This window comes from Notolepis coatsorum (genome assembly GCF_963971535.1).
Source record: "Notolepis coatsorum genome assembly, chromosome: 1".
Classification (NCBI taxonomy): domain Eukaryota; kingdom Metazoa; phylum Chordata; class Actinopteri; order Aulopiformes; family Paralepididae; genus Notolepis; species Notolepis coatsorum.
In genome coordinates, this window is record NC_140165.1 from 232,539,063 (window position 1) to 232,827,420 (window position 288,358).

At 43.9% G+C, this 288,358-nt stretch overlaps 8 protein-coding genes and 1 pseudogene across 13 annotated transcripts in view; 4 read left to right on the plus strand and 5 right to left on the minus strand.

Annotated features, from left to right (window-relative positions):
* Positions 1 to 51,309: 51,309 nt before the first annotated feature.
* vstm5 (V-set and transmembrane domain containing 5) lies at positions 51,310 to 67,341 on the plus strand. The gene is made up of 4 exons (XM_084318307.1): positions 51,310 to 51,567; positions 56,127 to 56,453; positions 65,102 to 65,245; positions 66,805 to 67,341. Exons 1-4 carry the CDS (start codon positions 51,492 to 51,494, stop codon positions 66,834 to 66,836), a joined length of 579 nt encoding a protein of 192 aa, XP_084174433.1. The 5' UTR covers positions 51,310 to 51,491; the 3' UTR covers positions 66,837 to 67,341.
* On the minus strand, positions 67,198 to 89,985 carry med17 (mediator complex subunit 17). Its single transcript, XM_084318297.1, has 13 exons — positions 89,849 to 89,985; positions 89,234 to 89,528; positions 87,152 to 87,315; positions 85,441 to 85,660; positions 83,420 to 83,556; positions 80,938 to 81,019; positions 77,850 to 78,002; positions 77,181 to 77,311; positions 75,953 to 76,137; positions 75,333 to 75,470; positions 74,372 to 74,489; positions 73,845 to 74,004; positions 67,198 to 67,798 (listed from the first exon to the last, which is right to left on the minus strand). The coding sequence occupies exons 2-13, from the start codon at positions 89,481 to 89,483 to the stop codon at positions 67,590 to 67,592; spliced, it is 1,947 nt and encodes a 648-aa protein (XP_084174423.1). The 5' UTR covers positions 89,484 to 89,528; positions 89,849 to 89,985; the 3' UTR covers positions 67,198 to 67,589.
* A 1,755-nt stretch (positions 89,986 to 91,740) lies between these two features.
* On the plus strand, positions 91,741 to 160,940 carry cep295 (centrosomal protein 295). 2 transcript variants are annotated; one of them, XM_084336030.1, is made up of 30 exons: positions 91,741 to 92,098; positions 98,920 to 99,120; positions 99,412 to 99,536; positions 100,634 to 100,727; positions 101,820 to 101,933; positions 102,020 to 102,160; positions 102,907 to 103,090; positions 103,429 to 103,617; positions 105,256 to 105,483; positions 105,612 to 105,706; positions 109,010 to 109,201; positions 110,465 to 110,541; positions 113,341 to 114,913; positions 123,047 to 123,206; positions 124,282 to 124,482; positions 126,768 to 127,004; positions 128,157 to 128,393; positions 132,004 to 132,104; positions 135,451 to 135,550; positions 136,039 to 136,323; positions 137,332 to 137,537; positions 138,053 to 138,503; positions 138,885 to 139,058; positions 146,089 to 146,381; positions 147,454 to 147,612; positions 154,167 to 154,224; positions 155,641 to 155,961; positions 159,138 to 159,234; positions 159,712 to 159,811; positions 160,857 to 160,940. In XM_084336030.1, exons 1-30 carry the CDS (start codon positions 92,000 to 92,002, stop codon positions 160,896 to 160,898), a joined length of 6,534 nt encoding a protein of 2,177 aa, XP_084192156.1. In that variant the 5' UTR covers positions 91,741 to 91,999; the 3' UTR covers positions 160,899 to 160,940. The 2 variants fall into 2 exon arrangements, with proteins under 2 accessions (XP_084192156.1, XP_084192157.1); XM_084336031.1 differs by lacking the exons at positions 91,741 to 92,098; positions 98,920 to 99,120; positions 99,412 to 99,536 and adding an exon at positions 100,104 to 100,193.
* Positions 160,941 to 161,188: 248 nt separating this feature from the next.
* On the minus strand, positions 161,189 to 185,376 carry ech1 (enoyl CoA hydratase 1, peroxisomal). Its single transcript, XM_084320749.1, has 10 exons — positions 185,245 to 185,376; positions 184,460 to 184,628; positions 174,698 to 174,786; positions 173,004 to 173,128; positions 172,836 to 172,884; positions 166,685 to 166,749; positions 166,425 to 166,495; positions 165,773 to 165,844; positions 162,954 to 163,104; positions 161,189 to 162,467 (listed from the first exon to the last, which is right to left on the minus strand). Exons 1-10 carry the CDS (start codon positions 185,279 to 185,281, stop codon positions 162,363 to 162,365), a joined length of 933 nt encoding a protein of 310 aa, XP_084176875.1. The 5' UTR covers positions 185,282 to 185,376; the 3' UTR covers positions 161,189 to 162,362.
* On the plus strand, positions 169,489 to 171,669 carry LOC311239535 (ATP-dependent RNA helicase DHX15-like; annotated as a pseudogene). The gene has a single exon. The product of its transcript is annotated as an ATP-dependent RNA helicase DHX15-like (transcript).
* A 541-nt stretch (positions 185,377 to 185,917) lies between the features above and the next one.
* Positions 185,918 to 196,880, plus strand: LOC311224249 (axonemal dynein light intermediate polypeptide 1-like; the record flags this gene model as incomplete). The annotated part of the gene is made up of 6 exons (XM_084309153.1): positions 185,918 to 185,980; positions 186,386 to 186,522; positions 187,015 to 187,184; positions 188,343 to 188,521; positions 189,375 to 189,536; positions 196,439 to 196,880. The coding sequence occupies 6 exons, from the start codon at positions 185,918 to 185,920 to the stop codon at positions 196,472 to 196,474; spliced, it is 747 nt and encodes a 248-aa protein (XP_084165279.1). The 3' UTR covers positions 196,475 to 196,880.
* A 2,067-nt stretch (positions 196,881 to 198,947) lies between these two features.
* On the minus strand, positions 198,948 to 226,418 carry LOC311235963 (heterogeneous nuclear ribonucleoprotein L-like). Of its 2 annotated transcripts, XM_084323508.1 has the most exons (15): positions 226,291 to 226,383; positions 224,301 to 224,416; positions 223,444 to 223,681; positions 219,131 to 219,218; positions 218,181 to 218,275; positions 217,899 to 217,971; positions 213,930 to 213,962; positions 213,314 to 213,385; positions 211,169 to 211,464; positions 210,319 to 210,440; positions 206,773 to 206,974; positions 205,619 to 205,676; positions 204,445 to 204,555; positions 203,317 to 203,370; positions 198,948 to 199,556 (listed from the first exon to the last, which is right to left on the minus strand). In XM_084323508.1, exons 1-15 carry the CDS (start codon positions 226,366 to 226,368, stop codon positions 199,498 to 199,500), a joined length of 1,695 nt encoding a protein of 564 aa, XP_084179634.1. In that variant the 5' UTR covers positions 226,369 to 226,383; the 3' UTR covers positions 198,948 to 199,497. The 2 variants fall into 2 exon arrangements, with proteins under 2 accessions (XP_084179634.1, XP_084179633.1); XM_084323507.1 differs by lacking the exon at positions 203,317 to 203,370 and having other exon boundaries at positions 226,291 to 226,418.
* A 10,481-nt stretch (positions 226,419 to 236,899) lies between these two features.
* srsf7a (serine and arginine rich splicing factor 7a) lies at positions 236,900 to 267,651 on the minus strand. 3 transcript variants are annotated; one of them, XM_084316202.1, is made up of 8 exons: positions 267,434 to 267,651; positions 266,189 to 266,417; positions 256,226 to 256,405; positions 254,014 to 254,106; positions 253,586 to 253,624; positions 243,516 to 243,560; positions 240,916 to 241,011; positions 236,900 to 238,139 (listed from the first exon to the last, which is right to left on the minus strand). In XM_084316202.1, exons 2-8 carry the CDS (start codon positions 266,410 to 266,412, stop codon positions 238,088 to 238,090), a joined length of 729 nt encoding a protein of 242 aa, XP_084172328.1. In that variant the 5' UTR covers positions 266,413 to 266,417; positions 267,434 to 267,651; the 3' UTR covers positions 236,900 to 238,087. The 3 variants fall into 3 exon arrangements, with proteins under 3 accessions (XP_084172328.1, XP_084172329.1, XP_084172327.1); XM_084316203.1 differs by lacking the exon at positions 236,900 to 238,139 and adding an exon at positions 238,149 to 239,671 and having other exon boundaries at positions 256,307 to 256,405; XM_084316201.1 differs by lacking the exon at positions 236,900 to 238,139 and adding an exon at positions 238,151 to 239,671.
* A 20,056-nt stretch (positions 267,652 to 287,707) lies between these two features.
* LOC311230120 (sodium/calcium exchanger 2-like) overlaps positions 287,708 to 288,358 on the minus strand; it is a gene marked incomplete at its 3' end in the record, with an annotated part of 94,987 nt that continues 94,336 nt past the window's right edge. Inside the window, exon 8 of the mRNA XM_084316288.1 lies at positions 287,708 to 288,084. Coding sequence (XP_084172414.1) covers positions 287,708 to 288,084 — 377 coding nt within the window. The remainder of the gene's footprint in view (positions 288,085 to 288,358) is intronic.

Consider the following 288,358-nt stretch of genomic DNA (forward strand, 5'->3'; position numbering starts at 1 on the left):
CACCCTCTCGGTACACAGACGGTGGTTGTTCCTATAACCCCTCAAGAAAAAACTCCAAAACACACCTGCGGGTATACACCAGCTATACCGCAGCACAAGTGTTTTAGTTTCCAAAAAAGGGTTATCCCAGGCCTACGGTATCAACGAAACATTACTTCGGACTGGGCCCGGCGGCCCGGGAAGCACACAGGATTACCAGAGGAGGTCCAGAAGACCACCCCAACAGCCCCCTCTTCGCTATGCGTGAGAGAGGAGCGAAAGAAGGAGAACCAGCCCCTTACAATAGTGCCAGGTACAAAAGTGTACCCAACAAAGGGTCTCCATAACGCCTAACCCTGTGACACCCGGGCCGACCCGGCATTTTTCCCCCTGAAAAAAGCCCAAGTCCCTCAGGGTACCAGAACAGCAGATCTGCATCCCCGGTGGACAACGGGTTAACTGACCTGGACCAGCGTGACCAGAACCAGTCCCGTGCCCTAACCACGCCAACATGCCTACTCCAGGAGAAGGGGCAGATATGCGTGTTGATCTAAAACATGAAAAGAGGGCGCCACCCAGACGGTCCGGTTTGAACCGCGCTCGGTGGCCCACCCCAAGGGCGTGAGACCCCTCTACCTATGTTCTGATCTATTCCGTTAACATCCCCCAGATATGAACGAGAATCCGTCGAGACCCAGTAACAGGCTCTCGGAAGAGGAAAAAATCCCCCATCCCAGTTGCTTCATAAAAACGCTGTATTAATAACAAGTAACCAAGGCGTACTAGGCACCGCATGATTCTTATCAGAAACACCCCGAGCCAGCACTATGTATGCGTCGGGACACAAAACATATCAATGGACAGTCTAACCAGACCCCACATCGATCCCTCAAGGCGCCTGGGAGAACGACAAGAAGGGTGTCGTGCTTCACATTCTCCACACTTTTTTATTAAAAAAGAAAGAAACACCGACTGACATGAATCCCACTTGACGCAGCCGAGGATAATTTTTTTTTACATTTTTATATCCCGTCATCCCTACCACAGAGGATAGACGGAACTCCCCAGAGAGACTTCCCACGTGAGCCATAGATTGAAAAGCCACGGTAACATTGAGTCATGTGACCAACCGACTCAAGTTACGAGTATATCGAGCGTAGTGGAACCTTAATTCCTACGCTCTATCCCGACACTTGACAATAACAGACCCTACATACGGGTCTAAACTCACGGAAGCCATCGTCCAATAGCAACGTGCGTAGTGACGTGTGCTATGACGGGGGGAAACCCAAGACTCAAACGCCTGTGATGGGTGCAGAGTCTGGGAAACCCTCCCCCCCCCCCCCCTCCCTGCCAAGCCGCCTAACAGCTTGGCCCTGACTGAACGAAAAAGAGAGGCTAATAAACCCCCTGACCAATCAGAAGAGGGAAGGAGGGGTTTATCCGGCACCCCCTCACAAGCCCAACCCTTGCATACAACAACAACAATAGCCATATGATACCTTTAGTAGCAATGCTAATGAATAGCGCAAGCTAATACAATGCACGCTAACCACAGACAATCTGTGAACAGGGTTTATAGCAAGACCAAGTCGTGTGTGTGTGTGTGAATCCTACACCCGCATCCATGTTGTAACACAGAAAAACATTGATAGAGAGAGAGAGAACGGCTGAGCCGTGGTACGTTTTCATACGAGCATTACTGCAAACCCAACACAATAGTGTTGTAGCTCAATATCACTGTGTAAGCAACAGAGCACACAACTAACCTCTACCTTTATGTGGAGATTCAGGTCGAGGCAGAAAAAAACCTTTTTCAACCGAGTGTAGGCTGCAGGCCTTGCTTAAGCTCTAACATGAATGTAACCCTCCTATCAACCCATACTAGCGAAAGATTCACACGTTGCAACCCCATCATATGTTTGGTGAATAAACATACAGTTTGTTAACAAAAAATACAGTCCCCCTTTAGAGGGGACTCTTTATTTTTGAACAAAATCATAGCGGGGCCGGGAAGGGAAACAGGGGGAGACCACAGAGGGAAAAAGTCACTGGGTCTTAGCAACGCCTGCCACGAACCGCTCGGGATTTGCCACCCCGGGGAGCTCCGGAGGGACGGTAAACGATCGGCGGCTGGTCTCGACGATCCCTACCGTCTCCTCCGGGCGTAGATGGGCCGGCTGCAGTAGCGGAGGCGCCCTCTCTCCTCCTGGCCTTCTTCGCTGAAGGTCCAGCAGTGGCGGTGGTGGCAGCGGCGGCCACGGCGGAGGATCCTCGACGACGCGGCAGCCGTCTGACTCCACCGGCGACATCGGGCGGGGGGAAATGAGGCTGGAGCACGGAGCGCTCCTCCTGCATCTCCCTGCAGGTTGAGGTCATCAGCTGCAGTGCCGTCCCGAATAGTCCATCATCGGAGAGGGGTGCCGTCAGAAGTGGTGTCCTCTTCTTCTCCGGCACACGCGCCTGCTCCAGCCAAAGGTGGCGCTGGATCAGAGTTGCCAGGGCGCGCACTTTCCCAGCGGCTATAGCTTGCGGCTGAGTCAGATGCAGGATGGCTCCTGCCGACTGGGCGAGCTGATCATGCTGTAAATCAGTCAGCTCCATGCCGCCCGTCAATATCCCGGACATGAATCTCGCCAGCTGCGCGATGTTAGACGCGGCAGCTAGAGATTGTGTTCCGGTGATAAATGACTGGTCGCTCCAATATGCCAACCGCCTCGCCGATTTCCCTTGGGGAACCGGCTTCCGTAACGGCTCCCACACCACCTCCGGACAAAGGAGCGCCGCCATCGGCCTATCAAGCCGTGGCACGCCCTCCTTCATGCCGTTGACCAAACCCGCCACCCGCGTGACATGCACGTATGCAGGAGTAAGGCCTATGATGTGGGAGACCACCTGGCCCTGACGGACATAGGCCGCCATTGAGGGGAAAAATGGGTAGACAACGTCCACCCCTCTCACCGGGCGACGTTGCCATAGATGACCTATGAGATCATCAGGGACAGGAACAAGCAGTGGCTGCGGCAGCGGCACGCCGTTTGCGACTGCCGCCGCCGCCATGAGCTCGGGAAACAAAGCATGCAGTTCCCCCTGCATACTTTCCTCCTCCGAGCCCGCGTCCCTCACATACAGCAGACTACTGGTCAAGGAGCCACATTCTGATGTGGCTGATAGTAGGGCATCCCGCCGCCGAGTCGGAGGTTCTAACCCAACATCTGCGGGCGGGGAACCCCAAGGAGACATCTCACCCCCCTCCAGTGTTACCTGGAAAGGCAGGGAAGATGTCTCCACCGGGCCTTCAAACAAGAACCCGTCCGCCTCTATCATGTAGTCCTCTGTCTCCATCGGGCATGTAGAGACCGACGCATCCTCATCTGGCTCCAGCAACTCACCAAAACCAGGCCGTTCGCGTCTGCAAGCCACCATCTTGCGACGGGAGCAATCTGACGCAAAAAGTTTGCGTCTCAAATCCCCCGCAACCAAGGGAACCGGCCGCCCAACAGCGGACGATTCCCCGGAAGCAGAGGAACCAGAGCCGGAACCAGGCCATCGCACAGGAAACGGCACTGGTGCACCAGCTCCTTGGAGACGCAAACTACCCATCGGACGCCTACCGGGCGTGGCTGCCGACCACGAGAGAGGCCTCAGCCCCGCAACAAGACGCACGACAGAGGCGGCAATGGAGAACCGCTGGTGAAGAGTGGCATTGCGAGAGCGACCCTCCGAAGTAGACATTATGACTTAGCTTTTTTCTTTCGAATATATGAGAGAAGAAAAAAACAAGCAACAATGTAAACACGTCTCAACTTTCTTCAGCTAACAACCTCGTCAAGTGTGGGATCTACCGAAGGCACTTCCTTGTGGTGAAAGTGAAGAAGGAGGCGAGTAGGTGACCACACACCTGCTTATGAAGGTAAGCGGATGGGGGTGTGGCCAGACGAATGTTGGGATGTAAAGGTACATGGTGGAATTTTTTATTCAGTGCACGTGCACGAAGTGAAGTACAGTGCAGATGATGCTGAGCGTAAGCCATAATGAAATAGAACTGGGAGTCCGATCTAAATCATCAATTTACAGACAAAGAATGGGAAAATGCTCTTGCCCGAATACACTCTTCTTCAATATGTGTCCGCCATTCACTGATACAGTTCAAGCTCCTCCACCGTCTATATTGGTCAAAGACTTGCGAAGATAAATCCTGGCATCGATCCCACATGCGACTGGTGCCACCAAGCCCCTGGCTCGCTTATCCATACGTTTAGGCATTGTCCAGCACTGGCCCCTTTCTGGACTCCCATTTTTAAATCTTACTCAGATATCTTTGCTGTGAATGTTGACCCATGCCCTCTCATTGCATTATTTGGTCTGACACCGGAGAACGCAGCGATTTCTATTGGGCAATCCAATGCTATGGCCTTTGCCTCACTTATTGCCAGACGCCTCATCCTATTCAACTGGAAGGCAGCCACTCTCCCTTCACATTTGCACTGGATGAGGGATGTTATGTCTCTCATACATATAGAGAGAATCAGATTCACAACACAAGGCCACACAGATACTTTCCACAAAACATGGCAGCCCTTCCTATTTCATTTCAAAACCCATATGACCTAAGTCCCTTCTCCTTCCAAACCTCGGAACCCATGACCCCCCTCCTTCCCCCACCTACCTTTCTGACACTGCAGTCCACATATGGCTGGGGAGATGGCATTGTAGTGGTCTAGCTGAGGGTGTTAAATTTACTTTCCATTTTTAAATATATATATTTTTTTATATAACTATCTGGAAATTATGCTACCAAAATGGAGAGTATTACTTATATTATTATATTGTTATTACTGTTTTTTATTTCTATGTTTTCTTATTTCTTTTAATTTTACTTAATTTCTTTTTGCGTAGTTTTTTTTTATATAACTATCTGGAAATTATGCTACCAAAATGGAGAGTATTACTTATATTATATATTATTATTACTGTTTTTTATTTAAAATGTTTCTTATTTATTTTAATTTTACTTAATTTCTTTTTTCGTAGTTCTGTCACATCTGTATTTATGTTTAATAATTTTTTATTTATGTGAATTATATGTATGTTTGTTGTCGCCCTCCTTGGGTGGGATGGGGTGGGGTTAGGGGATAGTAATGGGCAAGGAAACGGAAAAGATGTTGTTATGTAGTTCGTACGTAGTATTTTGTATGTAGGTAGAGGTGTAGTAATAAGACTCAGGAAGCAGGATTACTCTTTAGCCTTTTAGTTAAGCATAGCAAGGTACGAGCATGGTACAGCAGGGTTCTATCATCATCTAGCATCGTGTACTCTTCTTCTGCACTTCCTTCTGTCTGCATAACATGGCATTGTATCAACTACGCCCCATAGTGGAGACTCTTGGGAAGTACAGCTTCAACCTGTAATGTGAGAGGACACAACAGATTTTTTTGAAAGTATAACTGGAATGTATACATTTGCATAAATTCTTCCAATAAAAAAAAGATAAACCATAACAAGTCATCTAATCTTGTATTGTCTTGAAATAGATGGTTATGAATGTAACTCCAGTTATATGAATTAGCGGGCAGCTTCTACAGCCATTGGTACCTGGACTGTGTACTTTTCCAGCATGCCAATCATATCCAACTAAAAAGAAAAAAATTGCAGTCTGCCAAACGAGTTCAGTAGTGAAAAGTATATAACCTGCCCAAGAACAAAAGGTCTTTGTGTGACCGGATTAGGTCTGGAATATTGCCTTTACATTTGGAAACTGAATGTTATTTTGGCACTGAGGAACAGGATAGGCTTTGTAATTCATGTAGGCTAAATTAAATAGAAAATTTTATAAATGTTGTTCTATACTGTCCTCTGTATCATGTTCAGAGAAAGGGTTTGTTTGATAAGATAAGTAGTGAAGATCTTGATTATTTATCGATATAATTTATTTTTATAGAAGATAGACGACTCAGAAATACTGAAGGAAACAAGTGTGCCTTTGTGGATTATTTAGATAAAGCTTGGAGATTAAGAAAACACATGTTGAATAAGGAAGGTTCTGAATTATATTGGTTAACTCAAGTCTATATTATTATTATTATTATTATTATTATTATTATTATTATTATTATTATTATTATTATTATTATTATTATTATTATTATTATTATTATTATTATTATTATTATAACCAAGTGGATTTGAACCTGTGACCATAGGAACCACAGGCAGCCACAGTAACCAGCTGAACTAAAGTGTCAGACCTGTTATCAGTTGCTGGTTGATTGCAACCGACTCATCTATAGTTTACATTATTATTATTATTATGGTTATAGTAGTAGTAGTAGTAGTAGTAGTAGTAGTAGTAGTAGTAGTAGTAGTAGTAGTAGTAGTAGTAGTAGTAGTAGTAGTAGTAGTAGTAGTATGCTGAGTGACCAGTGACCATTAATTAAATGTTAATGTAATTGATTTAGTGTTGAGGGCAGTAGCAGTAGGCAGGCCTAAAGATGTGATTTAGTGTTGAGGGCAGTAACATTCCACAGGCAGGCCTAAAGATGTGATTTAGTGTTGAGGGCAGTGACATTCCACAGGCAGGCCTAAAGATGTGATTTAGTATTGAGGGCAGTAACATTCCACAGGCAGGCCTAAAGATGTGATTTAGTATTGAGGGCAGTAACATTCCACAGGCAGGCCTAAAGATGTGATTTAGTATTGAGGGCAGTAACATTCCATCACCACGGGACATCCACCACCTTGGTCATCACCACAAGACATCCACTCACAGAGTGACAGGGAGACAGGGAGACAGGGACAGGCGTTAGACAGTTTGCGTGTTTGTGGTGGGAGGACATAGCAATAGATACATGTAGTAAGCATATATGTGAATAGAATAGAAGTACTTAACCCAGCAATGAACTAGAACAGGCATGGTTTAAGTGGAATGGCAGTTGTTTAAGTGAAATCAGGAAACATATATATTTGCGAAATATGTAATATTAATAATAATAATAATAATAATAATAATAATAATAATAATAATAATAATAATAATAACTTAGATTGATAAAGTGCCTTTCAAGAAATCCAGCAGCAGCGACACATAAGACACAAAATTAATAATAATAACAATGAAGGACAGGGAGACGACTAGAGGCTGTAGGCCTTTGTGAACAGGTGGGTTTTCATGGCTGTCTTGAAGGAGTCCAAGGATGTGGCAGTGAGGATCTCAACTGAGAGAGAGCTCCAGAGGGTGTGGGGTGGGAGAGTTCCAGAGGGTGGGGGGAGAGCTCCAGAGGGTGTGGGGTGGGAGAGTTCCAGAGGGTGGGGGGAGAGTTCCAGAGGTGGGGGGAGAGTTCTAGAGGGTGGGGGAGAGCTCCAGAGGGTGGGGGGAGAGCTCCAGAGGGTGGGGGGAGTGTTCCAGAGGATGGGGGGAGAGTTCCGGTAGGTGGGGGAGAGTTCCAGAGGGTGGGGGGAGAGTTCCAGAGGGTGGGGGGAGAGCTCCAGAGGGTGGGGGGAGAGCTCCAGAGGGTGGGGGGTGAGTTCCAGAGGGTGGGGGGAGAGCTCCAGAGGGTGGGGGGAGAGCTCCAGAGGGTGGGGGGTGAGTTCCAGAGGGTGGGGGGAGAGTTCCAGAGGGTGGGGGATAGTTCCAGAGGGTGGGGGGAGAGTTCCAGATGGTGGGGGGAGTGTTCCAGAGGATGGGGGGAGTGTTCCAGAGGGTGGGGGGAGAGTTCCAGAGGGTGGGGGGAGAGTTACGGTGGGGGGAGAGTTCCAGAGGGCGGGGGATAGTTCCAGAGGGTGGGGGATAGTTCCAGAGGGTGGGGGGAGAGTTCCAGATGGTGGGGGGAGTGTTCCAGAGGGTGGGGGGGAGAGTTCCAGAGGGTGGGGGGATAGTTCCAGAGGGTGGGGGATAGTTCCAGAGGGTGGGGGGAGTGTTCCAGAGGATGGGGGGAGTGTTCCAGAGGATGGGGGAGAGTTCCAGAGGGCGGGGGAGAGCTCCATAGGGTGGGGGAGAGCTCCAGAGGGTGGGGGAGAATTCCAGAGGGTGGGGGAGAGCTCCAGTGGGTGGGGGGAGAGTTCCATGGGGTGGGGGAGAGTTCCAGAGGGTGGGGGGAGAGTTCCATGGGGTGGGGGAAAGCTCCAGAGGGTGGGGGAGAGCTCCAGAGGGTGGGGGAGAGTTCCAGAGGGTAGGGGGAGAGTTCCATGGGGTGGGGGAAAGCTCCAGAGGGTGGGGGAGAGCTCCAGAGGGTGGGGGGAGAGTTCCATGGGGTGGGGGAGAGTTCCAGAGGGTGGGGGAGAGCTCCAGAGGGTGGGGGGAGAGTTCCATGGGGTGGGGGAAAGCTCCAGAGGGTGGGGGAGAGCTCCAGAGGGTGGGGGGAGAGTTCCATGGGGTGGGGGAGAGTTCCAGAGGGTGGGGGAAAGCTCCAGAGGGTGGGGGAGAGTTCCAGAGGGTGGGGGGAGAGCTCCAGAGGGTGGGGGAGAGTTCCAGAGGGTGGGGGGAGAGCTCCAGAGGGTGGGGGAGAGTTCCAGAGGGTGGGGGGAGAGCTCCAGAGGGTGGGGGAGAGTTCCAGAGGGCCACCACGCTGAAGGCTCTATCCCCAAAATGTTATTTACTCCAGGTCTCTGCGCCAGGTGTTTCTCTGGCGGCCCCTTTTCCGCTTGCCCTGTGGGTTCCATGTTAGGGCTTGTCTGGTGATGGTACTTGTGGGCTTTCGCAGGGTGTGGCCTATCCAGCGCCATCTGCGTTTCTTAATTTCTTTCTTAATTTCTTGACGTTGGTGTTAAAGAATCTGACTTTGGTGTTGGAAGTCAGTTCTTTTGAGCTCCAGATGTTCCGTAATTGCACAAATGCTGTACGTGCTTTCCTTATTCATGCTCTAACGTCAGCATCTGTGCCGCCCTGCTTGTCAATAACACTGCCAAGCAGTGGTGCAGTCGTAATATGGGAACTGGTTATGCGCCACGTGCACGCGCGCTCCCGCGCACGCGCATACATGTTCCCTCAGTTGCGCACAGAACAGATGATTATTATGCATAACAATGGAGATCAAGCAGTCCCCCACCTTCTCGTAGGTTCCTATTATTATGCAAAGTCTAAGTGAGAAGTGCCGGCCGCCGGCCGGGTAGCTTTCTACAACGGCCGGGTACTTATCATTGCGCGCACTTCTGCCCTGAGTGACTACTAATAACACGCCGTGTAACCGTGTGTGTGCACGACTGCACCCCTGCTGCCAAGGTAGGTAAAGGCTTCAACTTCTTCCAAAGCCTCGCCATCCAGCATGATTGCGTTGGTGTTGTTTGCTGCATTGGTCTTGAGGATCTTAGTCTTGCCTTTGTGGATGTTGAGGCCCACTTGCGTGGAAGTGGATGCCACGTTGTTGCTCTTCTCCTGTATCTGTTGTTGGGTGTGCGACAGTAGTGCCAAATCGTCAGCATAGTCCAAGTCGTCCAGTTGCGTCCAAGGTGTCCACTGAATCCCGTACCTTCTCTGTGCTGTGGAGGTCTTCATTATCCAGTCAATGGCCAGCAGGAAGAGGAAGGGCGAGAGCAGACAACCTTGTCTGACCCCGGTCCTCATTTGGAATGCCTCTGTGAGCTGCCCTCCGTGGACCACCTTGCATGTCAGTCCCTCATAGGAGTTCCTGATGATGGAAAAATCTTGGTCGGCACCCCATAATGTCGGAGAAGCTTCCAGAGGGTCTCTCTGTCTAGGCTGTCAAAGGCTTTCTCATAGTCCACAAAGTTTATGTACAGGGGCGAGTTCCACTCTATCGACTGCTCCACGATGATGCGCAGCACTGCAATCTGGTCTGTGCAGGATCGGTCCTTGCGGAAACCAGCTTGCTCATCGCGGAGTTGTGCATCGATGAGGTCCTTCATCCTGTTCAAGATTACCCTGTTAAAAACTTTCCCTGGCACTGATAGCAGTGTGATCCCTCTGTAATTTGCGCAATTGCTAAGGTCACCTTTCTTTGGGATCTTGATGAGATAGCCCTCTTTCCAATCTCCTGGCACGTCTTCTTCCTCCCATATCTTCATGAAGAGTGGGTGAAGCATCTTCACCGTGGTTTCTATATCTGACTTCAGTGCCTCCGCAGGGATGTTGTCTGGTCCTGCAGCCTTTCCGTTCCTCAGCTGCTTGATAGCCTTCCTAATTTCTTCCCTGGTTGGTGCGTTGCAGGCTATGGGTAGGTCTGTGTCAGCCTGTGCGATGTCTGGTGGGTTCTGTGGTGCTGGCCGGTTTAGAAGTTCTTCAAAATACTCCATCCATCTGTTCTTCTGTTCCTCCTCTCCCGTTGTTATCGGTCTTCCCTCTTTGTCCTTCACAGGTCGTTCTGGTTTGCTGTACTTTCCTGCCAGCTTCTTGGTGATGTTGTACAGTTCTCTCATATTCCCCTCTCTTGCTGCTTGCTCTGCCTCTGTTGCCAGGTCATCCATATACATTCGCTTGTCTGCTCTGATGCTCTTCTTTACTAGCTTGTTTCCTTCTGCATACCTTTCTTGTGCCTTGGCCTTCTCTGCTCTTGTCCGGCTGTTGTTCACTGCCGCCTTCTTCTCCCTCCTCTCTTGGATCTTTTGCAGACTGTCCCCTGAGATCCAATCCTTGTGCTGGTGCTTCTTGGGGCCAAGAACTTCCTGGCAGGTAGACGTTACTGCCTCTTTTATCTCCTTCCAACTGTTCTCCAGGGTGCACTCATCCTCTTCCAACAGCTCCTGTAAAACTTGGAACTTGTTGCTGAGTGTTACTCTGAACTCTTCCAGCTTACTGGCGTCTCTCAAGAAAGCTGTGTTGTACCTGTGTCCAAAATGTAGTTTGTAATTAACTACCATAACTAGGCCTACATAACTCAACGTAGTTAACTATTGTAAAAGCTACTAAGATTAGAATATAGTTAAACTACCATCCAAGTGTAACATGTAATTAAACTAGTAATTGAATTAAATCTCCAATACTGTCAGCTGGTTTTGCAGGCGTTTATGATGATAACTCTGTTATTTTAGTAATTCCCTTTACAGATCTCCTCAACTAAAAAAATTGTTTTTGTATGGTTCACTCCTCTTGGAGGCATGACCATGACTGTACAGATTGTTATTTGTGCAGAGCTTGTCACCAGAGCTCCTTTATCACATTCTTCCCATGAAGAGAGAGCTTCCCTGTACTTTTCTGAAACCTGAGTTGCGTGATGTGTGATGTAATCGGTTGAACTTATCATAGTCCAATTTGTGGTAACTTGACACCTTTAGTTCCAGCAGACACAGAACACTGAATAGGCACTGACACTTGATTGATTGATTGGAAATTGTATTAACAGATTGCAGAATGGGTACAATACAGTACAGCTCAATACACACAATTGTTAAGGGGATGCAGACCAGAGAAAGACGTTTGTCTTGTTTACATCAGGGTCCCCCATTTTCAATTCATCATAACATATATGACATACATGACATACAGGTAGACAGTACTGTTGCATCTAGACATTTATGACATACCAGATCTACAAATATACAGTACTGTTTATGAGTACAAAAAGAGTCTAAAAAGAGAGTATATACATTTGAGGGGGAAGAAAGTGTACATTGGAGGAGGTTGGGGTGGGGGGGCAAACTGTACATTGGAGGTGGTTGGGTGGGTGAGGTGGGGTACAGAGTGGTTGGGTAGGCGGGGTGGGGGGGACTGTACATTGGAGGGGGTTGGGTTTGTACATTTACAGGGGCCAGTTTCGAATTGCAGTCTCCCGTAGGTGCTCTTTTAGAGAGGTTTTGAAGGTGGGTAGTGATTCACATTCCTTTACAGCTGTGGGTAGGGCGTTCCACATTGTCGTCGCATAATTGCGAAACGTGTTTAGTCCCTTGTTTGAGCCGAATCTGGGTTTAACATGATTTGTGGAGCTCCCTCTGGTGTTGTGGTTGTGGTATTCACTGACCTTTGGGAAGTATTTTGACATGTACATGGGTACCTTAGTGGTGTAGTGTATCTTGTAGACCAGGCCCATTGCAAGTTGCTGTACTCTGCCATCTACTCTAAGCCATCCTAGGTTGTCAAAGTGGGCAGGGGTGAGGTGGGTTCTACTAGTAAGGTCAAGCAGTAGTCTGACCAGTTTGTTTTGTGATGTTTGTAATTTTGTTTTTAGCGCCTTTGAGGTGCTTTGGTACCATGAGGTGCAACTAGTCATCTTGAAAGAATATAAGCTGCTGACTTGGAATTCCTGGTAAATATTGATGGATGCTTGTTTAAAATTAGCTGGGGGAACAAAAATACAATTATACAAATTGTTATTCTTATACAAATATATATTTTTTTTACTCTTTTTCCCCCTTCTTTTTCCATTTTTCTCCCATCCCATTGTTAGTCGTTATGCCAATTCCCAATCCCCTTCCTGGTCGTTGCGCACTCTACCCCTTACCGTCAGTCTGGGAGGGCGGAGACTATCACATGCTTCCTCCGACACATGTGTAGCCAGCCCACCACTTCTTTTCACCTGGCAGCGCGGACTCTCACTGGGAGAGTGTAACGTGTGGAAGGTCACACTACCTCTCCTAGATCCTTCCCTTGCTGTGCAGGCACGCCAACCGAACTGTAGGAGTCGCTGTTTACAATGACCAGGACCCACCCACGCTGGCTTCCCACCCGCTAACACCGCCAATTGTGTTAGTATGGACGGTCGGCCAAGCCGGAGGCACCACAGCCGGATTCGATCCCACTGGCTCTGTGGTGGTAGACAGACGCTTAGTCCGCTGCGCTACCCGGCCGCCCTCATTATACACATTTAAGGGATTAAAATACCTCTGGAGGATCTTTAAGGATTTTCTTTTGCAGAGCAAATATCGTTCTTTTTAGTCTGACATTTTTAAACATCTTTTGGTTATTTTGAAGAAAAGGGTATGAAACATGATCAGGTGGTCATAAAGACTATGGGACTGTAAACCTCATGCCATCCAACCGTTAGAAAAAGCAATAACAACAACAATCAACAAACCATCAAACGATAGAATGAGTCATTTAATTTAATTTTACTTTAACCCTTTCACTACCACACTACGAAGGGTTAACACTCTCACTACCACACTACAGGAGGTTACCCTTTCACTACCATACTCCTAGAACCCACCTCACCCCTGCCCACTTTGACAACCTAGGATGGCTTAGAGTAGACGACAGCAACTTGCAATGGGCCTGGTCTACAAGATACACTACACGACCAAGGTACCCATGTACATGTCAAAATACTTCCCAAAGGTCAGTGAATACCACGACCACAACACCAGAGGGAGCTCCACAAATCATGTTAAACCCAGATTCGGCTCAAACAAGGGACTAAACACGTTTAGCAATTATGCCACATCAATGTGGAACGCCTTACCCAAAGCTGTAAAGGAATGTGAATCACTACCCACTCTTTTTGTACTCATAAACAGTACTGTATATTTGTAGATCTGGTATGTCATAAATGTCTAGATGTACAGTACTGTCTATCTGTACAGTATGTCATGTATGTCACGTATGTCATATATGTTATGTTGAAAATGGGGGACCCTGATGTAAACAAGACGAAAGTCTTTCTCTGGTCTGCATCCCCATAACAATTGTGTGTATTGAGCTGTACTGTATTATACCCATTCTGCAATCTGTTAATACAATTTTCAATCAATCAATCAATGGTACACCGTGCAACCCCGTCCCATGAGCACTGCATGCCTGGTGGTAGTGAAAGGGTTAACCACTGTACTGTTACTATAGAGATAATTTCTATAAGAGAAATTATACTGGTTCTTTAATCAAGTATTTGCATTCCTTCACCTACTGCTGCCGTCATAATGACTCATGAGCTTTCCCTGAAGTAGAATGATAAACAAGGGGAACAGCATTTCTCCATCGATATGCAATTCAGTCAAGTACGGATGTTGTCGGCTCCATGAGTGCAACTTGTCATGTTTTTAACTAGGTTATATACAATTATAAAGCTCATATCCTGAGCATATGCAATGCATTTGATTCAATAGGTTATAGGCTGCCATGATGATGTTGATATTGCATAATTTGTCATACAAATCATGTTAAACCCAGATTCGGCTCAAACAAGGGACTAAACACGTTTTGCAATTATGCCACAACAATGTGGAACGCCCTACCCACAGCCGTAAAAAAATGTGAATCCCTACCCACATTCAAAACCGCTCTAAAAGAGCACCTACGGGGGGCTGCAATTCGAAACTGGCCACCGTGTCCAGTGTTTTTGTGTTTGCCTGTGTGTGAGATTTGCTCACTACTGTGCGCACCTTTCTAATTGATTAAATTGTTTCATCAAATCCTGTAAATGCGTCTGTTGTTGGGGTGCCAACCTCTCCTCTATTGCTTAGCCTGAGCCACAAAAAGACATGTCTATAGCCTACATAAATAAACCACTTCTACTTACTTAGCACTGATCGACCCAGACTGAACGTTTTGAATGCCGGAGGTACAGTATGTGGAGGTATTTTGACTGCTCAAATACAATTATTCATGATCTTTCTTGGTGATCTAGTCAGTCAAGTCAGTCAAGTCAGTCAAGTCAAGAGTTTTATTTGTCACGGCATGCGAGTATACAATGAAATGCGGGTGGTCTTGCCCGCAACGATGTGCATAATACAATAGTAATATATAATAGAATCCAATAGAACGACATTGTGCAATAAAACAAGTAAACAGAGTAGGGCATATCGGTATATGTACATTAGTTATTTACAGAGCATGGTAGGACATGCTAGGTCCTGTGATAGTGCATACACTGTTAGCTACGGATGAGGCACTGGGTCTTTATGTACATGCTATATTATACAATCTCAAGTTATACTATACTATTCTTAAAGTGACCTTTCCTTTTGTAAAGTGGCCATAAGTGTGAGCGTGTGCAGCATGAGTGTGTGCTTGCTCATGTTAAAGTGGCTGCTAGTGTGTGAGCGTGTACAGTGTGTCGTGTGTGTGCTCATGTGTGCTTGTGTGTGGAGATAGTCTATATAGACTATATAGTCTATATAAAAGCAGTATAGCCAATCCTAAATTAACCACTGTGACCTAACCTCTAGGTCCCAACTAAAATATTCAGATATTCACAACGTTTTACTTGAATACATTTTGATATAACAATGTGAGTTCTGTGCTGTGGCAAGGCTGTTTGGAGGGGGACTGTAATTCTTAGATGAAGCAAACTGCAAACAGTCTTTTGTCTCCAGGAAATACGTGTTGGGGATTTTTTTTGGTTTTATCTATTTTAAGCAGAATGTATCAATACCAAGAATGTTTAAAGCTGGTCAAATGTATTTTTATTCTTTGCATACGTCTCTATAGCAAAATAGGCTATAGAGGATTTTGAGCCAGAATCAGAAAGGTCTTTATTTGCCAAGTAGTTTTCACATACAACAAGGAATTAGCTTTGGTCGGTTTCGGTGCGACATTAGCGGACAGACATTAACAGATAGATAATACAATAAAGAGGTGGAGTAAGATCAAATTAAATATGAACTAAGTTGAGCACAATAGAATAGAATATAATTAGGACATTTTATTTAATTAAATATAGGCCAGGTTGTACAACTGTAAATAAAGAGGTTGAATAATATTAAATGGGATATAAACTAAATTAAATATAGCACAATAGAATATAGTACAATAAAGATAAAATAGGAATATGAATAGGCCAGGGCTGTGCAATTGGGCAGTTATGTGCAGTGGAGGCCAAGTATTACATTGTTATACTAAATAAACTCCTACTGGCAGAAGGTGTACTGGTTTCAAACATGAACGTTTCTGATAATAAAACATGTAACCCTGCCCTCTACTGTTTAAAAAAAAGACATGGCCTTTTCCTGCTTTAAATCAATAAAGCATGACCATACAAATAATACTAACCCTAAACTAAATAGGAGCACTCATTCAAGGATACTACGACTATGCTTGCACCTCATGGTACCAAAGCACCTCAAAGGCGCTAAAAACAAAATTACAAACATCTCAAAACAAACTGGTCAGACTACTGCTTGACCTTACTCCTAGAACCCACCTCACCCCTGCCCACTTTGACAACCTAGGATGGCTTAGAGTAGACGACAGAGTACAGCAACTTGCAATGGGCCTGGTCTACAAGATACACTACACGACCAAGGTACCCATGTACATGTCAAAATACTTCCCAAAGGTCAGTGAATACCACGACCACAACACCAGAGGGAGCTCCACAAATCATGTTAAACCCAGATTCGGCTCAAACAAGGGACTAAACACGTTTAGCAATTATGCCACATCAATGTGGAACGCCCTACCCAAAGCTGTAAAGGAATGTGAATCACACTACCCACTTTCAAAACCACTCTCAAGGAACACCTACGGGAGACTGCAATTCGAAACTGGCCCCTGTAAATGTCCTAACCCAACCCCCTCCAATGTACAGTAATTTACCTAGTATGGTTGTCAATATTCCAATGTACAGATTTGCTTGTTCGTACAGAGTCCCCCCCCCCCCCCCCAACCCCCTCCAATGTAAATAACCTAGTATGGTTGTCAATATCCCAATGTACAGTTTTGCTTGTACAGTTGTACAGTGTTCCCCCCCCAACCCCGCCCTACCCAACCCCCCAACCCCTCCCTACCCAACCCCCCCCCCCACACACAACCCCACCTTCTATGTCAAATGTATATACTCCCTTTTCTGGACTCTTTTTGTATCACAAACAGTACTGTATTTGCAAATCTGGTATGTCATAAATGTATAGATGTAGCAGTACTGTCTATCTGTATGTCATGTATGTCATATATGTCCTGATGAATTGAAAATGGGGGACCCTGATGTAAACAAGACGAAAGTCTTTCTCTGGTCTGCATCGCCTTAACAATTGTGTGTATTGAGCTGTACTGTATTGTACCCATTCTGCAATCCGTTAATAAAGTTTTCAATCAATCAATTTCAAACCCTTAAATGTATGCAATGATGGTTAACAGTGCCCTCTTCAGTGGAAACACAGAAATACACGGAAATCAGTAAGCTGATGTCAAAATTTCAGTCTTCTCTTTCAGGGAGAACCAACATGGGTCTGGCCCAGAAGAAAAGACATAATATATCATTATAGCTGTGAATAATATCCACTGATTAGAGAAATACAGAAATGAGGAATGAGGAAGGAGAAACCCCCTCAAAGGCCCAATCTGTGATCCAAACATAAACAAATGTGTAGCCCCACCACCAAAAATAAGAAATAAATGTGCTTTCATTAGTTGATTAACTGAGCCCTCAATACAAGGACTAACAATAGACAACAAGTAAACATGATTGAGCTCTTAATACAAGGACTAAACACTAGATAACAGATAAACATGATTGATCGCTTAATACAAGGACTAACACTAGAAAACAGGTAATGTGACTGAGCTCTTAAAACAAGGACTAACACTAGACAACAGGTAATGACTGAGCTCTTAAAACAACGACTAACACTAGACAACAGGTAAATATGACTGATCTCTTAAGAAAGTTCTGTCTTGTGCTGCTGGGACGAAAATGCTTGTTTGGTCGCAGCTTTCGTTACACAGTAGCAGGAGTTGGTTGGGCTTGACGTGCCGAGACAGCTTGTACACAACCCGAAACCTGTCTGGCCTCACGTGGTATGAGGCTGCAATCCATTACCTGGAAGACAATAGGCCAGGGGAGGGGACTAACAAACCAACTCCAAAACACCAGAAGCCAGAAATGGTGGAAGGTTGGGCTTGGGGCCAGCGACCCCATCCTGTAAAAACCTCATTGCTACAAAAACGTCAACAAAGAAAAACCAAGAATCTCCGGCCCTGAGAGAGGATGGACCACAGGTAGGAAGTATGACGCAGTGTAGTGAAAGCCGGAAACATCCGGAAGCTACCCTGCCGACCACCATTCTCTCAAGCAGGGCCATTACCACCATCGGAACATGGAATGTAAGGACCATGTATGAAGCCGGAAAGACTGCGCAGGTGGCTGCCGAGATGAGGAATTACAATCTTGCCATACTCGGAATCAGTGAATCAAGGTGGATCGGATCCGGCCAGAAGAGGCTCGCCACAGGCGAGATGACACGGTACTCAGGCCATGAAGAGGACGATGCACACCATACCCAGGGAGTGGCCTTGATGCTGTCCAAGGCTGCCCAGAGAGCACTTATTGGATGGGAGGCACATGCTCCTAGGATCATTGCAGCTTCCTTTAGAACTATGAAGGCAAAAATAAACATGAACATTATCCAGTGCTATGCCCCTACAAATGACAGCAATGAAGAGAGAAAAGAAGAATACTACAGCAGACTACAGGACATCATTCAGAAATACCCAGAAAGAGACATCAACATCATAATGGGAGACTTCAATGCCAAGGTAGGAAGTGACAACAGAGGCTACGAGGAGACAATGGGAAAGCAAGGTATAGGAGAGATGAACGACAACGGGGAGAGATTCGCAAACCTATGCGCCACTAACAACCTGGTCATCGGCGGAAGCATTTTCCCCCACAAAAGGATACACAAAGCTACTTGGATCTCACCGGACCTCAACACCGAAAACCAGATAGACCATGTGTGCATCACTAAGAAGTTCAGGAGGTCCCTTCAAGATGTATGTGTTAGGAGAGGAGCTGATGTTGCCTCAGACCACCACCTCCTGGTTGCCCGGCTGAAGCTGAAATTAAAGAAAAACTGGACAGGGGAGAAGAATCGGAGACAAACATTCAACACCGCACTTCTGAGAGACCCAACCAAGTTAGAAGAATACAAACTCACACTTAGGAACAAGTTTCAAGCCCTGCAAGAGTTGATGGAAGAAGAGGAGGAAAACATCGACAAGAAGTGGAAGTCTGTGAAGGAAGCAGTAAGTACAATGCCCGAAGAAACACAACCACAAGGAGTGGATATCAGCAGAGTCATTGAGGAAGATAGAGGAGAGGAAAGGGAAGAAGGCACTAATCAACAACAGTCGAACAAGAGCCGAAAAGGTCAAAGCACAAAACCAGTACACAGAAGCCACAAAAAGGGTTAAGAAAAGCATCAAGGCAGACAAGAAGGACTATATAGAGAGTCTTGCGGCAGAGGCTGAAGAAGCAGCTAGACATGGACATTTGAAAGACTTATATAACACCACCAAGAAGCTGTCAGGAAAGTTTAGTAAACCAGAAAGACCAGTTAAGGACAAAGATGGACAGCCAATCATCGGAGAGGAAAGACTAAAGGAAAGATGGGTAGAACATTTTGAGGAACTGCTAAACAGACCAGCACCACAGGACCCACCAGACATCCAGCAAGCTGACAGGGATCTGCTGATAGACTGCAGCGTGCCAACAAAATAAGAGATCCGCAAAGCCATCAAGAAGCTGAGGAACGGCAAGACTGCAGGACCCGACGGTATTCCGGCAGAAGCACTGAAGGCCGATATAGAGACGATGGAAGAGATGCTCCATCCTCTCTTCAAGAAGATATGGGAAGAAGAACACATCCCATCAGAATGGAAGGAGGGCTACCTCGTAAAAATACCGAAGAAACGAGATCTGAGCCAATGTGCAAACTACAGAGGGATCACATTACTCTCCATCCCAGGAAAAGTATTCAACAGGATTATACTGGACAGGATGAAGGACGCCGTCGACCCACAGCTATGAGACCACCAGGCGGGCTTCCGCAAAAACAGATCCTGCACAGACCAGATTGCAACACTGCGGATAATACTGGAGCAGTCATTAGAGTGGAATTCACCCCTATTCATTAATTTGATTGACTACGAAAAGGCTTTCAACAGCGTGAATAGAGAGACCCTCTGGAAGCTACTCAGACACTACGGAGTGCCAGAGAAGTACAGAAATATCATCAGGAACTCCTATGAGGGGATGACCTGCAGGGTAATTCATGGCGGTCAACCCACCGACGCCTTCCAGATAAAAACTGGAGTGAGACAGGGCTGTTTGTTGTCACCATTTCTGTTCCTGCTGGCAATAGACTGGGTCATGAAGCAATCCACGGCAGAGAAACGAAATGGCATACAATGGACATTATGGACGCAGTTAGAAGACCTCGACTTTGCAGATGACCTGGCCCTTCTCTCTCACACCCAGCAGCAGATGCAGGAAAAGACCAGTACCATCGCTGACAACTCTACTCGGCTTGGGCTTAACATCCACAGAGGGAAGAGCAAGGTCATGAGAATCAATGCTGACAACACATCACCCATCATTCTGGAAGGAGAAGCGTTGGAAGAGGTAGACAACTTCACCTACCTGGGCAGCATGGTTAACAAGCAAGGTGGAACAGATGCTGATGTGAGAGCCAGGATTGACAAGGCCAGAGGAGCCTTTCTCCAACTAAAAAACATCTGGAGCTCAAGAGACATTTCCATCACAACCAAGATCAGGATATTTAACACCAACGTGAAGTCAGTCCTACTCTATGGCGCTGATACCTGGAGGACCACTGTCACAACAACCAATAAACTACAAGTTTTCCTAAACACCTGTCTGCGCCGAATCCTCCAGATTCGCTGGCCTAACACCATCAGCAATAAAGACCTGTGGCAACGAACACAACAACAGCCAGCAGAGAAAGAGATTCTCCAACGGCGTTGGAGATGGATTGGCCATACACTCCGTAAACCATCCCTGAGCATCACAAGACAATCTCTCAGGTGGAACCCCCAAGGGAAAAGAAAGAGAGGCCGACCACGAAACACCTGGCGCCGAGACTTGGAAGATGATGCCAAGAAGATGGGACACACCTGGGGCCAGCTTGAGAGGTTGGCTCAGGATCGGGATGCTTGGAGAACCCTTGTTGACGGCCTATGCCCCAAACGGGGTAAAAGGCGTAAGTAAGTAAGTAAGTCTTAAGAAAGTTACAAATCGTGTCCTCTACAGACCAAAGTCTGTGAATCAAGAATATGTGAATATACCCCACATTGATATGGTAAAACTAAGTAATGGATTGGTGGTTTAAGGAAGAGCAGAAATGCTCAATTGTATTAGTAGTTGTAACTAATGTGCAATAATCCTTTTAAATACTAAACATTATAATATAAATGTCCACTTAGCTGGAAGGACCTGTGGAGTATGGAGGAAAATCGTTACAATTCCTAATAGGCTACAGTACTTACAGTATTATGTGCTGCTGCCATCACCACATACCCTACACCAGTGGGTAGATGGGGACCTGTCGTACATTATGTCAGGCTGTAAGACTAGTATTTCTCAACGTCTGTATACATGGCCACATAACCAGGTTTTTGTTAAAGCTTAGCGGCAGGAATTGAACGCAGAAGAGGTGAATGCAGGATGTACTGTAATCGGATGGAGGGTGCAGCCATTCAATTTGTCCGTGAGGGTCGGGAGAGAAATGTGGAGGTATGTTTTTAGGCAGGCATGAGTCAAGCCACCTAAATGGAGCTACTAATTGGGAGATGCCGGTAGATTTGGGAAGAAAACGTTGTGCTATCTAATTGGCCGTGCCCTCGGGAGGAATCAGTGGAGGAGGAAAGGAAAGGAAAAAGCTAAACAGTGAGGATGGGAAGCTGAGGTTTGTCCCCCCTAGGCATGATCTAATTCGTATAACGCACGACTTCAAGTGATGTAATGTCTTTTATACAATGGCCGAATTCATCCAACCTTATTGCTATACAATAAACACACAGTAATTGAAGCATAATGGAGATTTATTCACAAAACCATCCGCAGAAAAAGTAGGTAAAAAAAATCAAATTTGCCTCCGTGTCTAGAAGCAGGTGCGGTGCTTCAAAGCATGCCATCTAACAACAAACTTCATATAAATCCCGCAATGTATTATTGTTTTGACAATGGGTCATGACAAACCAATTACATAATCCAACATTGTGTAAACAACTAACATATTCCAGTTAACGGTATCTTTTTTAAATGATTTGTTTACGAATATATCCATACTTCCATTGTGTCCTGGACATCCAGTGAAATCGCTTTGTGCGACAGTGTCCTTTTGCAGAGGCAGGTTGCTACAAAGCATGCCATCTAACAGTGAAGTTACCAGTTGTTATTTGATTGATTGATTGATTTATTGAAAATTGTATTAACAGATTGCAGAATGGGTACAATACAGAACGGCTCAATACACACAATTGTTAAGGGGATGCAGACCAGAGAAAGACTTTCGTCTTGTTTACATCAGGGTCCCCCATTTTCAATTCATCATGACATTTATGACACACACGACATAGAGATATCATGACATTTATGACACAAATCGATCTCTAAACAATGTTTGTATGTCTCCACAAGTTTCTATATCTATCGTGTCTGTATAAAATCTTGTACACGTTCTTTCTGAACGGACATGAGATGCATATAACATTGTTTAGAAACCTTTTTGCGAACTTTAGAAGGTGTTTTCTGTCCATTTTAGTCCGTAACGTTAGAGTGTGGATGTAATTTCTTTGTTGACACCGAACGCCTGTATCCTTGCAACAAAGAGAGCTGCTATTGGTCGAGCGCAAGATGACCGAACTCGCACCAATTGCGTCAAATAAAACTCTGCAGTGACCAAATATCCGTTCGCGAGGAAAGATCTAGTCCCGACTTTAAAATTATGATTGCGCAAAATGGGCTATTTTGTCAATGGAGAACTTTTTGTTCCTAAATCTACACCAATATATCTTTCACCCAGAGTGAAAATTGTGTAATTCAGGGAGGTGGGAACGGGATGAAATGATACAGCCTTCACCTTACGGCCTAACAATCCACTTTATCATAATTGGGAGAGTAAGGAATTCGTGGGCGGTGTTTGCGAAAAGCATTAGGCCTACATGGAGATGTCAGAAGAAGCATTGGAAGGGAGTCAGTGGAGGATAAATGATGTAAACAAAGGGTAAGAGTATTCCTTTTCTTCTCTCTTGTTGCTGTTTCATGTGTGATATTGTTCTGGGATAACATAACAGAGTTCGGCGTGTGACTATCATGGAAAATGAGAGCTGGCATGGGGGGGGGGGGGGGGGGGGGGACTGGAACTAACTGTTGAGCCTTCCTGAGGTGGGGTTGGCCATTGGCCAATGGAGGCCATGTGGTAGGGTATGTAGCATCGGCATGTGTCAATACCTGTAGCTCACATTTGAACCATTTCCTCTTGCACCCACACCCCTTACCCTAAACCGGGTTTATATCCTGTCCACTTACCATAACCCCATTAACCTAAACTGGGTTCGTATCCTAACCCCTATTTGCCCCCCATGATTAGCATAGGGCGTTTGGCAATGGGGTTGGGTTTCTTCTTTGAGCGTGTACCCATATCATCAGGGCACAAGTATTCAATATTATGATGCTAAGATCTTCTTTGGATTCATAAAGGCCTACGACTCTTAACTCATTGACTGCCAAGCTGTTTTCCCATCTTTACTCCCTGGCGCCAGCGTTTCAGACCATTTTGATGATGTTTGTAGACCCATGGTACTAGTATGGTATAGACATATAGACATACTATGGGTCATTTGAATGGCTTATCTTTATATCCCAACAGAGAACAAACTGTTTATTTCTACATACCTCCGTTCCTGGGCAATCCCAGGCTAAAGAGTGGCCAGTTTCCAAAAAATTCCTGCTCATTTTCTAAAAAGAAAGTGCGCAGTTCGTGCCTGTTGCTGACACTTATATATTTCCAGGTCAAAGGGCTCATAATTGATACATATTATTGTTCCCATTCACAAAAGCACCATGGGGGGGCGCTACATAACAATAACACATTTATACTGCTGTAGAATGAAAGACAGATGATATTCAATTCAAATGAACATTTATTACAAGACAACATAAAATACTAAATAAATCACACCACATAAGGACAGTATACATCACATAGAAGGCATCAATAAAACAAATAAACTAAATCAAAAATATAATATAATAAAAAGAATGGATAATAAATAAATAATTTGGCTTCCAAGATATCCAGGGAACGTGGCCAAGATCCAGGCCCTCATAGGCAGCTACCCTAGGGTATAGTGCAATTTGTCGTTCAACAAGATGTTACTGTGAAACCATTCACAGTTGTAACATGTAATGTGCAATTATAACCTTGATCATGCAATATGTCCAATGTTTACAATACAGTGTACATTATAGTATGTATGTCACCACTGTTATAGTGTTGACATATACATACTGTATGATGTCTACACTGCTATCGACTATGTACTATGCTACTATAAAACTACTATACTATAAATACTACCATGAGGCACTCAAACTCAGCACTGCTAGACCAGCGGTTCTCAAACTACGGGTCACGACCCAAAGTGGGGTCGTGGGCAGTGATGCCACAGATTACTTGTAAAAATAATCTGATTACTGATGACTGATTACTCCTTTAAAAAGTAATCTAGTTACATTACTGATTACTTGATTATCAAAGTAACTTAGTTACTTTAAAAGTAACTAGGTTACGAAGTCGTCATCGTCCCCCCTGCTGCTGCCACAACATAAGAATGACAACATTTTTTTTTTAGTTTTTTTATAATGCTTTATTGAAAGTGCATAATGTCATAAATCATGATTGGCTGCTCATTGGCTATGTGTGTGGCTGTGTGCGTGTGTGCGCAAGCACGTCCCATCTCCGGTCTAGCTGACTGTACCCCTGGCTCTCTTATCATCAGCATTATGAGATAGTAACTAAATAGTAACGCACAGCCACTTGGAAAAGTAACTGTAATCAGATTACTGGCTTGTAAAAAGTAACAAGTTAGAGATTAGAGTAGTTACTGGCATCACTGGTCGTGGGTAAGTGACAGTGGGGTCGCGGCTTGGCAATTTAAAAAAAATTATAATAATAAATACATCTTAAAAGATTATGTTCTGGCAACATATTTTGGCTAAATATGCCTAGTTTTATAAATGTGTATTGATGACTTCCGGTTCCGTTCCACAGCACATGGCTGGCTGATTTTTCGGAGCTCGGCAATCAGGTCACATTATCCCTGAATACGTTTTATTTTTTATACCATTTGATTTTCCAGAAGTTGGAATTATGCATAAACATATGCAGAGCAAGTTGGGAACCCTGAACAATGTGGATAGGGATCTCTTGACTTACTTGACTTAAGCCTTTGCACTCCCTGCGGAGCATAGGCCACTGACGATTTCTTTCCATGTTGCGCGGTTTTTGGCCTCCCGAACGATGTTGTGCCATCCCAGTCCAGCCTCTTTCATTTCCCCTTCCCAAGAACGGCGCCAGGTGTTTCGAGGCCTGCCGCGTTTCCTCTTTCCAGGTGGGTTCCATCGTAGGGCTTGCCAGGTGATGTTTGTGTCTTCCTTTCTCAGGGTATGGCCTATCCACATCCACTTTCTCTTCTTTATTTCTTCTGGCGGGGGTAGTTGTTTTGTGCGCTCCCACAGGTCCAGATTTGTAATGACATTTGGCCATCTCACTCTTAGAATGCGGCGGAGGCAGGAATTTATGAAGGACTGTACTTTCTGCTTCAGCCCTACGGTTGTCTTCCAGGTCTCCGAGCCATACAGGAGGACTGATTTAACATTGGAGTTAAAGATCCTCAGCTTTGTGTTGGTTTTTATTTCGCGAGACCTCCATACTCGACCAAGTAGGTTGTATGCCGTTCTTGCTTTTCCGATTCGCACTCTGATGTCTTCTTCTGTGCCACCCGCTGTATCTACTACACTCCCAAGGTAGGTAAAGGAGTTAGTTTCTTCGATGGCCTCTCCCTCTAGTTCAATGTTTTGCTGGCACTTTGTGTTGATCTTCATAATCTTGGTTTTTACCCTATTGATCTTCATTCCTAGAGTTGAGGCTGTTTCCTTTAGTTTGTTGGTCTTTTGTTGCTTTTGCTGGTGACTGTGTGATAAGAGAGCTAGGTCATCTGCAAAATCGAGGTCTTCAAGCTGGTGCATCAGTGTCCACTGGATGCCGTTTCTGGCTCCTTCTGTTGTCTTCTTCATGGTCCAATAAATGGCCAGCAGGAACAAGAAGGGGGACAGCAGGCAGCCTTGTCTCACTCCGGTCTTTATCTCGAACGGGTTTGAGGGCTCCCCTCTGTGCAGTACCCTACTTGTCATCCCGTCATATGATCCTCTGATGATGTTGATGTACTTCGGTGGGATTCCATAGTGCTCCATCAGGTGCCACAGACTGTTCCTATCTAGACTGTCAAAGGCCTGTTAGAAAAAAATGAAGTTGATGTATAAAGAGCTGTTCCATTCCAGGGACTGTTCGATGATGATCCTCAGTGTGGCGATCTGGTCTATGCATGACCTTTCTTTCCGGAATCCTGCTTGATGGTCTCTGAGGAGCATGCCAACGGCAGTCTTCATCCTATCTAGAATTATCCGGTTGAAGACTTTGCTGGCGGTTGAAAGTAGCGTGATCCCCCGGTAGTTCTTGCATAGTGCAAGGTCCCCTTTCTTTGGTATCTTCACTATGTAGCCTTCTTTCCAATCTTTGGGTATCCTTTCTTCTTGCCAAATTTTCCTCATGAGGGGATGGAGTGCTTTGATGCTTGTAGTGATGTCGGTCTTGAATGCTTCACTCGGAATGGTGTCTGGTCCTGCTGCTTTCCCATCTCTCAATTGTGATATTGCTTTCCTAGTTTCTTCTTTTGTTGGGGGGGTCATTTTCAGTGGGAGTGTGTCTGTTGCTGCTTGTATATCTGCTGGGATGCTCGCTGGTGCTCTGTTGAGCAGCTCTGTGAAATGTTCTACCCATCTCCTTGTTTGTTCTTCCTTTGTGGATAGTGTGTTTCCTGCCTTGTCTTTTATGGGCTTCTCTGATCTCATCCTTCTCCCCGAGAGCTTCCTGGTGATGTTGTATACCTCTCTCATGTTTCTCTGTCCCGCTGCTTCTTCTGCTTGTGTAGCAAGCTCTTCATAGTAGCATCTCTTGTCCGCCCTGACCTTTTTCTTTATTTCTTTATGTATCCTGTTGTATTCCTTTGTGTGCTTCTCCTTGGCTGCTCTCGTCCTGGCATTGTTGAGGTGGTCCTTTGCCTTTTTCCTCTCCTCCATGCTGTCCAATGTTCTTTGGGTGATCCACATTTTGTTTTCTTTCTTTCTTCTTCCCAGACTTTCCTTGCAGGTTGTTTGCCACACGTTTTTGATCTTCTCCCAGCTTTCGTCGATTTCTTCTTCCCCACTGCCCATTTCAGCCAGGGCCTGGAACTTGTTCCTCAGTGTGATCTGGAAGTGCTTCTGGTGTAGTTTTTCTTCCAGTTTCTTGGTGTCATACTTTGTTATTCTGTTTCCTGGGGTGCCCCTTTTCAGCTTCAGTTGTACCTTTGCTATGACTAAGTGGTGGTCTGATCCCACATCTGCACCTCTCTTTGTTCGCACATCGAGCATAGATCGTCTGAACTGCTTCCTGATGCATATGTGATCGATTTGGTTGCATGTTTTCTGATCAGGGGACACCCATGTGGTCTTGTGAGTTTCTTTATGTGGGAAAAAGGTTCCGCCAATTACCAGGCTGTTGTCTGCACAGAAGTCCAAAAACATCTGCCCATTTTCGTTTCTGCAGCCCACTCCTTGCTGTCCCATGACTGGTACGTATCCGTTGTTTTCTTTTCCCACTTTGGCGTTCATGTCGCCCATCAGTATAACCACCTCCCTTTCCGTTGCTTTGAGTAGTGTGTTCTGTAGTTTTCCATAGAACTCCTCCTTTGACTCTTCTGTGGCATCGTTGGTTGGTGCGTATGCCACAATGATCCTGAGTGTGATTCTTGGATGAGACGTTCTGAACTTTGCTGTGATGAGTCTAGAGGAGACTGGTTCCCATCCAATGAGAGCCTTCTCCGCCTGTGTTGAGAGCATGATGCCTACCCCCTGCGTGTGTGGGGCGCCTTCTTCTTCATGTCCAGAGTACAGTATCTGTTTTCCGGATGCTAATCTGCTCTCTCCTGAACCTATCCATCTTGTTTCATTTAAACCTAGTATGTGTAAGCCGTAACTTTGCATCTCCTTTGCGATGTTGTCAGCTTTCCCTGCTTCGTACATGGTGCGCACGTTCCATGTTCCTATCTTTGTAGGTTTCCTGGTTGGGAGGACATTCGATCTCCTAGCTTCCCAGAGGCTTTGGCTAGCAGACGTCATATTTTCCATTTCGGATCCACCACCGGGAGACCTTGCGCTCAAGTTATCTGTCAGTGTTTTCGTAATCAAAGTTAACCTCTGAGCGGGGGATTGGCCTACCCAGAGGTGCTTTTTTGTCAGGGTAGTGCTCCCTTAGCCCTTTGCCCTCTCAGGCCCACCGGGCAGTGGTTGAACCATTCTTCGTCTGTTCCCTCACCTGAGACCAGTTTGCCATGGGTGACCCTACCAGGAGCACTAGGCTCCAGACAACATAGCTCTCCGGATCCTAAGGACACGCAAACCTCTCCACCGCGATAAGGTGATGGTTCCAGGAGATCTCATCAGGTCGATATTCCGAGAGGAAACGGACGCTATCTTGGCTAAGCTAGCGGGCAGGGTGGATGCATTGCAGGAGGAGGTGGCTACAATAGGCACTCGATTAACCGTGGCGGAGGAAGATATGTCCGCGGTCGTGCAGGTTGCTGAGACCAACGTCGCAGGAATATTAGACTTGGAGGACAGGCTACGTGATTGTGAGTTGAAGGCGGCAGACCTGGAGGACCGTGGTAGGAGATGCAATGTGAGAATTTATGGACTGCCTGATGAAACGGAGGACGACGACCCGATAAGGTACCTTGAGGAATTGGTCCCAAAATGGTTCCCAAAGCTAGCCCGACCTGAGGTCGAGAGAGCACATAGGATTTTTAGACCCGCCACCCAGTTGAAGGGAGGAAGTGCAAACCCTCGCACATTCATTTTCTGCTGCCTGAGATTCCAGACGAGACAGCAAATACTGAGAGAGGCCAGACAGAAGCCCCCGGTTGTGAATGGCTGTACATTGAGATTCGCCGCTGACTTTAGCGATTACACAGCTAAACGGCGAAGAGCATTCGCAGGTGCTATGGATCTGGCACGAGAGCGAGCTGTGGAGGTGTTTCTGCTATTCCCAGCAACACTAAAGGTAAAGACGGGTCGGGGAGAGGTGTCGTGCAACCGGCTGTTCAAGTCACCATCTGAGGCAGAGGACTACATCCGAAGAAGCAGCACGGTCGCTCCGACGGGGGGGAGCGGACAGGCCACGGTGGAGCAAGCGCCGAGCGACGGGCAGTGAGGTGCTGGAGCGGGTACCTGAGGCGGGCTTCACGCGTGGCCTGCTAACATGCTAGCTATCCAAGCTAGCATCCCTATAGAAGCAGAGCTGATTCCACGTGTGGGCGGCTAGCATACAAGCTAACCAAGCTACCGTCCTCACTGCACGTGTGCTTTTAGCACACCGGCTAGCTAGCCAGCCCAGCATTGTGGTAGTCACTTTCGTCCGCTGCTTACTCAACCTTCAAGACGGTAATACCTGACTTCTCTATACGGTACTGTTGCAATCACGAACATGATTATGGCCTAATTGAATGTAATTCAGACGCCCTATACTCTTATCAGTTTTTTCATTATTATTTATCTCTGGCCCTTTTTATCATCCAACACTTGAGCTGTCCAGTAAACGGCGCGAGGACTGTTACGTTTGTTTATTATCTTTATTCGACTATAACCGGGCGGGATGAAGATCACAGTCTTCACTCAAACAGACTGAATATGCTTATGATCCGTCCATTCGAGGGGATTGTTCCCCTTTGCAACGAACTGTATGCGAGTGGCAGGTCGAGGCGATCCTGCCGCTGAGGACAATGTTATGCATTTAACTCTCCTTCTTGTCATAACAGAATACAAGTATGTCGCCGGCGCTGCGCAGCCTCAACGTGGACAGCACGGTAATGATCGGGGTTTGTTTCCACAATGGTGTTATTTCGACATGTGTTAAGAGTACGTCACTTTAATCAAGTTCAGTTCGGACGAACTATGTTTCATGTGCCTTTTTCGTATGAATAATATTCTATGCACTGAATTCTATATAGACGACGTAGATTGATACTCTCTGTTGAGAGACATCCTAATTTGTTACAATATACAATTCTGGTTAGAATGGTAAAGTTACATAATGTGGTCCTGGTTGCTGTGACCCGGTCACAGTGCCAGGTGGTGTTTGATCGACATCGGACAAGATATTTGAGGGGGGGGGGGGGGGGAGGGGGGATGTCTGCTCTCGTATGTCTGCTCTCGCCCAACAGGTCCTCAACGGGGGTTGTGTATATATTGTATTGCTCTACTTCAGGGGAATAACGTTCAATCATACTGCAACCTGGTTGGACTATGGCTAACTTAAACATCTTGATCTGGAATTCAGGGGGGCTGAATATTCAACATAAGCGCACGGGTGTACTTACATGGATGAAAAGACAGGAGGTCGATGTGGCTTTGCTGAGTGAAACGCATCTTTTAAAGGCTGACAGTGCTAAACTTGCAAACAAATTTTATCATAATATATAATAGGCTCCTCCTCTTTTAGCACTAGATCCCGGGGGGGTAGCCATAGTGGCTAAGCGGAAACTGAATATTAAACTATTGGACGTGTGGTCGGATGCTGAAGGACGAATCACTATAGCGAAAATCGAATACACTAACAGGAAAATTGCTCTTATAGCTGCATACGCCCCTAATGTGTATGACGCACAATTTTATACTGCACTCACTACAGAGATGCTGAAACTACCTGAGTACTCATTCATAGTGGGTGCTGATTTCAATGCCATGTGGGATCCATTGATTGATAAATCCGGAGATGCTGTAATCCACGATCAAAAGCAGGCGTCCGTGGCCCTACGTGGCTGGTCTAAAGACACAGGGTTATGGATATGTGGCGGGCACTCAACCCAACCTCGCGAGACTACTCTTTCTTCTCCGGGAGACATAAAACTTTCTCCAGAATTGATTATGTCATCTCCTCCCCTAGGCTGTTCGATAATTTTGACGTTGACTTGAAGCCCATTGCACAAATACATCCTCCTTAAGGGTTCACTTAGCAAAATGACGTCTCGTGCCCCTAGATGGCGCTTTAACTCAACACTACTGAAGAACGAGGAATTTAATCTACAATTTAAAGAGAAGCTCATTGAATTTGTGCAGTTTAATGCTGATTCGGTACAGGACCCCAGAACTTTGTGGAATGCGGTCAAGGGGTTTATTAGGCGTAATACCATGCTATTTGCTTCCAATCTCCGCAAGGGGCGTCTCTCCAAGTTGGTGGAATTGGAGGAGCTGCATAAAACAATGATGTCCTCTATGCAGCGCAAATATTCTGACCGACTGGAGCTCCAAATTAAAGTAGTGAAAAAGGAGATTAACTCCATTCTAAGACAACAGTCTGAATTTCAAATGCACAGAACAAGACAACACTATTACTTTCATGGCTCTAGACCAAGTCACCTACTGGCTATGAGGATACGGGCCAGCGATCAATTTGCGGATATCCCTGCCATTAAGAATCAACAGGGGGAGATAACCACCAACCCCAAAAAAATCAATGATACATTTCGCTCATTTTACTCCAACCTGTACGAGTCGGAAGTGGTCTTTGATCACGCCAAGCTGGAGGACTATCTTAGTCAAATTAACCTACCACAAATCTCAGAGGAGGACGCAAAGCGGTTAGCTGAACCTATCACACTAGATGAACTCAGGGAAGCAATTGCGGACATGCAGCGGGGCAAGGCTCCTGGTTGGGACAGCATTCCACCGGAACTCTATACCGCGTTTTGGGATATACTTGGTCCCTTATTACTTTCAATGATTTTACACTCAGTCGAGGAGGGCAATTTTTCCAGGGATGTCAATATGGCGCTTATATCTGTTCTACTCAAGAAAGATAAGGACCCCACTGAATGTGGCAGCTATAGACCCTTAAGTCTCCTCAGAGCCGATCTCAAGCTATATGCTAAGGTGCTAGCCATCCAACTTCAAAAGCATATGACGTTTCTGGTTAACCCCGATCAGACTGGCTTTATAAGAGGCCGACTGGTCACGGATAATATCAAACGGTTACTACACGTGATTGACGCCAGTAAAGATGTTGCAACCCCTACGGCCGTCATGTCCTTAGACGCGATGAAGGCCTTTGACAGACTGGAGTGGTCGTATTTATGGGCAGTACTAGGAAGGATGGGATTGGGCGAGGGTTTCATTCACATGATCAAAGTTCTCTACACAGGCCCGTCTGCCATGATCTTGACAGGGAAGCTTTGCTCACCACTATTCGCTGTTTCGCGTTCTTCTAGACAGGGTTGTCCTCTTAGCCCAGGACTCTTTGCTCTTTCACTCGAACCCCTAGCACAGTACATAAGGCAATCACGAGTTATATCCCCTGTGTCAATTAAGGGCACACATCCCCATATCAGCTTATACGCGGATGATGTACTCCTATTTATGCAGAACCCGGCCGTCTCTCTGCCCTACCTTCTCCAAGTAATAGATGACTTTGGCAGCCTATCTGGATTTAAGATCAACTGGCCAAAATCAGCCTTCCTTCCACTCAACGAGGCTGCGAAGGCAACCCTCCTTCCAGCAAATATTCTCATGGTAGATCACTTTAAATATTCCCGACTGTCAACCAGACTGTAAAGTATAACTACTCCAGCTTGGGTGACAGGATTGCGAAGGATTTTGACAGGTGGTCCAAATTAAAGAACTCATTACAGGCCCGCGCCTCAATAATTAAGATGAATGTCTTACCTAGAATTAATTTGATCAGCTCCATGCTTCCGTTGTCTCCTCCTGTTGGTTACTGGCAAAAACTGCACTCTGCTGCATATAAATTCGTCTGGAATAACAAATGCCCACGCTTAAAGAGAACCACTGCACAGAGGAGTAAATTGGACGGGGTTTGGCATTTCCGGACTTCAAATATTATTTCCAAGCATACTCTCTAAGACCTCTTATCACGTGGTTTAACGCACATGCGGCTGTTTCCTGGCCTCCATTGGAGGAGGAGATGGTGTCCCCACACAGACTTCAAGTGTATACCAACATCTCAATCAAACAATGCAAATTACGATTTGGCCCTCTGATCACACATGTGATCCAGATTTGGCGTGATACCCAGAAAACTCGCACTAACCGCCATAAATGGCACACGCACTCCCCACTGTTCAATAACAATTTGCTCCTTATTTGGACAACAACAACCCATTAGATTCCCCAGATGGGAGGGGAAAGGTATCCATATATTGAGGGATATTTTCAACGACTCTGGTATCCGGTCATTTCAGGACCTATCCAACTAATTTGATCTCCCCGGTAGCTCCTTTTTCTTTTATTTACAAATGAGGGCAGCTCTAAAGGCTCACAGAGTCCCATGGGACGCTCCACTAGAACAACACCGGTTTCACAAATTCTTTATGGCAGAGAGACATTGAGAGGCTTCGTCTCTGACTTTTATCGGCACTTACTTACGGCCTCATATAAAGACCTACCCTTAGACACGATTTGGAGAAAGGATATCCCTGAGTTGGATATAGACTTTGACTGGGATGCGGTATGGGAAAATATTAGGCTATCATCACGCAACCCAGATCACCAACAGATCCATCAAAATTTTGTTCATAGGACTTATTTGACCCCCAGGTAAGCACTTTGTATAGTATATATTTTATTTTAGTTGGTGTACTTTTACTTGATGATAACCTTTTTGTCTAATCAGTGATGTGTTAGTTTATGTTTTCGGATGTCTTATGTATTGTTGTTATTATTGTGTTGTGAGTTGTGTTTCATGTTTGGAAAAAATTTGAAAATAAAAAGATTTGGTCAAAAAAAAAGAAAATGTGTATTGATAACATAGTGCTGTAATTACATTTTCTAATAAATATGCATAATCAAGTTCAACAACGTGTGCTTTTATTTTGATATTCCTTAATTCCATGTTGAAATTACGCGATACATTAACAGTTTCAGTGCCGGCCAGTTAACATTGAAAACCCCATTGAGTGCCAGCATCCACTTCAATGATAGCGTTAAAAAACGCATATTCTATGTTTTAAATTATGGCTATGTGTCTAATCTGCCTGTCGTTTATCAATGACTTGTTTGCAGTCAACATTGTCGAAACGGATTGTTTTTTTATCGGTTCATTTTCGTTTTATAGCATTTTGAAAAGCCCTAGTTTTCAAGGAAAATATAAAGATTCCTGTAACGTTCGGGAGCCTATCCTCCTTAGGATAGTATCCTACTGTCTACCTGGGTCACTTCCTGTTGTTTTGGGTTCACCTTGTATGTCACCACTGAATTGCTGTAATCACTAATTGTCTGTCACACCTGGGTGCTGTCATTGGTTGTCAGACTGCTGTCACTCATTGACAGCGTGGAATGTTTGGTATGTGCCTATTTAACGTTTGCTCTATCCTTTGTCATTTGCTAGAGCTTCACCTAAACAACGGACAAGATACAGATGGAACAAGCACTGACCTAAAGTCTTTATCACTGTACTTGCATATACTCCTATCTCTGTCTCGTTCTTCTTCGACAACTTGGAAGTCACTTACCCCGTTCGTAACAGAAGCTCTAGCCAATCATGACTTCCAACGAGGAGATACGGGACGAAATGGTGAGCCTACGGGACCAGCTTAGAATCATGATGGAGCGGCAGATGGCAGTCGGGGTCGAGCTGGGTCGACTGGGAGATGTTTCCCTGTCTTCTCAGGAGACGGCGGAGACAGCGTTGGCGGCGGTGAACCAGGCTCGCTCTGCAGCCGCTGGGACGACACCAGCGATGAGATCAGCAGCCGGAGCATCATCGATCGGCGGGGACGGCGAGCGGGGGTATCCGGTAGATCGGGAGGAGTACCGAGAGCCACGCCTGCCGGCGCCGGATCGCTATGGAGGGGCTTCGACCGGCTGTCGTGAGTTCATCGCCCAGTGCTCTCTCATTTTTCAATTGCAACCGCGTACTTTCCCCAGTGATGTGTCTCGGGTAGCGTACATTATAACTCTCCTCACAGGTCGTGCTCTCTTTTGGGCCACAGCGGAGTGGGAGAGTGGGTCTGTGGTCTGCCGCGACGCGGATGCCTTCACCCTGGAGTTACGTCGTGTATTTGATACCTCCAGGGTGATTTCCATTTACGAGGCCGGCGGTCGACTTATGTCCTGCCGGCAGGGCATTCGCGCCGTAGCAGACTACGCCATTGATTTCCGCATTGTGGCTCGAGAGGCGGACTGGCCTGAGATTCCCTGCTGTGTCCACTTCTTGCATGGTCTCTCCACTCGCATGCAGGACGAGATGGCTACACGGGAGCTACCCGAGCGCCTGGATCTGCTGATCAACCTGGCCATACGATTGGATAATCGTCACCGGGAGAGGGAGCGCGAGAGGGAGGCTTCGTCACAGGTACTCTTCCGCCCCTCTCTTAGTGTCGAACGGCCAGCATACCAGCCCATGAGAGAGCACCGGGGCGATGACGAGCCCATGCAGCTGGGAGCGCTGAATCTCTCTGAAGCGGAGAAGCAGAGGCGGGTCAACGAGAGGCGCTGTTTTCGTTGTGGCCTGTCGTGGCTCGGGAAACGGAGGAGCCCGCTAGGCCTGGGGAAGGTGCTAGCAGGTGGGCATGTCTCTCCGGTCATAGACATTCACGACTCACGTACTTTTTTTGATGTCACTGTTGGGTGGGGGGATTCTTCTAAAACGGCCAAGGCTTTAGTGGATCCGGGGGCTGCGGGCAACTTGATCCATGTGGGGGTGGCTCTAGAATGGGGGGTTCCCTTGGAAACACTAGAGGTGCCCATCCCTGTCCGTTCGCTAGACGGCCGACCGCTCGGCTGTGGACTTATTACCCAGCGCACCGGGAAACTGTGGGTTCGGGTGGCGGGTAGCGATGGGGAATATTTGAATTTTTTTGTTGTTATGTCTCCCCATTCTGACATTGTTTTAGGTCACCCTTGGCTTATGATGCATAATCCTCTTATTAATTGGGCTACGGGTGAACTCTCCATGGGAAGCGGCGTCAGCGCTGACGCTGGCAAGAGTTCATCCGTCCCTCCCCCCCCCCCCCTCTTTTGTCTCTCTCCAGGTTGACGGTGGACGTTGCAGATTCTTTATTATCCCCTAACCCCGATTTGGCAGGTGTTCCTGCGGTCTATTGTGAGCTGGCGGACGTTTTTAGTAAAACGCGTGCTAAAGCACTACCGCCTCATAGACCTTACGACTGCCCCATTGATCTTCTACCCGGCGCTTCTCCACCCCGGGGGCGGATGTTCTCTCTCTCTCGCCCTGAGACAGTGTCCATGAACACTTACATTCGAGAGGCACTGTCCGCGGGGCATATCCGACCGTCCACATCCCCTGCAGGCGCCGTGTATAGATTATAGGGGGTTGAATGACGTTTCCATCAAGAACCGTTATCCTTTACCACTCATGGACACCGCCTTTGAGTGCTTACAGGGGGCACAGGTCTTTTCTAAACTTGACTTATGTAATGCATACAACTTGGTCAGGATTAGAGAAGGAGACGAGTGGAAAACTGCATTTAATACTCCTAATGGGCATTATGAGTATTTAGTCATGCCTTTTGGTTTAGCTAATGCTCCGGCAGTTTTCCAAGCCCTGGTCAACGACGTGCTGCGGGATCTAATTGGGGTGTCAGTGTTTGTGTATTTGGATGACATCCTTATTTTTTCTCGCGATATGGTGCAACACCAACTGCACGTTCGTGAGGTGCTTCAACGTCTCCTTAAGCATCAACTGTTTGTTAAGGCAGAGAAGTGTGTGTTTCACACTGACACCGTTTCCTTCCTGGGCTTTGTGTTGACGAAGGGCGATCTTCGCATGGATCCAGCCAAGGTGAGTGCAGTCTTAGATTGGCCACGGCCTTCATCGCTCAAGGAGTTACAACGGTTTTTGGCCTTTGCAAATTTTTACAGGCGCTTTATTCGCAATTTTAGCGCCTTAGTCAATCCATTAACAGCTCTCACTAAGTCCTCTCTCCCTGGCTTTGAATGGTCGCCTAGGGCAGAGTCGGCCTTCTGCGACCTCAAACGTCGATTTACCTCCGCCCCTGTACTGATCCGTCACGACACAGAGGCTCCGTTCATTGTGGAGGTGGATGCCTCTGACACCGCGGTGGGAGGGGTAATCTCGCAGAGATGTTTAAAGGACGGTAAGGTGCATCCTTGTGCCTTCTTTTTGCGCCAGCTGTCTCCGGCCGAGCGTAACTACGACGTGGGTAATCGGGAGTTGTTGGCAATCAAATTGGCATTAGAGGAATGGAGACATTGGTTGGAGGGGGCGGCACATCCTTTCATTGTTTGGACTGACCATAAGAACTTGGCTTACATCCAAGGGGCTAAACGCCTTAACGCTCGCCAGGCCAGGTGGGCGTTATTCTTCACTCGATTTCGATTTTCCATCTCCTATCGACCCGGTTCCAAGAACGTCAAGCCTGACGCCCTGTCACGTCAGTTTGATCTTCCGGGTCGAGAGGAGAAGCCCCACCCTATTATTCCACAGGCCTTGATTTTGGCACCCGTGTCATGGGGCATAGATAGGGTGGTGAGGTCGGCTCAGGCACGGGAGCCCGATCCCGGTGGGGGTCCTCCGGGTCGGATGTATGTGCCCAAGGCGGCACGCTCGCGCCTGCTGCAGTGGGCACATACATCCTCTCTCACCGGCCACCCTGGGGCCACCAGAACCCTGGAGTTTATCCGTAGGAGGTTTTGGTGGCCGACAGAGGGGGGGGATACACGCTCCTTTGTGGCGGCCTGTCCGGTGTGCGCGCGCAGTAAGACCTCTCGCCGTGCGCCGGCGGGTCTCCTCCGACCGCTTCCTATTCCCAAGCGTCCCTGGTCGCACATATCCCTGGATTTTATTTCCGGCCTTCCCCTATCGGATGAGTTCACTGCCATCCTGGTGGTGGTGGACCGGTTCTCCAAGGCGGCCCACTTCATTCCCCTCCCCAAGCTCCCCTCGGCTCGGGAGACGGCTGACCTAGTGGTGCAGCACGTCTTTCGGGTCCATGGGCTTCCAGTGGATATTGTGTCCGACCGGGGTCCTCAGTTCGCCTCCAGGTTCTGGAAGGCGCTCGCCGCCGGTCTAGGCGCATCCGTCAGCCTGTCGTCTGGGTTCCATCCGCAGACAAACGGGCAGACGGAGCGTGTCAACCAGGATCTGGAGGGCGTTCTGAGGTGCTACGTTGCTGGGTGTCCGGCGACGTGGAGTAGGAGGTTGGCCTGGGCTGAGTATGCGCATAATACCCTTCTCTCCTCCTCTACTGGTATGTCTCCCTTTCAGTGTCAATATGGTTTTCAACCTCCTCTGTTTCCCGAACAGGAGCAGGAGGTGGAGGTGCCGTCGGCCCAGGCACATGTGGCTCGTTGTCGCAGGACGTGGAACAGAGTGCGGACGGCGCTGCAGAAGGCCTCGGTTAAGGCTCAGCAGCAAGCTAACCGCAAGCGTCGTCCGGCTCCGGTTTTCCGTCCGGGACAGCGGGTTTGGCTTTCCACTCGTGATCTCCCTCTCCGGGTGGAGTCCAGGAAGCTGGCTCCTCGCTTTATAGGTCCCTTTAAAGTGGTGCGTCAGGTGAATCCTATGGCTTACAGGCTACGCCTTCCGGCCTCTATGAGGGTCCATCCGACGTTTCATGTGTCCCTGTTGAAGCCATTCCTCTCATCGCCCTTGTCCCCGCCACTCCCTGCGGTTCCTCCGCCCCGCATTATTGACGGTCAGCCTGTCTATACGGTGCGGAGAATCCTGAGTTGTAGGCGGAGGGGTAGGGGGTTTCAGTTCTTGGTGGATTGGGAGGGGTACGGGGTAGAAGAGCATTCTTGGGTGCCTCAATGGGACATATTAGACCCCAGCCTGATCGATGATTTCCGGCGGCTGCATCCCGAGGCCCCTAGGTGAACGTCAGGTGCCGTTCGTCCGGGGGGGATACTGTAACGTTCGGGAGCCTATCCTCCTTAGGATAGTATCCTACTGTCTACCTCGGTCACTTCCTGTTGTTTTGGGTTCACCTTGTATGTCACCACTGAATTGCTGTCATCACTAATTGTCTGTCACACCTGGGTGCTGTCATTGGTTGTCAGACTGCTGTCACTCATTGACAGCGTGGAATGTTTGGTATGTGCCTATTTAACATTTGCTCTATCCTTTGTCATTTTCTAGAGCTTCACCTAAACTACGGACAAGATACAGATGGAACAAGCACTGACCTAAAGTCTTTATCACTGTACTTGCATATACTCTTATCCCTGGTAATAAACAGTACACCTGTTTTGGAAGAGTAAACCTATCTCTGTCTCGTTCTTCTTCGACAACTTGGAAGTCACTTACCCCGTTCGTAACAGATTCCGTGATAAAAGGCATTTACTGGAATATTCTAGAATACACAAAAACATTGTAATTTTTCAGCCTATTTATGAATAGTTTTCAAATAAACGCTAGATTATCGATAGTATATGTGTACTTATGCACGCTATAGAGGCGGGCTGAAATATCAATTCTCTTATTTCCTCATCAGCGATCACAGCCACACAGCCACAAAAAAACAGGTCTGATTATCCTAAGACTGGTAAAATAGATTCCTTACCTGAGATCAGATGTTATCCAAAAAGATTATTCCAATTCCTGATCGTCATTCCAAATATCGATCACGCTTATTGATTACAGTGTTGGTACTGTAAATACATAATCGTCGCTTAAATGAGCAAACTAACCACTCCCCCTGCATCAATCTGAGCTGATGGGGTGCAGTTACACAGGGAGAGACGATAGGGGGCGGTGTTGAAGTCAGAGGTTCTAGGTAGGATTGTTAGTAACTGTCTAACTGCATATATAACTGTTTCCACTAGTAACTGTCTAACTGCTAGGGATGCTCGATATTGGCTTTTTTACAGATACCGATATTCCGATATTGTCCAACTCTTAATTTCCGATACCGATATCGACCGATATCAACCGATACTGATATATGCAGGGTTTCCCCCCCAAAAAAACCTAATAATTTCAGGTAACTAATCATTTCACTGGATATATATATAACAAATATTGTTATTGTTTTTTTCTTTTTTTAAACCGATACCGATATTTTCCGATATCACATTTTACTGCCGATATCGGCCGATAATATCGGTCGGTCGATAATATCGGACATCCCTACTAACTGCATATATAACTGTTTCCACTAGAGGGCGCTCTAGGCGGAGCCACTCAGGAACACCACCAGGTGGTGAGGATAAATAGAGATGTCTCCTCCCATTCTTTCTCTTCCCCCACCTACCTCTCACGGGGAGGACTCATGTGTTACTGCTCTGCCATGTGAATAAATAAACCACGCCAGTTAAGGCTCAAGATAGAAACCATGCCTCTTGACCACATTATTGTCGCCCTATAGCCGGATTCTGTCAACAGGTTATGGGCCCAGATCACGCCGGGGGCGAAATAATAAGGGTAGCAAGTTTAGCTAATGTATAGGCTAGGTTAGCACCGGGAGTACCGCGTGGCTAGACGCTAGGCCAACAGGAGCTAAAACTACGACCACCATCAAAGAGCAACATGAAAGCCAAGAAGTCTCACAGGAGGGTCAAGAAGGTAGCAGCCGGGAGTCACAGGAAGGTAGCAGCCAAGAGTCCCGAGGAGGCGGCACCGGGGGAGACGGAGCATGCTGAGCACAACGGAGGCGAGGGGGAGAACCCCGTCTTAGAACGCGTGGCGCCTGCTGAGCACAACGGAGGCGAGGGGGAGAACCCCGTCTTAGAACGCGTGACGACCAGAGGGAGGAACAAATGGCCCTCATTCAATGGAAAAGCAGAGGACTACGAGCTCTGAGAAGAGCGCATGCTATGCTGCATGCACGGTGCGGGACTGAAGGAGACGATCCTGGCAGCCCCCACGGGAGACCTGATGGCGGAGGAGCAAGCCCTGGACGACCAGCGTAACGCAGATGCGTACTGTGAGTTAGCGCCGCTGCTCGACGACACCAGCTTGGGGCTGATATTCCGCGACACTAAAGACAAAGGCCTGGAGGTATTGAGAGAGCATTACATCGGGCGAGGAAGACCCCGAGTCATGGCCCTCTACATAGCACTGACGGCCCTGAGGAAGGGGCACACCGAGATTGTGACCGAATACGTCAACAGAGCGGAGCAAATCACGACGCCATTGAAGAGTGCCGGAGAAGCACCGAGCGATGGGCTAATGATGGCGATGATGATGAGAGGACTACCGGAGCTGTACAAACCGTTCACACTCCTGGTAACACACAGTTCAGCGGACATGACGCTGAGACAGTTCAAGGCCAAGCTAAGAAACTTCGAGGCCTCAGAAGATACCCACCCAGCCGCCGCGGAGACGGGAGAGAGTGTGTTGAAGGGCGACGCCGAGCGACGCCGATGGAAAAGACCAGGCCCACGACGGAGCTGGCGTGTTGGCGATGCGGAGAGAAAGGCCATCAGAGAGGTAACTGCACGAGGACTGTCTGGTGTGGCTTCTGCAGATCCACGTGGCACGCAAGCAGAGCATGCATGAAGAAACGCGACCAGGGCGCGCGACACGCGCATGGACAAGATGGCGGCGATGGTCGGCGTGGGACGGACCAAGGCGACGCCTGGAGAGTAGCGGAACGAGAGGGCTTCATCCCCATGGCGCAGATGGCGTACGTCACCAGGCTAACGCAGCTGCAACAGGCCCAAAGGAAGGGACTGATCGTGGACACAGGTGCGTCGTCCCACGTCATCAACGACAGGAGTCGGTTCAAGAACTTTGACAGAACTTTCCGCCCGGAGAGACACAGCATGGAGCTGGCAGACGGAAAGCGCACCTACGGGCTGGCGAAAGAGAGAGGAGATGCACAGGTATGCCTCACGGACAGCGGGGGGCGCCGGCGTACAGTGACGTTAAAGAACGCTCTCTATGTACCATAGTTCCCACAAGGACTATTCTCTGTAATAGCTGCTAATGTGAACGGTGCCAGAGTGTTCTTCATTGAAGGTAAAAATTTTCTTGTAGAGCCCAACGGTACGCGATTTGACATAGAGGTGTATCAGAGAATGTATTACCTGAAAACGGAGTGTAATGACAGTGATATGTGTAAAGTAACCGTCAGCCACGATATTCAGACATGGCATGAGATTATGGGTCATTGTAATTACGAGGATTTACTGAAACTGCAAGCAGTGTCAGAGGGCATGCACATTGAAGGTGAAAAGCGTAGACCTGATAAAGAATGTGTCGTGTGCATAAAGGGGAAGTTTGCTCAATCGAGAAACAGAAATCCCACAGAAAAAGTAAAAGTACCACTTGCGTTGGTTAACACAGATCTTGCCGGTCCAGTAAGAAACGAGTCCATAGGAGGCTTTAGATATGTACAGTCTTTTACAGACGTGTGCACAAGGGCAGTGTTTGTTTACTTTCTTAAAGCAAAGAGTGACACACTCCAGGCCACGGAAGAATTCCTGGCGGACATAGCCCCTTATGGTAACGTAAGATGTTTGAGGTCCGACAACGGGACCGAATTCACAAACAGAGAGTTCCAATCACTGTTGAGGAGGAACAGGATAAGACATGAGACGTCATGTCCATATTCCCCACACCAGAACGGAGTGGCAGAGAGAGAATGGCGCACTCTTTTCGAGATGGCTAGGTGTAAGCTATTAGATAGTAACTTACCTAAGAGCCTATGGCACTATGCGGTGCAAGAATCCGCTTACACCAGAAACAGGTGCTTTAATAAGCACACGGGCACCACCCCGTATACAGCACTGACAGGAAAGAAGTGTAATCTAGCCAGAATGCACCGATTTGGATCAGTGTGTTATGCGTCCCTGCAGGACAGAGGAAAGCTCGAGTCCAGATGTGAAAAAGGACTCTTTGTAGGGCATGACAAGGGAAGTCCCGCTTTCCTGGTTTATTATCCCGGTAAAGGGGTAGTGCAGAAACACAGGCTAGTCAAGTTTGTCACAAAGACAACATGTGAGGGCGAGACACAGACAGAGGAGCCAGAGCTGGACTCCAGAGTAAGGTGTGTAGAAACAGAGACACATCAGCCCAGTGTACTTAGCACGGTCGTGCAGGCAGACAGTCAGCCACCCCCAGAGGGTGATGACAAGGAGCACCCGAGGGTGACATCAAGTGCCCCAAGCAGTGGGAGGTATCCCTCGAGGGAACACAGACCCCCAAAGTATCTGACAGACTATGTTCGGAAAGGGAGTGACGAGGACAGTACACCCACCACCGTTGATTACTGCTACAGGGTAGTTAGTGGGGTACCTCAGACCATTAAAGAGGCCATAGTGTCCCCTGAATCAAGTAAATGGGAGAGAGCAATGGTTGAGGAGATGAGGTCCCTAGAGGACAACCACACCTTCACTCTAACCAAGTTACCAGAGGGCAGACACAGTGGGAGTTAAATGGGTGTATTCAATCAAGGAGGGTATTGAAGGCCACGATAAGTACAAAGCGAGGTTTGTAGCTAAGGGTTACAGTCAGAGGGAGGGGATAGACTACGGTGAAACATTCTCCCCCACAGCCAATCTGACCAGTATAAGGGTAGTGGTGCAGAAAGCAGCTGAGGACAATTTAATTTTACATCAGATGGATGTGAAAACAGCCTATCTGCACGCACCCATAGATAGGGAGATATACATGGAACAACCTGAGGGTTACAAAAGGAAAGGAGAGAAGCTAGTGTGTAAGCTGGAAAAATCCATTTACGGCCTGAAACAGTCTGGGCGAAATTGGAACGAGATGCTTCATACATGCCTTATCGAAGATCACTTCCTACAGAACCCAGTAGACCCCTGTGTTTACTCGAGGGAGTCAAAGGAGTCAGGAAAAGTGATCATCGTCATTTGGGTGGATGATTTGATCATAGCAGCAGACAACACCAAAAGCCTAGCACAGGTGAAAGAGATGCTCTCCACCAGATTCAAAATGAAAGACCTTGGGAGGTTAAAGTATTTTCTAGGTATGGACTTTGAACAGTCTGCCAATTGTGTAAAAATATCCCAGAAGAGATATGTGGAAAAGATCCTGAAACGTTTCGACATGCAAGAATGTAGATCAAGGGAAACACCATGTGATCAAAAACTAGACTATCAGGAGGATGCTCAGAAACTGACAGATGTAAAAATGTACAGAGAAGCTGTGGGTAGCCTCATTTATTTAACAACATGTACCCGCCCTGACCTATGTTTTGTAGTGAGTAAACTGTCACAGCATTTCGCTGACCCCACAGAGGAGCATTGGATCACAGCAAAACTTTCGTTATCTTAAAGGTACAGCAGACAGACAACTGTGTTTCAGAAAGAGCAGCGAGGGTCTAGGACTTAAAGCCTACAGTGATGCAGACTGGGCAGCTGACACCACAGATAGAAGGAGTACCACAGGATATTGTGTGAGTTTGAACGCAGACAGCTCACTGGTTTCGTGGAAAACAAAGAAGCAGCCCACCGTGGCTCTATCAACTTGTGAAGCCGAATATATGGCTCTAGCTATGACCATACAGGAGTGTATTTATCTGGAACAACTGCTCGAAGGGATGGATACCTATGTATATAAGAAGACTGTTGTTTACGAGGACAACCAGGGAACCATTGTGATTGCTAGAAACCCTGTGTGCCGACAGAGATGTAAACATGTCGATATAAAATACCATTTCATCAGATCTGTCATCAGAGAAGAAAGGATGACACTGATCTATTGTCCAACGGACGACATGGTAGCAGACGCTATGACGAAACCTGCTTCCAAATTGAAATTGAAGAGATTTGCAGAGGCCATGTTTGGTGTGTAGATATTGACTGCCATATTCTTTTGATGTTTTTGGAGTATATAATTTCCTTTGTAATATGTCTTTCAAAGAAGTTACCCAGTATGCTAATACAAACCTAAGTGGGAGTGTTGAAGTCAGAGGTTCTAGGTAGGATTGTTAGTAACTGTCTAACTGCATATATAACTGTTTCCACTAGTAACTGTCTAACTGCATATATAACTGTTTCAACTAGAGGGCGCTCTAGGCGGAGCCACTCAGGAACACCACCAGGTGGCGAGTATAAATAGAGATGTCTCCTCCCATTATTTCTCTTCCCCCACCTACCTCTCACAGGGAGGACTCATGTGTTACTGCTCTGCCATGTGAATAAATAAACCACGCCAGTTAAGGCTCAAGATAGAAACCATGCCTCTTGACCACATTATTGTCGCCTATAGCCGGATTCTGTCAACAGGCGGTATCTTCCCAATTGAGCTCAGAGAGACTCTGCAGCACTAACCCGAGGCTCGATTGATGAAATATGAATTCAAATCGCCAATAAAAAAAAATACGGCAAACAAACGACATTTGTTGTCGTCGGCACTCAATGGGGGGTCTGATAAGATGACAATTGTCGTGGCTGGCATCCAAAGTGTTAAGTGTGGGGTCACCAAAGAAAATCCTAAATAAAATGGGGTTGTGGTATAAAAAAGTTTGAGAACTCCTGTGCTAGACGAAAAGGTCTAATGGAGACCAGCATAATCTCTCTTTGTGTGGTAGAGAGTGAAACACTCTCCAACATGCAAAGGGACAAGCCATGATGTGCAGTAATACCTCATTTCACTTCTGTACCCAACCTTCTTGCACACCCTGCATAGTCCAGTAGGATTATTTTTCTTATGGGTGGCCTTGTACTTTGCCATCCTATGTGCTCCAATGCTGCCACTCAACCTACTCTGAGGGTCTCTGCTTGGGGCCCTAGGCTCCTTGTGCTGCCTGCCAACGTCCTCCACTTCCTCCGTTCCCATGGCCTCACCCCCTGCCTCCTCAGCCCCAGTGGTGTGTCGCACCACACTTGTGAGAAAGGCGAGGAACTTCCTGTGCTCTCCCCTGGGGTTCCTGGCTTTGTACAGAATGAAGGCATTGGACAGGCATATCTGGAACAGATACGTGACAAATGTATTTGTCCATTTTGCAGACTTCCTAACACATGGGTAGTAAGCAATATTCTGATCGAGCTTGTCAAGACCATTCATTGAGTTGTTGTACGGCGGCACCACACATGTCGGTTTCTGCACAGGTACCCTCTCTCTTTGGCCTCTCTGCCACACGTCTGCTGTTTTAGTAGATTTGTCATTTCCTGAACCTAGAAATGTTCTTTCCTATGAAGTTTCTTTGTTGATTTGTATTGATATGGCATATGGGTACCTAGAACAATTTTAACCTTGACCTGACCTTTAGCATGTGAGATTGACCTGCAATTAAAAAAATAACATCAGAAATGGATTCTACACACATGAAAACCCTAAAAAAGAGGTATTACACAGCAACCAAGCTAAATTGTTCTAGGTCCCCATATTAATACAAATCAACAAAAAAGCTTCATAGGAAAGAAGATTTCTAGGTTTAGTATTGAACAGATAGAAACATCAAATCGACTGTTGTTGTGTAGTGCAATGGTTTTCCCTGTCTCTTCCAGGCTCTGTTCACAGCAGAGAGTTCCAGGCTCTGTACACAGCAGAGAGTTCCAGGTTCTGTACACAGCAGAGAGTTCCAGGTTCTGTACACAGCAGAGAGTTCCAGGCTCTGTACACAGCAGAGAGTTCCAGGCTCTGTTCACAGCAGAGAGTTCCAGGCTCTGTTCACAGCAGAGAGTTCCAGGTTCTGTACACAGCAGAGAGTTCCAGGTTCTGTACACAGAGAGTTCCAGGCTCTGTACACAGCAGAGAGTTCCAGGCTCTGTACACAGCAGAGAGTTCCAGGCTCTGTACACAGCAGAGAGTTCCAGGCTCTGTACACAGCAGAGAGTTCCAGGCTCTGTTCACAGCAGAGAGTTCCAGGCTATGTACACAGAGAGTTCCAGGCTTTGTACACAGAGAGTTCCAGGCTCTGTACACAGAGAGTTCCAGGCTCTGTACACAGCAGAGAGTTCCAGGCTCTGTACACAGAGAGTTCCTAGCTCTGTACACAGAGAGTTTCAGGCTCTGTACACAGCAGAGAGTTCCAGGCTCTGTTCACAGCAGAGAGTTCCAGGCTCTGTACACAGAGAGTTCCAGGTTCTGTACACAGAGAGTTCCAGGCTCTGTTCACAGCAGAGAGTTCCAGGCTCTGTTCACAGCAGAGAGTTCCAGGATCTGTACACAGAGAGTTCCAGGTTCTGTACACAGAGAGTTCCAGGCTCTGTTCACAGCAGAGAGTTCCAGGCTCTGTACACAGCAGAGAGTTCCAGGCTCTGTACACGGCAGAGAGTTCCAGGCTCTGTACACAGAGAGTTCCAGGCTCTGTACACAGAGAGTTCCAGGCTCTGTACACGGCAGAGAGTTCCAGGCTCTGTACACGGCAGGAAAGGAAAAAAAGACAAAAACAAACGTTGAGCTCCTGCACATTCACTGGTTTCCAAGCATGCACTCTGTTCCTCGGCATGTTGGCATTCTCTGCTGTAATGGTTTGCACAGCATACAGGTTTGTTTGACAAGCTGTCTGCAGTAACTCATCTGTCAAAAAGTCGACAGGCTGGTCGGACAACAGTGTGGCAGCACCTTGGCGTAGTCCTGGGCTGGCAGTGAAGGGAATGTCTTTGGGCACCCAGTCCTTGTCATGCCCAGGTATCCTGCCTGCCACCATGCCCTGACCTGCTTCTAGCATGCCTCCTGGCACCAGCACCTCTTCCCCTTCCCCTTTGCATTTGTCGACCTGTAAATTATACAAATATACAATTATTACCATAACTAGTCCATACCTGTACACCCTACTGTAGACACACATTCCTAGAATACATAGTTAGAAAATACAACTTTGTGTGTGTGTGTGTGTGTGTGTGTGTGTGTGTGTGCGTGTGTGTGTGTGTGTGTGTGTGTGTGTGTGTGTGTGTGTGTGTGTGTGTGTGTGTGTGACGTGTGTGTGTGTGTGTGTGTGTGTGTGTGTGTGTGTGTGTGTGTGTGTGTGTGTGTGTGTGTGTGTGTGTGTGTGTGTGTGTGACGTGTGTGTGTGTGTGTGTGTGTGTGTGTGTGTGTGTGTGTGTGTGTGTGTGTGTGTGTGTGTGTGTGTGTGTGTGTGTGTGTGTGTGTGTGTGTGTGTGTGTGTGTGTGTGTGTGTGTGTGTGTGTGAGAGTGAGAGTGAGGCTGGGCCTGGTCAACTCACCCCTCTGTCTCTAGACTGTTTGGAATGCAGCTCCACTGTCCTCCCTGGTTCTGCCATTTCCTCTGTCACCTCTGGTTTTGGAATCACAGGAACGTAACAAATGGATACATTAGATTAGATGTATTGTCCTTTGCAGGACATTTTATTTACATGATGTCTGTACATGTGCAACACAACCCCATCCCCACATCTCTAAATGTTTACACACCAGATCTACACATAGCCTACCCATACAGTAAACACATACACATGAATACAGTATTTACATGCACATACATTTATGTGTAGAATTGGTAATGGATATATGGCATTATGTGGCCTGAGTTACCTAAGTTAGAAGGGGTGACAGGCCTACTACAGGTTCCCTCGCCTTCTTACAGTTACGTTTCCAGGTCAGCAGAGTCTGAACAGGAACAATTGAAATAAATAACGTTAGTTGGCGTGGTGTGTGCTAATTTATTATAGCCCATTTCTGTTGTAAATGTCGGTGGATAATATTACCTGCTTCTTGACTTGGCATCCATTTCCGGCTCATCTGGGTCTGGCTAGGTTATGTCGCTGTCTGTGTCGCTATCGAACATTTCTGTGAAATATTCGGGCTCTGGACGTACTTGCTTTGCGACAGCTACGGCGCGGTGAGAGGCTCCTAGCAGACCGGCGATCAGTCACCCCACTTGGCCCTGCCTGGCTTGGCCCGGCGGTTGGAGTTGGAATTTTTATTTTATTTACCAGAAATGCGGACTCCAGCGTGGTCTGGCGAAACTGCACCTTCTGGGTAGTCTTGTGTTTCCTCTTCATGATCTCCAATCCAGATGAATTGAAAATGGGGGACCCTGATGTAAACAAGACGAAAGTCTTTCTCTGGTCTGCATCCCCTTAACAATTGTGTGTATTGAGCTGTACTGTATTGTACCCATTCTGCAATCTGTTAATAAAGTTTTCAATCAATCAATCAATCAATCGTTCGCTACCGTTCTCAATCGTTCCTGAATTTCCCCAAGGGGATCAATAAAGGAATATAATATTTTACACACCGATCAATAATGCCACCTCTCTCACAAACCGTTTGCTCTGTCTGTGCTCTGTGAAGTTCATGGGGACAACGCTTCTTTTCATTTGAATTGACCAATCCTAGCCCAGATGTACTCTAAAGCTTGCCCAGCAGAGCTCATGGTGACCAGACCCCCCATGTACTCAAAAGGTAGGCGAGACTGCCACCTATCGGGATTTTATCATCATTTATTTCAATTGTATTTATCTCAGGGTTACCAGGTTCACACACAAGGGGCTAAATCCACAAAGAATGGATTGCACAGAGCAAGTTGCACCCTTACTTAAAATTCATTATGAATTGAAAATGGGGGACCCTGATGTAAACAAGACGGAAGTCTTTCTCTAGTCTGCATCCCCTTAACAATTGTGTGTATTGAGTCGTACTGTATTGTACCCATTCTGCAATCTGTTAATAAAATTTTCATTCAATCAATCACCGTGCAGATTGTCGAGTATGAAAAAAAAGAAAAAAAACATAAAACGAATATACTCGGTTTTGGTGTTCAACGCATGGACGCCAAAAACAAATATACTCGTTATTGGCAGTCAATGAGTTAATTTGGAATTGGTTGGTCTTATTTTGCATCCTCTGTATGCCTTTTTTTGTTTGTTTATACTTTATTATACTTATTTATATACTTTTAATTAAACAGACAATAACACGCAATTGACATTGTAAAGAAAATACCTTGAGATTGGGCTTCATGTAAATGAAATCGCACTGTACTAGAATAGGTACACATACTGTACAGTACCAGTCAAAAGTTTTGACACACTTTCTCATTGAACTACTGGGCAGTCATGTGTTCCATCATGTAGACATGTTTAACTTTGATCGTTTCAGTATGTGTCAATGAATACCTGTCTGGATACAGCCAGCTACGTCAAAGACTTGAATACCAGGTTGAAACTTTCCTCATCAAGGTGTGTGTGTGTGTGTGTGTGTGTGTGTGTGTGTGTGTGTGTGTGTGTGTGTGTGTGTGTTTGTGTGTGTAGGTGTGTGTGTAGGTGTGTGTGTGTGTGTGTGTGTGTGTGTGTGTGTGTGTGCGTGCGTGCGTGTGTGTGTGTGTGTGTGTGTGTGTGTGTGTGTGTGTGTGTGTGTGTGTGTGTGTGTGTGTGTGTGTGTGTGTGTGTTGGAGGGAGAAGGTGTGGTGATGAGAGGGGAGGGGTCAAGAGGGTGTGTGTTTGCTTTATAGCCTGCTTCCCATATATTGTACAATCACACGTGTGTGTGTGTGTGCATGTTTGCTCAGTACAGCTCCTGTTGAGCCTGTCTGTTAGGTATGTGTATGTGTGTGTGTGTGTGTGCGCGTGTGTGTGTGTGCGTGCGCGCGTGTGCGTGTGTGTGTGTGGCATATGACATGCGCTGGTATGTGTGGCGGAACAGAGCAGCCTCAATGCCTTCTACAACGCTGTTCCAGTTCCGCATTGCCGTTTTGCGCTCTGATTAGCCGAGCGAGCGTAAGGGCATGAGCCGCGACGCGGCCCCGGCCGCGCCGCGGGCGGCCGGGAGAGCCAGGCAGCAATACTATGCTCCAGTTAACCTAATTTATACAAATGGAGTATTGATTTTGCCGTAACGAATCATTAAAAAAATATACCGTTAACTGGAATATGTTGTTCCTTTACATGTTGGATTAAGTAATTGGTTTGTCATGACAAACCAATAAAAAATCACACGACTCGGGCTGGTCCACGACCCTCCGTGCTCCGAGCAATTTTTTATTGGTTTGTCATGACAATTGATTGATTGATTGAAAACTTTATTAACAGATTGCAGAATGGGTACAATACAGTACAGCTCAATACACACAATTGTTAAGGGGATGCAGACCAGAGAAAGACTTTCGTCTTGTTTACATCAGGGTCCCCCATTTTCAATTCATCAGGACATATATGACATACAATGACATACAGATAGACAGTAGCCTACTGCTACATCTATACATTTATGACATATCAATTACATAATCCAACATATGTGTAAAGGAACAACATATTCCAGTTAACGGTATATTTTTTTAATGATTCGTTACGGCGAAATCAATACTTCATTTGTATATTAACTGGAGCGTAGTATTGCTGCCTGGCCGCGTCGCGGCTCATGCGCATGCGCGGGCTCGGCCAATCAGAGCGCAAAACGGCAACGCGAAACTGGAACATCGTTGTAGAAGGCATTCACGCGCCCGGCCTGTCAGAATCCAACCAGCTCAGACCTGAGAGAGAGGAGGGAAGATCCAGAGCTCTAGTAAACAGTACACCCAAACAAACACAGACGTCGAGGAAACCAGACACCAGTGAAGAAGACCAAGACAGGAGGAGGGACCTGGGGACATGTTTATTCTGGAGTAAAACGAGAAGAGAGGGAGAGGGAGAGAGATGTGGCAGCATGGCTATGTAGACACTCTCTAATGGTGCTTTGACCAATGGGTCTAGGATTCTAATGTGGCTTTTCAGGCTCTGGGATACACAGGAAGTCATTCTGTTTCTCAACGTCGCTTTACTTGTGTGCCATCTAGGTATGTATCCAACGCGAAATTAATGAACAGAGGTCAGTTTCTCTATGACAGGGTTGTTATTGAGGTTTTAGGGGCATGTCTGTTTGCTCAGCTATGTACTGTACTGGTGCCAAGCCCTTTTGATAGAAACTCTTTTGTCAGGAGTGGATACCTGAGACTGGTACTCGTATAACCTCGCCACTTTCTCAGCGGTTTAAATTTCACAGCACAACACAGCACTATGGTAAAAAGAGGATGTTTGCCTAAAGAGACAGGCTCCTTCAGACGTGTAACATCCATAACGCAAAAATGTAACATCCATAACAGCACTTTTTTGTGATTCATTCCTTGAGAGGAAATGCCAGGTTTTATTGAATGTGCTTTTTGGGTACCTCAAACCCTTCCCTACAAAGTGATAGTAAACATGTTATTCTTTGAAAAAGGTATTCACAGAGTGTTCATCATGTGTTCAGTGAGTCCGAAAAGCTTTTCAATTTCCGTAACATCCATAACGCTGTGTATTTTGTCACCTATCTCAAAATCCAAAAGGTCAACACATTTCTTATTGCAGGCGTGTAATGTGTGAATTATACTTCAAACGGCCAGTCTGGTCGAAGATGCCTCTGACACAGAGAGAATCGTGGCTATATATAGAGACCCAAATGTTCTAGAACAGTGGTTCTCAAACTTTTTACACCAAGTACCACCTGAGAACGTAGCTGGCTTTCCAAGTACCACCATATAACCGGCGTTAAAATACAGTCTATTCAGCTATGCACAGTTCACGCAGGAGGCAAATGTATTCCTAATAGTATTATTTATTGTTAACTTTTGTCAGACACAGCCACAATGTACAAAGAGTTAGCACTAGAACTAGCAAACTCTTCCACACAACTCATACAATGCAAGGGGCATTGAGAACATAATAACTAACATTCTCACATAGCAAGTGAGAAAATTAAGATCTCTCTCTCTCTATCTCTCTCTCTCTCTCTCTCTTTCTCTCTCTCTCTCAAATTATTGTAAAAAAGAAAAGAAAACACATATTCAATACATTTTTGAATGTTTACCCTTTAAATGCCAGTTTGTGTGATGGCATCACAAATTAGTTAAAAAAAACACAAAGTAAAATATATTCAATATATCAAATGCAAAGTACGTACATTTTTCTGGGGGAGATTATTACAGGCTAGGCATGTGTTAGCCCCTTTCGTGACTTTCGGTTTGCAAGCCTGGGGCTTTTGTGACCGGAGTCACTTGCTCACACGCCCCGATTACCCAGTAGAGAAACGACCAAGCGTCATCAAGGGGCTCGCGGTGTGTCAAGGATACATCAGATCTGAATTTCAAAGATACCCAGCGTACAATATGGGTCTAACACAGCTTCACGATGGGGTCTGGAAGCTCGGAGTTGCCAATAAACAGTTTAAAACATTGTTGGGAAACACAAGTGCTACTCACAGCGAACTCTGGCAGGAAGATGGCGTCTTCTCCTTCTGCAACTTTCCTTGTCGCATGCCTGGTGCGTTTAGCAATCACTGCGCTCCCTATCGGTCCCTGTTGGTCATTACCTATAGGCCATTACAGGGTAGAATCTGCTGAGCGCGTCTCCTGTGTATTGTTGTAATGACCAACAGGGACCGATAGGGAGTGCAGTGATCGCTGGACGCACCAGCCATTTTGCCAAGGTTCGCTCTGTGAGTACACTCGTTTTATGAAAATGATTTAAAATGTTTATCAGCAACTCCGAGCTTCCAGACCCCATCGTGAAGCTGTGTTAGACCCATATTGTACGCTGGGTATCTTTGAAATTCAGATCTGATGTATTCTTGACACACCGCGATCCCCTTGATGACGCTTGGTCGTTTCTCTACTGGGTAATCGGGGCGTGTGAGCAAGTGACTCCGGTCACAAAAGCCCCAGGCTTGCAAACCGAAAGTCACGAAAGGGGCTAGGCATGTGTCAATGATTAGCAGCAACACAGATTTTGATGGATTTTTTGTAATGTCAGATTTAACACCAACTCTTTTCAGAAAAGTGGGAGTATTCATTTTTTATCTGACATTACAAAAAAAAAATTATGATCAGGGCTGAAGTTGAATTAAAGATTTATGACTGTTTAGACTGCATTACGCTCTGTCACAGTGATCTCCTGGTTGTTCCCCACTTAGGTTATCTAACTATCGCGCCGCCGCAACCAGAAACACTGGCCTGGCCGCCTGTAGCTGTTCCGCAACCGTTGCTATTTCCGGGGTAGGCCTGATTGGCCCCGACAGGCACGTGACCCGCCGCGGCCACGCCCCGCGGCAGCCTCAGGACGCGGCAACGAGGCTGCTGTGGTTCACATGCGCTTTCCGCCTTCAACGCCGCCCGCAGCATTAGGAAGGAGTTTGCGGCGCCTTTCACATCGCAGTCATCAGTCATAATAATCGCGCCGCAGTCGGCAGTCATGCAATCATTTATCATTTAACATTTGAAAGGCATACATTGTTGTATGAAATAAAATAGTATAGAGACATATGTACAGCGTCGCGCCGCAGTCGGCAGTCATGCAATCATTTAACATTTGAAAGGCATACATTGTTGTATGAAATAAAATAGCGGGGAGAATATGCTCACGCGAGCGGCATCGCTGAGCTCTGGTGATGGTCTTTATTGGGGCTTATGCCGAGAACAGCAGTAACACAACAGTTGTGTTGTGTTACTGCTTTCTGACCGAATTAGTCATTCATTTGTAGCTATAAAGACATATTCATAATCCAACATATGTGTAAAGAAACAACATATTCCGATTGGAAGGACTCCCAGCTCCTTCCTGCTCGCGTCTCACAGGGCTGAGCTGTGCACGGCTTTAGTCTCACTCGAGTGAGGAGGAGCGGAACTTCGGAAGACCGCTGGTTCTCCAACATACAGCGGTGTGCTCTTCAGAATGTACCGGGAGAAACGTTTACTGTACCCCGCAGACATAATAAGCATATAAGCAGTGCTTACTAACGTTATTAGTTACGTTATTTCTGACCGAATTAGTCATTCATTTGTCTAGCACAGTCTCTAACAGTGTAACAGTAAGAAGCATTTTGGATAAAAGTATTCTGTACTTCTGTATGACAACAATGTATGCCTTTCAAATGTTAAATGATTAAATGATACACAGCGAAATCTACGCTCTCGCCTCTCATCCTGCTTTCGCCAACGGCAGCGATGTGAAAGGCGAAGCGAACTCCAGCAGTAGCGCGCTTGCCGCTGGGGCTGCCGCGGGGCGTGGCCGCGGCGGGTCACGTGCCTGTCGGGGCCAATCAGGCCTACCCCGGAAATAGCAACGGTTACGGAACAGCTACAGGCGGCCTGCCTTGCTTCTAAGTTCAGTGGCCTGACTGCAAAAAAAAAAGAAAAAAAAGTGCTTTTTTGTAAATGTTTTCAAGTACCACCAGCAGTACCACCAAGTACCACTAGTGGTACACGTACCACAGTTTGAGAACCACTGTTCTAGAAGATTCGGTTATGACATCATACAGTGACATCACGAATGTTCCAGAACGTTCTATCATGATGTCATACTGTGGTTCTAGAATGTTCTATGTTCTAGAAAGTCTATTATGACGTCACCACAACGCTCTAGAAGGTTCTAGGTTCCAGAATGCCCTATTATGACAAATACGACTGACTTTATCTAAATCCGATCAATATTAAACATTCATGTAATACAATAACCGAAATATATATAGCTTTGGCACAGATAAATCATAACATTCCCATAAATCATATCCTTCTATTTGAAATAATAATAATAATAATAATAATAATAATAATAATAATAATAATAATAATAATAATAATAATAATAATAATAATAATAATAATAACCAAAACACTCATATGGCCTTTACAAAAGGGGTCATAATCGGACTTAACAACACACATTCGCAATGTAACATCCGTCACTTGCAATGTAACATCCATAACGGTAACATCCATAACACTTGTAAAGAATACAAAAAATAAGACCAGAATGACTAATTGTTGCTAATATGTCATCTTTATAAAAGAAGGAGAAGGTCCAGCTCTATCACATTGTACTGTACAGTAATGCCCAGCTGAAGGCAGCAATGGGTCTTCATGGAGTATTGTACCTGTAGGCCATGCAGAGCCCCCATAGAATCAGTACATGAGAATAACTTCAATATGAGAGATTATTTATTCTACAAACTAGTGTTATAACATGTTTTTTTAGGTGAAATAGAATGGTGATAAATGCCTTAAATAATTATGGAGATGATAAATGGAGCAAATATGAGCATAACACTGTAGTATCAAAGTAGGGCAAAGATATAATGACAGAAATACTTCACTGTACAGACTCCATCGGCCATCAGAGATGTACTGGAAAATGATAAATTGAGTTTAGCCATCTTTGGTTGATATAAATGGTTGAAATCCATAGTATGGACATGATCTTTTGGAAGAAGGAAAAGAAAATACTGCTATTCTCAGTATATAAACATGTACAGTATATACACCTTTTTGTTTTACCACTGCCATCAACCGTAACACCTCTCCTTCCGTCCTCTCCGCTCGGACAGCCGGGGCCATCTCCATCCACTCTGCCCAGAGGAGTCTCACCAGGTCCGTGCAAGAGGATGTCTTCTTCTCCGTGAACGTCTCCTGCCACGGCATCCCCGCCATACAGTGGACCTTCATGTCCGGAGTGGTGAGCAGGACCATCGGGACCTGGCAACCGGAGGGTCCCACCAACATCACCTTGGATTACAGGGACAGAGTGCGGCACTATGTGAACGGTTCTATGGGTCTGTCGAACCTGCGACTGCCGGACGCTGGATACTACGTGATCACCGTCACGGAGAAGTCGGGGAGCAGCCGAGATGCTGGCTTTGTTTTGAAAGTCAACGGTGAGTTGGATGATCTCGGTGCCTCTGTGTGTCAACTCCTAATTCCTGAACAGATTAGCTGTCTGGGAAGCGGCAGCCTAACCCAGGAATGTAAAGAAGCTAAGCACTGCACATACATGCATTTCATATATTTGTATTTCCATTTTAGGAAATCACATTGGATGCTGTTTTATTGCTCTCAAACGTGAGGCACATAAAGAATCAAAAGCACACAGGGAGCAACGAGCGATACCACTGATTACCATTGCTACCTCAGCTAACGTTACATAAGTTATAGGGTATATATTACTACTCACAGCCCTCCAGGCGTTGCTGTTCATATCTCGGTCACGGTAAGACCTGGTCGTACAAACAAGGTTTGTCGGAAACTGCCAAAATTAGCTTCTCCTCCATTATGGATTGGTTTGTTTTGCTGTCAATTTCTCTTCAGATACCTCCGATTTATAATCTCTCCCCTCGGTTGATTTGATTTGTCCCTTCGACAAGAAGGTGACATTGTCGTCGGTGCGCTCCGCGGCTAAATTAGAAACTTTTTTAACACTTTAACTGCCAGAAGACGAGTTTAGGCGTCCTTCCCCGCCATGCTCAAGTTGCCGAAGACGCCGTAACTCGTCTTTGATATCAATATTTCAAAAATCTGTGATCGGATTCATATTTCCCATCCGCTGGCCTGAGACCCACCAAAAAGCCCCACTGAACCCTCTAGCGGTTCAAGAGCGCCATCTGGTGGCCGATCGGCGCAATCGCCAAACAGGAAGTTACTTGGACGATGTGCTGTTCACCCATATTACTTCCGGGCACTCGGTATAGGTTCCGGCACTCTAGCTCGTCACAATACATAGCGATCCGTTGCCAATAACTCGATAAACAACATGATTTGGACGTATATACTATTATACAAGCTGGAAATGGACCGGATATTTTTACATCCCATAATGGAAAACTGTCTACCCCAGGCTGATCGCCCAACGGCCCGCGGAGACTGGGGTGAGTTTTAGCGTGTAATATTTCCGTGTTCGACACTAACTGCTATGATGAACATTTGACCCACATTAGATGAATGGTATAACGCTGCCCACGGAATTATAAACGCCCCCTCGCCCATCCGGTCAACATCAGATGACGTGTAGTAACTTCCAGAAGTCCGTCCAGTTGGATTTTTTTATATCGCGCCGATTGCTATCAAACTGTATTTGATCATCAATATAATGCATTTGGGGCTATAAATCACGTTCTGGAGAAAGCTACAGAAAGAGATGAAAACATACTTATACTTTAGATCATATTTTAGTATGAATATGTGAATGAAAAAGTTTAACGTTCATACACCCTGAACAATACATATAGGACATTGAATGGGCCCTAATAATGGCAATTTAGCAATAGAATTTAAAAAGTTATAGCCCTGCAAAGAAGGGGAACTTCTCCATAGACAAATAGAGCTGGCAACCTATGGTATATCATGAATTTAGCCTTAGGCAATCAAAGTGTTAACTGATGGCACCCGAAAAAACTTTGATTATCAACAGGCATCACAAAGTTACATCAGGCCCGTTTTTTGCCATATGCGGACTATGTGGCTGCATAGGGCCCCCGAAAATGTAGTTGCATTTTCAAACTTTATTTAACTTTAACTTTATCTTAAATAGTTCCATTTAAATTTCCTTAAAGTCAGAAATTTAAGGAAAAGCAGTATCTGTCTCATTTATGTGCATTTTTGAGATGTTATAATGCAGATTCGGTAAATCCTGTACGTTTTCAGGAGTTTCTTGATGTAGGGGAGCCCCAGTGTTTCCTATTTATTATAATTTTCTGTCATTGCTGGGGTCAACTTGAGATGTTTGATTTAAATTTGTGAGAAAAAAATATATATGTTTTTTTCACGGATCTAGCCTCTTTTCTTCTTAACCCATTCTCTGCCAGAGCTTATATCCATCCTTGTAGCCTCTCTGCCAGCACTATTTGTCTATGGAGATGTTCACCTTCTTTGCAGGGCTATAACTTTTTAAATTGTATTGCTAAATTGACATTACTATGGCCCATTCAACATCAATTATCTATCGTTCAGGATGTAGGAACGTTTTACTTTTTCATTCACACATTCATACTAAAATAACGTCCAGAGTATAAATATGTTTTTATCGTTTTCTGCTGCATTTCATAGAATGTGAGATATAGCCATAAATGCATATATTAGATGATCAAATGCAGTTTGATACCGATCAACGTTATATTAAAAACTTCAACTGTACATGATCCTAAACGTCATGACTGGTCATCTGCTGGTGACCGGAGGGGGGGGGGGGGGTCGTTTATAATTCAATGACCGACGTTAAATGATTCATGTAGTATGGGTGATATATAGATCAGAGCAGTTTGTATGGATAATAATAATCAAAAACGCTGAAACTCACGGCAGCTTCCTCTTACCGTTGGGCGATCACACTGGCGCAAACAGATCCCAGTTATGTGATGTTGATCTAGGTGATCCAGTTCCGGTTTGTATAATACTAATATACGTCCAATCATGTTGTTTATTGAGTTATGGCAACGGATCGATATCCACGGTGTCTGGATAGAGTCCCGCGAGCGATAGCAAGTGGCCGGACGGAATAGGGGACGGACTAAGCACTTCCGGCCACTTCCGGTTTTGGCAACTCGCCGATCGGCCACCAGGTGCAGAGTTGAGCGGAGTCCTACAGCACCAGCCAAGACTCCGTGGGTGAAATGTGAATACCATGACGAAAATATGAAATATTGATCTCAAAGACGCCTTGGCAGATTACGCATGGCGGAGAATGACGTGTAAACACGTCAACGGCGGAGAATGGGTTCAAGTGCACCAGATTGATTAAAAAAAAATATTATTATCTTTTTCCGTTTTTCTCCCATCCCAATGTTAGTCGTTATGCCAATTCCCAATCCCCTTCCTGGTCGTCGCGCACTCTACCCCCTACCGTCGGTCTGGGAGGGCGGAGACTATCACATGCTTCCTCCGACACATGTGTAGCCAGCCCACCGCTTCTTTTCACCTGGCAGCGCGGACTCACTGGCACACTGGGGGAGTGTAACGTGTGGAAGGGTCACACTACCTCCCCCAGATCCTTCCCTCGCTGTGCAGGCGCCCCGGCCGAACTGTAGGAGTCGCTGTTTACAACGACCAGGACCAACCCCACGGCTTTCCCACCCGCTGACACTGCCAATTGTGTCAGTATGGACGGCCGACCAAGCCGGAGGTACCGCAGCTGGATTCGATCCCACTGTCTCTGCGGTGGTAGACAGACGCTTAGTCCGCTGTGCTACCCAGCCGCCCTAGATTGATGCATTTTAATGTTGAATGCATGCCCACCGTAACTTAAGCCCTAGCCATATTTTCAGAAAGTTCGCCTAAAAATACATACCCAAGTAAATGGAAGATTGCTCCACTTCTAAGGTCCATTTGCATGTTCTTGGTATCTAGGGACATCTATGGATCCCAGGGAATGTATTGCCAGTATCAGAAATATTGTCTGTTACTAGGCTTGAGTAAATTGTAATGAACCAAACGAGAATATACATTTTCTTTTTTCATCTTTGACGGTGAATAACACCATGCTAAAATTTACCAGACATGAAACTTAGCTCATTCAGCACCTTCTTGAGATCACATGTACAAAAAATCTAAGCAAATGAATAAAGGGCAGATGATTAACAGGAGGTCTTGTAGAATTCTGCCATCCGGACACATGCTATTTGAAATATGATATTCATATTATAGAATATCAGGCCTATAAATTACCTTATTATGGCCAAGTCACACATCTCTGGATCGGGCCAAATCTCCCATTTCCAATGGCAGAGTTAAATCTGGATTTAGTATCACCAGGTGCCCCTGACAGGGCAGCAAAAACCGTGAATGAAATCTACTGTAAGTACAGTTACTTTTTTATAATGTGCCATTTTTCATCAGATTGCAATGCCGTTTTTTGCTAGACGTTCACAGAAAGGTAGAGAAACGAACTGTTCTATTTTATGGCAATAACGTTCAGGTTTGTTCCACCTGTGAGAAAAAAAGAGAAAGAAAAAAGCTTTTTTATTATTGACAGGGGCTGGTGTGAGCTGGGAAGTGTAGTTTTTCTTTTATTCGAAAGCCCTGGGTCTTTTCTTTCAAAAGACTACACTCAAGTTAGGTTGCACCAAATCCTTGCGTCAATAAACGCCTTTTTCCGACTCGATGCACTGATATTTCTATAAACTAATATTTCACTAATAACACTTAGTAAACAAACGTAGTGCTGAAAATATACACTTTGACTGCTGTTTTGACAGGGTTAGGGTCTTTACTCTTGGCTACATTTGAAGATTTTCTTTTTTTAACATATGAACATTAATTCATATATTCTGTAGAGGTGGATTTATGGCGTGATATCAATCTCGTACCGGTACCGGACCGCTCAGGCTTAAGAGGTTAAAGAGTTTGGAATCCCCCCACCATAGTTTCACAAAATAGGGGCCCCCAAACAACATTTCGCATAGGGCCCCCAAAAATCTAGAAACGGCCCTGAGTAACATAGTCTTTTGGCCAGGGTTTGAAGTCTTCGCCTTAACAAGCCGTTCAGAATGATTGCCCTTAGGGACACAAGCAGTCAATTGGCTTTAATAAATCAATTGGCTGTGCTTTCTGGAGCCAGGAACACTGCTTACCTAATGTGGGATAGCCAGGCAGGGACGTAAATCATTTGTTTAACATTCGGTGTGTGCTATAACCAGAATAAATGTTCAATTTCATACAATCTTTATTTATACTTGATAAATACACTGAGTAATTAAATTAATCATGTGCAGTGTTGTTGAGTTATTACATTCACAAATGTCATACTGTGCTAATAGAAACATCAGACAATCAGACAAATTAAGAGCACATTTCAAAAGCAAAAAACAGAGGTACCAATTTAAAGACAATTGCATATTATTGTGGTGACCTGATTGGTCATTATGTTCTAAACTGACCCATAGACACTAGAATGTCCAGTTTCAGAGTTTCCTGCAGTGTATTCCATGAGGTAGGGGCAGTTCAGTACAAACTCTAGGCAGTCTTAAGTGAAAGACAATCACTGGATCAAGTTCAGTACAAACTCTAGCCACTCTAAATGTAAAACAATCACTGGATCAGGTTCAGTACAAACTCTAGGCACTTTAAGTGAAAGCCAATCACTGGATCATGTACAATAGGGTCCAGTGGTCCATTCCAATAATATAATTTGGACAGTCTCTAATTATGGCTTTATAAAGAAACAGATTCCAATGCAATTCACATCTCTCTGCCAGAGAGGCCTACCCAACCTTATAGGAGGATACAATGGTGAGTACCATAACTATCACCAGAGATAAATCGAATGGCTGAATGAGTCTAAGGGCTTAAGAGTGGAAGCCGCTGCATGTCTATAAATCACATCTCCGTAATCCAAAACGGACAGGAACACTGCTTCAACAACTCTCTTTCTGCTAATCATAGGGAAGCTGGCTCTGTTTCTATACAAAAAGCCAATCTTTTGCCGCAATTTACTGCAATTTTTCACTCACATGATATTTAAATGTAAATCCCTCATCGATTCAAATACCAAGGTATTTGTATTCTGAGAGTCTCGATATCCAAACCATTCACAGTAGATATATGCAAGCCATTGTAAACGATATTTGGGTTCTAGAGAACAACATACACATTCGTTTTACTGGCATTAAGCACCAATTTAAGACTAATAAGTGCATCTTGCAGGCCATCAAAGGAGTGTTGTAAATTTTTTGTGGCCAGTTGCACAGATTCGGCAGTACAATAGAGAACCATGTCATCCTTATGCAGATGGCTTTGACAGCTGTTCAGAGATGAGATCATATTATTACCGTAATGTAAATGGTCAATAAGACAGTGCCCATGATTCATCCCTGTGGAACAAATTTTTTAATGGGTAGAAGCTCTGATTGGGCATTTCCCATTTTCACACACACTGAAATCTCTCAGATAAATAGCTTTGAAACCAACTGCAAGCACCTGTATTAAAGTCATATTAAAGTCAACACTGTGTAATCTAAATATGACCCACAGTCAACTGATACATAACATGACTGATAAGGTGTAGATAGTCAACAATGGACTCGTCAAAATTAGGGATGCACCGATCCGATATTGGTATCGGTATCGGCCGCCGATATCAGTAAAATAGCTATATCGGATTTTTTCTTTTTTTATAAATAAAATGAGAAATAGCCATTCAGTACATTTATATCTATGTGTTAATTTGTTACATTTAGTTTCACTAAGTTAGGAAAGTAATGTTTTAAGTCAAGCCTGATGTTGCCTTGCACAAAAGAATGATCCCAGTGTCTTCCACACAGTGACAGTGAGGCATACAGTTTATTAATTGAATGAATGAAGTTTATTTTCTGTCTTTGTTTACAACAAATCAAAAACACACTTGTGATCCTTTACAATTCTTTAAAAAAATATATAAAAAAATTGGATACTTTTTTCTTTTCTTTTTTTAAACTTTTTTGGAAAATAATTTGGACAATGGGTATCGGATCGGTATCGGTATTGGCCGATACCCAAACCCAGGTATCGGTATCGGGACTGAAAAAGTCAAGCTTCATTGTGGTGTATAGTGGTTATATAAAACTGTTTACTGTCGTCAGTAAATGTTAGTTGAACATTAACCATAAAGGAATGTCCAGCTCTCTCACATTGTAGGCTGTACAGTGATACCCAACTGAAGGCAGTAATGGGTCTTCATTTGTAGAAATAGTAACATACTGTAGTAGGCCCTAATGTAAAAATTAAATGAAAATTGTATTTGACTTTAAAAAGCCTTCATTGCTCTGTCTTTCACAGTGTATTTGTATTTGTATTTATTGGTTTAAAATACAGAGACAGTGCATACAGTATTAAGGAACATTTTACTGTAAATATGCCAGTTTAGCCAGGTTGGCTAATTTCCAACTGTAGTCTCTGGGGCAGGTGACATGAGCACTACAATAATTAAGACTGTAGAATAATTAAAACACAGTAGGAATCAGTAGGTTACAATACACTAAAATACTTAAAAATAAATACATTATTTAAAATACATTACAATACATCACAACCCCTCAGTTAAAATGGTCGCACACTTGACCATCTCTCAACCATGATTTTAAGTTAGATTTAAATATAGTCAAGTTAGACCGCGCTCACAAGTTCTCACACTGGGTGCTGCAATCCCATAAAGTTCAGTATATCAAAAAGCAGGGTAGCCGGACCAGCACTCTCAGTTTCAATGTTTTTAATGGCAGCCTGAATGGATAGCAGACATGTTTCGGAGTGCTGGTCCGGCTACCCTGCTTTTTGATATACTGAAGTTAGATTTAAATTAAATGTAACTTTGATACTCCCTGAGCCGTATTGGCAGACTGTTCCAGGTGTGGGCTGCATGCTCTCACGGAAAAGGCTGCCTGACTAAAAGCAGACCTCCTGTTTGGTACTACACAGTCCCATCTCTAACTACAGACCTGGTATATCTGTCAGCAGATGCTTTCTGTTTTATGAAAGTAGAGAGGGGGGGAGGAGCCAAGCCATGTAGGATTTTATAGGTAAGGCAGGCATCTTTGAATTTAACGAGATTGTCCCAGCTCAGTAGGTTCTGGTTTGTTATGCTATGACAATGGTGGTGGCTGTTTGTTTTCCTGTCTAATACTTTCACAGCCTGATGGTAAACTACCTGTACAGATCGTAGTGTTGTACAGGAAGCTTGTGTCCAGCTAGTCAGACAGTATGTTAAATGTGACATAATAATGGCCTTAAAATACAGTGCTGCTGCTTTTGTTGACAAAGAGTTTCTGATGTGACGGAAATTTGATAAGTGAAACTTTGCGTTGTTTACTACCGATTTGATTTGTTTTTTAAATGTAAGATTAGAGTCCATTTTTATCTCAGGTGAGACAGTATTCATCAGTGTGTGTGACTGTGTTAAGTTTAAAGAGGATTATAAAATGTACAAACTTTATTTACTTCGTCCGTTTGTCAAAGGTTAGAACAAATATCACGTGTTTTAAGCAGAAGAAAGAAAGAAAAAAAAACTGTCCCCTACTTCACTTCATTGGTTTGTCCGTCAATCTGTAACATGATCTTTTCTCTGTCGCTGCCCTAGATTCACAGGGAGGAACCTGTTCTTCGGTTCATATGTAAATACTGTACAAGACCCTTCAGATGGTTTAATTTTCCCGCTCCCCTTATTAAAGGTCCGTTGCTAGGGGAACAGCTTGGGTCCCAAGTTCATTTCCTCAGGAAATAAACATGGGCCCAATTGAAAAGTTGACTTAAAGGTGCTGTAAGTGGTATTTATTTTGTTGAAATAAGTGGTCTACATGTTAAAATAACAGCTCTACATTATGACAGCCGTCACTGATGATGAGATGTTTAGTCAGTAACATGGGTCTCCCAGTCCAGACAGAAATAAAAACTAGTTTTAAGCAAATGTGTCTTGGCAAGATTTCTATCTATCTAGGGTTCTCTCTCCTGATTGGATACAGTTTTACAGCACCTTTAACAATGTATTTGTTTAAGACTCAAAATGAAATCAAAACTGGCTTGATTTCTAACGTTGTCCTGGCATTTATGTCATCTCCATGTCTTCCAGAGGTGCTGTATGAGGACCTGCAGTACCTATCCGTCTCTGCCATCGTGCTGAGCTGCCTGGCAGGCCTCCTCATGCTCTCCATGTGGCTCCTGGACAAGGCCTATAAGAAGATCCGAGCATGGAGACAAAGGCGACAGATCGCAGGTAACTCATCCCATCAGGACCTCATACCGATGACTATTCTGATTATTCAAATAAGTCTTATAACCCAGCACACTGTGTTGTTCTCATCAGAAAACATAAAAAATACTACTCGACCACAGGAAAAAAGGTACATAATGTACATTGTTATAGTGTGTTTAATTGAAAATGGGGGACCCCGATGTAAACGAGACGAAAGTCTTTTTCTGGTCTGCATCCTCTTAGCAGTTTTGTATTGAGCCATACTGTATTGTACCCCTTCTGCAATCTGTTAAAGTTTTCAATCAATCAATCAATCAATAGCCACAAGTAATATATTTACGTATTGTATTGACAAAAGTCCAAAACAAACACTGCAAGCAGGAGTTGAACCAACAATCAGTTAATGAGTGCTCTCACCACTATCTAACTTTGATTATAGTTAGTTTTAATATTCACTTAGCTGTTATTGTTAAGACATAAAGTTCGGGTTCGATCCCTAGCAGAACTTAAAAGTAAATTCTTTGAATATGTAATATGTACTTATTTGTACATATACAAATAGAAATAAGTATGTATATATTACATTTTCAATACAATATGTAAATATATTACTTATGGGTATAACATAGCATATGTTATATACCTCTTTTCCTGTGTTCGATTAGTACTTTATTTACACATTTTAAGTGAGATCGGGCTGCTCTGCGACACACCAGATCAAACACATAGGCTACAGGGGAGGCAAGCTTAAATATGGTTCATGACGTTCGGATTACTGGCTAAAGCAGACAATACACCTAAGGAGAATGACATCACACACTCCTGCTCCATGTGCGATCAATTGTAATCGACAGTTTCTGCAAAAAGCCGTCTCGGTCTGAATTAAAAGTGATTTAACATAAATTAGGGGTGACATTTCTTTCTCCTGATACTAGATCAATATAGTGAGTCATGAGCCTGTGTGTGACTCCTTCAGTCATATAGTGAGTCATGAGCCTGTGTGATTCCTTCAGTCATATAGTAAGTCATGAGCCTGTGTGTGATTCCTTCAGGTAGCTGCAGTGTCATATAGTGAGTCATGAGCCTGTGTGTGATTCCTTCAGTCATATAATGAGTCATGAGCCTGTGTGTGATTCCTTCAGTCATATAGTGAGTCATGAGCCTGTGTGTGATTCCTTCAGTCATATAGTGAGTCATGAGCCTGTGTGTGATTCCTTCAGTCATATAGTGAGTCATGAGCCTGTGTGTGATTCCTTCAGTCATATAGTGAGTCATGAGCCTGTGTGTGATTCCTTCAGTCATATAGTAAATCATGAGCCTGTGTGTGATTCCTTCAGTCATATAGTGAGTCATGAGCCTGTGTGTGATTCCTTCAGTCATATAGTAAGTCATGAGCCTGTGTGTGATTCCTTCAGGTAGCTGCAGTGTCATATAGTGAGTCATGAGCCTGTGTGTGATTCCTTCAGGTAGCTGCAATGTCTCTCAGTAAACAGGCCGTGGTTTGGTGTGAAGTGAAAAGCACTTTAGTGTCTGTGGGACCTGGTAAATAACTTGACAATGTGTTGATCCTCTTTCTGCAGAACATGATCAAACGGAGCTGCAGCCTCTTTGATCCGTGACATGCCTGATATGTAAACAAGACTGCTGAAGCAAGGCATTATAATAGGACGTGTAAGCAAGACTGCTGAAGCAAGGCATTATAAAAGGACGTGTAAGCAAGACTGTCGACGCCCATCAAGAGTTGCAAGAAAGGACTATTTTCTTAATCCACTTTTAGTTTTTTTTAATGGAAACCCTTTTTTTGTATCTCATTGCTCATCACATTACCAGCAGCCAGGAACGACTGCAGGTTTGAAAACAATGAGCAGGTCTATGTGCCAAGAAGAGCTACACTACCCGTTTACATCTTACACTGGATTCACTGCCGATATCACTGGATCGAATGTATATAAATGACTCAAGACGGGGGGGGGGGGGGGGAATTACATATTTATTTTCAGAGCAAAACTAGGTCTGTTGAGGTTTCTCTCTGACTGTAGTCCTCAAGAGTCGACATGAAAAAAAAACAGGCCTACATCAAGAAGTTTGTAAAATTATATCTATTTACTCTTCATCTGCATTGGCTCTTTATAACCGATACTTAAAGTCCTTTTCACTAAGGCCTTCAAAAGGATAACACTTGCATTTGTCATGAAAGTAAAGCATTGTGTAACATGAGTACAAGGTACATGGGGGGAAAGGTGGGACAGACACACCCATTTACACAGCATAACCTGTTGGAAAGGTATTCATATTCCACTGTTCACTTGTCAAAAAGTATGAGAGCGAGAGTCACTTTCTTTGACAAGCTGAAGGCAGCCCATATCTACGGACAGGGAGTGAGAGCAGCCATGAGGAGCTCCATCTTGTAGACAAAGTTGCGTCCCTCCATTTTGCTCCAGTGGACCTCCTTGTAGGGGCCTCTCAGCTGGGTCCATTTGGCGTCCTGGATGACGTCACTCTTGGGCAGCTCTTTGGTCTGGCTTCTGGGGAACTGGACCAGCACCTTACAGCCGCTCTCTGGACCGTTACGCACTGTGACGAGACATACACACACACACACACACACACACACACACACACACACGTCTATAAAATCGGCACATTGGAGGTTATGATGACTCGCAAGACTAACTCCTGCCGTTAAAGGGGAATGCCACCCATTTTAAGAATGAATTCATCCTGTTCAGGACAGAACACTTTAGTCAGTATTTGTGAACATGCACCACTCTACCTCAAGCTAGAAATCAGAGAGAGAACCCTCCAATCTGTGAATCAGATCGGTGAAAGATCGGGGGCTGCTCCATAGAATGAATTACTTTACACAGTCACTAGTCTTTGCACCCAATTTATATTCTTAACATTGCCAGAAGGTCTGAAGCAGAATCTAAACCTCATTTGGGTGCAAGAGCTCACACAAACATTTGATGGCCTCATAAAATCAGAGGGACATTCGGAGCAGCCCCAGATTCTACATCCAAGTGACATCACCAATTAGAGGGTTCTCTTTGATCTCTTTGTGGTGCGTGTTCACAAACACTGCCTGTCCTGGGGAACAGTAAGAACATGTGAATTCTTCAAATGAGTGGCATTCCCCTTCAGGTATTGAGTGTACAGAAATATTAGTAAAATATGCCTAATCAGCCCTTTAGAAGCAGTAGACATTAGGGGTGGGAATCGCCAGAGACCTCACGATATGATACTATCGTATCGCGATACTAAATATATCGCGATACGCTGAGTATTGCGGGGGGGAAAGTTTTAATTTTAATTTTATTTTTGTATCAAATTTTATTTATTACCTTTTTTCAACTGCAAAGTAAAACTTTGTCAACATGTTTTATCTAATAAAATAAATTTGTTCATCTCACTTCAATAATTTTTATTGCAGAACATGGTAATCTGTAATCTGTGTTGCATGTACCTGACAAACTGAACTGTTTGTATTACAGTCATATTCCAATTTAACTGAATGCACATGTGTGTGGATTACTGTACTATTACAGGTATTGAAATGAACAATGCAACTTCCTTATACAATATTTTTTTAACACGTTGAGTGCCAACAACGCTATATGTAGTTAGTTCATGCCGACCGTTGAGTGCCAGCGACGACAAATAGAGTTTTTTTTTATTAGCGATTTGAATTCATATTTCATCAATCTAGTCTCACGTTAGTGCTGCAAACTCTCTCTGAGCTCCATTGGGAAAATACCGCCCCCTATCGTCTCTCCCTGTTGTACTGCACCCCATTGGATTAGACTGAATGAAACATGGGGGGGGGGGGGGGGGGGATCCAGTTTCCTCATTTTACTTCTCCGGCAAGCCATCCGAGACGATCCAAGTCATTGCAGAGCCGCAAAACAGAGTGGAATACATATTTCCAGTACCCAGCGTTGGATCAATAAACGCGATCGATATTTGGAATGGCGATCAGGAATTGGAATAATCTTCTTGGAGAACATCTGATCTGAGGTAAGGAATCTATTTGACCAGTCTTAGGATAATCAGAGCTGTTTTCACAGAGATATCAGCTTGTGCCATATGTGTATGTGTGTGTTGATCAGGAAATGAGAGAATCGATTTTTCAGCTCACTTCTCTAGCGTGCATAAGTACACATATACTATCGATAATCTAGCGTTTATTTGAAAATGTTTCATAAATAGGCCGAAAAATTACATTTTTTTGTGTATTTCAGAATATTCCAGTAAAGGGCGTTTATCACAGAATCTTTATATTTTCCTGAAACTTTCAAGAAAACAAGGGTTTTTCAAAATGGTATAAAACGGAAATGAACCGATTAAAAAACAATCCGTTTCGACAATGTTGACTGCAAACAAGTCATTGATAAGCGATGGCCAGATTAGACACATAGCCATAATTGAAGACATAGTTTATGCGTTCACAACGCTATCATTGAAGTGGGTGGTGGCAGTCAACGGGGGTAAGGCGCACCGCATGGCTGGTAATCAAAGTGTTAATGAATAATTAAATATCGATACTTGGCATCCTTGTATCGATACAGTATCGCCACGCAAAGTATCGCGATACTACTACGTATCGATTTTCTCCCCCACCCCTAGTAGACATGGCCGTCCATTCGCTTCTCTGGCGCCGGAGGAGTCTTGCCCATAGATTTTCAGTATACAGTGGTTTGATGAATGTGGTTCTAAATGGTTTTACACATTCAATCAGAGCTAGATTGATGGTTATTGGTCGAGAGCGAGCTATAATGGTGGGTATTGGTCGAGAGCAAGCTAGAATGATGGGTATTGGTCGAGAGCAAGCTAGAATGATGGGTATTGGTCGAGAGCAAGCCAAAATGGTGGGTATTGGTCGAGAGTAGGGATGTCCAATATTATCACTGTCCACCTCGAGGCCTATAAGGACCATGTGCAGACCTACAAGCTAGCTCTCTCCAAGGCCAAAACAAAATACTATTCCACCCTCATCGGTAACCAGCAAAACCACCCCAGGACACTCTTCTCCACCATCAACCGGCTACTCCGCCCCCTCGACCCCCCCCCGCCCATCTGGTGCCCACAACCTCTGCTCCAGGTTCCTTGTCTTCTTCCAGGACAAGGTTAATACCATCTACCAGCAGTTAGTAGTGCCCCCCTCCTCCCCCTCACCTGCTCTTCCCCCCCGGGTCCCCCCCCCAATGCAGCCTCTCCTCCTTCTCCCCGGTGGATGGTCCCCAAATTGCCAAACTTATAACTTCAGTCAAAGCCTCCACCTGTTCACTTGAGTCTCGACCCCATGCCTACTACCCTGGTCAAGATCTGCCTCCCTGCTCTCTGCCCCACCATGGTCAACATCATCAACTCCTCACTAGAATCTGGTCTCGTCCCCTCCTGCTTCAAAACAGCCTCCGTCACTCCCATCATCAAGAAGCCCGGCCTCGACCCAGATGAGCTAAATAACTACCGTCCGATCTCCAACCTTCCTTTCCTTAGTAAAATCTTGGAAAGAGCAGTGGCCGCCCAACTCCAACAATACATGTCCAACCATGAGCTCTATGAGCCTTTTCAATCCGGCTTCAGAACTCAACACAGCACAGAGACCGCCCTCATCAAAATCACCAACGACCTCCTCCTTGCAGCTGACTCTGGACACATTAGCATTAGGGGTGGGACGATACATCGATCCAGATCGATACATCGATGTAATTATCAACGATCGAATCGGATCGATGCAATGTAATAAGATCGATTCATATCGATACTCTTATTTTGAAAATCCTGTGGCGAGTCTCATATCCGCCCAAGAACAACAGCAGTAGCTCCGTGTGTGTAGACGTTACAGCATAGCATTCTCCCTTTCTGTGTGTGTGTGTGCGCGTGTCTTTGGAAAGACCAGATGAGGTCAGAGGAGTTTGATGTTTAAATGTTATTTAAACATAAACAATATAATACATAATAAATGTAGGCCTATACATGATCATGCAACATCAACAAATTGTTGTAGGAACGGTTTGGGAGAGGGAGGTAGGGAGGGGTTTTAGGTTGAGTTTTGAGTTCCAAAAAATGGAGCTTAAAGTTTAAAGCTCAATATATCAAAACAGGAGGTCTATTTGTATTAAAAACAATAGATTGATTTTCCTTTAAATGTCTGGAAGAGCTCAAAAATACAAATGTCAAATGATATTTTCGTTACCTTTTTTTAGTTGATCTAAATGTTACTGATTGTGTTAAATGGGCATATGATATCATCTCATATCGATTGCAGGCACCTGAATCTAATCTAATCGTATTGTATCGTGAGAGACTTTGTGATATCGGCAAATATCGTATCGTTGTCCAAAGAATCGATATCGTATCGTATCATGATGAAACTGGTGATTCCCACCCCTAATTAGCATCCTCATCCTCCTGGACCTTTCTGCAGCCTTTGACACAGTCTCCCATTCCATCCTCCTCAACCGCCTATCCAACAACCTTGGAATCACTGGCTCAGCACTCTCCTGGTTCCAATCCTACCTCACCACCCGGACACAGTTTATCACCATCGGCGATACCACTTCCACCCCGGCCCCAGTCAACCAAGGCGTCCCCCAAGGCTCCGTACTTGGCCCAATTCTGTTCACCATTTACATGCTCCCCCTCGGTCAGATCATCCGCCGCCATGGCCTCAGCTTCCACTCCTATGCTGACACACAACTCTACCTCTCCACCAAACCATCCACCCATCTCCCCCCACACTCCCTTATCAACTGCCTTCATGAAATAAAAACCTGGATGTCATCTAATCTTCTCAAACTCAACAACAATAAAACTGAGCTTATGGTTGTGGCACCCAAGGCCCTTCTCCGGAAGGTTGGGGATCTCACCCTCAACATAGACGGCTGCTCCATCTGCCCATCCCCAAAGGTCCGCAACCTGGGCGTTATCCTGGACTCCACCCTTTCCTACCAAGCCCATGTCAGTTCCGTCACCAAATCCGCCTTCTTCCACCTCAGAAACATATCCAGACTCCGACCATCACTTTCCGACTCCAGAGCTGAGACCCTCATCCATGCCTTTGTAACCTCCCGCCTGGACTACTGCAACGGGGTCCTGTCCGGGGTCCCAAGCAAAACCCTGGACAGGCTCCAGTATGTTCAAAATTCAGCTGCCAGGGTTCTAACCCGCACCAAACCCTGGCAGCACATCACCCCCACCCTCATCCACCTCCACTGGCTCCCCATCAAATCCTGCATCACCTACAAAACCCTCCTGCTCACCTACAAATCCCTTCACGCTCTGGCACCTCAGTACCTCACTGACCTCCTCCACCCCTACACTCAGTCACGGTCCCTACGATCCACAGACACTGGTCAGCTCTCCATCCCCCGAACCAGACTGCGGACCTTCGGGGACAGAGCTTTCAGTGTGGCAGCTCCCACCCTCTGGAACTCCCTCCCAGCAGAACTCCGCACCGCCCTAACTCTGGACTCATTAAAAAAACTGCTCAAAACCCACCTCTTCAACTCGGCCTTTAACCCCTAATCTCTCACTTTATATGTATTAGTGATGCACGATATATCGGCCGCCGATATAATATCGGCCGATATGGCCGTTTTTTTACACATCGGTATCGGACCGATATCAAGATAGGGCCGATATTAAAAAAAGAAAAAAAAAAATATATGTTAAATATCGGTATCGGCCAGAACAGCAATATTAATATCGATTATCGGTATCGGCCACAATTTTCACATCGGTGCATCACTAATATGTATATGTTGTGTCTGTCCACTGTCTGTTACTTTGTTATCCCCCCCCCCCCCTATGTAAAGCGACCTTGGGTCTCTTGAAAGGCGCTATATAAAATTAAGTTATTATTATTATTATTATTACCGATATTGGCATAAAAATTTGATATCGGAAAATATCAAAAAGAAATTTACATTTATTTAACCTTTATTTATGCAGGCAAGCAAGTAAGAACAAATTATTATTTTATTTATGGTCAAAGTATGCATAATGTTGTATTAATTACACGACAAGAGATATGTAATGTTAATTACATATACAATAACCTGAAATTATTCAGTTTTTGGGGGGGGGGGGAACCCTGCATATATCGGTATCGGTTGATATCGGTATCGGAAATTAAGAGTTGGACAATATCGGTATATCGGTATCGGTAAAAAAGCCAATATCGAGCATCCCTAGTCGAGAGTGAGCTAGAATGATGGGTATTGGTCGAGAGCGAGCTAAAATGGTGGGTATTGGTCGAGAGCAAGCTAAAATGATGGGTATTGATCGGGAGCGAGCAAGAATGATGGGTATTGGTTGGGGACAACCTAGAATTATGGGTATTGTAGTATGTGTCATTGACAGGTCACATGATGTATAAAAAACCTGTCTCAACGCAAAATGTTTTTCTATCCAGGGGTAACCATAAGGGACATTGTTTGGAAGGTTTTGTTAACTATTGCAAATTGTATCAGGGTTAGACGGGTTCAGAGAATGGGGGGGGACTTTTGTGGCATCAGAATACCACATAAATAAAGTACTGTTCACACACCCTCTACTACACCTACACACAGACACAAGACCCCGTGTTCTCCCTTCTCCAGCCCCTGTGCCTTCATACCTGAGATGGCGTACTCGCCGTTGGAGGACGCTACGGTGATGGCGGAGGCGTTTCCAATGCTCTCCACTGGGCCCAGTCCTACGTGGTTGCTGAAGCTCAGGACATGCCATCCCATCACCTTAGCCAGCTGCTGTACTGCATGCACCTGGTGCTGAGACATCTGCAGTAACACCACACGGACACAGGGGGGCACCGTTTACACATGATGTATGACTGCACCATAGATGGATAAACAAAGGTGTAACCACAAATATAGGATGATGAATGTTCTAGAACTATGGTTACAGAATTGTGAATATTCTATATCTAAGGTTACACCATTGTTTACCCATCTATGACAAGCCAAAATGGCTGCTGTGGAAAGGGCCCATTTGAAACTGTGAGACATATTTTAAGTGAGATATTTACACCTAGAAAAGCACGGAGAAAGAACAGCCCTTCTGTGACATAGTTATGAACTCGAAATGGCAGAAATATTTGTCTTTTTCTTCCTCACGTAATCTTGTGAGATAATCTTCTCGTGTTACCTGTGAGAGGAGGAAGTCCTGTAGTTCCTGTTCCTGGTGAGACAGAGTGACGACACGTCCGTCTCTGTGCACCACTCTGATCTGCTCAACGCCCATGTTCAGCTGCAGCTGGATGGACCTGAACAGACACAACCAACAGTCACTTTCATTCATACAGTAACCCCTCTCTCCATTAAACAGCTTGTGGTGCTGTTCCACTCCAGCGGTTATGATATACAAAACCTGCTAAATACACGGTCTCCTCTAAATGCTCTTTCATCTAAAGGGCAGTCCACTCTGGCTAGGATTAGTTTCTCTATTGCCAGTAGGAAGGCTGAGAGGGTGACTGAGTAGAGAAGGTTCTTTATTGAGACAGTAGGAAGGCTGAGAGCGAGACAGAGTGGGGGAGAAACAGGAGAGAAGGTTCTTTATTGAGACAGTAGGAAGGCTAAAAGGGAGACAGAGTAGGGAGACACAGGAGAGAGGGTTCTTTATTGAGACAGTAGGAAGGGTGAGAGGGAGACAGAGTGGGGACACATTAGAGAAGGTTCTTTATTGAGACAGTAGGAAGGCAGAGAGGGAGACAGAAGAGAGACACAGGAAAGAGGGTTCTTTATTGAGACAGTAGGAAGGGTGAGAGGGAGACAGAGTAGAGAGACACAGGAGAGAGGGTTCTTTATTGAGACAGTAGGAAGGGTGAGAGGGAGACAGAGTAGAGAGACACGGGAGAGAGGGTTCTTTATTGAGACAGTAGGAAGGCTAAAAGGGAGACAGAGTAGGGGAAACACAGGAGAGAAGGTTCTTATTGAGACAGTAGGAAGGCTAAAAGGGAGACGGAGTAGAGACACAGGAGAGAGGGTTCTTTATTGAGACCGGCCCCTCCATGCTGTACTCACTTGTTGGGTCTACAGCCCCCCGACCCCTCCATGCTGTACTCACTTGTTGGGTCTACAGCCCCCCGACCCCTCCTTACTGTACTCACTTGCAAATCTGCTCGTATCCCTGCGACGTGATGAGGACCTTGACGCTGGACTCGTATACGTCGTTAATGTTGGACCAGTGGGCTTGGATCTGGGGGTCCTCGATGCGGCTGGCCAGGCTGTCGATGGTCCGTGCCGTCCTGGTGCGCACACACAGTACATCAACATTACCGTTGCTGAGCAGTCAAGCAAACATTTATTTGACATTTAATAATAAATGGTGAAAGGACTAGAGAGTACTGCTATGATTTCATTAAATCACAGTGTATAAAAAGTCTTAAAGAGTACATTTAACACCAGCCAAAGTTTCAAATGTACTACGTCATTAACAGGACATTTTCACTGTCTATTTTGCTATATGCACCTTCTCCCTAGGAAGGTTAAAGGTCAACAGCTGAGATATGCACCTGCTCCGTAGGAAGGTTAAAGGTCAACAGCTGAGATATACACCTGCTCCCTAGGAAGGTTAAAGGTCAACAGCTGAGATATGCACCTGCTCCGTAGGAAGGTTAAAGGTCAACAGCTGAGATATACACCTGCTCCCTAGGAAGGTTAAAGGTCAACAGCTGAGATATGCACCTGCTCCGTAGGAAGGTTAAAGGTCAACAGCTGAGATATGCACCTGCTCCGTAGGAAGATGTGTTTGGCCTGTTTGATGATCTTCTCCAGGAGGCCCTCGCTCTGCTGGAGGCTGGAGATCTCGGCCTTGTCGTAGGCCATGGGTCCCGCCATGCGCTGCCGCTTGTGGCCAAAGGGGGCGGTAGCGGGATGGGGCATCACTATCGAGCTCAACTGCTGCTTGTGGAACTGGAGGAAGGGAGGAGACGGATTACTTTCCATTGCTTGGGCATTTATATTTTAAGATAAGATAACATTATACTGTTTATGAAAAACATAAACAGTGTAAACAAAAGGTGCAGATGAGGGACTGTATGCCGGTTATATTATACGTTACCATACATTTTAATCTGAATATATACTATGAGTATGAGTAAAAGTAAAAGCAAACAGTATACACAAGGTACCCCAACTGGCATGATATATGTCACACGTTGCAGTCCGTGCAGGTTTTGGTGGTTAAGACCCTTTAGCGCCCCTTTCAGGGTTACGTTTTTTTTGTAATGTTATCTCAGAATTTTAGAACTCCACAGCTGTCGATGACCAGCGGCTCCTCATTACATTATGATTAGAATATTTACTTCTCAATTTAATCTCACACCTGCAAAGGGTTACAATTTCAGCATCTTTCTGGCAAATGGTAACAATAAAACAAAGTGTTTCGAGCCACATTGTGGTCAAATATTGAAATACTTCCCAAAGGTCAGTGAATTCCACGACCACAACACCAGAGGGAGTTCCACAAATCATGTTCAACCCAAATTCGGCTCAAACAAGGGACTAAACACGTTTCGCAATTATGCCACAACAATGTGGAATGCCTTACCCACAGCCGTAAAATAATGTGAATCCCTACCCTCCTTCAAAACCGCTCTCAAAGAGCAATTCTAAACTGGCCCCGGTAAATGTCCAAACCCACCCACCCACCCAACGCCCTCAAATGTACAGTTTATTCCCCTTCTAATGTATATATTTTTTTATGATCTCTTTCTCTTAAACAGTACTGTATATTTGTATGTCTTGTATGTCATAAATGTCTTGATGAAACAGTACTGTATATTTGTATGTCATGTATGTCATAAATGTCATGATGAATTGAAAATGGGGGACCCTGATGTAAACAAGACGAAAGTCTTTTTATGGTCTGCATCCCCTTAACAGTTGTTTGTATTTAGCCGTACTGTATTGTACCCATTCAAGGTTGGTCTGATAGATGAAGGCAGGTGAATCACCTCTCTCATGAGCTGGTGCAGGTTGTGCTCCAGGACGTAGAGGTGGTCGTCCGGTTTGGGTCTTTCTGGAGACGGCTTCTGGCTCTTCTTCTCTCCCGTGGAATGGCACAAGGAGATGGACAGCTGCAGACCTACAGGAGGAGCGAACATCAGTTTAATATTTCTGTTTTATAATCCGATAACTGTTAATAAATCAACACACTGACTTAGTCCTGTGGGAATAGTACAGGGATGAACAGGAATGTTTATCTACTCTCATAAAGTGTGCAGAAGTCATTTCAAACTTTTGTTTATACTCGAAAGGCAGCGACGTCGAGTTTTACATAAGCAATCATAAATACAGCATAGAAATCACAGCATAATAAAATCACAATAAGACAAGACAACGAGGGTAGACTAAAGTAAGGATATCAAATCAATTAAAACACGTACAACTTGATCGACGATGATTAGTGATCAAGGTCCTAAATTATGCAATGGAGGGGATAATCTAAATTCTTTGGGATTGTTGGAGTTCATTCCATGAGGCTAGGGGCATCATAATAAAATTATCAGCAAACTCGACGGACCTCAAGAAGTAATACAGGAATAAACAGTAATGTTTGTTTACTTTCCTATAATTGACAATGAACACGTGTGATTTTCTACCACTGGGTTAGAGTGACTGACCTGGGAAGGGCTGTGAGATGATCTGGTTCTTGACCACAATGTGAGGTATCTGAGACTTGATCTGAACCGCCTCTCTGGACAGCTGGGCGAAGATCTCCTTACAGAGCAGGACGTTCTGAGCGGCCTCCAGCTTCACATGCCACGGCTGGGCGCCTGCCGGGGGGGGGGGGGGGGGCGGGGGGGAGAGAGGGAGAGGGAGGGGGGGGAGAATAAGGGATAAAATGAAGGAAGGAGAAAGAGCAGGAAACAGATATGGAGAACAAATAGGGAGGGATAGAGAAAAGAAGGAAAAGAGACAGGGATGGATGGATGGATGGATAGAGAGAGAGAGAGAGAGAGAGAGAGAGAGAAAGAGAGGGCAAAAAGAAGGAGAAATACAGGGAGAATATAACGGTGTTGAAGATATTGTCTGAAATCACCTAATATTCTATAGTATCCTAGAGCAGTGGTTGAGGGGGCTCCGGGGGGGAAATGGGGAATACTTTAATTTCACTAATATTCTCTTCACTAGAAGTTGGTACAGTGATGGTGATCATACGTTTCACTCTCTTGTTATCTCCCTACAGTATAGAGTATAGACAGACAGGATTCTGGACTAAATCATAACAATGGTTATGTTCTTACTGAAATAGGGGTCCAGGGCCTATTACATATCAATTTGGGGGTCCTTGATATGGAAAAGTTTGAGAACCTCTGTCCTAGAGAGCCGTACCTGCTTTGGGCCGTCTTCAGTACAGGTTCACCTAATATTCTATAGTATCCTGGAGAACCATACCTGCTTTGGGCCGTCTTCAGTACAGGTTCACCTAATATTCTATAGTATCCTGGAGAGCCGTACCTGCTTTCGACTTGTCTTCAGTACAGGTTCACCTAATATTCTATAGTATCCTGGGCCCTCATTCATCAATAGTGTGCGTAGAACATTTCTATTTCCACACGTAAGCACGGAATGTAGAACTAGTGTACGCACAGGGAAGTCGGGATTCATCACACGGTGCGTACGCAGGCTCTATGCCCCTCCGTGTTGATGAATACCACTTTGTTCTACCGTCAATGCTCGTGCATGATTATCCATATATGGTCATGAAAATGAGGAAACACCCCCCATGGGATGTGAAATAATGGACTGACCCGAGCGGAACCCTGAGAAACTCCACGAAGATTGTTCACTGCTGTCGAACCAAGAAGACACTATCGCGTATTATGGGATAAATAATAAAAGGCGGACTTGTAAACGGTGATGTCAGATATCAACGGCTCCCTAAGACCATTGCTGCAATTCTGCCTGGACAGCTCAGAATACTAATAAAGACCGTTCGTTGACCACTGTTTGGCGTTGGTTGTGTGTCATTATAACCGTGCTGTAATATGAATGCCTTTATTAGTTGTGTTCGATTGGCTATATGATTTTTAGAGGCATCTATTTTGTTGTCGGCTAATAAAGACCGCGCTGGAATATGACTGCCTTTTCCCGTGTTGTTTGATTGATACCCAGGGATTAAAGTTCTCCTCAATTCTATTCCAAATCGCGATGGATCTCCCGTCAATTTTCTACCTGCTGCATATGATTTCTAGAGGCATACTACAATCTATTTTGATGTCAGTATTGGGTAGCCTATATAAACAATAATAGAGAGCATATACAAGAACAATGAATCTCACTGCATGTATGATGTAGGCATGCCTTTCAATACATGAACTTGAATTCCATCATGTTTGTGTGCGGGACTCACAAGGCTGTTGTCACAATGGGTGGTACCGGTACAGTAATAATTACAGTCCACACAATATCACGATCCATGCCATAGCCTATGTTCTATTAGGACATGATCTGTGACGACAAATGTTCTAGAATGTTTGATTAAGATATCATACTCTGACAGCATGCCTATGAGCAACAAAAACGCGAACTTGAATCCCATCATATACATAGTCTGTCCACTATCTGCATGGTGTCATTGCAATGCGTTTTCTATTCTTTCTTATACAGTAAAAAGGGGGAAGAACACTATATTCATATGACTTATTCTGCTTACAGCTTCGAAATTCCACTTGTTTCGTTTAACGTAAAGCCTTTTAAATATAATCAAAACGTTCCCGTGTTTCGGCGGTCTGTGCGCAAAATAATAACGAGTTGAGCTTTATGATTTATGATGAATTGAAAATGGGGGACCCTGATGTAAACAAGACGAAAGTTGGTCTGCATCCCCAATTAACAATTGTATGTACTGAGCTGTACTGTACTGTACCCATTCTGCAATCTGTTAATAAACTTTTCAATCAATCAATCAATCAAGCTACGCGGAGCGCAGTCAGTCAGTAGCCTACACCCCGTATATTCCGATAACGCTATATAAACCATGCTGCATTCATTCTGAGAGAAAGATCTATTATTCCAAATGCTATTTATAGGGTTTTGACCATAATTACACTACTGTTGCTATTTTACAATGAACTATAATGAACTACGGTTCGTACAGAACATGCCAGTGTTATTATGCACAGAAGCTCATTTCCTTGTTGTAATAATATATTCTACCACTGGGCGTCAGGTAAGTGTGGTCTGACCTGTGCGTAGATGTAAGCACGGAGTCAAGTTCAAATCGAAATTGATGAATCCCACTCTTTGCTTAGAAATGATCGTACGCACAGGGTAAGCACAGATCTGTGCGTAGAACACGTTGATGAATGAGGGCCCTGGAGAACCATACCTGCTTTCGACTCGTCTTCAGTACAGGTTCACCTAATATTCTATAGTATCCTGGAGAACCATACCTGCTTTCGACTCGTCTTCAGTACAGGTTCACCTAATATTCTATAGTATCCTGGAGAACCATACCTGCTTTCGACTCGTCTTCAGTACAGGTTCACCTAATATTCACGCATCCTGGAGAGCCGTACCTGCTTTCGACTCGTCTTCAGTACAGGTTCACCTAATATTCTAGTATCCTGGAGAGCCATACCTGCTTTCGACTCGTCTTCAGTACAGGTTCACCTAATATTCTATAGTATCCTGGAGAACCATACCTGCTTTGGGCTGTCTTCAGTACAGGTTCACCTAATATTCACGCATCCTGGAGAGCCGTACCTGGTTTGGCTTTGGGCTGTCTTCTGAACAGGTTCACTGTGCCCAAATCGCCAATGTCAGGTGCTTGTTTCTGGATAGACACCTGAGGGCACACCATAATATTTAAGAAACATTAAATAAGCATTATAATCACAAGCTCAAGCTACCATCTTCAAGCAGAAGGTATCACCTTCAATTATGCTCATGTGTTGTCCAAATGTGTTGTTCTCATTTCATTCATTCATTTAAATCTGTAAAATGTCATTATTGTCCTTCTGCTAGTGCTTAAACACACATTTGTGTATGTTATTGTGGTGTCAGAGGTGTGCTTATAATTTTCCAAGGAATCTATTTTCCAGGAAATTCTTTCAGCATAAAATAAAAACATTGAAAAGCCAACTGATCATCGAAAAAAAACTCTTAAGTAGAGTATAACTTTAAAGGATTGGCCAACCAACAGAGGGAACAGCCCTACTTTAATGTCTGCCAATCCTGTCTATAGACGGTTTCAACATTTGATTTGCTCTCAGTTGCTGATATTTGCAACCCCTGCAACAGGAACTCAACTGCAGTGCAAGCTGTTCCCTAGCAACGCAATGACACTGAAACACACCTTAAAATGGCAATCCGTAAGATCCTCATTTCTGTTTATTTTGGTGACATCTATTGGTGATAAGTGGTTATTACAGTTGCATTTCTGCACTGTATGGACTTACTTTCCATCTTGAACATTCATGCTAAATACTGAGTTAGTCTTCTGTTCATTCATGCTAAATACTGAGTTAGTCTTCTATTCATTCATACTAAATACTGAGTTAGTCTTCTATTCATGCATGCTAAATACTGAGTTAGTCTTCTATTCATTCATACTAAATACTGAGTTAGTCTTCTATTCATTCATAATAAATACTGAGTTAGTCTTCTATTCATTCATAATAAATACTGAGTTAGTCTTCTATTCATTCATACTAAATACTGAGTTAGTCTTCTATTCATTCATACTAAATACTGAGTTAGTCTTCTATTCATTCATACTAAATACTGAGTTAGTCTTCTATTCATTCATAATAAATACTGAGTTAGTCTTCTATTCATTCATACTAAATACTGAGTAAAGGTGCTCCCATAGTCGAGCGGACTGTACACGGACTGGACTCTGCGGAGGTCCACTGGACTCTTTGAGCTTTCATAGTCGAGCGGATCTCCACGGACCAATTTCCTACATGTCTCGCACCAGTTTACACCTCGCGCCAGTTTGTGTGACACCAAGTGGGCGCCGCGGACGTCCGCGTGTCAGAAAATAGGAGCTTCGCACTTGGACTCTGCTTTGGGTCCGCTTTGAGTACCCTTTGGTTCAGCTTTGAGCCCGCGGGAGTCTGCTCCGTGTACGGTCCGCTCGACTATGGGAAGGGCTTTAGTCTTCTATTCATTCATACTAAATACTGAGTTAGTCTTCTATTCATTCATAATAAATACTGAGTTAGTCTTCTATTCATTCATACTAAATACTGAGTTAGTCTTCTATTCATTCATAATAAATACTGAGTTAGTCTTCTATTCATTCATAATAAATACTGGGTTAGTCTTCTATTCATTCATACTAAATACTGAGTTAGTCTTCTATTCATTCATACTAAATACTGAGTTAGTCTTCTATTCATTCATAATAAATACTGAGTTAGTCTTCTATTCATTCATAATAAATACTGAGTTACTCTTCTATTCATGCATGCTAAATACTGAGTTAGTCTTCTATTCATTCATAATAAATACTGAGTTAGTCTTCTATTCATTCATAATAAATACTGAGTTAGTCTTCTATTCATTCATAATAAATACTGAGTTAGTCTTCTATTCATTCATAATAAATACTGAGTTAGTCTTCTATTCATTCATAATAAATACTGAGTTAGTCTTCTATTCATTCATATCTATTCATTCATAATAAATACTGAGTTAGTCTTCTATTCATTCATAATAAATACTGAGTTAGTCTTCTATTCATTCATATCTATTCATTCAAATAAATACTGAGTTAGTCTTCTATTCATTCAAAATAAATACTGAGTTAGTCTTCTATTCATTCATAATAAATACTGAGTTAGTCTTCTATTCATTCATAATAAATACTGAGTTAGTCTTCTATTCATTCATATCTATTCATTCATAATAAATACTGAGTTAGTCTTCTATTCATTCATAATAAATACTGAGTTAGTCTTCTATTCATTCATAATAAACACTGAGTTAGTCTTCTATTCATTCATAATGAATACTGAGTTAGCGTTCTATTCATTCCAAACAAACTGCTGTTGATGTAAAACACTTTCATCCCTGGATGATTTCCCCCGGGAATGTCCTGCCAGACACCAGTGTTTAGAACAACCAAATGTAAAGGCCTTTATGAACAGATTATAGGTAGAATCAATATTGCGTTCCATCAGTTGGTGATAGAGAGTGGCAAAATAGACATTACTTATATGAAAATGTTAGATATTATTACTTTAATATAAGCAGATCCCTCCAGGTCACTGGGGATCTGGACGTTGAGAGGGCAGTAATCCTCTGGGAGCTTCTTGTCCAGGTCGATGTCTGTGTTCTTGATCACCTCAAACGTACCTTGGTGAGGAAATAGGGAACCTGCGTAGACAACGGAGGTTGAATCACATGTAGGAGGTCACTCACTAAGTCCGTCTCACAGTATGTTCAGATACAACGCAGAGAGAAACGTTGTCTCGCTTTACTCTGATAACTAGCTAAACTGGCGTGAAGACATGCTAATATTTTTGGTCTCAACAGTCGCATTGTTGATACAAAAACCTGACAATTTCTAAATGTAACATATGCAATATCTATAGGCTACAGAGCATTCATAGCAGTATATTTCATATTCACTGTTAAGATATACCTGTATTTGGTCCACCACGCCTGGTGAATTTCTAACAGTGTTCACATCGCCTAGAGCGAAGCTGCGTCTGTTTGCCTCCTTCTGTGTCTTTCCATTTGGGCTGGGTTGAAAAAATTGATTTCCCGATTCTGAATCGATCTTCATTTGAATTAGCGATTATCGATTCATAAAATCCCAAGATCAATAATTTTTTTTTTGTACCCCCCAATTTAGTCGTTCATCCCCCAATTCCCTTCCTGGTTGTTGCGCGCATTGCCCCACTGTCGGTCTGGGGAGGGTGTAGACCAGGGGTCGGCAATTAAGTTTGGCCTCGGGATAGGCATTTTCCATTGGTTCTCCCAGCCCACGTGACCATTTCTAGCATTTCCATTGGCTATAGTGACAGACATAGATAATGATTGTGGAAATACAACAAATCTACGAGACCACTTACTGAGACTTCACCCAGACGTGACATATGCAAAAGCCACTGTTGCAATAAAAAGTACATTCATGTAACTGCTCGAGAGTAAATTCTTAATGTAAACATTGAAATGTTTAACAATGCAACATGCATTGCTTCCTTGAACCATTTACATTTTATAGAATTGAATCGAATTTAAAATCGGAAATCGAATCAATTCGGGACCTTGTGAATCGGAATCGAATCGGTTTGGGAAATCAGTGGCGATGCCCAGCCCTACTTTCTATTGACTTTGTATGCATTTGCACCCCGTCTAATATGTTGTCTTACGTTGTATTTGAACGTACTGTTAGATGGCACGGCACATAGTCAATATGGCACACGTCACATAGAATATGTTTGATTTTATTGCTTTTTTATGTTTCACGTTATTTTATTTAAGAGATTTATGTTTTGTTACGTGTTTTATGCATAGACTAAGATTAACAAACCATTCTAGTGACCAAAACCTAAGAGATTCTTCTCAAAACGATGTTACCCAATTTCAGCAGAATAGAAAGACATGATCATTTCAATGTCATCAATTGCATTTGATTCAATTACATTGAAATGCTCAAGGCTGAGCGGCTACGTGGTGCAGTGGGCAAGGCGCTCACCACGAATACTGGAGACGCTGGGTTCGCCTGTTCGAGCCCAGCGCTCCACATTGCTTTCAGTTTAGCTGGTCGTCCGCACTAATACACATTGGCAGTATTAGGGGGTGGGAAACTGATGGGTGGGGATCGGGCGTTGTGGACAGCGACTCCTACAGGTCGGTTGGTGCGCCTGCGCAGTAGAATCAGGAAGCGACGGGGGCGGGGCCCCTCCAAAGCGCAGACCCCTGACGCTGAAAGATCGCGCCGCGCAGGTGAAAAGATGCGACTGCTGTTACCTCGGGTATCGGAGGGGACTCGTGCTATGTATGACTTAGTCCACATTGCAGCCGGCTTGTGGGAGACAAGAAACAGCGTTCGAGACAGGGGAGGGTTGAATTGGATGATACGAAATTGGGATGGGAGAAAAATAGAAAATGGGAGAAAAAGTGGATAAAAAAAAATGCTCAAGGCTTTTTATTCGGCTGATTACATGTATTATATTCACACACACACACACACACACACACACACACACACACACACACACACGCACGCACGCACGCACCACGCCTTCTCACCGGCGCTCCTGTAGCTGAGGTCTCCTAGGATCTTGTCTCCTACTTTGCGCAGCTTCCACTGCGAGCGGAGCCGCAGCAGCTCAGAGTTGAAGTCCCTCTGCCTCTTGTTTTCCTGGTTCTCTGCCACAGACTTGCTCAGCTTCTCCGCCCCCTTCAGCAGCATCTGGGCGGCCGACCCCAAAGACTTCTTCTTACTGATCAGTTGGAACACCAGGGGAGTCTGGAGGAGGGAGGAAGGCGGGAGGGAGGTCAGGAGAGAGTGATAGAGAGAGTGTGCACGGTGCAAAAGCTAACAAACACAAACTTGGCCCTCGAATACTATATTGTAAATAAGATAAGATAAGATATTCCTTTATTGATCCCCTTGGGGGAAATGCAGGCATCATAGCAGCATGGGGGAGGGGGGAGGTATGGGTATGGTAATAGTAGAAAGACATAAATATAGGCAATACAATTATAGTAAAGATAAGCAGTGTAAACAATATAATTAACTCTGAATACCGTATAAGCATTTGAGCAAGTAAGCAGTGTGATCAACAGGTGCAGATGAGGGTCAGTTATATTATACAATGAATATGGTCAATAACACTTAGAATCTGAATATATACCATGAGTAAGTAAGGTATACAGTATACGCAGGGTGCAGTACACATAAGGTACCCTAACTAGCTGATTCTATGATGTTTTATTGTATGGAAAAACAGGTCATGAGAATGCTATGAACAACCAACTATAGAGTACTGACATTCACCAATTGATATGTGTCTGCAATTTGCACCCAGCTTTCACCTGTGTTTTCAAGTGTTTAACATGCCATGTAGTATCTCAGGCAGCCTCCTCTTGGTTGAATAATAATAGTCAGTTTGGTCTTAATTGGCCAATACTCTACTACTGTAAATTGATTAGTCGATTTTGGAGACCAGTTTACAATAAAAAAAAAGTGAAATATTTCACATACCTTTCTTTTAACCTTTTTTATATTAAGGAATTTAAAGCACCCAATTGGAATAGTAAACACATTGTATTCATTTATTTCTTTGCAAATTTCTCTGAGATACATAGGGCTGCTCCCTCTTAGCCGATTAGTTGATTAATCTGCTGATTTGCTCTTAGTCAACCACAACTCTGTTAAGTCGATTCGTATTTATTAAATGTTATGCTTTTTTCTACACTGAATGGGTTATTTCCTGATAAATCATAAGCACCTCTCTTATAAACACTACATTCAAAAGAGGTCATTGTGCGTTATTGCATGTATAGGTATCGTTATTTTAGGTGCTGCACAAACCAATCTCGTTGTACTGTATTGTGCAATGACAATAAAGCTTTCTACTTCTACTATGTGGGAAACTACATTCCGATGAATCAATCGGGGGACAACCCTAGGTCTCTAGGGTTTAGTCGCCGTCGACTAAAGACGCACTTCTTCAACCATTATCTGAATTAAAAAAATATATATATATATAAAAAAAAAAAAAATCTAACCCTAACTAACCGTACTGTCATGCACTTGTCCTAATAAACTAACCTACACTGTAGCACTCAACACTTTGATGAACATTGTTGCTCAGCTGATAGAGTTGTGCCCTTCCTGATGGCTTGTCGTACAGAACTTGTAAGTCGCTTTGGATAAAAGCGTCAGCTAAATGACTAAATGTAAATGTAAATGTAAATGTAGACGGGGACAACCCTACGCGTGTCCTATCCTGACCTTGCCGGCCATGGGGTCCTGAGACACAGGGTCCAGAGCCATGTACTTCTTCTCCTTGACCACGCTCAGGACGTCGTACAGCACACACATCTCAGTCAGAGAGCTGCGCAGGTTGTTCCTCACAGAGTCCCAGGGCCACAGGGACGGCTGGAACTTCACTGTGGCTGTAAGTGACAGATAAACCCTTAGAAAACCATCACGGTATCTCCATCTTTTGTTTTTGGTCATGTACCATCATGGCAGTGACCAAAAGAATAGTACTGTGATGTAGTAGAACCATCCATATCATGGTTTTAAACTGGATTATACTAAGGCTGAGACGATATGCCATTTGGAGGAATCGTTAAATCGGGCCAAAATTATCGATAAATATCGATTTTATTATTATTGTTTTGCATGTGTAAAAATAAAAAATAAAAGTTAATACTTTTTTCTTAAAAAATAAAAAAAATACTATTATTTAACGTTAGTTTGTGTGTGTGTGTGTGTGTGTGTGTGTGTCACGTGCACTCACTGTCGTTTTTGCTATGCTGTAGTTGGCCCACGACACACAAACTAACGTTAAATAATATATATTTCTTTTTTAAGAAAAAGGTATTTGAACTTTTTTTTTGTTTACACATGCAAAAAAATCAATAAGTGAGGCCACTTATCGATTTCACGCAGTTATCGATAAATCGATAAGTGGTCTCAGCCTTAGATTATACTCTGGTATTCTTTAAAGGGGAACTATTTTACTATTTCTTTCACTATTTGGGCACTTTTACACAATTCCTGTGAGTCATTGTTTTCATTGTTTTGTATTTCTAATCAAGTCCTCAAAAACAGCATTTTTCTACCTCAAGATCTCGAGCCGTTTTGAGCCTGGGCTCCAACCACTGTGTGCAGCTCATCATGTACCTGATGCCACACAGCCACATTATCATGCAGCGGTGTCTCTCTGACATCACAAATCATCACATTTTCAAATGACTCAGTTCAGTGAGGGTGAATATTGTGAGAGGAGAATTGGAAGAATGCGCCAATATGAGAATTAGAGACATAGATCATATTAATATAAGTTCACATAGCTAGGAAACAATGCTAAACACTCAAAAAGGCCATTTATAAGATAGTTCCCCTGTACTGTGGTGACCCATGACTTCATTAGAGAGACATGCTTCTATGTGCCAAAATGAAGAAAATCAAGTCAGTTTGGTTTGATTTCTGACATGCTACACGTTGCTCTTGGTATTGGGGATATTCTCTGACACCAATACTCTGTTTAAGCCTGGTATCATCAGCCCACTATCGGTCATCAGGAGCGGTTAATGTTGCATCAGAGCCCCGGCGGATATTGGTTCATCACTGATATATCAGTATCACTGTATGTATGTTACAGATATTGTTGATTAGCGGAAAACACCAAGCTTGTCAACAAACAATTCATTATGGAATGAAAATGCTACTATTCTTTGTGGGAAAGGAGGCGTTGGATTGTATTTTGGGGGGTTTTTGGAGAAAATTGGAAAAGATGAAGTGCCTCCAGCCACTAATGTAAATTGCCACAGCTGATTTTCAGTCATCATCCACAACTACATGCAGTTCCACTGTAGCATCTGCATGTCATGTTATCTCTGTAGCATAGTCATGTTATCTATGTAGCATAGTCATGTTATCTCTGTAGCATAGTCATGTTATCATGATATCTCTGTAGTGTAGCATAGTCATGTTATCTCTGTAGCATACAGTCATGTTATCTCTGTAGTATACAGTCATGTAGCATATAGTCATGTTATCTCTGTAGCACAGTCATGTTATCAATGTAGCATACAGTCATGTTATCTCTGTAGCATACAGTCATGTTATCAATGTAGCATACAGTCATGTAGCATACAGTTATGTTATCTCTAGCATACAGTCATGTTATCAATGTAGCATACAGTCATGTTCTCTGTAGCATACAGTCATGTTCTCTGTAGCATACAGTCATGTTATCAATGTAGCATACAGTCATGTAGCATAATGTCATGTTATCAATGTAGCATACAGTCATGTTATCTCTGTAGCATACAGTCTTGTTATCTCCTAAAGACACCCTACCTTCATCCTCATCCTGCTCTTGCTTCCCCCACTCCCGGTCCCTGGATTCGCCAGGGACTCTGTCCTTGGACTCTGTCCCCTCATCCGAGTCAGAACCATGGCCAAAGTCGATCCTCTGGGCCAGCTTGGCTAGGTTCTGGGACATGGACAGAGGGGGGACATACGTCTCCGTCCCATCCAGGGACACCTCCTGAACCTGCTTCTCGCAGGAGGATTCGATGCTGACCCGCACCGCTGGACAACCCGACATGATGATGATGATGAGATGGGGTTGGGGGTCAAATCAAATCTACAACTGTCAGGGATACAGCAGAAAACATGTTGTGTGTTAGCTAGAATCCAGTAAGTTAAGGTTAGGTGATTTGGTCTGGCTTATCTGAACACTTCAGAAAGACTTAACAACAGTGACTTAACAGTATATACGTAGAAATAGAAACACAGTAGTTAGTAGTAGAGACCTCCCACTAAAAGTTACAAACATTTTTGGACACACAGCCTTTGACTATCTGTGGCTAGGTAGCTAACGTTCATATGAGCCTTTCCTTGATTGCTGACAAGACTCAATAAAGCAAACAACTGAACTGAGCAGCTCGCCCACTATTAGCTACGGTTTACCTTACAGATGGTCACCAGGCAGTCCAAATTCAACAAGCTGGATCAAAAGACAGCCAACAACATATAGATAATAGTAGTATGCATTGTTCAGTGCTAAGAGACGATGTGAATGGAATCTTCTTCGTTTCTCATTGATCCTGTTGCACACAGGAGAACACGGCCGTGTGCTGCCCTCTAGTGTACACGCCATGTACTGGACACGTTCCAGATTGCACTTGGTAAGTATATCAATACTTACTGAATTATCACTCCAGTCGTGACATACAAAGAACGCGTTAGGCCCTTTAGCAACGAACATTAATTATATTTTATCGTATCCATTGTTTAAACCAAGCTATTGGATACAAATGTAGATTGATTTGACAGAAGGCAACAAATAGGACCGCTACTATTCCTAATTTATGCAAATGACATGTCGTCAGCTTGTGACTGCAACTTGTTCCTGTTTGCGGACGACTCAGCCCTGCTGGTCTCTGACAAGAACAAGTTACAGGTTGAAAAAGCCCTCAGCTCGGAACTAGGCAAAATCTGCATATGGCTCGCCGACAACAAACTATCATTACACATGGGCAAAACAGAGTCCATTCTCTTCGGTTCAAATAACAAACTCAGCAAGACCGACGGCTTCTCGGTTACAGTGGGTGACAATATTATCACAAGGAAAGATGAAATTACCTACCTGGGTTCCATCCTAGAGGCTAATCTTTCCTGTGACAAAATGGCATCCAATGTAATAAAAAAAGTCAACCAACGAACGCGATTCTTGTACCGGATCTCCTCTCTGGTAAACAAGAATACCCTGAAGACTCTAGCAGGAGCACTCATTCAAGGGTACTACGACTATGCTTGCACCTCATGGTACCAAAGCACCTCAAAGGCACTAAAAAACAAATTACAAACATCTCAAAACAAGCTAGTCAGACTACTACTTGACCTGACTCCTAGAACCCACCTCACCCCTGCCCACTTTGACAACCTAGGATGGCTTAGAGTAGACGACAGAGTACAGCAACTTGCAATGGGCCTGGTCTACAAGATACACTACGCGACCAAGGTACCCATGTACATGTCAAAATACTTCCCAAAGGTCAGTGAATACCACGATCACAACACCAGAGGGAGCTCCACAAATCATGTAAAACCCAGATTCGGCTCAAACAAGGGACTAAACACGTTTCGCAATTATGCCACATCAATGTGGAACGCCCTACCTAAAGCTGTAAAGGAATGTGAATCACTACCCACCTTCAAAAACACTCTCAAAAAACACCTACGTGAGACTGCAATTCGAAACTGGCCCCTACAAATGTCCTAACCTAGTTGTACAGTAAATAACCAAGTAAGGCTTTGTCAATATTCCAATGTACAGTGTAAAATGTGTGTGTGTCCCCTTCCCAACCCCCCCCCCCCCCCCCCCCCCCACCTCCAATGTACAGCCCTCACCCAACCCACCCAACCCCACCCCACCCAACCAACCTCCTCCAATGTACAGTTTCTATGCCAAATGTATATACACTCCTTTTCTGGACACTTTTGTATCACAAACAGTACTGTATTTGCAAATCTGATATGTCATAAATGTATAGATGTAGCAGTACTGTCTATCTGTATGTCATGTATGTCATATATGTTATGATGAATTGAAAATGGGGGACCCTGATGTAAACAAGACGAAAGTCTTTCTCTGGTCTGCATCCCCTTAACAATTGTATTGAGCTGTACTGTACTGTACCCATTCTGCAATCTGTTAATAAACTTTTCAATCAATCAATCAATCAAACACAATGTTATGGAACACGCCCAGCATTGAGTAGCGGGCCGTTTAAACTACCGGAAGTGACGTTTGTCACGAGGAAGAAGAAACGCTCACTCGTTGTCGTTGGCATGGGATTCTTCGGGTGATACAACCAAAACATTGTTGAAGGGTTTATCTTCTTTTCGCACTTTCTCTAGTATTTCACTGATGATAGTGATATGTTTAGCTTCACACTAAGTTAAGTACTTATAAGACATGCCTATGTTAAGACAAGGAGCGTGTAGCTACGGCCCGGGTGGCAGCCAGCGAGGCTAGCCAGGTAGCTAATAATGTGGCCTTTGATTTAGCTGAACATCGGTCCTGGTTTTTGTTAACAATAACATGAGTCTTTCACGATGAAGAGGAAGGTCGCCAGACTGAGACTGAGTCCCAACGAGGAGGCTCAACTTATACGGGAGGAACACGAGAGGAGGAGAAAGTTGCGAATACAACAGGTAATGTTACTTAGCGATCGTTTACTGAATTGTCAATGGCGTCTAATGTTTTGTTTGATTGAAAACTTTAACAGATTGCAGAATGGGTACAGTACAGTTCAATACATTCAATTGTTAAGGGGATGCAGACCAGAGAAAGACTTTCGTCTTGTTTACATCAGGGTCCCCCATTTTCAATTCATCATAACATATATGACACACGACATACAGATAGACACTACAGTACTGCTACATCTATACATTTATGACATACCAGATTTGCAAATACAGTAGTACTGTTTGTGATACAAAAAGAGTCCAGAAAAGAGAGCATATACATTTGACGTAGAAACTGTACTCAAGAGACTCAGCAGCCGCCATCACCCCAGTCATCACACACATAATAAACCTCTCCATAAAACAGGTAACCCAAGGACTTCAAAATTGCGAGAGTAACACCCCTGCACAAAAAGGGAAGCAAATTAGACCCAGGCAACTACCGCCCTGTTTCTATCCTTACATCCATCTCGAAAGTCATGGAAAAAATAGTATACGAACAGGTCGAAAAGTACCTCGCGGAAAAAAATCTAATCTACGAATTTCAATCTGGCTTCAGAACATCCCACTCCACTGACGCATGCCTTCTCTATTTGAACGACCACATCAAGCAAGAGCTGGACACGGGCAAATACTGCGGCATGGTCATGCTGGACCTACAAAAGGCCTTCGACACTGTCAATCACACCATTCTGATTGACAAGCTAAAAGCAATTGGTTTTGATAGTTTATCAGTGAGCTGGATACAATCCTACCTGGAGGGGAGAGAACAGATGGTGGAGATAAACGGTACCCTATCCCCCCCCCCCCCCCCTCACACTGAACTGTGGTGTTTCACATGGAAGCATACTAGGACCGCTACTGTTCCTAATTTATGCAAATTACATGTCGTCAGCTTGTGACTGCAACTTGTTCCTGTTTGCGGACGACTCAGCCCTGCTGCTCTCACCTCCATAGCCATGAAGTGCTTCGAGAAGCTAGTAAAGGGCTACATCTGCTCCTCCCTCCCCATCAACATGGACCCCCTGCAATTTGCATACCGCCCCAACAGGTCCACGGAGGACGCCATATCCCATGTGCTGCACACAGCAGCATCACACCTGGACAAGAGGCAGGGGAACTACGTGAGAATGCTATTCATCGACTACAGCTCGGCATTCAATACCATAGTCCCCTCCATACTCATAGCCAAGCTCAGGGACCTGGGCTTGGGCTATGACCTCTGCCAGTGGGTCTTGGACTTCCTGACTGGCAGACCCCAGGTGGTGAGAGCAGGCAACTGCACCTCCTCATCCATCACCCTCAACATAGGGGCCCCCCAGGGCTGTGTTCTGAGTCCCCTCCTCTACTCCCTGTACACACACGACTGTGTGGCTCAGCGGAGTAGCAATACAATCGTCAAATTTGCTGACGACACAGTGGTGGTGGGCCTGATCTCTGCCAACGACGAGAGGGCCTACCTGGAAGAGGTCAAGGTCCTGGCGGGATGGTGCCAGGAAAACAGCCTCTCCCTGAACGTCAGCAAAACAAAGGAGATGATTGTGGACTTCAGGAGGTCGGGGGTCAAGGACTACAGCCCCCTCAGCATCGACGGGGCACCGGTTGAGAGAGTCAACAGCTTCAAGTACCTCGGAGCCTACATATCCGAGGACTTGACATGGACCACACACATTAACAGTGTGGTGAAGAAGGCACGACAACGCCTCTACTTCCTCAGGCGCCTAAGGAAGTTCCAAGTCAGCCAGAAGATCCTTAAGAACTTCTACTCATGTACAATAGAGAGCATCTTGACCGGCAACATCACCTCCTGGTTTGGGAATAGCACTGCAAAAGACCGAAGCAGACTACAAAGAGTGACACGTGCAGCCGAACGCACAATTGGAGGGGGGCTCCCCACCCTCCAGAACATTTACTACAAGCGTTGCAAGGGCAAGGCTAAGAGAATCATTAAAGACTCCAGTCACCCGAACAACTGCCTCTTTGAACTGCTGCGGTCAGGCAAGCGATACCGGAGTCTCAAGGCGAGCACAGAAAGACTCAGAAGTAGCTTCTATCCCCAGGCCATCAGGCTGCTAAACGAACAATGAATGAACACTACACAACAACAACCACCAAACGCACATAGCACACACATACACACGCACACACTCACTTTAAACAAACACACTGTAGCACCCACTCCACACACTTTATAGCACACACCCACTTTAAACAAACACACTGTAGCACCCACTCCCCACACTTTATATTTATGGATGAAGGATTGCACTACAACTCGTACACCTTACTGTAAATTGTACCTAAAATTGTACCTCATCCCATTTCTGCTTTGCACTAGATAGTACTGTACATTAGTACACTGCATAGTATTGTGTATTGTATATTATATGGTAACTCAGAACATTGTACATATGTCTATACCGAACACTGTGACCTCATTCTCTTCTTCTAAATTCATGCTATATTATGTTATTATGTTATTTGATACTATCTTGTCTAGCACAGTCTCTGGAGCGTAACAGTAAGAAGCATTTTGTATGAAAGTATTCTGTACTTCTGTATGACAACTATTAAAGAACTTGAACTTGAACTTGAACTTGCTGGTCTCTGACAAGAACAAGTTGCAGGTTGAAAAAACCCTCAGCTCGGAACTAGGCAAAATCTGCATATGGCTCGCCGACAACAAACTATCATTACACATGGTCAAAACAGAGTCCATTCTCTTCGGTTCAAATAACAAACTCAGCAAGACCGACGGCTTCTCAGTTACAGTGGGTGACAATATTGTCACAAGGAAAGATGAAATTACCTACCTGGGTTCCATCCTAGAGGCTAATCTTTCCTGTGAAAAAATGGCATCCAATGTAATAAAAAAAAGTCAACCAACGAACTAGATTCTTGTACCGGATCTCCTCTCTGGTAAACAAGAATACCCTGAAGACTCTGGCAGGAGCACTCATTCAAGGGTACTACGACTATGCTTGCAGTGCACCTCATGGTACCAAAGCACCTCAAAGGCACTAAAAACCAAATTACAAACATCACAAAACAAACTAGTCAGACTACTGCTTGACCTGACTCCTAGAACCCACCTCACCCCTGCCCACTTTGACAACCTAGGATGGCTTAGAGTAGACAACAGAGTACTAGGGATGGGTACCGAATTCGGTACTTTTGAGGTACCGAACCGAAACACGTCGGTACTACCGAGTATCGAATCAAGTGAGAAACCAAAAAATAAATAAAAAAAAAATATTTTTTATTAATTTTTTTTTTAATTTTTTTTAATTTTTTTTTTAACTTTTTTCTTTTCATGTCAACGTTCACACGCACAATATATGCTTACCTAGGATTTGACTTGATTCAACAACAAAGCAGTCGGAGCAATGACAAGCCGAAAACTGTCGAAATTGTAGTTATTTGAAGTTTGGATTTTTTTTTACGACTGAGGTAGGTAAATTAAATTTCGACAGTTTTCGGCTTGTCATTGCTCCGACTGCTTTGTTGTTGAATCAAGTCAAATCCTAGGTAAGCATATATTGTGCGTGTGAACGTTGACATGAAAAAAAAAAGTAAAAAAAAAAAAATTAATAAATTTTTTTTTTATTTTTTTTTTATTTTTTTTTAAAGTACCGAAAAAAGGTACCGTTGGGTACCGGTATCGATTCACAGGTACCGGTACCGGTACCGGTTCAAATGTGAAAGGTACCCATCCCTACAGAGTACAGCAACTTGCAATGGGCCTGGTCTACAAGATACACTACACGACCAAGGTACCCATGTACATGTCAAAATACTTCCCAAAGGTCAGTGAATACCACGATCACAACACCAGAGGGAGCTCCACAAATCATGTTAAACCCAGATTCGGCTCAAACAAGGGACTAAACACGTTTTGCAATTATGCCACATCAATGTGGAACGCCCTACCCAAAGCTGTAAAGGAATGTGAATCACTACCCACTTTCAAAAACACTCTCAAAGAACACCTACGGGAGACTGCAATTCGAAACTGGCCCCTACAAATGTCCTAACCCAGTTGTACAGTAAAGACCAAGTATGGCTTTGTCAGTATTCCAATGTACAGTGTACAGTGTCCCCGGGCCCCACCCAACGTGGTAGTCGTAGTAACCTTGAATGAGTGCTCCTGCCACTGCTGCCAGAGTCTTCAGGGTATTCTAATCTTGTTTACCAGAGAGGAGATCCGGTACAAGAATCGAGTTCATTGGTTGACTTTTTTGATTACATTGGATGCCATCTTGTCACAGGAAAGATTAACCTCTAGGATTGAACCCAGGTAGGTAATTTCATCTTTCCTTGTGACAATATTGTCACACACTGTAACTGAGAAGCCGTCGGTCTTGCTGAGTTTGTTATTTGAACCGAAGAGAATGGACTCCTGTTTTGCCCATGTGTAATGATAGTTTGTTATCGGCGAGCCATATGCAGATTTTCCCTAGTTCCGAGCTGAGGGTTTTTTCAACCTGTAACTTGTTCTTGTCCGTTGTCAGAGACCAGCAGGGCTGAGTCGTCCGCAAACAGGAACAAGTTGCAGTCACAAGCTGACGACATGTCATTTGCATAAATTAGGATCAGTAGCGGTCCTAATATGCTTCCTTGTGGAACACCACAGCTCACTGGGAGGGGGGGGGGATAGGGTACAGTTTACCTCCCCCATCTGTTCTCTCCCCTCCAGGTAGCAGGGCTGTACGCTAAGCTTTTTCACTAGGGGCACACATGCCCCTAAATGAGAAATTTAGGGCCAAAAAATATTTTTTAGGGGCACATTTTTTAATAACAATTTTACCATTATTTATATCGATTGTTTTTTATTTAAAAAAGAAAAAGAAAAAAAAGTATTTTATATACGGTAATTTCTTTTAATAAAATATATATATTATATAATCATACTTGTAGTTGTATTATCTGCGAGACATCGCCACCACGCAACAAGTAAAAATGCTCGCTATATGCAACCAGCTCCACTGTCTGTGTGTACTCGAGTAGCCTCCAGCTACGGCCAGGATTCTCCGGAGTTGCAGCTGGACCCTATACTGTAGCCTCCAGCTACGGCCAGGATTCTCCGGCGCTGCAGCTGGACCCTATTGACTATATTCAGCGTGCCCTCAGCTCGAATACGCATCGACTCAGTGTTATAAGACATTGATATCAGGAGCTATCTGAACTATTTAGTTTAATGGGACGTTTCATTTTGAACAGTAAGCTAACGCGAGCTATCATGCACTACTAGACTTGCTGGAGCATTTGTTGATATCAGTAGCTAGCCGGCTGGCAGGCTCACCGAGGTCCCAGTGTCCCACTAGAGACTAGTGTTTACAACAGCCACGGGTGCGGGAGGAGCAGCAGACGCCGCAGCTCTCTCTGTGTGTCTGAGTTCAGTTCAGTTCGGCTCACTATAGGAGGTCGAACGCGTCGAAAATATGAAGCAATACTAACTTTACTTTTCTTCATAGCTAAATCAGACAGTCAGCCAGTCTATCAGAGTGAGTGCTCAGTCGATTGTTCCCACTGATCATACCTGCTGAGTGCTCACTGCTCAGCTCGCGTGAGTGACGTCATCGCGTCATCACATGCCTTGGATAATTTAGGAGTGAAATGCGAATGCAAGGCTTGAAAGCACTACTCGCAAGCCCGCCCCCAGATAATATTTACCAATCGCAACGGCCAATTAAAGGGGCAATTCGCGATCATCACGTCGCAGTGTACAGCCCTGGGTAGGATTGTATCCAGCTCACTGATAGACTATCAAAATCAATTGCTTTTAGCTTGTCAATCAGAATGGTGTGATTGACCGTGTCGAAGGCCTTTTGTAGGTACAGCATGACCATGCCGCAGTATTTGCCCGTGTCCACCTCTTGTTTGATGTGGTCATTCAAATCGAGAAGGCATGTGTCAGTGGAGTGGGAATGTTCTGAAGCCAGATTGGAATTTGTAGATTAGATTTTTCTCCGCGAGGTACTTTTCGACCTGTTCGTATACTATTTTTTCCATGACTTTCGAGATGGAGGATAGAAACAGGGCGGTAGTTGCCTGGGTCTAATTTGCTGCCCTTTTTCGTGCAGGCCAGGGGTGTTACTCTCGCAATTTGCTGACACCATCGCTGGAGGATTCATAATTGTAGCAACTTGCAAACTTACTTAATGTCCTATTAGCAGGTTGAATGTATCGACATATTGAAAGTGATTGCATGCCTATTCTTATTTCATGCATATTGTTCTTATTTCATTATGATGGCTAATTGTTTTATGTTTTTATTTTAATATGTCAAGTCAAGTGTTCCTTTATTAATCTCCTTGGGGAAATTCAAGTGTAAGATAACTAGATAAGATATTCCTTTATTGATCCCCTTGGGGAAATGCAGGCATCATAGCGGCATGGGGGAGGGGAGGTACAGGTAGTAGAAGACATGATGCAGGTCATAGAATTATAGTACAGTGGAGAAGTAAAAATAGGCAATGTAACAATATTATTAACTCTGGACATGCTCATATGGGCAAGTACTGTAGGCAGTGTAAAAATATCAAGGTGCAAGATGAGGTGTCATAGCAGCATTGGGGGGGGGGGGGGTACAAGTAGGATAGGTAGTAATAATAATATAACATAGAACAAAATAATATCTCATGTTGTAAGTGACAGTTTTACAATAAGATAAAAAAAAAGCTAATTGCAAATGTTTAAATACCAGTGTTTCAAACCATGACATGATGACACAGGACTATCGGACTTGCATTCATTGTTGTGTCGGGTGTGTGACTGTCGGGCAGGTGCGGGAACAGGAGCGGTGCATCTCGCTGCAGATCCGCCGGGATGTACAGCAGAGACGGGAGCGTGAGCTGCATAATCTTGAGGAGGCGCTGAGAGAGGACTGGACCAAACAGCAGAAGGAGAAACTCGACTCCCTGCAGACGCTGTATCAGGAAAGTCTCCTACTCGTTGGACAAGGACACAGAAGCGCCAAAGAAAATGTAAGTAATGCTTTTTCCCTGATGCAGGACTGACCAAGACCCCATTAAACCCAGTAACGTTCTGCTCTACTTGAAGTAACTGGAATGTGATTTCGGAGACAGTTGAAATCAGATGATCCAAGATCAATTCATTGAGTGCCACTTACGCCATGATATGTCGGAAGAAATGCTGCTAGAATCTGATCCTAGAGGCAGCATAAAGAAGTTTAACTCTGCTCCAGAATATGAATGTAACAGTCTGAGTAAAGCTGCCTAGAAGGTCTAACTGCTGTTTTGTTTTTTCTGCACCAGGTGCCTGACTTGGCCGCAGCAGCCCAGAGAGAGGGGGAGAATCACGCCAGAGCAGAGGAGCGTCACCGAGAGGCCCTGAGAGAGCTCCAGGCACAGAGACAGAGAGGCCAGGAAGAGCAAAGCCGGTCAGCATCACATGCTTTAGGCAGGGTGTTTACTAGGAGGAATATTTTATCTTATATTCTGAATCTCTGTCGTTAAAGAACCCAGGACGCCTATCGTAAAGAGTAGGGGGTTCCCCGATGTTCCTGGCCAAATTCCCAATCAGGTCTCTGACATCAAGGTCACCTAATCACCCCTTCCCCTTAATTGGCTGATATCAATCCCTGTCTCCTGAGCCGTTCAGCCATCGTGTGATGTGTGCCTGCCGCCTGGTGCCAGTGTATGGCAGCCGTTGAGCCTGCGTAGCCCATGGTTGGGTGCTACACAGTGGTGGTGAAGGAGGCAATTTCCACCCTACATTGTGGGGAGTGCTTTGAGTGAAAAGAGCTATATATAAATGTAATGAATTATTATTAAGACAGAGAGACCAGGAAGAGCAAAACCGGTCAGCATCACATGCTTCACACAGGGTGTTTACTAGAAGGAATATCTTTGCATTCCAGCACTGTTTGCATATAGCTTTTACTGAAACAGAGCTACGCAATCTCACACGTGAATGCATTTTCAGGTGACCTGCCAGGTGAAAATGAGGGGTTCCTATGAGTTTCCCTGATTGAAGTGACCTGCCAGGTGAACATGAGGGGTTCCTATGAGTTTCCCTGATTGAAGTGACCTGCCAGGTAATTTATTTTTGCACGGCAAGTCGTCTGCAAATGCAGTCATGTCACAGATTGCGTAGCTCTTTTTGAAATGAAAAGCCATATGCAAACAGTGCTAGGGATTATAAACATTGCACTTTACAAATTATCGATTGAATATTACACTTTGTGCCATCAGCACGACCACGGTATTGTAATGACAGAGCCACACGTCTTTACATCAAGTCGCGCCTGATTGGTGAGTGTTTGTTTTCTGGCCCATGTTATTTTCTCCCAACCTCATACTATGTGGTTGAGCACAGTAGAGGTTTGCTATACCAGGTGTTGCGTCAGTTAGTGTTGTGTTGGTAGATCATTACGCCACGTGCCAAGGCCAATTCCTTCTATATACCTCATACTAGGTAATAAAGTGTTTCTGATTCTAACTTGTAAAATCATCCCTGTTATTTTTTTATTTGTAGTTCTATCAAAGCCAGGAGAAAGGCGCTACAGGCAGAAAAGGAGAGATCAGCGAAAGTGGCCAGCCTCCCACCCCCTCCACCAAACCCTATTGAGGTGATTTTCCTAGTTTCTGTTGTGAAAATGTACAGAACATGCAAAATTATGTCCCAGGATTCTTGAACAAGATAGCGCTGAATCGCCACTAGGGGGTCTAAACTAACTAATGGGAAAAAGCCTTGGTGAAGAGGTGTGTTATGAGAGCAGTTTTGAAAGTGCCCAGGGTTGGGTCTTACTTTCTTGTTCCGAATGAATCTGTTTTGCAAACTTGCACGTTATCTCACAACATGGTTCAAGCCAAGTCAGCACTTCCTGTCATCAAGCGTAGTTCAAGCCAAGTTGGCACTTCCTGTCATCAAGCACAATTCAAGCCAAGTTGGCACTTCCTGTCATCAAGCATAGTTCAAGCCAAGTTGGCACTTCCTGTCATCAAGCATCATTAAAGCCAAGTTGGCACTTCCTGTCATCAAGCATAGTTCAAGCCAAGTCGGCACTTCCTGTCATCAAGCATAATTAAGCTTCAGACAGTGGACTTTGTGGAAGTGGTCCATTTGGCAAAGGCACATAATTACATTCCAGCCACCATATGGCAGCTCCAGAGATTCAGAATATTTTATTATCACAGTTTTTTTTTTTATGTACATGCATTCAGAAAAACGTGAAATGCTTGTTTTTCCCGGCTCCTCAAATGTAGTAGATTTGTTAACGTAGTACACAACGTATATTATATCTCCAAACTATAACTAGTATAAGCTATAACTAAATATAAACTATAACTCTAAACTAGATAAGCTATAAATAAACAAACTACAAGCTACTGTAAACTAAACATAATACACAACGTATATTCTATCTATACAAACATATACAATACAAGGTTCGCAGTGAGAACAGCTATAACATCTGTTATTTCAGAATATTGGAATTCAATTAAAAGAAGGGCAAATATATTAACAGCTCTCGGAGAGTGCTATGATTAATGTTTTTGAATTCTGCACCTTCACTAACAGAACCCCCCCCCCCCCCCCCCTCAAACTTCATTCCCTGGATTTGGCTGTTCTGACGGTTGTGATCTGTGCTAGATTTTTGGCCAGATTGGATTCTGTCGCAAATAGTAGTGCTAAAACTCAATTCCTCCAATTCAAACAGAACATTGAGTCCAAGAAGCAGCCCATGGTGAAGAAATCTGATATAAATGCCTTCTCTGCAACACACTACCACATGCCCGAGACCGCAGTGGACAGGGAGGCAGACACGGTACATGTAAGTAAAACCAGTAAATCTAACTTGAGTTACCGATACTCCTTCTGTTGAATGGCTCTGCAACTCCAGTCTGTTTATGTTCCCAGCCCAATGCTCAGGAGGTAGCAGAGGTAGAGGTGTGGAGGCTCCAGGAGTTGGGGAGGGATGCGGAGAGGGAGAGAGAGGAGCAGCAGGAGAAAGCCCGTCTCAGAGGGAAGCACGCTTTGAGGAGAGAGCAGCTCACACAGGTATCGTACAGACTGCTGTTAAACATGCTGCTGCTTTTTACACAGCATTAAAATAAATTAATCTAGATTAATCTATGGAGTGAAAAATCTTCAACGTTCTGAACTTTCAGCAGTATATTTGCTTGTTCTTTTTTTGCATCGACTCATGCACCTTTTTGAAAATCATCTGACATGAAGATGGAACACATTTTTGTTGTTAATATGATTTATATTACTGGTAGTTCATACAAGACATTATCTCCTCTAAGCCAATCTGCACTTTAACATAGGCCTGGGTTCTTTTTATTTCTGTTAGCGCCGCGGTTATAAGAAAGAGGTCTAGCTGAGTCAATGTTGATGGTTTTGTTGAACATTTGTATTTCACAGGAGATAAACTGTATTTAAAGAAAGCTATTCAAATAGTATTTGAATCTAAATATACTTTCTTTGTGTTGCATTAATTCCATGATTTTAGTAAATATCTGTTACAAGCTTCGGTCTTAAGTAAAAAAAAAAATGCTATTTTTTTATCTAGATTAATCACAGAAAATTGTGAGATAAATTAGTAAAAAAAAATATATCTATTGATGGCACTAATTATAATGCATTCTTTGATGTTGGTGATTTATAAGTGAAAAGTGACCAAACATGTCTTGTCAACTCACGCTTGTGCAGCAGGTTAATAAGTGAATCACCAACAATCCTGAGTGTTGACCTATACTGTGATGCGAGTACCAACAGCAAAGTGTCCTCCACGTCTCCTCCAGGACCACGGGCGCCTCCTCGTCGAGCTGGAGCACATGCAGCAGACAGACATGCTGAGGAGGAGACAGCAGGTGGCCCAGATGCCTGCGCAGATCTTCCAGCCGCTCTACAAGAGGCAGGAGGCCAGGGAGGACGGCCAGAGGGAGATGGAGTTTGCCTTCGAGGACATGTACACCGGAGAGAGGCGTAAGAGGCCGTGCATGCACCTCCTGTCTCCGTCTCCCTTTAGCTAGCAGCACTTGAGGGAATGGCTCAGGAGAAATGGTCATTGATGAGCTATTTGAAGCACGATGGCACTCTTTTGCTGATATTAGAAATATGTTGAACTTAAACATGCTAAGTTCTCAGTGCTCTCAGAACGCAATATGACGTATTTTCCAGTGAAAATAATGAAGCCAGCACTGTGGCAGATGCATATTTCACCATTTTTGAATTGCAAATAAATTGCAATCTATTTCCTGGATTGATTTGATTGTTTCTGTGAGAGTGATATGAGCCAATCCATATGCATGTGACCTCCCCAGGGGTTAAAGGTGACCTGGTGCTGCAGCTGGTACCGGCGCCTCTGCCGGCCCTGTCCACAGACAGCCAGGACCTGGACCAGGAGCTGGACCTCACCCTGGAGGACGTCACCACCACACACAGAGCAGGAGAGACTCGTCGTGACACCACACACCAGGCGGGCAGCACAGAGCAGGAAGCACCCACACAAGGTGGAGAGAGAGAGAGTCCAGCAGGAACCACAAAACATGCATTTCTTTATTCTGATATTCTGTTGATCTGCCTGAAAGCAAGATAACTGCATATCGATGGCTGAAACGCAAAAACCTCCTATCTGAAAATGTCTGCTGGAAAAAACATATATAAATGCAAATTTTTTAAGGATACCCAATACAATACACGGTCGCCATCGGTTGTGTAATAGTAAAGGGTTAACCTGTCGTGTGGCAGTGAAAGGGTTAATCGGCTGTTTTGTCGCAGTGAAAGGGTTAACCTTCTGTGTATTGTCGCAGTGAAAGGGTTAACCATTTTGGTAGTGCGGCAGTGAAAGGGTTAAAGGGAAGACGACTAAATGCTTAGTGATTTAAATATCATACAAATATAATTTTAGTTTTAAGTGATTTTAAATTGTCAGTAATGTAAACCGAATAGCCTATATTTTTTGGACAATAGCCTCAATGAAGTAGGAGGTTGACATCTGCAGCTTATATCACATCATCTGAATAATAACTAGTGGTTGATGGACACAGGATGACTAATGTAGGCTACAATACATTACAGTCATACTCCTAATTAGGGGTGTCCCGATCACGTGATCGGGATCGGGGCCGATCACGTGATTTTCCGTAGATCGGGATATTTTTTTCATTCAACAAACATGACCATGTTCACGTCTTAAACTCATACTGAGGCCTTAGTTTTGGTTTTAAATTGCATATCATCATTCATTTATTTATTGTCACACAGAGCAGAAGAATTTTGCCAAAACAAACCAATAGTATCCAGCTTCAGAACGGCAGACCCAAATTAATTTTAATTTTTAATTTTTTTTATCCCAATTTCTCACATTACATTCACCCTGAATGTTGACGTTATCCAGGTGAAAAGTTAACTTCATAAATCATTTGATGTATAATTAAATCAAAGGAAATGCGTTTGGCTCTGAGAGTATGGCTGGTCTGCCGTTCTGCAGCTGGATACTATTGGTTTGTTTTGGCAAAATTCTTCTGCTCTGTGTGACAATAAATAAATGAATGATGATATGCAATTTAAAACCAAAACTAAGGCCTCAGCATGAGTTTAAGACGTGAACATGGTAAAAAAAAAAATATTTGATCGGATCGGGAAATATCGGTATCGGTAGATACTCAAAATTACATGATCAGGATCGGGAGCAAAAAACGTGATCGGGACATCCCTACTCCTAATAATAATCTATTGTTATTATCTAGCCTATATACCAATTGATCCTTTCTGAGAAAACAATTAACCATACATTTTTGTTACCAATTTTTGCCCAACGTAGTTAATAAAATGACTGTTAATAAAATTATAGCGGGATCTGTATAGATGAAACCCTAACTATACCATCACTAGGCCTACGTCAGTTGAAACTATTGATAGTTTCACAACTAGGCATGCAGTAGGCTAATTTTCAAATAAGCCATTTGAAAATGTACATTTTAAGAGGTTTTTGTTTCTATTTTCTCCTCATATCTGTTCCATATCCCAACCAGAGTAGCCTGCTCGCTGAATCACTTGCTTCGTTTTTTTCTTCTCCCAGTAATGTCTTCATCTTTAAACTGGTCCTGATCAAGAGATTCACGGACCGCTCTTTCTTTCGTTTCAAGGGGAGCCCTCCAGACCCGCGGGTGCCCCTCCCAGACGGACACTGAAGAAACTCCTGGACCGCATCAGGAGCCAGAGGGACCAGTGGACCAGTCAGGGTGTTGGTGTCTGCCCGACCGAGCAGCCAACCACCACCACCGCTCCTCAGGTCCCAGAGCAGGACATGACCATAGACACCGGCTCTCTGTCCAGCAGCGCCAGGCTCCCTGGACCCCCTCAGTCACCACCAGGTCAGTCCATGCATGGATGATGTCGCTAATCGATGCTCTGTCATCTCGAGGAAAGGAAAAATGTTTTCAGGAAATGTTCATACGGTAATAATAATCAACGGTTTTTTTCTTTATTTTTGTTTAACCAGCATCGGAGACGAAAGAGGAATCCATCGTAGCAGGAACCCTGCTTCCTCCTGAAGTGCAGGCCGACAGAATCCATGAGGAGGAGAGAAGGAGAAGGGTATGAGTGAGAAGAACTATGCGTGAAGAGCTCATCTCCTGTACAGACAAACGGTTAAAATGTCCCTAAAATCATGAAATGGATGACAATAGACACTAATAACACATCATGGTCATCGAACATTGCAATAGCCGGAACAGTCTTGTTCTGATTCAGACAAGACGGCTTTTAAATTGACAGCTTTTCAAGCAGAATTCAAGACTTTCTCCATTCTCTTCGTGGTCCCTCACTAGTTCAAAGTCAACCACAGCAGAATGGTCTCTCTCGCTCTCATCAACCTTTGTTTATTCTCGAAATTACAATTGAGGTCACCCTCATTTTCAATGTAGTCGAGACTTTACAGAGATTTCAATGCACACATTTCTACAATATAACAATAATAAATATTAATAGCTATCTACATAGTACTCTGTCCAGAGTGCACTACAGCAATTAGTATACAATTTTAAAATAAAATAAAATGAACATGGTCATAAAATCAGCACACAAATTGACAAAATAAAAAATTGCATAAACTTCAGACATAAGAATAGGTATAAAAGACAATAAAAGTAGTGTAATGTAGACGTGCAGATTTAAGAATAGGCATAAAATAAGTACAATAGTATAATATCGCTCGAAGGCATGTGAACCCCCCCCCGGAACAGTCAGTCCCCCGAACACCTCACGCATCAATCCCTACCGTGTCTATTTTTTTGCCAACACACTTGCATTTTTCCGCGATCTGATTGGCCATTGACGTTTCTGGTCATGTGACATCTGCGCCAATCGCGTGACGCCTGTTTCTGCGCCTATTTCCGCATCTAACAGCCTGCAAACTACCTAACGCCTAGTTCTATCACTGGTTAAGCTTAGGCGACTCTTTCGAAGTTGGTTAAGGTTAGAGTTTGGAATCAGGGCTGGTGTTCTATCGCCCTGCTCTAAGACAAACTCTAACCTTAAAGGAAAACTCCAACATTTTGGGAAATTAGCTTATTTAATATCTTCCCTGGAGTTAGACAAGAAGATACATACCTTTTTTGTCTCTGTGCGTGCATTTAGCTTTGGGAACAGTCGCTCCGTTAGCGTAGCTTAGCTTCATCACTGGAAGTGGGGGAGATCCGGAGCTTCATCACTGGAAGTGGGGGAGATCCAGAGCCTGACGTTCCCTTACACTGTATACAGTCACGAAATTCACTCCAAATACAACTCCAAAACGTTCATGTAAACATGTTGTGACCTGTGTATTCACCACGTGGAGAAATAAAAAATAATTGAATTAGACAATTACGTTTTATAAGCAAATATACTCTGAACAATTTTTTGCCTAACCACTCCTCTCTGAGCGCAGCCAGTGATTTCAACGTGTCGTCGTGATTGTTGACATTCTCATTCATTCAAAGGATCCAAACCGATTGAAGTTTATGCATACCATGACTTAAAATCCTCTTACCTTGACGATTAAAAGCCTCCCCAATTTAGAAAACAGTAATCCAATGGCTGGTATTGTTATACCGGACGCTCTGAGCTAACCGGAGCTAACACAGATCAGGATGGTAAAGCATATATAATGACTTCCTTTCTGGGGTTTTCAAAATAAAAGTGCGACGTTTATAGCAGCGGAAAACGTTTATTTTGTACATTATCTAACGTTAACACGAACCTAAACTAACGTTACAACTAACCTAAAGTAAAGTAGCCGATAAATATCCATCAATTTGTGTCTCGTCAAAAGGCAAAAAAATGTTCAGTCGCGTCGCGACCTGCACAACGCCGCCCCCGGCCCACACACACACAAGCTACTGCATCAAAGTTACCACTTATGATTAACAAATGCATTCGTTTTGTCGCATTAACGTTATATAGTTAGTGTTACACGTTCAATAACATCAGCATATTATTTACCCGAACGTAGCAAGCATTACTCGTTCATACTAGCTCAGTTCCTTCCGTTGCTCATAGAGCCCTGAGTTTACCCATTCTGCAATCTGTTAATAAAGTTTTCAATCAGACACATGTATAGAAAGGCTTTGTTTTATTATAACATTCGTTGCAGTAAAATCATTATGCCTCGTTTAGTCATCCTGCGGAGCTAAAAGCTAAACGTCGGCCGCGCCGCCGCAGGGGTCTAACGTTGTTGTTGTAGACGAGCTCAGCTCTCGTCAAAATCAATGGCGGACAAAAGCGGAAGTAAAAAATGTATACGCGCTTGCCGATTGGTGGTAACAGCAGAGGCGGGTGCAAGCGGTGTGTGACGTAATTGGCAGAATCGACTGTCAATCAAAATTTCATTGGTTGAGAGCTCTGGTTGAGACAATAGTATCCAGCTGCAGCCCGGTAGACCATACTGGGAGAACTAGTATCTAGCTGCAGCCCGGCAGACCATACTGGGAGAGAGATAGTGCTATTTCTTGATGTTTCCTTTTTTTAAGTAAGTAAAGAGGCCTATGTTCATATCGGTGAGCACAATTTGTAACACAAATATACAGTAGTTTAATATATAAAAAAGAAAATACTACAAAAAAAATTTGCCACAAATATCGGTATCGGCCGGTTGTGTTAGTTGAACAATCGGTATCGGTGGCAAATTTTCATATCCGTGCATCCCTTGTGTCATCCGCATATAAATGCGCTTGACAGCCCTTCAAGGACAGAATAATATAATTAATTCATCTCATTGGCTGCAGCTTGTCCCCGACAGGGTCCAGATATTTAACATGCTAGATATCTGTCGGGCGTCCGACACATCGGCGAGTCACTCAGATCGCGTCTTGGAACAATTACACACATAGCAATCGAGTGCTTTTCGTTGGAGAAGTGCAAATCAGGGCTATAATGGTGTCGTCTGTACTCTGCGCTATATACATTGCCTGTTTTTAAATGTTTATGTCCTGTCCTGCAGGGGGAGGAGCTTGAGATGTTTCTGTGTCCTGTCCTGCAGGGGGAGGAGCTTGAGATGTTTCTGTGTGTCCTGTCCTGCAGGGGGAGGAGCTTGAGATGTTTCTGTAGTCCTGTCCTGCAGGGGGAGGAGCTTGAGATGTTTCTGTAGTCCTGTCCTGCAGGGGGAGGAGCTTGAGATGTTTCTGTATGTCCTGTCCTGCAGGAGGTGGAGCTTGAGATGTTTCTGTGTCCTGTCCTGCAGGGGGGGGGGAGCTTGAGATGTTTCTGTGGTCCTGTCCTGCAGGGGGAGGAGCTTGAGATGTTTCTGTGGTCCTGTCCTGCAGGAGGCGGAGCTTGTGATGTTTTAAATGTTTCTGTGTGGTCCTGTCCTGCAGGAGGTGGGGCTTGAGATGTTTTAAATGTTTGTGTGGTCCTGTCCTGCAGGAGGCGGAGCTTGAGACAGAGAAGCAGCAGCAGGTGACTTTGCTTCAGCAGCTGGATGAGCAGAAGACCCGGCTGGAGCAGATGTTGCTCGACACCCGGCAGGAGAAAGAGACTCGACAGGCTGCCATGACGCAGGAAGTACCTGTCCACCACCAGGAAGTTACCCCCATCGCCCCTGGTTCAGCCGCTGAGGTAGGTCTTCAGTTGAGTCTGTAAAAGACGGCTTGGTGCGATCAGAGTAGTTAGTCTGAGGTGGGCATCATGTTGACAAACGAAATCGCTAGTGCTGCACCCAAGGATGTAACTGTGGCACTCTGCCACCATGTAGAATTCAGCCTCCAAGGATGTAACTGTGCCACCATGTAGAATTCACCCTCTGAGGAAGAGTGCCACCATGACTGAAATTCCCTGGGAGAACTGTAGGGCTGACCCCTCATAGTCGATTAGTTCTCAAGTTTCAAGTTTCTTTATTAGTTGTCATACAGAAGTACAGAATGCTTTTATACAAAATGCTTCTTTCTGTTATGCTCCAGAGACTGTGCTAGACAAAAAATATAAGTATAAAATAAAATAAGTATAGCAGTATAAAATAGAAGTCACGTACGTAGACACAAGTGTTCAATATGTACATATGTACAATGTTCAATGCAAGTAGAAGTAACTGAGTTACCATACAATATACTAATATACTATATAGTGCAAAGCAGAAATGGGATGAGGTACAATTTAGGTACAATTTACAGTAAGGTGTACTGAGGTATGGGTTCTACCGGTAATCGTCTGTTTGGTCTTAGTTGTGTAGTACAGTCTCTGTAGCTGGTAGTGTAGTGTAGTTGCAGGGCCACGGCTAAGAGAATAACCAAAGACTCTAGTCACCCAAACAACTGCCTCTTTGAACTGCTGCGGTCAGGCAAGCGCTAGCGGAGTCTCATGGCAAGCACAGAGAGACTCGGAAGGAGCTTCTATCTCCAGGCCATCAGGATGCTCAATGACTCCATGTAACAACCCATAATTTACACTCATTGCACACACATCCACATGGCACATGCACACACTCGACTTTTAAACAAACACTCACCTTAACACTCACTTTAGACACTTTAACACTACATTATATTTATCTATTATTAGAGATTTGCACTACATTCATACCTCATTTGCACCTTACCTCAACGTTTTGTACCTCATTTACTGCATTGTACCTCACTGTTTGCTCATTTTTACTCACTGTACTTAGACTGGACCTAGGTTGTACTTTAGATTGTATATTGTACTGTATATTGTATATTCCTCTTTACTTACTTTCTTACTTTTTTTTTGGTATGAAGCACACTCTCAGGGGCTCATACAGAACCAAGCATTTCACCATAAAGTATGTGTATTTTATTGTGATAATTATAAACAAACTTGAAACTTCACAATTGCCTCTCTGACCTAAGCCTGTTGTTCTAGCAGCCAGTGGCTGCAGCAGATGAAGATGACCACACCAGAAGAATAAGAGAGTACCAGCAGAGACTGATGGAACAGAACAGGTGTGTAATGAAGTTCATCTCTGCTATGTGCGTATGCACTGGGTTTAGCAATCACATCCAGGGTTTCCGTTAGCCGGTATTTGACCGGCAAAATCTGTTGAAGTCCGACATATTTAATCTCTCCGGTCATAATGTCTGGTGAAAATAATTCCCTCGAAGCACAATTTGATTATTTGAATTGTATTAAAATAGGCTAAAATTAAATAGCCTATGCGATGAACGAAACAATCATTACATTTGTTTCATCGTTGCTTCACCAAGCAGGTCTAATAATGACAACGACGTTGTCAGCGAGAGCTTAGTGCTGGGTTTGCGAGTGCATGCAGCTGCAGAGCCACAGAACCCACCAGCTGTGCCGGCACAGTGCAATACTCCAATTCAGCCATTGGCAATTCAGCTGTTGGGTGGGGGGCCTGAAAACAGCTGAATCTGCGGCTCTGCAGCGGCATACTCTCGCAAATAAGTCGTTGGGAGGTGGAGATTCATCACGCAAACCCACGATAATGTTGCCGTCTCTCTCTGCCAAATTTCTCACTTCTTCGCTTGATATAATTAATACAAATGTCCAATATAACGGAATTCGTTAGCTCATAAAAATGTGATTATAACAGACTGCTGTTTATTAATGTCGGGCCGACTGCCCACAGACACCTATTTGATTTAAAGTCAGCAGCAGCACGGAGTCTCAGGACTTATTTTATTTGGAATATAATGACTGTATACGCAAAAGTAGCCTAGTTTTAAGTTAAAATATTATAAATCTACATGCCTTGAGGATGTCATTCTTTATATAGCCTGCCTATCAATTGTTTTTAAGCTCAATAAACTCTGACCGGAATTTCTCTCATTTGACCGGTAGATTGAAATCTACCGGACACTGAGGCCGGCAACAATTTTTTCTAACGGAAACCCTGATCACATCTCTAGATTAGTGTTGGGATTCACCAAGACACTTTCCAATTGTATGTACATTTTATTCCACAACACCAACAAACAACAGTGGAGACACCAGCTAATGCCAGCCTGGTCACAGGTACAATGTAATGCAGATTGGGTCACAGGTCAGCCATATAATAGTTCACACAGTAAAAAATGTAAGAAAGCAAGAAAGAGCCACATAGTCTGGGACCAGAACGAGGCACAGGTTGTCTGTGTTTCCATGTGTGTTTGAAGTTTCTGAGCAATGATGTGAATCTATTTGTGCCTGAAGTGTATTATAAATACATCTTGTGAGGGTTTCTACACTTGAACTGAGCTCAGTGTATGTATATGTTTTGTGTGTCTCTTTGTGTAAATGAGTTATTTGTGTGTGTGTGTGTGTGTAACTGTTTGCGTGTTCTAAGCGATGATGTAAATCCATTCGTACCTGAGGTGTATTATTATTACAAATACATTTTATGATGCTTCTACACTTCTGTGTAGATCTTCAATCAATCACTGAGCTTACTGTGTGTGTGTGTGTGTGTGTGTAATACAGAGTCTGGTCACAGGTCAGCCCATAATAGTTCACAGTACAGTGTATTTCAAAGAATAACAATGAAAAGTTAAAATACAAAAATAATTTACTGTGAAAGAAAAAAACGCATTCAACCCATGAAAGGCTACGCAGACTACTGTGAGGCATTGTATTTGATGTGTCAGGCTGTTCAAGGGGAATATTACATTGTGTTTGACGTGTCAGGCTGTTCAAGGGGAATAATACATTGTGTTTGATTGACGTGTCAGGCTGTTCAAGGGGAATATTACATTGTGTTTGACGTGTCAGGCTGTTCAAGGGGAATATTACATTGTGTTTGATATGTCAGGCTGTTCAAGGGGAATATTACATGGAAAGTTATTGCAAGAAAATACTCAATTACAATATGTTTTGGGCAGCTGTGATTGTATCAATCCCACATGCAGAACACAACATTCTGTAATAGAAGGTAGTAATCATTATTAGGGTTGGGCATCGTTTGGATTTGATCGATTCCGATTCTCCATTTCAATTCCTGTTCTAAACGATTCTCGATTCCGATTCTTTGAGGTGCAGGTCAAAACAGGTCACAGCTTATTTCGCAGGAGATTAAATATTTTTTTGAAAAATCCTTTATTTTTTTCATACTATTCACATTGTCAGTTGACTTGATCGTTTAATTTGGTTGCTGTACTGTTACTAGGGTATTCATTAAAAAAAAAAAAAAAATTATCCTATTAGAACCGGTTCTCGGTGCCCAACCCTAATCATTATGCATGTGTGGTGGAAAGCAGCCGAAGTTGAATAACTTTATTTATTCCACAACTCTTTTTTTTTGTTTAATTTCTTTATTACAGGAAAAGTAGTATGTACATTTACATTCGTCAGTATTATACATTCTCCATCTTTTCATCTTTTCTTCCCCTTTCATTTCCCCTTCCCCTCCTTCATACCCACCCCAGCCCCCCCACATTGAGGTTTTTGAAGACACATCTGCAAAACATCCAAACATACAGCATAGATGCTACTGGGAAAGAAAAACAAAAAAAACACAGCAATAGTATCAATCAGACCTATCTGTATTATGCACAAATATTTAGATAAAAAGAAGCAAAGAAAGAACTAAAAAACACAAAAAGAAAACTCTCCAGCACGGCTGTGGAAGGACGCCATCAATGAGGTTATTTCACTCCTTTCCCTACCCCTGCCCATATTATCTGGTAATTCTTGAGTAGTCTGACCTTCCGCAGCTTCCCGTTCCCCTCTCCTATTCCACAACTCTTAACGGTGTTCACAAGCAATTTGACATGTTTTTCATTTATCTTGTGTACTGTGTGTTTTAGACTCCACCATAGGTCAGTGGAAGCAGCTCGCAGGCGTCTGGAGGAATACCAACGGGCTCTTCACATCCGTTACAACCTGACTGCAACATCGGCACCGTCCCCTGCTGTGCCCCCTCCTCTACATTCTGCTGGGGTGGCTGCACCCCTAGGTCACCCTCTTCGTTCAGCTGGAGTGGCTGCACCCCTAGGTCACCCTCTACATTCTGCTGGAGTGACTGCACCCCTAGGTCACCCTCTACATTCAGCTGGAGTGGCTGCACCCCTAGGTCACCCTCTACATTCAGCTGGAGTGGCTGCACCCCTAGGTCACCCTCTACATTCTGCTGGTGTGGCTGCACCCATAGGTCACCCTCTACATTCTGCTGGTGTGGCTGCACCCATAGGTCACCCTCTTCGTTCAGCTGGAGTGACTGCACCCCTAGGTCACCCTCTTCGTTCAGCTGGAGTGACTGCACCCCTAGGTCACCCTCTACATTCTGCTGGAGTGACTGCACCCCTAGGTCACCCTCTACATTCTGCTGGAGTGACTGCACCCCTAGGTCACCCTCTTCGTTCAGCTGGAGTGACTGCACCCCTAGGTCACTCTCTACATTCAGCTGGAGTGACTGCACCCCTAGGTCACCCTCTACATTCTGCTGGAGTGACTGCACCCCTAGGTCACCCTCTTCGTTCAGCTGGAGTGACTGCACCCCTAGGTCCCTCTCTACATTCTGCTGGAGTGACTGCACCCCTAGGTCACCCTCTACATTCAGCTGGAGTGACTGCACCCCTAGGTCACCCTCTACATTCTGCTGGAGTGGCTGCACCCCTAGGTCACCCTCTTCGTTCAGCTGGGGTGGCTGTACCTCTAGGTCACCCTCTACTTTCTGCTCGAGTGGCTGCACCCCTAGGTCACCCTCTTCGTTCAGCTGGGGTGGATGTACCCCCAGTGCACCCTCTACAGCTCCCCACTGGTTCTGCAATGCCAGCCCATATCCCTGAAGCTAATGTACAATCCTCAGCCCCTACCAGAAACATGGCCATTTTGGCTCAACCTCCCTCTCACCCTAGTTCTGGTTTGAGTTCAAGAGCAAGCTTAGGTATTGACTCCAGAGCCCCGCCAGTGCAACTGGAGTCCTCTACAGAGAGCCCTAGAGACCAAAGAGCAGCAGTCGCAGCCTGGCTGACTGGTAGTATAATGGAGAGAGTCACGGACCACCTTCCCGAGAGACTGCGACCCCCTTCGGTCACTGTGGACCACCCGCTCTACAGACCGTTAACAACCGAAGCTACCTCCACTATCCCACCCCCACCACGCTCTGATCCAATCCCAGCCGCTAGGCCAAGCATGCTTTCCCTACCAGGGCAGGCCTCGTTTGAGCCTGGGCTTTTCCTGCAAGACTCTCCTCGGGAGGATATGGACCGGCAGAAGCAAGAGCTGCAGGAGGTTTATAAGCGGGTGCAGGAGCAGAGGGGGGCAATGGCACAGCAGCAGAGGGAGCAGGAGGAGGCGAGGCGGAGACAGGAGGAGGAGAGGGAGCAGATGAGGAGGCAGAGGGAGGCGCTGCAGGCTCTGATTAACACTGATGCACAGGTGAGTGACGGCCTGACGGGACAACATTTAGTCTTTGGCACCAAATGTTTTAGAAGTTCACTGCAGAACATTTGCTGTTCATATATTATAATTTATATAATTACATTTTTTAAACAATTAGATTTACTTTAGACATAAGCAGAAAAAAGCTATTATATGTAATATAATAATATATATATACAATAGATCAGTATCGGACATACAACGATCGAATCACTGCTCCCGAGAACGGGGGGGAGTGTTCTCACTCACCCCTTTTGCGATGCGAAACGGCGCTGATTCGTTTCACCCCCCGCTGAACGGGATCAGTTGGATTAGGTGGTCTCGGAATCGCGCCGTGTGGGTGCGGGGGGGCGTGACACACACAACGTCATTACTGTCATGCTTGCTTGAATTTTGGGCAGATAACACCACACACAGCAACAACTGGAGAATACCCACAAAAACGATATTTATGGGCAATTTGAGAGTTCAGAGTCTGCATTCCCTTAACAATTGTTTGTATTGAGCCGTATTGTATTGTACCCATATGCAATATGTTAAATAAAGTTTACATCCATTCATTCTGCTAGCATTACCGATTCGGCGATTGCATGAGCAGCTGGCTAGCTATCAGACCCTGTTAGATCAGAGCTCCTCTTTCAATCTTAACAAGCATTAAATAAATGGCCCAGTCATCTATTCACCGTTGTTTAATACACACGGTGTTGTCTCTAATGTTATCTAGCTACTAATGGCTCCCGATATCATCAGTTTGGTGCTGGCTAACTAGCGTGAGCTAACGTTAGCTTCTAGCCACAATGCTATACTGTTATAATGGCATCTTCCATTCACGTTAGCATGCAGCTAACAATGTAGCTAACAAAAGTCACTGATCTTTTTTGAGACTAAACTATCCGCTCTTGGTGGTCACTTGTGTTGATGTTAGTTTTGTTTCATCAACAAATGACAGGCAGAACACACAGTGAATGTATCCGTTTTGTTTATTGCACGTTCTTTGCTGAAAAGAAAGTGCTACAGGCTATACTAGACTAGGCTAAGCTAACTAGCGTTAACCGTTAGCTTAGCGTTAGCCCTGGGAAACGCTCAAAAGCAAACTCTACAACACCATCCATTCGTGATAAAATGGGGTGGGTTATATTGACGAGGCTTGACAACAGAGGTTCAAATATAACTTCATATTTATTCATTTTATATCAGCATTCAGTCTCCAGCGCCATGTTAACACTTCCTGTGTTTACATTTTCGAACGTGACATCATCACTAGTGATGGGTCGGTCATGAGCGACTCGTTCATAAGAGCCGATTCATTGCCGTGAGCGTGAGTCGAATCGCTCACGTCTGGCAATGAGTCGGTTCACGCCCCCCCCCCCCCCCCCCCCCCCCCCCCCGGCACGCACACAGACACACACAATGAACTCAACGGATATCGTCGATCGGGGGCTCAACTAGAGTGACACGTTTCTATGAGAAACTGAATGAATAGTAGTACTACCTATTGACAGACATTGACACAGACAACTGAATGAATAGCATACTACTTATTTGGTTGTATAGGAGTCGAGTGGCGCTAATGAGTGTCTTTTGTCAAACAACAGTAGCCTATGAAGAATAGGCTATGACTAACGTAACGAGATGCAAATATGCAATTGATCACTTGGTATGCTAACTGGGAGCATCACCTTGATACAAGCATTCCACCTTGCTTCTCCATCAAATGGTATGCTTAATGAAGTCCTGAGCAGAGAACTTAATGATGTGAATGATTGGATAGTAGCTAACAGGCTTGTACTGAACATCTCTAAGACAAAAAGCATGGTGTTTGGATCGAGGCATGGGTTGTCTTGTAACCCAAAGCTTATTTTAAATTCATGTAACTCCATCGTTAAGAAATGGAAAGAAGAAATGGTCAGTTTGTACTCCCTCGTCCTAGAACTGCTTTAAAGCGGTCTTTTATTTATAGGTGCATAACACTCTGGATTGATTGATTGATTGAAAAGTTTATTAAAGGGGAACTATTTTACTATTTCTTTCACTATTTGGGCACTTTTACACAATTCCTGTGAGTCTATGGAACACCTCTGTAATATATATATTTTTTTTATTCATTGTTTTGTATTTCTAATCAAGTCCTCAAAAACAGCATTTTTCTACCTCAAGATCTCGAGCCGTTTTGAGCCTGGGCTCCTAAACCACTGCGCAGCGGCGTCGTCGCCTGAACATTAACATGCAGCGGTGTCTCTCTGACATCACATATCGCGCACATTTTCAAATGACTCAGTTCAGTGAGGGTGAATATTGTGAGAGGAGAATTGGAAGAATGCGCCAATATGAGAATTTTGAGACATAGATCATATTAATATAAGTTCACATAGCTAGGAAACAATGCTAAACACTCAAAAAGGCCATTTATAAGATAGTTCCCCTTTAAGCGATTTGCAGTGTCAAATTTCCCTCGGGATAATAAAGGTATTTATATTCTATTCTAAACAATCAAGCGTTACATTCTTTACATTATTTGGCAGTGGTTATTTAGGCTGCATTTTAAAGCTCACATATCTGAATTAGACACTGCTATGGGGTTAAACTCATGTGTTTATGTGTTTACCGTCTAGCCCATAATAAGCCCACATGGATGGATGATGAATTGAAAATGGGGGACCCTGATGTAAACAAGACGAAAACACACACACTGAACATTGTACACAACCTACCTAGTTATCTCTACACTTTTAGTAAATCGATTTTTAAAAAGAACTCAAATCTCAATTACAGCTGTTGCCTTAATGTGTATTGCATTTGTCGCATTTATCTTGTTGAAATCCTCCAACAGGCTCTTTTTTGTAAGTTGACTGGTTTGCACACCAATAATACAGTGCAATAATAGAATAGTAGAATAGATAGTAAAATTATGCAATAGAATGGCCAGAGTAAAATAGTGCTACAGTACAATCAACAGCGGGGTGTATTAGAAGGCTATGGTGAAGAGGTACGTTTTTAGCTTATTTCTGAAAATATTAAGAGATCTAGCTTCCCTAATGTCCATAGGTAGTGTGTTCCATAACTTTGGTGCATAGTTAGCAAAGGCTGCATCCCTGATTTTCTTTAGACTGTGGCTTGGAACCTTCAATAGTAGATGATCGCAATGTTTATACTTTGTATATAAGGAGGAGGACCTTTAAATAAATTCTAAATGTTACCGATGATTACTGATGTAAACAGGGGGACCCTGATGTAAACAAGACGAAAGTCTTTCTCTGGTCTGCATCCCCTTAACAATTGTATGTATAATTGTATGTAATTGTATGTATAACATCGGCCAAATCTTTTTTCCATGAGGTTCCATGAGATTCCATGAGGTTATCATATAAAGGGAGTCAACACACGTGATGACAATTTAACAAAGAATTAATTTATTTAATCCTATCTAAACAAATAATAATCGAATTAAACAACAAATATGTATAACAGAATGGACAGAGGATGCCAAGTTGGTTCACTTGGTGGCTGATACAACCTGTCCTGTTTGATGGGGAAAGCAGATGGGAGAAGCAGACAGAAGGGTTAGACAGGGAAACATATATACTGTGTGTGCAGGCAGCTCAGATGGGTCTGATCGGATGGGTCTGATGGGTCTGGATTCCGGAGTTTTTTTTTTCTCGTCCATTTTCATTGAGTCCAATCCAAAAGGGTGCGTTGCCATCTGCGAGACGATAGGGGGCGCTTTTTTCACATCTGAGCGCCTGGTGGTAGACTCGTATACTGTGTGTGCAGGCAGCTCAGATGGGTCTGATCGGATGGGTCTGATGGGTCTGGATTCCGGAGTTTTTTTTTTCTCGTCCATTTTCATTGAGTCCAATCCAAAAGGGTGCGTTGCCATCTGGGAGACGATAGGGGGCGCTTTTTTCACATCTGAGCGCCTGGTGGTAGACTCGGTTGATGAAATATGAATTCAGATCGCTAATAAAAAAAATTAAACGAGAATTCTCGTGATGGGCATTCAACCCGCGGGCTGATAACCCGAGAAATCTCGTTATGGGCATTCAAAGTGTTAACAATTGTTTGTATTGAGCCGTATTGTATTGTACCCATTCTGCAATCTGTTAAATAAAGTTTTCATCCATTCTTTGTATGCTATGTACGCTAGCCGCAATGCTAACTATTATAATGGTAAATCCCAATCACATTAGCACGCAAGCTAACAAAATCAGCGATCTTTTTGTGAGGCTAAACTCTCCGCTCTTGGTGGTAAATTGTGTTGATGTTGGTTTTGTTTCATCAACAAATGAGGCAGAACACACAGTGAATGTATCCTTTTTTGTTTATTGCACTTTGTTCTTGCTGCAAACAAATAATGAATGCTAATGTTCATGTTCAAGCGAGGCAATTTAAAGATGGCGGGTTTCTGTTTTTGGACGTTCCCCTGTGTAGCGCAATGATAACGTAGTGACGCGTTCAACCCTTCTGATTGGTTGAAATGGCCTTCATGTTTGAATTACATCGCCACCTATTGCTTTGGCATTTATGAATAATTAAATATCGATACTTGGCGTCCCTGTATCGATACAGTATCGCCACGCAAAGTATCGCGATACTACTACGTATCGATTTTTTCCCCCACCCCTAATAATTAATATAATTTGCTGTCTCCCGACACCAACCGGCCATATGGGGAGGCTATACAGGATATCAGCTGCGGCCTCCTCAGATTGCTTATTCATGTGTAACACGCAGGGTTATTTTCAGTGTTTACAGCAGAGCTGTCCCAAGTAGCTGCGGCTACCAACGTGTTGTCAAGTTATTGTTATAAGGAGCCCAGTCCAAACTACAACAGTCTGCATACCCTTAACAATTGTGTGTATTGAGCCGTATTGTATTGTACCCATTCTGCAATCTGTTAAATAAAGTTTTCATCCATTTCTACTAGCATTAACGTTACTACGTTAATAGCCTCGATGCTAACTATATACATGGAGAATGCCATTCACATTGGCATGTAGCTAACAACATCTGAGATCTTTTTGTGAGACTAAACTATCCGCTCTTGGTGGTAAATTGTGTTGATGTTGGTTTTGTTTCATCAACAAATGAGAGGCAGAACACAGTGAATGTATCCGTTTTTGTTTATTGCACTTTGTTGTCTTGCTGAAAAATTAATGCTACGTTGGCTAAATGGCTCACGCGAGGTATTTAAAGATGGTGGACGGTTTTTTAGCAGGAAGTGTAGTGGCACGTGCAACCTTTTTGATTGGTTGAAAATGACCTTCATGTTTGAACTACATCGCCACCTACTGCTTTGGCATTGTACTACATGTATATAGTAGACGAGACAAAACGATGTCTAACTTAACTTAACTTAATACGCAGCGTTCTGAAAAGCGAAATGAAATGGCCCTAGTGTAACCGCAGCCTTAGTTTCAGTTTCACTTCTAGAGTAGATTTAACTTCACATGAAGCAGAGAAAGAATGCTCTAGAGAAGCGATGACATGTTACACAATGGCAGAGGATTTATCAATATTTTGGATTTAAACACTGCAGCAGGCCAGCAGCTCAACTGAAGAGGAGCTCAGATTAGTGGTCTGCAAGGGCCTTGAAATAAAGCCCGTGCCCAGCCCGAGCCCGTGAACTTCAGGCCCTGCCCGAAAATAAGCCCGACTGTAAATAATATTTTAAGCCCTAGCCCGCGTGAAAACCCGAAAATAATTATTAGAAAAAAATTAACCTCATTATTATTCGAAACACTGTTTTATATGAACTTAATAAATAAACAAAAACGAAAATGTCCAATAGGTCTAACTAAATAACACATATCACGCTGAAAACTAATAGTTTTCTATAGCCTGATTCGCAAATTCTATTATATAGTCTAATATTAAATAATTTTTTGTTTTAAATATTCTAAACACTTTATATATTAACTTAATAAATAAACAAAAACGAAAATGTCCAATAGGTCTGCCTAAATAACGCATATCACGCTGAAAACTAAGAAGCATTTACATACATAGCCTGTTTCGCTCTTATTAGAATGCCGTCCCAGTGCTCGCTTATTAGACAGCCTCGTAAAACGTATTGAAGGCTATAGAATCTTCTTTGACACACACACACACACGACACAATAGCCTACTCAGTCACTATACAAACAAACAGAAAACAGAAATCAGATTTCGAGCAGAGCAACATAATGAAAGCACAACAAAACAGGGCAGCAGCACCCAGCAAATAATAAACATCAGACTCACCACTTCGCTGTTGACGTCAGCAACGCGTTGAACAACGTTAACAAAACTTCGCCAACCGGCTACATACATCCAAGAACAAATTAAAACGTTCGCCAACTGGCTATGTTCCAACACAACCAATGCCACTTCGGTTCGGTTCATTTGTTCATCAATCCACCTGAGGGTCATCACTGTTCTCCCTCGAGTTCTCCTCTGAGTTCTCTCTGCACGCTGCGGTAATTACATCCAAATGTTTATCTGATGACAGCTTGCGCAAAAGAGAAAACAAATCTTAAGGAAAACGAAGGTTATCTTATAACCCTAGTTATATATATATATATATATATAAAAGCGCAATAATTTTTTTTTTTAAATTTAAAACGGCGGTGCCTGGCCCGGCCGAGCCCGAATTATTTATTTAAAAATAAAGCCCTACCCAGCCCGAACCCGTCGGGTCGGGTAAGGCCCCGTCGGGCTTGGGCAGGGTTGCAGTGCACTAGCTCAGATGATCAATCCGGGAAAAGTATGTAGTGCGTTAGCCTTTTTTTTCTCGGATCAGCTGTGACTGAAAGTCTGCGGGAGAAAGTTGGTGTGTGTGTGTATCTTTCCATTGGTTAACATTATTGGGCTGAACATTTTCAGCCTATTGTAATGACCCTGCTGTGTTGCAAACAAATCATTAATTTATGGTTTTGTTTCAGGGACACCTGTAGTGAGGGGAGAAACAGCCCAGTGGACTGCAAGGTTGTTAATTTGTTCTGTCAAGCTTCAACGTTTTAATAAAAATTTGGCAATACAAGCTTAACACTTTGAACGCCAGCCGTGTTAGTCATCCTTGTACTCGGTGTGCCACTGCTGTAAAATATAGGGATTTTCACTGTGCGTTGCGGTGTTTGCAGGGCTATATCTATATTCTATATTACAGCTATGGAGACAATACTATGGCTCATTTGACAGTAACTATCCATCGTTAAACATGTGAAAAATAATGAATTTTTCATGTATACGCTTGCGTGTTATACCGTGGTGAATATTGTATAGTTTCAGAGTTATCATGGCAAATTCCTGGTAACTGTGTTACAGAGCGATATGTGAATTTTGCTAAAAGCGTTTGCGTTGCTCGTCTGGACACGCCACTATTTCCAAATCAAAGGTATATAATGGGTATTATGTTTCATCATGAATGCATGAAAGGGGGGGGGGGGTCGTTTTTTGATGCTTTGATCGTGTGCTCAACGCGTTTCGAATTGATCGGATGAAGCGACTTACTTGGCTTGGTCTAAATTCTCCACCCGGACAAGATTAGATATGACACACAGTGTGAAATAAGGTTTCAAAGGGTGGGCGATACTGCCACCTAGCAGGATGCGGCCGGTATTGCACTTTTGGGATCTCAGAATGATTTCCTATGGTAACACAGAGGTCAGTGACACTGCATAGAATAAAAAAATAGAATAAAAGAAAAAACTATGAAAACCTGAGAAATCTCTGGTTTTGGCGGTCAACCGCTGGCGAGATAACCCGAGAAATCTCGGGTCTGGCGCCCAATGTGTTAATATCCAATGTTAAAGATAAAAATAAGCCAGTGTAAAGTCAAGTAAAGATATTGAGCATTAATTTGTAAAATGTGCAATCCTAGTGTCTTATGAGACGTATTCGTCGCATGGCTGGATGTACCGAACCGTGACGTCTGTACCATGAAGTCGCGGGATGAATATACGTACCGTTACACCCCTACTCTTTTTTGATCCTCCAATCACAACTGTCTCTTCCCTCGGACAAAGCAACCGTTGTGATTGGAGGATTAAGAAAAGAGGGCAGGGCTTCAGATAGGCCAATAATGACCACTATTGGTAGAAAAATGGCTGAATGACATTTTTCAATGTCTCTATGCTTTTCATTCCCCCACAGCCTGCCTCGGAGGTCGCTGATGAAGCGATGATGTCACAAGACACCGGTGAGCTCCGTCTCCGCCTGCTGGCATCCCTCCTGAGAGCCATAGAGGACTCCAACGAAGGCACTTTATCCTCTCTACAGGATGACCGTGTAGAGCAACCGCTGTTGAGCAGAGGTACGACAGGCTGTCAGCATCATTCTGTAGAGGTGAACTGGTTCCCCTCGTTTTAATGTCTACAGGGTATCTGCAGTGTATTAAAAAGTACATTTCTCAATTTAAGGCCTTAAATGGTATTAAAAGTTCTTAAAACTCATTTGCACAGGTATTACATTTTTGGGGAAAATAATATAAAATATATGTAATGTTTTTGTATTCAAGTTTTGCGGGGCTACCGGGAGCTTGGTGTGTCTGGCGAGAGCTTGTATGGAATGTACATTAATTTAAATTGTGCAGCCGCCAGTTCAATGTTGCTATGTTTTTTGTTTTATTTAGCTAGTATGGTCGTGAATTTAGCTCTAAGTGGTAGCCCTTTCACTGCGACCATACAGAAGGTTAACCCTTTCACTGCCACGTGACAAAGGGCTAACCCTTTCACTGCCACACTACAGAAGGTTAACCCTTGGGGCGGCTAGGTGGTGCAGTGGGCAAGGCACTCGCCACCAACGCAGGATACGCTGGGTTCGAGCCCAGCTCTCAGCGTTGTTACCAGCTTGGCTGGTCGTTCATACTAATACAATTGGCAGTATTAGGGGTGGGAAGCTGGTGGATGGGGATCGGACGTTGTGGACAGCGACTCCTACAGGTCGGTTGGTGCGCCTGTGCAGTAGAATCAGGAAGCGACGAGGGCGGCGTGTCCCTCCCACGCAGACCCCCGACGCTGAGAGATCGCGCTGTGCAGGTGAAAAGATGCGACGGCTGCCTCCTCGAGTACCGGAGGGGACACGTGATGCAAGGCTTCGTCCACATTGCAGCCGGCTTGTGGGAGGCATGGCCTAACAACGTTCGAGACATGGGAGGGTAGAATTGGACAATACGAAATTGGGGAAGGGAGAAAAATAGAAAATGGGGAGAAAAGGTAGATAAAAAAAAAAAAAATTAACCCTTTACTATCACACTACAGACGGTTAGTGTGATAGTAAAGGGTTAACCTTCTGTAGTGTGGTAGTGAAAGGGTTAAAAAGGTCTTACATTTTACTTGTTGAATTTCTGATTTCATCATAAATCCTTTTTTTCCCTTGCCGTTCTGAAGACTCCACCCCACCACAGAGTGACACTTTAACTGGGCCTGCCCCACCAGCACCAGTACCCCCCCGCCCAGACCACCACCTCCCACCAAAGCCCCCAGTAGCCCGGGTCAGACTGGGCTTCATGGAGATGATGATGTCAGCACAACATGAACTCAGTGCTATACAGGAAGTGGAGACGCCGACTAATGCCAGCCTGGTCACAGGTCGGCCATATAATAGTTCACACACTACAATATAATACAGATAGCCTGATCACAGGTCAGCCATATAATAGTTCACACACTACAATATAATACAGATAGCCTGATCACAGGTCAGCCATATAATAGTTCACACACTACAATATAATACAGATAGCCTGATCACAGGTCAGCCATATAATAGTTCACACACTACAATATAATACAGATAAACTGGTCGCGTGTATCGCTTCCGCAACGGAATTCGGTTTCCTCGTTCCTCTGATTGGCCGCGACCCCCACGTGACCCGCCCCCCTATCCACCGCTCTGCCGCGCGCGGACGCGCTCGCTTCCTCAATTTATATGCATGGAAATATTGACTAAATGAATGAATGAATGAAAACTTTATTTAACAGATTGCAGAATGGGTACAATACAGTACGGCTCAATACACACAATTGTTAAGGGGATGCAGACCTGCGAAAGACGTTTGTCTTGTTTACATCAGGGTCCCCTATTTTCAATTCATATAGAACGACTACGCCATAACAAATCATTAAAAAAATATACCGTTAACTGGAATATGTTGTGCCTTTACATATATGTTGGATTATGTAATTGGTTTGTCATGACAAACAAAACAAAAAAATCACGATTTACCCGCTGGCTACGCCAACACACAGTGACTGCATGTAGTCACTGTGTGTTGATGTTGTAGCCACCTCCTCCGCGGCACGAATACTAAGCTCCCCCTTAAGCTCCAGGAGAGAGGGGAGAGGCTGAAAACCTGCAGTTCTTGCCCGCCTGATGGGAGCCGAATCCCTGCATCCGATTTGTCTGATGAATACCCCCAAACATGGAGGTCCCGAATGCATGGAAGTATTGATTGCGCTGTAACAAATCATTAAAAAAAGATACCGTTGTAACTTGTTGGGCGGCTACGTGGCGTAGTGGGCAAGGCGCTTGCCACGAAATCTGGAGACGCTGGGCTTGCCTGTTCGAGCCCAGCGCTCCACATTTGCTTTCATTTGCTGGTCGTCCGTACTAATACACATTGGCCGTATTAGGGGGTGGGAAACTGATGGGTGGGGATCGGGCGTTGTGGACAGCGACTCCTACAGGTCGGTTGGTGCGCCTGCGCAGTAGAATCAGGAAGTGTCGGGGGCAGCGTGAGCCTCCCACGCGTTACTCCTCGCCACTGAGAGATCGAGCTGCGCAGGTGAAAAGATGCGACTGCTGTTACCTCAAGTACCGGAGGGGACTTGTGCTATGTATGACTTAGTCCACATTGCAGCCGGCTTGTGGGAGGCAAGAAACAGCGTTCGTGACAGGGGAGGGTTGAATTGGATGATACAAAATTGGGATGGGAGAAAATATAGAAAATGGGAGTAAAAATGGATAAAAAAAGATAGTTAACTGGAATATGTTGTGCCTTTACACATATGTTGGATTATGTAATTGGTTTGTCATGACAAACAAATAAAATATCGCGTCGTTCTATATGAATTGAAAATGGGGGACCCTGATGTAAACAAGACAAACGTCTTTCTCAGGTCTGCATCCCCTTAACAATTGTGTGTATTGAGCCGTACTGTATTGTACCCATTCTGCAATCTGTTAAATAAAGTTTTCATTCATTCAGTCAATACTTCCATGCGTATAAATTGAGGAAGCGAGCGCGTCCGCGGTGGATAGGGGGGCGGGTCACATGGGGGTCTCGGCCAATCAGAGGAACGAGGAAACCGAATTCCGTTGCGGAAGCGATACACGCAGCCTGGTCACAGGTCAGCCATATAATAGTTCACACAGTAAAAAAATTAAATTAAGAAAGCAAGAAAGAGCCACATAGTCTGGGACCAGAACGAGGCACAGGTTGTCTGTGTTTCCATGTGTGTTTGAAGTTTCTGAGCAATGATGTGAATCTATTTGTACCTGAAGTGTATTATAAATACATCTTGTGAGGGTTTCTACACTTGAACTGAGCTCAGTGTATGTATATGTTTCTTTGTGTATATGTTTCTTTGTGTAAATGAGTGCTGTGTGTGTTTCTTTGCGTGTTCTAAGCGATGATGTAAATCCATTCGTACCTGAAGTGTATTATTACAAATACATTTTATGATGGTTCTACACTTGAACTGAGCTTAGTGTGTGTGTGTGTGTGTGTGTGTGTGTGCGCGCGCGCGCGTGTGTGTGTGTAATTGAAGGTAGTACGGTAATCATTATGCATGTTCACTTGGAAGGTGCCATAAGCAGTGCCTCCTGGTAAAACATCACTGTCTTTTCTGAACATGATGTTTTGTGTCTCTAGGCCCAGATGATGTGAGGGTTCTGCTGCCGCCCACGTCAGCCACGGCCCCACAGGAGGAGTCTGAGCCCTCGGTTGTCTCTGATGTCTCTGTGGAGATGCCTCTCCACTCTACATCTGGCTCCTCTGTGGAGCAGTCTGCTGGGAGAGGGACCGCCTCTGGAGCAGGGTCAGGAGGATCCAGTAAGCTGTCCTGGAGGGAGAGGCTGATGATGGAGGCAGGGACCTCCCCAGAACCAGGTCTGGAGCGAGAGGAGTCGGGAGGGACTGTGTATGAGGGAGGGAGGGGGGGGGGGGGGTCTGTAGATTAGTGATGAGGAGGGAGGGAGGGATAGATGGAATGTAAGAAAGCAAGAAAGAGCCACATAGTCTGGGACCAGAACGAGGCACAGGTTGTCTGTGTTTCCATGTGTGTTTGATGTTTCTGAGCAATGATGTGAATCTATTTGTACCTGAAGTGTATTATAAATACATCTTGTGAGGGTTTCTACACTTGAACTAAATCAATCAACTGAGCTCAGTGTGTGTGTGTGTGTTTCTTTGTGTAAATGAGTGAGTTGTGTGTAACCGTGTGTGTTTGTGTGTTCTAAGCGATGATGTAAATCCACTCGTACCTGAAGTGTATTATTACAAATACATTTTATGATGGTTCTACACTTGAACTGAGCTTAGTGTGTGTGTGTGTGTGTGTGTGTGTGATACGGATAGCCTGGTCACAGGTCAGCCATATAATAGTTCACACAGTACAATGTATTTCAAACATATAAAACAAACAAAGAATAACAATGAAAAGTTAAAATAAAAAAGAATTTACTGTGATAAGAAGAAAAAAACATTCAACCCATGAAAGGCTACGCAGACTACTGGGAGGCATTGTGTTTGATGTGTCAGGCTGTTCAAGGGGAATATTACATTGTGTTTGACGTGTCAGGCTGTTCAAGGGGAATATTACATTGTGTTTGACGTGTCAGGCTGTTCAAGGGGAATATTACATTGTGTTTGATGTGTCAGGCTGTTCAAGGGGAATATTACATTGTGTTTGACGTGTCAGGCTGTTCAAGGGGAATATTACATTGTGTTTGATGTGTCAGGCTGTTCAAGGGGAATATTACATTGTGTTTGATGTGTCAGGCTGTTCAAGGGGAATATTACATTGTGTTTGACGTGTCGGGCTGTTCAAGGGGAATATTACATTGTGTTTGACGTGTCGGGCTGTTCAAGGGGAATATTACATGGAAAGTTATTGCAGTTAGAAAATACTCGCACACAGAACACAACATTTTGTAATTGAAGGTAGTAATCATTATGCATGTTCACTTGGAAGGTGCCATAAGCAGTGCCTCCTGGTAAAACATCACTGTCTTTTCTGAACATGATGTTTTGTGTCTCTAGGCCCAGATGATGTGAGGGTTCTGCTGCCGCCCACGTCAGCCACGGCCCCACAGGAGGAGTCTGAGCCCTCGGTTGTCTCTGATGTCTCTGTGGAGACGCTTCTCCACTCTACATCTGGCTCTTCTGTGGAGCAGTCTGCTGGGAGAGGGACCGCCTCTGGAGCAGGGTCAGGAGGATCCAGTAAGCTGTCCTGGAGGGAGAGGCTGATGATGGAGGCAGGGACCTCCCCAGAACCAGGTCTGGAGCGAGAGGAGTCGGGAGGGACTGTGTATGAGGGAGGGAGGGAGGGAGGGAGGGGGGGGGGTCTGTAGATGAGTGATGAGGAGGGAGGGAGGGATAGATGGAATGTACACCAAACACACAAACTCTGGTCCGCCCAAAAACATAGGTCTCGGTTCGCTTCATCGGACCAAACGCGGACCAAATATAGGAAGTGTGTAACTGAGGGGTTACAAAACCCTGACTGTATTAAAGATTGTGATAGATTAAACCACTACTACATATTATTATTATTATTATTACTTGCCAGACAGTACAGTTAATTATGGCAGACACTCAGAATAGACGGCACGGTGACAAGGAGATATCATTTACAGTATTTATTATTATGCAGAAGATACAACTGGTAATTACTGGGTCGCTCTTTTATGGCGAATGATATTAGAAAGTCAGAGAGTAGCAAAGTCAGTGGGAATGAATAATTCCTAGGCTAGGTATACTAGACCAGACACCGCCTGGCGTGGGATGGCAATATAGGGGGGCAAAACAAGGGTACAGCTGGAGACTGGTGATATCCTCCCAGAGTTGTAAGCTCCAGAGGAAGGAAGAATGTACGGATACTCAGGCTGTTCACTTGAAGAAAAGGGGTTCTCATACGGATCCGGTCTTTATAATCCAAGTGCTCGGCAGCAAGGTAATAGCTGTAATCCAATGCCCGATAGCAATGATGATAGCCAGCCAGCTTCGTCCACGAAGCTAGCCCGATGTAGAATCTTCAGGGTAGTTAAATCCAAACGACGAGGGTATTAACGATGCTCTTCTCCACGGTACTACGTTTCCACAATCACTATAATCCAACCAATAATGGTTCTACAATATCGCCGCGGTAGGTTCCAATGCGCACATGTCCAATAGTTCTGCTACTAGGCCCTCCTCGTGTGCTGGCACTAATTACTTTAAATCCACACACACTTGCTAAGGTTCACGCTAGTTACTAAACGAACGAACTGCTTGTTAATGCTACACACCGAACGAACTGCTGTAATACGATTCACACTAAATGACTACTCTTTACTTCACATTAAGTTAGGTCGAACTTGACTCTGCTATACGCTAGGTTCAACTACTGCTGTTGCATTACTCCGGACGAACTTCACGTTACTGCATTAGGTTGCTAGACGAACTTCTTACTTCACACACGAACGCCGAACTGCTACTTCACCGAACAGCTACTGTTCGCGCCTTCCACAATATATATACTTAGAGGGCTTTCTAGTGCGCAGCCGAAGCTCTTGTCTGGAATCAATGCGCTGGCCCCAGGCATGTCCCAACTTGTCCAGACTCTTCTTTGAACTTGTCTCAGGGGCGCGATTCTAGGCGCCGCCGACGTCAAGGGCATTATCCAATGAGGAAAGCGAATAATGCTATGATTCAAACGGAGGCTTAAAGGGATATAGCTTATATATATAAATAATATACAAGTTATATAAAACAATAAAACGTAGATTCTCAATGTTAATCTGGCCCTTCAGAACAAAGTGCTTATTATTATTACCACTGCGTGCGGCATTCACTGCAAAACAAGCACACTGCATCTATCTATCTATCTATCTATCTATCTATCTATCTATCTATCTATCTATCTATCTAACTGTGCATCTTGGGTAGAAGGAAGAAAAAACGCGGCTTATTATTATTATTACCGAGGCTCGCGGCATTCACTGCAAAACAAGCACACTGTACACATATGTGACCCAGTCTGGTGATGATGCCTACAAGTCGCCAGGGTGAAATGACAGAGAGACACAATACATTTTTTATTTTTATTTTTTTTAATATACAACTACAGTTCGAAAGTTGAAGAACATATTTAGTATAACAGCGAACAGATATAATAACTCTAATTGTAAGAATTCTGTGTTTAAAAAAGGCTGTTTTGAAACAAGTTTGTACTCTCCACAGAGGAGAGGTGGGGGCTGGGTTTAATTTTTGCATCTGAATAGAGCTGCGCGTTGGGATTCAGATTCACTGAGCCAGGTAAAGGCATTCACACAGAGAGAGTCATTAACGTTAACGATGGACGCATTCAGGTGAGGGTAGTTGTCCACGCCCCCCCCCCCCCCCCCCCCCAAACTAGCTGAAGTGTGAACATCTTTGAGAGGCATTTTCTCCCCTTGATTGTTCTAGACAACAGACTGTTTTACAAGATTTAAATGAATATATGATATTCAAAACATTCTCAGATTTCAAAATATGACACATCATTTGAAAGCTTACATTCTGTACTTTCACAATCTGGAAAAATCGGGAAAATGAAAATGGAGACATGTCGGCACAAACGCTGGACTTGGTCACATAGGCAGAAGACCAAATAAAACAGCTACTTGTGGGCACTCATAAAAACAACGCTGTGTACAAGTTGTTTAGCGAGAGGATGGTAATGGGCTTCAATAGAACAATGGATCAATGCCATGTCAAAATAAAAAACTCCACCTCCGCTGATCTGGAGGGCTTGCAGTCCACACACACAGACACACACACACACACGCGCACACACAGGCTCGCAGCCACACACACACACATTTCCACTCTCTATTGTCCAATAGACGCACCATTTTCGACCGTGTGACATTGTTCAGAAAGTTTTGGTGCGCCTGACAAATTGCTGTGTGAATGCAGACGAACCAAATGATGAATGCAACAATGTTGCAACTTCACCACCAGAACCGCACCTAGTCCACCAAAACTATATGTGAAAGCACCCTGAGAGTGTGGCTGGTCTGCCGTTCTGCAGCTGGATACTATTGGTTTGTTTTGGCAAAGTTTAATTTTAAATTAAAAAAAAATTTGATCGGATCGGGAAATATCGGTATCGGTAGATACTCAAAATCACATGATCGGATCGGGAGCAAAAAAACGTAATCGGGACATCCCTAGTTTCTACACTTGAACTCAATCAATCAACTGAGCTCAGTGTGTGTGTGTGTGTGTTTCTTTGTGTAAATGAGTGAATTGTGTGTAACCGTGTGTGTAACCGTGTGTTCTAAGCGATGATGTAAATCCACTCGTACCTGAAGTGTATTATTACAAATACCATAATTTTCGTACTATAAGCCGCGCCTTTTTTCCCCATTTTTCGACCCTGCGGCTTATATAACGGTGCAGCTTATGTGACTCGACGTGACTAAACCCGAAAATGTAAAATTCGAAATATTGCTTTTTTGACTGCATTGAAATGTTATTTATCTGTTCCCTTATTTGCTCAACTTAATACAACTTATAAATGAGTTAATTCTTGTTATTTGTCCGACAGTATTGTGTCCCAATGCTAATTACATATGGTAATTAAACATTAAAACACCTGCGGCTTATATATGTACACATCATTCAATTTAGCTGCTGCGGCTTATATTCAGGTGTGGCTTATAGTGCGAAAATTACGGTACATTTTATGATGGTTCTACACTTGAACTGAGCTTAGTGTGTGTGTGTTTGTAACGGTTGCTAACTCTACATCCATGAATAATGCACAAGCACAATATGCCGCTGTCTGTGCGAGTGTCTCTCATTGCCTTGTGTTCTGGTACGCAGGAGATGTTTCCACTCACTAGCAAACATTGTGTTTCAGCTGCAGCCCCTCCAAGCCGGTCCCAGTTCTCCTCTGACTCTGGGAGAGGTGGTACCGCTGGTCCTGGGCCAGTCGTCACCGGCTACACGTCCTCCCCAGAGGTGAGGAAGCAGACAACCAACCGGCTGTACTCAGATTGTCTTAAAGGGGCACTTCACCAAAAAAAACGATGCTGATTTTATTTTGCACATAATCCAAAAACTAAACAGTTTTGCACACATTCATTTAGTTTGACAGTTATTGAGAGTAAATGAGTTTGAGCATGTATTCGTCCCGTGACTTCGCGGTACAGACGTCACGTTTCGGTACATCCAGCCATACGACGAATATGTCTCATACCACTAGGTGAAACTAGGGTTGCCCATTTTACAAATGTATGCTCAATATCTTTACTTGACACTGGCTTACTAACAGTCTTAACACCGATGGTAATTCATTTAATGTTGAATATCAAGCTTGTATTGCCACATTTAGATGATGATTAAAACGTTGAAGCTTGTAAAGGCATGATGACAAGCCGACAGAACAAATTAACAACCGCACACTCTAGTCTGCACTGGGCTGTTTCTCCCCTCCCCCTTACTACAGGTGTCCCTGAAACAACCATGAATGAATGATATGTTTGTACACAGCAGGGTCATTACAATAGGCTGAAAATGTTCTTGTTCGGCTAATAATGGAAAGACACACACACACACCAACGTTCTTCCGCGGCCGCGCTACTATCCCCTCACAGCTGATCCAAAAAAGAAAACCGACAGACTTTTGCTGATCTGGACTGGTCCTCTGAGCTCCTCTCCAGTCGAGCTGCAGTGTTTAAATCCAAAATATTGATAAATCCTCTGCCATTGTTGTGTAACATGGCATCTCTTCTCTAGAGTCTTCTTTATCTGCCTCACGTGAAGTTAAATCTACTCTAGAAGTGAAACTTAAAAGGCATACACCAGTAGGGGCAGTAGGCAATTAATTGACTAAAGTGGATTCCTGAACACAGAACGACACCATTATCACTGACTGACTACAGAGGCAAGCCTAGGTGGAACTAAGTATAACTTAATAAAAAATTATAATAATTATTATAAATATGTTTTTCCTGTTGTACCGAACTCTTACCGAACCGTGCCCCCAAAACCGAGGTACGTACCGATACCGAACCGTGGCTTCTGTGTACCGTTACACCCCTAGCCACCAGTGATGTCATCGGGGACATTGAATCCATGTGTTATAATTACAGCTCCATGAAACGATGTTGATGGAAAAAATACCAATGCCTTGTCTTATAGGCACTGCTGCCTTATCAGTTCATTGAGCTGTAATGAACACAACACAAGGATTCAATGTCCCCGATGACATCACTGGTGGCCATTTTCAAACTCAGTTACTCTCAATAGCTGTGAAACTAAATTAATGTGTGCAGAACTGTTGAGAGTGTGTTGGATGCGTGTGTGATTATGTGTAAAATAAATACCGTAATTCCTCTAATAGTAACCCCGGCTTGTATTTGTTTCAACTGTAGCGGGTACCAGGCTTGTATTAGGAGGAGGCCTGTATAAGAGGGAGGTCTATATTTCAAATTTTCAAACGGATCATAATGAATAAATCAACATTTTGTGTCAGTTTGAACCCAGTAAAATGTACTGGGTTCATTTATTGAAACCAAGTACTGTATGAAATAGTAAACGGTGCAATTACAGGTGGTCACTGGTCATTTCAACGTTTTCAAAGTGAAATCAAGTAACTAGCTCAGTATGCAGCTCAGTATATTAGTAACCCGGCTTGTATTAGGAGGCCGGCTTATAATTGCTTAGCTCAAGAGCGCACCCGGCCATTAATAGAGACCCGGCTTGTATTTGAGACCCGGTTACTATTAGAGGAATTACGGTAGTTTTTTTGGTGACGTGCCCAAAATGTATCCTTTTGCCCTTACCTCGGAACACCTTGTGGACTCTTGCTGGGGCGGCCCGGGTTAAGTTCCAAGAAAGGATTTGGGACACTGACACACAGCTTTGCACCCTGTATTACACTGCTGTTGGTGATTTAGTCTCCCTCTGAGATTCACTATCGTGTGGATCAATGATGAAAACTAGCCAAATCTGAGGGCGTGACACTCAAATGCCCATGATTATGCTTGAGAAGCTTTTTATTTTTTATTTTGGTGTGAATGTGATTTGTGGTCTGTGTGTGTAGACTGCTGTTTGGTTGTCTGTGTTTGTTTGAAGAGAGAGGGAGAGAATAATTTTTTTGATACATTTCATGATGGTTTACTACTCTATGGCAATCTGCCGCTGTTTAAATGTTTTAGTTTACTACTCTATGGCAATCTGCCTCTCTTAAAAATAAATTCACATCGCATACCTGCTCCCTCGCACTCCCGACACACCCTCCTGTCAGCCAATAGTATCACAGGAGAAAATGTCCCCTCCTTTCAAAAACATAGCCTAAATCCAAAATCGTGACATTGCTCCCTGTATCCACTGGAGAAGAGGCAGAGTGCATCACGTGTGTGTTTTTCATCGTGTAAACTCAGCGTAGTATCCGTGACGGTCCTTGAGCCGTCGTGAGTGAAGTCTGCATCAGGTGAGAGTGCGGAGCTGGCCTCAGTCGCACCGGATCTCTGCAGTCTCAAGCTCAAGTTGTTTTATTTGTCGTATTTAAGGTACATTACAGTGACATGCTTGGTTCTGTATGAGCCCCCAGAGATTGTGCTTCATACAGTAAAAAAGGAATAAACACCACAGCAAACACTATACAAAATAATATACAATATACAAACTAAAGTACAAAATGCAAACAAAATGCAAAAATTAGGTAGAGATGTAGTGCAAATCTTTTAGTAATAAATAGATAAAATATGGTGTAATAATAATAATAATAATCTTCATTTATATAGCACCTTTCATACACGGAGTGCAGCTCAAAGTGCTTAACAGAGACGCGTCTTCTTTAAACAAGTCAAGAAGAAAAAAAACAGTAAGTCAAGAAAAAACAAGAATACCATAAGGTCCATAAGCTCAAAATAAATGCATGCATGCATGCAACACTCCCAGACGTACCCCACGCGAAGGTAAGGAAAAACTCACTAAAACCTAACGATAGGAAAAAATGCACCACAGGCCATGTGGAGGAGAGAAACCTTAGAAGGGCCAATTCAAGGGGGGATCATCTCTTAGATGTCGGTGCTATTAGTGTTGCATGTTGCATTAAAAATAGGCGAACAGCTGGTGTAGTGTCTAAAGTGAATGTTAAAGGTAACCGGTTAAGTGTTTGTGTTTGTTAAGGTTAAGTGTTTGTTTAAAGTGTGTGCATGTGGACGTGTGTAATGAAGGTAGATGGATGGGTTAGTGTTGCCCTTGTCTCACAGTCTACCATCCCACTTCTGACACCAATGTAGCAAATTCATTGTTGTGTGTGTGTGTGTGTGTGTGTGTGTGTGTGTGTTGTCTCCAGTCCACCCATAGACGGCTTGACCCAGCCTGTCTGTCCTCCACAACCATCTCCACCGGCAGCTACATCACCACCGACCCTGAACAGAACTTCTGCCACACCGGTGAGAGACAGCAGGAGTGTGTGTAGAGAGGATCATATCTGAGCACATCCGTCTCTATAGACCTGCATATAAGCCTTTTCACATGTCTCTGGTTGGATGTCAAACTTCTTTTTGTCGTAATGTACTTGTGCTGTATAATGACAATACATTTTAATCTAATCTAAAAATGGACCATAATTGTGTGTGTGTAATCGAATTATGCTTTTGAAGAGGAGCACCACCTTTTCTGGTTCAGACTTGATAAGACTACAGTAGAATAAACAAGAATCAGACGAGCATCGTATGGGTCCACAAGATCTGTCTCCCATTCACCGTCTGCAGAGCAGCTCCAGATTGAGTCGTTGTTTCTTGGTTTCTGGCTTTGGGAAAGAGTTGTTATTCACATATTATTGATGAACACCATTAACCGTAACATGCATACAACTTCCCCTTTAACTCCACGTGTCAGTCCTCTCTCTCATCTTTCTCTCCCTCTCTACCTTTCTTAGAGGACACCTCCCTGCTCCTCGCTAGACTTGGTGTAGAAGGAGGAAGTGGAGGATCAGGCTTACTGGACATGTCCCATCCCTCCAGCCATAGCTCCTATAATGATGATAAGGACCAGTCTGGTCCAGGCTGTTCCTACAGCCAACGCTCCTATGAGGGTGATGATAAAGACCTGTCTGGTCTAGTTCCTCTCAGTCCAGCTATAGACTCTCTGTTCAACAGCAGCAGCATTCAACGCATCATAGACAAATACACCAGAGAGCTGGACATCTCCCTCAACACAACAGGTATACATGCAGGCACACACGTCCAGATGATATGGTGTCCTGGAAAACCAGGAAATTCAGAGACTAGATTTCCAGTCATGGAAAACCTGGAAAATGTCCTAAAATTACCATATCATCTTGAGATCATCTGAGCAATGATGTAAATCTATTTGTACCTGAAGTGTATTATAAATACATGTTATGATGGTTTCTACACTTGAACTGAGCTCAGTGTATGTATATGTTTTGTGTGTTTCTTTGAGTTGTGTGTAACTGTGTGTGTGTGTTTGCGTGTTCTAAGCGATGATGTAAATCCATTCATATCATACCTGAGGTGTATTATTACAAATACATTTATGATGGTTCTACACTTGAACTGTGTAGATATTTCAATCAACTGAGCTTAGTTTGTGTGTGTGTGTGTGTAATACAGATAGCCTGGTCACAGGTCAGCCCATAATAGTTCACACAGTACAATATAATACAGATAGCCTGGTCACAGGTCAGCCATATAATAGTTCACGCACTACAATATAATACAGATAGCCTGATCACAGGGCAGCCCATAATAGTTCACACAGTACAGTGTAATACAGATAGCCTGGTCACAGGTCAGCCCATAATGGTGCACACAGTACAATAGAATACAAATAGCCTGGTCACAGGTCAGCCCATAATAGTTCACACAGTAAAATGTAATACAAATAGAAATACCATCATGGTATATTTTCTCAAGAGTGGGAACCCTGGGTGTGGCAACACAACACACAATCATGAAATATATATACACACACACACTCTTACTCACTAACTATGAACACCACATTCACTTGGTTTTAATGTGTTTATCTGTGAAACTTGTAGAATATTTAACTGGAATTGTGTTGCTAGTTTGGACCCATGTTTATTTCCTGTCAGTTATTGATACCAGTGAACCCTGCAACAGGAAGTAAACCTGGGTCCATGTTTTTGTATTGTATGAAGTTCTATCGCTCGCTCCAATCTCTCCCGTTCTCCCTCTTCATGCAGCGTCGGCGGCGGACAGAGAGGGGTCGTCTCTGGAGGGGCCCAGCGTCTCGGAGGCCCAGCGGTCCTGTGCAGGAGGGGTCCAGGAGGAGAGGCCTGCATACTCTGAAGCCTGGCGGTCCTGTGCAGGAGGGGTCCAGGAGGACAGGCCTGCAGACTCTCCTTCTCTCCCCTTGGACACTGAGTCAGGAGCCCAGAGGCGCGGGCTGGTGGGTTGCTCTGGCTTCACACCCACAACACACTCTTAACATCACAATCAGGGTTGGGGGTAGCCCCTTTCGTGACTGTGATGCACAGAGTGAATCCACAGTCACTTGCTCCTTAATAGGAAACCAACCTAGATTTACCCTGAAGGACTGGTTCTGGCCGAACCGTTTGTTATACAAGTATCGCAGAGACATTTCAAAGGTACTCACAGTTGCAGGAGGGTTTCGGACAGAGATACGGGATGGTTTGAAAGCTCTGCGTTGCTAATAAACATTTGAAATAATTTTTATAAACTGGTCAACACTGCATTATTTCCGGTGTTGGGTGCATGATGCGCATGCGCTGTGATCACAGCGCAGGCGCACCAGGCAGCCAAATATGGAAATAACGCCGTTTTGAGCAGTGTTGACCCTCAACCCCATCACAACACATTTCATACTTTAAGATCTTCTAAAAAAAAAATTTTTTTTTATCATTGATTCATTGATTGATATATGTAGCCTCTTTGTTTTGTCAGGAATGGGTCAACCAGATGCTAGAGCGCTTCTCAGACCAGGCGTCGTCATTGGCCCCGGGGCAGGAGTCTTCTTTCCACCCGCTGATTGGTCAGCCGGCCGATGAGTCATCCTGTCTAGCCGCAGACCAGAGGGACTCTCCCATGGCACGGCTGATTGGTCCACCGACGGCTCACTCGTCCATGGTCGCTCCGGGCACGCCGTGTCAAGCGGCCCCGGCGAGCGCCGATCAGGGAGGATGGGATTCCACTTTGGGTCGCATGATTGGACGACTCTCGCATCAGTCGAGTTCACAGTGGCTGAGCGGAGGGCGGGACTTCTACGCGGGCCAGTTGATTGGTCAGGCGGAGCTGGAGCGCCTGTCGTGGTTCGATGGAGGGCAGGATGAAAGCCAGATGAGGCCACTGCTTGGGGAACTGGACGAGTCAGGAGCCCAGAGGAGTGGAAGCTCAGGTAGTTTAATTTACTTTATTTCAACTCGTAAGACGCTGAGGTTACCCTCATTTACAGCAATGACGAGCTGATCAGCAATTTCATACATATAGGCACAATAAATAAGAATAAACTATAAAAAGAAAAATCACCTAAGACAGTTACACGTCGACAAACAGTGGTCAGATATCATACTTCTAAATGCAGCAAAAGAAGGAAGAACCTTTAGCTTCAGAGTTGGATATATGTATGGTGGTGTTCAGTTTTGTCTAAAATAATACCCTTTCAAACGAGCCAAGGAACAGTAGCAAGAGGGCAAACGTTCATGACGGCCTCTTTGACTGTTTGACTCTTCCTGGCTGTCCAGATCTCTATGTGACACCTTCATATGTTGTGTTTTAGGAGAAAGAGACAGTGTAGACCCGGGTTGCTCAGCCCAGTCCAGTGTTTTGTCAGCCCAGGTGTCTGTTCCTGAAGCCCAGTCACACAGCTCTGCTGTCCCTGGACTGGACCTACAGGACCAGACCCTGCAGAGAGCAAGCAGTCCACAACAACAGGATCCAGGAATGAGTGGAGGTAAGTCGTTATTATAACAAAAAGGACCAAAGGGTTGATGATGGTGACATAAGTTAATGGCACAGACCATTATGCAACATTTTAAATGTTACTTGTCCATACAATGTCGCCCGTTTTACCTCCCCCGAGAATTCACAGCCATAATCATGACGGCGGTGTACATTCCACCACAAGCGGATACCGCCAGGGCCCTGGCGGACCTACAGGGACATCTGAACAAACAACAGATCAAGCACCCAGACGCAGCCATGATCATAGCTGGCGATTTCAATCAGGTGAATCTGAAGAAAGTGATGCCAAACTTTTTCCAGCACATCGCTTGCACCACCAGGGCAGGAAATACGCTTGATCATTGCTACACCCCGTTTAGAGCCGGTTACAAGGCAGTACCGGCCCCTCCATTAGCCGGTCCAACATGCACATCTGATCACGACGCCATCTTGCTTATCCCCGCATACCGGCAGAGATCACGTCACGCTGCCGTGTGACCACGTGAGGTAAAGAAGTGGTCCGACCGATCAGAGGCCACGCTACAGGACGCACTCGATGACGTCGACTGGGGAATGCTCCAGGGGAGTTCCAGTGATGTCAGTGAGTTCGCTGATGTTGTTGTTAGTTTTATAGCAACGCTAGCTGATGGTATTGTCCCCACAAAAAAAGGTACAGGTCTTCCCAAACCAGAAACTGTGGGTGGACAATTCCATACGAGTGGCCTTGAATGCTCTCACCACTGCTTATAACCTGGGCAGAGCGTCAGGAAATATCGATGAGTATAAGGCTACAGTCTATACTCTGCGCAAGGCTGTAAAGCTTGCTAAGAGGACATACGCTGGCAAGATAGAGGCACAAATGGCCCAGAACGACACAAGGTTTATGGCGAGGACTACGGACGATAACCGACTACAAAGGGAGTGACGACGCCTCTCTCGCGGACCAACTCAACTCCTTTTACACACGGTTCGGTGCAAACGGTGGCGACACTAGCTCACCGGCTAACGACGTCACTGACGCACCGGTCGTCGAGGAGGGGGGGGGGGGGGGGGGGGGGGGGTGCACTCTCATTGACGGAACACAGTGTGAGAAGAGCATTTATGCGGGTGAACACCAGAAAAGCAGATCGGATAACAGGACGGATCCTGTGCTAACCAGCTAGCCCCAGTGTTCACCACCATATTTAATCTATCCCTGGCTGAGTCCGTGGTCCCTGCCTTCTTCAAGGTGTCTACTATAATCCCGGTACCAAAAAAAATCCTTCCCAGCAGGTCTTAATGACTACAGACCGGTGGCACTCACCTCTCTGGTCATGAAATGTTTTGAGAGGCTGGTTAAGGATTACATTTGTGCCTCCCTACCCAGTACCCAGTGATATGGACCCATTGCAATTTGCATACAGGCCAAACAGGTCCACTGACGATGCGGTAGTGTTGTCACGATACTGGAATTTCGAACTTCGATAAGATACCTTGAAAAGTATCGATATTCGCTACCATTTTCGATACCATGGGGAAAAATGTTCAATCTTAAAATGTAAATATATATATATATATATATATATATATATATATTAGTGCTGTCAAACGATTAAAATATTTAACTCGATTAATCGCATGATTGTCCATAGTTAACTCACGATTAATCGCAAATTAATCGCATTTTTTTTTTTTACCTTAAACAGATCTTTTTCAAGTTCCAAGTTTTAATACTCTTATCAACATGCGAGTCAACAAATGCTTGCTTTGTGCAGCCATTTAACACAAAAGGATGACCCTCATGCATTGCAAATTTGCATCAAATTCAAAACAGAGTGATGCACAAAATAACTTAAAAGAAAATAATAATTTAAAACAATGAATAAAGTGTGCATGAAATAATAGGGGAAAGAAAACGTTAGGAACTTGTTACATTCACACACACAAGGGCTGATTAATCACACACCCCCCTCTCTCCCTCACACACACACTCTCCCAGCTCTTTTTCTCTTTTGCCCCTTCCTCATCTCTCTCACCCCCCTCTCTCTCTATATCTCACACACACACACACACACACACACACACACACACACACACACACACACACACACACACACACTTCAGAAACAAACATAGTATCAATGAGAGCATCAATAATACACCTGAGTGAAGTCTAGTTAAAAAAATAAAAAATAAAATTTAGTTAATCTTGAGTTAAAAAAATTAGTGGCATTAATAGAATCGGGAGTTAACGCGATATTAACGCGATATATTTGACAGCCTTAATATATATATATATATATATATAAAAAATTATAATAAATTTTGCTTTTGTTGCTGGTTGATTCTCCTCAGCTTCTCTCTGGTACTATAAGAGAAGATAAATATAACACTTTTAAAACCCTTCGTTTATCTTTAGATCACACATTTAAAAATAACTAAATGATATAATCTTAGAAATTAAGTAAAGTTAATACCGGTAGTACTGCGTGTGAAGCATAACAGATTGATTGGAAATTGTATTAACAGATTGCAGAATGGGTAAAATACAGTACAGCTCAATACACACAATTGTTAAGGGGATGCAGACCAGAGAAAGACTTGTCTTGTTTACATCAGGGTCCCCCATTTTCAATTCATCATAACATATATGACATTATGACCTCACGATACGATACTATCATCACGATACGATTTTTTTTGATCAAATTAAATGTATTACCTTTTTTCAACTGCAAAGTAAAACTTTGTCAACATGTTTTATCTAATAAAATAAAGTTCAGTCTGTTCATCTCACTTCAATCATTTTTATTGCAGAACATGGTATTTTCTCAAGCAGACAGATGTAAACACTGTAATCTGTGTTGCATGTACCTGACAAACTGAACTGTTTGTATTACAGTCATATTCCAACTTAACTGAATGCACATGTGTGTGGACTACTGTACTGTACTATTACAGATATTGAAATAAACAATGCAACTTCCTTATACAATTTTTTTTATGAATAATTAAATATCCATATTGCAGGAAATGAGTATTGAAATCGTTTTAAATATTCAGAATCGATATTTTTTACAACACTACGATGCGGTCTCTCAGGTACTACACAACACCCTCTCTCACCTAGACAGCCAGAAGGGGGGCTATGTGAGACTGTTGTTCATTGACTATAGCTCAGCGTTCAACACCATAGTCCCCACCAGACTGGTGGACAAGCTGATCGTGCTGGGTCTGAGCTCTGCCCTGAGCGCCTGGATACTGGACATTCTGAGTGAAAGACCACAGGCGGTCAGGGTGGGGGGTCAGACCTCCAACACCATCACCCTGAGTATCGGGTCCCCCCAGGGCTGTGTTCTGAGCCCCCTGCTGTGTTCACTCTACACACATAACTGTGTGGCCAAGTTCAGCTCCAACTCCATAATGAAGTTTGCGGACGACACAGTGGTGGTGGGGCTGATCTCTGACAACGACGAGAAGGCCTACCGGGAGGAGGTTGATGCACTGGCACGCTGGTGTAAGGACAACAGCCTGCTCCTGAACATTGGTAAAACCAATGAGCTGATCGTGGATTTTAGGAGAACACAGCAGGGGACACACACACCACTGTGGATAAACGGGGCTACCGTGGACAGGGTGAGCAGCTTTAAGTACCTGGGGGTCCACATCTCAGAGGACCTGACATGGACAACACACATAGACTCAGTCGTAAAGAAGGCGAAGCAGCGCCTCTACCACCTGTGGCAGTTAAGGAAGTTCAGAGTATCTGGGAAGATACTCCAGTCCTTCTACTCCGGAGCTGTAGAGAGCATCTTGACTGGCAACATCACTGCCTGGTATGAAAACAGCAAGGCACAGGACAAGAATGCCCTACAGAGAGTGGTGCTCAGGTCTTATATAACAAGAGGTGCAAATCCAGAGCCTGTAGAATAATGAAAGACCCTCACCACCCCAACAACAGCCTGTTCAAGCTGCTGCGGGCAGGCAAACGCCTGCGCACACCAGCAACTAGGACAGAGAGACTTCGGCTCAGCTTCTTCCCCCAGGCCATCAGAGTCTTGAACACTGAACTCTCCACACATGAGCACACACACAACACACATAATGTATACGCTCACACACTAACAGTCACTTTAGCATGAACACACGCACACACAAACTGCACACACTCGCACTCAACGGTCACTTTACACAATGAAAAGGTCACTTTAAAAAAGAACGGGAGGGGCTGCAACTAACGGTTATTCTGGTAGTCGACTAATCTGTCGATAATTTTTTCGATTAGTCTACTAATCTAACGATTATTTCTGTCACACCCTCCATCTCTGCTTCCTGTGGGCACGGCTCATTTTCAGGGCTCCAGTGCATGTTTTACCTCACATGCTCAAGTCTGCACACAGTGAATGTCACCATCCCTCTGCCTTAACATGATCCCATAGCAAATTTAAATAAGGACTCATGAAACATTTGAATTTGGATCTTAATTTAGCTACTTGCTTAATCAAATGTATTTGAATAACAAATACAATAATCAATCATAATAAACTAATTAAATAATACAAATTAAAGTGCAAGTTTAAATGTAAAAATAATGTTTTAAAAGTAGCAGCCTCTGCCCCAGCACTGTGGTTTTGATGGGGCTGTTAACCTGGTCCAGGGGGGTGACGTGGATCCACTCACTAGGCTCCACCATCTCCAACAACTGTAAGGGGAGAGGAGAGGAGGATGAGTCAGATCAGACAGACTTCTAGGTATTTTGTTTGCTGTGTGTGAGTGAGAGGAGCTGTGTATGTGTGTGTCTTACTCTGATCTCCTGCAGAGGAACACCATTTACAAATGACAGCATCCATAAAGGAACCTGTGATTGCATTGCTATAGCAAACTTATAAATCATCAGATATAAGATAGCTAGCACTAACGTTCCCTGTCTCTGCAGTCTTAGCCCAAAAAGTTCAACTTTTTTCAACTGAGAAAAAAAGCAGCCTAGTCTAGACCATGGCGCTATATAGACGGTGGACATTAGCACTAGCTATCTTAACTTAGCTAATTAATACTCCAGTCTGCAAAAATACGACACTTGGTGCTAATTCACGGAGCTGTAAACACCGGTAGCCTAGCCAAGCTCTAGTAGCCTGTAAGCTTGGCGCTGTTTAACGTTAGCTAACGTTACATAGTAGTTGGTGGACACGCAGCCTCAACATATTAACCCTCTAACCACCTCTAACACTTGCCAATTGTGTTAGTATGAACGACCGGCCAGCCGGTAGCAACGGCGAGAGCTGGGCTCGAACCCAGCGTATCCTGCGTTAGTGGCGAGCACCTTGCCCACTCCGCCAATTAGCCGCCCCTTATTCTTATTACTTGTATTATTGCACAAATGTCTTGTTTTTATTACTTGTATTATTGCACAATCGCTGCGGGCATGACCTTCCACATTTCACTGTATGCTTGTATGCCGTGACAAATAAAACTCTTGACTTGACTCCTTTCGGACAAGTTATGTTTTTTGTAGGTTTTTATTGTTTTTTGCTACCGGGCAGGCCGGTAGAGAGAGAGAGAGAGGAGGAATGGGAGATAGATCGGGGAAGACATTCGGCAAAGAACCCCGGGTCCGGGAGTCAAACCGGTGTGCCACTCGGGCGCCTCTATTATGCAACATTTTGTTGCAAAGTTCAGGCTGAAGGAAAAGACACATTCTGACATCTCTACATTTATTTGGTTGTTCAGTTTAATGTGTCAATATTAGTTTCTAACATCAGAGCTGTGATTGTACAGCCAGTAACCTCCAGGTGGCACAGCTACAGGGTGCAGTGTGTTACTACGGTTTGGACCATGTATACCATCATCACTGTTACTACTGTTCACTACTACTACTGTTATCACTATTGTCATTACTACTTGCACTTTGTTCTATGTAGGGATGCACCGAAATTTCGGCAACCGAAAGTTTTCGGCCAAAAATGGCCTTTCGAAGAGTTTTTTCACCGAAAATATATCACCGAAACAGAAGCAACCTGTAACCTAACGCGTGTTGTTGTGATGATGTCATCAAAACACGGATTCAGTCATTGCGCGCTGTGAGCTCTTCAGTCCTGCGTGATACTCCTCTTGGGACTCGGGAGCAATGCATCTCCTCGGGAGTCGCGCTGTTTCTATGTAAACTCTGCGCGCAACGAGTCCAATAAATGCGTCTTTAACATACTTTATCCTTATTTACTATATGCCCGTCGCGGTTAATCACTGAGTGATCTAATATGCATATTATTCAGAGCGAGAGGGGGAGGGATTGTGTTTCTCACATTGACGCTGTCTGTTGCGCGTCTACTGTGCCAAAGTCATCTGGGGACTAGAAAGGTGCGTTCAGTAGAGCACAGATGTCCGCCTCTCTCTCTCTCTCTCTCTCTCTCTCTCTCTCTCTCTCTCTCTCTCTCTCTCTCTCTCTCTCTCTCTCTCTCTCTCTCTCTCTCTCTCTCTGATTGATTGAAAACTTTATTAACAGATTGCAGAATGGGTACAGTACAGCTCAATACACACAATTGTTAAGGGGATGCAGACCAGAGAAAGACTTTCGTCTTGTTTACATCAGGGTCCCCCATTTTCAATTCATCAGGACATATATGACATACATGACATACAGATAGACAGTACTGCTACATCTATACATTTATGACATACCAGATTTGCAAATACAGTACTGTTTGTGATACAAAAAGACTCATAATAGTGATTATTTAAGTTAAGTTTTGCCATCATATATTTTTCCATAATCAGGTAGCTGAACAACATTGGTAAAAAAAAATTCTATTCTATGAATCATTTTCGGCCTTTCGGCTTTCGGTTTTCGGCCAACTGTTTCCTATTTTCGGTATCTGTTTCGGCCAAGAATTTCCCATTCGGTGCATCCCTAGTTCTATGTTCTATTATTATTACTACCTATCCTACCTGTAACCCCCCCCCCATGCTATGACACTTGAATCCCCCCAAGGGAATGAATAAAGGAACACCTGTGTGCTGTTTGTGACGTGAGCCATGCTAATGTTTTCCATCCGTTCCCCGTACAGTGAGCCTGGCGTCAGACTGCTTCCACCCGCTCCTGGCGGAGGTCACTCAGAACGAGACGGTCGACCCTTCCATGACCTTTCACCTCCCCGAACAGGAAGTGTCTAGCTCCTCCACAGGAAGTGGCCATCCTGGTCTCTCTGCGCACTTCCAGGGCCTGACAGAGGAAGAGGTTGAGGTCCACGACGACCTTTCGCTCACCTCTGACCCCTCCCCCGAGCGCTTCAGAGCAGCGGAGTCCTCCTCGTCTCTTCCCACCACCGCCAGACTGCAGGAGTCCCTCTACCAGATAACAGTAAGAATGTTTTTTTTCTAGATTCTATTTATTTCAAATTTCCCCCCGATAAACGCACATTCACTTTCAGTGCCACGCCTCCGGAACCCCGTTGCGTGCCACCACCCACTTCAATGACCGAGCTCTCATATTTGCGAACGCATAAACTATATCTTAAATTATGGCTATGTGTCTAATCTGGCTGTCGCTTATCAATGACTTGTTTGCAGTCAACATTGTCGAAACGGATTGTTTTTTAATCGGTTCATTTCCGTTTTATACCATTTTGAAAAGCCCTCGTTTTTTCAAAGTTCCAGAACAAAATAAAGATTCTGTGATAAACGCCCTTTACTGGAATACACTGGAATACACAAAACACGTTGTCATTTTTCGGCCTATTTATGAATCGTTTTCAAATAAACGCTAGATTATTGATAGCATATGTGTACTTATGCACGCTATAGAAGCCGGCTGAAAAATCGATTACCTTATTTCCTGATCGCACACACACAGACACACACATACACACATATGGCACACGCTGATATATAGGTGAAAATAGCTCTGATTATCCCAAGACTGGTAAAATAGATTCCTTACCTCAGATCAGATGTTCTCAAAAGATTATTCCAATTCCTGATCGCCATTCCAAATATCGATCGCGTTTATTGATCCAACGCTGGGTACTGGAAACACACATTCTCCGCTGTTCTGGTGGTGGGCGATTACTTGGATCGTCTCCGGTTACTTGTCTGACAAGAAAAATGTGGAAGCAGGACTTTTTTTTCTCCATGAGTTTCATTCAATCCAATCCAAACGGGTGCAGTACCATCCGGCGAGACGATAGGGGGCGGTATTTTCCCTGTTCGAGTTCAGACAGATCCCCACTGGTAACGTGAGGCTAGATTGATGGAATACAATTAAATTTATGGAAATCGATAATAAATAAAAAAAAAACAAGATCTCTCGTCGCTGGCACTCAACAGTTGGCATGAACTAACGAGAAATCTTGTCGCTGACACTAAAAAGTGTTAAGGAGAGGAATCCGTTTGGTTGATCTGTGTGATTGACGTGTCTCTCTGCCCGTCGGGAGGCTGCCGGTGAGAAGGGGATCCTGGAGGAATCTCAGTTGACGCTGGTGAGCCTGACGGACACAACGCTGCCGGACCAGGACACCACCATCGAGAAGGAGATGGAAGAAGAGTGGGAGGAGGAGGAGAGGGAGGAAGGCCAGAAGACTAAAAAGGAAGAGGTGATTATCGAATTACCAAGGCTCTGTTGAAACGTTCTGTTTAAGGAAAATAAGAAGTTTGAGTGAAATAGTCAGCTGCATTTGGTCTTTTCTTTACGTATTTGACCACAGGACTTTTTTTATTTTTTTTATCATCTTTTTATTGCGTTTCTTTTTTTTCATAACGACACCACACAATACAGTAATAACAATAATAAGCAACAATAATAGACAGGACTTCACATGACAACAACAGCAGCAACAATAACAACAACAATGACAACAAATTAACCCTTTGATCGCCGGGGTTAAATTCATAATTTACCATCCCTCGCCAGCCGTATTTAACATGGAGAAGTTCCCCTTCTTTGCAGGGCTATAACTTTTTAAATTGTATTGCTAAATTGACATTACCATGGCCCATTCAAAGTCCTATATCTATTGTTCAGGGTGTAGCAACGTTATACTTTTTCATTCACATATTCATACTAAAATACGGTCTAAAGTATAAGTATGTTTTTATCGTTTTCTGCAGCTTTCTCCAGAACATGATTATGCATTATATTGATGATTGTATACAGTTTGATAGCAATCTGTGAGCTTGGCTGGCCGTTCACACTAATACAATTGGCAGTATTAGAGGGTGGGAGAAGCTGGCGGGGTGGGTCTGGGTCGTTTTAAACAGCGACTCCTACTGTTCGGTCGGGCGCCTGCTAAGCGCGGATAGGACCTGAGTGGGATAGTGTGATCCTTCCACACGCTACGCCCTCTCAGTGAGAATCCGCGCTGCCAGGTGAAAATAAGCGGTTGATTGGCTGGACGTGTGTCCGAGAAAGCACGTGGTAGCCTCCACTCTCCCAGACCGACTGTGGGGGGTAAGTGCGCAGCGACCAGGAAGGGGATTGGGAATTGGCATAACGACTAACATTGGGATGGGAGAAAATCGGAGGAAAATGGAGGGGGAAAAAGATCAATAAAAAAAAAGAAAAAAGAAACGAAGCCTCTCGATGTCTCTTTGTCATAAAATAATTTGTGAAAACGGTGACGCTCTAGTCTAGTGGAACGTCCCATGGAACGCCATGAGCCCTCAGAGCTGCTCTTATATGTAAATAAAAGAAAAAGGAGGTTCCTGGGAGATCATATCTCTTGAATAGATCCTGGAAAGAACGGAGACCAGAGTTATCGAAGATATCCCCCAACGTGTGTATGCCTTTCTTTTCCCATCTAGGGTACCTAATAGGTTGTTGTCCGATAAGGAGTAAATTGTTATTAAATAGAGGGGAATGCGTGTGCCATTTATGGCGGTTAGTACACGCTTTCTGGGTGTCGCGCCAAGTCTGGATCACATGTGTGATAAGAGGGCCAAATCGTAATTTGCATTGCTTAATTGAAATGTTGGTATATACAATATCCTGAAGTCTATATGGGGACACCATCTTCTCCTCCAATGGTCTCCAAGACACGGCTGCTTGAGCGTCAAACCAAGTGATCAGAGGTCTCGGAGAGAGAGCTTGAAAATAATATTTAAAGTCTGGAAATGCTAAGCCACCATCGAGTTTACTCCTCTGGGCAGTTGATCTCTTCAAGCGTGGACGTTTATTGTTCCAAACGAATTTATATGAGGCAGAGTGCAATTTCTTGCCAGTAACCAACAGGAGGAGGTAACGGTAGCATGGAGCTGATAAAGTTAATTCTGGGTAAAATATTCATTTTAATTATTGACGCACAGGCCTGTAATGAATTTTTTTATTTGGATATGGTCTAAATTTTTTTAATTAAATCCCAGATTACGATTTTAATCGATTTTTTTCTCTTGAAAACTAGAAACGCCAAGGAAATCATTCAAATAACCTTTGTTTTTATTTGACACAAAAAAATTATCAAACCAGTGCAAACCTAACTTTCACCAATCTTCACTTAAAAAAAATATATGATAATATATATATATATATATATATATATATATATATAAATAAATAAATAAAAGGTTACTCTTGATCAAACAAAGATGAATGTCCCTATTGGGATTAATAAAGTGCAAATCTAACTTTCACCAAACATCACTTTTTGTAAAATAAAAGGTGACTCTTGAAAAAAAATTTAATCTTTTCAAAATCGTCCTAAATCATTAATTCGAATTAATCAATAATATCGATTAATCGCCCAGCCCTAGTACACAGAAGCCACGGTTCGGTACGTACCTCGGTATTGGGGTCACGGTTTGGTACGAGTTCGGTACAACAGAAGAAAAAAAAAGTATAATAATTATTAACACTTTGATCGCCATGGGTTAAATTCATAATTTACCATCCCTAGCCAGCTCTATTTGTCTATGGAGAAGTTCCCCTTCTTTGCAGGGCTATAACTTTTTAAATTCTATTGCTAAATTGCCATTATATGGCCCATTCAATGTCCTATATCCATTGTTCAGGGTGTAGCAACGATATACTTTTTCATTCACATATTCATACTAAAATATGGTCTAAAGTATAAGTATGTTTTTATCGTTTTCTGCAGCTTTCTCCAGAACTTGATTTATAGCTCCAAATGCATTATATTGATGATGAAATACAGTTTGATAGCAATCGGCGCGAGATAAAAAATGTCAACTGGACGTGGTTCTAGAAGTTACTACGTATCATCTGATATTGACCGGATGGGCGAGGGGCCGTTTATAATTCCGTGGGCAACGTTATACCATTCGTCTAGTGTGGGTCATATGGTCATCAGAGCAGTTTATATGGAATACGTTAGAAAATAACGCTGGATCTTACCGTATGTTCCTCGCGCCGTTGGACGATCAGCGTGGAGTAGACAGTTTTCGATTATGGGATGTTGATCCTGATGAACCATTTCCAGGTTGTATAATACTATATACGTCCAAATAACGTTGTTTATTGAGTTAGGGCGAGCGATTGATCATCCAGTGTGTTGAGATGGAGTCCGGCTACCGATCGCGAGTGCCCGGACGACATATGGATGAGCACTTCCTGTTTGGCGCGCCCCTCCCTCCTGCCGATCGGCCACCGGATGGTGCTCTTGAACCGTTAGACAGTTGAGTGGAGCTCACCAGTACATCTCATGTGTCCGGAGGAGAAATATGATTTCGATCACAGATTTTTGAATTATTGATATCAAAGACGAGTTACGGCGTCTTCGGCAGAATGAGCATGGCTAGGAATGACGTCTAAACACGTCATCTGCGATTAAAGTGTTGATATCCATTTTTTATTTAAATAAAAAAAAAAAATAATTTATATATTATATTTATGATAATTATTATTATTAAATAGAATAGTTTTTTATAGGCTTGCCGTGGTAGTCAGTGATACTGGTGTCATTCTGTGTTCAGGCATCCACTTGCCTACTGCCCCTTTAACAACTTATCCTTGCTAAGTTTCAGTTTCACTTCTAGAGATAATTTTTAGGGATGCCCCGATCGATCGGCCACCGATCGTTATCGGCCGATACTCAGTATAAATATGCAATCTGTGAATTCCGATAATTAGTCATATTCGCCGATAGCGGAAACCGATCAAGCGAAGCTCTCACTCGCTGTCTGTCTCAGACACACACGACCTGCAAACTGCCGCTGCTCCTCCTCCCTAGCCCCGCCCGCCCCGTGTAGAGTTTGTAAACAAAGAGGCGCGGCTCCTCTGCTCGAGTCTGTAGTGCATTCGACCTGCGCTAACGTTAGCTACCTAGCTATCGTTACTGTTTAAACAAAATTACCCAGTCAACTATTCACGTTTAGTAGGCATTGTCTAACGGTATTTAGCCGGCTAGCTACCGATAGCTCCTGATATCAACAAATGATCCAGAAAGTCTAGTAGTTCATGTTCATATCATACCTCAGTTAGCTTGCGTTAGCTTGCGTTAGCTGACGTTAGTTTACTGTTCAAAACGAAATGTCCCATTGAACTAAAGTTCTGTCTTAACGTCATCTAGCCGGCTAGCAGTAGCTACAGATAGCTCTTGATATCAATGTCTTATAACATTGATTTAATGCGTATTCGAGCTGAGGGCTTGCTGAATGTGAAATGACCAAAGCACTTAACGTTACCAATGGGGTCCCGCTGCAGCGCCGGAGAATCCTTTTTGGAGCTGGAGGCTACTAGAGTACACACAGACAGTGGAGCTGTTTGCAGATAGTGAGCATTTTGACTTGTTGCGTCGTGGCGATGTCTCGCAGATAATACAAGTACAAGTCTAATTATATAATATATATATTTGATAAAAAAAAAAAAAAAAAAAAATTATATTTTTAATTTCTTTTTAATCAAAAACAATCGGTATCGGCCGATATGGCTCACGACGATCGGTGATCGGTATTGGTGGCAAAAAACGTGATCGGGGCATCCCTAATAATTTTACTTCACGACGAGACTGAATACTAGAGAACAGATGACATATTACAACAATGGCAGAGGATTATTTGGATTTAAACAGTGGAGCTCAGATGATCTGTCCGGAAAAGTATGTTTCTTTTTTTTATTTGATTGTGCCTGTGAGTCCGGTGGGGGAGAATGTTGATGTGTTTGTTGGCGCGTGTGTGTCGGCGACGCGTGTGTGTTTCTTTCCATTGGTTTCATTTGGTTAACGTTATTGGGCGAACAAGAAAAACGAAAGAAAACTGTTAAATTGTAATGACCCTGCAGCTGTTCCAATGTAAATGTGCCTTTCTCCGTGCACTTTCGCCCGCTCTGAACTGAACTCGGTGTGCCGCGCGCTGTTCTCGCACAGAACCTCGCGAGTGCCTGCATGTGGGACTCGTGTGTTTGCGCTGTGGGGCGTATTTGTCGTATGGCTGCGCGTACAGCACTGTGACGGTCGTACCGTAAATTTGCGGGACGAATACATGTACCGTTACATGTACCGTTACGTACCGAAGCACAGTTCGTCCAAGTGCAAACTTGAAAAAAGACAATATGCATCATAACAGTCAATGCGAACTCCAGTGCGAAGTTCAATGCTCAGACAATAAAAAGACCAATGCGTTAAAAAGCACAGGTCGTCTGAATTATACTTTAAAATAGTCGATGTGCATACCCATTTCTGGAAATATACAGTGTTACCGTTCTGTTGGACCGAAAGGCCGTGGTAGGCGAGTGGAACGTTAGAGTTAGCTGAGAGAGCCCGATAGTTAGCATAGCTGGCGCTTAGCATACCAAGGCTCCGAGGCCTGTCACTTCCCGATGCCCGTTGCCTGCTCCGGCTCACCATCCTCAGACGCGGGGGACGTCGTGTCGCGTCGAAGGAATCTCTCTGCCTCGGACGGCGACGTGAATAGGTGGTTGCAGGAGACAACTCCGCGGCCCATCTTGATCTTCAGAGTCGCAGGGTATATTAGGTAGACTTCTATGCCCTTTTCCCGAGCAACTCCCATAGCCTTAGAGAAGGCCCTGCGACGTCTGGCAGTATGGCCGCTGAAATCCGCAGCGAATCTGAGGGTATAATTACCCACTTTTGGAGGGTGTTTCCTGGCCTCTTGTAGAATAGACTGACGTGTAGGGAACCGCAGACAGCAAAAAATAAAAGCGCATAGACGTTCGCCCTTCTCCGGGGTGCTGTTCCTGTATATTCTATGCGCCTGCTCAATCTCCGGTTTAGAGACGGTCGGGAACCATTGTGGAATCATCTTTTCGAGATAATGAATCGGCACATCGTCTTCAATGTTCTCGGGCAAGCCATAAATTCTGACGTTGCACCTTCTATTCCGGTCCTCTAGGTCAGGGGTTCCCAAACTTTTCAGACCGGGACCCAGAAAATAAGGCGTCAGAGAGAAGCACAGTTCGTCCAAGTGCAAACTTGAAAAAAGACAATATGCATCATAACAGTCAATGCGAACTCCAGTGCGAAGTTCAATGCTCAGACAATAAAAAGACCAATGCGTTAAAAAGCACAGGTCGTCTGAATTATACTTTAAAATAGTCGATGTGCATACCCATTTCTGGAAATATACAGTGTTACCGTTCTGTTGGACCGAAAGGCCGTGGTAGGCGAGTGGAACGTTAGAGTTAGCTGAGAGAGCCCGATAGTTAGCATAGCTGGCGCTTAGCATACCAAGGCTCCGAGGCCTGTCACTTCCCGATGCACATCGTCAGGCTTTTTATTTTTATTTTTTTGCCATGCGACCGATTTTTTAAGCCAAATATCACTTCAATCCTATTAAGTTAGTTCAAGTTAGTTATTCATTTATATGTGCTATTTATGAGAGGGCTAACTTGTTGCAAAATAATAATGATAATAATAATAGCTCATTAAAATACTATTGTTGCTTCGGTTGTTTTCAGCGTTTTATGTGCATAATCTGTTATTTAGTTTGAAATGTTCGTTGAAATAAGTAGATTTTTCGTTTAAGTTAATATAAAACCATATAGTCACATTTTAGAATACAATGGAATTTTAGAATACAACTAGAAACACTGTCCTGGCCTTCCGTTTTGTTTCGCCATCTCTACGATGTATCATGTGAAAGTATGTCGTAAAATTAACGTCGTAAAGCTACGCCACCATCCGATCTGAGCGTAAACCGGAAGTCTCACCACAGGACTGTTTTCTGTCATATTTCCTAGGAGCCTGAAACTACATTGTTACCAGAGGAGACTGAGGAGAACAAGGAATCCAGTGCAGGTGGGAATCATAAAACTCCTTATTTAGATGGTTTGAGTTAGCATTATGATCCCTTTGCAAGAGTCGCTTTTTCTGTTACTGTCTCAGTGTCCCCACATGTCCAGTAACGTTACTGTCTTTGTCTCAGTGTCCCCAGATGTCCAGTAACGTTACTGTCTTTGTCTCAGTGTCCCCACATGTCCAGTAACGTTACTGTCTTTGTCTCAGTGTCCCCACATGTCCAGTAACATTACTGTCTTTGTCTCTCCACATGTCCAGTTATTACTGTCTTTGTCTCTCCACATGTCCAGTAACATTACTGTCTCTGTCTCTCCACATGTCGGTAACGTTACTGTCTGTCTGTCCACATGTCCAGTAACATTACTGTCTCTGTCTCTCCACATGTCGGTAACGTTACTGTCTGTCTGTCCACATGTCCAGTAACATTACTGTCTCTGTCTCTCCACATGTCGGTAACGTTACTGTCTGTCTGTCCACATGTCCAGTAACATTACTGTCTCTGTCTCTCCACATGTCAGTAATGTTACTGTCTCTGTCTGTCCACATGTCGGTAACGTTACTGTCTGTCTGTCCACATGTCAGTAATGTTACTGTCTCTGTCTGTCCACATGTCAGTAATGTTACTGTCTCTGTCTGTCCACATGTCGGTAACGTTACGGTCTGTCTGTCCACATGTCCAGTAACGTTACTGTCTCCGTCTGTCCACATGTCAGTAACGTTACTGTCTCTGTCTGTCCACATGTCGGTAACGTTACTGTCTCTGTCTGTCCACATGTCGGTAACGTTACTGTCTCTGTCTGTCCACATGTCCAGTCATGTTACTGTCTCCGTCTCTCCACATGTCGGTAACGTTACTGTCTCCGTCTGTCCACATGTCCAGTCATGTTACTGTCTGTCTGTCCACATGTCGGTAATGTTACTGTCTGTCTGTCCACATGTCGGTAATGTTACCGTCTGTCTGTCCACATGTCTGTAACGTTACTGTCTCTGTCTGTCCACATGTCAGTAACGTTACTGTCTCTGTCTCCACATGTCCAGTAACGTTACTGTCTCTGTCTGTCCACATGACTGTAACGTCACTGTCTCTGTCTCTCCACATGTCCAGTAACGTCTCTCTGTCCACATGACGGTAACATTACTGTCTCTGTCTGTCCACATGTCAGTAATGTTACTGTCTGTCTGTCCACATGTCAGTAATGTTACTGTCTCTGTCTGTCCACATGTCAGTAATCTTTCTCTGTCCACATGTCGGTAATGTTACTGTCTCTGTCTGTCCACATGTCAGTAACGTTACTGTCTCTGTCTGTCCACATGACTGTAACGTTACTGTCTCTGTCTGTCCACATGTCAGTAATGTTACTGTCTCTGTCTGTCCACATGTCAGTAATGTTACTGTCTGTCTGTCCACATTTCCAGTCATGTTGCTGGAGTTCCATTGGAGTCCCAGCACAGCCGAGCAACAGGCCACCCAGCAGAAACGCAGGGCTTTGCACCAAAGATCTGCCCAGAGGGTCGAGGACATGAAGAGTAAACGAGCCATGTCTGAAAACACAAAGACCCAGGCAGCACTTGGACCAGTCAGCACTACTAAACCTAAGGGGACACAATGCCAGGCAGAGGACAGCACTACTAAACCTAAGGGGACACAATGCCAGGCAGAGGACAAGAGCTCTGAGACGGCAGGCCTTATTTCTGCAGAGGGTTCCAAGCTGGAGGAGCCCCAGCTCCCGCTTCTAGGTAAGAGCAGACTTTGAATTACCACTGGCCAAACAATATCCTATTTCTTTGTTTAATTTATTGATGAGCTTAATTGACTTATTTACTATTTATATAATATTAAAGTGCTCAGTATAGTCAGACATCTGTGACAACCATTAAACTACAACTGTGTCTGACTGAGTTGACTCTATCATGAACAACTATGTCCTGACTGAGTTGACTATCATGAACAACTATGTCCTGACTATCATGAACAACTATGTCCTGACTGAGTTGACTCTCATGAACAACTATGTCCTGACTGAGTTGACTTTATCATGAACAACTATGTCCTGACTATCATGAACAACTATGTCCTGACTGAGTTGACTAACATGAACTAGGGCTGACCTTAGAATTTCTTTTTTGGAATTTAAAGCTTTGGAGCTGAAATAAAATTATTTAAAAAAATTATGTTGTGGGACATGTACAGCACTTTGTTCAACTTTGTCAGTGCTGTAAAGTTTAAACCTTTTTAAATCTTAGACAAACAAAACACTTTGCTTTCATGAAATATTGTAAGCCGTCATTTGAGGCTTTATAAAAGCAGCACAATGAACACAAATCTGTCGGTGCCGAGTCCGACCTCATCTTAAATAACAAACAGCATTGCTTGTTGTAGTTAACAAAGAGAGGCAGAGTTGATTTTTAATAAGCAAATTTTATTTTCATATTCGAATCCCATGCCCATCGAACGAAGCTTCGAAGTATTTAAGACAGCTCTATCATGAACAACTATGTCCTGACCAATGTTCCCTCCAATTTATTTTCGGTCTGAGCAAACACTCAAACCTCCTGAGCAGACATCAGCAACTACTGAGCAACATACATCACCTGTCGATTAACCGGTTAGTTGATGAGCGGCAGTTTGTAAAAAATCTGAGAATCTTAATTTCCCTCAATGTCTAACATAAAAATCTATACATTTTGATGATACACAGAAATAATACAAAAAGGCATATTATATTCCTTAACACTTTGGATGCCAGCCACGACATAACACGTGTTATCAGCCCGCCCCCTGAATGCCCACCACGACGATTAGCGTGATTTCTTTTTTATTAGCGATCTGAATTCATATTTCATCAACCGAGTCTACCGTTGGGAAACCAGCCCCATCAGGAGCTCAGATGTGAAAAAAGCACCCCCTATCGTCTCCCAGATGGTAATGCACCATTTTGGAATGGACTCAATGGATGAGAAAAAGAAAAATCCGGAATCCACATTTTACTTCTCCGGCATGTAACCGGAGATGATCCCAGTCATTGTGGACCCATCAGAACAGCGTGTAATATGTGTTTACAGTATGTAGCGTTGGATCAATAAAAGGATGGATTTTTGGAATGGCGATCAGGAATTGGAATAATCTTTTTGGATAACATCTGATCTCAGGTAAGGAATCTATTCTTAGGATAATCAGACCTGTTTTCACGGAGATATAAGCTTTTCCCCTAAGTGTGATGTGGCTGTTTGGCTGTGCGAGCGATCAGGAAATATATCAGATCAGATCAGATCGCCTATATAGCGTGCATACGTACACATACTATCGATAATCTAGCGTTTATTTGAAAATGATTCATAAATAGGCCGAAAAATTACAAAGTTTTTGTGTATTCTAGAATATTCCGTTTATGGAATATTTTTATTTTCCTTGAAAACGAGGGCTTTTCAAGATGCTATAAAACGGAAATGAACCGATAAAAAAACAATCCGCTTCGACAATGTTGACTGGAAAATGAGTCATTGATAAGCGACGGGCAGATTAGACACATAGCCATAATTTAAAACATAGATTAGGCGATATTAACGCTAACATTGAAGTGGATGGTGGGCATTCAAGCACTAAATCGTGCGCCCCCTGCTGGCACTGAAAGAGTTAATCAAATATTTATTTGACCGTTGATTGACAATACAGAGCAAAGTCCTTACTGTGTCGTGTCACTAATTTGTCTTTTTAGGAGGCTGACTCGTCATTATTTTATTAAGTGAATTATAATGCGACTTCAAGGGTGACCAATGACCATATTGTGATTTTTTCTTTTAAAGAGGACACTCTGCCTTCAGCCTCAAGATACTTAATGATACTCGAAGTTTACTCAAAGATTCCTTATCATTATAATATATTTAAAGTATGCCTCCTCTGTATGGATATAAAATTATTGTTTTTATTATTTTATATAACAAAATAATATCTCTATAACCAAAGTTACTCAACATGCTGTATTATGCCTAAAGTAATCTTATCTGACAAACCTCAAGAAAATAACTAAATCAACCTATGACAAAATAAATAACAAGAAAAATATGAAGTAATGTTCTAAATAATACCTCTTCTGTATTAGAAAATCCAGCTTTAAAAAATATATTTATCTTTTCAATGTAATGTAAATTATAAAACAGTAACCTCACAAAGATACTAATTTAAAAGTGCACTATGCAGTTTCAGATTTGTTGCAATTAGTGTACTAAACTAATTTATTACACACATAATCCTTAGAATGATTATCATAAGCATCTTATCAAACCAAAACATAATTTTGAGGCATCAAAATAGTTTTCAATTATTTTCTTTCTCTCTCTGTATAGCTGCATTCTTCAATCAATTCGGTCAACTTTGCCATCAAACTCTCTCCTCGCAATGCTTTGTTTGTAATGTTTTTCTGTGTCCATGTGAGCTTTGAGATCGCCAGCACCTTTATTAGACACAGAAACATAATGGTCAAGCTTTGCACGCGTTGCACTCCGCTTCCAATTAGTCTCGACCGGGACGATAAATTGGGAATTTTCTCTGCAGTTCATCTGTAATGTACATTTTCGCGTTTGCATTGTGAGGAGCCAGCAATGCTGGTCGGATCTGTCCGCTTCCTGCTCTGGTGTGTGTCTGTGTGAGCGTGCAGTAGCGACGCCCACAAGGCACTGAAAGCGGGGCTTCTCTTGGTAACGGCACACGCAACAGGGTACCGTAGTATTCGGTGCAATGCGCCAGTCAATTTAACTACATGCATATTTTACACAAACGTTTCTGTGCGCGACAGATTTCAGATGTGCGCGGGAGCGTTTTGCCATGTGTGTGCATGGGCGCATGTTAGAGGGAACATTGGTCCTGACTGAGTTGACTCTAACGTGGGGTCTGTCTGTCTCTCTGCGTTGCTCAGCTAGTAAAGCCGGGCTGAAGAAGGTGGGCGAGGTGAGAATCTGTACTCCTGAACAGAGGAAACAGGACGTTTCTGCGATGCACCAGAGAACACAGAGGTAATGATATATTAACCAACTTTTCATACCACTGTCCAGACTGTGGGTTGTATGACTTGATGTTGTGTGGTGGTGTCTGTCTGCAGGTTGTATGACCTGATGGTGGTGTCTGTCTGCAGGTTGTATGACCTGATGGTGGTGTCTGTCTGCAGGTTGTATGACCTGATGGTGCCGTCTGTCTGCAGGTTGTATGACCTGATGGTGGTGTCTGTCTGCAGGTTGTATGACCTGATGGTGGTGTCTGTAGGTTGTATGACCTCTTGTTGTGTGGTGGGTGGTGTCTGTCTGCAGGTTGTATGACCTGATGGTGCCGTCTGTCTGCAGGTTGTATGACCTGATGGTGGTGTCTGTAGGTTGTATGACCTCTTGTTGTGTGGTGGGTGGTGTCTGTCTGCAGGTTGTATGACCTCTTGCTGTGTGGTAGTGCCTGTCTGCAGGTTGTATGACCTCTTGTTGTGTGGTGGTGTCTGTCTGCAGGTTGTATGACCAACTGGAGGAGGTGAAGCAGCAGAAGGAGATCAGGGGCAGACAGGAATCCAACACTAGAAATAGACAGAAGGCCAAGGAGTTCCAAAAGGTAGGTCGATGTTTAACACATTGACGACCACGGCTTGCAGTGTAATATATGGCTGGAGGACAACGCTTTGTCAACAAACCGATGTACTTTCTAACAACTATATATACTTTATAGTATTGCTATCTGTCCATTCTCATTGTCACTTGAGTGTATAAACCGTGCCTTCATAATGGCTTAAAGAAAATAAAAATCCATCGGTTGTCTGTCATTTTATAGCGCCGTGAATATAAGGTTTATCGCGGTTTTCGCCAAGTCTTTTTTCTCGGGAGCTAGATAATAGGCTAAAGGCTAGTCACGTTATATCAAACGCCATTTCTGCTGTCTATATACGAATGAAATAAAACAAACTGCATAGCATCCGGACTATTACAGAGCATCTATGGATGAAATGGGGGCGGCGGGGGACGCCGATTAATATTATTGATTAGCAATACAGTGTGCGTCCAATTAGCCATTTTCACTGATCGATCACGTTGTGTTTTAAAACAATGTCCAATCCAGCTGTAATTTGGGTGAATAGTATCCTACCGTCAGGCCATGTGATCGCCGGCAGCATTTCGTCATTAGTCATCGGAATCTGTTAGATCGATATGCCCATTGGCTAATCATAAATCCCATTATTCCAGGCTGAAATCTGCGTTCGGTAACGGGATCAAAGATGGAGTGTTCGGCTGGGACCGAGGCTCATATGAAACGCCCAGACAGTACATTTATTTTTTTCAATCGCCCTCAATGATACTGCAGTGGAACGATGGCGCCCCTAAGCGGATCTGGCCGGTATTGCATGTTTCGAAAATCAAATATGCGGGTAGGTCCTGCAAGTCGATCGGGGGCGTTAATAGCGTTATTAATATGGAATAAAACAATAACTCGCCACTCTGCCAATTGAGTTAGTAGGACGGCTGGCCCAAGCCGGAGGCAACGCCGACACCCGGACTCGAGACCGGAGTCTCTTACGTTGGTGACGAGCGCAATCTCCGCTGCGCCACCCAGCCGCCCTTTGGTGTAGAATTCTAATACAAAACTTTTTTTTTTCCTTTTGCAGAAAACTTTACAGAAGCTTCGAGCTCAGCAAACTCCTCGATGATTGGATTGTTTGAAAGTGTCCTATTTTGTATTTAATGTGCCGTTTTGAGAAGTTTTTGTAATTTCTTGACTTAACTTAAAAATCATGTATATTTATAATAAAGAATGCATATTTATAATTTATGTTTTACGTCCTTTGATGTTACTCAAGTCAGACATTCAAGATTGTACGTCTGATCAAGGTGTCAACTGTCAAGACCACCTCCAGGGGCATGGAACTAGTCTATAGGAAACAAAAGCAAGTTTCCCTAAATGGATGAAAAATAAATGACGATGCAGAGTTGCTTTCAGATGAATTAAGTTTATTAGATAAAAACATTCACAATGCAGTCTTTTTCAAATGTAGAAAAGTGTCAGACTGGCTTACAGATGTTTCCCTGAACCCTGTTGCAGAGACCATTTCTTGCTTTGAACATAACTGTTTTTGGTGACCCAAATTGGGGCTGCGGATAGGTGACAGTGCATTGGAAAGTAAAAAAAGAAAAGATCTGGGGTCACGGTATGAAAAGGTTGAGAACCCCTGACAGACAGAGTAAAGGCACCAATACACATAAACCTGTTAAAGATCAAAAGGATTAAGTGAGGTCAGTTGAACAAGCTTCATACTCTTACATTCCAAGTAGATCATCTTACCTCCTCCACAAGAGACGCCTCTACAGAGGGGTGCCTATCCCAGGTTAAATTTACAGACAAAAGCAGGCAAACTTACATTTCACTTCCTGATCGTATCCCCCAGTTTGCACAGTGAAGGTGTCTACACACACACATTCAGATCAGCTTTGTGTATCCAGATGATATGGCCGCAAGCATTCACAACAAATATCTGCTTGGGTTTAATTTTCAATATAAATTAAGTGCCTTTCACATGTTTTAACCTACTGTAGTGTTATTGTGATCCAGTTCACTGCTATGAAGGTTTGAAAAGATCACATTTGATCTTAAGTGTTTCCCAGAAAGTAACCTTTCCAACAAGATATATTTGAACGATTGTTCACCTGACAAAAGCAATCATGTGAGATGATTATAGATGGACGTTTATGGATTTATTTCTATGACTCAACCTTCCTTGATACGGGTTTGTTTGTCAATGAAAAAAACACCTCCTGACTTTTTGGTTTTTGATGTTAGCTTTGGCTGCACATTCAGACACAAATCACAGCCAAGATGAATTCCATATAATTTTTATAGACCAGATGTGATGACAACCCTGATTCAAGATGTTTAAGACGGTAATGAAAAGATAGATCTGTACCACATGATCAGGAAAAATTATAATTGTGCACGTACACCTCCAGCCTAAAATTAGCATGTGTGCACAATTTGGAGTACAGAATGCTCCTCTACCCACTTCCCTCATCTTGGTGGAAGACTAGCAGCCACCGCCTCCGCGCCATGTGGTTCCTGCCTGCAAGTCACACTTGTGGTTTTAGTTTTAAAGGAGCAGGGCTCTGTTTCATGGGCTGTTTCATAGCTTGGAGAAGGTGACTGTCTTGGGGCTCTTCTTCTCCATAGCGGCTGCAGCAGAGTTCATCAGATCCTGGGTCTGCAGCATGCTCATGTTCCATGTGGCCTGGAGAAGAAGAGGTCAATCAAACAGACTGAAAAAATATTGATCTCTGGTGAAGTGTAGATAGATTTTTAATTGTCCTCAATTCTTTTTCCACAGCCTGTACACAAACTACCATTGACGGTATCTGTGGGGTATTAAATAATAATTCTCAATTCAAGGCCTTAAAGGGTATTCAAATGTAATTTGCCACAGGTATTAATGTTTTGGGGGGAGCCTGGCTATCGGGAGATTAAATATTAATTGTTTTGTATACAAGTCTTTTTGCAGGGCTACTGGGAGCTTGGTGCTGGTATAGGTATACATTTTTGCTCTGAGTGGTATTAAAGTCTTAAATTTAACTTGTTGAAACCTGCAGATACCCTGCTTGACGACAAGTCTATCGTATTATTGATAATTTGCTGAGGACCATACCATGCTTTTTTTCCCAGATCAGGTCCACTTCTAATAATAACCATTGACTTTCCATATAAAGTACTGGTCTCTCACCATGTAGTCGAGTCCCTCCCTCACGCTGTGATCTCTGGAGTAGATGAGGTTGATCTTGGTGCCCTGCACGGCGACAGGGCTGCGGCCTGCGATCTCCCCGGCCATCTCCAGAGCCGCAGCCATCATGGCCTCCTTGTCGGCAAACACACGGCTGGAGGGAGAGGGAGGATATTTTACAAAAAAAACAGACGCCTCTAACACAGGGGTTCTCAAAGTGTTGATGACTGAGGGCCAATTTAGGGACCCAACATTGGATCGAGGGCCGCCCAAGAAACAGGTAATCTGTCTGGCGAGTAGGTGTCTCCTTGTTGCCAGTAACCAGTAGCCTAGCAAGCTTTCAATAAGCGGTCATTCCTAACTTGACAGTTTAGCCCAGGTGAGGGGGGGGGGGTTGTTTTACCTTAACACTTTGATCGCCAGGGTTAAATTAATAATTTACCATCCTCCGCCAGCTCTATTTACTATAGAGAAGTTCCCCTTCTTTGCAGGGCTATAACTTTTTTTTGTATTGCTAAATTGACATTACTATGGCCCATTCAACGTCCTATATCTATTGTTCAGGGTGTAGCAACGTTATACTTTTTCATTCACATATTCATACTAAAATACGGTCTAAAGTATAAGTGTTATCGTTTTCTGCAGCTTTCTCCAGAACATGATTTATAGCCCCAAATGCATTAAATTGATGATGAAATACAGTTTGATAGGACTCTGCGCAAGATAAAAAATGTCAAATGGACGTGCTTCTAGAAGTTACTACTGATCATTTGATGTTGACCGGATGGGGGGGGGGGGGGGGTCGTTTATAATTCAGTGGCCAACGTTAGATGATTCATCTAGTGTGGGTGATATGATCATTAGAGCAGTTTGTATTGAACACGTTAAAAAATAACGATGAATCTTACCGTAGCTTCCTCATAGCGTTGGGCGATGAGCGTGGAACAGAAATTTTCCTATTATGGGATGTAGAAATATGCGATCCATTTCCAGGTTGTATAATAGTATATACATCCAAATCATGTTGTTTATCGAGTTATTGGTAACGGATTGCTATCCGTTGTGATCAGCTCGAGTCCTGAGACTATTACCGAGTGATCGGACCGAATTGAAATGAGCACCAGCTTCCATTTCCTGTTTCCACTCTGGGCGATCCGCCGATCGGCCACCAGATGGCGCTCTTGCACCGTTTGAGAGTTGAGAGGGGCTCAACAGTACATCTCATGTCTCCGGGGGAGAAATATGATTTCGATCACAGATTTTTGAAATATTGATATCAAAGACGTGGTACGGCGTCTTTGGCAGAATGAGCATGGCGGGGAAAGACGTCCTACGGCGTTTTTGGCGATTAAAGTGTTAACGGCAAAGTACTGTTGTTTGTTTATACATTTTTTATCCAGGGACAGTGCACATTAATCAGCATCTTCTGTTTCCACATCAATGTAAATGTGCCAGAATTAGCTAATGAGCTAGTCCCTGCCTAACATGCATGTCTTTATGGTGTGGGAGGAAACCCATGCGAACACGGGGAGAACATGCAAACTCCACACAGAAATGCCCCCTGCTGGGGTTCAAACCCAGGACCTTCTTGCTGTGAGGCAGCAGGGCTAACCACTGTGCCACCGTGTGGCACTGATGTTGCAGGTTGTTTTAAAACTATTGGAACCAGACCAAATATAACATGCATTTACACCTTAACAACTCATTGTGGGCCGTTAGAAACAACAGGTCAGCGGACAGAGGGGTTTGAACTAGGGATGGGCTCGAGTCTTCCCATGTCGAGTCCTCAAGCCTTGTGAGATTTCAAAGCAAGTTTTCAGTTTCATTGACACAAACGGGCACTTTTAGTAGATGTATTGTTAATTGACTTGTTAATTGATAAACAGTTATTATTTTTTGTAATAGGCCCTAATCATTTGGCATAAGATATTGATGGCTAGTGCATTTGTTTTGCTATTGTGTCAAAGTAAATAAACTCCCTTTGAAATGGTGACCGCTGTGTAATTTATGTTTAATGTAGACCTTTTTTTATTTGTATGTCAGCTCTTTGACTGCCAGAGAGGAGTGGACTCAACCTTGATGACTTGGACTAGGGTAATGGGGACTCGACTCAGGCTCTTCTTTGGGGACTCGAGACTCGACCTCGAGATTTAGTGATTCGACTACAACATTGTCCTTTGCATAGAAACCTCCTCGTCCCGTGTCTAAACGGAGAATAAATAAAAAATAAATTCTTTGTCAAATTAATGAATATTCAACACTGTTTACCTGCAGCTGTTTTTATAAAAACACACCCATCCTTAGTTTGAACATGTAGACTAGGGCTGACCCCTATTAGTCAAATAGTCTACTAATCGATCGAAAGGAGCCGTAGTCGACTGCCAACCTCTTAGTCGAATGCAAAAAATAAAAAATATTAAATTTTTTAATTAATTTTTTTTATCATTCTTTCCAAAAGAAAAGAGGCCTAGAAGCATGGCTAACGCTAATGGCACGCATACCAGAGGCTAACTGCCTAAGAAAACAGGCACAGAGCCACTGAAAGAGGATTTCACCCATCTAATGAACACATTAGACTAGACAAATATCAAGATGTATCCATCAGTGGACCAATTGCATGCTTTTGCAGAGGACAAGAAGCCTTCCGTCGACTCCTTCAGACATTAAGCACCCCCCACAGCCCAAATGGAATGATAAAAAAAAAAGATTATACTTTTTATTTTTCAATATTTCTTTTTATATACCGGTAGTCGACTATCGGCCAATCAAAGTCGACTATCCAAATCCTTAGTCGGGGACAGCCCTAATGTAGACACACCTACCTGACTAATCCGCTGCTCTTGGCCTCATCGGCAAACAGCTTCCTGGCCGTCAGAGCCAGATCATTCACCAGACTGGACAGGGTGGAAGACAGAAGAGCACATTACAACACACCACAGCCCTCACGTAGAAACAGACATCCACATTACAACACACCACAGCCCTCGCATAGAAACAGACATCCACATTACAACACACCACAGCCCTCACATAGAAACAGACATCCACATTACAACACACCACAGCCCTCACGTAGAAACAGACATCCACATTACAACACATCACAGCCCTCACGTAGAAACAGACATCCACATTACAACACATCACAGCCCTCACGTAGAAACAGACATCCACATTACACCACATCACAGCCCTCACGTAGAAACAGACATCCACATTACAACACACCACAGCCCTCACGTAGAAACAGACATCCACATTACACCACATCACAGCCCTCACGTAGAAACAGACATCCACATTACAACACACCACAGCCCTCACATAGAAACAGACATCCACATTACAACACATCACATTGTTCCTCGTATAGAAACCTCCTCCTCACGTGTCTAAACGGAGAATAAAATAAAACACAGGTTCTTCTGTACCGTCTCCCTTCGTCAAATGAATGCATATTCAACTCCTGTTTACCTGCGGCTGCCAATGACTTTAGGAAGCCTCTGGAGCGTCCCGACGTCTGCTGCCAGACCAATGTCCACTTCCTAGGGTTGGATGAGAGAGAGACAGGCAGCTGACAACATACAACATTTTGACTGAATGTGTGCAAAACACGTCATTTGTACTTACAGATGTGGATAATGTGCAGCAGTATGCACAGCGTAGCATCTGCTATATATTGCATGAATACAAGAAATGTCCTCTTTATGTAGTTATATTGTAGTCGTTCATACCTTGACCTGGAACCATGCATCCTGGGTACACAGACGGATGTCACAGGCAGTGATGAGATCAACACCTGGTTTACAGGAAGATAAACATCCAGAAAGATCATCAAATACCAGCTTACCGATTCCTTAAACATCCACTTTCTCTTCTAAAGGTAGTTGTGCCATTATTACAATGTTTAAGCCGGTTATTGTACATTGTCTATTGTTGTTGCACTTTACTGTTACATTTGCACTCTGGTTGGATGCCAAACTTCTTTCCGTTGTACTGTACCTGTGCTGTATAATGATAACAATACATTTGAATCTAATCTAATACAGTGGAGAGTGAAACACTCCACTTATGATAGTGATTTACATATTAATTTATTAGTAATACTATGTTACAATCTTTTATAAATAAAACCTTCTTTAACGTCCCAATCTGTTTTTTTCTTTTACATATCAATGCAGGGTATATTTACATACATTCTTGAAGAGTTTGATCTGTAAACTATTTGGAACTTTCCCATAACCCATCGTAAATGCCAATCTGCCAATCTTCTTAATAGCAGACAAACAGCATCAACGGACGAGTCAATATAGATATTTGCTATGCAAAGCACAGACCACTCTTCATCAAATCTCCCTGAGATCCTTTCAGCTCTTTTAGTTTTAAATAATTTGGCAATGAGTTCTAAGCAGGGGAAGTGGACAAAGTATATAAAAACGTATGTTTATTTTTACTCTATATAGTCAGAATCTAATTCTTTATTGCCTATATTTATTGTAACGTATAATATAACAAGAGGGCATACAGACCCTCATCTGCACCTTTGTTTACACTGCTTATTTTTCTCATATTCAGAGTTAAAGGGGAACTATTTTGCTATTTGTTTCACTATTTGGGCAATTCTACACTTCCTGAGAGTCTATGGAACACATCTGTAAGGTTTCATTGTTATGTATTTTTAATCAAGTACTTTGGTGGACCACTTTCTGCCCTTCCAGATTCCAAGCTGTTTTTGGCTGGGCTCCGCCCATACTCGCAGTGCGCTTTGAGTGACAGTCACCCACCTGCACTGAAGATACCTTTGGGGGAGAGAGAGAGAGATAGAGAGGGAGAGAGACAGACGGAGACGAGAGCACAGAGCATGCATGTGTGCATGACGTGTGAGCATCTCGAGTTGCGAGTGTGTGTAAAAAGCAGGGGCAGAGGGGAGAGAGGAGAGATCGCTCCGAGACTCGCACCGTATGAGCCTCTCTCTCCCTCTCTCGGTCTCTCCCTCTTTTGGGGAAGCGCTGTCTGACAGGGAAACCGCTTCCACATTATTTCCACTCGCTCCGTTTTGATCATAACTTCAATGTTACACTTTGTTGATTGTGGGCGGTGGCTACAACCACAGAAGGAGCTGAGGTATGCAGATCAGAATTCTTACACGTCACAGATCGGTAAATTCAGAATGGATTGGTTTAGTGGGGGAGGATCTTGTCTCAGCTGAACTGGAGGAATGCGACTGAATGAGAATTTCACATCTAGTCAGTTTTGCTAGAAAACAATGCAAACCACTGGAAAAGGCCATTTATAAGATAGTTGATCTAATTGTATTGCCTATATTTATGTCTTTCTACCATTACCCTGCCTGTAAGAGCCAAAGCTATATATATTTAGGTTATTGTATTATATGAATGTTTAATATTGATTGGATTTAGATAGTCATTGAACCGTCGTATTTGTCATAATAGAACCTTCTAGAACGTTTGTGGTGATGTCATAATAGGCCTTTCTAGAACATAAAACAGTCTGGAACGTTTGGGGTGATGTCATAGTAGACTTTCTAGAACATGATAGAAAGTTAAGGACCCTTCATGATGTCACCATATGATGTCATAACCGTACATTCTAGAACCTTTGGGTCTCTATATAAGCGGGTGTTTTTTTTGGGACAAATTAGGGAGCAGGGAGGGTTCCCCCTCTTGGGGGGGCCTTCCAAGAGAGGAGATGATGTTTGTATTGTGAGTGTATGACAAGAGGAGCAGAGAAGAAGGAGACGGAGACGATAGAAATGTGTTTTGAAGATGAGAAGAAGAAGAAGAGGAGTGTAAACTTTCTCAAGTGTGGGCGAAGCAAGAATTGTGGAGGGCAGTAATACGCCACGATGAGTCTACACTGCCGGAAATTCAAATAAGAAGAAGAAGAAGAAGAACAGCAGTTTTGCATCTTTGACCAGACTGAACCGGACCGAACGATGGACTCAACAATGGCCAGAAGCCAGCAAGTGGATTTACGGCTTTCACATTACGAAGGAATTTTCATGTGTCGAGTCGGCGGTAATTTTAGAGACTGGGAAAATACAGTTTTCTTACCTTGTAGTAGTACTGGTAGCTTGTATTAGTACTTGTAGCTAGTAGTAATATTTGTAGTAGTGACAGAAATAAACCATTTTGATATCTTTACTTTGCACTGGAGCAGCTGTGGACATTGCTTTTCTTTATCAACGGACGTACTACTCACAAGTAAGTAATTTGACCAGTGGAGTGGATCGTCGGCCCTCACATTAGTAAGAAAACTAACCTCTGGGGGCGGTGCCTGTTTAGCTTTTAGAGACCGCGCGAGCCGCCTCCTCCTCCTGCACCATCTCATCAGCACCGCGCACGCGCGCAACAACACATACCGGTACACACACTGGCAATATAACACACACACTCTCGTCAACATGTTCTGAGCTCAACACGACGACGAGACCACAAAGTGCGTGTGTCAAGTGACAAACTGTAATAACAACACACCGCGCGCGGCTCCTTCTTCTTCTCGATGAGGAGAAACACTGATGAGGCGGGACCGCGACGACCGGCCAAGGGACCGCGACAGAGACAGGGACGTCAAGCCACCGTTTGGTTTACCCCTCGGAGGAGGTGGAGGCGGTGGCCTCCTCCTGAAGCAGACGGCCATGAACCAGCAGATTAACCCCTTCACCAACCTCCCGCACACGGCGCGCTACTTCGAGATCCTCAAGAAGCGGCTGCAGCTGCCCGTCTGGGAGTACAAGGAGACCTTCAACGAGATCCTGGCGCGCAACCAGAGCCTCGTGCTGGTGGGGGAGACGGGGTCCGGGAAGACCACGCAGATCCCCCAGTGGTGCGTGGACATGGTGAGGGCCATACCGGGCCCCAAGAGAGCCGTGGCGTGCACGCAGCCCAGGAGGGTGGCCGCCACGAGCGTGGCTCAGAGGGTGGCCGACGAGATGGACATCATGCTGGGACAGGAGGTCGGCTACTCCATCAGGTTCGAGGACTGCAGCTCCGCCAAGACCATACTCAAGTACATGACGGACGGCATGCTGCTGCGAGAGGCCATAAACGACCCCCTGCTGGAGCGCTATGGCATCATCATCCTGGACGAGGCCCACGAGCGCACGCTGGCCACAGACATCCTCATGGGCGTCCTCAAGGAGGTGGTGCGCCAGAGGTCCGACCTCAAGGTGATAGTCATGAGTGCCACGCTGGATGCTGGTAAGTTCCAGGTCTACTTTAACTGCTGCCCCCTGCTGACCATCCCTGGGCGCACGCACCCCGTGGAGATCTTCTACACGTCGGAGCCCGAGCGGGACTACCTGGAGGCCGCCATCCACACTGTCATCCAGATCCACATGTGCGAGGAGGAGGAGGGGGATGCGCTGCTCTTCCTCACGGGACAAGAGGAGATCGACGAGGCCTGCAAGCGGATCAAGAGGGAGATCGATGACCTGGGGCCCGACGTGGGCGACATCAAGATCATCCCGCTGTACTCCACGCTGCCCCCGCAGCAGCAGCAGAGGATCTTCGGCCCCCCCACAAGCCCAACGGCGCCATCGGCAGGAAGGTTGTGGTGTCGACAAACATCGCAGAGACGTCCCTGACCATCGACGGCGTGGTGTATGTAATTGATCCCGGATTTGCCAAGCAAAAGGTCTATAACCCTTGCATTAGAGTGGAGTCCCTCCTGGTCACGGCCATCAGCAAGGCCTCGGCCCAGCAGCGGGCGGGGCGCGCCGGGAGGACACGTCCGGGAAGTGCTTCCGCCTCTACACGGAGAAGGCCTACAAGACGGAGATGCAGGACAACACGTATCCGGAGATCCTGAGGTCCAACCTGGGCTCGGTGGTGCTGCAGCTCAAGAAACTGGGCATCGACGACTTGGTCCACTTTGACTTCATGGATCCACCAGTCCCTGAAACCCTGATGCGGGCGCTGGAGCTCCTCAACTACCTGGCGGCGCTCAACGACGACGGCGACCTGACGGAGCTGGGCTCCATGATGGCCGAGTTCCCCCTGGACCCCCAACTGGCCAAGATGGTCATCGCCAGCTGCGAGTTCAACTGCTCCAACGAGATCCTGTCCATCACCGCCATGCTGTCAGTCCCACAGTGCTTCGTCCGCCCCACGGAGGCTAAGAAGGCGTCCCACGAGTCCAAGATGGGCTTCGCCCACATCGACGGGGATCACCTGACGCTGCTCAACGTCTACCACGCCTTCAAAAAAAAAAACACGAGTCCACTCAGTGGTGCTACGACAACTTTGTCAACTACCGCTCCCTGATGTCGGCGGACAACGTGCGGCAGCAGCTGTCCCGGATCATGGACCGCTTCAACCTGCCGCGGCGGAGCACGGAGTTCAGCAGCAGAGACTACTACACCAACATCCGCCGAGCGCTGGTCACCGGCTTCTTCATGCAGATCGCCCACTTGGAGCGAACAGGTCACTACTTGACGGTGAAGGACAACCAGGTGGTCCAGCTGCACCCGTCCACCGTGTTGGACCACAAGCCGGAGTGGGTCCTCTACAACGAGTTCATCCTCACTACCAAGAACTACATCCGCACCTGCACCGACATCAAGCCTGAGTGGCTGGTGAAGGTGGCCCCCCAGTACTACGAGCTGAGTAACTTCCCCATGTGCGAAGCCAAGAGACAGCTGGAGCGCATCGTGGCAAAACTCAACACCAAGGAATTCTTAGTACTGAAAAAAAGTTAATAAAAATAAATTGAAACGTCGCATCGGAATATTATCCTCGTCATCCTGTACAGCATCAAAAAAGGAACTTGGTCATCTGAGCACTTACTTTTTTATTTAATTAAAAAAATTTCTATTTTTGTCTAACTGCGTGTAATGTATTATTATTTTCATAACGATTGATAAATCTGCTTCTCCTGTTGCCTTTTGGAGGGGCCTACGTGTTATTTTGTGAAACTAGGGAAGGGGGAGGGGTGCTGAAATAACAACGACAGGGGTTGAAAATGACTGAACGTAGATGGGATGACATGGCGAGTCGTGTCTGAAGCGTGACCATTCATGTAGACATCAACATTCCTTTTAAAACGGACGGAAAATTTTAATATACTAATACGGAGAGCAAACATCCGTAATGATGATAAATAAACAAGCTTTGGTGGATTCTCACCGGTGACGCTTACATTACTCCAGAGTCTTAGTCTCGTGGTTATGGATCACGGAGTGGATTCGATGAAGAGATTCTGAATGTGATTCTGATGCACGCGCATAGCGGATGTTCTCCCGTGTGAAGCAGGCATTGAGACGGTGCGGCCGATGGTCAAGTTTCCTGTCAACGATTTCAAATTCTATGAATAAAAGCAGTCTTGAGTTTGTAATAAAAAAAATAACCGTTTGTGGTGATGTCATAATGGAGCTTTCTAGAACATAAAACAGTCCGGAACGTTTGGGGTGATGTCATAGTAGTCTTCTTACCTTGTAGTAGTACTGGTAGCTTGTATTAGTACTTGTAGCTAGTAGGAGCCACTTGTAGTAATATTTGTAGTAGTGACAGGAATATTTAGGAAAGTAGATTTAGGACCACTTCTGTAAAGAGAGACTTTGCAAATAAACCATTTGGATATCTTTACTTTGCACTGGAGCGGCTGTGGACATTGCTTTTCTTTATCAATGGACGTACTACTCACAAGTAAGTAATTTGACCAGTGGAGTGGATCGTCGGCCCTCACACTGCCCATACCTGTACCTCACCCCCCCATGCTGCTATGACGGCCAAATTTCCCCAAGGGGATCAATAAAGGAATATCTTATCTTGTCTTTTACGTGGAACCACGTATATAGCAATCAGACTGGATCTTTAACATGCAGTAGAGAGAAAACATCTCAAAATGAGTCAAATGGTGTTTTACCTCCTCCGACACAAGCTCCATGGACCGCCACCACCACAGGCTTCGGACACTGCAGCAAGGAGTGAGTGAAAGCATGAGTACAGTGAGCACATGGATGGATAACCTTCACAACGTGCGTCCAAGCAGCACACAGGCTTTAAACAACCACATAACACATGGGACCCTGACCCGCTCTATGACGGTGAACGTCTCCTGGTACTTGGCGATGGTCTTTCTGAGGTTCCAGGACGTCCTGGCCATGTCGTCTCCCTCTGGCTGCAGGACATCGCTGGCCATGTCCATCAGGTCAATACCTACACGAGAACAGTACAGTACGGATCAACGATTGACCCATCGCAAGCCCGCCCTATTTTCGCGATCCTCCGATCACAACTGTTGCTTTGGAGGAACAAGAAAAGAGGTTGAGATAGGTCAACTGTCTATTTCACCTAAGCAAATAGCACCCATAGCAGGGAAATATCTAAATTGTGCACAAAACTGTCCATTTCTAGGGCGCCACATCACAAATTGCCCAAAAGAATACGAGAGCTATTTAAATACATATTTGATGAGCTAACCCAGTGGTTCTCAACCTGTGGTACTTGAAAAAATATATATATATTATAATATTTTTATTTTTAATTTTTTTGTCAGGCCACTGAACTTAGAAGCAGGCCAGTGTTTCTAGTTGCGGCGGCGCGATAGTTAGATAACCTAAGTGGGGAACAACCAGGAGATCACTGTGACAGAGAGTAATGCAGTCTAAACAGTCATACATCTTTTATTAAACTTCAGCCCTGATCATAACCATTTTTATTTTTTGATTTTTTTGTAATGTCGGATACAAAATGAAATACTCTCTGAAAAGAGTTGTTGTTAAATCTGACATTACAAAAAACAAATCCATCTAATCATTGACACATGCCTAGCCTGTAATAACCCCCCCCAGAAAAAAGTACTTTGCATTTGATATATTGAAAATATTTTACTTTGTGTGTTTTTTTAACAATAATTTGTGATGCCATCACACAAACTGGCATTTAAAGGGTTACAATTTGAAAATGTATTGAATATGTGTTTTCTTTTTCTTCTTTTTTTACAATAATTTGTGATGCCCATCACAAACACTGGCATTTAAAGGGTACATTTTAAAAAATGCCTGCACCAGAATGCAGGAAATTAAGTCTTTGTAACAAAATAATTCCTGGTGGGTGACCCCCACTTAGAGAGTGGCCTGACATGGGGCTATATTTCACACTATATTTCCCAGCCTGAATTATTTCCCCAGTCCGGCCCTGCTTATGTGAGTTGTCAATGGACAACAACATGCTATGTGTGTGTGTGTGTATGTGTGTGTGTGTGTGTGAGAATGAAGGATACTTGCTTGCTGTGTGTGTGAGAGAGAGAGAGAGTGAATTAAGTACATTTGCTGAAATGCAGTTCTTAATTTTCTCACTTGCTATCTATGTGAGAATGTTAGTTATTATGTTCTCAATGCCCCTTGCATTGTATGAGTTGTGTGGAAGAGTTTGCTAATTCTAGTGCTACCCCTTTGTACATTGTGGCTGTGTCTGACAAATTAACAATAAATAATGGTATTAGGAATACATTTGCCTCCTGCGTGAACTGTGCATAGCCGAATAGACTGTATTTTAACGTCGGTCATATGGTGGTACTTGGAGAGCCAGCTACGTTCTCAGGTGGTACTTGGTGTAAAAAGGTTGAGAACCACTGAGCTAACCAATACTGAACAGCAGGGTACGATCATTTAAGCATACTTACACTAACTAAACTTGAGCTGAACCAAGAAAGATCCCATTGAAGATTCCAGGCGTTGAACCTTGAATGTGATGTAAAGCAGGGACCGTACTGTTACCACCCACCTGCTGTGAAGATCTTTCCAGCTCCAGACACCAGCACCACTCTGCAGTCTGGGTCCCCAGCTATCTGGTTGAAGCAGTCCACCATCTCACTGGGAAGGGAGAGAGTAAAGATCTGAATCAGTGTTGGGTATGAACAAAGAAACTATCAAAAGAAGGAAGGGTCATCCCGTCACTGTGTAGTAGTAGAACGCACATTGGTGTCAAGTTTGAATGAGAGAGTGGGATCAGCCATCTCCTTGTTTATGACCTGCCATTTAACTCATTCAGTGCCAGGGATTAGTCTGGCCCTTGTGGCTAACGTGCCACGTTTCCATAACATATTTTCACTGTGCGTCACTATGTTTGGAGAGCTATATCTATATTCTATATTATAGCTATGGGGACAATACTATGGTCATTTGACAGTGACTTTCTTCCATCCAAGATGCAAAAAAGAGATAATTATTTTCATGCATACGTTCGCGTGTTATAAGTATAATTTCAGAGTGATCCGGGATCATTCCTGGGAAGCACAACGTGAATTCTACTATACGCGTTGGCGTTTCTTGCCTGGACATGCTACTATTTCCAAGTCAAATGTATATAATAGGTATTATGTTTCATCATGAATGCATGAAAGGGGGCGGGAGGGTCGTTTCTGATGCTTTGATTGCCAGTAACGGCATTCGTATTGAACACTAAAAATGCTGCTGGATCGGTATGAAAATATTGTTGGATCAAGCTGAAATTGATGTCAGATAGTCCTTACCTGTGGTCGGAGGTATTCCGAAAAGAATATTCCAATTGTCTGATCGCGATTTCCAGTATTGGTGTCCATCTGGTCCCGGACATAATTTGGCACAATTTATGGATTGAGTGTGCCAGATGCGCTTCGAAGTGGTCGGATGAAGCGACTTACTCTGCTCCGTCTAAATATAGCGCCCGGAGACATTCGAGTGTAACACAGAGTTAGATATAAGGTTTCAAAGGGTGGGCAACACTGCCACCTGGCAGGATGCGGCTGGTATTGCACTTGGGTGATCTCAAAATCCTTTCCTATGGCAACACCGAGGTCAGTGGATGAATAATAAATAAAAAATATCTAATAAAAGAAAAAACGACCAAAACAGAGATATCTCGGGTCAGGCAGGTTTAACCCTTTCACTGCCACACGACAAAGGCTTAACCCTTTCACAACCACACTACAGAAGGTTAACCATTTCACTACCACACTACAGACAGTTAACGGTCTGTAGTGTGGTCGTGAAAGGTTAACCTGTAGTGTGGTTGTGAAAGGGTTAAGCCTTTCAGACGTTTACACATTCAGTGTACATTTTAGGGCTGTCTTAAATATTTCGAAGCTTCGTTCGATGGCACAAGCTTCGAACATTAAAAAAAAAATCGAGTTACAGCGGCTCATTGCGCCCATCCTACCTACTTCTCATTTGTTTTTGTTGGACAGGTGGAGACGATTGCATTCACAGACTATCATGGTATGTTTACTAGCTCTTAAGGTATTTAGATTTAGGTGTTTTGTTCGCAGAGGGGACTGGAGGGAGGAAAAGAGGGCCCCGGAGGACAGCGTAGTGTTTTTCATGTTAGTTTGCGGCAGTGCATATTATTTTTTATTTTAATTTTTTTCTTTCTAACGGCGGAATGTATACAATACTTTGGGTGATTTTTGCTTTGTCACATGATCATGGATAATATGTCATGTCAGAAAATACCAATGGGGATAGTACAAGGACTGTAAGCTGGAATGTAAGAGGTCTAAATCACCCAGTTAAAAGAGGTAAGGTAATGGCTCATTTAAAAAGCCTGAAAGCTGATGTTATATATCTTCAAGAGACACATATTAAGAATATAGCCAGGAACAAGTTACACATGGGATGGGGATCACAAATATTTCAATCAAACTTCGGGGCCAGGGCCAGAGGGGTCGCTATTATTATCAAGAGGGGTGTGTCATTTGATCATGAGTGCACAATCGCGGATCCGAATGGTAGATTTGTAATTGTATCAGGGACACTTAATTGTGTTCCTGTAACATTGATAAACGTGTATGGTCCAAATTTTGATGATCCACATTTTTTTTAGACAGTTCTGAATAGAATTCCTGACGTCGGTAATACAAATATTATATTGGGTGGCGACTTCAATTGTATAATTGACCCTGTGTTGGATAAAAAGTCATCAAAGCCAGTGAGGTGTTAAAAAGTGCCATGCACAATCTAAATCTGGTTGACATATGGAGGCTACGTAATCCTACCAACAGAGACTACTCTTTTTTTCTCTCCAGTGCATGAATCCTATTCTAGGATTGATTTCATGTTGTTCGACTCTAAACTGATATCCAATGATGTGTCCACACAATACCATACTATCCTGATAAGTGATCATGCTCCCATGTCACTGGATGTTAGGTTCACTAGACATAGAAAGGAACGCACCTGGAGATTTGACAACACAATCTTAAAAGAGAAGAGTTTCTTAAAATACATGTCAGCTAGGCTACCTGACATTATAGACACAAATGATACAGGGGATGTGGATGACTCAACACTGTGGGAAGCTATCAAGGCAGTGCTTAGAGGTAGCATCATATCATACGTGGCAGGTAGGAGAAAACAAATGTCAAAAAGACTAGTGCCTCCTGTTCGAGCCCCGCTCCACATTGCTTTCAGTTTAGCTGGTCGTCCACAGTAATACACATTGGCCATATTATGGGGAGGGAAACTGAAGGGTGGGGATCGTGCGTTGTGGACAGCAACTCCTACAGGTCGGTTGGTGCGCCTGCGCAGTAGAATCAAGAAGCGACGGGGGCGGGGCCCCTCCAAAGCCCAGACCCCTGACGCTGAAAGATCGAGCCGCGCAGGTGAAAAGATGCGACGGCTGTTACCTCGAGTATCGGAGGGGACTCGTGCTATGTATGACTTAGTCCACATTGCAGCCGGCTTGTGGGAGGCAAGAAACAACATTCGAAGACGGGAGGGTTGGATTGGACGATATGAAAATTGGGATGGGAGAAAAATAGAAAATGGGAGAAAAAGTGGATAAAAAAAATTATATTACTTTGAGCATACCCACAAACAGATATTCATCATAAACCCATTCAAGTTCATTTTCAGACTGAATTGTTTTATTACTATCACTATAATTATCATAACTTTTGAACAATAAATTATATTTCTAATCTGTCAGCTGTTCTATATTGCCCACATAATTGTCTATATCCCATACCCTCTAAGTTTCCTGCTAGCTTGTCAGTAAAGTGGTTGAAAATGCAGTAGTTTGTTGAAATGTGGTGGCCGGACAAGATTTTTGTAATAATTTCTGTATCAAATATGAAAGATAATAATAATAATCATGATAATCATACAGATATTTTATAGCATTTGAAAGCCCTAGTTGTTATCTTCAAAATGGTACTATATATATTTACTTTGAGGCAGCATTCATTTTCATAATGCAATGTTGATGCCTAGGGCTAAAGATAATGTGCGATTTTGGCCACTGGTAGCGCTCATGAGCCGAAGACACCTCGGGCCGTGTTCGGTAGCACCGAAGAAGATTCACACACAAATATTTGTCTCAATTCTGTCCGTAACTCCAAGCAGATCAAGCGTGTACTTAGAATTCCGTACGTAAATCTAAGCAGATCAAACGTTTTATGAAACACAGATTGAGAGGTGCGTGTGTGTGGATAGTTTTTACGATTGTGGATTCTACTTCTGCGTTTGTTTATTTTTGATAGACCTCTAAGAAGAAGAAGCGTCACACACGAATCCCCACGGGGAAAACAGCGAAATATTTGTCTAAAAATTCCGTACGTAACTCCAAGCTGATCAAGCGTGTCCTTAGAATTCCGTACGTAAATCTAACCAGATCAAGCTGTTTTTAGAATTCCGTACGTAAATCTAAGCAAATCAAGCGCGTTTTTATGATTTATGAAACACAAATTGAGAGGTGTGTGTGTGTGGATCGTTTTTACGATTGTGGATTCTGAGGTGTGTGTGTGTATCGTTTTTACGATTGTGGATTCTACTCTTGCGTTTGTTTATTTTTGATAGAAATGTACCCCCATACATTTGTGTTAGTGTTTCCCCCCAGAATTCTGTCTAAGAATTGTTCATCTTTATACCTTTCGAAAGGCTAGCGGGGATATGACATAAACTTTAGAATGTTCAGTTCTCAAAACCCTAATCTCACATGAGACTGAACACTTGAAAGGGTTAAAGGTGAAGTGAGTCACAGATGTAACATTAACTACAGTCCTCTGATAGAACAAGAGATGCCATTCACCAAGTTTAAAAGGCGATTTGGTGTTGGAATGGTATTTCTAAAAAAAAATATAATAATAATAAATAACAAATGTATAACATTTGGTACCGTTTATGGCGGCTGAGTGGAGCAGTGGGCAAGGCGCTCGCCACTAACGCAGGAGATGCTGGTATCGAGCCCAGCTCTCGGCGTTGCTACTGGCTTGGCCAGTCGTCATACTAACACAATTGGCAGTGTTAGAGGGTGGGAAAGCCGGTGGGTGGCGATTGGACGTTGTGGACACTGGACAGCGACTCCTACAGGTCGGTTGGTGCGCCTGTACAGCAGAATCAGGAAGTATCGGGGGCAGCGTGAGCCTCCCACGCGTTACTCCTCACCACTGAGAGATTGCGGTGTTCAGGTGAAAAGATGCGACAGCTGCCTCCTCGTGTACCGGAGGGGACACGTGATGCAAGGCTTGGTCCTCATTGCAGCCGACCAGTGGGAGGCATAGTCTAGCAACGTTTGAGACAGGGGAGGGGAGAATTGGCGAGGCGAAATTGGGATGGGAGAAAAATAGAAAATAAGGTGAAAAAGTGGATAAAAAAATAAAAAACATTTGGTACCGTTTAGCAACCAACATCATATCGGTTTTGGTACTGGAATCAAAACATTTCTGACTACCCAACCCTAATTATTCACCAAAGACATAACATGTAAAAAGAACTTTGAATTCTTGTATAGGATCAAAGCATTGACTCTCAAAATTACATAGTGCACCAACAAATGGGGGGCACGGTAGCCAAGAGGACAACAGGGAAAACCTGGGTGGGGGAAGTGAACAGCTACTTGCGCAAGGCACATAACCCTGTGGACAACGGTACACAACTGTGGTTGTACTGGGCAGCTCCAATGTGTGAATGTGGACCTGAATTAATTGCTGGAAGGGCTGATTGATTGAAAACTTTATTAACAGATTGCAGAATGGGTACAATACAGTACGGCTCAATACACAATTGTTAACACATTGGGCGCCGGGCATTGTGCCCATCTTATACCACTCTCTGCCACCGTTGAAAGCCTAGGAGATGTTTACCTTCTTTGCAGGGCTATCACTTTTTAAATTGTATTGCTATATTGACATTACTATGGCCCATTCAACATCGATTATCTATCGTTCAGGATGTGGGAACATTATATTTTTTCATTCATACATTGTTGTGTTAATACCTTCGAGAATATAAGTATATTTTTAATCTTTTCTGCTGTAATTCCAAAAACAGTAGTTATAGGCCCTGAAGCATATATAGATTATCGATTGACGTTTCTTTCCCATACACGCTATATTAAAAAATTCAAATGTATATGATCGGTATACATTATGCTTCATCATGCGTGGAGGAAAGGGGGGGGGGGGGCGTTCATAATTCCTTGATCGTCAGTAACGGCTTTATTTACTATGGGTTGATATATTGATCAGACTGTTTGCAGTGAAATGAATAAACAATCGGGTTGAAAATAACATTACTGCCCTCTTACCGTGCGCCGATCAGACTGGAGGAGAAAGATCCCAATTATTCGACGCAGATATCCTAGATCCATTTCCGGTTTGTATGGCGCAATAAACGCCAAAATCATATCGATTATTGAGTTATGGCAGTGATCCATATGCACACCAGTGTTTGTCTGTAGTCCCGTAGCAAGATGCGACTGCCGGAGGGATTTCTTCGACGCACCGATGACACTAGTGTGTAACTCGCCCGAACATTCACCAGGCGTTGCAGTCCCATTTAGGGTCCCGCTGCAGCACCGGGGGTTGGGTGGCGTCTATACTTTCTACAACGGCGCTCGGTTTCCGGGTTCCTCCGATTGGCCACAACGCCCATGTGACCTCCGCTAGCACGCCCCCTTCCTGCCGCGCTCGCCAGCTTCAAGCGCCAAGCTCCTGCCGTGCCGCGCCCCCAGCTCATGAAATGGAAGTATTGACTACGCCGTATACGCTAACGAATAATTTTTTTGTATCCACTTTTTCTCCCATTTTCTATATTTTTCTCCCATCCCAATTTCGTATCATCCAATTCAACCCTCCCCTGTCACGAACGCTGTTTCTTGCCTCCCACAAGTCGGCTGCAATGTGGACTAAGTCATACATAGCACAAGTCCCCTCCGGTACTTGAGGTAACAGCAGTCGCATCTTTTCACCTGCGCAGCTCGATCTCTCAGTGGCGAGGAGTAACGCGTGGGAGGCTCACGCTGCCCCCGACACTTCCTGATTCAACTGCGCAGGCGCACCAACCGACCTGTAGGAGTCGCTGTCCACAACGCCCGATCCCCACCCATCAGTTTCCCACCCCCTAATCGTGGCGAGCGCCTTGCCCACTACGCCACGTAGCCGCCATATACGCTAACGAATCATAAACTATTAAAAAATATATACCGTTAACTGGAATATGTTGTTGACAGAGCTCTCATATTTGCGAATGCATAAACTATTAAAAAAATATACGCTGTATACGCTAACGAATCATTAAAAAAATATACCGTTAACTGGAATATGTTGTTTCTTTACACATGTTGGATTATGTAATTAGTTTGTCATGACAAACCAATACAAAATCGCTACAGCGCTCTCATATTTGCTATGAGTGGCTCGCAGGGCGGTATCAGTGTTCTTCTTCCCCGCTAGTTAACGGTATATTTTTTAATAGTTTATGCATTCGCAAATATGAGAGCTCTGTCAACAACATATTCCAGTTAACGGTATATTTTTTTTAATAGCGCGGCAGGAGCTTGGCGCTTGACCAGGAAGCTGGCGAGCGCGCGGCAGGAAGGGGCGTACTAGCGGAGGTCACATGGGCGTTGTAACTGAGGGGTACAATTCCCTGACTGTATTGAGAGTATGGCTGAGTTGAGTCGGGAGTCTGTAGCGCAGGGCCTCGGGGGTAAAGTCTGGGCTGTACTGGACCTCCTGGTCCTGTGGAGTACGATGCTGCTGGTGGGCTTGACCTTCCTCCTCTTCCTCTTCCTCTGCTAGGTCTTCTAGGTCTTGAAGTCGTCTATTCAGTCTCTCGGCGGCATAGGCCGGTTCTTCCCGGTTGCTGGGTCTCGCATGGACCGGTCGGGGAGGGGGTTCGGAGACGTGGATAGGCTCTTTCTGTTGGCCGGGCTCCGGGTCACTTGGTCGGGTAGGGGAAGGTGCCCTAGACCCTTGTCGTGATGATGCCCTGGAGCTCCGTGCGGAGAGAGGGGGTGTCGCCCTGGCAATCAATTGCTCCATTATCTGCGCTTGTAGCCGGTCGCGCTCTGCTTCGCGCTTGATGTGAGCGAGGTCGCGCTCTGCTTCGCGCTGGGCTTGGGCTGCGTCGCGCTGTGCATTGGCGGCGTCGCGCTGTGCATCGGCGGCGGCACGCTGGGCATCGGCGCGTTCTCTTTCAATATTCTCTTCCGTCTGGAGGCGTCTGGTCTCCAGGCGTATGCGGTCGTCTTCGCTCCTTTGCTGCGCCTGGAAGCGCTCTCGCTGGGTTGCAGAGTGTTCGCGTTCACTAAGGGCTTGCGCTTGGAGTTGCGCGTTGAGGCGCTCTTTGGTCTGCAGATTGTTCGCGCTCACTCAGTTGTTGAGCCTGCAGGCGTTCTCTTTCCATGGTAGAGTGTTCGCGCTCACTTAGCTGTTGCGCCCGGAGGCGCTCTTGTTCCATGGAAGAATGTTCGCGCTCGCTAAGCGTCTGTGCTTGGAGTCGATCGCGTTCAGTGGAGGCTGCCAGGGTGGCGATGAATGCCTGCGCCAGCATCTTGTCCGCTTCGCTGGGGGAAGACACTGATGGAGGTGATCGGCTTCTGACAGTGCTCGTTGGAGATCCGTTCTCCTGGCGCGCCCCGAGGAGGTCTATCTCCTGGGCGCGCTTCTCTTCTGGTAGTGGGTCGGGTTCCGTCCCTGGAGCGCTTTCTTTATCCTGGAGCTCTCCGGGGACCGTCCCGTTGACATTGTCTGGGGGTATAGTCATGTCATGTCCCTCCTGGTCCCCCCCGTGAGCTTGGTCAGTTACGTTAGAACCCACTAGGGTCTCTACTGGCAAGGTCGCCTGGTCGGTAGGGTTTGACATGCTTTTACTATCCGCTTTTAACGTCTGTATAAAGCTAGGTATTAGACTGGCAGCGTAGTCCTCTAGGTAAGGAGGTGGCTGACGTCTGCGCTGCGGGCGTTCTAGCTTAGGAGAGCCGTTTGTGGAGTGTTCACCGCTGGCCATGGTTAATATCAATATTATATTTAGATATTACACTGATATTCCTCCGGCTCGAAGGACCAATTGTAACTGAGGGGTACAATTCCCTGACTGTATTGAGAGTATGGTATCATTAAACCACTACTTAGTTATGTACTTTAATTACTGGCCATACAGTACACGGTATATCTGGTGAACACCCACACAAGAATACGGCTTGACAAAGAAAGTTCTATTTAGAGGTATTTATTATTAGAGCAGCAACAATAGGTTACAAATTGAGAATTATGAATTGCGCTTATATGGCGAAGAACACTCAAGTAGGTCAAGAGCGTAAGTCCATGAGCATAATAAGATGGGTATAACTGACGCCACCTGTAGCACAAGGGGCCAGTTTCGAATTGCAGCCTCCCGTAGGTGCTCTTTGAGAGTGGTTTTGAAGGTGGGTAGGGATTCACATTATTTTACGGCTGTGGGTAGGGCGTTCCACATTGTTGTGGCATAATTGTGAAACGTGTTTAGTCCCTTGTTTGAGCCGAATCTGAGTTGAACATGATTTGTGGAGCTCCCTCTGGTGTTGTGGTCATGGAATTCACTGACCTTTGGGAAGTATTACATGGGTATCTTATTGGTGTAGTGTATCTTGAAGACCAGGCCCATTGCAAGTTGCTGTACTCTGTCGTCTACTCTAAGCCATCCTAGGTTGTCAAAATGGGCAGGGGTGAGGTGGGTTCTAGGAGTAAGGTCAAGCAGTAGTCTCACCAGTTTATGCAAATGACATGTCATCAGCTTGTGACTGCAACTTGTTCCTGTTCGCAGACGACTCAGCCCTGCTGGTCTCTGACAGGGACAAGTTGCAGGTTGAAAAAGCCCTCAGCTCTGAACTCGGCAGAATCTACACCTGGCCTGCTGATAACAAACACACCTGGGTAAAACAGAGTCCATTCTCTTTGGATCGAATAACAAACTCAGCAAGGCCAACTGCTTCTCTGTTACAGTGGGAAAGATGAAATTACATACCTGGGGTCCATCCTAGAGGAAAATCTTTCCCGTGACAAAATGGCAACCAATGTAATCAAAAAAGTCAACCAACGAACAAGATTCTTGTACCAGATCTCCTCTCTGGTAAACAAGAATACCCTGAAGACTCTAACAAGAGCACTCATTCTTTTCTTTTCAAGGGTACTACGACTAAATAAAATTAGATAGATAGATAGATAGATAGATAGATAGATAGATAGATAGATAGATAGATAGATAGATAGATAGATAGATAAATAAAATACAAATAACAGCGTCCAACCTCCAGAAAGCCTTGTTCATGGCATTGCGTTTCTCAGGCCGGTGCAGCTCTACGTGCGTGACGGACTCTGCTGGGTGACTGATGGACAGGGTGGAGAAGGGAGGTGTGGGACCCCCTGCAGACGACATGGCTCTCACTGCGCTCAGAGCTGGAAGCCACAGACCTCCGTCTGACAGAGGGAGACAGAGGTAGAGGGGAAGGAAGAGGCAGGCCAATCGAAAGTGAGTGCATTAACCAGCAAAGCAGATACTAAGCCAGATAGCCAGAAAGAAGCATGAACAGAGACATGAGGAAACAGCTTGAATACACTAGCAGAGTGGGACAGAAGAGGGCAAGGGAGATTGGTGTAAGATTGAAAATACTGATTCAAGTAATAGCAGGTTAGAAATTGAGGGAGAGATAATGGGATGAAAGGATGAAAAGGAGATAGGAAAGTAGTGAATGCTGTGACCCAGAACCAGTTAAAATACTCCAACACTAACTGTGAGACATGATTTGAAGTAAGTATTTCTAGACAGTAGTGTAGATGGATGAAAACGAATAGACCTAGATATTACTGCATGCATGGAAATGAGATATTAATACGTAATTTACTTCACGTTCTATGGTAGCCCCTCACAGTCACGAAAGGGGCTAATTCTATGGTGAACTATTTATAAAAACACAAATGACCTCTCACCTAAATAGCCATTCAGTGCACCTAGAGAGCTTGCTAAGGCTAACTCTACCTGAGATACTAGTCTTAAACGTTACAAAAACATGACATATTCAGAGTTATAACTTACTTTTCGTGAGAGCTGACCTGGCAATGAATGACAACATTGCACTTCCTATGAGTTATCTTATCCAAACGTCGGTACAGAGTTCACTTCTTGCTCTGGCTCTGCTTAGTAGCTAATGTTTAGTGACGTACTTCCGCTTCCTGTGGCACGCTGAAACATATATATCTATGCGCTGAAAGATCATTTCGGTATTGATTGATTGATTGGAAACTTTAGATTGCAGAATGGGTACAATACAGTACGGATCAATACACACAATTGTTAAGGGGATGCAGACCAGAGAAAGACTTTCGTCTTGTTTACATCAGGGTCCCCCATTTTCAATTCATAATATATACCTGTGTAATGTATTATATTCAATTCGTATACCCGTGGTATTATTATCTTTTGTTTAACACATTTTAATTAAAACAAAAAGGAATGATGTGTATCACCCCAAATTATTCACGAGGTAAATAACGATTAAAAATATAGTACAATCTTTTGCACTGTTGTTTCAGGTCGGAGAAGTTAAAAAGGAACACTAGGACGTTGCCATGACAACGTAAACTAACTGTTCAACTAGACTTTGTTAGACTTTCTGTAACTTCATATTGAACAAAGAAACCGAATTGCTTTTAGTATTTAGCTACGTTTGTTGTTTTCAAAGTAAGTCAGTACAATGATTAGCCATTCGATGCTGAAATATGAACACCCAGTCTTGGTGAACATAAATACACCAGACAAGAAATCAGCAGAGGTAGGTTTGTCAAGCCAGTGGCTAACCGACTAAACCGACGTTATTATGGCGTTAGTTTAGGAAGAGTTTGCAACAACCTTGTCGAATCCACTTGCACTAATCCAGGGAAAGTATTCGTTATTGGCCGTCTTGTACAATGCTTGCAAATTGACAAATTGTAAAACAAAACGCAAACGTAAATGTATGCTATACATCAAGTGTGGAAAGGAAAACAATCAAATAATAATAAATGTATACATATATAGTCTAGAGATATATCCATCTAACAAATCGATTATAAAAAAATAGAAGCCAACTATGTTTTATAATTGATTAGCTGTTGATTGGTTGTTGCAGCCCTAGTTGTGTCACATTTAACTTAAGTTAGGTCAGAAAGAAATCCTGCAGTAATGTTCACTATTACAGGCACGTCCTCTGAGAGTGAGTCCCCAGCAGCCTGTTGTGACTGGCCCTGTGCGGCCACCTCCCAAGCCAAAGCCCCCCTCAGCTGATGCCACCAAGCACCAAACAGAGGAAATCCTGAATACCATCTTTCCTCCTAGGTATGATCTTTGGTTAGACTACGTCTCTAGCCTATATTTGGTACTATTTTGACACACAATACTCCAAATAGACCTGGTTACCAAATCCCAAAAGTATCATGGTGATATTACCATCAGTATCATGATTTAAATGTTACCGTCATGGTATTACTTGAGGTTTTATGGTGATATTACCATCAGTATCATGATTTAAATCATTAAATGTTACCGTCATGGTATTACTTAAGGTTTTATGGTGATATTACCATCAGTATCATGATTTAAATGTTACCGTCATGGTATTACTTAAGGTTTTATGGTGATATTACTATCAGTATCATGATTTAAATTATACCATCATGGTGATACATTTCTACTCTGTCTGTCTGTCTGTCTGTCTGTCTGTCTGTCTGTCTGTCTGTCTGTCTGTCTGTCTGTCTGTCTGTCTGTCTGTCTGTCTGTCTGTCTGTCTGTCTGTCTGTCTGTCTGTCTGTCTGTCTGTCTGTCTTGCAGGGAATGGCCGGAGGACAACAAGGTGTGGGTGCAGCACGTCTCCAGCAGCCCCTGCACCCGCATGGATGTGGTGCACCTGACGGAGCTGCTGGGCCTCAAGCTGAAGGAGAGACAGGCCAGGGAGGCGGGCATCTGCCCCGTCCGCAGGGAGATCTACTCCGAGTGCTTCGGTAAGCGGGCTGCTCGGCTGAGGCTGGAGGAACATACAGGTATAGTCAACACTGAGCTCCTGGCTCAGTCCTCCACCTGGGGCCACAAGGTTCTTCTGCTTCCTACGTCATGCCGCATCAGTATAACCACCGATGAAGATACACAGAGCACTATATACAGCTTATATATATATACACATACATACAGTACAGAAAAGGGCATATCAATGGCTGAAACGCAAAACCTGCACAATTCAGATTTTCTGATTTCACTTTGGATGATGAGAAACCTCCTATCTGCACCTATTCAGTCTGTCTGCAAGATATTTTCCAATCGCCAAAAGCAGTGTATTGTATTTGGGTATCCTTAAAAAATAGCATTCTGCAAGAAAACAACATGTTTTTAAAAGGTGAAATATATATATATATATATACTGTGTATATATATATATCCCCATATGTCTTTACATACTTGCATATAATCCTTTTTGCACATCTGATACTATATCTATATCTGTACATATCCCTTACCTACTCTTACTAGTTACGCTGCTGGCCAGTATAACTTACTACCATAGTGTCTTTATATATACCTGTATCACTGTACATATTAATACTACAACCCTGTACATACATCTGATTAGTACTATGACTCAGTAGTACTAATTTACTGTATATATTTTATACCCAGTTTAATCACCTGTACATTGTATGTTACTATTGTAGGCTACTTTACTGTTACATTGGCAGTCTGGGTGGATGCCAAACTTATTTTCGTTGTACTGTACTTGTGCTGTATAATGACAATACATTTGAATCTAATCTAATCTAATTTCACAGTACCATTATCATGTACTCAAAAATGATCTTGATTTATGGTCTGATGTCGGCTAATACCGGTAACTGTCCCATCCCAAATTCTCTCTTGCTCTCTTAACTATAACTACGATTTTATTCTGGTGGGTTGCCAGGTTATTATATTCTAAGGAAAGCACACGGTAACCCATCAATTGACCTATCTCAAACCTGCCCTCTTTGCTTGATCCTCCAATCGCAACCGTTGCTTGTCAGAGCAAAGCAACAGTTGCGATTGGAGGATCAAGGAAAGAGGGTGGGGTTTAAGATAGGTCCATTCAATCAAGAAGGAGCACATTCTCTCATCCACGTTCCTCACTTCAGATGAGCTGATGAGACAAGTCACCATCAACTGTGCTGAGAGGGGCTTGCTGCTGCACAAGGTGAGGGATGAGATCCGCATGACCATCGCTGCCTACAAGACGCTGTACGAGAGCAGCCTGGGCTTCGGCGTGAGGAAGGCCCTGCAGTCGGAGCAGGGCAAGTCTGACATGGAGAAGAAGGTAATGTAATGTGACATATAACACATAACATACACATTATAATCATTCATTCATGTGCACATAAGTACAAGAAACACAGCAACACAACCTGTAGTCAGACATGGAGAAGAGGGTGATGTGACCTACCGACTAACATATAACATACAAATTATAATCATTCATTCATGTGCACATCAGTACGAGAAACACAGCAACACACCCTGTAGTTAGACATTAAGACCCAGTACAGATGAGAAGGTTTACCTGTCATATTAATACTAGTCAGCAATAGAAATACTTGTTGGGTTAGATACAACCTGTAGTCAGACATTAAGACCTGGTAGAGATGAGAAGGTTTACCTGTCAGTTAATACTACTATATATAAATACTTGTTGGGTTAGAATAGATACTAGACTATATATAAATACTTGTTGGGTTAGAATAGATACTAGTCTATATATAAATACTTGTTGGGTTAGAATAGATACAAGTCTATATATAAATACTTGTTGGGTTAGAATAGATACAAGTCTATATATAAATACTTGTTGGGTTAGAATAGATACTAGTCTATATATAAATACTTGTTGGGTTAGGCTAAATTGCACCCGGCATAGTTGGTAAATTTGCTATCACTGTGTGCACAATTTAAAACAAGCAAAATTCGAAACACACACACACACAAGGCACCCAAGAAAGTTCAGTTAGGTGTCCAGCAGAGGGCTCCATTTCTCTTCAGATAGATTCACTGTAAACCAAAGTAGCCGTGTTCCCTCACCCTCCTTTTACACATGTGACCTTGTCTGAAAGAAAAGTGTTACCAAAAGGCATGTTGACAAAGACGTATGTTTATTATTATTCCTCCATGTTTAGATTAGTGATCTGGAGGACGAGAAGCGGGCGCTGGAGAGGCAGCTGAACGAGCAGAAGGCAAAGTGCGACGCAATAGAGAAGAGGGAGGCTGAGAAGAGAGGGGCAGAGGAGAGGAATCTAGAAGAGGTGGAACACCTGAAGAACACCATCATGCAGATGAAGGTGAGGAGCACAAGCACTCTCACATAAACCTTGACGGAATAGCACTTAAAGTTCCTCCATTCAAGATGATACTTGACAAAGAGTTAAACGGCATTTACTTTTGGGATGTTCTTAAAAGTATTAAAAGTAAATGGCTGTATTTATACAGCGCTTTATAAAAGTAAAAGTAGTAGTTCAAGTTTTCAAGTTTTGTTTAATTTGTCACATGGTACATGTACATTACAGTGAAATGCTTGGTTCTGTATGAGCCCCCTGATAATGTGCTTCATACAGTAAAACAAATGTAAAAAGAATAAAGACCAAACACTAAAATATACAATATACAAACTAAAGTACAAAATGCAAACAATGAGGTACAAAATGCAGAAATTTACACGGTTTGGTTTCAGTGCTTGGGAGTGTTCATTCCTCAAAGTATCTAGACAACTCTAAACAGGTATTTAGCTATCGGTCCATTCCTGCTAGCTCTGGTTACTCGGTCGACAGCAAGCGGATGCGAGGTATAATAAATGTTGACACTACTCTCTAGACTGATAATGACTAGAGCAAACACACCACACCTGTTTATTAATGCATTCTGGAGGGGCTGTGAGTTGTGTGTGGAGACCAAGAAAAATACCCTCACCGGAAAGATGAAATTACATACCTGGGTTCCATCCTAGAGGCAAATCTTTCCTGTGACAAAATGGCATCCAATGTAATAAAAAAAGTCAACCAAAGAACAAGATTCTTGTACAGGATCTCCTCTCTGGTAAACAAGAATACCTTGAAGACTCTGGCAGGAGCACTCATTCAAGGGTACTACGACTATGCTTGCACCTCATGGTACCAAAGCATCTCTCAAAGGCACTAAAAACAAGATTACAAACATCACAAAACAAACTGGTCAGACTACTACTTGACCTTACTCCTAAAACCCACCTCACCCCTGCCCACTTTGACAACCTAGGATGGCTTAGAGTAGACGACAGAGTACAGCAACTTGCAATGGGCCTGGTCTACAAGATACACTACACCACTTTAAGGTACCCATGTACATGTCGAAATACTTCCCAAAGGTCAGTAAATACCACGACCACAACACCAGAGGGAGCTCCACAAATCATGTTCAACCCAGATTCGGCTCAAACAAGGGACTAAACACGTTTAGCAATTATGCCACATTAGTGTTGTCAAAAATATCGAAGTATCGATACATATCGATACTGAATATTTAAAAAGGCTTCGATACTCATTTCCCGAAGTACCGATACTTTCTGCAGTATCGGTACCACCAGCTGGCGAGTGTTCTACCGCAAGTTGTTGACGCGCTGTTCAGAGCGCTCAGCGTGCTTGCCCCCCCGGCTCCTCCGAGTCCAGCCCTCCCCCTCACAGAGTCACAGAGAGCCGTCTTCTTCAGTTAGTAAACAAACATTTTAGCTGAAGATGGTAAATGCAGAGCCTCCGCAACTTGTGCTTGTGGATAAAGAAAGCAGCAGAAGTGCTGTTTGGAGGTACTTCGGGTTTCAAGTAAACAACGAAGGACAAGCTACAAATGCCCCAATGCTATTTGCAAGCGGTTATAGCAGTGCCAGCGCCGATCTCCATAAAGAAATGAAAGAGGTTCGTGACAGCTGCTCTTTCAACGTCACTGTGACTGAAGCATTAAACCATTAACTCTAGTTTAATACATGATACGTTGTCTACTGATGGCGCATAATATCAACAGCTGCTTCGTTGTAACGTTACAGCTACCAGCTAAAGTTAGCTCCCTTAGCTTAGCTGGCCACAGTTATAAATACTGCATTGGAAACGGAGTAACGTTAACGTGTAAACGTTATGTCGAGGTCATACAATACTACAGTCGACATAAGGTTAACGTTACCCCGTTTCCACCAAGTGTTTAAATAGCAGCAATCTTGTTGAAAATGTAACATTACTAAAATGCTCCGAGCATAGCCTCTCTGTCTCTCTCTGTCTCTCTCCATCTACTGCTACCTCTCTCTCGCTCTCTCTCTCTCTCTCTCTCTCTCTCTCTACCGCTACCTCTCTCTCTCTCTCTCGCTCTCTCTCTCTCTCTCTCTCTCTCTCTCTCTCTCTCTCTCTATCTACCGCTACCTCTCTCTCTCTCTCTCTCTCTCTCTCTCTATCTACCGATACCTCTCTCTCTCTCTCGCTTGCTCTCGTTATCTTTAAATAAAAACTGTTACTAACTGTTCAGTTTGTGAGGTACATGCAACACAGATTACAGTGTTTACATCTGTCTGCTTGAGAAAATACCATGTTCTGCATTTGCAATAAAAATGATTGAAGTGAGATGAACAGTTATTTTTAAATGTGTGATCTAAAGATAAACAAAGGGTTTTAAAAGTGTTATATTTATCTTCTCTTATAGTACCAGACTCGAAGCTGAGGAGAATCAACCAGCAACAAAAGCTAAATTTGTTTAAAAAAAAAGAAAAATATATATATATATATATATATATATTTTTTTTTTTTGGTATCGAAATGGTATCGAAGTATCGATACTTTTCAAGGTATCGTATCGAAGTCGAAATTCCAGTATCGTGACAACACTATGCCACATCAATCTGGAATGCCCTACCCACAGCCGTAAAAAAACGTGAATCCCTACCCACCTTCAAAACCGCTCTCAAAGAGCACCTACAGGAGGCTGCAATTCGAAACTGGCCCCCGTAAATGTCCAACCCCCCCCCCCCCCCCCCCCCCCCTCCCTATGCTTGAAAATGGGGGACCCTGATGTAAACAAGACGAAAGTCTTTCTCTGGTCTGCATCCCCTTAACAATTGTGTGTATTGAGCTGTACTGTACTGTACCCATTCTGCAATCTGTTCATTAAAATGTTCAATCAATCAACCGCGGGTTTGAACCCTGTCTCTCCGAGGTCGCAGAGGTGAATCAGGTGACACTGTGTGTTTTCCGCGTACGTTCCGCTTCCAGCCTGTTTCAGCTGTAAAAGTAAAATAGTTTGTCGGTTTGTACAATTTTATGAAGTAAAATACTTTAGTAATAGTACTTATTACTTCTCACCCCTGTAATGTGAGGCTCAAATGGTCATCTGTCCTCTGAACCTTGCATTGCTGTACAAAAACAACCAAGAGTTCACATAAGGTTATTCCTATGTCCCTGTGTGAACATGCACCACTAAAATAACTGATAACTGAAACCTACTGGGCCACGTCCCCAGGTTGGAATGGGGCCAGGCAGGATACAGATTTCTCTGTTGTTATCAGACACTCGAGATCTGATGTAAGTAGATTGTCTTGCCATGACGTGAATAATAATAGTGTGGACAGAGCCTGCTCTAAAAGCATCTCTAACTTAAAAACCAGAAAAACAAAAAAGTAATGCCAACGTAGTGGTTCAGGAGGTAGTGACAGGTAGAGCGCTCGTCTGGTAGTCGGAAGGTTCCCGGTTTGATTGCCGCTCCTCCCGGGCAACGTGTCGATGTGTCCTTGAGCAAGACACTTGTTCTGAAGGTCTAGATTAACACTGAAAGTCTGCGTTTATTATTTTGTATAACTTATATATTGTTTATATATATAAGATATATATCTTCACGTCATCTGTTTTACGTGCCAGTATTTATCATTCGCCTTTTGTATATGTCCCATTCTTAACGCCGTAGGCGCCAGTGCGCGCCCCTCTAGACATGTTTCAGAACATGCCCAGACAAGCCCAGAGAGAGCGCATTGATCTGTGTGGGTGAACAGGCTCAGTCCACAGGTAACACAGAGTGAGAGAGAAGTGACGTTGGCGCAGTTGTAGAGAGCCGAATGGCTAATTAGATACAACCATAATATTGTCGAGCCATTATTGGCACAGTATAGTGACTTGTGTAAGCGAAGTAATGTGGAGAGACTTATAGTTGAACCCAGCGACGTTCTGGACATAACTACTCATTGAAGACTTCCTGCGGGTTAGCTTTAAGTACAAACGGAGCTAACTAGCTATCATCCATGCCAACGGGCTTTGGACTAATAGCTATTAATCCTGCCATCGGGCGCTAGGAATACAAGGACCAGTCCGTACGAGACCCTCTTTCCCAGCGACGACAGGATTATCCCACCATTCTGCAGTTTCTCTGGAGTCGGAGCTCCAGAGAGAAGTACCGTCTCCATCTACCATCTTGCTTTTCCCTGTACTGCTTCGCTTCGTCTCCGTCTCACTCCATTCAGAGCTCCAACGGTCGGGTACCCGTAGTAATACCGCGGACATTGTGGCATTGATATTAAAGTAATAACAGGAGATCTGTGTTCATATTCTATGTATGCTTTCTATCCCTATTAAAGTGATTGTTTAACTCGGTTTCACTGTCCCCTCGCAGTTAATGGAGTGTCCGCCATTTTGTGTAACTATATTGTCTGGCTAACTAATATCTCTAGTAGTGGTTTAATCTAAACATTTAAATAGGAAGGGGAACTATGTGAGAATGCTATTCATCGACTACAGCTCGGCATTCAATACCATAGTCCCCTCCAAACTCATAGCCAAGCTCAGGGACCTGGGCTTGAACTATGACCTCTGCCAGTGGGTCTTGGACTTCCTGACGGGCAGACCCCAGGTGGTGAGAGCAGGCAACTGCACCTCCTCATCCATCACCCTCAACATAGGGGCCCCCCAGGGCTGTGTTCTGAGTCCCCTCCTCTACTCCCTGTACACACACGACTGTGTGGCTCAGCGGAGTAGCAACACAATCATCAAATTTGCTGACAACACAGTGGTGGTGGGCCTGATCTCTGCAAACGACGAGAGGGCCTACCTGGAAGAGGTCAAGGTCCTGGCGGGATGGTGCCAGGAAAACAGCCTCTCCCTGAACGTCAGCAAAACAAAGGAGATGATTGTGGACTTCAGGAGGTCAGGGGTCAAGGACTACAGCCCCCTCAGCATCGACGGGGCACGGTTGAGAGAGTGAACAGCTTTAAGTACCTCGGAGCCTACATATCCGAGGACTTGACATGGACCACACACATTGACAGTGTTGTGAAGAAGGCACGACAACGCCTCTACTTCCTCAGGCGCCTAAGGAAGTTCCAAGTCAGTCAGAAGATCCTTAAGAACTTCTACTCATGTACAATAGAGAGCATCCTGACTGGCAACATCACCTCCTGGTTTGGGAATAGCACTGCACAAGACCGAAGCAGACTACAAAGAGTGACACGTTCAGCTGAACGCACAATTGGAGGGGGGCTCCCCACCCTCCAGAACATTTACAACAAGCGGTGCAGGGGCAAGGCTAAGAGAATCATTAAGGACTCCAGTCACCCGAACAACTGCCTCTTTGAACTGCTGCGGTCAGGCAAGCGATACCGGAGTCTCAAGGCGAGCACAGAAAGACTCAGAAGAAGATTCTATCCCCAGGCCATCAGGCTGCTTTGATTGATTGATTGAAAACTTTATTAACAGATTGCAGAATGGGTACAATACAGTACAGCTCAATACACACAATTGTTAAGGGGATGCAGACCAGAGAAAGACTTTCGTCTTGTTTACATCAGGGTCCCCCATTTTCAATTCATCAGGATCAACGAACAATGAACACTACACAACAACCATCAAACGCACATAGCACACACATCCACACGCACACACTCACTTTAAACAAACGCACTGTAGCACCCACTCCCCACACTTTATAGCACACACTCACTTTAAACAAACACACTGTAGCACCCACTCCCCACACTTTATATTTATTGATAAAGGATTGCACTACAACTCGTACACCTTACTGTAAATTGTACCTAAATTGTACCTCATCCCATTTCTGCTTTGCACTATATAGTATTGTATATTAGTACACTGCATAGTATTGTATATTATATGGTAACTCAGTTACGTCTATTCTGCATCGAACATTATACATACACTGAACACTGTGACCTCATTTTCTACTTCTAATTTACATGCTATACTATGTTATTTGATACTTATCTTGTCTAGCACAGTCTCTGGAGCGTAACAGTAAGAAGCATTTTGTATAAAAGTATTCTGTACTTCTGTATGACAACTATTAAAGAAACTTGAAACTTGAAACTTGAAATACAGTCAGGGTTGTGTAGCCCCTTAGCTACAACACTTATTAACCCCAAATTGCTCCCGATGTGCAGGTCGGGCACCTTGCATGGTTGCCTCCACCATCAGTGTGTGAGTGAATGGGTGAATGTCAGGAACAAAAAATTGTAAAGCGCTTTGGATAAAAGTGCTATATAAAACACACCATTTATATAAAATGCACCATTTATTCATCCCGCTCAAGAAAATCGTACATAAATTGAGGACATTTGACTAATAAGTACTTCCCTTACATCCTCGTAGACAGGACAGTAAAACAAAAGTTGAACCTCATTCTCAATTTCACCTAGACACCAAACAAAGTCTGTCCTCCTCTGAAGTGGCATTAAACCTGCTGATCGCATCTGTGCACATAGGGCTCTTTGTCTTCTGTTTAAATTATACTTCACATAAGGGTCTGTACTGTAATTATTATGAGACAGTAAGTTTGTAATTTTTGTTTACACCATATATCAACAGACCATTTTTCTTTATACATGAGAAACATTTGACTCCTAATACTCCTGAGTATCACACAATAGTCGTTTATGGAAAATGAATGCCAAATCGCTCACATAAAATAAGGATTCCAACTCATTAGCTGAAGGATGATGATGCAAAATGTCCCCTATTAGGACATAGGATATGAGGTGGTAATTATCCGACAATGGCCTTAAAGATAAACAGATACCAATGATTATTGAGTATTGGATTATGCTTATTCTGAATTGACCCTTTCATTGGCCTTGAGGAAAACAAGGTTGCATGTATCTAGCAGTGGGTGTAGCTCTGTTTCCTGCTCACAGACTTCTGTAAGACCTTCTCCCATTCGTCTTCCTCTTCTTCAGGCCCAGCTGAAGGCAATCCTCATCAACAAGAAGTGACTTCAACACCAACGGTGTCATCAAATAGTGTGCATTTGTATTCTAATTGTTCCCAAACCACATTGTAATATAACCCCAAAGAAACATCCCGACTACACTGGTATAATTAGTTACATATCATTCCCTCAGTATACAGTTAAAGATAGTTACAGCCTCTTGAACTTCAAGAGATTATTACATTTATAACATATGAATGAAAAATGAATTCCTTCCCTTTCACTCGGTAGTGAGAGTCCATAAGGGTTGTGGTGAATATCCAGTTCCAGAAGCAGCTGACGGCAACAGTCACTTCCGCTGAAAGACACCCAGTCGTTGCATTTCTATTTAGGCTAAAGCTTTTCTAGAAATGTACAGCTCTTTACAGTGTAGAGCGGAAGCTGCCTCCTCCAACACCTTTTCGCTCACTGACAGGGTCGTTTAAATAAAGGATGTTATTAGAACTGTCCCACCGTGTATTTTTGACTCCATGTCTAGTGCTTTGACCTCTTGACCTGTGGCCTCTTCAAGTTGTGTTTTTGGTAACACTTTGACCTTCTCAGCCGCTCTCCTCTCTGCTAAGAGATCCAGATGAGGAAGAAAAAACAGGTTGAGTTCTGGACTTGCAACATCAACATCGGCTTATATGATTGAGCCAATTAGCATATTTACTGTCAATCTGCTTATTTTAATATTGTGATATATGCTTTCCCATATCAGCCCTGAAAGTGGCATTACAATATGACCAAGTTATCAAAAGTTATTCAACAAAGTATGTTGGAATTGAGAACAAGTTAATCTGGAACTTTTTCTGAATTCTAGTGTTCCATTGACTTGTGCATTAAGCTACATAACATTTTAGACCCTGTCTGGCAGTGGCAACTAACATGGTCATATCTGTCATATCTCTGCATTGGTAAGTCTTATCCTCATGAAACAACATTGTCATATCTCTGCAATGGTAGGTCCTATCCTCATGAAACATCATATCTCTGTATTGGTAGGTCTTATCCTCATGAAGTCATATCTCTGTATTGGTAGGTCTTATCCTCATGAAGTCATATCTCTGTATTGGTAGGTCTTACCCTCATGAAACAAGTCATATCTCTGTATTGGTATGTCTTATCCTCATGAAACAAGTCATATCTATTGGTAGGTATCCTCATGAAACATCATATCTCTGTATTGGTAGGTCTTATCCTCATGAAGTCATATCTCTGTATTGGTAGGTCTTATCCTCATGAAGTCATATCTCTGTATTGGTAGGTCTTACCCTCATGAAACAAGTCATATCTCTGTATTGGTATGTCTTATCCTCATGAAACAAGTCATATCTCTATTGGTAGGTATCCTCATGAAACAAGTAATATCTCTGTATTGGTAGGTCTTATCCTCATGAAGTCATATCTCTGTATTGGTAGGTCTTATCCTCATGAAGTCATATCTCTGTATTGGTAGGTCTTATCCTCATGAAGTCATATCTCTGTATTGGTAAGTCTTACCCTCATGAAGTCATATCTCTGTATTGGTAGGTCTTATCCTCATGAAGTCATATCTCTGTATTGGTAGGTATTATCCTCATGAAACAAGTAATATCGCTGTATTGGTAAGTCTTATCCTCATGAAGTCATATCTCTATTGGTAGGTCTTATCCTCGTGAAGTCATATCTCTATTGGTAGGTCTTATCCTCATGAAGTCATATCTCTGTATTGGTAAGTCTTACCCTCATGAAACAAGTCATATCTCTATTGGTAAGTCTTACCCTCATGAAACAAGTCATATCTCTGTATTGGTAGGTCTTACCCTCATGAAACAAGTCATATCTCTGTATTGGTAGGTCTTACCCTCATGAAACAAGTCATATCTCTGCATTCTCTGCATTGGTAGGAATTATCCTCATGAAACAAGTCATATCTCTATTGGTAGGTCTTATCCTCAAAACAAGTAGTGTCTCTGTATTGGTAAGTCTTATCCTCATGAAGTCATATCTCTATTGGTAGGTCTTATCCTCGTGAAGTCATATCTCTATTGGTAGGTCTTATCCTCATGAAGTCATATCTCTGTATTGGTAAGTCTTACCCTCATGAAACAAGTCATATCTCTATTGGTAAGTCTTACCCTCATGAAACAAGTCATATCTCTGTATTGGTAGGTCTTACCCTCATGAAACAAGTCATATCTCTGTATTGGTAGGTCTTACCCTCATGAAACAAGTCATATCTCTGCATTCTCTGCATTGGTAGGAATTATCCTCATGAAACAAGTCATATCTCTATTGGTAGGTCTTATCCTCAAAACAAGTAGTGTCTCTGTATTGGTACTTAGGTATTATCCTCATGAAAGTCATTTAAAAATCAGATTTTAAATTTGAACCCCAACACCCTAATTAAGGTAGATTTTTTACAATTTGAAATCTGTCAAAGGGAAAATTGGCCAGTAACAAAGACGTAATGCAACATGTTTGCGACCCAGTAAAGCAGTTTAGACACGGTCAACTTCACTTTCAAGATTTTTTATTCTGTTTTCATACAACAAAAAGAAACTCCTCTACATAACTGACTTTTAGGGAGGTGCAGTTCTGAAAGGCAGCAATAAAAAAAACAAATTTCAACAAAGGAGTATAATAAAAGATTCAATAAACAATACTAATACAAAAGCATGTTTCCATCGCTACATATCCATCCGAGCATAAAAACAGTCAATTGAAATATTCTCTCGCACACTTTTGTAGGAGTACAATAATAATAATAATACCAAAACTGGGCGACAACTGAATATTGCAGACACGCATGTAGGTACAGACACCGTATAAACCACACCTGGGTCACAACTCCCAAAATCCCTCCCAGTACTCGTCTGCTCAGAGCTTTTGAGTTTGGACTTCTGATGAATCAAGTCATCTGTACCGGAGACGAGTAACGGAAAGGATTTCAGACGACCCATCTAGGCCCCCGGCGTCGCCGCGGGCGGTCATGGTATAATCACAGGTGAATGGGACGAGGACAACAATGGTGGAACGTTCCATCTCCATGGCGACGGTGTGTGCTCAGTTGGCGTGCTGCACGGTGGAGAAGCACAGCTTGAGTGTGTATGGGTACGGACCAGCTGGGGGGGAGAGAGAGAGAGGATTTAGATACAGAAACCATGGTAGGTTTATAATGTTGTTTATTTATTATTAAAAAAAAAGTGCTAGGAGGGAACGAAGCCCAAAGGGCTTGTAAAAAGTTTCACTCTAATAATTTCTATAATAATATATGAACGAAATACATGTAAACATAGTCTAGAAAATAAACTCAAAACAAGATCAGAGACATAAGGCAAACACTAATAGTGGGAAAAAAATGTATAGACACGGATAGATGTCATGTTCAAAACACAGCAACAAGAGCCAATAACAAGAAAAAATTGAAAAAGTACAAGGCGGCAAAGGAGAGAAGAATAACATAAAAAGTATATAATGATGAAAAAGAACAAAATAAGCAGCCATATATCTAACAACTAACTGACTGGACTAAGTAGTTGGGTCAATAATCAAAATTCCGTGACCATTATCTGGCTAAGATGTTTTGATGAATGATTTGACTTCTATGGACCTTTTATAAAATATTTAGCCCCCCGTGTCCCTTCCAAAAATCCCGGAATTTTTTGTCAGATGGCCAAATCCAAAATACCTGTTGACGCCATCTTGAAAAATTTACTTTTGATCCAGAGCACCTAGAATCATGTATGAACACACTTTTTTGTGTAAGTCAACCATGACGATTCCAATTCTGACATCAGTTTGACTATGACATAAATTTGACCCAGAAACCCAAGATGGCCACCATCCAGTAGAGCAAAAATGTAACTTTTGAATGGGAAGGTAAGATTTGGTCTTTGGGCAGGGCTTCAGACTAACCTTTCCACTGATAGCACTGGTGCTACCAACTTTCCCAATAGCTAGCTAGCTAGCAACAACAACTAGTTAGCTAATATAGTCATTGTAGCCCTGTGTTTGGGGTTGTTAACCCTTGTGTTGTGTTCGAAAGCAGTTTCTTTCAGGAGTTATTTTGATGATGAAACAGAGCACAGCCTTCTGTTTCAAAAGGTATCTTGGACCATGCCATCTCGCCATTCCTTGACATTAAGAACTCCTGTTGACCTCTCTCATCCAGGCCTTCTTCTTCAACAGACTGCGAGAGTGTGCGTGTGCATAAGTGCGTGTGTGTGCGTACGTGCATGTGTGTGTGTGCGTGCGTGCATGTGTGTTTACGTTCAAGAATAATATGTATTCTGTGAGAAAGGTTGAGTTCCCGTGGGGGAGGGGTGCCAGAGGGATTAGGAGAACAGGTGCATGTTGCAAAAAGTAAGTGTTCCCGTGGAGGAAAGAGGTGGGGGTGGGGTGTCTAAAGATCAAATCTTGACTGACCCAAATTTTACCCAGTTACCCACAACATTTAAATTCAACCCAAACAAGTACCACGACATTGTACCCTTTCTTGGTCCCTTCCATACACTGTGATGATGAGCGCTATCTACAAGCGCTACAAGGGGAGTGAGCTAGGAGATGTACTCGTGGCAGGAGGAGTTATTGCAGAGGGCTCCGTTGACCGTGCACTGAAAGGCAAGAATTACAAGAGGGGGCTGCGTTGCTTGAGGCTCATCTATGAGGCACTCATGAGTCAGCTGGTAAAGGAGAGGCTCATGCCCAACCTGGCTGATGAGACAAGGGAGAACCTTGAGAGATATGAGTCTCTCCCAACAACCCCGTGCAGCTGCACTGGAGGATGATACTGATCTTGAGAGCCTCATCACCAATTTATTCACCCAGGTGGAGGCCAGTGACATGGCGGACTACTGGAGGGACTTCCTGTCTATGACGGATGCACTCATGCAGAATGTGCATGCAGTACATATCTGCAACTGGGATGAGTATGTCAGCTCTCTGCGTGCCATGCTGCCATGGATGGTAGTGTACGTCAACAATAGGTATGGAAGGTGGCTCACAATGCTCTGGTCAAAAAAAAAAAAGGCCAAGAGGAAGCACATAGAATGTGGTCCGAAAAGGAGGAGAAGATGAGCAGCGCGTGCAGGACCTGGTTGCATGCATGAGTGTGATTCCTTCCCATTTGATCCAGCCTCACCCACCCTCCGCACCCTACAGTCAGCCATGCCTGCCTCCGATGAACTCATCGCGGACTTCAACTCAGCCCATGCTGTGGGAGAGGAGAAGTTGACCAGCTTCTTGCAAGACCGGGTGTTCAGTAAGAAAACCTCCCTCCATGCACCCATCCCTTGGAGCAAACGCTTGACATTTGCCAAGCGGCCCTGCATGGAGAAGCCCGGGGAGGAACTCAAAGCAAGAGCTGCTGAGATGGAGCGGAGTGCTCTCAAGGCAGTGATCGACCTGGTTGAGGTCAGTCAACTTGTGAATCTCTCCGAGTTGCTGGAACATCGTGTTGTTGAGGAATGTGTGGCCTTATTCAACTCCAATGGCACACATAAGACACAGAAGAGCAAGCTCATTCAGAAGCTCTCTCTCCAATCTGTAGATCTGCAAGAACCCTACACCGCTCGACATGGGCATGATCTGGAGGATGGCAACCCCATCAGCAGAAGATCGGCAGACACAAGATGGCACCCCATACAAGTGGTTGGACTATGTCCACAAGGTATCATCCATCATCCTTGCCCGCCATGGTGATGCTGACCGTATTTTCTGTGTAAATGACCCGTACGACACAGCATACTCAACTAAAGATGATGAGCGAGATCTGCGGGTACAAGGTAACCTACACCTACATGAAGCTGGGCGACCCCTTCCCCTCTGCCAGAGTTCAAAACACTGCTGTGTAGCGTCAGCAACAAGGAGCGGCTACAAAAAGTAATATGCAGCTATCTGACTGACCTTGTTGCACAGGGTGTAGATACAGAGATCGTCTACTCTGTTGGCTCTCACTGCACCAACTTGTCAACCCAGCAACCAATGCTTTGACCAGTCTGAGGCTGACACCATCCTCTTCCCTGCTTACACAGTTCTACGTGAGTCAGGCTACAGTGGCCCTGTTGTCATTGATGCAGCCGACACCGATGCCTATGTCACGGCAGCGGTCATCTCTCAACAGCTGCCCGGTATGCTCTGTATCATGAGAAAGCAGGAGACTGACTTCAGCTGTGGCCTGGTTACTGAGGAGATGGCAGACTGTATTGTGCAGCTACACTGTATTACAGGCTGTGATGCCAATTCAGGCTTCTATGGCAAGGGTAAGTCGTCGGTGTATGACAAGTTGGCAAAGAGCCCTATGGCACGACAGCTGCTCTCGCGGTGTGGAGATAGCCTTGACCTTGAGGAGGAGGTGCTAGAGGAGCTGTTCGAGTTCACACGACATGTTATTTATGGCTGAGGCCCGTGCCACAAAGTGGAAGAGAATGAAGAACAAATCATTCATCCATCTCCCTCCAGATGCAGACAGCCTACGCCAACACTGCCTCCGTGCCAACTACTTGGCATATCTAGTGCGCCACCCCTCCCTGAAGCGACACCCTTCGCCACTCGGACATGGCTGGGATCTGGTGGGTGGTCGCTGTCGCCCTGTCCGCCACAAACAACCTGCTCTCCCAACACATCTACTTGCACCAGGGCCAGCTGAAGAAAGTGAGGAAGAGGAGAGTGAGGAGGATGATGATAAGAGAGATGATGTATGGAGGAGGGGTGATTCATTGGAATCTGATGATTCAGAATCTAGTGAGGCATAATGCTCTGATTCGGACTGATCATGACATGTTTAATAAAGTGGTTTCATTGTTGGGGCGCTCCAGTAGCACATGAGTCGTCCCGGGTTTAGTTTCCCAGTCCCGGCGACCATTTGTGGCATGTCTTCCCTACCTCTCCTCCCGTTCTCCCTCTCTCCCTCTATCGGTGCTGCGTGGCCAGATAAAGCTGAAAATAAATAAAAAAATAAAAAGTAGTTTCATATTTAATCTGTTCAAGTTACAGCTATTTAAGAGAGCGTTTAGTTATCTTATCATACTGTACATTCAATTATTTTGCTGAGATCCTTATGAAGGTAGTTTGTTTAAAGTACAGCAGTACCATGGTAAAATTGGTTTTAGTTATATTTTCGCTCTACTAGATGGTGGCCATCTTGGATTTCTGGGTCAAATTGATGTCATAGAGTCAAACTGATGTCAGAATTGGAATTGTCATGGTTGACTTACACAAAAGTGTATTCATACATGATTCTAGGTGCTCTGGATCAAAAGTAAATTTTTCAAGATGGCGTCAGCAGGTATTTGGCCATCCGACAAAAAATGCTGGGATTTTTAGGAGGGACACGGGGGCTAAATATTTTATAAAAAGGTCCATAGAAGTCAAATCAATCATCAAAACATCTTAGCCAGAGAATGGTCACGGAATTTTGGTTCTTGACCCAACTAAAGTAATGAGGACCTAGATATAGAGACAAACACCCATGGGTTTGTTAAGTCGTGACGTATCGACCTTCCAATAAACAGTTTCCAGGGGCCAATCTTCCTGCGTCGGGTGAAGCTCTGGTCTTTTCAACACGCCTCAGTGCCATGCGTGTCCCTTGTTGTTTGAACAGATCCGACATATCAAGCTAATTGTGGCAAGACAATTTTGGGAATGATAAAATGGACCAACTAGGGTAGGGTGTGTGCTGTGTGGGATGAGGACTTGAACCAGTAGAATTATATAAAAACTAGGACACGCATGGCTCCGCCCGCCCATTAGAGCACGGTCAGCGTGGCAGCAGAGCAGCCGAGAGACGGCCGTGTGTTCTCAGATCAGCAGGTGGAGGACGTGCGCCGAGCTACAGCTCCCAACAGTGCGTAATTAATATTCTTTTGGGTGGAGTGCACCTTTAAAAAAAGTACCACTTTTGACTTTGACATTACTGGTCTTTAAACAAGTTTGTGCATTTTGGCCATTGTTGAAAAGGGGTGGAAGATACTGTATGCATGTATGTATTTATGCATGCATGTCTGCACATACTCGAGTTCTTCATCTGGTAGTGGTTGATCAAGGCCAGGGCCTCCATGGCGTCGTTGATGGTCTCCCATTCCAGTAGACCAGACGCACTGCGCTCACTGGAGGTTGCGCCACCTGGTGGTTAACACACAATCACAAGATTACTCACCACATAGTAGAGCACACTGTAAATTACAGTCATTCATAATCACTAGTATTCTTCCAACTAGGGCTGTCACTAACAATTATTTTGTTATAGATTAATCTGTTGATTATTTTATCGATTAATTTACCAGAAAAAAACAATTGATTCTATTTGCAATTTAATATTTCAAAACGTTTTACTAGTATCCTCAGGTCACATGGGTAGTTGCCTCTTTGACAGCACCTACTGAATACCCAGAGTAGGAGATGAGCCATGAAGTTTATTTATGTCTAAATGCTGTAGTGTGGCTGCCTACTGTACATGAGTAGGGTGAGTAACCTACATGCCATTACTGCTTTTTATCTATTGACTCATTATAGCTACTTTATTATGTTGAAATAATATAACACCTGCCTAATCCATGTCAAAAAGAGTAGCCTATAGTAAATGTATACACACAAAGAGGGGGAGAATAGCTTATAGCAGACTTAATGATCTTACAATATTTTTTCTAATGAAGTGAAATATTTATCATCAACTATCCAGTTCGTAGTGCAACGCTACTTCAAATCATTGAACGTACAGAGAAAGAGGGAGAGAGACGTTTCTATGTAAACAGAGTTTACATAGAAACAGCGCGACTCGCAAGAGGAGTCGCCACTAGATGCCATAGCTTCTAAAATAAGGTGGCGGTATCGAGCTCAGCCCATCGCTTCCAGCTGGAGTGAAACAGAAGTGATCAGATGCGAGCGAAACACGCACTGTGACTGTTGAGTCCTGGCTCTAGGCAGAATCACAAATAGTGGTTTAAGAGAAGTTATTTATATTTTGAACGCGATTCTTTGTGCACCAGTTACATTATACGCTGCTGCGCATGTTATGACTTTGAACGTCTGCCATTTCCAACGCAAAAAGCATACAAGTCACAACAACACAATGCAGCGATCATGAATATGCAAATCGACAATTTCATCCTCGATTACATCGACATGGTGGATGAATCCTGACAGCCCTACTTCCAACATTCCATGCTTAAAAATGATCAGAACGTACTCTTGCCTGTGAACAGTTTGATGTTGACGGGAGCTTTCACGCCGAGCTCCTCACAAATCTGTCAAGAAGGAAAGCATCATCATTATAGACAGGGATCCAACAGCTTCTTTTCCACACACTGGGTTGTATAAAGTATCCGTTCACACAAACATTAACAGCAACATCATATACAGTGAAAGTGCATAAAGCCTTTCATGAAATATTAATAACTTTGAGAATCACTGGAGACAGTAATAGTTTTGATTGCCGTTGCAACTAGCCGACTAGCTAAGCTACAAATATGCTTTAGCCAAAATAGTCCAGTGTTTTCCAATACAGTGCAACCATCAAAATAATGAATAGCAGTAAGAAGCATTTTGTATAAAAGTATTCTGTACTTCTTCTGTATGACAACTATTAAAGAAACTTAAACTTGAAACTTGAGCTCCATCTTTTTCCACACAAACTGCAAGCTATGAAGCTATGGGCTAGTAGGGACACTATATCAAAACCAAAAGATGGCATGACGAGAAAACCTTGGGTCAATTTATAGCCAAGCAATCAAAACTGCGACAGGCAATCTTTTTTTTTATTATTATTATTTTTTATTTATTACTTTTCTTTTTCCGTTTTTCTCCCCTCCCAATGTTAGTCGTTATGCAAATTCCCAATCCCCTTCCTGGTCGTTGCGCACTCTACCCCCTACCGTCGGCCTGGGAGGGTGGAGACCATCACATGCTTCCTCCGACACATGTGTAGCCAGCCCACCACTTCTTTTCACCTGGCAGTGCGGACTCTCACTGGGAGAGTGTAACGTGTGGAAGGTCACACTGTCTACCTCCCTCCAGATCCTTCCCTCGCTGTGCAGACGCCCCGACCGAACTGTAGGAGTCACCGTTTACAACGACCCGGACCCACCCACCGGCTTCCCTCCCGCTGACTCTGCCAATCGAGCCAGTATGACGGCCGGCCAAGCCGGAGGTGACACCGACAATCGGATTCGATACCAGTGTCTCTTGCGTTGGTGACAAGCGCTTAGTCGGCTGGGCCACCCAGCCGCCTGCGACAGGTAATTCTACAGATGACAAAGCGCCTCCAAAAGTCATCCAAACGACTACTGCGCGTCACGACTACTCCATCCTAGAGTTCCTAACAGACGGGGATGAGGTGCTGACCTGAGTGAAGACCTCTACAGAGGAGTCTGGCTGTGCGTTGAAGAAGTGCAGCACATTGCTGGGGTGCTGGATGCGGTTCTTGGCCGCCTGCTCCGGGGAAGTGAAACGGTTGTTCCTGGAGCCGTGGAAGTCCTTAAAGCTGCTGCTGCTGTCGTCCAGCTCGTAGCACTGACCCGGCATGATGGCCTGCTGCTTAGACACACTGCAGGAGGAGAGGAGCGCAAAGAGGGAGAGGAAGTTGCAGGAGATATTGGTCCAAATCTATACATTTTCACATTGTCTGCAAAAAAATATAAAATAAAAATAAACAATATCCAAATAAATGGCTGTCACTCACTGGAGGAAAAGGTGTATTTGCACCAAATTTCACATAGAGGTTCAAAACATCTAAATATAACTTTTATGTCAAATATTGTATGCTCACACAAAAGTAATATGATGCAGGGCTCTACGCTAACTTTTCCCCCAAGGAGCACATGTGCTCCTAAATTTTAAAAAAAATGTAGCACAGTGGAAACATTTTCAAGTAACAGTTTATTAACAAACTATTTATTACATGCATAGTATACTGTGTGTGCATACTAAGGGACAAACATCTGTGCAATAGGACATACCACCAAAATCAAACATTTGGCCCATGCAAAGGATATCAGTTGTCCAGCTGCTTTTGTATGTTGTCCCGATACCAACTACCGATAAGAGGTAATGGAATATATTATAATCTAATTATTATTATTAGATTACAGAACATGGAAAATCCTTTATAAAATGTTCATTAATTATAATTTATATTTTGACGCTGTTGAAAAGTAAATACTAGGGATGCCCCGATCGATCGGCCTCCGATCGTTATCGGCCGATAATCAGTATAAATATGTGATCGGTGATAATGCTTTATTTTCGCCGATCGTCAAAACCGATCGATGACACGGAAAAAATTATCCAATTCTCAGCGGAGTTCTCACTCGCTCTTCTCTCACAGCCACACAGCTCTGCTGCTGCGCGTCTAGCCCCTCCTACTCCTCCCCCTCCCAGACCTGTGTCATGTTGTCAACAAACCCTTCTAACGGCAAGAGTCGAGTGCATGAGCACTGGAGAGCTCTTTCAACATAACCAGCATTAAACAAAATGGCCCAGTCATCTATTGACTTTTGTTTAATACATGAGGCGTTGTATAATGTTATCTAGCTACTGATAGCTCCTGATATCAACGTGACAGTTTGGCATTCGTTTTCGCAAGTGCTGGGTAGCGTTGGCTAACTAGCTATCGCTCGTGAGCTAACAGCTACCAAGCTAACATTACTGTTTAAACAAAACTACACAGTCAACTATTCACTTTAGTTTAATACATGATGAGGCGTTGTCTAACTGGCTAGCTACTGATAACAAATGCGCATTTCAGTTCAACACTTTGGTCGCCAGGCTTAGATTCATAATCAACCATCCCACACCAGCTCTATTTGTCTATGGAGAAGTTCCCCTTCTTTGCAGGGCTATAACTTTTTAAATTGTATTGCTAAATTGACATTACTATGGCCCATTCAACGTCAAGTATCTATTGTTCAGGGTGTAGCAACGTTATACTTTTTCATTCACATATTCATACTAAAATACGGTCTAAAGTACAAGTATGTTTTTATCGTTTTCTGCAGCATTCTCCAGAACGCCCTAAATGCATTATATTGATGATCAAATACAGTTCGATAGCGATCTGCGTGAGATAAAAAGATTCAAATGGACGTGCTTCTAGAAGTTACTACTTATCATCTGATGTTGACCGGATGGGGGGGGGGGGTCGTTTATAATTCCGTGGCCAACGTTAGATGATTCATCTAGTGTGGGTGATATGATCATTAGAGCAGTTTGTATCGAACACGTTAAAAAATAACGCTGAAACTTACCGTAGCGTTGGGCGATGAGCGTGGAGCAGAAATATTCCCATTATGGGATGTACAAATATGCGATCCATCTCCAGGTTGTATAATAGTATATACGTCCAAATCATGTTGTTTATCGAGTTATTGGTAACGGATTGCTATCCATTGTGTCTAGCTCGAGTCCTGGGACTATTAGCGAGTGATCGGACCGAATTGGAATGAGCACCAGCTTCCGTTTCCGGTTTGGGCGATCCGCCGATCTGCCACCAGATGGCGCTCTTGAACCGTTGGAGAGTTGAGTGGGGATCAACAGTAGATCTCAAGTCTCGGGGGAGAAATACGATTGCGATCACAGATTTTTGAAATATTGATATCAAAGACGTGGTACGGCGTCTTTGGCAGAATGAGCATGGCAGGGAATGACGTGGTAAGGCGTTTTTGGCGACCAAAGTGTTAAGAATGATAGGGGATGCGCCGAGACATCAGTTAGCATCGGTAGCTCACGTTAGATCACAACGAAATAATCCAGTAAACTAAATAGTTCACTTTATTTTAATACATGATGCCATCATGCTTCATAACACGTTTCAGACCCTGTTGAACTCGCTCTGACTCAATTGTATCCATCTGCAGAACGTCAGCCCCAGCACTCTCAGGCGCCACCCACGCTGAATGTGATTCCAAAGCAGAGTATACACACAGACAGTGGAGCTGTTTGCAGATAGCGAGCATTTTGACTTGTTGCGTGGTGGCGATGTCTCGCAGATAATACAACTACAAGTACAAGTCTAATTATATAATATATATATTTTATATAAAAAAATTATATATATATTTTTTTTTTTTTTTTTTTTAATCAAAAATGATCGGTATCGGCCGATATGGCTCAAGACGATCGGTGGCAAAAAACGAAATCGGGGCATCCCTAGTAAATACAATTATTCTGTTACAGCTGCTGAGCTATATACTATAGCTAATGTCCACAAATATCTTCCTTATGAAAAAGAGAGAGAGACTCTAACCCCCCCTTCCCTCACTATTGGATGCCTCAGAGTGTAAGGCTGAATAGCTAGATGGCATAGCTTCTAAACGAATGTCAATGTAGGCTTTAGTGGGCTATGGACTAGTCAAGTGGTCATTGGACGGGGGGCAGGTGGCGCACAGAGATTACGTTCGTCACCAACACCGGGAGACACTAGGATTCGCCTGTTCGAATCCAGCTCCCGGCGTTGCTATCAGCTTGGCTGGCCTCTCACACTGATACAATTGGCTGTATCAGGGGGTGGGAAAGCTGAAGGGTGGGTCCTGGGCGTTGTGGACAGCGACCCCTACAGTTCGGTCGGGGCGCCTGCTCAGCGAGGGTTGGAACTGAGGAGAGATAGTGTGGCCTCCCACACGCTACACTCTCCCCGGTGAGAACCTGCGCGGCCAGGTTGGCCTGCCCCAGGCTGCACATGCGTCGGAGGAAAGCATGCGACAGTCTCCGGTCTCCCGGACCAACAGTAGGGGAAAGTACGCAACAACCAGGAAGGGTGGGATGGGAGGAAAAAAAAAAAAAAAAAATCGGGAAAAGGGAGGGGAAGAAAGATATAAATAAAAAAAAAAAAAAAGGTCATTGGACAAAAGAGATTTTGCCTCTAAAAAGCTGAAAATGACAGTCCACACTCACCAGACGTTGAGTTTCTGGTCAAACAGGAAGTTGTTGTTGAGGTGAGTAATGGATCGGTCCACGGCGTAGCAGTCGCCCATCTCTACCATGGCGGCCCCGGGCTTACTCTTCATGAACTTCACCTGCAGAAGGAGACGCAGGGTTGACCTGCCCGTTAGGACACGCTGAAGTGACGCAGCCTGGGGCCAACGCGACACAGAATATTCATCTGGACTAGAAGTGGCTGCTCTTGAGTGATTCTTTCCCTCCAATTGCCAGACTGCTATACTCAACAAAGCATTCCTGTCACAAAGGACAACATTCCTACAGAAGACGATATCCGACAGTGGCTGTATCTAATGGATGTGGGCACAGGGATGGCAACGCAACATGGTCAGGCAGAACGCTGTGTAGTCAGGGTTGCTGCACTTTTTAAGGCCACTTTGAATAGAATTTAATACCAATTTCTGGTATACCGGGGAAAAAAAGTATAAAGAAAATGACTGAAAAGTAATTCCATACAAATTGTGTGGGGGGGGGGGGGGGGGGGGGTTGGACCATTACCATACTGCTTACTTTGCAACCTGAACAGTTGCCCCACACATATTTAAGCGTGATGCATCATCATAACCATATCATCATAACCTCTCACCTCTCAATCAAATACATTTTTATGGCCTAAAATTCGAGTTATTACACTTTAGACTCCACTGGAGCCCTGGTAGTAGGTTTACAGAAGGCAAAATAGTTTAAGACACATACCCATCCTAACAACATCTTCCTACCATTTCCATTGACCATTCCACCCAGTTTCCACCCAGGGTGAGCGTGACATAAGAGCCACGCCAACAGAACAGTCTCAGACACTCACCCGCTCCACATTGCCATAGAGGCAGAAGACGTTGAAGACACGGTCAGCGTTCATCTTGGCCGCCTCCAGGCCATACACCATGACAACGGGAGAATCAGCATGGGCGCCGTACTCCCCGGGAGGGGGGGGAGGAGGTCCGTAGCCCGGCCCGTAGCTCCTTCCACCACCACCACCACCACCGCCGCCGCCACCACCACCGCCGCCGCCGCCGCGGCCTCTCATTGGTGGACCCATGCGGCGATCCTCATAGCGTGGGGCTCCATAGCTCTCATCATAACCGCCATGGTAACCAGCGTCTGGGGGGAAGACGGCAGAGAGATGATCAGTACCTTGACCTGGCTACTGGAGGAACAGGTAAAAAGCACTTTGGGCAAGAAATAAAAAGTCTTCATGGAGAATTTGGGAAGTTTCGGCCCATAGAATAAATACAGTTCATATGGAATACTACGCGATTCCTAAACTATGACTTAGGGGTGGGCGTGAGTAATAAATTGATCGATTACTCACGGCTTTGAGAAAACTCGATCTTAATTTACTAGGTTGCACTTTTTTTTACGATGCCAGCTTGTGAGAATTCGTTGTAGCATGCTATTCAATGCCATCAACATTAGCTAACCAATGAAATACAATGACAGTACCCAACTAATGTTAATGCTAGGGATGCCCCGATCGATCGGCCACCGATCGTTATCGGCCGATATTCAGTATAAATATGCGATCTGTGATAATGTTTTATTTTCACCGATCGCCAAACCCGATCACTCGCTGTCGCCGAGTTCTGTCTCAGACACCGGTGGTGCGGCGTCTGCTCTCGAGTCCAGCCCCTCCCGCACGCATGTAAACACGGGTCTAGTCTAGTGAGACACGGGAGGACGGCGTGTCTCCCTGAGCTAACGTTAGCTTAGCTACCGTTACAAAATGACCCAGTCAACTATTCACTTTTAGTTTAATACATGAGGCATTGTCTAACCGAACGGTATCTAGCCGGCCAGCTACCGATAGCTCCTGACATCAACAAACGCTCTACTAGCAAGTATAGTAGGTAGGTATGATACCCGTTAGCTGACGTTAGCGCAAGTTAGTTCACCGTTAAAAACGAAATGTCCCATTGAACTAAATAATTCACTGAGGCGTTGTATTAACGTTATATATACGGCTAGCAGTAGCTACAGATAGCTCCTGATATCAATGTCTTATAACACTGATTCGATGCATATTCGAGCTGAGGGCTTGCTGAGCACAGTTAAGTAACGTTATACCAATAGGGTCCAGGTGCAGCGCCAGAGAATCCTGGCCGTAGCTCGAGGCTACTCGAGTATAGGTCCAGTTGCAGCTCCGGAGAATCCTGGCTGTAGCTGGAGGCTACTAGAGTACACACAGACAGTGGAGCTTGTTGCGTGGTGGCGATGTCTCGCAGATAATACAAGTACAAGTCTAATTATATAATATATATATTTTTATAAAAAAATAAAAATAAAAAAAAAAAATAATTTCTTTTAATCAAAAACGATCGGTATCGGATCGGTATCGGCCGATATGGCTCACGACGATCGTATCGGTGGCAAAAAACGTGATCGGGGCATCCCTAGTAAATGCCATTCAGAATGTATAACATAGCTACAACACACAATAACGTTAATACAATTAGATGCATCATGTTTGCTAGTCGAAAGGACTGGACAATTAAAATCAGCAGCTCTTCCTCCTCATCGTCGATTGCCTGTAGCTGGATCGAACGTTAAAACTAACCTAAAGTTAGTTGTTCACCAACAATCTCAACATTTGCTTTAGCGTTAGCTCAAAAACACAGAACCGGACGACACAAGTTGTCCGCTCATAGATAACAATACTTCCGGTCGGGGGGTTTCAAAATAAAAGAGCATGTCAAACACTGGAAAAGACGTTTATTTTGTACAGTAATCGATCACTACTCGAGTACATCATGCCCATCCCTAGTATGACTTCTACAAAAGGCAAATATATAATTCTTTATAAAGACTGGGAGGGGCACCAGTCTTTAAATCCCAAAAACAGGCTTCGGGGACAGCTGCAATATCTTCACATAGCAAGTAGTTGTTTGGTGCTATATTAATGTTCAACATCTCACATAGTGCTACTTTAAGGGTTAAGGACAGGTTTCCTTACTGTACTCTGGAGGGTGGTCACCCAGCAGGGCGGGCTGTCTGGCACGCTTGTTGGGGTTGGCGTTCGTATCCTCTGAAAAAACAACAAAGGGAAAGAAACCGCAGGAAGAGGGGAGAAAACAGTATGAATGACAAGAAGCAACAGACTCATCAAGCAGGGCTCACTTAGAATGACATTCAAGTCTAGCAAACTGACCATAGATGCACAAATTACTTGGACCATGTAAAACTTTTATTTCAGCTGAAAATGTGGCATTTAGATGTCAGATTTTCACAGAACTGGTTTCAATCTAGATTACATTTGTCAAACCCGGCCCTCTTGATCCTCCAATCACAACCGTTACTTGTGCGAGGGAACTGTTGTGATTGGAGGATCAAGAAAAGAGGGCTGGGGGAGGGGGACAATATTGTAAATCTATGGTAAAAACTGAAAAGCAATACAAGCTCTAGTACTAAATAAAAATATCCAGAATGATGGCTCTTAGGATAATACATAAAAGGAAGAAAGGGGAGGGATGGCGGGAGAGGACGATGATTTAAGACAAGTCAGTCTGGATAAGAGTGAGATCAATGACTAAAATGCAGGAAATAAAAGTACTGAAAGCATGCATACACACCTGCATTGCTCCCATTGCCTTCTGCTTCACCATCTGTACAGGTACACAATCATACATCAGAAGGAGGCCAGGTTAATGGAATAACTAGGTACAGTTCTCCTTAATCCCCCTAAATGGTCAGCTTATTCAAGTTAAAACAAAAGCCACCTGCCCTCACCGGTGCAGCATTAGAGATAACACCAACATGGGTAGAAAACATAAAAGGACGATCAAATAAGAATTAAAAACGCTGAAGTTCAGACTTCTCAGAAAGATGGAACTTGGCAATTCAATTACCCAATGTATTTACTCATTTAAAAATAAACAAACAATATAAAGGCAATTAATAAGGCAAGACTCTACACAATTCAAGCCTCCCCCTGAACTATATATATATATATATATATATATATATTAAAAAAACCATTTCCAGAGGAACTAATGTCCAGGAAACCATTTAATTGCTTTTTAATAACTGCCAAAAAGAGCAGCAGCAACTTGCATACAAACATATAGGCCTGGGCCACAATCACAATGCAAGCTTCGACAGAAAAACACTTCCAGAAAGAGACAAACATTAAGCCTGTATGGGAGAAAGAAAATGGAGCCATCAGTCTGGTGTAGCGATGTTGGGTGCTGAGGGGTCGTGTGGTGGTGGGATATGCACTGTGCTGTGCTGTCATGTTCCCAAGAGACGGGGGGGGCGAAGGTTACTTACTGCTTGCGTACAAACAGGGGAGGGGAGACACTTGCTGCAGTAGCTTTTGGCAGTAGCTCCAACACTCATTTTCATTTCATCCTTTACTCTTAATCCATTCCTCTTTTTGGAGAGGGGGTGAAAGAACTCCATTTCAGAGACTGATTCCAGGTTCTTATCAAGATGCAACTTCCCCTGGTCGGCGGGGGGGGCGCCTGTCGGGTTATTCCGTCCGTTTTGTTCCGTTTTGGAATAGTCTCCTTACCATCCCCTGGTCGGCCAGGAGGCTGCCCCAGAGCACATTTCAGATGGGGAAGGTGGCTCCTCTTACGCGTAAATAGCCAAACCTGCATCACATGGAAGGTGTTACACAGGTTCTACAAAGACTTGAAATATTTTACAGAAAAAAAAGCTACACTGATGAAAAATAGGAGATAGCTAGACAGGGATGCATTTGGCAAGGAAAGCACAGGTAGGAAAAGATGAGGAGGAGGAGAGGGGAGAAGAGAGGAAATTACAGGAGAACCTGAATCCCATATGGAAGATATCAGATAAAAAAAAACTGACTGGATTCTGAGTGTGCTTATGCGCGATGATGTTGTCAGCAATGTCTTTGTCTTCATCAGTTGTCTTTTTGTTCCTTCCAATGTGACTGAATACAGCTTGGGATCAATGGTGGTGGTGCAAGTCATCTATTGGATCAGTTGGCGTGACTGACATCAGGACGTGGGAGTGAGAGGGTTCTGGTAAAAATGTGCTGCTTGAGTGTTTTTCATGTCAGCAAAGCAAAAGGTGTGGAAAACCGGGGGAAAAAGATAGCACACAGCCCATCCTACCAAAGACAATACAGGTAGGACGAAGCTTTGTCAGTGTGGTCTGGACCAACAGGTTAGAACAATCAGTATGGGTCATCTGTTGTTGTTGTTGTTGTTGTAGTAGTAGTGAGGATTTGTCACTAATCTTGTGGATGATGGATGGATGTTGTCTCTGTGGTGTCTCCTTCTCTGGGTGGGTATCAGTCTGTAACACTTCTCCATTGTTGTCAGCGGATGGCGAAAGCTTGGGAGATAGCCTGTTGTCAATGTGTCAAGCATGGGTACGCCACAAAATGGAGTAGGAAGAAGGGGAGGGAGCAGGGAGAGGGGGGAGAAGGGTGGAGAGCAGAAGCGCAGAGGCTCAGTGCTCCAAGTACCAACAACCAAACTCCCCGCCCTCTCCGCTTGGGTGTGTGGTACCGTAAAGGAAGGGGGTAAACGTGGCGGTGTCTTCGTGGCTCTGTTGTTCTACGATGCAGAGATGAGTGGTGAGGGAGGAGGAAATCAGTCAGATCAGTCCTACCACAACATGTTGCATGGGTGGAGAGTGTCTTGCAGTCTATATCCCCCCCGGGTCTGAGGGGGAGAATGGGCCTTCTGTTCTGTGCAGAGTGGTTGTGTCCTCACTGAAGAAGTGGATACTTGAGATGGTGGTAGTGGTGGAGTGTTGTTGTCAGCAAAAATGTGTCTGCCTCTCCACCCATTCGGAAAGTGTCAGTGAGTGATGTACTGGTGCCGTTGTCCATATATGGATTTTATTTCATTATTCTCTCACTTCATTAAGTATGGAATTCAACCGAATGAGAGCCACTGGCAAATAACCACTAGCCAATTGATGCTAAATTGTGGTTGACAGATATGGATTTTATTCAGCCAATACAAATTATTGGTGAATTTCAGGTAGCCGATAGCTAAAAGGTACCAAGACTGATATTGAAAGTAGTCATGGGACACCAGTCATAGAGAGCAATATTCAGCCCCCTTTCCGGTCTGCTAGCATGACATGGAATTCCTTACGATCTCCCATTTTCACTCTAGCATTAAAATAGAGCCGGGTGGAGCCCTTGAAAGATGCTAATATCTGGGTTCATTTCTGCCCCTTTCCCCCCCTTCTTTTTAAATTAAATAAATCGTCCCAATATATCGGCAAAGAGATAAATTGACCTCTAATGTTAAATACATTTTAAAAAGCTAAATTCCAGAATGGCAGAAGTGAAAGCATAGTGGAAGTGAACAAGATCAGTTTGACAATTTTTTTTTCATAGTACCTTGAAAAAAGAAATGTGGGCTTCAGAATGCAAGTTGCTCTCAAAGCATGAGTGGCAACTTGTATGGATGCGTTTCATGTATTTGAAATTAACACTACTGTATTCGAAGGATTGTGTCCCATTTTCAATTCAGCCCATTCGGTTAAGTGATATTTCATGGAAAGCCAAGATTAAGAATTTTAATGGGAAATCTCACTAACTGTATTTCTGAACTGAATTGAAATGGATACCAACCCTAATTAGTCTCTTATGTGGTAAGATGGCAGGAGCAGCTGGGCTGCTGGCAGAAAGGAAACGTCACACAAGACATGAGAACTAAGGTGGATATAAAACTACACTGATACAACACTGCGAAAGTGCGAATGGCTGTAAAAAGCTCCCCGGCAATTTAATTTTTACAACTTAAATATCGTAAATTTGTGGTATTATTTTAAACAAGTATGGTCCGTCACTACACTTAGTTCATGACATAACATTTACAGTAAATTATAAAACATAATCTAGTAAAGCTAAATTATGTTACAAGTTGAACTAGAGCAAACTACCTAGTTACATTAGATACTGTGAGTCAAGAAGAAGCCTGAATGAAAACAGTCATGTCAGGTTTTGGATTGAGAGAAGCTAGACTACAGTAATTACCACCATCATCCACCCCTTTAACGATAGACTAATCATGTCGTTCCGTCTGGTTTACCAGCAGTGGCAATGCCTGGCATTAGGAGAACTAGAAAAGCTGCATACCACAAATGTTTACAATAGTATAGTAGTTCTAGAACTCAAGGAGTTACTACAGTCGAATGTGAGACGCCTTCCATCAGCTCATTCGTCCTGTTGCTCCAGCCATACCTGCCACCTCACCATCGAGTCATCCGGCTTAAGTGACGGGTATTAAACGAGGACCAGACGGAGAAACCATTTGGTCGTAACGCCACAAACACACAAGCTCCTCTGGACGTGCTGGCCAGCACAGTCAGCGGGTCCCCCGATCAGTCATTTGCATCCCTACGGAGACATCGACACTGGTCATCAAACCAGGGGGGACCCAGCAAAGGAGTTGTGGGTGCTTAGTGGCGTCATCAACCAAGGGTCTCCATCCTGCCAACAGCACGCTCCCTGAAACCCTCAGTGGTGAGGGTGCTGGATGATTAAAGACTCTGCTCCGCTAGAAAAGGTGCGTCTTGCATTTTCACAAGCATGTGTGAGGGTTTACCTGGACCTCCCAGGTTTGGGTTGGTGTAGTCCCAGGTGTCTTGGTCATTCTTAAATACATTCAGGCGGGTGGGCTGAAGGAATACAACACAATTATATGCATGCAAACATTATTTTCCATTACACAAAGTCATATTTTTTTGCTACTGGTCAGTTTTGCATTGTAAAATATGAACTAAGTGTGGGTGTCACAGCTTGTGTGTGTGAGGATACCTAGCCATGATGAAACATGCAAGTATTTTATTTTGTACCATAGTTTTTGTAGTAGTTGCATAGGAATTACCTTGGCATACTCAATCTTGAGTGTGCAGCAGCCAGAGTAGATGTCCGCTCCATTAAGTGAGGCCTTGGCACGCTGTGAATTTTGTACGGAGTCAAATGTGACGACACGGTTAAGGGGATAATGAGGAAAAAGTGACAGGTAGTAGAAGAGCCTCTCAGCCAGGTAGACAGACATGCTCCACACAACAGGCATGCAGTCGCAGACATGACAGACCGATTATCTCAGTGACATTCTCTCAATTCCTCTCCTTACTAGGGATGGGTACCTTTAACATTTGAACCGATACCGGTACCCAATGGTACCTTTTTTCGGTACTTTAGTCTCAAGAAATTTAATTTACCTACCTCAGTCGTAAAAAAAAATCCAAACTTCAAATAACTACAATTTCGACAGTTTTCGGCTTGTCATTGCTCCGACTGCTTTGTTGTTGAATCAAGTACTAGAACTAAGTAAGCATATATTGTGCGTGTGAACGTTGACATGAAAAAAAAAAAAAAAAAAAAAGTAAAAAAATGAAAAAAAATCGTTTCTCACTTGATTCGATACTCGGTAGTACCGACGTGTTTCGGTTCGGTGCCTCAAAAGTACCGAATTCGGTACCCATCCCTACTCCTTACAACATGAAACCAAACCTGTGCTTCTGGGTACACAATCGTTGACTGCCGAGTCATCAAAAACAACTGCATGACAACAATAAGAAGCCGACAAGCTCACTTGTACTAGAGTTAAAAAGGGGGAATAAACTTTATAATAATGAAATCCAAAATAAAAATAAAATGCTTGGTTGTCATTTAACAACAAGGCCAGCCAAACGTGTGGTATGCGTGCGTGCACAGTCAAGATTTGTGTCACTTTCCCCAGATGATTACTGGTATTCAACAGGTGAGCACAACATAATCAAGCAGTGGATAGTGAGCCCCGGGGGTTGGGAAGCGCTGGGGTAAAAGGATATTCAACCATGGCCTGGACACCATTCTTCCTGAAGATGACAATTCTCTGGACGGGGCCACAGTTGTTACAGATTGTGTAGAGGACATCCTGTGCAAAGAAAACAAACATAATAAACTTTTGTTCACATGACTAATCGAGGTGCCTGGCTCATGACCTTTAAGCCTTTCATTACCACAATGCAGACTGTTAACCGTCTGTAGTGTGGTAGTGAAAGGGTTAACCTTCTGTATTGTTGCAGTGAAAGGGTTAATAAGCCAATCCCAAAGACCTTCGCAAGCTACTTTGTGGAGTTTGTGTGTTTTATAAATGCAAACAGTCACATTGTAGATGTAAATTATTCAACAAGACCCTAATCATGTCAGTTTGCAGAGCTAGTTAAGCAAAAATAATAAGCCTAGTATAGAACTTCATACGACTTAAAACTATTGTAAGAGATGTAAGGATTCTGCCGAGTATCATTATAGGATATTGCTATGGTGTTGATTTATGAATAGAAACTATTTGGCTTGTCTGAGGTAGGGGTGGACGGTATAAACGGTATGAATTTGTGCTACAGTATGGATTTTGACTATACCTTGTGACCGGTAGAGCAACTCTAAAGTAGCAACGACGTAACCAGTGTGGAGGGAGGGGGCTGCTAAGTGGAGCTAGGGTTAGCAGGGCTCTACAGTGTGACATTAATAATTCACTCGCAAAATAGATATGTGCGAACTGGAAAAAATATTTAGGAGCACAGCGGCTTTGCGTAGTGGGCATGTCAACGCGCAATTGTCATTTCATAATAGACACGGAACAGAGCGGAGCTTCAATTCTAGAAGTGAACAAGCTCTTCAGCCCTGCGTTGCACACAGCTGTGTGACAACTTCTCGCGAGTCGTGCAGTTTCTATGTGTAATGTAAACTCTGCGACGGGTCCTATCGTCTTAACATGCTTTGCAATTTGCATCCTCGCCATACTGGAATGCCCATGCTAAAACCTTATGTAATGTTAACAGTCAGGGTTAGAAATAAAAAAGAAATTCCCATGCCTTTTTTTTGCCCCCCTTAACACTTTGGATGCCAGCCACGACATAACGTGTTATCAGCCCGATGTTTTTATCGTTTTCTGCTGTATTTCATAGAATGTGAGATATAGCCATTTATGCATATATTAGATCATCAAATGCAGTTTGATAGCGATTGACGCCAGATAAAAAATTTCAACTGTACATGATCCTAGACATTATGACTTATCATCTGATGTTGACCGGAGGGGGGGGGGGGGTCGCTTATAATGCAATGACCGACGTTAAATGATTCATGTTGTATGGGTGATATATAGATTAAAGCAGTTTGTATGGTTAATAATAATCAAAAACGCTGAAACTCACCGCAGCTTTCTCTTGGGTGATCAGCGTGGAAAAAAAGATCGCTATTATGGGATGTTGATCTAGATGAACCATTTCCGGGTTGTATAATACTATATACGTCCAAATAACGTTGTTTATTGAGTTATGGCAACGTATCGATTATCCAGTGTGTCGAGATGGAGTCCCGGGAGCGATCGCGAGTGGCGGACGGAATAGGGGGGACACCAAGCCCTTCCGGCCCCCACTTCCGGTTTGGCACCTCGCCGATCGGCCACCAGGTGGCGGTATTGAAGCGCTGGAGAGTTGAGCGGAGTCCTACAGCACCAGTCATGGCTCCGTGGGTGAAATATGAATACCATGGCAGAAATTTGAAATATTGATCTCGATGACGGCGTAATCCGTCATTGGCAGATCAAGCATGGCGAGGAATGACGTCTGAATCAGTCATTGGCGAAAGATGGGTTAATAACCGGAGCAAGATCGCCTATCGACTCTGCAGATCTACCAGACTCTGGAATCGGCAACATGCAATACCGGCCAGATCCTCATAGGGGCGCCATCGCTCCACTGCAGTATCATTGTGGGCGAATGGATTTTTTTTTTTTTACCCTCCAACAGAGTATCATATTACTCTAATGCCAAGCGAACATCATGAACCGTGTATCATGTTTCGAATCGCAGATCTCACCATGGAATAAGGGGATTGATCATCAACCAATAGACATATCGATCTACCAGATGCCGGTCGATAACGGGGAAATGCTGTAGGATATCCCACGGGCTGACGGTAAAACCTTATTCACCTAAATTACAGCCGTGAGACGCAAGCATTCGATCAGTGAATGTGGCTACTTCCACGGACACTCTATTGGTAATCAATAATAATAATCGACGTTCCCCGCCGCCCCCCTTTCATCCATAGATGCTATGGGATAGTGTGTTATTTCATTAGCATATATACAACAGAAATGCTGTCGAATATAACGTGAGTAGCCTTTAGCTCTCTATAAGTAGCTTTCCAGAAAATATACGAGACGAAATCTGCGATAAAGCTTATATTCACGGCGCTATAAAATGACAACCTATTGATGGATTTTTTTTTCTTTACGCCATTTTGAAGGGACTCTTTATGAACTCAAGTGACAATGAGAATGGACAGATAGCAATACTATAAAGTATAGATATAGCTCTACAAAGACACATCGGTTCGTCAACAAACCTTGGTCCTCTAGCACCATAATTAGACATCCCCGAACGGTCGTCAAAGTGTACAAACTATTTATTACATGCATATTATATACTGTGCGTGTGCATACTAGGGATGGGCGTGAGTAATCGTTACTCGTAGCTATGAGAAAGCAAAATTAAAAAGATTTTTTTTTTATTAAATTTGTATAATGTGTTTTTTATTGTATTTAAAAAAAATATTTACATATTTGTTCACATGTATGTGTAAGATTATAACAGTTTGTTAGTTTCCTTAAACATATATACGCGAATGAACAAAAATAAGGTTTCGCCCCTCCCTTTGAGTAATACACGATCACTAGAGTATAGCATGCGATCAATCAATCTGGATTTTTCTTTAAAATGCCCATCCCTAGTGCATACTAAGGGGTAAACATCTGTGCAAAGTGTCGGGGGCTTTTCTTGCCCCCCTTAACTGATTTTCGAGGGCATTTTTCCCCAAGCCCCCCTTAATTTTGAACCCCGTTAACCGTTGATGTAGCCTCAGAAAACTAACGTTAGCTAGCTCCTAGCAGCGTGTTGATGTAGATTCAGCAAGCCAACGTTAGCTCCACTCTAGCAGCAGCACCCTCCCTCCCTCATCCCTCTCTCTTTGCTAACAATCCTGATTCGATTCTTAAACCTATTTAATTCAAAAGGAAGATATTGATGGACATTAGCTATAGTATAGCTCAGCAGCTGTAACAGAATTTACGTTTTAAGTTAAGTTAAACGACAAAAAAAGCCAGCGGTGGACCGACATAACAAACTGTTTACTTGTGTAATGACATGGTTCCTTTTCAAACTGTCGATAGAAAGGGCTTAAAAGACATGGTCAAAGCACTGGATCAAAGATACGCGTTGCGTTACGTTACCTGCCTGCAGACACCTGAGAAAAGGTTTTTGCATTTGTCTTTTTTTGCGTTCATCGCTTTATTCTACTGGGCAGCAGTCCAGTAGAGAGAGAGGAGGAATGGGAGACATTCCCATTCCTGCATTTTTCTATTGCAGTTTTGCACAATAAATGTTCTTAAAATACCTCTATGTGAAATATGTCCTAGTAATACAAGAGTTTTATTAGTTTTAGAGTCAAATTATACTGTGATATAAATTTTAGACCATACCGTCCAGCCCTAGTCTGAGGTATATTTACAAATTACATTTAACAAAGCCGACACTTTTATCCAAAGGGACTTGTGTACAACAAGTCAGGAGGAGTGGTACACCTGACGGCTAAGGGTAAGTGGTATTGTTTGTATAGCAGTGTTGAACTGGAGTGCTACGCCCCTCGAGTGCATAGTAGTATAAACATATTAGCATAGTAGGTAGTAGTATATGCATAGTAAAAGGGGAAAAAATGTCCCATAACACTGGCGTTACCGGTGACACAGGACATTTATTACTGGTATTGCAACCGTGCTACTATTCACAATATTGGAGGGAAAGGTCATTTTTGCACCATTACTCGTTTTCATAGAAAAAGATTGAATATGACTGGTGTGATTTTTGTGGGATCTGTACCAAACAAAGATGGCTTCCTAAGTCTGTAGAATACGGTTTGTAGGCCAGGACATCTCTGCAGAACCACAATACTTAATTTAGAGCAATATTTTGACTAAATACTTTGCCTTTAACACCTCTTTTACCTCAATTGCTCGGCCCTAATGTAATTGCTCAGAAAACTCCAGATTAAATGTTCCATCTGTGCATCTAGATGTATTCAACATTATTAGTTACCGAGGTGATGGGGTAAATAGGGTTCATGATGGTGAGCAGCAGGACATTGTTGACACTCCTGGAGTCGTCAGAGTCTCCTGGCCTGGAGATCTTCTGGCTGGTAGAGTAGTTGATGAAGGCCGGATGCCCTGCGATGTAGACCTGGTTGTCAGCTGCGTAGGTGACCGCGGTGGAGGCGCCGTTCATGTCCTCGTACTCCACCAGCGCCTGGCGCTTCTTAGGCATCACTACCACGTAGCTGTGAGGACGACGGAGAGGAAGTTTAACGATGACGCTCAACTATGTGGAATAACCACATGCCCGGCAGTCGGGACCGTGTAGACTCAAGAGCTTGAACGTTTTTTCCCTCTTTCCTTAATGATTAAAAATCTTACCTGCCAAATTAATACCTGCCAAATGCTACAATACGTTAGATGTTTTTTTTTCTTCTACAATACTAGCCACTTCAGTGGGTACATTTGACATTGAATTAAGTTCAGCGTTTTGGACCCCTAGCCATTATTTCCTACTCACCGATGATGTCGTCAATCGTTTGACCCCTGGCCATTATCTCCTACTCACCAATTAATTTGTCAGTCTGTAACATTTATCATCATAATCCATGCTGTTCTACATACTGGATACCGGCAGCTCCAGTTAGCCACAAAACAAATGCAGTGTACAAGCACAGACATAAAACATTGAAACAGTCTTTGCTGCATCGTGGGGTAGGTTTCAGCATTTATTTCAGGGCTTTTACTGACTGGAGTGACTTTGCTTTAGTTTTGTGGCAAAATAGCAGAAAAACTGAAGAACAAGGATTGCGCTGAGAAAGAACGAACTTCAGCCATCAAGTCAATGGCAATGTAGTTATTTACCTGATGGCTCCAAACTCCTGCAGGGCCTCCACCAGGTCTGCCTCGGTGATGCCGTCCACCAGCCCCCGGATGTGCACCACTACAGACGGAAGGGTCTTGTGTGGATCTTCATAGCCCTGAACCATAGAAAGCACATGATTTTAAAATAAATAAATGTATGTGTATATATATTTTTTTTTTATCTTCTTTTTCTCCGCCTAATTTTCTATGCTTTTCCTTCCATCCCAATTTAGTCGTTATGCCAATTCCCCCCCCCCCCTCCCCGGTCGTTGTGCGCATGTTCCCCCTACTGGTCGGTACAAGGGAACCCTGAAGTCTACCACATGCTTCCTCCGACACGCGCGGCGACAGCCAGTGGCTCTCTTCTCACTTGGCAGCGAGGACTCTCATTGGTCAAGTGTAACGCGTGGGAGGTCACGCTGCCTTCACCAAGTCCTGCCTCCGCGGAGCAAGCGCCCAGACCTGAGGGTGTCGCTGTCCACAACGCCAGATTACCACCCACGACTTCCCTCCCGCTAACTCAGCCAAACGTGTTAGTATGACGATCGGCCCAAGCCACAGGCAATGCCGACTCAAGGAGTCGAGACTGCAGCCTCTTGCATTGGTGACGAGCGCAATATCCGCAACGCCACCCGACCGCCTAAATAAATGTATATTTGTAGAGATTGTAATGGTACATAATTCACCCACGGAACTATGTTCGCCTGAACATTCTGGAACATTTGTGATGATGTCATAGCCGAACGTTCTAGAGCATTGGTGATGTCTGGGGGGAAATGTAATTAAATATATATATAAAGTTTAATATAAAGTTTGCCGATAGGGATGTATCAGTAGTATTGACAGTGGTAGTAGTCGTAATAGTAATCCAGGATATTATTTGTATCTTCTAAAAAATAAACCAGTTCAACACAGGTACCTACTTTTGCTTTGATTTCTTTGATGGTATGCTGTCAATTTTGTGTTTTGAGCACAACGTTCATCATATATCTAGCCTCTTTATTTTGCTCTCAAAGGGCACCAGATTGATGCATTTAACTTTAAAACGTACACAAAAATAATAATTATGGGGGGGGCATGCCCCCGGACCCCCCTAGAGGGCCCGAGGTTCACAAAATCCTGTGGGAAACACTGAATTAGCTTATATACATAATCTGCATGGAAATACACACTTATAACCAAATAATTAACGTTTAACCAAATATAGTATTTGGATATTTCCTATGCTTAGAGATAGTATAATAAATAAATAAAAAATTTGTCATAGTTGCTGCGATGGATTGCGAAAATACGCCACTTCTTAGGTTACGCGGTGGTGGGGGTCGTCGTACCCGTGCGTTTTATCCTAATGACTATAGCGATCAAATTACTATAGATAATATTAGCATTATCGTTTAGATCTATTTGTGTGGAAATGGTCAATGGGGATTATTAGTGATATGCCTTCCACCGAAAGAATAGCAAATTGATGGCCATTCATACGGTGGAAGAGGTGGTTAGCAGCACCTGGTTAGCTAGCAGTGTTAGCTCGGTTAGCATGCTGCTAGCTGGTAACAGCGTTAGCTTGGTTAGCATGCTGCTAGCTGGTAACAGCGTTAGCTTGGTTAGCATGCTGCTGTAGCATTAGAACAAAGCGCGTCTCTCTCTCTGGCGCGGCGCGGCCCCCAGAGCAGCATCCACCCTCCATTGATTCTATTCAAATAGGCCACTGGATTAACATCAAGTGGCCAGACGGTTTCATGACAAAAAACAACTACACTAGACAATCGGTAAACGTTACATCTAGTTAAAATATAAACTAAATCATTACTAAGGCCCCGCGCCTAAGCATTATGTTTTTAAACGACCTGGTCTCCCTCACGGTGAACCCTGTGTAACGTGTCCGCTTGGAGAGCTACGTTAGCCGGGGTGATTTTCATGCACGAACCGCCTGATGGGCCACAAGTGAGAGCATGATTCGATACAGTAACTGTTTGCGCAAAAAACCTACCGTGGCCATTCCGTCGGTCTTCTGTCTTTTCGTTGCCCTGCCGTCTTCGCTGTAATAACGGCTCGCCGCAGTAGCCATGTTGTCCGAGTTAAAAAGGATGGTTGTGGTGACGAAGTAAAATGGACGGAAAAGTCATGAAAACCGACGCTCTTGTAGATCCACCCTCAACGGTCCGTTAAAAGCTCCGATTGGCTTGGAGCCCGCGTCAATCCGCCTCATGACGTCGTGTGATAACCAATAGGAGCAGGGTAATATTTGTTGCCCGCCCGGTAGCCAGAACTCTCGCGCGACCACAGCTAACGGACTTTTGTGATCAAACGATTCGAAATGTTCTTACTGAAGTGAACTCACCATTGTTGCCGCAAGTTCGACGGAGGGCGAAAGTATCATTTATGAAAGCGTCAAACTGTTTTATTATCGCATCGTAAAAACGAACAGTTAAGTTAAAAAATAAATGTATCCAGCCTCTCCTCGTCTGGCAGCTGCTATGCTTGTCGTCGATACCCGTACCGGGGCGGTGTACATTAGATTAGATTAAATTATTGTAATTAGAGAGTACAATGAAATAAAGTTAGCGTCTAACCATAGTGCAAAGTAGCGGTAAAGGTGCATTGCAGTATACTGTATATATAATGACGAAGCTACAGAGTAAGCGCTATGATGTCAAATGTATATACTCCCTTTTCCTGACTCCTTCTGTATCACAAACAGTACTGTATTTGCAAATCTGGTATGTCATAAATGTATAGATGTAGCAGTACTGACTATCTGTATGTCATGTATGTCATATATGTCCTGATGAATTGAAAATGGGGGACCCTGATGTAAACAAGACGAAAGTCTTTCTCTGGTCTGCATCCCCTTAACAATTGTGTGTATTGAGCTGTACTGTATTGTACCCATTCTGCAATCTGTTAATAAAGTTTTCAATCAATCAATCATGTATGTAGCTACTACAGTATTAAACAGTGGTACAATTTATGAATACACTGTGGTAATGGTAGTAAACCAGACTAATACAATGAGGCATGTATACAGATATAGATCAATGTTTATTTGTACATTCCTAGCTGGGTCGACTATAGATTGAGGTCGTTTTGAGTACAGTGTAGGATAGTAGGCAGTAGATAAGTATTGATTGATTCAACAGATTCAGATCCGGACCTCGCTGCAGGGGGCCATTGTGTGGCATCATGCTGTGACCCATTCCCACGTCCTCGCCAGTTGACGCATCTCGGGGAGGGGTCGCGTCTGTCAAACGATGACTTGTATGTTCTACTTGATCACAGAACGTCGCTCCTTTATTTTGCGCGACCCCATGCGGTAACAAATATTGGAGCCCAACGCAACTACTACCCCCCCCCCCCCATTCTACAGGTCCCTCCCTATTATCCTACATAGTTGAATGAATGAATGAATGAAAACTTTATTTAACAGATTGCAGAATGGGTACAATACAGTACGGCTCAATACATACAATTGTTAAGGGGATGCAGACCAGAGAAATACGTTTGTCTTGTTTACATCATGGTCCCCCTAAATCTGTTGTGTGTGTTGGTTGAGCGGAGCCTACCGGCCTGCGGGGTCTTACAAAGACTTAGATTTAACTTGTTGAAACCTGCAGATAAAGCGTCTTTCCCCCCATTGTCAGAACTTATCTGAATGTGCCCTGTATACGTGAGCAACAGAGCCTTGAGTATAGGCAATATAATGTTGAATGTTTTCTTTAAGTCCCAGCAGTGAAATTTGGGATTTATGTTTAAAAAAAAATATATATATATATATATTACTAATAAATAATGTGATTTAATAAAATGTATGAAGCATTTTATGTTCCCCAACTGAGGTCTCAATGTTGGTATATGTAAAATGAGCTCATTCAATTACATTATTTTAAATTAAATTGTTTCATATACATATTACTTACTTATATTGCTACTTACACATTACTTTACACCATATACAATGGTGTAAATTTAAAAACAATGCCATAGTAAATGTTTTTTTCAAAGCCAAACAAATCTAGTTGCTTTGGAAACATAAATTAGGGTGATGGACGGGTTGGGCCACTCACACTATGTGGGCGATGAAGAAAATTGTTAAAGATAATCTTTTCTTTGGAAGTATTTATTGTGTATTTTGAACTATATATATTTTAAAATAAATTCATATTACTGTTGAATGAATGTATATTTAGATGCTAGATAAAAGCTAACAAGTAGACCTTGCTAGCTGCCAGTTTCTGCAACATGTCTTTACCGCAGCAGATTTAGGTGTTGCGGTAAAGACCTTGTGTCCAGTAGAGCCAAATTCACAATGAGTTATATTGCAAGTCTATTGTAAATAAAACATAAATATGTCATTTTTACAACCCTATGAGTTTGTCTACAATAACAGCACCAAAACCAGTGACATCAAGGCACATGAAGCTTACTTTCCCTAAGGGGATCAATAAAGGAATATCTTATATTATCTTACATGTACCAAAAGCCTTGTTGCAATGAGTTTACTCCTCGGAGTAATCATGAGCAAAACTAGCTGATTTTCCCAACCTAAACTATATTTAACTGCATAGTATGAGGTTGGGAGAAAATACGATTGGCTTAAAAAAGCATTACATTTACATTTAGTCATTTAGCTGACGCTTTTATCCAAAACGACTTACAAGTTGGCTAAATTACTAAATGTAAATGTAAATAAAGCGTGATATTCAATTGTGACAAGATCCAGTAACAAGACACTAAGTTGTTTTGTTGATATATTTCTCATCAACACATAGCAACCATTGTCTCTTCCATTGCATGTACAGTTTGCTATGTTACAGGCAGGCAAGATAACTAAATAAACATTCCATGCAAAGCCTCTATATATAGTTACCTGCCAGGTCACTTTCATTTTTGCAGTCACCTGCAAATTAGAGCTCGACTGATACTGGATATGAGGGCCGACGTTCATGTGATTCATGCAAACAGTTAGCTGACCTAGCTTAGCTTTCCTCTTATTGATGACATGACAGACATCTTTCTCATAGGCTTTTTGTGTCATCTCAACTTTATTAGGCTCCGACATTTTATTGTTATCCTTCTTTCAGCGCTCCAGTAGTTCGTGTTGATTCCTTTTTCCTCTTGGAACAGAGTTTTCTTAATAATATGAGGGCCAACGTTCCACTCTACTGGTTAAAATGTCTTACTCGTGAGTAGTACGTTCGTTGATAAAGAAAACTAATGTCCACAGCCGCTCCAGTGTAAAACAAAGATATCCAAATGGTTTATTTCTCTACCACAGCGAAGTCTTTCTTTACAGAAGTGGTCCTAAATCTATTTTCCTAAATATTCATGTCACGTAAGAAAACTGTATTTTCCCAGTCTCCAAAATCACAGCTGACTCGACACATGAAAATTCCTCGACACTCGAAAGCCGTAAATCCACTTGCTGGCTCTTTCCACAGCACTCTTGGTTGAGAAATGCAGGCTTTGGAGAATTGTGGACTATATATAGAGACACAAATGTTCTAGAATGTTCAGTTATGACATCATATAGTGACATCACGAATGTTGCAGTATGTTCTCCAGGCTTGCCTTGAAGATCTCCATCTGTGTCTGTACCTCACTGTATGAGCGACGCATTCATCTCCTTCCTCTGGTGACACAGCCTCAGCAGAGTGCTTCTAAGCTTCAGCATCCAACTGGCTGCCTTCTTGAGACGGTTCCAGTTGGAGTAATATTCCAGGAACTGCTGAACTGTGTCGAACTGCTCTTCAGCTGCAGTCGCGCTGACCACAGCGTTCTTTACCTCTGGGTCCTCCGTGGTTAGGTCCCCATGGTGTTCTGGGTTCTGAGGCCATTCCTCTTCGGGCTTGGTGAGGAATTCCGGCCCCTGTATCCAAGTCTCATTGCGTAGGAATGATTCCACATTGAGTCCTCTCGACGCATGGTCAGCAGAATTTGTTGCAGTATTTACATACCGCCACTGTCCTACTTCTGACAGCTTCAAGATGGTCTCCACTCGATTCGCTACGAAGGTGCGACACCTACTGGTTCTGTTTGCGATGTATTTGAGCACAGTGGTGCTGTCAGACCAGAACACAGATTTGTTTAGTTGGAGCTCCAGCTCGGATCTCAAGGTGCTGTCCATGCGCGCTGCCATGGTAGCGGCTGCTAGCTCCATGCGCGGGATAGTGAGGGGCTTGAGCGTGGCCACTCTCGCCTTCGCCATGACGAAGGCAACATGAAGCTTGTTGTCATCACTCTTCTGTAGCAGATAGCTGTAGTTGAGAGCTCGCTGTTCAGCTACTCTTCTGCTGTTCGGCATCTTGAAGACTGCGTTCCGATGCTGTAGTGTCCCTCTGTAAGTTTCACGGACTGCGAAACCAGTTCCAGAAACTGGATGTCGTCCCTCGACTTCTCAAACCGGTCGTCTTGACACTCTGGAAAGTCATTCTTGAACTGTTGACTCCAAAGTTCATCTAGCGTGGCCACGGGTGTGCGGTTGGACGTGATTTGTATGAGTCCACTGGTAGTTTCATGGCCATCTTCTCCTTCACGCTGGATACCACCTGCCATGGTTCCATTGCCTTGGGTACGTCAGTCCCGATGAGAAGGCCTATCTCCGCCTGGATCTTCGGTATTTGCACTTCACTGAGATAGGGCCACTTATCGACTTCCTCTTGCAGTGGGATGTTCTGTTTACGTGCAGGTATTGACTTCTGAGAGAAGGTGTTGGGTAGCTCTAGGAAGTTGTCACTATCCAAGCTACAGACTTCTAAACCAGACACCATCTGGCTGCTCACGACCTGCTCGCCTCCCATGGTCCTTAGCAGGATACTTGTCTTCCTGCCGGTGACGTTAAGCGCTGCCATCAACTTCTGTGCCGAAAGTGACGTGGCTGCCTGGGTCGAGGAACACGTAGGTAGCCGCCATCTTGTTGCCTTTCTTGGCTTTGATGTGGACCGGAACGATAGCCAAGATGCTTTCGACATTGCTGGCCCCAGTACAGCAAGATCTCTCAGCGGCGAGGGTCTGCGTGGGAGGGACACGCCGCCCTTGTCGCTTCCTGATTCTACTGCGCAGGCGCACCAACCGACCTGTAGGAGTCGCTGTCCACAACGTCCGATCCCCACCCACCAGCTTTCCACCCCCTAATACTGCCAATTGTATTAGTATGAACGACCAGCCAAGCTGGTAGCAACGCCGAGAGCTGGGCTCGAACCCAGCATCTCATGCGTTGGTGGCGAGCGCCTTGCCACCTAGCCGCCCTGGAGTAAACATTTCTGATATCGATATATACTTTTTTATATAAATGTGCCAGAATTAGCTAATGGGCTAGTTTTCATCTGTGGTCCCTATATACCATGCATGTCTTTATGGTGTGGGAGGAAACCGGAGTACCTGGAAGAAAACCCACGCAAACACAGGGAGAACATGCAAAAAGGCCCCCTGCTGGGGTTCGAACCCAGGACCGTCTTGCTGTGAGGCAGCAATATATATATGTATGTAGTCCCACACCTTACTTCTTCCACCCTCAGTCATCTGTGTATACTGTAATGCGTATCTGCTCTGGTAAAAAAGATTGTAAATAAAAAAAGTAAAAACAGACATTAACTGAATTATGTTTAAGCTGGAATCAAACTATTTTGCATTGCATGTTCTGTTCTATTCTAAATAGCATAATCTTCACTAATAATTAATTTATATTTAGGTAATAGGTAGGTATATTAAAAAGAAAACGTAATGAGTGAAGTCACTGGCAAAACGTCTGATGCTGTTTCTGCTAACTTCAAACCACGTATTCTCTACTCTATCAAGCTAGCTGAGGCATTCATGCAGACAGCGCTGCTGAGTCTGTTAAGAGTTGTAATATGTTATATGTAAATAACAGAATCAGACAAACTGCTGGACAAACTGATGACACAATTTCTAAGCATTTTCTCTGCATTATGTTCTGTAAAAAAAATTCATATCGGCCAACATATACGCCGATACCGATTTGTCTGAATAGAATAGAATAGAAATACTGTATTCATCCCGAGGGAAATTTGGCACTACAGATCACTCACAGTAAACGGTAAACATTTAGGTAGTCAAAAACAGAAGCCACGAATAAGAATAAAAATAAGACTAGGAATAAAATACGGTCCGGGATATACATTTTCTATGTTATGTATATATTATTCTAATATAAAATATACAGTATAAATATACAGTAAAAAGTGTGGAATTGTACAGTGTTGATTTAAGAGTAAAGTAAAAGTTCAGGAAGATTTTATAGTACTGTCACCCTGTGCTCAGTGATGCGTTATAGAGTCTGATGTCGGAATGAAGGACTTCCTGTGCCATTCAGTGTTACATCTTGGGAGTCGAACACTGAACATGCTCCTTCTGTCAGCCAAGTCTGTGTGTAGTGGGTGGGAGGGGTTGTCCCTGATGGCATGTATGGGGGTAGATTTCTATCAAATATAAACAAACGCAAAAGTAGAATCCACAATCGTAGGTCAATATCGGCTGACCGATTAATCGGTCAGACTCTACTGAAAATGCAATCACATGTCAGATTGCATTTAAAATAAGTAAATATAGCAATTTAGGTATAATGATGAAGCCAACCAAGTAATTTTGAAGTCTGTACATTGAGTCGTGATTATAGGTATAGGAATTAGTAATTGTACTTTGTACTATAATCCTGTGTAATGTACCTTTATTGCTTTTGTGCTACACATGCTTTGTGTACGCCTGCCATGTCAGTTTGATGTGACCTTAAAGCATCTTGTTCCTACCAACCCTTAGTGGGTTTCCTGTCTGTGTATCAACCCGTATCTGCACGTAAGGTCAAGCAGGTCGCTTCTGTCTTAAAGCTGTAATTCTAGCGTTCTTTGTAGTGTCTAGCATACTTACTTTGTGTTGGTTTATGACTCAGTGTGTACGACCGTGACAACCGATGTATAAATATCTGCCATGTACTCAATAGACTTAGGTTCACAGGTTTATTCTGACTTGGCATCACTTTGTTCTCAGAGCGCTCACAATTGCTTTTGGGAAAAACTATTCATTGATGAATCGATGTCTCTGGTCTGCTGATCACAACCACAATGAATTCACAACAACCAGCTAGAGCAAAACAGTAGCCAGAGTATGGATTAAAAACATTTTTACGATGCCAAAACCTTGCATGAAAGAAGTTCTAAGTTCTGTGGAAATGCATACATTTTTTACCTCAATTGCAGTAGTGGTAAGATTTGAATCATTTCAAGAAGTCACGCGAAATCCAGTCGACATCCAAAATAGAGATCTATTTGTGATTAGATGTCATGGATTCCATCTATAAATCTACTGCAACGTTGCCTAGTGACGAACTGAAAAAGGGTGTGTTCTTTTTTTAGATACCCCTACCGGAGGTAGAACAAAACAACATTGTTTTTCCTAATCTCTAAGGCTTAATAGGCTATATGAAATGGATTCTTGTATACAAATATTTGGCTGCAAAAATGGTTAAATTGATAGTTAACACACCAAAAATGTGCTAAAACAAAGCATGGCCATATAGGAGTTGAGGCATATACACTTAATAGTACAAGCTCAGAGCTTTCAAACTTGACATGCTAGTAGTGGGATATTCCTCTACCCAATAGAAAAAGAATGGATGTGAATATCTTGCATGGGGGGCCTTAGCTATGTTTCACCCTTTTCAGCTGAAACAGGCCTCACTCGCTAGCAGGGCCCTGGGTTGACTGATGCACGGCGGAAACACTTGAAAAGGCACATCACCAACATAGAAGAAACCCATCACCTTGTAGCAGAAACCTTGCTCCCGACCTAAACCAAGTCATGTAAATCTCCAGGGTCTAGTTGAGCTGCATTGTGGCGAGTTTGGCACAGTAGGTTCCCGCCTTATGTGCAAATTTGCCTAAAACATTATATTTCCGATTGTGATTCTGGGTGAGATAGAATATAATGCATCATACTGTATCTTCAGAAACCTCAGATTTTAGGTTTGAAAGGTAATCAGAAAATGTCTCCCCATTTGCTTGCACCCCAGTTTGAGAATCACTGGTTTAGCCGCTGTGAGTTGTTTGAGAAGCATGTTAAAGTTTATGTCCAAGGTCCGCTTTACATTGTCCTGTAAATGTACATGGAGGGGGGCGTTGTTTATAAGGGCCCCATTTGATCTTGAAACTGGACCCCTGAACCTAAACGGAAATGTAGAAAAATATTATCTATGCTGAATCATTTACTTTGTAGTATCGATCACAATGTCAGTGTAAATCATGCAGTCAGGGATTACATCACCAACTCTATGTGTCCCAAACCAAAAGAAAATTAAACATTGACAAATTGAACACCACCCAGTATCTGGGGTGAGAATACTGACAAATTCAACTGAAGTAAAAGTAATGCTACTACAGAGAAAAAAAATCTATTTGTTCCCACCTTGCTTTGCCTATTGGACCTTCTGTGTGCATACCCACGCTGAAAGAATTTGATCTGCACCAATCACCTACTATAGCTCTTTTCAGGGCCAACGGTGCTTCCAATATAGATGCACCTCCTGTCCAGTGGTCCTGAATCCCAGCGATCTCTTTCTCCGCCGCCTGGCGTGCCTAGGTGAGCCCCACGCCTCTGACTCAGGTGACTGCAGCCGCTGAGCTGTCTTGTCGAGCTGCCTGGTCTCCTGCACCACAGCGAGGACGGTAGTGGCACAGACTTCCCCCCTGCCTCCTGTGCCGTGGCCCTGTTACCATCCAGGAGGAGCAAGATTACCTCGCTGACACCCCCAGCTCTCTAGATTATTGTCTCTGCTGCGAACCAATCAGAGCTCATCAGGGCCGATGTGAAGGGGATTCTCCTTACAGTGTCTCTCGCTCTTCCCCGAGCCTGACAGTATGTTGGGTGACTATATATCGGCAGTGCTGGTTTGCGGCTACCTGACGTACACGCAGATAAGAGGAGCAGATGTCTTCTTCTCAGGTAATGGGTATCCTGCATCCAGGGGGAACTCTGGCTGCCCTTCTGTATCCAGATGGCATTTGGCATCCAGACAGGAAGCCACAGCCCAAGCAGCAGCTGCCCTGGCTGACAGGTTGTATGCTTGAGTAGCTGAGAGTGAAGCAGCTGCCAACAGCAAACATCTGCTGTCCGGTGGGGGAAAACATGCGGAGCTCTGGGGAGCTGGAGACAAAGGCCAGGACTTCTGGCACATTCTTCATCCTGACCCAGTCTCTGGAAGTTGCCACTAGACAACTCCTGGCATGGCCCACCATGACCCAGCGCCACCTTTGGCTGTCACAGACCACCTTGACTGGGGCAGAGAAGACCAGGCTCCTCACTGGTCCCTTCTCTCATGAAGGTCCTTTCGGGTCCCGCTTTGATCAGGTAGCGGCTGCCTTCCTGTGAGGCAGAGGCGCCACCTAGTCCGCCACCTTCAACACTGGCCAGCTGAGTCTCACGCCAACCGGGCTTGGAGAAGCCATTCTCAGAGTAGCCCACCCGCTAGCCCCTTTCGGGCCTGTGATGCACCTTGTGAATACACCGTCCCTTATACCTTCATCGAAAAATACCACAATTAACTCTGTCTCGCTTTTCTCTATCAAAACGCTCGTACAAGTATCGCAGAGAAATTTCAAAGGTACTCACAGTTGCACGAGGGTTTCGGACAGGGTTTGAAAGCTTGGCGTTACTAATAAACATTTTAAATTATTTTTATAAACTGGTCAACACTGCTTTATTTCCAGCAATTGGGTGCCTGATGCGCATACACTGATCACAGCGCATGCGCATCAGGCAGCCAGACGGAAATAAAGCAGTTTTGAGCAGTGTTGACCAGTTTATTTAAAATGTTTATTAGCAACGGCAAGCTTTCAAACCCTCATGCAACCGTGAGTACCTTTGAAATTTCTCTGCGATACTTGTACGACGAGCGTTTTGATAGAGAAAAGCGAGACAGTTAATTGTGGTATTTTTCAAATTAATAAATCCTGGTGAACTGCAGGGGGCTATTGACAATTATTCACACGGCAGACATTTTACTTGTCATCCCCAGGTTCACCCGGAACAAAAGGAATCCCAACCAGAGCATGACATAAGAGCAAAATGGCCACAGTGTGAATATGGTAAATGCTCAAGTGTCTCGGCAGTGGAACCACCCGGGGAAAACAATCCTCCCACAATTAACTGTAGGTGCAGACGTCCTCTTAAACTTTACGTTTCTATAACTACCTACCCATAAACATTACACACCAATTATCTTCCTTATGTCTCGTTCCGGCCGCCTCCAGCCAAATGTAGCAGCTCGGCTGCATTAAATTCATTTCCAATGTAGGAATGTATGCAGTACCTCATGGGCACCTTGTGGCTGCATACATTGGAAATGAATGGAATGCAGTCTTGCTGCTAGACTGGGATGGAGGCGGTCGGATCGAGCCTGTACACCTCCCCCTGGGCTCACTACAATAATATGTCAAAAAACAGATCCAAGACCAGCGGTGCTGGAAGTCACGTCAGTTTATGAAAGCTTTCTCAACGATGTACATGACAATCAATGAAATATCGCCTTGCAGGTAAACACGACTCCATGGCGCCATTTTGAACGCCTCACTCAAATAAAACGAGAAGAAAAGTGTGTCTAAGAGATTTATTCAAAAATAAAACTGTCCACTGTCTTATAAGCCAGGGAGGGAGCAAAATTGAAAGCAGCCCTTACAGAAATGAAACTTAGCACTCTATATTTAAAAACAAAAACAATCACAGGAACAAATTCAGAGGTCAGCACATTATGACAAATCCCACCTGTGAACAGTAAACTGATTTGTAAAAAGGGCAGTGCAGTAGTAGAACGAGACGTCATGCGGAGGATGGGCTCTGCTACAGGAATGTGACATCATATAAGGCATGCAGGCTGGCCTGTGTCTGATGGGGCGCTTGGGCCTGAAACTACATCCACCAGATCAAAAGTTGTGTCATTTTACCAGTTAAACGGAAATGTTGATTTTGATCCAAATTGGGTTTGGGTTGAGTTTACAGCAATATTTTGAGGATGTAGACATCAGCAATGTCAACAATTATGAGTACTTTTTAAAATATTCTATAGTTAACTGCAGCCGGTTTGCGTTTCTGAATACGTTTAGTTAAATGTGCCAATTCCCCAACCTGCTGAATGCAATATTGCTCATCTTCATTTTCTCAATGTCACCAGTGTATCATTAGTTACGTTTAGGGAATTAAATTAAGTCAATACAATGTCCTCACAGGGATAGAAAACTGACACCTGTGTGAGTGTATGTGTGCCTCATCCTGCAGAATTTTACCAACTGAAGGAGGATAGAATTCAGGCCACTGCAACATGCCATCTGAACTGCCTGTATCCTTGTTAAAAGTCAACTGTTTTATTTATTTTTTATTTGACAGCCTACTCGTCGCTGCCTACGTCTGTCCCCTGCCCCACAACTTCTCTATAATGATAGCTGGAAAGCAGTATTTGAACAATCTGGTTTTTGCTCTCACATAAAAAATGACAAAATTGAAAACCTCACACCAGCTATGCTCATTTACACATCGTATCATCCCATGGCTGCACAATGAAAAGCTGCGCAGGGTGTGGATTCAAATCAAACTACCTTCACAGACAACTACGATAACTGCTGCAGGGCTATGTACACAGGCAGGGAGAACGGAGCTAAGGAGGTGTGTGTGTGTGTGTGTGTGTGTGTGTGTGTGTGTGTGTGTGTGTGTGTGTGTGTGTGTGTGTGTGGGTGGGGCGGGGAGAGAAGTGAGGGGGAACGGGGGGGGGGGGTAATTATCTTCTTCATTCACTTGTCTGCCGGCGTTGCACTCCGCTTGGGACTTGCTGTTCTGGAACGACTGTAACAAACAGAAAGAGGCGTCACCATGCTGGGAGAGGACGGTGGACACTGAACCACCCCTCATGGTGCTCACATAACCAACACAAACCCCCCCTCACCTCCCGTTACAAACCACCACCGGCTGTTTCCTTGACGCAGACACTTTCAAAACACAGGTCGTAAAAATATATCCGTTTGGCCGCCTAAGAATGACTAGATGTATAGATTGGTGTATATGTACCGACCTCTAACCACGTTTTAACAGCCCTTTTAGCCCAGTAGAACTTTACATGTTTCTGAACCAAGGAAAGTAGCCCAGGGCGGTTTGTGAGAACAATGAGGTGTCGTACTGCATCGAGGACACTCGTCTTTCAGACAATGACATAAAGGCCAGGGCTGAATCTAAATGCAGACCATTATAACCCCCACCACTACTCAGTCAAATGGATGACAAAAGGCCCTTGACGATAACCCCATCAGTCACATCTAGAACCCCCACTGCCCGAGGTCTCTTAGCATAGTTTCACCTCAATACAGAAAGAGAAACTTGCATTACAGCCCCAGGAAACAGTGCAAACTAACCACTCTATACAAGGACGTATGTAGTAAGAAACGTATGTACTTCAATGCCACCATCAAGATAACTGGTCATTGTAGTTCTTTATGAGTCAACCAGCAAAGTGCATGGCAATCAAGATAAACCATTACACATATATGACTTGAGGGGAGTAATGTATGTTGATACAGCCTCCTGAGTAATGTCATCAGACAAAAATAAGTTGTGTTGTGACCCCCCCCCCTCACCCACTCACTCATTCAATCTCTCGCTCTCTCACACAGACACAAACACCCACCAACAGTTGTACTAGACTGTGCATGCTTGTGTTAAAAGTTAGCTCTACAGTAATAATAATAATATACGTCTCTATGTTTTCACCATCAAATTACATTTCTGAACTTTTGTCAGGGGTTTGGTTTTTGGTTACCTTTGGAGACAGTGGCAGAAACAACAAGTACTGAGAAGCGAAGCACTGACGGACGATGGATGACTACAACTCGGCGAGACACTGTGCAGGGAGCCTCTTGAAGACTGATCTCTCGCCAGATCTCTTTTCTCTCTCCCCTCTCATTCTCACTCAGAAGCTAAGACCGAGGCCGGAGAGCTCTGGTAGGTAGGTAGGGGGTCTGGTAGGTAGGTAGGTAGGTAGGTAGGTAATGGGTTTTATGGTAGCGTCGAACTCTGAACCCTGTGTGGACCAGCCCTCTGGCAGGTCTGAAGGCTGGCTGGCTCTAGAAGAACAACTGTATGTGCGCGCGGGCAGATCTCGTCTGAGCGTGTGCAGTCGGGACGACCGGGTGGTAGGCCGGCCGTTCGTTCGCCGGCCGGTCAGTCGGTCGGTCGACCTCTCTCTCTAACACCAGCAGCAGGCGAAGGCTGATCTCAGGTCAGCTCTAAGTCACCCTCCCGCAGGACGTACACACCGCCAGCTGGCAGACCCTGGGCCTGGAATCAGCTGCGGTGCCTGTGCAGTGCTCAGGTCCCACCACACGCTTTAAAGAAAATATGAAAAATAAACAAAACTGTTCTGCAATAATACTAGTAAGTCACACCACACTGGTGTAGTGTTATCTGATCTCAGCTCGTTTCTCTGCTAAAAGTGTTAAAAAGAGATTTCTCCGTCTCAAGAACTATCCCAAATTCAGAGGGGATGGATACATTTGGAAGGAAAAACAAAAAAGGAAGGGGAGGGGGGGGGGTCAATAATCATCTAAACCCTCACCATCTTATCTAACTATAATTCATCCCTCTACCCCACTCATCCTTTCTCAAAGGTCTTTCAGATTAGGACTAACACTGGTAAATGAGGGAATATCGAGTTTAGGGCATTGGACCTCTTGCGTGGCTCAGGCTGCAGGGAAGTCAAAGCCACCTGCCAGTCATGTCTCTCACAATGTGCCCCCTTTCAAAAAGGTCTGATAGGGTTGAAAATAGAAGCTGTGAAGAGACAAAGACAGCACAGAAAACTGAAGGAGCTGTGGAGAGTAGGTAGTGAAAGAGGGCACATGGTAGGAGCCACCTCCTGCTTCCCTACGCCTCCTCCCTCCCTCTGAGGTCCAAAGTCCCTGTCCTCTCTCTCCCACTGCTCTCCCTCTCTCAATCACTAACTAAAGCTGCAGCAGACTCAGAAGATGCAGGTGGCCGTCGTTTCCTCCAGCGTCTGGGAGGACTGCTCTCTCCGCGGTCTTTGCTCTCCTGTAGCGTGGCAGTCATCCAGAGCAGAAGGCAGGCTGGTCCCAGGTTGAAGTGGAGGGTCCATCTACCCGCCCCCCTCCCCCCCACCACTTACCACGACGGAGCACCTAGCACTGGCTAAAGATGGCACATGTAGCTGACCCTCACCTGAATTTGGGCTAGTAGGTGAACACTGCACTGTCATGTCTTAACAGAATGGACAGGGGGAAGGGAGGATTCTAGGCCTGATGGTGATTGGCTGCCCACATCTCAAACAGTGCCCGCTTTTCTTGATCCTCCAATCGCAACTGTCGATACCCTCGGACAGACGCCAGGGAAGCGACAGCGAGGATTGGAGGATGAGGGAAAAGGGGCGGGGTTTCGAGATGGGTCATAATCACGAGTGAACAGTGTAGAATCTCCTGATCAAATCAACTACAGCTACTAAGCAGTATAAGTCTAAGCACTAACGGCTAGAAAAGCAAGGAGAGAAAAAATCAAATCTTCTGCCATTACCTTATGTATTCAGTGTGTCTTTGATAGTAAAAAGTGAAGGTTTTACCTGGTCCTCTTGTGACTGGCCGAGCGAGAGCGTGAGCGGGAGGGGGAGCGTTTTCTGGCGCCGGACGCTGACCGAGAACGTGACCTGGAGCGCGGACTGGAGAGTGAAAACAACATGTAAGATGCTATAGATGGCATCGTCTTACTTTAGGATTTCATCTAGAAATGTAATTCATGGTGGACTTGTAAAAGAATTACAAAGTGAATTCCAGCGATGACATCCATAGTTATTTTCATACAAAGTTTGTAGAATATTTACAAGAAGCCGCATCGTTGAAATCTGAAATGTTTCTCATTTGCCCGCTGCCATGCGGGTTAGTCAGCCGACTAGCCCCTTTCGTGACTTTCGGTTTGCAAGCCTGTGGCTTTTGTGACCGGAGTCACTTGCCCACCCGCCCCGATCACCCAGTAGCGAAACGACCAAGCGTCGTCAAGGGGCTCGCGGTGTGTCAAGAATACATCAGATCTGAATTTCAAAGATACCCAGCGTACAATATGGGTCTAACACAGCTTCACGATGGGGTCTGGAAGCTCGGAGTTGCTAATAAACAGTTTAAAACATTGTTACTCGACGAGTGGTATTTACAGACCGAACGTCCATCTCCGCCGTTGGTGTCACAGCGCATGCGCACCATGCCGCGTTCACGTTACTGGGAAGAAGCGGAAGAACCAGAGGACATCTCGTTGCTACAACTAGGAAGCCTTCACGCTTTGACTCTATATATATCTATGGATGAAACGCCCACATCCATACTTCCGCAATTCGTGACGCGAAGTGGGAGATATGGGGTCTATAAAAGAATCCCATATGTCCTAGTAGGAATTACCACTAGGAGGCTGACGTGAATGGTTTTTCCCAGTCGGAAACTGGTTCTTCCGCTTCTTCCCAGTAACGTGAACGCGGCATGGTGCGCATGCGCTGTGACACCAACGGCGGAGATGGACGTTCGGTCTGTAAATACCACTCGTCGAGTAACAATGTTTTAAACTGTTTATTAGCAACTCCGAGCTTCCAGACCCCATCGTGAAGCTGTGTTAGACCCATATTGTACGCTGGGTATCTTTGAAATTCAGATCTGATGTATTCTTGACACACCGCGAGCCCCTTGACGACGCTTGGTCGTTTCGCTACTGGGTGATCGGGGCGGGTGGGCAAGTGACTCCGGTCACAAAAGCCACAGGCTTGCAAACCGAAAGTCACGAAAGGGGCTATCAGCCGACCAGAGTGTGATTGACAGCGGTACGTGCAAACACAAGCTCACAACTTGCTCACTTTGCGGCATATACACGTGTGTGTATATGCAGGCTATATAATGCATTATTAGCAGGCGTTTTAGGTCTAAATGGGTTAACAGAACCCCTTATCAAACATTTCACTTTATTGTATAACATCTTGGAACACAATAACACCACCACAAGACAACAATGTTCTTGATATCTAGGGACATCTATGGATCTCAGGGAATGTATTCCCAGTGTCAGAAATATTGTGTCCATTACTAGGCTTGAGTAAATTGTAATGAACCAAAGGGAGAATAGTGAAGAACACCATGCTAACATTGACTAGACATGAAACATTGCCACTGAACTCATTCAGCACCTTCTTGAGATCAAGTGTACCTAAAAGGGCAGATGATTTACAGGGGGTTTTGTAGACACAATACTGAATTTTGCCATCCGGGCCAAATCTCCTCTTTCCAATGGCAGGGTTCAATCTGGATTTAGTACCACCAGGCGCCCGTCATAGGGCAGCAAAGACCGTGAATGAAATCTACTGTAAATACAGATACTTTTTTTATAATGTCCATTGCTCCGCCTCAATTTTTCATCAGATTGCAACGCGTTTTTTCCTAGACATGCACAGAAAAGGTAAAGAAACAAACAACGTTCCATTTTATGGCAATAACGTTCAGGTTTGTTTGACCTGTGAGATAGTCACGAAAATCTCAAATTATTTTCACGTCAAGCAGCTCCAGCTTCTAAAGCGGCTGGTGTGAGCTGGGTAGTGTAGTTTTATGAAATTCCGATGTCCATCGAAAGCCCTGGGTCTCCTCTATTAGGACTACAAACTTGAATGACAGCGTAATTTCCTCACGTCTAATTAATCAGATTTCCGCTGGGATATATATATTTTTTGATCCACTTTTTTCTCCCATTTTCTATTTTTCTCCCATCCCAATTTCGTATCATCCAATTCAACCCTCCCCTGTCTCGAACGCTGTTTCTTGCCTCCCACAAGCCGGCTGCAATGTGGACTAAGTCATACATAGCACGAGTCCCCTCCGATACTCGAGGTAACAGCAGTCGCATCTTTTCACCTGCGCGGCGCGATCTTTCAGAGTCAGGGGTCTGCGCTTTGGAGGGGCGCCGCCCCCATCGCTTCCTGATTCTACTGCGCAGGCGCACCAACCTACCTGTAGGAGTCGCTGTCCACAACGCCCGATCCCCACCCATCAGTTTCCCACCCCCTAATACTGCCAATGTGTATTAGTACGGACGACCAGCTAAACTGAAAGCAATGTGGCTTAAGAAAACCTAACTATTTGTGGATTGATTTGGCTTTTAAAAACGCCAAATATTACAGCACTGTATACGGCTTACCTTCTCACAGGTGTCCTGGACGACTTAGACTTAGGGGATCCAGACCTGACAGAGGAAGAAGTTTGTTAGAGTTCCTGCAGGTTTCAACAAGTTAGACTTTTTAAGACCACTTTGAGTATAATTGAATCTATTTCAAGACCATACTGGCAAAAAAGTATGAAGGAAAGTGACTATGAAAGAAGTAATTCCAAACAAATTGTTTGTATTGGGAACCGATAGGCTATTACCACACTGCAGTAATTTCCTAATCCAATATGTTTGAAGACACGAAAATATGCCAAAAATTCTGATGATTAACACTTTCAATGCCGACGACGCTATATCGTTATTTCATGCCCCCTGTTGAGAGCCGACGACGCTAAATGTAGTTTCTTTTTATTTTATATTAGCGATCTGAATTCATATTTCATCAGTCGAGCCTCCCGTTAGTACAGCAGCCTCTCTTTGAGCCCCAATGGGAAAATACCACCCCCTATCGTCTATCCCTGTGTAACTGCACCCCATTCGATTACACTGTGGGTTGGGGGGGGAGCCTCTTCGCTCCACTATGCTGGCGAGGGATCTGATGAACAGGGAAGTGATTGCGAGATGGAAAGCAACCTGGAATATATATTCACAGTAGCCAATAATCAATCAATAAACACGATCGATATTTGGAATGGCGATCAGGAATTGGAATAATCTTTTTGGAGAACATCTGATATAAGGTAAGGACTCGGAGTCTATGTTACCAGTTTTAGGATAATCAGAGCTATTTTCACCGAGATAACAGCGTGCCCTGTGTGTGTGTGGGCGTTGGATCAGGAAATGAGAATCGATTTCTCAGCTCGCTTCTATAGCGTGCATAAGTACACATATACTATCGATAATCTAGTTTATTTGAAAACGATTCATAAATAGGCCGAAAAATTACAACGTTTCTAGTGTATTCGAGAATATTCCAGTAAATGTAGTTTGACGGAATCTTTCTATTTTCCTGAAATTTGAGAAAACGATAGCTTTTCGAAATGCTATAAAACGGAAATAAACAGATTAAAAAACAATCCGTTTCGACAATGTTGAATGCAAACAAGTCATTGATAAGTGACAGGGCAAATTAGACACATAGCCATAATTTAAGACATAGATTATGCGTTTTTAACGCCATCATTGAAGTGGATGCTGGCATCCAAGGACGTTTTACCACACAGCCATAATTTAAGACATAGATTATGCGTTTTTAACGCCATCATTGAAGTGGATGCTGGCATCCAAGGACGTTTTACCATGTTAATCACCGGCACTGAAACTGTTAAATGCAAGACCTTTTAAGACCCACAGGAACCCTGGTTACAGTATTACTACAAAAGAAATGAGATGGTGTAATCTTAGCTCTATTTTATAGCTCTATTACTCATCCAAGTGCTTTTTCTAAACCCAATAAATACACACAAAAACACGTTATATTTATTTTTTCATCATTAACTCTGTACAGTTTCCAGGGTTCCCACAAACATTGCAAAATGAAATTCAAGGATTTACCAAGTACTTTCCTAAGCACTATTTTCATTTTAAAATGTCATTTTAAAGGATACAATTCACTTTTAACTCATTGGACACCAGACCCGAGATAAGTCGGGTTAACTCACCAACACTTGGGGCGCCAAACCCGAGAAAAGTCTGGGTTTCTATTGTTATTTCTTTTATTCGATATTCCCATTCATAATCCATTGAGGGAGCCTGTGTTATCATTGGGAATGAGTTTGAGATCGCAAACATCCAATACCGCCGCCTGCCCACCCGGTATTACACATCCTTTGAAACCCTCTGGCTTGGGCTGTGTGTCGATCTAAAAAGTCCGGTCCGGGTTTTCCTTGTCGGGCAGGAGAAGCGTTTATAACACATGGATTGAGGAGAATCAAGCACTCCCGTTTCATGTTCTTTGGTGGATTATGTTGGCAACACGATCGACATCAATACTTGGAATGGCGATCAGATAATTGGAATATTCTTTTTAGAGTACATCCTAGTCAAGGTAATGGCTATATGGTATCAATTTTGCATTGATCGAATAATCCCTTCCCCGCGATCCGAATGTATGTGTGTAATGTGTGTGTAACGTATTCCGTTGGTGACGATCGAAACATAGAAAAACGACCCCCCCCCCCCCCTTTCATGCATTCATGATGTAACATAATACCGATATAGCGTTGATTTCAGATTGATTGTTGATACAGGCGAGAAACGCCACGGTTTTTTGTGAAATGCACTAAACGCTACACAGCGGCGTTTTCTGGGATTAGACAGGAATACTCTTGGTTACACTGGTGTAAAACAGCAACGTTCTATTTTCGAATGATTACGCTTGCGTGTCCAAGTTAAAAAGAAACGCAGTTTTGGCAGGAGAACGCGTTTTTCTAGCGGCAACGCTGAAAGGTTGTTTTCGTTTTGGAAACTCGCCGACAATGGTGCCATGTAATTTGCGCAAGCCGGATACGGAGCCGTTCTGCCCAATGCCCATGCGCAGTAGAGACAAGACGCCAAATGCTCTCCTGGCTGGACCTCGACTCCGTCCATTAGTTATTTTCAGTGTTTACAGCAGAGCTGTCCCAAGTAGCTGCGGCTACCAACGTGTAGGGATGGGAATCGAAAACCGGTTCCCGTTGGGAACCGGTTCCTAATTGGCCGATGCCTGGAACCGTGTGCCTCCCGTGACTTTCGATTCCCTTATCGCTGCCAGGTTTTCAAAACAACGTTAGCGTTAGCATGTAGCCATGGCAGACTTATTTGATTCCTTAAGGGCTCGGAATTGCCTGGATTTTGGTAATATGCTCCCGAAATGCTCCCGCTGTTTGGCTACTTCTATGTGCAGTGAAAACTACTTGAATGCTTTAGAACCTAGTCATTGATTTAGGTCAGGGTGAGCTAAAATTAGCCACGGAGCTAACGCTATTTAACGTGAGCTAACGCTATTTAATCAAGCTCACAAAGAGAGATAAACAGCTGACAGCGGATAGTACAGGTACAAATACAATAAAGCAGCAGGTGGGGGCTGTTGTGTAAACCTTGTACTCTTTAGTTCACATATAATAAGAGCCGCAGTGTTTGTTTACAAGTCTACACTGTAAGCCATGGTGGTGCAACATACAAATGTGTCCGTGTAGCAACACAAGCCAATACCATAGGACAGGGGCCTGGGGAGGGAGCTCTGTCTCTGTCTGTGTGTGTGTGTGAGACAGAAGTCGGAGGAATAACGACCTGTTATTAAATAGATTAAATTAGTTTAAGAATAAAAAAATAAATACATTTTAAGAGAATCTCAAATACATTATTTTATTTAAGTGTAGGCTATAGTTAATGTTTTATTTTTTACAGTTTTTGTATTTTTCTGACATGGGGGCTCAACAATAAATGACAATCAGAAATGTCAAGTTGCATGTTGTTATTCTAACCAGCTTAGACCCCTACGCTCTGCATCTTCTGGCCGCCTCAGACCTACTCCTATCCAAGCTCCGGGAGGGTCATCAAAGAGAAGTCGCCTATTCTCAGTCCTTGCCCCACAATGGTGGAATGAACTACCCACCCCAGTTAGGACAGCCGAATCACGTCCAATCTTTCGCCGTCGACTAAAGACGCACTTCAACCATTATCTGAATAAAAAAATATATATCTAACCTTAACTAACCGTACTGTCATGCACTTGTCCTAATAAACTAACCTACACTGTAGCACTCAACACTTTGATGAACATTGTTGCTCAGCTGATAGAGTTGTGCCCTTCCTGATGGCTTGTCGTACAGAACTTGTAAGTCCCTTTGGATAAAAGCGTCAGCTAAATGACTAAATGTAAATGTAGTTCTGTTGCATTTCCAATTTATTTATGTAAATTATAAATTGATCAGGTATCGATAAGGGTATCGATAAAGAATCGAATCGATAAGCAGAATCGATAATGGAATCGTATCGATAAAATCCTATCAATTCCCATCCCTACCAACGTGTTGTCAAGTTATTGTTATAAGGAGACCAGTCCAAGCTACAACAGTCTGCATTCCCTTAACAATTGTTTGTATTTAGCCGTATTGTACCCATTCTGCAATCTGTTAAATAAAGTTTACATCCATTCATTCAGCTAGCATTAACGTCACTACGCTGCTAGCCACAATGCTATACTGTTATAATGGCATATCCCAATCACGTTAGCACGTAAGCTAACAAAATCAGCGATATTTTTGTGAGACTAAACTCCGCTCTTGGTGGTCAATTGTGCTGATGTTAGTTTTGTTTCATCAACAAATGAGGCAGAACACAGTGAATGCATCAGTTTGTTTATTGCACTTTATTTCTTGCTGAAAAATAAATGCTATGTAGCTAAATGGCTCATGCGAGGTATAAAGATGGTGGCTCTGAGATTTTGAGCAGGATGTGGAGTGACACGTTCAACCTTTTCTGATTGGTTGAAAATGGCCTTCATGTTTGAACTACATCGCCACCTACTGCTTTGGCATTGTACTACATGTATATAGTAGACGTGACAAAACGACGTCTAACTTAACTCTTAGTTGCCTGCCAATACACAGCGTTCTGAAAAGCTAAATGAAATGGCCCTATTGTAACCGCAGCCTAAAACTATACTCATATTCACCACGGTATAAAACGGGAATGTATTGATGAAAAAATTATTTCTTTTTCACAAATTGAACGATAGATACTCGATGTCAAATGGGCAATAGTTTTATATCCATAGCTATGATATAAAATATAGTTTAAGCCCTGCAAACACCGCCATGTATCCCTATTCACTTTGAGTGCCACCCCTTGATGCCAGCATCCACTCCCAATGTTAACGTTAATATCGCCTAATCTATGTTTTAAATTATGGCTATGTGTCTAATCTGCCCGTCGCTTATCAAAGACTCATTTTCCAGTCAACATTGGCAAGGCAGATTGTATTTTTATCGCTTCATTTCCGTTTGATAGCATTTTGAAAATCACCCGTTTTCCGGGGAAAAACACATTCTATGATATCGCCTTTTACTGGAATATTCCAGAACGTTGTCATTTGTCGGCCTATTTATGAATCGTTTTCAAATAAACGCTAGATGATCGATAGTATGTGTGCGCACGCACGCTCGTGCCGTGCGCTGATAATCGCTGCTGTTATTTCCTCATGGCTTTTACAGTCAAAACAGCTATATCACATATAGTGGAAACGCTTATATCTCCGTGAAAACTAGTCTGATTATCCTAACACTGATAACATAGCTTACTTACCTGAGGTCAGATGGTATCCAAATGGTTTATTCCAATTTCCGATCGCCATTCAAAAAAATCGATAAATGTATTGATCAACCGTGTATACAGTAGAACACATGATCCGCGCGGCTCAGAGGGGTTTATATTAACACTATGGTCGCCAAAAACGCCTTACCACGTCATTCCCCGCCATGCTCATTCTGCCAAAGACGCCGTACCACGTCTTTGATATCAATATTTCAAAAATCTGTGATCGCAATCATATTTCTCCCCCAGAGACTTGAGATCTACTGTTGATCCCCTCTCAACTCTCCAACGGTTCAAGAGCGCCATCTGGTGGCCGATCGGCGGATCGCTCAAACCGGAAACAGGAAATGGAAGCTGGTGCTCATCCAAATTCGGTCCGATCACTCGCTATAGGTCCCGGGACTCGAGCGCGACACAATGGATAGCAATCAGTTACCAATAACTCGATAAACAACATGATTTGGACGTATATACTATTATACAACCTGGAGATGGATCGCATATTTCTACATCCCATAATAGGAATATTTCTGCTACACGCTCATCGCCCAATGGCCCGAGGACGCTACGGTTAGTTTCAGCGTTATTTTTTAACGTGTTCGATATAAACTGCTCTGATGATCATATCACCCACACTATCATCTAACGTTGGCCACGGAATTATAAACGACCCCCCCCCCCCCCCCCCCATCCGGTCAACATCAGATGATAAGTAGCAACTTCTAGAAGCACGTCCATTTGAAATTTTCTATCTCGCGCAGATTCCTATCAAACTGTATTTGATCATCAATATAATGCATTTAGGGCTATAAATCACGTTCTGGAGAAAGCTGCAGAAAACGATAAAAACATACTTATACTTTAGACCGTATTTTAGTATGAATATGTGAATGAAAAAGTATAACGTTGCTACACCCTAAACAATAGATACTTGATGTTGAATGGGCCATAGTAATGTCAATTTAGCAATACAATTTAAAAAGTTATAGTCCTGCAAAGAAGGGGAACTTCTCCATAGACCAGGGCTGTACGTTAACTTTTTTTGCACATAGCACTGGTGCTACAGAGGTTGATCGTTTTGTAGCACAGGCCAAAATCTTGTAGCACAAGTATAAAATGTGTTATATTTGTAACAGTCACAAATGTGCCTATTGTATTTGTGTTATTTAGTTGCAGTGCCATGTTTGGCTGTCATTTTATGCTGACAAGTTGACGTCACACAGCCAGACACGTTACGTGTAAGGAATTATGGGATTTGGTGTTGGGTGTATGGACTCTACTAGGGGTGGGAATCACCAGTTTCATCACGATACGATACGATATAGATTCTTTGGACAACAATACGATATTTGCTGATATATGCCACGATATGATATGATGCAGGTGCCTGCAATCGATGAGACGATATCATAACATAAGCCCATTTAACACAATCAGTAACATTAGATCTCAAATTAGAACATTAGAACTCAAAAAAGGCAACGGAAATATCATGAAATTTTTATTTTTGACCTCTTCCAGACTTTAAGGAAAAACAATCTATTGTTTTTAATACACATAATACACAACCTCCTGTTCACTGTAAAGTGCCACGTTTTGATATATTGAGCTTTAAACTTTAAGTTAAATGTTTTGGAACTCACAACACTCCGTTTTATGTTGCATGATCATGAATATTTATTTTGTATTGTATTTTTTATGTTTAAATATCAACATTATCTGTCCACCCTCAGTACATTTACTATCAATATAATATACTCGTCTGACTTCATGTGATCTTTCTAAACGCACACACACACACACACAGAGAAGGGAGAATGTCTGCCCCCGCCTCCTCACTCTGCCCGTCTGCTGTTCTCTCTATATGGCTATGAACAGCTTGTTGTAAGCTCATGCTAACGTAACGTTCATTTCGGACTTTATGACGCGAGGATTGCAAAGCATGTTATATGCATTTGACCCGTTGCCGAATAAAACGGCAGGGATTTGTTTTGGGTCGCGACAACAATATCCACTAGCTCTGTTTCAATGTCCGCGTTCCAAACGCTGCTGAGACGAGCTGCTGCTGCTGAGACGAGTCCTGCTGTGTTGTGATCTGAGCCGAGCGGATATGAGTCACTGCTCGCAACTCGCGGGGATATTGTTCGCTAGGGATTATGGGATTTGGTGTTTGATATATGGAGTCTTACGCAGAAGGGACATTGTATTTAATCGCACAAGACTACAAGTACCAAGTGGATAGCGGGCCATCGCACAAGACTACAAGTACCAAGTGGATAGCGGGCCATCGCACCAGTGCTATTGAAGTCAATCCTTTCATCGCACAGACTGACGTCAGTGTCGCACGTGCAACATATATATCGCACTGTACACCACTGCCATAGACAAATAGAGCTGGCGTGGGATGGTTTATTAAGAATATAAGCCTGGCGACCAAAGTGTTAAAGGCAGCCTTAGAGTGCTTCCGCATTGGCGTTTTGAGCTCCGATTGGCCGAGCGCACGCATGCGCATGAGCCGCGACGCGCTCCTCTAGCCAGGAATCGAAACTCCGTTTAAGCTCCAGAGAGCGAGGCTGAAAATCCACAGTTCTTGCCCCACTGATGGGAGCCGAATCCCGGATCCGAGTTTTCTGATGAATACTCCCAAAATATGGAGGTCACGAACGCAATTAAGTATTGATTACGCCGTAACAAATCATTAAAAAAATACCGTTAGCTGTGAGCTGGATTCGCCTGTTCGAATCCAGCTCACAGCTCCGGGGTTGTCACCAGCTTGGCTGGCCGTCTGCACTAATACAATTGGCTGTATTAGAGGGTGGGAGAAGCTGGCGGGGTGGGTCCAGGTCATTGTAAACAGCGACTCCTACAGTTCGGTCGGGGCGCCTGCTAAGCGCGGATAGGACTTGAGGGGGATAGTGTGGTCCTCCCACACGCTACGCCCTCTCGATGAGAATCCGCGCTGCCAGGTGAAAAGAAGCGGTGATTGGCTGGACGTGTGTCGGAGGAAGCACGTGGTAGCCTCCACTCTCCCAGATGATCTGACTGTGGGGGGTAAGTGCGCAGCGACCAGGAAGGGACTGGGAATTGGCATACGACTAACATTGGGATGGAAGAAAATCGGAGGAAAATGGAGGGGGAAAAAGATCCAAAAAAAAAAAAAAAAAAAAAAAAAACGTTAACTGGAGTATGTCGTTTCTTTACATATATGTTGGATTAGAGAATTGGTTTGTCATGACAATCCAATAAAAAAAAATCGCGATTTACCCAGTGGCTACAACAACACACATCATTGTTTACAATGAACGGTGGGGCTAATCGACACGGACACGTTAAACTAACCTAAAGTTAGTTGTTCACCAACAATCTACAGACACAAACAAACACAGAACCGGACTGTTATGTTAAATTAATTGATTGCTGTTTAACGCGTCCGATTATTCCCATCATGTAACTGCCATTGGCTCCGCGCCGCGCTCTCTCACCGGCCGTCTTACCCCACGGACGCGCGCTCGTCCTCGGCATCGCCATCGGTCAACCGCCACCGCCGCCACCACCTAAGTGGGAGCACCGCACGCCCCAGCCCAGCCCCACCGTTCATTGTAAACAATGATGCATGTAGTTACTGTGTGTTGTTGTAGCCACCGGGTAAATCGCAATTTTTTATTAGATTGTCATGACAAACCAATTATCTAATCCAACATATATGTAAAGAAACAACATACTCCAGTTAACGGTATATTTTTTTAATGATTCGTTACAGCATAATCAATACTTAATTGCGTTCGGGACCTCCATATTTTGGGGGTATTCATCAGAAAACTACGGGGATTCGGCTCCCATCAGTGGGGCAAGAACTGTGGATTTTCAGCCTCGCTCTCTGGAGCTTAAACGGAGTTTCGATTCCTGGCTAGAGGAGCGCGTTGCGGCTCATGCGCATGCGCGCACTCGGCCAATCAGAGCGCAAAACGCCAATGCGGAAGCACTATTCGGCTGCCTTTAATATAGACGCGGCTCAGAGGCTCCAGAATGAACTCTGGTAACCCCGGCTGCATCAGTGAGAAGTAAAATGTGGAGTCAGAAATCCGTTCTCCCATTCACTTTCATTGAGTCCATTCCAAAAGGGTGATTTACCATCTGGGAGACGATAGGGGGCACTTTTTTCAGATCTGAGCACCGGCGGTCCATGGATCTCCAACGGCGTGATGCAATATGATTTCAGATCGCTAATACAAATAAAATAAAAAATACCCAAGAATAGCCGTGACGTGGCACTCAACGGTCGGGGCGTAAACCCGAATATTCTCGGTCGTGGCACTCAAAGTGTTAAAGCTGTGGCCTTCTTACCACACAGTAAACAGCAACCTCTGGCGCTAATTGAGTTAAATGCTGTTTTTTATAGAAAAAACTGATCCAATATTTATGGCTTAAAACGAATTTCCGACAATTAGTTACACTTTAAATAAAAATATATTTCTTGATTCAGAACAATCTTATCATGGATGAACAAAACTTTCAATGCGAATGGTTGATTTGAATTTCAAGCACCTTGTTAAAAAAATCTGTTTAAACTTCCATGAGATCCATAGATGTCTGTAGATACCAAGAACATGCAAATGGACCTTGTAGAAGTGGAACAATCTTCCATATACAGAGGTATGTATTTTAGGCGGATTTTCAGAAAATAGGGCTAGGGCTCAACAGGTTAAGAGGAATTCCAGGCCTCGACTTTTTTTGGCCAAAAATCAAGCACTTCAAGGACCTTGTGGGAACCATGAGTTTCTTGTGTGTGTGGAGAGTTGTTGTCTTACCTGCTCCTGCGCTTGGTGTAGGACGCAGAGCGGTGACGCCTGGAACAAAGAAGAACAAAACGTCAGGAGAGGCTTCATGGGAATGGTCCGTTGACTGATTACTGCCGGCGACTGTTTGAATTTAATCAACTGCCCCAATGGGGGATTAATAAAGTAGAATTAAACTGAAGTGAAATATGGCTAAAGAAAGAGGGTGAAACTAGACTAAAGAAGAGCAATGAACCAGACTACAGAACCTGCAGTGTAAAGGTTACTTTAAAGCTTGTTCATGATGACTAGAACATCCTCTCAACAGAAACAAGTGTTTTCTTTCCTCTCAGGTGTCCACAATTACAGATATAGTGACTGACAACTTTTTTTTAATTACTAGACTAGTGTCTGAGGGAGTGGGGTCCAAGGGTCTCTACTGTAAATAAGTGTTGACCTACCGGCCGTTGCTACGGCTACGTGAGTTGCTCTTAGAGCGGTAACGGTGACCGTGGGACCTGGACCTGGAGCGAGAGCGGGAATGGGACCGAGACCTGTAATAAAAGAAAAACAAACACAATCAGTTACCCATTTAAAGCCTCGGTCGTCCACCATCATTACCTGCACCTTTATCTTGATAAGAAACCTATTACTGCTGCATCTGGTGCAAGAGAGCACAAGGATCACACTATTTCGCCGTATTATAAACACAAGAGGCCAAACAAGTAGCGAACAGCAGTTTGAGGCGACGCAATAGACCATCAGAGGGCTTTGACGGTGACACAGAAGCCAAACATGAATGAGAATCTAACCCTGAAATGAAAGTTTGTGTTGCTCTAAAAATAACAAAAACAATTCAAGCGCCATGGAAAACCCACCCTATTCAGTGGTGATGTGCAGAGCAGTTTGACAATAGCCCTTTCAGACCTATCCATTAGACAACCTCAGCTATTCAAAGCAAAGGTTTCCAAATGAATGTGGACGCAAAGATAACGAAACAAGAACGGAATAGTGTTCCCAACGCCCAGAAATGACATGCCTATAACTCAGAACTTAATAGTGCCTATAGCGCAGAACTTTAATAGTGCCTAAAGCGCAGAACCGAATAGTGCCTAAATAGTATTTTAAACTTCTTAAGTGTGTATTATGACAGATTTTCTAAAATGTTATTACCTATATTTATCATCTTCCTATTCCTCATCTGCACCTATATGTACACTTTATCGTTCTCATATTTATTTTATAGTCAGTTAATTATAGTGTTTACATACAATATATATTTTTTAGTGCCGTCAATAGATTTTTTTAACCAATTTATCTCACAGTTTTCTGTAATTAATCTAGATAAAAAAAAATCACATTTTTCAATTTCATTTTTCTACTTACGACCGAAACTTGTAACAGATATTTACTTGAGTAAAATCATGGAAATAATGTAGAATCAACACAAAGTAAGTATATTTAGATTCAAAGACTATTTTAATAGCTTTCTTTGATCTTTGAATACAGTTTCTCTCCTGTGAAATACAAATGTTCAAGACCAAACCATATTACACTGATCCATATTTAATATATGACGCCTCTCCCCTCTCTATCTCAAAGATGGATGTGCTTTCACTCAACAAACAAAACCATCAACATGTTAACTATGTTAACGTGCAGATTGGTTTAGAGGACGATAATGTCTTGTATGAACTACCAGTAATATAAATCATATTAACAACAAAAATGTGTTCCATCTTCATGTCAGAAAACACACACAGAACAGGGGGAGAGGGAGTGAGAACACACACCAAATGACTGCAGAGTCCACTTACAGGTTTAGTTATCCACCCACGAGCACCACACTCCAGCAGCGTAGATTGGCGAGGCCCGTGGAGGTGTTTTGCTTTGAGATGATACGCCAAAGACGTACTACTTCTATTTGCTATTTAATATTTTTAAATTGTTTTACTAGTATCCTTATGCTGGACCGCCTGGCATTTTCATCCGGCCCACCGCCTCACTGAGGAGCAATTCAACTGGCCTGTGATGGAAATCAAGTGCACCTCGCGCAAATGTCCCGACCGGCAAACGCAGAGCATTACCTGCACCAGCATAGTGTCTTTGTAGTTGAATACGGCTTTGCAAAGTGCGCAAATTACTTTACATTTCTCCAACGAGCCGCCTGGCAACTTTTTAAAGTGAAACGTTCCACATAATCTTCACACGTGACTGTCCTCTAACCAGGCGGCTCGCTTTATCTAGTTTGGCTGCACACTTTATGGGTCCACCGCGACAGGAAGTAAACAAAACTGCGTTAACGACGTAAAAATGTTTGTAGCGCGTTATATAATTAAAATGTATCTCCAAAGTTAAAGCGTTAATTTTGACAGCACTAATATTTTTATATTCAGATCTAATTGTATTGCCAATATTTATGTCTTTATACTATTACCCTGCCTGTACCTCCCCTATGCTGCTATGACAACCCGCATTTCTCCAAGGGGATCTTGATTTATTACCCTGCTCATACCACCCCTCCCTGTGCTGCTATGGTGCCTGAATTCACCCAAGGGAATCAATAAAGGAACATCTCATCTCAAAGATAAGATAATATATTCCTTTATTGATCCCTGTGGGGAAATTCAGGTAAAGCTCTTATAACCAGCTGCGATTCTGTTACTCTCGTACCTGCTACGACGGCCGCCGCCTCTCTTGTTGAAGCGATAGCAGTCGTAGGCGTAGTGCCCCCTGTCCCCACACTGGAAGCACCTGTCTTTTGGGTCAAAATGGCGTCTGCTGGGACGACCACGGCCCTTCCTGGACATGCCGGTTGACAGTTCCACTCGGATACGGGAGCCACAGAGAACCCTGGGAGAGAGGGTGAAACGAGAGTAAGGATACAGTACGTCAACTTATATATAAATGTTGCTGACTTTTATCCAAGACAAAACAATTATTCTGTTTTGTTCCAGGTTTCTAATTCAAGAAAGATGTGCACTCTCAACCTCATTTAGGTTGTATGCGTTTGTGATTTGACAGAATAGTGTTACCGGTAGATGAATCACAATATAATACCATAGCACAACAAAATGGATTGTAGCTAAATGTGTGATAATGCCAATTATCAAATTGTTGTCTTAAGAATTTTAAGAAGTAAAATGTAGACATTTGTAATACCACTTAACACATTGTCTGCCATGCAGTTTGCCCATCTTATACCACTCTCTGCCAGTGCTGTAAGCCTATGGTCACTCACCTTCTTTGCAGGGCTATACATTTTTAAATATTATAGCTATATAGACATTACTATGGCCCATTAAACATCGGGTATCTATTGTTCCGGATTTGGGAACGTTATATTTTTCCATTCATACATTGTCGTGTTAGTACCGTCGTGAATATAAGTATGTTTTTAGAGTGTAGAGCAGTAATTCCTAGAACGCTATATTAAAAAATTCAAATGCATCTGATCGGTATACATTATGCTCCATCATGCGTGAAGGAAAGCGGGGGGGGGGGGGGGGGGTCGTTTATGATTCCTTGATTGTCAGTAACGGCTTTCTTTAGTACGACAAGCTAGGGCTGGGCAATAAAACGATAACGATAAATATCGCGATAAATTATTTCCTCGAAATAAACATGAAGCGTGGTCGCAAAGTTTCGATATATCGATTTTCCAAGTTTGGCTCCGTTCAGCCTCGGCTCAGCTCACTCACTAACAACCAACGTTACGTGATGACGTCCTTACGCACCACAGCTCAGGACTCAAGGCTGCTAGGATACTTAGCTTGCACGGCGCTATTTAATATATTTACGTGCCGAGTATGTGTGTGGCGAGAATTCTGATGCCACGGTTATAGTAGTGTGTGATATACGGTGGACGTCGTTGCAATGTATTGTGGCGGAACAGAGTATTTTAGGGATATTTACTAGTACATTGTCATGGAATACATCGCTTGTAAACGAAGCTGGCTAGGTTAACTAGCTTGCACGGCGCTGTTTTTATATATTTACGTGCCGAGTATGTGTGTGGCGAGAATTCTGATGCCACGGTTATAGTAGTGTGTGATATACGGTGGACGTCGTTGCAATGTATTGTGGCGGAGTATTTTAGGGATATTTACTAGTACATTGTCATGGGATACACAGTACTGCTCGCTCTGGCTAACGTGCGCGGACTGATGACGACATCAACTCGAGACATTCACAGCAGAAAAATAAGTCTATTAATAGCCCGTCCATCGGCGCCGGGCATAAAAAGTTAATTAAACTTGACAGACATTATATCGACGATAATTATCGATATCGAGTTATATGAAAATAATTTTATAATTTTATCGCAATAACGTTTTTGGTCATATCGCCCAGCCCTACGACAAGCATACGTTGATCAGATGGATTGCAATGAAATAAATGGACAATCGAGCTGGAATTAACGTTAGATTCCGCTTACCTGTGGCCGATCAGTCTGAAGAAAAAAATATTCCAATTATTTGATTTCGATCTGCTAGATCCATTTCCCGTTTGTACGACGCAATAAACGCCGAAAGCATATTGATTCTTGCGTCTGGAAAGCGATCCAATGCACTCAAGTGTTTGTCTGGATCCACATAACAAGATAGCTCTGCCCGGAACAATTATGAATGCCAATAGCTAATAAAGGAAATAACGATCATAAAAACGAGTTAACTCGTTGTTGGCGCAGAATGTGTTAAGAGCAATATTTAATTCGATTCACACTAGCAAAAAACACATAGCGACAATTGACACTCAATCTACATTCTCAATCGCTCCATACAATCCACCATTTAGGGCTAAACTGTGTATTCAAATAGCCTAACAAATCAAAGGTAATAGGTCTCTGAACATTGGCTTGCAGTTGCATTATTGCAAACTAAAGAAATGTGAATTCAAGAAGTTAAAACGAAGTTTTGCCTATTTAATTGTTTTAGAAGCCTATAGCCAATGTTCCGAGAAACTATTCTGAAGGTCCAGATTAATGACTTTTTAGTTCAACAAAGGTAGATTAGGCTATCACCTAAAATCCACATTTATTATTTTCTATACCTTATGTGTTGTTTATTTGTATAAGAGATATCTTTACACTGGTTATTTACTTGATAGTATTTTTTATTATACGTCCTTTTATCGCACTGTAGACAGCGCGAGCCCACGCACCTGCGTATTGTATGTAAATGCCAGTGTGTTGGAGCGGGAGAAAAAAGGCTACAGTCTAGGGGTGGGAATCGCCAGAGACCTCACGATACTATCGCGATACTTGCGTCGTGGTACGCTGAGTATTGCGATATATATATATTTTTTAAATGTATTACCTTTTTCAACTGCAGAGTTAAACTTTGTCAACATGTTTTATCTAATAAAATAAAGTTCAGTCTGTTCATCTCACTCCAATCATTTTTATTGCAGAACATGGTATTTTCTCAAGCAGACAGATGTAAACACTGTAATCTGTGTTGCATGTACCTGACAAACTGAACTGTTTGTATTTCAGTCATATTCCAACTTAACTGAATGCACATGTGTGTGTGTGTGTGTGTGTGTGTGGAGGACTACTGTACTATTACAGGTATTGAAATGAACAATGCAACTTCCTTATAATTTCTTTTTCAATGAATAATTAAATATCGATACAGTATCGCGATACTACTACGTATCGATTTCCCTCCCACCCCTGCTACAGTCCAGTGTGTAATTTACGAGAGAGCAGGTTTGGCTCGTGAGCTGTGATTGGAAACGGTATCGTAATATAAGTTTAAGGAGAAGTGGCATACATGGCAGATATTTTTTAGCATTTGAATGGACTCAATTGGAGTCTTCACGGGAAGTCAGTGCAAGACAAACACGAAGCAACATCACCCGGCTCGTTAGTGATAACGCTATCCATTGCCAGTCTCTCTCTCTCCCAAATCCATTCTGAGACAACGGACTCAGTGCGCAAGTCCAAGTCGTGTGTAACAAGTCTCTCTCTCTCTCTCTCTCTCTCACTCAAGTAGTCAATTTACACTATAAAACTAACTGGATAGTTGATTTAACTTCATTAGCTGAACTATTCTAAAATCATTTAGTCTGCTATAAGCGTAAACATGTGTGTGTGTGCGTGCATCCCATCCTGTATTTACTTTACTTTATATACGTTTGATGGTTATTTATTTTTACTGTTTGCATACAAGGCGGGCCGTGACATTTTTTGATAACAATTAGTGGTCCGCATAAACAAAAAGTTTGGGAACCACTGGTGTAGCCCCTTAGCTACACAAACTAAAGAAATGTGAATTCAAGAAGTTAAAACGAAGTTTAGCCTATTCAATTGTTTTAGAAGCCTATATGGCATATTGCCTTTTACACACTATAGGCCAATTGTTTTTTCAGCCCGTTATTCGTTTTAACTTTCAGTCGGTTAATAAATATGTGTAGTTAATTCAGTATTTAACTTCTTGAATTCATATTTATTTAGGCTATGCTAATTAAAAAAAGACAAATCGTTATGGAAATCGTAATTTAATTCTCTGCTTATTTAACTCACTGGACGCCAATCACGAGTATAGTCGGGTTAACTCGCCGCCGCTTGAGCGCCAATCACGAGTATAGTCGGGTTTTAATCGTTATTTCTTTTATTAGCGATATCTATTCATTTTCATCCATCCAACCTAGGGCTGGGCGGTAAAACGATAACGATAAATATTGCGATAAATTATTTCCTCGAAATAAACATGAAACGTGGTCGCAAAGTTTCGATATATCGATTTTCCAAGTTTGGCTCCGCTCAGCCTCGGCTCAACACAATCACTAACAACAACCAACATTACGTGATGACGTGACGTGCTTTACATGATGACGTGACGTGCTTACGCACCACAGCTCCAGATGCGCCACTGTTTTGGTTTAGGACTCAAGGCTGGCGCTAGGATAATTAGCTTGCACAGCTCTATGTTATATATTTACGTGCCGTGTATGCGTGTAACGTGAATTCTGATGCCACGGTTATAGTAGTGTGTGGTATACGGTGGACGTCGTTGCAATGTATTCTGGCGGAACAGAGTATTTTAGGGATATTTAGGACATTTGGATACATGCGTGGCTAGGATAATTAGCTTGCACGGCGCGATTTTATATATTTACGTGCAGAGTATGTATGTGGCGTGAATTCTGATGCCACGGTTATAGTAGTGTGTGGTATACGGTGGACGTCGTTGCAATGTATTCTGGCGGAACAGAGTATTTTAGGGATATTTAGGACATTTGGATACATGCGTGGCTAGGATAATTAGCTTGCACGGCGCGATTTTATATATTTACGTGCAGAGTATGTATGTGGCGTGAATTCTGATGCCACGGTTATAGTAGTGTGTGGTATACGGTGGACGTTGTTGCAATTTATTGGGGCGGAACAGAGTATTTTAGGGATATTTACTAGTACATTGTCATGGGATTGTCTCGCTCTGGCTAACTGCTAACGTGCGCGGACTGATGACGACATCAACTCGAGACATTCGAAGCAGAAAAACAAGTTCATCGGCGCCGGGCATAATAAGTTAATTAAACTTGACAGACATTATATCGACGATAATTATCGATATCGAGTTATATGAAAATAATTTTATAATTTTATCACGATAACGTTTTTGGCCATATCGCCCAGCCCTAATCCAACCGGATGTTATCAGTGGGAATGGGTCTGAGCTCGCAAAAGGGCAAATACCGCCGCCTATCGTCTACCGGATGGTATTGCACATCATTGGAATCAGTCTGGCTGGGGCTGTGCATAAAAAAAAATCCGGTCCAGGTTTTCCTTCTCGGGCATGCAGTATCGTTGACTGGAGACACTCCGAGCAGCGTGGATTGTGTTTTGGATATATAACGTTGGATCAATAAACGTGATCAATATTTGGAATGGCGATCAGGAATTGGATTAATCTTTTTGCAGGACATCAGATGTGAGGTAAGGACTATGTTACCAATCTTGGGTTAATCAGATGTTTCTTTCACAGCGATCACAACATGTCTGTGTGTGTGCGTGCCTATGGCGCCGACCAAGGCACAGATAAGCGATTTTCAGCCCGCTTCTGTATAGTGCATGACAGGGTTAGAAATTTTAAAAAAATTCCCAAGGGCTTTTTTGCCCCCCTTAATTGATTTTTGGGGGCTTTTTTTGTATTTCAGGGGCACAACATTTTTATAATGAAAATTAACAAAGATTATAAAACATTGTTGACACTTTTTTTTTTACAGTCTTCGTCCCTATGTTTGATAACGTAATGTTAATGTCTCCATATATAGGGCTCTACTAGGGATGGGTACCGAATTCGGTACTTTTGAGGCACCGAACCGAAACACGTCGGTACTACCGAGTATCGAATCAAGTGAGAAAACGGAGGGGAAAAAAATATCTATTATTTTTTACTTTCTTTTCATGTCAACGTTCACACGCACAATATATGCTTACCTAGGATTTGACTTGATTCAACAACAAAGCAGTCGGAGCAATGACAAGCCGAAAACTGTCGAAATTGTAGTTATTTGAAGTTTGGATTTTTTTTTACGACTGAGGTAGGTAAATTTAATTTCTTGAGACTAAAGTACCGAAAAAAGGTACCGTTGGGTACCGGTATCGATTCACAGGTACCGGTATCGGTTCAAATGTGAAAGGTACCCATCCCTAGGCTCTACGCTAACCTTTTTCCCAAGGAGCACATGTGCTCCTAAATAAAATGTTAATAAATAAAATCTAAATACAAATTTAGGAGCACAGTGACAATTGTTCAAGTAACACACACACACGCACGATGTGTGACATCATGGCTTGGTTTCATGTTTTGAGGTACCTTCAATTATCTGTAAATAATACATACATACTCTATCTAAATAGATTAAATATTATTGTCCCTGAGGGCAAGTTGTGTTGTCTTGATATATCTACAAATAGCAGACGAATAACCGGTTGCCTCTGGATCAATGAATGTCTAATATTGAATAATATTATTAGCTATTTTATTTTTAACATCCCTAATTCCAACAGTCAAGAGGCTTGTTTCAAATTGATACATGAAAAACCCCACACACGCAACATTTGTGAGTATAGGCTCTGGCCAGATCGATCAATGAAATACGTTGCGCGCTCAGCGCTGTGGAATGAAGGAAATGCGCATCGGGATCGGATTTGGATGTTATTCTTTGGAGTTGTGTTACAGGTTACTTAACGTTACAGATCGCGCTATGCAGATGCTTAGCTTGCTAACGTTAAGATAGCAGTGTAATGCTTGATGAAAGCAGAGCGCTCTGTCTGTGTTCGCATCCTCTCAAGTGCCTGTAACACGCAGCGGGCCCCGCCTCCCTGCCTCCTTGGAACAAACATTCCACCCAAAAACTGAATTTCAGTCCAGTTTCAATCTGAACTATTAACAGCGGAGCTGTTTTGTAATCTTCACTCGTCTGTCTCGCACACTGCACCGGTTTGCACACACGCATATTATTAGGGGCAAATACGAGGGAAATGCTTGCACTGTAGAGCATATATATAATTAGTAAACTGCCGGGGGCTTCTCTTGCCCCCCTTAACTGATTTTCGAGGGCATTTGGTCAATTTTCGCCCAAGCCCCCGTTAATTTCGAACCCTGGTGCATGAGGACACATAATATCGATAATCTAGCGTTTATTTGAAAACTATTCATAAATCAAGCGACAAATGGCACGATTTCTAACGAAATACATTGAAGCTCGATTTGCTGGGAGTTTATTGAGATGAGCCAGAACGCTCTAGAAATATATTGATATTCATCACAGTATAAAACGGAAATGTACAGATGAAAAAACTATCCATTGATACGCGACAGGTGTATTAGACCCATAGCCATAATTTAAGATATATTTTAAGCACTCGCAAATCTCCCTGTCCTCCCATTGATTAAAGCGGTGGCCATCTAGACCTATATCGGGCATATAGCTCCGGCGCTGAATGAGTTAATGCTTCAATTCATTCAGAAACGTTGCAGCAAACAATCCATATGTGCATTTGTTTACATAATGATAACGTACATAAATAACAATATTATTGAGGGAGGAAAAAAAGGAAACTGATAGCCTAATGTTTCACCCTGTTAGTCAAGTTGAACAAGTTGAAACACCGGCTCCCAGTCAGCATTTGAGGCTATATTTTTCATTTTAACCCCCGAGCTCGCGGTTTTGGGCATGCAACAAAATACCTCCCACGCATGCTCAGTGTTGAATTCAGTGATGAGATCAGTTGCCGTCTGACCACGCCTAGCTTCTGACCACGCCAGTTCAGGAGACAACGCGTCGTCTAACCTGACTGTCACAATGCAACGTTGTGAAAAGTTCCCGTTTCCCTAATGTAAACGCAGCGTAAAGCACTTTCCTGGGGGCAGCAGGTCAAAACACACATGAAGGACATTTGTGGAGTCATCAATTATCTTATGTGCTTTCTTGAGCACTGTAAAACTGCATTAGGGATCTTTGTGTTCTGTCGATAATTTTTTAGCTAAGGTTGACAACACCTTGCAGTTTGTTCTTGTCTCTTTGACAGAGGGATGTGAACCAGCATACAAATGAAAAGGTTAGAATACTCTCAATAAAGGAAGAATAAAACGTTGTCAGAATTCTCTGGCCGACTCCAAAGGAGTTTAGTTTAAGAAGACTGTACAGACGCTGATGAGCCTTTTTTTTTTTTAATTATTATAACATCTGTATTCATACTAGTGCACTGCAACCTTGCCCAGGCCCGACGGGTTCGGGCTGAGTAGGTTTTTTTTTTTTTAATAAATAATTCAGGCTCGGCCGGGCCCGGGCACCGCCGCTTTTTATTTTTTTATTGTGGTTTTTTCTTCTTCATATAACTAGGGTTATAGGATAACCTTCGTTTTCCTTAAGATTCGTTTTTCTCTTTTGCGCCAGAGAAACATTTGGATGTAATTACCGCAGCGCGCAGGGAGAACTCAGGGGACAAGTTCAACTCGATTGGTTGTGTTGGAATATAGCCAGTTGGCGAACGTTTTAATTTGTTCTTGGGATGTATGTAGCCGGTTGGCGAAGTTTTGTTAACGGTGTTCAACGCGTTGCTGACGTCGTGGTGAGTGATGTTTATTATTTGCTGGGTCGCTACCTGTTTTGTTGTGCTTTTCATTATGTTGCTCTGCTCGAAATCTGATTTCTGTTTTCTGTTTGTTTGTATAGTGACTGAGTAGGCTATTGTGTGTGTGTCAAAGAAGATTCTATAGCCTTCAATACGTTTTACGAGGCTGATGTGTGAGTCAGTCTATAAGCGAGCACTGGGAGAGACGGCATTCTAATAAGAGCGAAACAGGCTATGTAAATGCTTCTTAGTTTTGTTTATTTATTACGTTCATAAAAAAACGTGTTTCGAATATTTAAAACAAATACAATTTTTTTTTTTTTTTTAATAATAATAATAATAATTTTTTTCTGGGTTTTCACACGGGCTAGGGCTTAAAATATTATTTACAGTCGGGCTTATTTTCGGGCAGGGCCTGAAGTTCACGGGCTCGGGCTTTATTTCAAGGCCCTTGCAGACCACTAATTCATACCACTAGTCTCCATATCACAGTCCACGATAGGGGTGGGGGGAAATCGATACGTAGTAGTAGTATCGTGATACTTTGCGTGGCGATACTGTATCGATACAGGGACGCCAAGTATCGATATTTAATTATTCATAAAAAACACTTTTTTTTTCCTTCTATAAGGAAGTTGCATTGTTCATTTCAATACCTGTAATAGTACAGTAGTCCACACACGCATTCAGTTAAGTTGGAATATGACTAATACAAACAGTTCAGTTTGTCAGGTACATGCAACACAGATTACTAGGGCTGCAACTAATGACTATTTTGGTAGTCGACTAATCTGTCGATTATTTTTTCGATTAGTCAACTAATCGAAAAAAATTTATATTAAAAAAAAATTATAATTTTTTTTACACTACCTATCTTTGTGAAAGTGGCTTCTCAGCTCTGGTCCAGCTGAAGACAGAGCAGAGGAACAGATTGAGCATGACCTCAGAGTTGCTTTGTCTACCATCACCCCAGACGTTGAGACTCTTGTCAGGACCAAACAACATCCCCAGTTATCCCATTAGTTCCCCCAAACTTACTGTCGGTCTGTTATGTTAAGCTAAGAAGTCTTCAGCTGGACCAGAGCTGAGAAGCCACTTTCACAAAGATAGGTAGTGCAAAAAAAATAATACAAAAATTTAGCGACTAATCGACGCAACAATTCCTCGTCTACGATTTTTTTATAATCGACATCGTCGATTATGTCGACTAATCGTTGCAGCCCTAGTGTTTACATCTGTCTGCTTGAGAAAATACCATGTTCTGCAATAAAAAAAAATAGAAGTGAGATGAACAGACTAAACTTTATTTTATTAGATAAAACATGTTGACAAAGTTTTACTTTGCAGTTGGAAAAAGGCAATAAATTAAATTTGATTAATTTTTTTTTAAATAAATCCGCAATATATTTAGTATCGCGCCAGTATCGTATTGTGACGCAAGTATCGCAAGGTCTCTGGCGATTCCCACCCCTAGTCGATGAAGCCCTGCACTACAGCCAGCGAAAACAAGCTGGTGACGGCCAAACACATTAGGTACAACTCACTTTCCATCCATGCCTTTCACTGCGTCCTCTGCATCTCTGGCATCTTCATACTCCACAAAGGCGAACCCAGGTGGGTTCCTGGCGACCCAGACAGTGCGCAGTGGACCATAGTAGCTGAAGGCCCGCTCTAGCTCCCCCTTGGCCGCGCCGTTGCCCAGGTCACCAACATACACTTTGCAGTCGGAGTTCCGAGACGAGCTACGGGAAGACGAGTAGTGTGACATATCACCTGTAGAGAGAAGAGGAAGGTTGAGGAGGAGTCCTAAGTCATCCAAAAACATGTTATTGTTTATAGCCAGCCGCCAGTGTGGTAAATAGGACATAAAATGCGTGTTTAGTGACAGATAAAGGGCAACTATCGAATAACGGATATTTGGTTGTTATATTATAATATTAATACTATATTATTTGCGTATACTATTCTAATATGGTGTTGCCAGACATCCTGCCGTGCAGGTACTTTACTGTATATTTTATACTGTGTATTGTTTGGAGTCAGTTGTGTTGTGTCATGTCTGTGTGCATCTGTAGTGGGTGTGTAAGCTCAAGACAAATTTCCCAGCTGATGAGACAATAAAGTGACTCTGGTTTACAACAATGCAAGAATCCCCCCACAAAACAATCAAACTTGCGTGGGTCATAGAAATCTATAATCATGTTGTTATGACACTTGGTCAGTGTGAAAAAAGCGCCAAGCTCAAGTTGATGCACGCCTCCATGTTCACTATGGCAAACGAGGCCTTATGGGGCTGCGATCAAGTCAGCTGTAGAAACACATCACTGTTATGATCGAATTGTCGACACACATCAACACCCCCACCTAGCTTTAGAGTAAAACGGGGTCTGATTAACTGATCAATTCAAATGTTGATTTTTAGTGCGAGCCCCCGTTACCTCTTAACATTGAGAAAAACGGTGACTCTAGCCGCAAGTTGGATTGGTTTAGCTTTTTGCCAAAGGCTCAATATGAATGTGGATCGGTGTGTAGCTACTGCCTGTGGATAATAGTTCAGCAAGGCATGGGGTCGTTTGGGGGGAAAACGACGTTTTCTCAACGGGTCCTCGGTCGCATCATTCGATATAGCTAGCTATTAAGAGGCCACATTACGTTTAACTGACTACATCATCATATCATGTGGACACATTCGTAGTTATCTAAGAATGACTCCCAACCACAAATCATGCGCCTGACTCGGGCCCTCCTCGGTGTTCGTAAACAATGGCGACCACACGCGTTCACGTTACCTTCTCTTCCGCAGTTCCGTTGATATAACGTTACTAGTGAACACCGTCGAGAAATGGAACCTCGATGACCCACAACCGGGAGCGCGGACTACTATTAACTCGATATTATATTCTTCTTGTGATATTTTCGAGGTAACTTGCTACTTCAACAACAATTTAAAAAATCTCCCACATGTCGTCCTTGTCCCGAGCTAACTAGCTAGCTAAGCTCGTGCCACTTCCGCATCTGCGCACTGTGGTACTGACATGGTGACATGGTTTCTAGTGTGGGCGAGGGGCGGGGCTCTGGGGCGAGGGGCGGGGCCTCGAAGAAGAAAGATGTCACGAAACCAAAATAGTCAAAACAATGATATATTCATGATTACCCGACTTGTTTTTAAATGCCGTAGTTTCTATGTTTTTGACGTTTTATTGATGGCTAAAATTAAAACAAAGACGGCGGGAAATGCCGAGGTAACCAACGAGAATGTCGTAGTTACCATGGAAACGAGTAAATATTACAAATATAAAACAAATTTTCTCAACAGTTAAGTTAAAACATTTACATTTATTGGTCGTAACAGTATAATAATTAAACAATCTACCTCCGTCAAAGATTATGAACCTACACACAATTATGGTCTGTCTGTCCTCACTGGTAAACAAGAATACCCTGAAGACTCTGGCAGGAGCACTCATTCAAGGGTACTACGACTATGCTTGCACCTCATGGTACCAAAGCACCTCAAAGGCGCTAAAAACAAAATTACAAACATCTCAAAACAAACTGGTCAGACTACTGCTTGACCTTACTCCTAGAACCCACCTCACCCCTGCCCACTTTGACAACCTAGGATGGCTTAGAGTAGACGACAGAGTACAGCAACTTGCAATGGGCCTGGTCTACAAGATACACTACACGACCAAGGTACCCATGTACATGTCAAAATACTTCCCAAAGGTCAGTGAATACCACGATCACAACACCAGAGGGAGCTCCACAAATCATGTTAAACCCAGATTCGGCTCAAACAAGGGACTAAACATGTTTCGCAATTATGCCACATCAATGTGGAACGCCCTACCCAAAGCTGTAAAGGAATGTGAATCACTACCCACTTTCAAAAACACTCTCAAAAAACACCTAAGGGAGACTGCAACTCGAAACTGGCCCCTGTAAATGTCCGAACACAACCCTCTCCAATGTACAGTAAATTACCAAGTATGGTCTTGTCAATATTCCAATGTACAGTTTTGTTTGTACAGTTGTACAGTGTCCCCCACCCACCCCTCCTACCCAACCCCCCCCCCCCCCACTCCTACCCAACCCCCACCCACCCCCACCCAACCACCTCCAATGTACAGCCCCCCCCCAACCCCACCCCCCCCCCCACCTACCCAATCCAATGTACAGTTTCTACGTCAAATGTATATACTCTTTTTTCTGGACTCTTTGTATCACAAACAGTACTGTATTTGCAAATCTGGTATGTCATAAATGTATAGATGTAGCAGTACTGTCTATCTGTATGTCATGTATGTCATATATGTTTTTTTTTTTATCCACTTTTTCTCCCATTTTCTATATTTTCTCCCATCCCAATTTCGTATCATCCAATTCAACCCTCCCCTGTCACGAACGCTGTTTCTTGCCTCCCACAAGCCGGCTGCAATGTGGACTAAGTCATACATAGCACGAGTCCCCTCCGGTACTTGAGGTAACAGCAGTCGCATCTTTTCACCTGCGCAGCTCGATCTCTCAGTGGCGAGGAGTAACGCGTGGGAGGCTCACGCTGCCCCCGACACTTCCTGATTCTACTGCGCAGGCGCACCAACCGACCTGTGGGAGTCGCTGTCCACAACGCCCGATCCCCACCCATCAGTTTCCCACCCCCTAATACGGCCAATGTGTATTAGTATGAACGACCAGCTAAACTGAAAGCAATGTGGAGCGCTGGGCTCGAACAGGCGAGCCCAGCGTCTCATGTATGTCATATATGTTACGATGAATTGAAAATGGGGGACCCTGATGTAAACAAGACGAAAGTCTTTCTCTGGTCTGCATCCCCTTAACAATTGTATGTATTGAGCTGTACTGTACTGTACCCATTCTGCAATCTGTTAATAAAGTTTTCAATCAATCAATCAATCTGGGCAGCAAGAACAGAAGGCTGGAGGGGTTTCCTGCAGCCTAATTGGTCGCAGCTAATGTGGTTTGTTTTTAACTGAGTGCATCATGGCTCAGACAAAAACTAATTATATTCCCTTATTGTGGTATTGTCCTCTCATCCTAAATACATCAATACTGTAACTTGTGACATAGGCTGTGGTTACACTAGGGCCAGTTTCGTTTTCAGTTTTCAGTTTCAGTTTCGTTTTTCAGAACGCTACGTAATGGCAGGCAAGTTAGACATAGTTTTGTCTCCTGTGTCTAGGGCGCCGGTTACACCCAGTGATGGGCAGTAGCTAGCTACAAGTAGCGACGCTACATAGCTTAACTACAATTCTCAGTAGCGTGCTGGTAGCGTCGCTACTTTTTAACCAGGGTAGCGATCTCTGTAGCGGAGCTATTTATAGAACGAAGTAGTAACGTAGCGACGAGAAACGTTACACGCTACTTTCGGGAGAAACAGTCTAGACTAGAAGATCTGCGAGGAGAAAAAAAAACTCCCCGTAAAAAACCCACTATGATTGGTTGGTTGGTTTAGATATGAGTGACGACTCACGATTGGGTATGGTAGGCCAAAACATTACGGGTAGGCCAATCAGAGGCAGGATAGGGCGGGACTCCAGCCGCAAAGCAGGAAGTGAAAATCAAAACACAGACGTATTGAATGAATGCAATTTAACGGATTACATGAACCAGTCCGCGCGAAATGGCAGAGGGGTTCGATGGCATTGATGAAGATGATGTCAATAACAACAATGACTCTCCATGGCCCTATCTGGGACACATTTATGAGTTTGACTGAAAAAACGGCTAAAACATATTGTAACTGAGGGGTACAATTCCCTGACTGTATTGATAAGTATGGTATCATTAAACCACTACCGCTTTATGTACTTTAATTACTGGCCATACAGTACACGATATATGAATATGATGAACACTTCCCACAATGAAATCGGTTCCAGTCAAAGGTATTAATCAAGTATTTAATGGAGCAAAAGGTAAATAGGATACTTTACATTATTCTTTGAATGCACTTGTAAGGCAAAGGAGTATGCGTAGGCAAATCAATAACGAATGTCCATTCTCTGGTTACGCAGGAGGTAATTATACAACCTGAATGTAAGGAATTATATCTATGGTACACTAGTAATATATATATAGCGAGAGATACTGAAAGGGGGGGTTCCACCGGTTGTAAGCCAGCAGGGGGAGGCAATGCTCTAATACAAAGTCCGGGTCAGCGGGGAATCAATAGGCTCCTGGAGGCGGTACTACTCCCTGTATCAGCGGACGAAAGGCAGCTGTAATCCCAGGGTGCGCGCACAGGTGAAAGCCGGTCAGCCTCTCCAATAGAGACGGGCTCGAGTGATGTCCTCACGGGCAGGTCCCACAGCAGTGGGTGTAGACGATTCTTCTCCGCTCAAACAGCCTGGTTAAAGCAATAAGAATAATAATCCAGCCGGAAAGGGGCTCTGCAATCACCGGTGTAGATCCTCCGGTGCGCGGTACTCCACACCAACCAAGTCGAACTTGACGTTATTCAACTAAGCTATGATACTTTACTATCCTATTCGCACGCGGCTATAAGTGCTCTATTTAGACGCACAATTACTCACTTCACTTGGTCTTTGACTCGTAATGAAGGTTTACTAGTAAAGGAGCGAACGATACGTTGAACAAACGTATTAGGATAAAACAAGACTCTATTTTGGGGCAATACGGGCCCACTTCACCGCACGTTGCATAGTGGGTGAGGCTTCAACTTATCGGTAACATGCTAAATGGACGAAGGGTACGGAGGTAAGGGGCTAAGGGGCTTCTACATTCACCTGCGCCGTATTTATACGCACGGTGCACAAACTAGTTCCACTCTCATTTCTGTCGCGTATCCCTGGGCAAGGTTGGGCATGTCCAGACACATCTTGACGGTGACTTTGAACCTGGCTCCGGGGGCCAGTCCCTGGCGCCGGTGGACCGCTGTCCAATAGGAGAATGAACTATTATGGGCTGGACTAAAGGGATATTCCGTGTATATGTACAAGGAATATACAAGGGATATCAAACGATATACAAATACTATGCAATATATATCAATAAGTAAATATATATATTCGGTTTAATCTGATCCTTTGTAACAGCCGCCCCCTAATTAGTCCCACCTAATTAGCTAAGCAGAGACAGATTAACCGCACGGTCCACTACTCAATGTCCATTGTGAGGGTAGGCAGTTCACAAAGTCAGGGGTCATGGTCGTCATTAAGCGAGTCGGGGAGCCTTGGCGACTCTATCAGCCTCGCCACGGGTCGGTTGTATGTCCGCCCTTGGCCGAGCACTTCTGCCACTCTGACCTTTCCGTCGGCACCAGTGGTCACTTTGCTTACGCGGCCGGCCGGCCACGCAGCTCGGGGTAGTGACTGGTCTATGGTCATGACGACTGGACGGGATGAAGGGGGGCTTAGGAGGAAGCGGGCCTGAGACTGCTTTGATCTGTGCTTGGCTGTGCCTCCTCCTCCTCCGTCTGTTTCTCTTGTTTGCTCTGTACCCCGTCTGAGGAGGGGCCGGTCCCGGCCGCCCCGTCAAGGAGTCGCTTGGGGTGCTGGGTTCGAGGTCAGCTACGTCTGAATCGCAGCTGAGGGGGGTGGAGTTCCGAACTCCCTCTGGTGCCCACGGTTCTCTCACGGGCCTCTCGCTTAATGTCAATAGCCTCTGCTGTACGAGGGAGTGGCCGGTGTCGCTCGCCTTTGTGTGTAGGCAGCGTGTAGACCAGCGTTTCCGTTAGCCGGTAATTACCGGTTTTTGACCGGCAAAATATGTTGAAGTCCGAATATTTAAATATCTCCGGTCATAATGTCCGGTGAAAATAATTTCTCTAAGCACAATTTTATTATTTGAATTGTATTAAAATAGGCTCAAATTAAATAGCCTATGCGATGAACAAAACAATCATTACATGTTGCTTCACGCTGATAAAGCGCGGATGGCGCCGCTCGGATGTGAATCTTTTTTTCTTTCTTTTTTTGAGCCTGTCTGTCTGCCCACCACAGAGACCGCTGATGCCGTGGTGAAAGAAAACAGAAACAGAAATGTCGAGCGTTCAGGCCCGAGTGGAAAGTTTAATTCTCCTGGCTGAGGTGCGACATTATATCCACATTTTCCAGTTCACTGATCCAGCCAGGGTTACCAGTGACACAGTTCATTCTGGAACCTCAGATCCCCGCTGATCATGAGGTTCTACAGTATCGCGTTGGATCCATACACGTATCGATTTTTTCGAATGGTGATCAGGAATTGGAATATACCAGTTGGATACCATCTGATGTCAGGTAAGGACTCTATGTTATCAGTGTTAGGATAATCAGAGTAAGTTTGATGAAGTTATAAGCTGTTTTGTGAAATGTCTTCTTGTTTCGGTTTCACTAAAAGTCCGAGAGGAAATCAACAGGGCGATTATCCGCGCGCGGCCGTAATGTGCTTGCGTGCACGTATAATATTGATCATCTAGCGTTTATTTGAAAACGATTCATAAAAAGGCCGACGAATATCAACGTTGTGGAATATTCCACTAAAAGACTATTTTCATAGAATGCTCCAGAAAGAGCTGTTTTTTATCTGAAAACGGGGGCTTTTCTAACTGCTCTGAAACGGCAACGACGCGATAAACAGCCTTGACAGCACCGACTGGAAAATAGTCTTTGATAATGCGATGGGCAGATTAGACACATAGCCATAATTTAAAACATAGATTAGGCGATATTAACGTTAACATTGGCGCCGATGGTGGCATTCAGCCGGTAAAAAGGAAAACCAGGCTGACCGGCATTTCTCGAATATGTCCGGGGATAGAAATCTTGCAGGACATCCAGACCGGCACGAATATGTTCTAACGGAAACGCTGGTGTAGACGTGGGTTGACTGTCAAGTCCGTAGAGGGGGCCCTGGAGCGTCCATCCCAGTCGGGTCTGAACCGCGACTGGGCATCCTTTGGGTCCGATGTGGGCCGCCTCAATTGGGAGAATGAGGTCCGCGTGGTCGGAGCCGATGAGCAGGGTCGGTGTGGCGCCGTCGATAAGCGGTATAGGTAGTTGACGTAGGTGCACATACTTGGCCATCAGCTGTGGGATGGGGTAGGTGTACTGAGACAGGCCTATGTCGTGGCTGGTGAAGACGTTGGTTATACTATACTGCTTCTCGGGCTGGTTCATCTCTGCTATCTTGAAGGAGACCTTTTCACCTTTTATGGTCTTCTGGTCCCTTCTGATGGTGCGTATGGTCATGGTATCTTTGACACCCCGCAGGCCCAACTGGGCTGCTGCGGAAGCGAGGAGGAGAGTCTTTTCAGACCCATCGTCCAGGACGGCGTAAGTGTCCAGGACCTTGTCCTCGTAGCTCAGGAGCACTCTGACCACTTTGAGGAGCACTCGGGGGGTCCCGCTATGCTGGTCAATGTGGAGCACTCCTGTTGGTGGTGACATAGAATCTATATGGTGCGAGTCGCACCGCGACTCCCAGTGTCTGCTGTAGCAGTCGGGACACCAGGGAGCGGTCTGGTGGAACTCTGGTGCTGGTGCCACCGCCTCGGCATGGTACATTACCGCGACGGGCCCACTCTGTTGTCCTGGCTGACGCCTGTTGATGTCATGCAGGACCTCCAAGTGGGTGCCACCGCACCTGCTACACTTCTTTTTCAAGCGGCACTCAGCTGCTAGGTGGCTGCGCGCGCAGCGGAAGCAGCGGCGGTGGTCCTTGACCCACTGACTCACATCATCCGTGGTCAGCTTCTTGAAATCTTCGCACTGATACAGCCGATGTTCTCCCTCACAGTACTGGCACTCAATCTTCCACTGGTCCTCTTTCGTCGAGGGGGTACTGTGGTTCTTGCTGCTCTGTACTGATTCTGATTGGTGCATGACGGTCACCAATCTGCGGCCATCGTTTGCTCCCCTAGGTCCCTCTCTGGAGCTTGGTGTGCTCCGCATGAACGTATCCAACCGTAGGCTGTTGACTTCTCTCGCCAGGAAGTCGGCTAGGTCTAGGAGGGATGGCTCGGGACCGTTAGGATCACGGTGGTCTCTTTGCCGCCTGAAGCGCTCTTGTCGGGCGGGCGGAAGCTTCTCTAAAATCCTCTCGACATTAGAGTTCGAGTACAGTTCGTGCATACCCTTTTCTCTTTGCGCCCCCAGCATCCCTACCAGGGATTGTACCTTGATAGACAGGTCATCTAGTGAGCGATTGTCTGTGGCTGGGGGTAGGCGGTCAATATGCCTTATCTCTTGTATTACGTAGTCCCATATGCGTCCATATCTTTGGTCGAGTGCTGCTAGAGCCGCGGTGTATGGGGTAGTAGAGGTGGCATAGGCCAGCGCTATATTGTGCGCTCGGGGCACCTTGAGGTGCTTCAGTAGGATAGCATATTTGTACGGTTCATCAACTACATCGGACATCATTGTCTCTAAGCACATTCGTAGCTCTGTGTACTGTGCTCTGTTCTCGTGTGTGAAGTCCGGGAACGTCGGTGCGCCAAGGTACGATGCCATGGATGACTGGCACATCGGTGAGCGTTGGGGGAGAGGCCTCCTAGGCGAGTCTCCTCTTACGTGTCGTCTTGGGCTGGTACTTGGTGGGTACCAAGGGCCGGGTACCCAGGTGCTGTTCCTCTGGGCTGGCGGTGCGTCAAACTCACCCGTGAGTTGAGTCGGGGGTTTGTAGCGCAGTGCCTCGTGGCTGACTTCTGGGCTGTACTGGACCTCCTGGTCCAGAGTACGTTGCTGCTGGTCGGGGCTGTACTGGGCATCCTGGTCCAGAGTACGTTGCTGCTGGTCGGCTTGACATTCCTCCTCTTCCTCCTCCTCTTCCTCTGCGAGGACCTGGAGTCTTCTGTTCAGTCTCTCGGCGTGGTCCGGTTCTTCCCGGTTGCTGGGTCTCGTATGGACCGGTCGGGGAAGGGGTTCGGAGACGTGGACAGGATCCTCCTGTTGGCGGGGTCCCGGGTCGCTTGGTCGGGTAGGGGAATGCGTCCTAGACCCGTGTCGTGACGATCTCTGGGAGCTCCGTGCGGAGAGAGGGGGTGTCGCCATGGCAACCAATTTGTCCATCAGCTGCGCCTGCAGCCGGTCGCGCTCTGCCTCGCGCTGGGCATGGGCTGCGTCGCGCGCTGCTTCGCGCTGGCTATTGGCGGCGTCGCGCTGCGCATTGGCGCTGGCCTGGGCGGCGTTGCGCTGTGCGTTGGCGGCGTCGCGCTGCGCATTGGCGCTGGCCTGGGCGGCGTCGCGCTGTGCGTTGGCGGCGTCGCGCTGGGCATTGGCGCTGGCATGGGCGGCGTGGAGCTGTGCATTTGCGACGTCGCGCTGTGCATTGGCGGCGGCGTGCTGTGCATCGGCGCGGCTTCTTTCTATGTTCTCTTCCGTCTGAAGGCGTCTGGTCTCCAGTCTTATGCGATCTTCGTCGCTCCGTTGCTGCGCCTGAAGGCGTTCTCTTTCCCTGGAGGAATGTTCGCGCTCACTAAGCGTCTGTGCTTGGAGTCGATCGCGTTCGGTGGAGGCTGCCAGGGTGGCGATGAGTGCCTGCGCCAGCATCTTGTCCGCCTCGCTGGGGGAAGACGCCGGTCGAGGCGATCGGCTCCCGGCAGTACTCGTTGGAGATCCGTTCTCCTGTCGCGTACCGAGGAGATCCATCTCCTGGGTGCGCGTCTCTTCTTTTGGTGGGTCGGGTTCCATCCCTGGAGGGCTGTCTTTCTCCTGGAGCTCTCCGGGGACTACTTCTTCGGTCTTGGCGGGGGGTAAAGTCGTGTCAGGTCCCTCCTGGTCCCTACCGTGAGCTTGGTCAGTTACGTTAGAACCCACTAGGGCCTCTATTGGCGGGGTAGCCTGGGCGATAGGGTCGGACATAATTTTACTATCTACTTTTTCCGCGTTTACCGTCTGTAGAAGGCTAGGTAGTATATTGGCAACGTAATCCTCTAAGTACTGAGGTGTCTGCCGTCTACGCTGCGGGCGATCTACTTTAGGAGAACCGTTTTGTGGAGTGTTCATCATAGGCCATGTCAATATTAATATTATATTAATATTACGCTAATTATTCTCCGGCTCGAAGGACCAATTGTAACTGAGGGGTACAATTCCCTGACTGTATTGATAAGTATGGTATCATTAAACCACTACCGCTTTATGTACATTAATTACTGGCCATACAGTACACGATATATGAATATGATGAACACTTCCCACAATGAAATCGGTTCCAGTCAAAGGTATTAATCAAGTATTTAATGGAGCAAAAGGTACATAGGATACTTTACATTATTCTTTGAATGCACTTGTAAGGCAAAGGAGTATGCGTAGGCAAATCAATAACGAATGTCCATTCTCTGGTTACGCAGGAGGTAATTATACAACCTGAATGTAAGGAATTATATCTATGGTACACTAGTAATATATATATAGCGAGAGATACTGAAAGGGGGGGTTCCACCGGTTGTAAGCCAGCAGGGGGAGGCAATGCTCTAATACAAAGTCCGGGTCAGCGGGGAATCAATAGGCTCCTGGAGGCGGTACTACTCCCTGTATCAGCGGACGAAAGGCAGCTGTAATCCCAGGGTGCGCGCACAGGTGAAAGCCGGTCAGCCTCTCCAATAGAGACGGGCTCGAGTGATGTCCTCACGGGCAGGTCCCACAGCAGTGGGTGTAGACGATTCTTCTCCGCTCAAACAGCCTGGTTAAAGCAATAAGAATAATAATCCAGCCGGAAAGGGGCTCTGCAATCACCGGTGTAGATCCTCCGGTGCGCGGTACTCCACACCAACCAAGTCGAACTTGACGTTATTCAACTAAGCTATGATACTTTACTATCCTATTCGCACGCGGCAATAAGTGCTCTATTTAGACGCACAATTACTCACTTCACTTGGTCTTTGACTCGTAATGAAGGTTTACTAGTAAAGGAGCGAACGATACGTTGAACAAACGTATTAGGATAAAACAAGACTCTATTTTGGGGCAATACGGGCCCACTTCACCGCACGTTGCATAGTGGGTGAGGCTTCAACTTATCGGTAACATGCTAAATGGACGAAGGGTACGGAGGTAAGGGGCTAAGGGGCTTCTACATTCACCTGCGCCGTATTTATACGCACGGTGCACAAACTAGTTCCACTCTCATTTCTGTCGCGTATCCCTGGGCAAGGTTGGGCATGTCCAGACACATCTTGACGGTGACTTTGAACCTGGCTCCGGGGGCCGGTCCCTGGCGCCGGTGGACCGCTGTCCAATAGGAGAATGAACTATTATGGGCTGGACTAAAGGGATATTCCGTGTATATGTACAAGCAATATACAAGGGATATCAAACGATATACAAATACTATGCAATATATATCAATAAGTAAATATATATATTCGGTTTAATCTGATCCTTTGTAACACATATGCTGCTCTCTCAACACGTCCAGCACTAACTTGAGAACACATTCAGGTGAGCTGATGAAAATCAACTGTTCCCAAACAGCACACAAGTGAGTACACTTTGTCAACAGCTTTAACTAAGATAGCTGCTATCATGATGTTTCACTGTAGGCAGAAAATGAACAATATTATTGGGGTGGAGAAAAGAAAAAAAGAGGGAAAAGCAGTGGTTCTCAACCTGTCGGACAGGACCCCCAGGGGGGGTCCCCACATGATTTTGGGGCCATGGAATGTTTTGTGAGTTACATATTTAAATACATTTGGTCATTTAGCTGACACTTTCATTCAAAGCAACTTACAAATTGTGTACAACAAGTCAGTAGGAGTGGTACATATCTAGCAGCCAAGGATAAGTAGTATTGTTTGTCAGTGTCAAGCTTGAGTGTTATACTCTGAGTACATACTGTAGTAGTATAGACATATTAGCATAGTTGGTAGTAGTATATACATGGTAGCATAATACTAGTAAAATGAAGTAAAACAATTCAGATATTGAAGAAGTGTGTTTTTGGTTGATAAAGTGGGCAGGTTTCAGAAGATGCAGAGTTTAGGGATAAATAATACATAAAGATAGAATAGAAAAGAAAAAGACCATTACTGCATCAAAAGTAATCAACAAACTATACTATAAAAACTGATAAAACCAAATGGTCTCTTTCTTTTCTTTTGTAGAGGCTGCACCCAGCTAAACTTGCCTTCCTGGATTTTGTACATAATACAAGTTCATGTTAAAAGGATGACACAAAAAGCCAGACCGAGGGCTTGTTTCAGTTTTATAATAAACAATCAAACTGAGATTTTTTTTCCCTGCCTATTTGTTTGGTGGAAACTTGGTCACGAAGAGAAAAAAAAAAAAAAAAAAAAAAAAAAAGTAGTGTCGATGTAGCTAGCTATTTTTGCCATGTTCTTGTAGTGTAGCTTGCTACATTTCTCTGGGGATAGCTTCCATTGTAGTTGAGCTATATTTAATCGAGAGTAACTTGTAGTGTAGCTTGCTACATTTTCCAAGTAGCTTGCCCATCACTGGTTAGTTACACCTTAGTTTCTTTTTCGGTTTCTCCAGATCGCAACGCAACGGTAGCCAAGTGAGACATACGTTTGCAACCTGAGTACTTTCGTTTTGTCTGAACGAGGCGTGGTCAGACCGCAACGGATCGCGTGTCGAATTCGGCTCTGAGCATGCGCGGGAGGTTAGTAGTTTACCTGCACATATGTTGAGAGAGCGCATTCCCGCATTCCCGCCTCACGCATCCACAGCAACACAACAACAACACAGCTGCTATGGCGCCGAAAGTTTCGAACCCGAACCCGTTTACCTGGACCGACGACGAGGTCGTACTGCTGCTGTAGCCGGTTCGAATTGGCTTGCCCTGAGCGAGTCTCGAACCCGGGTCGGCTGCACCGCAGGTGACATCACAGTGAGACAGCTATTCAACTTCTTGGTAAACCGTCTGTATGCCTTTTTTTAAGGGGGAGTGAGTTTAAAGGATAACTCCACTATTTTGGGAAATTAGCTTATTTAACATCTTCCCTGGAGTTAGACAAGAAGATGCATACCTTTTTTGTCTCTGTGCGTGCATTTTAGCTTTGGGAATAGATGCTCCGTTAGCATAGCTTAGCTTCATCACTGGAAGTGAGGCAGGACAGTAGCCTTACAGTGCCTTACAGTGTATTGCAAGGTCTGACATTGACCAAACTTGATATGCATGACCTTGGTGGGCTCTAGGTCAACTCCTGAAAAGGGGGTCAATGTCAGACTTTGCAATCAAAAGTTAGGGGGCTAATAACCCTTGCCATAATTTCAGTGCGCCCCTAACTTTTGATTGCAAGGTCTGACATTGACCCCCTTTTCAGGAGTTGACCTAGAGCCCACCAAGGTCATGCATATCAAGTTTGGTCAATGTCAGACCTTGCAATACACTGTAAGGCACTGTAAGGCTACTGTCCTGCCTCACTTCCAGTGATGAAGCTAAGCTATGCTAACGGAGCATCTATTCCCAAAGCTAAAATGCACGCACAGAGACAAAAAAGGTATGCATCTTCTTGTCTAACTCCAGGGAAGATGTTAAATAAGCTAATTTCCCAAAATAGTGGAGTTATCCTTTAACTTGCAGTACCGCTACGTGCCACAGTCACTTAAATCACTACCCACCTTCAAAACCACTCTCAAAGAGCACCTACGGGAGGCTGAAATTCGAAACTGGCCCCTGTAAATGTCCAAACCCAACCCCCTCCAATGTACAGTTTCCTCCACCCCACCTACCCAACCCCCTCCAATGTAGTTTCCCTTACCCCACCTACTCAACCCCCACCCCACCCAACCTCCTCCAATGTACAGTTTCCTCCACCCCACCTACCCAACCCCCTCCAATGTAGTTTCCCTTACCCCACCTACTCAACCCCCACCCCACCCAACCTCCTCCAATGTACAGTTTCTTCTCCCTCAAATGTATATACTCTCTTTTTAGAAACTCTGCCTATTAATCAGTTTCCAACGCCAGGGTCTATATGACAGTTTGCAGTGTCAAATATCCCTCGGGATAATAAAAGTATTTCTATTCTATTCAAGCGTTGTACTCTTAAACAGTACTGTATATTTGTACATCTGGTATGTCATAAATGTCTGGATGTAACAGTACTGTCTATCTGTATGTCATGTATTATGATGAATTGAAAATGGGGGACCCTGATGTAAACAAGACGAAAGTCTTTCTCTGGTCTGCATCCCCTTAACAATTGTGTGTATTGAGCTGTACTGTATACCCATTCTGCAATCTGTTAATACAATTTTCAATCAATCAATCAATTAAAAACTTCACAACACTTGAAGTCCATCGTGACTGTGAATATACTCGCGGTACCTCCGTTACAATAGGGAGGTGTAGTCTGACGTCACTTTGGACCACCCGCACAGGGATTTATCATTGGGAAAATAGATTATCGGCTATTGTAATAATTCTGCCTCATGAACATTGGCAAGCTTTCCATTTTTGCACAAAAAGAGTTCCCTTCTATCACTAACATTATTGTTTAAGCATTTTTGGTTGAAATAAAATTTGACATAATTATTTAAAGATTAATTGCAAGGGGAGCTCCCGTAGCTCACCGCATATCTCGGCGCTATTTCTGCGTCGGGGAAAACCGTGCTCGTCACGGATCTGGGGTACACGAGTTCGATTCCCGTATTTTCTCAGAGTGGCTTCCCCTGCTCTACATCCCATTTCAACCTGTTTCTGTCGGTCATGCTTGACCAGAAAAGCGATAAACGCTAAAAAAATAAAGTTTAAAAAAAAAAAGATTAATTGCAAATATTTTCACGTTGAGCTATAGATTGTGGATGAATACGCACAGAAAGGTACACCATGCAAATGTTCATGCTTTATTTGTTTTAAACGAGACAATTTAGAAATGGGCAATGGGGAAATACATTGCGATTTCAAGCGAGGTGGACCGGCCGGAAACAACAATGACGTAACCACTACACCTCCCTATAGCACCCCATCTTTGTAAAAATCCACTTGCTCAGACTGTGACCCAGCTCCATGTAGGTGTGTGTTCGTATAGGCTATTGCAAAAAATGACGACACAGACACAGTAAGCCTTGAAAATAAATAAACTATATTCAAATAAGATCAACGTCAGTTGATTAAAGAGCTTCTTTTTCTTTCAGTACACATTACACATCATGCCATATTCTCAAAAAAAAAAACAGCCATCTTTCTTTCCGAGCATTTCCCCCTCATTTCATAAAAAAACTTAAATATCTTCAATTAATAATTTATTACAGTATAGGATAAATGTATATCTTTATCACATGATATCTCATTAAGTCAGTCATTATTTCCCTACAAAGGTTCAGGCAGAGAGAAAATTCATCACAGGTAAAACTTCCACAAATAGACACATTGAAGAGCAAGACCTGGGGGGGGGGGACCTCTCACCCCAAATATAGGTAGAGAGAAGGGAAGAGAGGGCAATACACTAACACAGACACAGAAATAGCATACATACACAAACAAAATGATGAACTGGGATGGTGTCTGTCTTAGACTTCACCCTATAGACAAAACCGAGCAAGCTCTCTTTTCACAGCTTCTGAAGGTAATGAACAAGTAAGCAGTTGACACAAAATCTGTATGTGGTGTGTGTGTGTGTGTGCATGTGTGTATTTTTATTTGTGTATGTTTATTTGTGTGCGTTTGCCCGTGTGTGGTGGTACATTTGTGTGTGTCACTTGTTCGCCTTAGGTTACAAAGAGATTCTGCTTTTGGGAGTCGACCGACCGTGGGATTCAAACCCAGGGACGTGTGCCTATACAGGCGTCCATCACAGTAGACCATGCTGCTGCTGCTGCTGCTAACACACACACATACAGAGGATGGTTCATCATCATGCATCTGCAGAGAAACACAGAGGAAACAAATACAGAAAAGACACATCGGGGGGAGGAGGAAGAGGGGGGGGGGGGGGGGGGTCACATCTAGTTACAGAACAGCAAAGGCCCGAAGCCAGACAGTTAGTACAGAAGTTTATCAAAACATGGAACATTGTCTAGAACATTGTAAACAGTTCTAGTTTGGGTGCAGAGCACAGACATATAGGTCACATCTACTGGGGCAAAGAGTGGTACAATGTCAGCAGCCTTCTATTTTTTTCAACTGTTTTTTGTTATAGTTTAGTTATAGTTACAATCTATGCCTCAATTAGTTACGAGTTACAGATAAACACAAGGGTTCGGCGAACTTGTGTGTGTGCTGTAGCATAATCTCTACTTGGTTCTGCCACGTAGTTCAGAGAGTAGACTACATTCTTGATGAATTGAAAATGGGGGACCCTGATGTAAACAAGACAAACGTTTTTTTCTGGTCTGCATCCCCTTTAACAATTGTTTGTATTGAGCCGTACTGTATTGTACCAATTCTGCAATCTGTTAATACAGTTTTCAATCAATCAATCAATGTGCATTGAGCCACCATTTTAAACCACACTCTTCTTTCGCGGTAACGGAGCCAGTGACCACGGTTGATAGCTTTTCTCAGTGCTGCTCGTAACAACCCCAGACTGTCAATCATACTGGCAATGTTCAGCACTGTTTCTTTATGTAAACATGCTACTTACACTCAAATAAAAACCTCTTTCAAGACAACTAGAATAAATAAACGTCGGCTGGCGAAGGACAACAACAAACACTGGAGAGAAAAGAAGTTGTTGTTGTTTTTACAGTCTACTAAAAATGTAGCCAACTTCTCGTCAAAAATGAAATAAGATTTGTTCTTTTTCGGTATTGCACATTGAAACCACGCTCCTGTGGTACAGCTTATGTATAGATAAATAATCTGTTTGTAAATAAATAAATAAATACCTAAATAAATAATCTAAATTATCTTGTGAGAAGAAATATACATAAACTATGTGACAGAAACAAACAAGCCAACAGACAATTGTATATTAGATGGGATTATGACAAGTTATATCAATTGACAGCTAAAGGGGGAGTTCTCTCATTGTGGAAAATATATCAAAATCGAAACCACTACAACCATTAATGGTATCATATAGGCTACTAATCTCTACTAACAGTATTGATACTATTCTAACGTAAACATACCGTAGTTTAGAAGTACAAAAAAATCCACCTCAACTATATTTGTGAGGGAAAAAGATACAAAATTGTTGTTTAGAAAGTTTACTAAGTATGTAAGCCTAGGGTAAACTAATTGAATTTTCTTTCTTTTTATATTACGTGTATGATAATAAATTCCACTTGGATAGCACTTTTCATCTGGTTGGGTGCGGATCTCTAGGCGCTGCTAAGAGAAAATGTTACGTCACTGTATGTGACATATGTGACAAATGTATCAGCAACGGCAAGTACCATGTCCATACATAGACATATTATGTAATCTAAGTTGTTAGGCAGGGAACATTTCAACAACTAAAGGGCTGAGTCTGACCAGTGGCCTGATGATATGGTAAACCACATTGTCCTAGAGATCATTAAAGGGGCAGTACTCCTAATCGCTATCACTATACTATCTATTCACTCTCAGTCGCCATTCATTGAACTAGTGGTTATATCTATGGTTGTAGTGTATCTACTATCCCGGTTTTGTTTCTTTAGCAGCTAACGGAGTGCATACGCTGTGAACACTTGATGTTCCCATATTCTCCCTGACCTCGCGCCTCAATCTCCCTGACCTCTCTCCTCAATCTCCCTGACCTCGCTCCTCAATCCCCTGACCTCGCGCCTCAATCCCCTGACCTCGCACCTCAATCTCCCTGAACTCCCCCATGCAATACTGAGCAACACACACATGGCCTTAAAAAGGATTGTGTTTACATTTTTCACGATCACAGACTACAGGCTACGCTAGATACAGTAAAATGGGGGCAATTGCAATGCCACTTGTAACATATGTGGATCATCTGTCATCTTGTTATAGGCTAAACAACTGTCCACATATCTAAATAATACCTGTACTTGAACTACAGTATATGCTGTATGCCAATGAAGCCTAGTAGGCTGTAGACTATAGTTATTTCTCTACCTATCTACTGATTCCCAATCATATATTTTGACATTTTATAGTATTTCCACCACTCTATTATTATTATTATTATTATTATTATTATTATTATTATTATTGCACATATAGACTTAATGGGCAGGAACAGTTAGCTACTATTACCTTTCCACGGGATAAAATGTAGATAAATAGAGTTACGGTTATACTTTCACCTTCAGCATCTAAGGATGTTGAACTGAGTTTTTGTAAATCATCATCACTCGGTCATCTTCAGCAACGGAGCTGTCCTCTAAAATCAGCTAATGGTTTCACTCTGGTGTTTGTCGTATAGACAATTTGATCATAAGTAAATTTGGTTTCTAGTGCCTGCTTAGGAAAATTACGATATCACGTGACACAAAGTGCACCCAAAACAGAGGTTACACAACTGAAAGGTTGAATACTAGAGCTGAGATTTTTAAGGCATTAGATAGGTAGGGTGCTCATTGACCATTTTCACACAGCAGCTATTTTGCTCTTACGTCATCCCAACCTGCGCATGACATAGGAGTAAAATGGCCGCTGTGTGGTCAATGGTGAGTATAATAAAGATCACTGTTTATCAGCAGGTATCTGTATTTGTTGATCTGTAGACAATTCTATCTGCAGTTGCGAGATAGTCGCCCTTTAGGCTTCACCCTTGAAAGTAAACAAACACTGTTAATTGTTGTTTTTGACCAGCCATGCATAATTGTCACATTTGGACCATGCCGTAACCGTACTATATCACTACGGAAACAATGAAGTCTGTCAGGACATGCCACAGTAATGGATTAGTCTGTTACTACTACCCTCAATGCCACCATAATGGCTCAATTCAGCCCTCAATCCCTCTCGGCGGGGCCAAACAGGGCCTATATAGAGGACATTTGAACAAATCACAATTGACAGTTTTTCCCCTTCCAACATTGACAAAAAAAAACGCTTTGATAAGAATCAACGACAGTATTCACATTGAGTGGTACAGGACATGGACGCTGCCCTCTCATATTCTAACAACCGCGAGTCTCCGTTCTTTACCCCTCGCCTCTCTCAGTCCTTCCCTCCTACGTGCAGAGCTTTGTAAAGAAAGAGTTCAGATCACAATACTGTTGATCCTTAATGTCCACTGAGCGAGAATTACAACCAGACAGAAATCATTTATGTACACCGTTAAATCCTAATAAGCTTTATTTTTGTAAAGATGGCCACGTATCTTTGAAATTCAGCCGGGTGGCAGTCTTCATTTTGGCGACATGTGATCTTTGCGAGCAGATCTCTGTCAACAGCCCGTAGTTACGGATGCTCAATGTGAAACGAACCCTGTAAAGTGAGGAGTTCGAGAGGGCATGGATCTGGATGTCCACATAGAATCTTTTCTTGACTCCCTCGATCAGAAAAAGCCAGATTGTGTTGTATTTTGTTCAAAATGTAAGTAAAGTAAACGGTGTGCTTGTTTAATTGTGTCCCTGGCCTAGAGGGGGAGACGTAGTGGCTTTGCTCAGCATCAGTGGACAGTAAGTCACCTGGATGACCGGTACACTTTTGACGGGGCCGGTCAATCGGTCAGTCATTCAGGAGAGACATAAAATAATATTTACACCTTCTGCGCGACACCACATGGTTAAATCACCATCGATCTGCTCCGGCGCTCATAACAGAGTGGTGCGGAGATGGCGGAGCTCCAGGAATGTCCCGGAAATAGAAAACAAGTCTGTTGCAAAGGGACCACAGCAGAAGAAAACCGCCTCAGCTGTGAGATGGTTCGTCTCCTTCCAGGATGTCATCTCCTCGCTCCACACAGCCTGAACCAAAGACCGCCACATCCCCGTTAACTCACACTGTTTTACACACACACACGTGTGTTAATGTCACTCTGATCACTGTGCGGTCCATCGCGGATGATGATGTTTTCTCTCAGTGGTCGCGTTGCTCTGTGTCTATCTGGAAAACAACAGCATCTGCACTCATTATGTACACCTTCTATTTACACCAGCACACCGTGGAGAGACTTGCATCCATTGATCCACACGTCAGACAAACCATCCCTGTTGTTCCCGTCTCCCACTGCAGTTGTAAACAATGATGGAACTTTCAGTCTTGTTGTAATTGTTGTTGTTGTTGTAAACATTCCACTCCTTTTCTCCCATGGTGCTCTCCTCCTCACTGAAAGTTAAGCTAGAACAGGGGGGGGGAGGGGGGGGTCTATGTCTGAAACCCCCCTGTGTTCAAACAGAGAGGGATGTTGTTCTTTCTCAGATCGATACTCGTTCTCCCACAGTGTGTGTGTGTGTGTGTGTGTTTTATTTGGTATTCATAGATTCCTATTCTATCTCTCAAAGCTCCACCTCTGTATCAACCACTCACCCCCATTACTCCCCCCCAAACACACGCAGGCTATTATAGGGGTGCTTGTTTCAATCTAGTCTAACGCCTTGCAGCTTTCAAAACCCAGCCCTGCTGTGGAGCGAGAGTAGCCGTCTACATCGGCTCAAGCCTTTCAGTGAAGCCGTGTAGGGGTCACACCTGGCTCTCTCTCGCTCTCTCTCTCTCTCTCTCTCTCTCTCTCTCTCTCTCTCTCTCTCTCTCTCTCTCTCTCTCTCTCTCTCTCTCTCTCCTCCCTCTATTTCTTCCTCGCTCTGTCTTTCAACATTCTGCTTTTCTCTCTTTCTTTTCTCTCTTTCTTTTCTCTCTCTCTCTCTCTCTCTCTCTCTCTCTCTCTCTCTCTCTCTCTCTCTCTCTCTCTCTCTCTCTCTCTCTCTCCCTCCTCACCAAACACTTTCTTTTCTACTCTGAGTCTATACAAGATAGTATATAAATCACTAAATGTGTCTGCACGAATCGGGATGCAGGCGTGTGTTTCTTTTTGGTAGTGTGTCAGTGCGAGTAACGTGTGTGTGCATCTCTGAAGTACTGAAGTGTCCATGTATAGCTGGTCACTATCAGATCTTGGATCTTGGACATAATCCAGGCTGCCTTACTAAATGGATGCGTCTGTCACTTGTTAATATATGTAAGACTATCCTATTCTGTATGTAGCGTTAGTGTATCAAGGTGTGTGTGTGTGTGTGTGTGTGTGTGTAACAGTAGTGTAATTGTTGTCCAGAACATTCTCTCTCTCTCTAGAAGCCCGGGATGTGGCAGTAGGCCTCCAGGCTGGAGAAGAGGATGTAGAGGAACCACAGGCCCAGGAAGAGCAGGCTGGTGAGCAGGCGGGACACCCTGGGACCGCCGAGCTCCCCGCCGATGGAAGGCCTCCGCCGGAACAGGAGCACGCCCATGCTGATGAAGGCGAAGATGGTGAAGAGGGTGACGGAGAAGGCCAGCGAGCCCGGGTCCACGCGGAACTGCTTGCCCTTGAGGCGCCAGTAGACGGCGGCCACCGACCAGGCCACGCCGATGCCCAGGAACACGTTGACGGCGTTGCTACCGGTTACGTTCCCCACCGAGGCGTCGGCGTGCTGGTCCTGAGTGGCGGCGACTTTACTGGCAAAGGTGTCTGGAATGGGGAGGGAGAGAGGTTAAAGGGATAGTTCGGATTTTCTTTACCCCATTTAGACCTAAAATGCCTGCTAATAATGTATTATATAGCCTGCATATACACACAAATGTGTTTCCCGGTTTCAATGGGTTAATCTTTCACAGTCTACAACTGCCTTACACTGTAATCATAGTAATCACAACTACCTACCTTATGCTACAGTCTACCCTATTCTCAGTCCTTGCCCCACAATGGTGGAATGAACTACCCACCCCAGTTAGGACAGCCGAAA

Bases quoted from the DNA above. Each gene is read 5' to 3' on its own strand.
- vstm5 (XM_084318307.1), top strand. From the start codon at position 51,492: ATGTGGCTTTTCAGGCTCTGGGATACACAGGAAGTCATTCTGTTTCTC. The intron at 51,568-56,126 runs GTATGTATCCAA...CCGCTCGGACAG, and splicing joins TTTACTTGTGTGCCATCTAG to CCGGGGCCATCTCCATCCAC. The intron at 65,246-66,804 runs GTAACTCATCCC...CTCTTTCTGCAG, and splicing joins ACAAAGGCGACAGATCGCAG to AACATGATCAAACGGAGCTG.
- med17 (XM_084318297.1), bottom strand. From the start codon at position 89,483: ATGTCGGGTTGTCCAGCGGTGCGGGTCAGCATCGAATCCTCCTGCGAG. The intron at 76,138-77,180 runs GTGATTCACCTG...CCCTTCCTCCAG, and splicing joins TGCACCAGCTCATGAGAGAG to TTCCACAAGCAGCAGTTGAG. The intron at 67,799-73,844 runs GTATGAAGGCAC...GTCTCGTCACAG, and splicing joins CGGCGAGTACGCCATCTCAG to TGCGTAACGGTCCAGAGAGC.
- cep295 (XM_084336030.1), top strand. From the start codon at position 92,000: ATGAAGAGGAAGGTCGCCAGACTGAGACTGAGTCCCAACGAGGAGGCT. The intron at 135,551-136,038 runs GTGAGAGACAGC...TACCTTTCTTAG, and splicing joins ACAGAACTTCTGCCACACCG to AGGACACCTCCCTGCTCCTC. The intron at 139,059-146,088 runs GTAAGTCGTTAT...TTCCCCGTACAG, and splicing joins GGATCCAGGAATGAGTGGAG to TGAGCCTGGCGTCAGACTGC.
- ech1 (XM_084320749.1), bottom strand. From the start codon at position 185,281: ATGTTGTCATTCATTGCCAGGTCAGCTCTCACGAAAA. The intron at 184,629-185,244 runs GTAAGTTATAAC...TCCCTCTGTCAG, and splicing joins CAGGTCAGCTCTCACGAAAA to ACGGAGGTCTGTGGCTTCCA. The intron at 163,105-165,772 runs GTAGGTGTGTCT...CTCTCCCTCCAG, and splicing joins AAGAGCAGCGGATTAGTCAG to CCGTGTGTTTGCCGACAAGG.
- LOC311235963 (XM_084323508.1), bottom strand. From the start codon at position 226,368: ATGGCTACTGCGGCGAGCCGTTATTACAGCGAAGACGGCAGGGCAACG. The intron at 217,972-218,180 runs GTAATTCCTATG...GTATTCCTTCAG, and splicing joins TCAAGATTGAGTATGCCAAG to CCCACCCGCCTGAATGTATT. The intron at 206,975-210,318 runs GTGAGTGTGGAC...CTCCTCCTGCAG, and splicing joins GACCAGAAACTCAACGTCTG to TGTGTCTAAGCAGCAGGCCA.
- srsf7a (XM_084316201.1), bottom strand. From the start codon at position 266,412: ATGTCACACTACTCGTCTTCCCGTAGCTCGTCTCGGAACTCCGACTGC. The intron at 253,625-254,013 runs GTAGGTCAACAC...TCTTTGTTCCAG, and splicing joins CGTAGCCGTAGCAACGGCCG to GCGTCACCGCTCTGCGTCCT. The intron at 243,561-253,585 runs GTAAGACAACAA...TTCCTCTGTCAG, and splicing joins TACACCAAGCGCAGGAGCAG to GTCTGGATCCCCTAAGTCTA.